We start from the raw sequence: 281,367 nt of genomic DNA on the forward strand, positions 1-281,367 counted from the left end.
AAAAATCTTGTTTAGTTTTATATAATCAAAATTACCCATTTTATCTTCTGTGATCCTCTCTTGCTCATCTGTGATTCTCCCTTGTCTGGTCACGAACTCTTCCTTTATCCATAAATCTGAAAGGTAATTTTTCCCTTGCTCTTCTAATTTGTGAACTTTTGCATCTAGGTCATGTATCCATTTGGAACTCATCTTGGGATGTAGTGTGAGGTGTTGGTCTAAATGTTCTTTATGTCAGAGTGCTATCCAATTTTTCCAGCTGTTTCTGTCATATAGTAACACTGTCTTTTTAAAAAAAATTTTTAAAAAAATTTTAAATTTTTTGGCTAGACAATGGGGTTGTGACTTGCCCAGGGTCACACAGCTAGTAAGTGTCCGAGGCTGGATTTGAATTCAGGTCCTCCTGACTCCAGGGCTGGTGCTCTATCCACTGCGCCACCTAGCTGCCCCAATGCTAAGTCTCTACTCTAAGAGCTGAGGGTCTTTGAGTTTATCAAACACTAGGCTACTAGGTTAACTTATTTTCGAATGGTTCGTACCTATATGCAATCAGTTCCAATGACTGATCTATTTCTCAGCCATTAACAAATTGTTTTGGTGACATTGCATTATAGTATAGGTATAGGCCCCCTTTCTTCCTATTTTTTCCCCAGTTAATTCTCTTGTAATTCTTGACCTTTTGCTCCTCCAGATGAATTTTGTTATTTTTGTCTTCTAGCTCTATAAAATGAGCCTTTGGTAATTTGATTGGTATAGCACTGAATAAGTAAATTAATTTAAGTAGTAGATTAATTTTTATTATTTCGAGCTAAGCCTACCCTCCAATTACTTAGATTTATTTTTATTTCCATCAAGGCTTTGTAGTTGTATTCATAAAGTTCTCGCATGTATCTTGATAAGGAAACTCAAAGTATTTTATGTATTTTCTAGTTACATGAAATTTCATGCTTCCTGCTGTTTAATTGGTATTATGTAGAAATGTTGATGATGTCTGTGGATTTATTTTATATCCTACAAATTTGCTGAAGTATTGTTTCAATTAATTTTGAGCTGATTCTTTAGGGTACTCTAAGTATGTCATTTTAAATATATATATATATATATATATATATATTATCTTCAGAAAGTGATCATTTTGTTTTTTATCTGTTATTCACTCAGTGTCAAAACTAGCATTTCTAGCACTACATCGAATAGAAGTGGTGACAATGGACATCCTTGCTTCACCCCTGATCTTATTGGAAGGGATTCCAGTTTATTTCTATTACACAGAATGCTGGTATTTGGCAGCAAGGTGGGACGGTGAGTGGATGGAAGCCGGGCCTGAAGTCGGGATGACCTGAGTTCAAATGTGACCTCAGGCACTTACTAGCTGTATCACCCTGGGCAAGTCACTTGTTTACCTCAGTTTCCTCAACTGTAAAATGAGGTTAATAATACCTCCCAGGATTGTCACGAGGCTCAAGTGAGATATTTCTAGTGTTCAGCATAGTGCCTGGCACATACTAAATATTATATAAGTGCTAGCTATTATTTTAGCTATATAGTATTTACCATCTTAAGGAAAGGCCTGTTTATTCCTATATAAACATCCTTCTATTTAAAAAAAAAACAGAAATGGATTTTGTATTTGTTAAAAGATTTTGCAGTATTTATTGATATAATTATTTTTGTTCTTGTTAATACAAATGGGGAAATTGAAGCTCAAGGAGAGTTTGCCTTGTGTTAAGATGAGTCAGCCAACACATGGTGAGAGCTGGATTTAAATTCAGGTCTTTGGAGTCCCCATCCAGTTCCCTCTCCATATGCTGCCTCTCCTTGGGTTTTACCCATGAATTCTCTCCTGCGATAGAGCTCATATTAGTCTTTTGTTGCTGCCTGGGAAAGGTGAGAACCAGGCATTTCCCAACTTCATAAGGAGCAATGAATGAAGATTGCATTTCTGCCACTCCCCTGACTCCCCCTTCCCCTTTTTTTTCTTCCCAGAACCACCATTTCTCCACAAGTTGCAAGCACAGCCGCTTTCCTTCCTGGCGTAGAGGAAAAGAGGGCTTGATGTGAATCTGAGGGCGTAGCTGCATTCAATTCCCAGCTGCCTCACTTACTCCTTGAAGGACTGTGGCCAAGTCTCCTCCTCTCTAGGAGCTGTGGTTCATCTCTTTAATGAAAGGGTTGAGCTAGATCAAAGAACATCAGAGCTGGCTGGGCATGGCGGAACAGGCCCCTAATCCATCTGACGGAGGAGGCCGAGGCTGGTACGTTGCCCGAGCTCAGGAACTCCGAGCTGCAGCGGGCTATACTCATTGGGCATCCCCATGAAGGCCAGCACCAACACAGTGAACCCCCAGGATGCCAAAGGAGAGGCAGACTGGCCCAGGGCACAAAGTGTATTCAGACTCCTGTGCCAGATAGTCATGGAATCCGGACTTGGGTGACTAGTGCGCTTTTGGCCTGAGAGGTCAGGGAACTTAGCACCCAGAACACCCTAGTAGAGTTGACGGCCATGCAGCCCTTCCTGGAAGATCTCAGGGCAGCCCACTGCACATCGGACTAGGCTTCTTGGGACTCCTTTCCTTGGATCAAGCCTGCAACTGCTGTGTGGCAAGTTCCTGCCCATTCTGCTTCATCCTGGCCAACGCTGCTCTCCATCCAAGCTTTGCTCCTCCCACAATCCTGGGAGTAAGTGAGGACGGCACTCCTCTCCTACCTTGTCTGCTCGAGGTCCCCTCATGTGGCCTGATCTCAGGGCCCTTTCAACCAAAATGCTGACATGGGTGCCACACACAAATGCGAACCTGGGCAGGCCAGTCCCTTTGTTTGCTTTCTTATCTCTACCTTAAGGACAGCCAAGAGACTAAACTGGGTTGGGAAAGCCTCCAGTTCTCCTTACGGGAAGCTTCCTCAGGCCTGGCTGAGGATCAGGAGTCACTCTGTACAGTGCTTTTCCTTTGGTCTTTTCTGGGCAGAGGTGAGAAGGGCCCCACCCAAGCTCCGGGAATCAGCTCCCTCCTGGGGGTGTGGGGTGTGTGTGTGTGTGTGTGTGTGTGTGTGTGTGTGTGTGTGTGTGTGTGTGTGTTCGTGTTCTTTGGGACAGGGAGGTGTGTGTGTGTGTGTGTGTGTGTGTGTGTGTGTGTGTGTGTTCGTGTTCTTTGGGACAGGGAGGTGGTTCCTTTCATCCAGCCACCACCAGGAAACTCAGATTTTGTATCTGGGAGGGATCACAGGATCCATCATTTCACAGAGAAAATATGGAGACACAAGTGGAAGGAGATGGTCTGAGGTCATACCTGCCTGCCACCTAGTTTTTTCACCCCAGTTCCAGGGGACCTGCCCTCACTTTGGATGGTTGGAGTTCACACCCACGTATCTGTTTGGATTGGGGGGCAAGGGGGAAAGACTGATACAGGTAAGCCTAGTGAGTACAGGGTCTGTGCAGACAAGGGGCAAGAAAGCATTTCCAATTCAGGCCCAACTGAGGAGAAAACTGAAGACCCCTGGCTCACACTGGACAAGGTCTCACTCTGGCCACTACTCCCACTTAAGACACCTCAAATCTGTGCAGCCAGAAATCAATGGTCGACAGCCCCCCTTCCCCCCAATCTTGCCCACAGAATCCCTGAGCTGGAGCATTTGTGAGCGCAGTCCATCATTCCTCCTCTACCCTGCAGGTGACTCAACTCTGGCCCTAAGTCCAGGGTGGGAGGGAGTGTTCTTTGCAGAGGTTAAGGCTCCATATGTCCTCGGGGCTGACTCAGGTCATTCATATGCTTCACCTACTACTATCTCCCTCATATCTCCCACATTTCTTAATACTCCCTCTGAAGCCCCAACACATCTGGCTTCTCCTTCAGGTCAGTCAGTGCTGGGGTCAGGGTCAGCAAGGGGAAGTGGGCTGCAGGGGGAAACACAAGTCCTGTTGCCGTAAACAAGTCAGGAGAGCAGGATTGTCTCAAGCCTTCCCCCTTCCCTAGAGTGTCTCCAGAACCTTCCCCCCACCCCCACCTGCCATAGCCCCACTCCGGGGCTTGAGCGCAGCCTCACCCAGAAAGGAGTCAGCAGGGTAACTCCAAAACTCAGGGCCCTGGGACCAGCAACCAGAGAGGGAGTGGCTCCCCGCCGTAGGACAAGAAACAGGCCGGGAGTCAACGTTCTTTAGCTGCCCCCCTCTCCACAACACAGCCCACCCCTCAGTGGGAGAACCAGCCTGGCTGGCCACTCCACTACTCCCTCTAGTGGGCAGCCTGGGAAACACAAGGGTAGAAGGCAGGGTACCCTGGGCTGCAGAGGAAAGGTTAAATCTCCGCCTCCACCCAAGGGGCCCAGGGATAGAATCTGGAAGGAAGCTTCAGCAAGAGGCAGCGCCAGGAAGTAAAGGGCTTTTATTTAAGAAGCTGGCTGTATGCAAAGGGAGGAGACATTCCGCAGAAGGAGTTACTGGGAGGAGGCCATGATGCTGGAAACACCTAGAAGCAGAAATGGAAAACCAGACTCAGGATCAGGGGGAGGCCACACACAGAGCCCTCCCTGGGCGAGCCCCTTGTTCCAATCTTCCACCCCCCACTCTCCAGTCAGAAAGGTATCTCCTCGAGGGGCAAGACACTGGGACTCCCTCAAAGGACCGAAAGTTAGACTGCCCAGTGATGCCACGCAGGGCCCTCTATTTTTTGATCGCCAGTGACCAAGCCGGGGATGGGAAGGAGAGCCCCCCACCGGAGTCCTCGGTGTTGTCTGCCACGTGTGCCCACCGCCCCTCGGGCCTGGGGCCTCCCCTGCCCAGGGCCCTTCGAGGGGGGGCTCACTCTCAAAGTCGATCTTTTCCACAATGTTCTTGGGTTTAATACTCTCTTCTTGGCTGCAAATGAAGACCTGTCCTGCCTCATTGGAGCTCCAGCCGTATTTGCTCATCCACACTTTCAGTTGGTTGTCTGGAATGGGATAGGAAGGGAGGTCAGAAAGAGACTCAAGGCCACCCCCCACCCCCCAAGCTGGATCAATAGTAGGGACACCCTCCAGGGGGAGGGGTCTTGGAAAAGGGATGGGACAGCTGGGGCTTGGGGATGCCCTCCCCCACACACCCCCCAACGCCTCCCCTCAGGGCCCCACTGAAGCAACCCCAGCTTGGTAATCAATCATGTTTGTCTCCTGTTAAGTCTTCTGTCTCCAGGAAGATTGTATGATCCTTGAGGGCTGGCAGTACACTCTAGGCTGCAATCCTGTCCTATCTGAGGATGAGCTCACGGGGACTCTGCAGTGACACCCATCCCCTGACTCTACTATCAGACCCCCCGCAGAGCTGAGCTTGGCTTTGCTCCTCAGGCCTTAGCAGAATCCTCAGCTGCCACCTCGCCTCCCAAAGCCTCCCTCTTCTGAGCCCTCTTTCAAGGCTAAAAGCCCGGCCAACTCTTCACTTCCCAACAGCAGCACTGCTTGGTTTTGATCCCACCAACAGCACAGCCTCCTGTCCCTCCCTTTAAGCTTCTGGGCTTCCTCTCGTAAGCTGTTTTCCTTCCTTAGACTCTAAGCTCCTTGAGGGCAGGGAACCTCTTTCTTTTTCTTATTTGTATCCCCAGTGCTCAGCACAGTACCTGGCACATAGCAGACATTTAATGTTTATTGTATTGTATCATTCTGACCCCACTCTGCAAGCAGTTAACACATAAAAGGAGGGTATTACAGTTATCTGTGAACTCTGGCACCCTACGAGACCAGGAAGTATGCAGCGTCAGGGAGTGGGTTTCACCTAAGCTCTATTTTTCCTAGTTCCCTACTGTTATTTGTTTAACAACAAATGTTTAATAAATGAATTAACAAACACTAAGTGTTCAAGAAGGACTTGTTGCTGGGGTACTAGGCAGAACATATAGCTGCTCTTGTAGACTATGAACACGCTTCAGAAACATACAGGTCCAGCCAACGCATGGTGCATAAGGACACAAGTCCTGTGTTTTCCTCTCCAAGGCAGGCCTTACCTGACAGATCTCCCAGCATTTCAGCCAGCAGCCAGCGGTCGATATGTTGATATGTGATGCCCACAACGTGGCAGATAACTGTGGGGATCGGAAAGGGGAAGAGGATCAGAGGCAATCTCCCTCCTTAGGAGTTATCTACCTCCTATCCCAATCAGCCCCTCTCTGGGCTTCCTCTCTAGTCAAGACTGCTCACTTCAACTGGAGGGGGAGTGGGGGAGGTTTTCTCACACTTTCGGACGGAGTCTTCAAAGCCTGTGATTCCATTAAGGAGAAGGAGATCCATGTTCTCATCTAGGGCATGCTGTAAAAGAGGCATGAGTCAGACATGCTGCTGAACTAAGCTGGAGAAAATCAGGATATTCAGTTGACTGGGTCCACTACAAATTTATGTCACAGTAATCTCAATTGGGCCCTCACAGCGGCAAGGCAATTCTTTTACATCTCCTTAATGAACTCGCCATAATACTTACCACAGCAGCTCGTCCAAACCTTAAACCTCCCATGGCTCCCCCTTACTCTATCCTCAGTGAGAATCTTGCCTCATATTTCACTGAAAAAACTGAAAGTCATTCATGAAGAGCTCCGCCTTCTCCCATCCTCATCTCCTATCACTTAGATGCCTTCCGCCACTTCCTCCTCCTCCTTTACTCATCTCAACAAGTGGCTCTGCTCCTTGGAAAGGCAAACCCTTTGACATGCATAGGTGATCCTCTTCCATCCTGTCTCCTCTAGCAGACTGCCTCCTTTATCATCCCTACTCTCACTTATATTTAAGCCCTGTCTATGGACTGCTTCCCTGTAGCCTACAAACACATCTGTGTCTCCCCCAACCTCAAAAACCCTCACCTGAGAAGGGAGTTTATACGACAACTGTTGAAAGCAAAAATAAGAGGACCGGACTGATCAGACATGGAGTGCGGATGGGGGGATTGGGTGATGAGAGCTAGCGAGGAGTCCAGGATGATTCCTGGGTTATGAGGCCGAAGCACTGGGAGGAGGGCGATGCCCTTTCCAGTCACAGGGAAGAAGGGCGGGGAGGAAGAAATACGAACACACACATACCCTCTCCTTTCTAGACTCCTTGAGAAGGCTGGCTATAGGCCGGCCCCTCCACTTCCTTTCCTCTCAGTCTCTTAATTCTCCACAATTTGGCTTCTGATTTCATTTGAAACCGCTCTCTCCAAACTCACCCGTGATCTCAAAGGTCATTCGCCTGGATCCCCCTGTGGCTGGTGACATTTTCCACTGCCCCCAGATCTGCTCATCTGCTCTAAGTTTCTGGGCCACGGCTCTTTCCCGGTTCTCTTCCTACCTGCGTGACCGCCCTTTTCCAGCCCCTGGCTGGATGTGCATTCAGGTCACTCCTGATAATCCCACGTGCTATTCTCTTCGATCTCCTGGTGATCTCATCAGCTCCCATGGTTTCAATGACCATGTTTCTCAGGCCTATTTGTCCAGCCCTAACCTCTCTCTTGACCTCCAGTCTCACATCTCCAACTGACTGCTGGACATGGTTAAACTGGATTCCAGTAAACTCGCTATGTCCAAAACAGATTTCCCTCTCTTTCCTCCTTCCCTAATACTGTAGGGGGCACCGCCCTCCTGCGTCCCTCAGACTCACAACCTGGGAGCCGTCTTGGCTCCCTCGCTCTCTCACTGCCTCCCAGCCCCCCTCCCCGCCAAGTCCAATCGGTCCAGACCCGTTATTGTGACCTGGGACGGTTCTGGGGTAACTCTCCTTCTCTCCTCTGACACGTCACCAGCTGGCTCCCGCCTGGATCGTTGTAATGCTCTGCCACTTAGTTTTGCTGCCTCCAGTTTCTCTCCACTCTAACCCATTCTCGGCTCAGCGATCAAAGTGATCTTCCTAACGCCTAGGCCACTCTGCTATTCAATCAACCAGCTCCAGAGGCTCCTAATTGCCTCTAGGCTAAGCCAGAAACTCCTGTGTGGCTTTGAAAAGCCTTCGGGCCAGGCTGTTTCCTGCCTTTGACCTCATCCCCCAGCAGACACTGGGCTCCTTGCTGTTTCACTGGCCACCACAGCTGCTCGTCTCTGGCTCCTGCGCCCAGATCTCTCTCCCTCCTCACCTGGCTTCCATCAGATCGCAGCTCAAGTCCCGCCTGCCTCTGTGGATCCCCGCCTATTTGGCATGTCTGTATTCTGGCTGTATAGGAGTGCTTTCTTGGCACCAGCCCCCCAGCCCCTGGAGGGTTCCGATGGGCACCTGCTTTTTTTTTTTTAAATGTCTAGCCCTTAGCATAGTGCCTGGCACACAATAGGCATTTACTAAGCGTTTGCTGCCTGACTGTCTACTATCCTGCTGTTCCCTTTCTGAGCTGGTCCTCTTTGAGAATGAAGGACAAACTTTCTGAGCCAAGAAGAAAGTGGGCATGCATATGCCAGGCAACAGATACTGCTGAACAGAGAATGTTCCCCTCGGGAGACCATGAACTGAACGGGCCTCAGAGATCACCTCAGCAGGAGACTCCACTTTACAAAAATGAGGTGAGGCCTGGAAAGGGCACTGCTCAAGGTCACCTAGTGTGGCAGATGGAAGAACTGAGGCCAGAAGTCAGACTTCCCAAGCCCTGGGATTAGCTCTGGGAGGGGTTTTTGCCTCATCCTCTGCTCTGCCCAGCCCCAGGCTCTGTCCTCAAACTCGTACACAGCCAGGAAAGACCTCTTCTGCCCACCTATGGGCTGGGACAGCTGCTGACTGTGTGTACTGGGGCCAGAGGGGCAGAGGGGCCTGAACCCAGCTTGGGGCAGGGACAGCTCACCCAGAAAGCTTGGAAATGACAGGTCTCCAGCAAGTCTCCCAAGTACAGGATCTGCCTGATGGGCTGCTCTTCTTGCTGAGATGGGCATGCATTAAGGAAAATGACCTCTCAGGCACTGAGTGGGAAGGACATGAAATACAGACCTGAATGACTTCAGGAACCCCTCTTCTTCCAAAGCAACAACTAGCCTCCAAGGGGGCGGGTCTGGCCATGGGAAAACGGACCAATCACCAGAGACCCCAGAGGAGAACCAATGAGAGCTGAGAACAAGAGACGCAATGACAAACAGAAGAATCCAATTAAGTGGCAAGGGGGCTGAGGGCAGGGGTGGGGCTGGAAGGGCTCGCTCAGTCCAACTTCCTGAGCTGGGAGGACTGGGAGGATACCACCAAAGCCTTCTCCTGACCACGAAGGGCTCCCTGCACCTGCCCCCACGCCCCACCAGGGATGGAAGGATACACGAGCTTGGTCAATCATGCACTTGCACAGGGTAAAGTCCGTGTGGGGGAGGTTGGTGAGGGCCTTCAGCAGAATCTGGGCTGTCACTGTGGTCTGGAAGAAGGCCGGGTTGAACTGGTATCTGAGGAAACAGGGGAGAGGAAGGTGTAAGAGGTCGGTGTCACTGGGGGGCTGACTCCCCTGCCCCCTAAACAATTCTCCTCTGGGCACATGGCCTATCTCTGCAACAAAAGAGAAGCTTCCTGAGGACAGGGTCTGTTAGATCTGCCCCAGCCCTGGCCAGGTTCCTGCCCAGAGACAGCTCCCTGACCCCAAAGAAATCTGTAATGAGCTCAACGTCCTGGCCAGGCATTCAGCTCCATGAGGGCAGGGCTGGGCCTCCCTGCTCCACGCCCAGGGCCCTGCACAAAGCAGGTACTTGCTGGATGCTGAGGGTGCCCCAGTCAGCTGCCATCCCTTACCACTGAATGAGAGAAGGGTGTTAGGGAGAGCCCTGAAGGGCGGTGACTGGGAGGCAAGAAAATGGGGGCATTCTTCAGTGATGGTGATGGTGGGGGGGGGCCGCACCCTCAGCAGAGCCCCCAGCTGCATTAGCTCTGCCACACCCTCAGCAGAATGTAACTCAAAGCTCCTTATGGTTCTAATAATAACAGCTAATTCCACATCCAGTGGGGGTGGGTGAGGGAGCTGAAGCGCCAGTGTTCTTGGTACAGGCAGGGGCTCTGTCCCCTGCTCTCAGCCCCACCTCCACTGCCCCTTGAAACACAGGAGAGAAATGAGCTCACTGCAGGCAGGAACTACTTTCCATTTGGCCTCTGTATCCAGATGCCCTGCACACAGTAGGTGCTTTGCTAAATGTTTGCTGGAGCCTGAAATGACCCTTCTGTATGCAGAGAGCAGAGTGCCCTGGGGACAAATGCAGCAAGACATCACTGGAGGCAGCAGAGGCGAAGGACACGGGGGAAGAGCCATCGATTACAGTGCCAATGCTTTGGGCCTGAAGCTGGGCTCTGCCCCCTCCTCATCTGGGATGCAGGGGGAACCTCCCAGGGCCTCATCTGGGAGAGGGAATAATGGTACAGAACACATCCTTTTATCAAGGACTTCCCCATCCCCGCCCTAGCCCATCCACGGCCTGCTCTGTGAGATCAGCTGAAGTGGAGGCTGGCCTGAAAAAGACAGGGCTGGGGGAGCAGAGACAAGGGAAAACCTGGCATTGCTACAGCCCTTCAAAGTCTATGAAGCATTTTACACACACTCTCTCACTGAAGACTCTCTCACAAAAATTCCTTGCACAGGCTCCTGTGACTTTCTCGTTGGATAGAGGAGACAATGGATGCCAGAACAAGTCCGTGAAAGGCCTTGTCCATGGCCAGATGTGCCCAGCATTGGGGGCAGGATCTGAACCCAGGACCTTCTCTGCTGGGCATCCTGTGTGTGTGGGGGGGATGATCCTGGCCTTGCCAGGTAAGAGGGCAGAGCCAGCAGCAGTGGGGAGACGGTGCAGAGAAGCCAAAGGAAGCTGGCTGTCAGGGAACACTGCAGAGGGAGGGGATTTGCCACTCACAGCTGTCTGGCTGACCCCTTCTTGGCTTTGCTGCAGAAAGGATTCTTGCCAGGGCTGGGACTGGACTAGACAACCCAGGAGACCCCTGGGGCTCTAACAAATCCCATGTGAAAAGCCACATGAACATGTGTGCATATTGTCTCTGTGTCTGCTCAAAGTGCTCGCCCTGTGTCCTTTGGGCATCAGGCCCCTGGTCAGACGTGGCCCCAGCTGGGAGAGGCCCAGCTACAGTGCCCAGCCTGTCCTCCTGGCTACTCACAGCTTAAGCACGGCCAAGTTGGCTTCCAGGTCGTAGGCGTTCTCCTTGGCCTGGGTCTCCACGTAGCGCTCCAGGGTGGCCAGGTTCTCAGGATTGTACCTGGCAGGGGGAAGACACAGCATGGATGAGGACAGGACTTTCTTCCCCTATGAGGACACCTCCCTTCGAGCCAATCCAATGTCAAACACACACTTACCAAATAAAGGGGTTAGACCGGGTGGCTTTCTGCTCTGGATTGGGAGGTCCAAGATGGTACTTGGAGGAAAACCCAATGATGCAGGAAGATGGCATTGGGGGAAGGACACTCTGACCCCAAGGAGGCAGCCTTGACCTCTGGGGCCCCCGAGCCCTACCCCTGGGGGCCATGGGAAATAGCCCACTGTTGTAGGTATGATCAAATTTCATCTCTTTCACTTTCTCTCTCTGTGACCCTGAGTAATGCAATCTCTCTGGACCTCAGTTCCCTCATCTATAAAATGAGAGGGTTAGAGAATAATCATGACAGCTAGCACTTAGAGACCACTGTAAGATTTACCTTACAGTTATGGTTATCTCATTGGGTCCTCACAATAACCCTGGGAGGCTATTATCATCCCCATTTTATAGATAGGAAACTAAGTCAGAGAGAAATAATTTGCCTAGAGTCACACAGGAACTTACGGGACACAACTGAGGCAGGATTCCAACTCAGGCCTTCCTCACTCCAAGTCTGGAGCTCTACATACTGTACCACCCATGGACCTCAGTTACCCAATCTAACTGTCCAACTCCCAAACCATCCTCTGTTACAGTGATATTCCTGAGGCACAGATCTTACAACAATGCCCCTGATCAAACTCTCCAGTAGCTTCCTAAGGCTTCTGGGATAAAATTAAACATACCCTCCCCCTTTAAATTTTTTTTTTTTTGCATTTAAAGCATTTCATCTAGAACATCTCTCTGACCACTCCTTCTGTCTTCTTTGCTTGCTGGATCTTCTTCCGGTTCATGACAATAACCGTGGGCATGTCCTGGGCCTTCCTCTTCCCCCCCTCTACATCTTCACTTGGTGATCTAGCTCATCTGGCTCCCATGGATTCAATCATCTCCGTGTTGATGACTTCAAATATACTTATCCAGCCCTAACTTAGCTCCCCCATGACCTCCTAGCTAGCATTTGGACATCCTGAACTGGACCGGCCCATAGAGATCTTTAAATTAACACGTCTGAAACAGAACTCCTCCCCTTTGCCCTCAAGCTCTCTCCTCTTCTTATTCAGGACATCACCATCTCGCTCTCATTCTCTCCCATCCCCGCAGTGACAGTGGTCATTTCTGCCTGCATAACATCTTGGCTACGCCCTCTTCTCTCCTCTGACCTCATTCCCACCCTCTTCACCTCATGCCTGGACCACTTCAGGAGGCTGCTGGGGCAGGGGACTGCCTGTTACAAGTCTCTCCACATTCCAGTCTATCCTCCAGCTGTCAAACTAATGCTCCTAAACACAAGACCGCCATATTCTTCTCTTCAATAAACTCTAACAATTCCTTACCACTATTGCCAGGAACAAATACAAAACCCCGTTTGGCATTCAAACCCTCTCATAACATGGCCCCCTCCCACCCTTCCGGCCTTCTCCCACCTTAGACCCTTCTCTGTCCTCTTTGATCCAGTGGCCCAGACCTCCTGACCTGTGCCACGAACAAGACCCTCCACCTCTGGGCTGTACCCCGGGGCCTGGAACACCTTCCCTCTGAGGACCCTCCCCCCCATCCTGTCTGTGTGGTTGGTGCCCGAGTCCTTTCCATGTTGTCTCCCCATCAGACTGTGAGCTCCCTGAGGGCAGGGGCTGTCTTCTGCCCTTTGCTGCATCTCTCAGCTCTGGCACATGGTAACATTTAATAAATGCTAGCTGATTGACCAAAATTCTTCATAAACTGGCTCCAAGCCCTCTCTAGGCTTATTTATACGCATCACCCAGCCTCATAAACTCTATGTTCTGGCCACACAGACCCAGCCTGCCACTTCCTGTACAGGGGGCTGTCTTATTCTCCAACGTCCCCCAGGTCTGAGACGCCTTGTCTCCTCACCCCTGGCTTCATTAAAAGCTCGGTTTGGAGACCACTCAGACAGAGGCTTTTCCTGGTCCCTCCGGCAGCTGGTGGTCCCCTCCCCACATCCCACACCCCGTATTCATCGTGTAGGCTATATGGTACAAAATAATGGTCTTTGCCAAGATGCCCCTGTGAGTCCATCTCCCCCATCTTCCCCAGTAGTATCCCCTCCCAATCCCTTCCCCCTCAATCCTTTCAGGACTGGTTCTTTCTCTTCTTTCAAAGAGACCCAGGTCTCCCCCCATCCTTAAAAAACCTCTCTCTATTCTCAACTGTTAGAAAAAGTGATCCACCGCTCTCACTCCTGAACCCTTCACGATTTGGCAGATGAGATCGTAATCGCCGGTCTTTCCTCAGGCCCCCTCTCTCCCGCCCGGGTTTCCCTCTTCTCTCCTCCCATCACCAGCACATCAGCTCAGGCCCCTCTCATTCCCAGCCTAGCTTTCTGCACCAACTTCCTAATTCTCCATCTCTGCCTTCTGACTCCACCACATCCTTCACACAAAAATGAACGCACAGGTATGCGGGGCCCCTCCCCTGCTCAATAAACTCTGCTGGCTCCCTAGGACCCTCAAGGATAAACTCATCAATGAGTGCATGCCCGCTAGGCACCAGCCACTGGCTACGGGGCACAGGGGAAGGCAGGAGATGCTTTCAAGAAGTCCACAGTGCAGTGGGGGAGATAACAGGAAAGCCAGAGTGTGCAAACAAGACACGAACAGAACAAACGAGAATCTTCCAAGGGAAAAGCACCGGCATTGAGGGGGATGGGAAAAGCCTTCACCATTAGGTGGGATTTTAGCTGAGAAGTAAAGGAAGCCAGGAAAGCCAGGAGTTGAGATGAGGAGGAAGGCACCCTGGGCTTGGGGCACAGCCAGAGAAAATGCCTGGAGTCTGGAGGTGGGAATGACTGCTGAGAGAAGGCCAGTGTCACTGGACCCTATAACATGAAGAGAGGAAGAAGGTGCTCAAGGACAAGAAAGGGCCAGCTTATGAAAGGCTCTAAAGGCCAGAGGATTTCATATTTGATGCTGGAGTTTACTGAATGGGGGAGTCAGGTCTGTGCTTTAGGAAGATAGATTTCACAGCTGAGTGGAGGGTGAATTGGAGTGGGGGGACACTGAGTTAGGCAGACCCACCAGCAGGCCACTAGCCTGGTTCAGGTGTGAGAGCCTGCACCCACAGGCTCTACCTTTCTACAAAGGTAGAAAGGAGGGTGGTGGTGGTGAAGAGGGAGTGAGGAGGTGAGGATGACCCCCCCAGTTTTCCTCCAAGAGGGCTCAAGCCACCCCCTAATGAGGCTTTGCCTGACTCCCACCACTGCGGTGCCCTCCCTCTTAATCTACCACTGATTCTGCCTATGTTGACAGGTTGCCTCCTCCCAGACAGAATGGAAGTTCCTGAGTAGGAATAGGGGCCTCCTTTCTTTCTATGTGTATTCCTTGAACCCAGCACAGCATCTTCTTGGGGGGCTGCCTGCCACAAGTCTATCCTACTCCCATCCAGCCTCCCCTCAGATGCTAAAGCACTGGCCTGACCACGCCATCATGCCAAACTCCAGGGGCTCAGACCACCCCCAGGATCAAAGAGAAAATACTGTTTAGCTTTTAATGCCCTCTCTTTCATCTTACACCTTACTCTGGCCTCCTGGTTGTTCCTCTCACCTCTGAACTCTGGGCATTTTTATTAGCTGTCTCCCCCATGCCTAGAAGGCTCTCTCTCCTTCATCTCTGCCTCCAGGCTTCCTTCTGGTCTCAACTAAAATCTCACCTTCTGCCTGAAAGACCTGAGTTCAAATCTTGCCTCAGACACTAGCTGTGTGACCCTGGGCAAGTCACTTAACCTCTTGTCTGCCTCAATTTACTCAACTGTAAAAAACAAGAACAATAATAGTATCTACTTCCTAGATTGCTGGGCCATCTCCAGTCATCCTGATCTCTATCTTGCCGCTGGCTCCAGAGGAGAAAGTGAGGCTGGTAATTTTGCACAGACCTCCTTCATTCAAATCCAATTCACTTGCATGTCACAGTATCAGGGTCCTCTTTGAGAAGAACAAGCAGCAAGCAGCAACGTGAGGGTCACAGGAGATGCTTCTGACCAGTGCCTGGCACACAGCAGGTGCTTCCTCACTGCTTTTCCCCTCCCTCCTCTGCAGGAGGCCTTTCCTGAAAGCCCGCCTGGGTGCCACGGTCATCTCCAGCTCCTCCTGTGTACACAGCTGTTTGCATGCTGTCTCTCTCATCGGAAGGCAGGGAGGCCAGCAGCAGCCTCCCAGTCGGCTCCCAGCCTCCAGGTTCTCCCTGTCCCATCCCTCCTCCACGCAGCTGCCTCCCTGACTTTCCTAGAGCTCAGGTCTGACTGTCACTCCTCTACTCAGTCACCTGAAGAGGCTGCTTTTTGTCTTAGAAGGCATTCGATCCAACCCCTTCCTTTTACACAACAGAGAGCGGGGGTGCTGGGGATTAACAACCCCCCCCATCCTGGCTCTGACTTACCTTTCCAGCTTCTTTATACCATTCCCCTCCTGCACTCCACACTTCTGACCTCGAGCTCCATTTCCTGCCTCCGAGCCTTTGTCCAGGCTGTCCCCCGCCCCTGGGATGCTCTCCCTCGCGCCCACTTCGTAGGATCCCTGGTTTCTTTCGAAGCTCAGCTCCTGAATTCTTCCCCGTACACCCCCATTACTTTGTAATGACTGGCATCTATTTGGCACCTACTGATTTACGCGCGTCGCCTCCCGGGGTAGACCGTGAGCTCCTGGAGAACAGGGGCTGTCTCACTATTTTTTAAGTAAGCGCTTGTGGATGGGCTGCTGTGCGGGGCCTTGAACGCCGCACGCAGCCGTGTTCGCGCGGCCCGGAAATTCCCTCCCCGCCTGTTCTCAGGCCCAGCCCCTGCGGCCCCAGAGCCCTCCGAGTCCTGCCTGCCCGCACCTGTCGATGCCCTTGAGCAGCTTCCCCACGTTGGCGCGCATCTGCTCGAACAGCGCCATGTCCTCCTCCTTTTCACAAGCAGATGCAGACGCCGAGGCCGGGTCCGGAGCCGCAACAGGAACCGGAAGGGGCGGGGAGGACGGAAGTCCTCCTTCCCCGAGAACGCCTTCGGCCGCATGGTCGTCAATCTCTTCCGACGCGGGCGGGGGAGGAGGCGGAGGTAAGGGCGCCGGTGGAGGGGGCTGCTTCCGGGTCGCACGTGGCTTCCTCTTCCGGGACCTCTCCATCTAGCGCGTGCGCACTGGCACCGAGGGAGAGAGGGCGCGCTAGAGAGCACCCACGGTGAGGGAGGTGGGAAAAAAAAGGTCCCTCGGGAGCCAGTGCGCAGGCGTAGCAGGGTCGCTCTCGCCTCTCTCCCCCTCCCCCTAGTGTCGCTCACTCCCCCACCCCCTCCGAGTGGGCGGGACCAAAGCTGCTGCATTGTTGCCCCTCCTCGCCGACTCCGTTACGTGTCCGGAGGCAGCCGCGCCGGAGACCCCAGGAGTGTCCCGGGGCGGGGGGGGGGGGGGAGTCTGGGTGCACGTGGACTTTGTGCACACGTGGGACTTTTACGACTCCGCATCCAGCGCGATCTCTTACCTGTCCCCCTCTTGGTGTCCCCCTCGGACACCTGGCCCCCTCCTCCAAGAAGGCCCCTCCTCCCGTGGACTGTCTCCTAGTGTAGACCATTCTCTCCCCAGGCAGACGGAAGGCGGAGGAAGGGTGGCGGTCAATAAATGAGTGACTCTATTCCCCTCCACCCGGGTCTCTGTGAACGTGCTGAATAAACCCCGGAATAATCAGAACGGGGTGCAAATGCGGCATCTCCCTCCCCCTTCCCCCCACTCTGGTTTCCCTTCCAGGCCCCCGGGGAGCACCTGGTACATAGTAGGTGCCTAATAATCGCTTGATTGATCGTTTCTCCCCCACCACACTCCACGTCTCTCCATCTCTGCCGGGTGACTGGACGAGACACGGGTCAGTGGGTCAATAGCATTTTTAAACACCTACTAAGTACCAGGCCGTGTGCTAAGCGCTGGCGCCTAAACCAAGCCCAGTGGTCAGTGAGCCACCCGGGCTCACTCCCACTCCAGCCCCGCCTGCTAAAACCAGGTGGGAGAAATTGAGCTGGGGGCTCTCCAAGGTCCTCTGCAGACTGGCTGTGCCTCGCCTTCATCTCAGCTCTTCCGCTCGCCAGCCCAGATGCGACTCTCAGTTAAGGCTGGTTCTTTTGACTTGACCAGGGCCTCTGTGTTTTCCTCTCCATCATCTTTGGCCTTTGCTCACCCTTTCTTCCTCCATCCCAACCTATCTTTAGTCGCCCTGTTGGGGATCCATCATGTTCACTGTCCTGCGTGGAGAAAGGGGGGAAGGCCCCCACCAGATCGATAAACCAATAAGTCTTTATTTGCATCTCGTTTACATTACAGTCGGTCTAAAGGCAAAAAGGAACCCCCCTCTTTTTACCCCAGAGTTGCACTGTGGTCCCCTGGGGCTACAAAGTCAGCTTGGGCCTGGCCCTCCCTCGGCTGGAGAGCTAGGCTGGGGGGGGGAAGAGTGAAGAGGGAGGGGCCCCCCTAGTGAGGCCTGGGCAGGAAGCGAGAGTGGGGGCCCTCGCGGCTGGCGGGCAGGGGAGAACATAGCGCCTGCCCTCCTCCCACGGCTGCTGCTGCTGCTGCTGCCGCTGCTGCAAGCTCTGAGTCAAACACCCTGGCTCACAGAGGGCTCCCAGGAGGAGGCAGCCCTCCCCCTCCCGGCGGGCCTCCCCCCACCCTATCCCCAGCATGGACAGCGCAGACCCGGACATCGCCACCAAGGACCCTCGGGACCACTATGAGCTGCTGCAGAGGGTGGGGGGCGGCACCTACGGGGAGGTGTTTAAGGTGAGGGTCCCTTCTCTCTTCTGGGCCCATGCCCTTTGCCCCCTCGCCTCTAGGGCTCTCATATCCCCCTCTCCAAGGCCTCCGTTCCCCTTCCCCGGGGCCACCTCCTCTCCCGAAAGTCCTTCATCCTTTTTTTCCTCCCAGCCTTCATCCCCAGGAACTTTCACCTCCCCTCACCACCCTCCTCCATTCCCCTTATCCACAGTCTCCCCTTTCCCTCCAAAGCCCTTACTTTTTCTCTTCCTTCTAGCCTCCATCCTCAGGAACTTTCATCTCCCCTCCATGGCCTTCATCCCCCTAATAAAGATCTCCACCCCAAGTCCTTCATCTTCTTCCTCTCAGCCTCCATCCCCCATCCTTCTACCCCCCCCCCTTCCCCAGGACCTTCAATCCACCTGTCTGGGAGGATTTGGGGTAGAATTCTGAACTTTACTTCTAATGAGGTGAAGCAACAGGGAGGAGGCTGGGGAAGATGATGGAGGCCTCTGAAATCATCCTTTGGTTGGTGGAGGTGGAGGGAAGGAAGCATCACCCAGAGGCTTCCTCCCAACTTATTATTTATGGACTTATTTTAAAATTACCAATGGCTGCTGGGTGAAAGGAAATTAGATTTACTCTGCTTAGCCCAGGAGGAAAAAAAACTAGGTTTAAAGGTGAAAGTGAGAGAGAGACAGAGACATCATGGTTCAATTTAAGGAAGAGCTACCCTATTAGCGTTCAAAAAAAAATGGAAATGAGCTGTGGGTTGGGGTAGGGAGTTCCCTTTCACTGACTTGTTTCTCTTTCTGAGGCTGGATGGCCAGTGGCTGAGGATGGGGATGGGGGAGTGGGGAGGTTCGAGTTTCCAGAAGGGCTTGGGGTAGATGGTCACTGAGGTCAATTTTCTTCTCCTTCCTTGAACTTCATTCTTTTATTCCAGGACTTTCTCTTGGGTGTCAGGGCTTCTAGGGGAAGTCCGAGTGAGTTACCAGGAAGAGGAGGCATTGGTACACCATTCTGTTCATTTGCTCATTTGTTCCAAGTTTATAATCTCCTGCTTCCCTCTTCTCCCCCATTACCCCCTCCCTTCCCCAGGCTCGAGACAAGGTGACAGGGGAGCTAGCAGCTCTGAAAATAGTGAAGATAGAACCAGGTGAGGTTGAGATTTGACACCCCTCTCAGTCCTTAACCTTGGGATACCTAGTCTCCACACACACACACTGACCCTTTCTTTCCCTTCAGATGATGACCTAACCATCCTCCATCGGGAAATCCTCATTGTGCGGACCTGTCGGCACCCCAACATTGTGGCCTACCATGGCAGCTACCTCTGGTCAGAGCCAACCCGACAGCTTCCTGACCCTCAGACCAATTCTCCAAACCCAATACTAGTTCTTTACCCTCAGATTGGTTTCTCAATTTCTATACCATTTCTCTGGATCCCCAGACAGATCCTCGGGCTCCTGAAAGTGGCCCTGTTGCTCCTGAGATCCACTTTCCTGATTCTCCTCCTCCCCCACCCCAATCAGGCTCCCAACTGGCCTGATGTCCCCTACATCCATTTCCTGGTAGTGTCTCCTAAAGCTGAAGAGACCCAATACTGTGGATGGCCAAGGCATTTCCCTGGATAAGGCCCCGAGACTCTCAGCCGCCTTGAGCCTGCACTTACTCTGGCTGATTCTATTCCTTCCTCCCCCCACCCCACCCCTGCCCTCTTCCCTCTTCCCCCACCCCAGGCTTCAGAAGCTATGGATCTGCATGGAATTCTGTGGCGCGGGCTCACTCCAAGACATATACCACAGTAAGGAGATGGGGGGGTACCCTCCCCAAGTGGAGAAGCAGCCTACCACTGACCTCCCCAGCTTCCTTTAAGTCCTAACTAAAATCCCACCTTCTACAGAAAGCCTTCCCCACCCCTACTCCACTTCATCCCAGGGCTGTTCCAGTGCCATGCATGCCAGATTGTAAGCTCTTTGAGGGCAGGGACTGCCTTTTGCTTCTTTTTGTATCCCCAGTGCTTAATACAACTCCTGACATGTAGCAGGCGATTAATATGTGTTTACTGATTGACTGATTAACTCTACCTGCCCTTTACCCATCCCTTTCTCCTCATTCCTTCCTCCCTTGTCTGAGTAGCAACTCAGTCCCCTGACCCCAGGGGTGGGGGTTGGGGGGTCTGTTGCAGTGACTGGCCCTCTCTCTGAGCTTCAGATTGGCTACATCTGCAGAGAGGTACTCCAGGTGAGGATGTCACTTTCCTGATCCCCTCTCCCCTCTCTCCTCTTCCCTTTCCTTCTCCCCTCCTCTTCCCCCCTCTCCTCTCCCCTTCTCCTCCCCTTCCTCTCTCCCTCACTTGTTTTTATTTTGTATATAGTCTGTTGCATTGGGGGTTGAAGTTCTGCCTCTGGCACTTATTGGCAACCTCTCACTGCTCCAGGAAATTTTAAAAAAATTAAATTTATTTTCAACATTAATTTAAAAAAATTCTGAGTTCCAGATTCTTTCCCTCCATCCAGCCCCTCCCCTCCCCATTGAGAAGGCAAGCAATGTGCTATCAATTATACATGTGAAGTCATGCAAAACCTCTTCCTTATTAGTCCAAGCAAACTTTCTTAAGACTGAGTGTCATAGAAGGTGCCAACCTGCATTGGTAGAGGGAGTTTCCTCTCCAGGGAGGTCCCTACACCAGGTTTGGCCCCTGTCCCTACGGCTATTCCCTACATTTGATGTTTGTATCCTTGGTTCCTAGCTCGTAGTAGAAGCTTAATGAATGCTCCAACTCCACCAAATTGTAGCCTCCTGGTCCCCTGATCCAAGCTCCTTTTCCCTCTAACCCCAAATCTCATAATACCCCTGACCTCAGTAAACCTCCCTTGACTCCCACAAGGAGCTGCAGGGGAGGGATTCCGGGTGACCCCAGCCCTCCTCTCTTTCCTGTTCCCCTTGTTCTCCCCAGGGTCTGGCCTACCTACACAACCAGGGCAAGATTCACAGAGACATCAAGGTGCTTTGGGGGTCAGGGAGGGGGCTTCTGGTGGCGTGTGGGGAGGGAGGAAGAGAGGCTTCCTTGAGTTACTGCTTAGCATAGTGCCTGGCACAAAGCAGGCATTTAGTAAATGTTTATTGCTTGATTGAAGCCTGATTTTTCTCTCTGCCCCAATCCAGGGAGCAAATATTCTCATCAATGACAGCGGAGAAGTTAAGCTTGGTGAGTGGGGCTGGGAGAGGCCAGTGGGGTGCAGTGGGGAAGGATCTGGAGAGGCAGAGGACCCACAGCTACTATGTTATTTCCTTCTCTCCAGCTGACTTTGGCATCGCAGCCCAAATAGGGGCCACCCTGGCTCGACGTCTCTCCTTCATTGGGACGCCTTACTGGTGAGGAACTTGGGGCCAGATCGGCGAAGGGGGATAGTGAGGGCTGATGGTCTCCCCAGGTCTCTTGTGTTCCAGGTGTGTCCCACCTAATTCTGCTTGTCTCTGTCTCTCTGCTTTCTGCCATCTTATCTTTAAAGGGATCCTGTACCTCTGAGTTTTCTCTCTGTCTCAGATGGTTTCTGTGTCCTTGCCCCCCCAGGATGGCCCCTGAAGTGGCCGCTGTGGAGTTCAAAGGAGGGTACACAGAGCTTTGTGATATCTGGTCTGTGGGGATCACAGCGATCGAAATGGCTGAGCTACAGCCCCCAATGTTTGATGTGCACCCTCTGAGGTATGGCCCCTGCCCCTGAGCTACCTCCCAACCCCTGGCTCAGCGCCTAGGAACCCTCCTGTGCTCAGACCTTGAGACACACCCACCCTTGGTCTCAGCCCTTGGGAGCCTTCATGCTCATTCTGGGAGCCTTTATGCTAAGTCTCTCAGAGGCTATGCTTGGCACCTGAGGCCCCCCATCTTCAGCTCCAGGGACCCCATTTGAACTCAGAATACCCTGCTCCCAACCCTCTAGGAACCCCCTCCTTATTCTGACCCCCTGGACTGCCCCCCCTCCCAGTAGCTTTAGGAGAGGAAGTTAAGGAGGAAGGAGATATCCAGTAGTGGGGTCCTGAACCCCCTCTTATACTTTCATCTCTCCTAGAGTGCTTTTCCTCATGACTAAAAGTGGATACCAGCCCCCCAGACTGAAGGAGAAGGGACGATGGTGAGGGGGAGACCCTGGGCCTGGGGAGGGCATTGCTGGTTTGGGGTGGGGAGGGGGAACTTCAAGCTGGAACCTAGGAACCTGGGAACTAGTGTGTTTCTCTGCTCCCTAGAACATCCTTGACAGACATAGCCCCTGTCTTTTGCCCCCTACAGGTCAGCTGCTTTCCATAACTTTATCAAAGTCACCCTCACCAAGAACCCTAAGAAACGGCCCAGTGCTGCCAAGATGCTCAATGTGAGATGTGTGCCCATATGTCCCCACAGCCCACTCTCCTGAATCCCTGCCTCAGAACTAGGCGAAACCAGAAGCAGTGGATAGATATTGTGGGTTGCAATTCAATTTAGTTTAGCATAGCTGAGCATACAAGTTTGTCCCTGCCCACCAGCAGCTGGTGAGATGCAATACATATGGCAGGGCAGGGCTTAGGAGTCAAATGAGGGCTAACTGTCTAGATCTGGCATCCATCTCTTTAAAGGGGATGATTGAACCCATGTGAGAAATGAGACCACTGAGAGGAATAGTATAGGGAGGAGAGAAAAGGACCCCGAACAGAACGGTGGGTGGCATCCTTGCTTTGTGAGTAGGAGGGGCTCATGCTCCAAAAGAGGCAGAACCAAGATAGAACGTCATCACGGCCGTCAAGGGAGGACCTATGAGCGCCCAAATATTGCAGAGGTCAGGAGAAATGAGGATTGAAAAAGGCCACTGGAATAAGCAATGAAGAGGTTGTTGGTGACCAAGGATAAGGCAATACATGGAATTTTGGCTACATAACAGAGTTGTCCAAAGGTGGGATGGGCTCATCATCACTGGAGGTCTTCAAGCTAGGCTGGGTGGCCATCTGTTGGAGATATTGTAGGAAGCATGCCTTTGATGGCCCTCCCAGTGCTAGAATCCTGTAGAAGGAGAGAGATTATAGCAATTATGTATGTTGTTATATTTAGCAGTTATTTATGTACATATTATTATATGAATTGTTCAAGAAGGTGCTTCCAGAATCAGCCAGCATTCAAGGGCATTGTTTGTCAAATTACTAGCCAGCGAAGTCTTGATTTTTACACACTGATACATATTTACTAAGCAGCGAGGGAGACTGTTCAAGGGAGATGATGGCTATATTTAGAGAATCTTCAGGCAAAATTACTTTGGAAGATGGAGACAAGAAATAAAAGAAATCCTAAGTTGCTTGCTTTTTCCCAAGGACCTTCAGAAAATTAGAGTAAAGTGTGGGAAGACTAGAAATGTAGGCAGGAGTAAGGCTACGAGGACTTGATGTGAGCCTGGAATTTGCTGAGTGGGAGAGCAACATAAACTTGTACTTTAGAAAAACTCACCTTGTCACCTGAGTGGAGGAGGTTGGAGTGGGGAGAGAGTTGGGGCAGGGAGATGGGTTAGAAGGCTGTTACAATAGTCCAGATGTGAGGTGGTGGTTGTGTGAACAGAGAGAAGGGAACATATTGGAACGATATGAAGGTGGACATGGCAAGGTTTGGCAAAGGATTAGATATGTGGGGCAAATGAGAATGACGTCACTGATCCCTTTCAGGACCCAAGGAACTCCATAGCCAGAATTCTCCCTAGTGGCCTTTCTAGGGAATCCCTCTGCCTACCTCTTGCCCTCCAGGTCTCCCAATACCCCACCTAGGAACCATGGGCTTCCTCCAGGCTCCCTAACTCCTCCCCCCTCAATTACCCTTCCCTAAGTCCTCTCTGATACCCAGTGAGAGATGACACCCTGACACCCGACCTTTGTGGAGGAAGACTGAGGGATTGTTTCCTCCCCCTTTTCCTTACACAGACATTTACATGCAGAATCCCAGTCTCAGCAGTCTCAATTCCCTTTTCACGTTCCAACATTGACCCTTCTCCTCTATCCCTAGCACCAGCTGGTGTCCCAACCAGGACTGTCTCGGAGCCTGACTCTGGAATTGTTGGAGAAACTGAGAAACCCAGGGAAGACCCCTTTGGGGGGTGAAAGTGAGGAGGAAGAGCCTGAGGTGAGGACACCAGGTGTAGGCAGGGGTGGGTGGGAAGTATCAACTACTCCATTTAGGTAGATGCTACTGTAACACCCACTTCAAATGTTTGCTTCTCCCATAGACACCACAGTATTGCCCTAAGTGAGAATAGAATTAGTTTGGCATTTCAGAAAACCCTGGAAAGATTTACATGAACTGAGGAAATCAAAGTAAGCAGAACCAGGAGAACATTACACAGTAACAAAAATATTATAACGATGATCAACTGTGAAAGTTATTCTCATCAAGAGAATGATCTAAGACATTTCCTAAGAACTTATGATGAAAAATGCTATCCACCTCCAGAGAAAGAACTGATGGACTCTGAATGAAGAATGAAGCATACTTTAAAAAAAAACTTTATATATAAATGTTATCTATATATATATATATATATATGTATCTACATGTGTATATATATACACATACATACATATATGTGTGTGTGTGTATATATCTATATATAAAAACTTCATATATAGAATTAGTTTGGCATTCATCTAACCTCACCCCGCCTAGGAATCCAAAGCTCCAGGCTGCTCCATACTTTTTCTCCCTCCAGTCCAAGCTCTGCTAATGATTTTTTTTTTGGCGGCAATGGGGTTAAGTGACTTGCCCAGGGTCACACAGCTAGTAAGTGTTATGTGTCTGAGGCTGGATTTGAACTCAGGTCCTCCTGAATCCAGGGCCAGTGCTTTATCCACTGTGCCACCTAGCTGCCCCTCTGCTAATCATTTTTCCACATCAGTGGGAATGTTCCCTTCCTATCTCCTTCCTTCCCTAAGGATTTCCATTCCGTCCAACAGTGTCCATTTGGGATTGTCACTCCATGCTTCAGAAAGTCTCTGGGTCCAGGCCAATCTCCAGGGCTCTCTCCCTTCCCCCCCCCCCACTCCTGCTTTTCTGAGCTCCCCCAGCTTTCCATGGTGAGCCTTTCCCTCTGGCCCTGGATTCTTCCCCAATCTGGAGGGTAACTGAATTCTCCAAGATAAAGAAGCCACCCCAGCCTCCTTAGCAGATATCTCCATGTAGTGAGTGGTTGGATGCCCGTTTGTTGGAGAGGCAGATTCAAGAGGGAATCCAGTTGGGCCACTGAGATCTGCAGCTTTGAGATTCTGGGATTACTGAAATTGGAGGTTGGGTAAGGGAGAAAGAAAGGGAAAGGTCAAAGATACCTCAAAGATGAGCCTTGGTGGCTAGGAAGAGGTTAGTGCACTCAGAAGTAGGAAGGAAAGATGTTTGGAGGCCCTGGTCTGTTTGAGGGCTGGGGCAGGGAAGATGATGAATTCAGTTTTGGTTGTATATGAGGTGCCAGTAGAGTGCCCTACAGATAGGTGGAGATGTGGGACTGGAAATAGGAATATTTACGGACTGCTGCTAGGCATATTTGTGTACTTGGGTTCCCCCCATCCCCAGCTCTTTTTGTGGTTGTTGTTTTTAATTTTTTTTCCAATTACATGTAAAAACAATTTTTTATATATGTGCTTTTAAAAAACATTGAGTTCCAAATTCTCTCCCTCCTTCCCTTTCCTTCCCCCCTCATTGAGAAGGCAAGTAATTTAATATAGGTTATAGGTGTGCAGTCATGCAAACATATTTCCATATTAGTCATATTGTAAAAGAAAAGACAGACCAAAAAAAATCCCAAGAAAAATAAAGTTTAAAGAAAAGTACACTTCAATCTGCATTCAGAGTCCATCAGTTCTTTCTCTGGAGGTGGACAGTGCTTTTCATCCTAAGTCCTTTGGAATTATCTTAGCTCATTGTATTAGTGAGAATAGTTAAGCATCATCATTACAATACTGTTGTTACTATGTACAATGTTCTCTTGGTTCTGCTCACTTCGATTTGCATCACTTTGTGCAAATCTTTCTGAGGTTTTCTAAAAGCATCCTGATTATCATTTCTTATAGTACAATAGTATTTCATCACAATCATATATCACAACTTGTTCAGCCATTCCACAATTTATGGGCATCCCCTCAATTTCAAATTCTTTGCCACCACATGAAGAGTTGTTATAAATATTTTTGTGCATATAGGTCCTTTTCCTTTTTTTTTTAAATTTTAATTTCTTTGGGATAAAGACCTATTAGTGGTATTGCTGGGTCAAAGGGTATGCACAGTTTTATAGCTCTTTGGGTTTAGTTCCAAATTGCTGTCCAGAATGGTTGCATCAGTACATTAACACTAACAACAGTGCATTAGTGTTCCAGTCTTCCTACATCCCATTCAACATTTGTCATCTTCCTTTTCTGTCATATTGGCTAATCTGAGTAGTGTAAGGTAGTACCTCAAAGTTGTTTTAATTTGCATTTCTCTAATCAATAGTGATTTAGAGCATTTTTTCATATGACTATAGATAGCTTTTATTTCTTCTGCCTGTTCATATCCTTTGACCATTATCAATTGGAGAATGACCTGTATTCTTATACATTTGACTCAGTTTTCTATATATTTGTGAAATGAGGCCTTTATCAGAAAAGCTTGCTGTAAATCACCCTCACCACCCCACCTCCCCCCGGCAGTTTTCTGCTTTCCTTCTAATCTGGCTTCTTTGGTTTTGTTTGTACAAGACCTTTTTAATTTAATGTAATCAGAATTATCCATTTTATATCCCACAATGCTCTCTATCTCTTGTTTGGTCATAAATTCTTCCCTTATCCATAAATTTGACAGGTAAGCTATTCCATGCTCCTCTAATTTGCTTATGGTATCACCCTTTATGTCCAAGTCACGTAATCCACTTGGCTATCTGCTTCTGTTTAATGGGTGAGTTCATCCCATTCACATTTGAAGTTATGATTAACTATATATTTTCCTTTGTCCTACTTTTGCCCTTCATTTATCCTTCTCTCTCTCTCCTTTCACTCTTTCTCTCCTCAAAAGTGTTTTGCTTCTGACTACTGCCTTCCACAATTTGCCTTCCCTTCTATTAGTCTTACCCCCTTCTTTTACCCCCCCACATCTTAGTTCTCTGTAGGGAAAGATAGATTTCTGTACCCAGCTGAATATTATTTGCTCCTCTTTGAGCCAATTCCAATGAGAGTAAGGTTCAAGGCTTGCTTACTACTCCCCTCTCCTGATCTTCCCCTCCACTGTAAAAGTTCTTTTATGCCTCTTTTACGTGGGAAAATTTACCCCATTGCAACTCTCCCTTCCCCCTTCTTCCAGTGCATCCCTTTTTCTCATCCTTTAACTTTATGTCTTTGGATATCATCCCATCATAGTCAACTTATACCCTTACCCTCCTTTTAAATGCTCTAAGGATGATAAAATTCTTAGGAGTTAAAAGTATCATCTTCCATGTAGGAAATTTAACCTTATTGAATCTCTTATGATTTCTCTTTGCTGTTTAACTTGACTCTTCCATTTGAAAGTCAAATTTTCTACTCAGGTCTGCTCTTTTCATCAGGAATGCTTGAAAGCCCCCTATTTCATTGACTATCTGTTCCCCCTTCCCTGAAGCATTATACTTAGTTTTGCTGGGTAAGTGGTTCTTGGTTGTAATCTTAGCTCCTTTGCCCTCTGGAATATCATATTATAAGTCTTCTGATCCTTTAATGTAGAAGCTGCTAAATCTTATGTCATTCATGACTGTGACTCCACAATATTTGAGTTGTTTCTGGCTGCCTGCAATGTTTTCTCTTTGACCTGGGAGCTCTGGGATTTGGCTATAATATTTCTGGGAGTTTTTATTTTAGGATCTCTTTCAGGAGGTGATTGCTGGATTCTTTCAATTTCTATTTTACCCTCCAGTTTTAGGATATCAGAGTAGTTTTCTTTGATAATTTCTTGAAATATGATGTCTAGGCTTTTATTTTTTTTTTTTATCATGGCTTTAAGATATTCCAATAATTCTTAAATGATTTCTCCTTGATCTATTTTCCAGGTCAGTTTTTTTTCCCAATGAGACATTTCACATTTTCTTCTATTTTTAAAAAATTCTTTTGATTTTGTTTTATTGTTTCTTGATGTCTCATGGAAAAATTAGCTTTCACTTGCCCAATTCTAATTTTTAAGGAATTATTTTCTTCAGTGAGCTTTTGTACCTACTTTTCCATTTGGCCAATTTTGCTTTTTAAGAAGTTCTTCTCTTCAGTGGATTTTTGTGCCTCATTTGCCATTTGGCCTACTCTGTTTTTCAAGGTGTTATTTTCTTCATTATTTTTTGGTGCCTCCTTTATCAAGTTGTTGACCCTTTTTCCCATGATTTTCTTGCATCACTCTCTTTTCCCAATTTTTACTTTACCTCTCTTAGTTGATTTTTAAAATCCTTTTTTGAGCTCTTCCAGGAATTATTTTTGACTGTAAGACCAATTCACATTTTTCTTTGAGGCTTTTGACCATTTTGATATTGTTATCTTCTTTTTTCTTTCTTTAAATTAATTTATTTTGATTTATCAACAATCACTTCCATAAGCTTTTGAGTTTTAAATTTTTCACCCCCTTCCTCCCCCCTCTCTCCCCAGGATGGTGCGCAATCTGATATAGGCTATACGTATACATTCCTATTAAACATTTTCACATTAGTGATGTTGTAAGTAAGAATTAGAACCAATAGGAGAAACCACAAGAAAGAGGAAACAAAATACAACAGAAGGAAAAAAATAGCAAATAGTCTGCTTCAATCTGCATTCAAACTCCATAGTTCTTTCTTTGGATGTGGATAGCATTTTCCATCATGAGGCTTTTGGAGATGTCTCAGATCCTTGTATTGCTGAGGAGGGTTAAGTCTATCAATATTAGTACCTAACTGATTATGTTATTCCCTTCTTGAGCCAAATCTGATGAGAGTAAGGTTCAAACAATGCTCATTTTCCTCCCTTCTTTCCCTCTGCTGCCAGTAAGTTTCTGTACCTTTTCCTGTAATGTAATTTACCCTTGTCTGTCTCCTCCTTTCCTTTTCTCTCAGTACATTTTCTTAGTTAGATCAGATTAATCCACTTACCTGGATCCATTTAACCCACTTGATTATATATATTTTTTTATCATTACATCAAAGTCAGCTTATACCCATCCCCTTTATGTATACCCTTTTAACATGGTGTAATAACAATGCGGTTCTCAAGGGTTACAAGTGTCATCTTCCCTTGTAGGGATGTGAACAGTTTGCCCTTATTAGTAACATGTTGTTTCTTTCTGTCCTGTTTACCTTTTTATGTCTCTCTTAGTCTTGTAGTTGAAGATCAAATTTTCTGTTGAGCTCTGGTCTTTTTATCAGGAAGGTTTGGAAGTTCCCTATTTTGTTGAATATCCATCTCCTCCCCTGAAAGATCATGCTCATTTTCACTGGGTAGTTGATCCTTGGTTGTAATCCAAGCTCCTTTGCCTTATGGAATATCATATTCCACGCCCTATAGTCTTTTAATGTAGAAGCTGCAAGGTCCTATGTAATCCTGACTGTGGTTCCATGATATTTAAATTATTTCTTTCTGGCTGCTTGCAATGTTTTCTCTTTGACCTGTATTTGGGATTTGGCTACTATATTCCTTGGTGTTTTCAATTTGGGATCTCTTTCAGGAGGTGATCAATGGATTCTTTTTATGGCTATTTTACCCTCTAGTTCTAGGACCTCAGGGCAGTTTTCCTTTATGATTTCCTGAAAGATACTGTCCAGCCTCTTTTTTTCATTGTGATTTTCAGGTAGACCAGTAATTTTTAAATTGTCTCTCCTGGATTGATTTTCCAGATCAGTTGTTTTACCAGTGAAAGTATTTTACATTTTCATCTATTTTTTCATTCTTTTGCTTTTGTTTGACCAATTCTTGCTCTCTTATAGAGTCAGCTTCCATTTGCCCAATTCTAATTTTTAACAAATTGTTTTCTTCTATTAGATTTTATACCTCCTTCCTCATTTGGCCAATTGTATTTTTTAGGGACTTGTTTTCTTCAGTGTACTTTTTTCCCAGTTGGCCAACTGTATTTTTTAAGGACTTGTTTTCTACAGTTAATTTTTGTCCTTCCTTTTCCAAGCTATTGATTCTCTCTTGCATACCTCTCATTTCTTTTCCCATTTTTTCTTCTACCTCTTTCATTTGACTTTTATAATCCTTCTTGATCTCTTCTAAGAAGGCTTTTTGGGCTTCAGACCAGTTCATATTCCCTTTTGAGGTTCCAGATGTGGGTTTGTTGACAATGTTGTCCTCTTCACAATTTCTGCCTTGATCTTCACTGTCCCCATAATAAGAATCTATGGTATGTTTCTTTTTTGTTCATGGTGTTTGCTTATTTCCTGGCCCTTAAAAAAACTGAGCTCTCCTGCTGGGGAGCAGAGGGCACTGACCCAAGCTTCTTGTACTGGGAGCCCGGGGTCTGGTCACTGGCTTTGTGTGCTGGGGCCTCCTATGCTGGCAGTTGGAGGCTGTAGGGTTCTGGCGGCTTACCTGGTGCTGGGCTGGAATCAACAACACTGGTGCTCTAGGGACAGGATTGGGTAGTCTGGGCCCTGAAGGTTGCCTGATCACCTGGGCCTTTACTTTCCCTCCTTTAGCTTTCTTCAGCTCCTTTCAGGTGGATGTTTCGCTGCTTCAGGAGAAGGGATGTTTCTCCACCTGGGGCTTTCCCCCTTGGAGTACTTCCCAGAGTTTTGCTGAGACACTGGGAGACTTGACTGCTGTAGAACACCAGCCAGTTTCCACTGGTTCCCCTGCCCTCACTGAGGCGCTTGGGGGGTCCAGGTGTTGGTGCTTGCCTGCTCCACCACCTGGGTTTCAGCATCTCCTGGTAGGCTGAGGTGGGGCTTTCTGCTAGCTTGCAGGGACGCCTCCCATTCTGTACTGCTCCCCTTTCCCCAGGGCAAGAGAGGCCTTTCCCGTTAATCCCTCAAGCTAACTGGGCTACTGGACTGCTGCACCCCATCTTTCTTTTGGTTCAGCGGTTCCAGGGTTTTTCTGGGACAATATTTTCCGGGCTTTCAGAGGTTAGTAAGGGAGGGTAAGAGCGACTTACTTCTTACTCCACTATCTTGGCTCCCTGAAGCAGGAGTCTCTGTTGTCTTCTTCTGATTTTGTGTTTTGATCTTCTCTGTCACCACAGTAACTTTCTATGGTCAGGTACTTTTTTGGCTGTTGTTTACTCATTTTTTCCAGCCCATTTCTTGACTTTTAACTTTATGTTTAAGTTGGGCTCTATTCCTGGAGTGGAAGGGGCACTATCCCAAGCTTCAGGTTTTTCATGCTGCTGTTTACAGAGCTAGTTCTGGGGGGATCTGTAAGTTTTCAATTCTTCTTTCCTTTTGTTTTTATTTCTGTTTTTTTTTAGGCAATTGGGGTTACGTGACTTGCCCAGGGTCACACAGCTAGTAAGTGTCACCACCTAGCTGCCCCCAAGTTTTCAATTCTTCTTGTTTGTTTGTTTTTTGGTGAGGCAGTTGGGGTTAAGTGACTTGCTCAGAGTCACACAGCTAGCGAGTGTTATGTGTCTGAGACCAGATTTAAACTCAGGTCTTTCTGACTCCTGGGCTGGTGCTCTATCCACTGTGCCACCTAGCTGCCCCTAAGTTTTCAGTTCTTCCAAGATGGTTCGAACTAAGGAGAGGGGTGGTCACTGCTTTCCTGGCTTGTGCTCTGGTTGGTGAGTACTCTTTTCCATCCTGGAACTGTGACCAGGGTCCTCACTCATGCTGGTGCTCCTCTGTGCCCTGGGACTGTGCCCTGGAACCACACATGAGTAATACAACAGCGTCTCATTCCCAATGCTAGCAGAGGGTCCCCTGTAGTCTCCTTTTCACCAGTTGGCTGACTCTCTTACTTTCTGTGGACTGAGAGCTTCTAAAGCCACGGCCTTTGATTCAGTTGCCCATAAGGCCTGCTGCTGGCTTGCCAGGGTGTAACCTATGCTGGTGTAGACTGTACTCCACCCTCACTCCAGTGAAACAGACCTTTCCTGCTGACCTTCTAAGTTGTCTTGTGCTGGAAGATTGTTTCACCCTATCATTTTGTGGGTTCTTTTGCACCAGAATTCATTTTGAGGCATTATTTTAACACTGTTTGGAGGGGAACTGGAGAGAGCTCAGGCAAGTCCCTGCCTTTACTCTGCCATCTTAGCTCCACCTCCCCAATAAGCTCTTTGCTAACCAGAGTCAAAAGCTATTCATATTTTTATAACTCACTGTATAATTCCATATTGCTTTCCGAAAAAGTTTGAATTGATTTAGAACTATACTAGTAACACAGCAATACCTCTTTAACTATGTCCCCACCCTTATCAAGTCATATCATCTTTTATGATCTTTGCCAATTGTATGGAGGTCAGGTGGAATCAAAGAATTATTTTAATTTGTACTTCTTTAATTATTAGAGATTGTGAATTTTTTTCCCCACATGATTGTTGATAATTTGTGTTTCTTATTTTGGGAACTTCCTTTTCATATTTTTTGATCACTTATCTGTGGGAGAATGGCATTTTACTCTTATCCAAAATCTAGAAGAAACTGACACATTTATATCAGATTTTTGTCAGAAATGTTTAACAACAATGAAAAAATTTGTCCAAGTATCTCTTTCCTTATTTTGTATTCACTGCTTTTCATTTGGCCAAAGTTTCTTATTTTTATATCATCAGATTCATTTATTTTGTCTTTAATTTTCTCAAAGTCATGGCTGGTTAACTCTCTCCACAGTTGTGACAGATTATCCCCATTTTTCAAGTGGAAAGATTAGAAAAGGTGAGGTGACTTGCCCATGTTCACACAGATAACAAATGTGAAATAGAGCACTTGAACTCAGGTCCAGTGGGGTATAGTGAATACTGCACTGGGGAATCAGGAACAGGGAGTTCACACCTCAGCTTTGCCACTCACTAGCTGTTTTGACCTTGAGCAAGTCCTCTCAGGGATTCAGTTTCCCTTTTTGTAAGAAAGAGTGGGATTAGATAATCTCCAAGTGCCCTTCCAGGTCCAAGCCCAAGCCCTCCCATCTGGCTCTCTCTTTTTATGACCTTACTTTTTCTTTCATGGTGAGAGCATTTGTGTCCTATCTGTCCCCTGTTCCAGATCTTCATCTTCCCCTCCTCTAGCTGTCTTCTTTCCTGGATATATCCATAAAGGACAAACATCCATGAAGGTGAGGATTGCCTGCCTCAGTGGCCCCATGGCCATGACCTCTACCTCTGTGGCCACCCTGGGGCCGCTTGATTGGCTCCTGTCCCCCCAGCTTGTCCTCTTCTCCACAGCACCCTCCTGCTGTTCCTCGGAGGATCCATTCCACTCACAGAGCTGGCTCGTTAGGCATCTCCAGCCTGGACTCTGGTCGTGAGTACAAAGAACCCCTGAAGCCCAGCCTCCCTAACCCAGACCATTTAAACTTTGAGATGCTCAATTTCAGACTCCCAGTAACTCCAGAAACTGGAGTCTAATCCCCTAAATTATTTTTATTTATCCCCCAAATTCTTGTCCCTTCCACCTGAAACCTAGAAACCACAGCTCTGACACCCTTAACTCTGTCCTGCCATAAACTCCATCCCCCAGCCAGAAACCTAAGATCCCAAAAATGGGCAGCCAGAATCCCATGCCCAACCCCATCACCCATTTCATCCCAACTTCCTGATTCATTCCTCACTTCCGCATAACTTCTACCCCTTCACCAGGCCAGCACATGAAGTTCAGACCACTGTGTTCAAAGAAGCTTGGATCTCAAACTGACAATGTGAGGACGCCCCCTCCCACCACTCCAGCTGCTTCCTCCTTCGCTGGCTGCCTTCTCTACTCCTCGACTTCTACCTTTCCCAGAACCCTGTCTTCGATATTTCTTTCCTTTCCTTCTCACCCTTCTCCTGGGAAGATCTCCATCCTCTGTACTCACTAATCTCCCTTTCCCCCAATTAATCCCCCAATAATTATTCAAAAAGCGGCGAAGTTATGTGCCCAGGCAATTATACTAGGTGCTGGGGACACGAAGCTAAAAGGGAAACAGTCGTTGCCTGTCCTCAAAGAGCTTACAGTCTAACAGGGGCAAACCTGTCATTCTTCCTCTCTCAGGCTTCTGGCCAGGCCCCCGACCTTAAGAGCTGGGACAGCAGCCCCAGGAGCACCAGGTGAGGGAAACCCAGCAGTAATGGCAGACTTGGGGGAAGGTAGAAGGAGGAATGGAGGGAGACTTGGAGGATCCAGGAAACATGGAGGGTTGAGGGGAGGTGACAAAAAGACTTGAAGAAATGAAAAGGGACAGAGAAGGGACTGGGGGGATGACAAGACATTGGAGGAGATGGATTGAGAAGACGGAGATAGGGGTAGGATAAGAGAGAGACTGTGAGGGACTGGACAGAAGGCAAAGAGAGGCTGGGACTGAGGAGACACATAGGAACAGAGAAGCAGCTGGAGGGAAGGAGGATTTCTGGGAGATTCAGCTTTTGCTCTTTTCTTTTCAGGGAACAGTCTGATGACTCAGACAACGATTATGATGATGTGGACATGTGAGCCAACCCTGCCCCTGCTAGGCACCCTCCCAGTTATCCCAGTCTCCAGCACCCCCCATCTCTCAGTCCCCAATTCCCTGAGTCCCCAAAGACAAACTGACACTAAATCACTCTCATGCTAAATTCCGATTTCAGCCCAACCCCTGCAGTGGACGTTCCTCCCCCGCTCCCTCCCAAGGTGAGACCATGGGGACACATGGGCGTTGGGATTCTAGGGTCCCCAGGGCTTCGGGGCCAATTTATCAAAGTCCCCTCAGGGACTGGTGATTGGAATGAGAGGATCCTCAAGGGATTGGGACTCAGACTGATGGGGTTTCCTAGTGGATACTGGGATCCTTCCAGGGTTGAGCACTTGACTCAGTTTCCCTCTGGGACACTGAAAAGGAAGAGAATTCTAGGCATGTCTTACTGGTATGCCCTCCTGCCTCTCCTTGCAGTCCAAAATCCGGACCCCATCAGATGAGGGTTCTGGGGATGATGGAAGGCTGAGCCCCGGGGTCTTGGTTCGATGCTCCAGTGGACCTCCTCCCCGTATACTCCGCCCTGGGCCTCCTGTGGCCCCCAGAAGTCCCCACCTCTCTGCTCGATCAGGTAACTGGGGTGAGGTGGGATATTAAATTGAGGGAAGGAGCTTCCTGGCTGGGAACCTGCGTATCTGGTGCTGATGAAACAACGGATGTTGTCCCAGGAGGCAGGAGATCCCTGGGTTTGACCCTCAGCTGGGACACTTGCTAGCCATGTGACCAAGAACAAATCACTTAACCTATCTGAGCCTCATCTTCATCTGTCTTTTCATCTGCAAAATTCAGCTAACAGCTGGATTCCTCCTGTTACTTCTAGAATCAAACGCAGATGCCTTTGTTTGACTTTTAAAGCCCTTTGCCGCCTGGCTTCATCCTGCTTTTCCAGGCACATTATACCTTCATGCTCTTTGTAGACTAACCCAGCTGGCCTATATTGCATCATGGCCTGATTTGTGCCTTAGCATTGTCTCCCCCCTCCCCTTTCCCCAGCACGCTCGTGTACACACACACGCACGCACGCACGCACACACGCACGCACACACGCACTCACACCTCACACCACACACCACACACACACACTTCCTCATTTAGACTCTCCAGTTGCATTTAAAGGTCAGCTCAGGCACCATTTTCTACATGAGGCCTTTCCTTATTCTCTTGCCAAATTATCCTTTATTTTGCTTGTGTGGGAACGCTTCCTTTCCCCCTCCAGGAACTGTTTCTTTTTTTCTCTTCCTATCCCCAGGGTCTGACTCGGAGTATGTGCTTAATAAATGTTTGTTGATTGAGCAAAATGAGATAACATATGTAAAGCACTTTGCTGACCTTTAAAATGCTATTTTAAGTCTTAGCTATTATTACTATTATGAAATAATATATATAAAACTTTTTACAGTTCTGAAAGTGCTATATAAATAAATACCAGGGATGATTATCTTTTCAGACCCCTCCCTCTGGAGTCTATCCCCCTCAGGGTCCAACCAGCCTCCCATTTTGCCCCCCAAGAAAGAGAAAAGGAAAAAGGTGAGGACCCCTGAAACCTATGGCTTGGGGGAGGGGGAGGGAATGTCTGGAATGACCGGGTTTAGGAAATCTGTGTCTTTGATAGCGCCACACATTTAGGAGTAGTGGGAGGAGGGGGTTTCTCTGTTCTTCACCTCCCAGGGTCCTCATGACTGAGTCTGCTCCTTACTGTGTCTAGGACTGTGCCCTCCTGGTGAAAGTATTCAATGGCTGTCCTCTCCACACCAGCAGTACTGCTGCCTGGACACACCCCATGACCAAGGGTGAGGGCACCGTAGGGGGGGGCTGGAAGTGGGCAGAGGGTTTGGCAGTGGGCATGGGAAGAGAATCCTGGATTCTTACGTCAGCATCACAGATGTCAGCACCAGGTAGGGCCCTTAGAGACCTGTTAGTGCAAACATTTTACTTTACAGATGGGAAAAGGGAGGCCTAGAGTGGGAGGAACTTGCTTAAGACCACATAGAGAGAGTGAGGGCCAGAGCTGGGGCAAGGATGCACCTGGTAAGGGTTGGCTGGGGGAGGGTGGGGGAGGGAAGGGTTATTAGAGTTGAGGCCTAGCCATGAAGAGTCCCAAGAATGTGGGCTCAGACAGCCTGTGTCTCCTTTTTTTCTGCTTGATCAGACCAGCACTTGCTCTTGGGGGCTGAGGAGGGGATCTTCATCTTGAACCGAAATGACCAGGAGGCCATGTTGGAGATGGTGAGTGTGGGAGGGTCCTGGTTAGGAGGACAATGGATAGGATAAGGACAAATTAGAGACCCCTCTCCTCTTTCCCTCCCTCTCTCCTCAGCTTTTCCCCAGCCGGACAACCTGGGTTTACTGTATCAACAATGTCCTAATGTCCCTGTCAGGTATGTCGGGGAGGGGGGGACTGCAGGGTAGAGGGAATGTGATGGGGATATTAGTTGAAAAGAGGAGATAGGCAGCAGGCTGGGAGATATGAGAGAGATGGGGGCCTGAGAGAGCCAGAAGGAAGTGGAAGAATGAGGGGAGGGGTCTGATGGAGGAGGCATCCTTCAGGTCGTGATTCTCATCTTCTCTCCCAGGAAAGACCCCCCAGTTGTATTCACATAGCCTCTTGGGACTGCTGGATCGAAAGGAGACAAGAACAGGAGGACCCATTTCCCACATCACTACCCACCGTCTGCTGCCCAGGTCCCAACCTCATCCCAACATCACTCTGAAACCCCCCCTCCTCCCAGAAGACCCTCCCTATTCTCACGCTCCCTCCCCCACTTCCTCAGGAAGAATGTGGTATCCACCAAAATCCAGGACACTCGGGGTTGCCGTGCCTGCTGTGTGGGTGAGTGAACCCTAAAACTTAGGAAGGGTTCTTAGGATGCTAGCAGAGAGAGGATATCTCAGAGTTCCAGTCATCAGTGATGGTGGTAACTCTCAAACCTCAGTGGGTGGGGCTCAGGGACTCAGGCTTGGAATTCCTTGGGCCTTTCACTTGGGCTGGGGTGGAGTGTCTTAGGGATTCCCAGCCATAGGATGGCACAATGTGACTCAGGGTGCCCATTGAGGAAGGGACTGAAGATCGCATTTGCATGAGGTGATCTGGGGGTCTGGTGGGTGTGTTGAGGTATCCCTGGGGGAAGGCTGTCAGAGGAAACTGAGCAGGGAATGGTCGTGGGTAGTAGGAAAAGATGCAGGATGTCTGTATTGGGGTGACTGGGGATCTCTATTAGAGGGCTCCCAGCTGGATGAGGCCTTTCTCGGGTTAGCGGAGGATGTCTCAGGGCCCCAGTGTCACTGGGGGCCCAGGGTCTGCGCATGACCTGGCACCCCACTCTGCAGCGGAGAGCCCCAGTTCCGGGGGCCCATATCTGTGCGCCGCAATGGAGGCTGCCGCGATCCTGCTCCAGTGGTATCCGCCCATGGAGAAGTTCATGCTCATCAGGGTATCTGGGCCCGAGAAGGGGCGGTTCTGAGCCGGGGGTGGGAGCCCTGGGACGTACCCCTACGCCTGCTCCGTGCCCTAGCCCTCGGGCCCCGTGGGTAAAACCAGGGAGCTGTGAGCTCCGCCTACTGCTGCCTAAGCCACGCCCCATCCAAAGTCCGTGCCCCCATTGGCCAGTGAATGGAGGTCTTGTCCCTTCCTCCCCGGGGAGGTTCGGCCTTCGCGGCTTCCTGGTAGTCCCGCTCTGTCTCAGGTGACTGTTGCCATTGGTCGATGGCTGGAAGCCACGCCCCTCTCTCTATCTAACTGCAGCAGGTACCCTTCCCGCTGCCGTCACCGCTGCGAGTGTTTTCGTTGCTGGCGGCGCCTGGGCCCGACCTCCCGGCGGTGTGCGTGGGCGTGAGCCCCGGGCCTGCTGGCTCCGTGAGCTTCCATAACGTCCGACTTGGCCCCCTCTCCAGCTGGTTTGGGACCACGGGAGGCAGTAAGGGGGGGGACTGGAAGATGTAGTCTCCGGGAGGGGGGCGGGACCTCAGAGAAGGGGTGGGGATTGGCGACGGGGGCAGGGCCTCAGAGAAGGGGACAGGATTAAGGAGGGGTGGTGCCTTAGGAAGGGGCGGGGCTTGATTTAGGGGCGGGGCCTCAGAGAAGGAGCTGGGCTGGGGGAAGGTGAGCCTTAGAGAATGGGTGGGGATCGAAGGAAGGGTGGGGGTCTTAAAAAAGAGGTGGGGTTTGAGGGAGGGGCGGAGCCTCAGTGTAGGGGCGGGGCCTGGCTGATGCCTGAGGTCCCTCTTTCATCCCCACTTCCAGTACAGAGTGAAGGCCCGGTGCAGGTGACCCAGCTGGCAGATGACTTGGTTCTGGTGCTGCTAAATGGTTAGTGGGGCCCCCTGGGGATTCCCAGCCCCTCCCTCCTCCTTCCCTACAACCCATTGAGAGAGCAGGGGTGTTTTCCCCCTTTAAACTCCAGACTTCTTTCTTCCCGGACCTAGAGACACCTCTCAAGACCAGTTTCTACTCTCTCCAACCCCTAAGAAACCCAGGGGCCCGAGAACTCCCCAGTACACCCAAGACCTCCCCTAGCCTTCCTGCCTCCTCCTAGCAACATCTGGCTTGCTGCTGACCCCTTGGATAATCTTCTAAAACTTCTCCAGCCCCTTGAGAACTGACCCTTGTATAATCCCCCAGGACATCTCCCCAACTGATCATGCGTTCCCTAGACCACCTTACAACCATCGGGGACCTCCCAACTGTCCTGTAATTGTCCCTGACATTCTCCTTCGGGCTCCTTTCTGTTCCCTGAGCCTTCCAGGACCAACTTCCCGAGAATGCTCAGAACCCCATTCTCATTTCCAAGGCCCCTTATAAGTACCCCCAGTGTCTTCCCCTAAGGACTCCTGTTCTTCCTGACCCCAGCCTCATCATCTTTTTCTTTCTTATCCCTGGAGGGAGCCTGAAGCTGGTGACTAGGGAGGGGACCCCAGTACGGGGGCTGAGGGCCCCAGAGCTCCGCCTCAGTGAGTCAGTGGAGGCTGCAGGTATGTAGGGGTGAGGAGGCTTACGGAGATGAGGCTTGGAGCTTTCTGGGAGTGAGTGCTGCATCGGTGGCTGCTAACCAAAACCCGTTCCCCCTTAACCTTCCAGCCCTGGTTGGCGGCCGGATCCAGGTCTTCTGGAAACATGGTGTGCAGGTGTGGGCTCTGGGCTCTGACCAGGTGAGATTCCAGAGCCCTGGCACTCGCAGCCCCCTTGACCACCTTGCTCAGTTGTCAGTACTCCCACTCATTCCCAGTCCAACATCTTCCTCCCCAGGAAGAGTCACAAGACCTGGTTCTGACTTTGCTCCTCGCGTACTGTGTCCTTTGGCAACTGCCTTCCCCTCTCTAGGTCTCAGTTTCCTCATCTGTGAAATGGGAGGGGGTGTTTGGACCAGAGGATGTCTAAAGGACCTTGTGCAGCATTTGAAATGTGTGTGAGCTGCATTGACCAATTTCCTCCTTATACAGCTTCTGCAGGAGCTAAGAGACCCTTCTCTTACCTTTCGCCTGCTGGGGTCTCCAAGGTGAGAAGGGAGGATGCTGACAGCAGGGAAGTTGTGGGGAGGGCAATCCTGGGAAGATATTCCTAATGTTCAACCTGGATGTATATCCCCAATTTTCCTAGGCCTGTGGTATTGGAGACGCGCCCTGCCAATGACCCCAATGCTCCTAGCAATCTGTACATTCAAGAGTGAAGCTTGGAGCTGGCTGACCCCAAACTGAGAACTTTGTCACACAACTGTCTCCAATAAATGTGATCCTTCACCCTCACTTCTTGTGGTTGCTCATCTACTTGGGAGAATGGAACACAATTACTCCTAGGCTCCCTTCCCCTCCCATCTCTGTGATCACAAGGATATTCTGTCCTTGGGGTCTCGGCGTCTGTATTTTGAATTTCTGAGGTCCCAGTTTTTATAGTCTATGATTCTAAAATCTGTGATTGAAGAATCTCTGAATAACCCCACCGCGCCTCCAATCTCCTGTCCCAGAAAGCTTCCAAATCACACACCCAACTGGAACTGCAGAAGAAACCCTTTATTCCGGAAGGGCCCTTTTTCCCATGGGACACATTGCACTGAGGGGAGCTGCACCCCAGGATAGGGGATCCCCAAGGTGGCATAAGGCACTTGAAGGTGAGGGCAAATGAAGGGGAGCCTGGGTTTCTCAGGCCAGCTGGTCTTCATACTGTTTTCGGAAACAGTCACCAGCTGGGAAGAAATCCCAGCACCGTTCCTGATACATCTTCCAGACGTATGACTCCTGGTGGGAGAACGGATGGGGCAGAAAGCCCAGGCAAGCGAGGGAAGGATGGAGAGTCAATGCTCCCAGTTTGAACATCTTGGAACCCCTTTTCCCCTGAGGCTATCTCATGCACCCCTGTTCCAGCACCCCTCTTCCTATCTAGGCCTCCTCCAGAGCCCCCCAAAGGGTCCCAAGTTTTTAGATGTCCTCCCCATCAGGTATCCCACAAACCCCCTCACCTGTCCTGTGTGCTCTGTCTCATCCTTATTGATCAGATACATCAGGAAGAACCTAACGGGGAAGGACAGACATGTCATGAGGGGGCCAGGCCAAGGGGACCCTGAGCCCCCACCTCCTTCTACCTGTTTTCCTCTCCCCTTGCTATCCCTCCAGGTTCTCCAGTCTTTGGAATTCTCCCTTCCCTGTTTGGCCAGCAGAGGCAGCACTCACATGTAATTGGCCAGGTTGTGCTCCTCCAGCGTGTGGGTCTCAAAACCATGGGGTGTTGTATCAAAGTAGTCACTTCCAATGCCACAGATGAAACATTTGGTCTTGGGGGCAGACAGTGGGGTGGGGGAAGAAGGGGAGCGTCAGAGCTTGAGATCTGGTAAGCCTCCGTATATCCTCATGGAACCCTCCCAAGCCCCTCCCCTGATAACCTCTGTCACCTCCCAATTCTCTAGAGATCCTCTACAAGAACCCGCCTAGACACTCCACAGCCCTTTCTAGACAACCCGTGACTCAGGATCTCAAAGCTCTTCCCATACCCCTGGAGTCCTATAAATTCACACATAGTTACCAAGAACCCCCAAAACCTGTCATGGTCACGCCGGGACCCCTAATTCCTCTCACACACTCCCCAGGACCCTCAAATCTGCCCATATTCCCCTCCTCCCCAGCTGGTTCACAGACCAGTGCTTGTTCCCCCCACGCTGGCTCATTGGGAGAATTGTTCTCTTGGCCCCTCCTCAGATTCCTTCTGGCCCTCATGTTCGAGGACTCGTCGGTCCCCCTTAAGCTGTGAGATCCTTGACCGTATCGTGTGCTGCCCTGTACCATACTCAGATGTGCCCTCTTGATTTGCCCACCCCGCCCCCCAAGGTGACTCCCAAGTCTGGGAAGTCCCAGCAACAAGCATAGGGCCCTGCACACAGTAGGCATGTTGCCTGTTGAATGAATGCACTCGGGATCTCACAAAACGCTCCCCAGACCTCCCAAATTCTCTTCCCAGATACCCCCAGGGCAGTCACCTCCATATCCTCCTTCACTTGTTCTTGCTGGTCTCGGAGCTCCCCAAAAGCATCGATGATCAGACCTGAGGGAGGAGGGGAATACAGGTCACGATCACTCTGTTCTGAGCCTTTCACTTGACCCTGACATCCATCACATCCCCTTTCTGGCTTTGACCATTCCCCTCCTGGGACCTCTTCTCCCCCAGCCTAGAGTCCTGGAGATAAATGCTGGTGGAGAGTGTGTTTGTGAGGCAGTGTGGGAGAGTGACCAGGGCACCGGACGTGAAGACCTGGCCTCAGATTCTGCTTCACATACTAGCACACTTAACCTCTCTGGGCCTCGTTTTCCTTATTTGTCAGATGGCTTCTAGCTCTTTGATCCTCTAACCTCTGAGTGTTCCAGCCCTGACCCCTGACCCTGCATGACAAGGGCCCTCCTCTCTCCCAAGTCTGTGTCCCCCAGCACTCCCGACCTTGGATAATGGCCAGCAGGATGACAATGACAAAGAAGAAAAAGGTGATGTCGAAGACTACCCGGTAGAGCTCGTATTCATCCCCTGCTGGGTCTTCAATCTCATCCCCGATGCCCCCGCCGGCTCGGACACCCACATACATGTGGAACAAGTAACACTGGGGAGGGAGAAGCATGGCACAGCCTGAACCAGCCTGGCACGTGCCTGGGATTCCTGTGCCCGGGGAGGCTGAGGCTGGCACATCCCCTCAGCTCTGGGGTTCTGAGCTGCAGTGGCCTAAACCCATCAGGTGCCCCTGCTAAGTCTAGCACCCACAGAGAGAGCCCCCGGGGAGTGAGATGCCACCAGGCTACCAAGAGAGGGGCAAGCCGGCCCAGACAGGGAGACCAAGGCTCCAAGGAAAAAGAAGTGACTCTGAACCACCCCCTGTGCGCAGGATGCAATGTCTCCCCTAGGCCACCTCACCGTCATCATGTCGTCACATTTCATGTCCGGCTCATCCTCGTCCTCACTTTTGTTGTAGAATTTGCGGAAGAAATTGAAGGCCACGACTGTGTAGAGATAAACCACGACTGCCAGCAGACCCACCGTCATCACCAGCTACGAGAGAGCCCCAGGCACTGGTGAGGGGGCCAGCGCTCACCCCCGCCCCCTCGGCTGAGTCAGGTCCTAGCCTTCCCCAGCTCCCTCCCCTGCTCTCTCCCACACACCTGCTTCCCATTGTGGGTGACAGAGGACAGGATGGTTCGAAGGGTCTTGACCCCCATGGCGATGTCCAGCAGGTGGGCAGCAAAGAAGAAGTTGTTATAGTGGCCGAGGAGGGACATGACCATGTACCAGGTCAAATACAAGAATGACTGGGGGACAGCAACGGAACAGGGGAGGGGGTTCAGAAAAAAGGTTTGAGGAGGCACAAGCCTAAATGCTTTTGGGGTGACAAAGAACACTTTAGGGAGCAGTCGGGCACGCTTTGGGGGTATCAGAGAGGCAGGAGACACTTTGGGCGGCCCCACGGGATAACCCAAGGGTACCAGAGCACGCTCTGAGAGAGCGTCCTCTGGGCTCTCCTTCCCACCTTGGTGGCCCCCACCCTACTCACGTTGTCGGTGAAGATGACGCCGAATTTCCAGATTTGGTATTTGACATCTATGGACATGATCCTAAGGGAAGGATATGGAAGCAGTGAATAGGCTAGAACTTTCAGGAGCTCCCTTGCCCCCTCCACCAGCCCGACTGGCTCGGCCCGGCCCTGTACCAGGTGAGCAGTCCCGAGGGGGGTTCAGGTCGCTTCTCGTTTTGCGCTGTGATCTGCAGGCTGGCCAGATCCATGCCCAGAAGCTCTGCGATTCGCTCCCGGCCAAAGATGTCCCCGTGTTTTTCCAGCACCTAGGGAAGGGAGGGAGGGAAGGGTTGAGGATGTCCCCTGGACACAACGAGCCTCAGGAAAGGACAAATCAGCTACTCTCAGAGACCCCGTGAAGGGTGAGAGAATTGGGGATGAGGTGAGGGTCTCCATTCCCTGTGGCCCTCCTCACCTTCCTTTTCACAAACTTGTCCCAGTAGTTGCTGGGGAAGGATCTGGGGGAAGAAATTATGAGATGTGAGAACAGGGGGGCTCCCAGATCTTTAGCTCCCCAGGCCCTGGAAGTCTTAATTCTCCCCCTGATCCCTCCCTCCATGATCTCTCTGCCTCCCTTTTTGGGGTACCTAATTGCCTGCTATGTTTCTGTCTTTGAGACCCCCCTTTTTGCCCCCCCCACTCTGACTCCCTCTCCATCCTCTGCTGTCCCCCCAGCATCTGCCACAGTGCGCTCTTCCCTATCTCTCCTTTAGCTCTCCACTATCTCCTGTGCTTCCCCCTTGTTTCCCTTGGCCCTCCTAATCCCTCTCTGGGGTCCCTCCACTCCCAGTATCTCTCCCCATAGCTTCCCCTTCTGTCTGGTCCCCCAGTCTCTCTCTAGAGTATCATGCCCCAGCTCCCCCTCCCATTTCAGGTCTTTCAGGGGCTCCCCAGGGGACTTCTAGCACCGTACGGGGTGTTAAGCACCAGGCGATCCCACTGTCCCTTTACGTCGTCATCCTCAGGCTGTTCAGTGATGTAGAGACCATCAAATTCCAGTTTCCGGGCTAGTTCCTTCTCACGTTTAAAGATAACCAGCGGTACCTGGGGGAACCGGGGAGGGGAGACCTCGGAGATCAGGGGTGTATAGAGCCCGGTGGCCAGAAGTTGGGCCCAGACCCTGCCCTCGCAGGTCAGCCCCTGGACCCGGCTCTCCCCCAGACCTACCTTGAGACAGTTGTAGCCGATGATGCAGAGGAAGGCAATGAGGGTGTGCAGGATGCTGAGTCCTCGAAGGGCAGGCTCCATGTACCCCGTACTCTCTTCCAGGAAATAGTAGACCATGTTCTCTTCCTCATCATCTTCCATCTCCTCCCCAGCCCCTGAGCCCATGCCAGACCCCAGGAAGTCTCCAGATCCTGAGCCTGCCAGGCCTTCGAGCCCTGAGCCTTCCAGGTCCTCTTCACCCGGAGGAGAGTCAGATACCTGCAGGGAGGGCATGGGCATGGTCAGGGAAGGGTCTGGGCATCATCAGTAGCTCTAGGGGAACCAAGGACTGGGGGTCTGAGTGCCTAGCCTTCAGTCCCTCATTCCATCCCAAAGGCTCTGGCACCTGGATCAGAGGACCCGAGATAGAGAGCAGAAGAACTCTCTGCAGTTTATCTGGTCCCACCCAGATAAACTGAGGCCTAGGGGGATTAGTTAACTAGCCCAAGGCCATGCAGAGTTGGAGGCAATATTTGAACTCAGGTCCTTGGACACCAGAATCAGGATTCTTAGGCCCCAGGACCATATCCCAAGACCCTTACCCACTTTAAAGACCTTCATATTCAGCCTCCCATCCTTTATCACCCAGCTGAAGAGGGATGGATGCCTGGTTTCCAGGTGCCTTTTGCCCTTCCTATTAGGGTGACAAGGCACCTTGGCCCTCAGCCTGTTTTCTGCAGGGGATAAGGGGACCCACGTATCCAGAAGGCCAATTCCCTCTCTGCTTGATAGACCTGAGGACCCAGTCACTCAGGCTCCCAAGGGACCCAGGAGTCCCCCCAAACCTGCCCCCTGCACCCCTCCACCCACTTGATACCTTGTAGAAGAGCAGGATGAAGTTGATGGCAAAGGCCAGGAAGAGAGCAAGGAATCTCAGGGTATAGAAGTTTCTGGAGAGGTAATTCTGGTAGGGTCGGGGAGAGAGGGAAAGAGGGAGGGTCTGAGCTCCCTGTCCAGCCCAGCAGAGAACTGAGGACTGGGGTGGGGGGGCGTCTGGAGAAGCCCTGGGGAGGGGACTCTGGGGGCCTGGGACTCCTCCCTTCCATTCTGCACGGCCATCCCTCCCACTGTCCAGGCCAGTCCTCACCAGGAACTTGACCCTCTGCACTTCTAGCTCCTCCCAGAAGTCTGGGCCCTCAGATTTGGCCTCCTCCTTGCGAGGTGGAGATGGGGCAGCTGACTTCTTGGGAGCCTCAGGTGCCGGCTCTTGGGCCCCTTCCTTCTCTCCATTCTCAGCACTGGACAGTGGGAGGAGGAAGGGGGGAGGAGAGAGAACATAAGGCAAGATTGTCAGGGTCTCCCGGGTGCAGCCAGTAACCCCCAGGTCAGAGAGCGTTGGCATTACGGGACTGAAAGCAGCTGGAACCTTCAAGATGACTCACTCCAGCCTCCTGCTTCCCTGGATTAGGCCACTCAGGCCCCCAGAGGGACATGCCCAGGGTCACCTGAGTAATCAGAAGTGGGGTCAGGATTCAAACCCAGGCCTTCTGACTCTAAATTCAGTCTTCTTCCCGCTAGGTTACAGAGTGGTCAGAGGTGGGGTGTTGGAGGACAGAGGTCAGGGCTAGCCCATGTCCTAGGTCAGGGGTCAAGCAAGGCCACTCACTCGGCTTTCTCAGGTTCCGGTTCTGGCTCTGGTTCTGGCTCTGGCTCTGCTTCTGCTTCTGCTTCAAGGGCTTGCTCTTCTCCTTCCTCCAGCTAGGGGTGGGCAGAGGAGGGGAGGTATGGGCTCGGGGTGCATACCCCTCTCTGGGTCCTTCCACCCCAGGGCTCTCTCCATGTTTTGTTGTCTGTGAACACCCATCTCTCCCCTCTCTGTCTACACCTGGCTTCCTCAGGACTCCCTCCCAGACCTGCTTTCTTCCTCAGTTTTCCCTCAAGCAGTTACTTGGGCACTCCGTCTCTCTCCTGTCTTCATTCCCTCTTTCTATCCGTCTGTCATTCCTCGTAGGCAGCCCCTGCTGTTTATCTGCGTCTCTCTCCATCCATCTGCTCTGCCCCTAGGCCTCACTATGGATGGCCCCTCTCCTGTTCCTTCAACCCTCCCCTCCTTTTCCTTTCTCCCTGTCTGTATCTCTCTCTTTCTCCTCTCCTCTCCTCTCCTCTCCTCTCCTCTCCTCTCCTCTCCTCTCCTCTCCTCTCCTCTCTCTGTCTGTCTCTCTCTCCTCTACCCCCTCTCTCCCACACATAGACACACCTCCCCACTCACCCCTAGTTTCCTCCGGAAGATTGGAGAACCCTCTGGAGTGGGCGGCTCAACTGGTGTTGTGTCTCCCATGTCACCAAGGCCTCCAGGAACCTCCATGCGGAAGTGGCCTCCATCTGCCCCAGCCCCCTCTGCTCCCGCTGGCCCAGCCTCCCCAGCTCCAGCCTCGGCCTCGGCCTCTCCATCAGCAGGCTCTCCCCCTGCCTCCTCATCCCCCTCCACAGCTCCATCCCCAGTGCCAACAGTTCCCGCGCCAGCTGCCTGTTCCCCATGGACCTCATCTCCCGTGGGGTCTGGCATGCCAGCCAACAGTCCTGTCACTGTCACTTTCTTGGCTCCTTCCACCAGCCCCCCACCAAACAGAGAGCCCCAGAGTAGGCCTAGGGCCCCCCGGGTGGCGCCGATCACTCCCGTGCCCGTCCATGTCACCCCGGCCCAGATGAGTCCAGCCCCGGCACCTGCAGCCTCCCGCAGGGTCAGTCGCCGGAGCCGCCTCACCCTCCGCCGAAGGCTCCGGTAGGTCAGCCGTCGCAGGACCCACGACGCCGCCCCTACCACGTGCCCGGAGATGCCTGTTGGGCCGCCTGAAGAGGCTCCTTCTCCCTCTGGTCCTGCCTCGGTTACGTCTGGCCCAGTCTCTGCCACAGACTCATCCTCATCTTCCTCGGGCTCTCCCTCGGGCTCTGAGATCTGGGCAGCGATCTGCATCTCAAAGATGGTGTCTTCACAGAAGCTCACGAACATCTCCATCTTCTCTGACTCTCCCCCTTCATTCACCACGTCAAAGATGAACTGGCGTTTGGACTCCTTCACCTGCAAGGGGGGAGCCACATGCATGGTGAGAGGTGAGTGGGGGGGGGCGGTGGCCGGGGATAGTGGAGAAGAGGGGACGCTGGGAGGGACGAGGGTGCAGGGGTGTGTGGAAGAGGAGTATAGGGGGCATGGCAGAATGTGTGTGAGGGCGTCTGAGGGGCATTTAGAGGAGAGGTGGTTCAGAGTGTGCTAGGGACATATATAGAGGCTGAGTGTGCAAGGAGAGGAGGCCGAGTATGCAAGGGAAGGAGGCCGAGTGCGCAAGGGGAGGAGGCTGAGTGTGCAAGGGAAGGAGGCCGAGTGCGCAAGGGGAGGAGGCTGAGTGTGCAAGAGGTAGACAAGAATATCTGCGGGAATTTGGAAGATGAGTATGCAAGCCATGTATGAGCATGCTGGGTGTGTGTGTGAATGGGGAGCTTATTATACAAAGAAAGGCAGTGAGTGTGCAAGAAACCAGAGGGCTATTTGGGGGATGCACACCTGAGATCTGGGTGAGAATTCCATGGGGAAGATGGAGTATTCCATTCAACAAGCATTTAACTGAAGCCAACTGTAGTGTGCCAGGCACACTCCTATTGTATGGGGGCAGTAACATATACACAGATCAACCCGGAGACATTTCAGAGAGGGCTGGGGCAACCAGGGAGGGCCTCTCGTAGGAGATGGCTTGAGCTAAAGGGCAGAAGAGGTTCCAAGTGGCAGAGGTGAGGACAGGGCCCCCATCAGGAGTCCTTGCAGAGATGCCTAATGGAATGGATAGTGAGAATGGGGGATGGATAGAGCACACTGGAGGGTGTACTGCCTGAGGAGAATATTTATTGTGGGAGCCAGGCTGGGGAGGTTCCAAGGCCAAACCGAGGAGGCTGTATTAAACCTAGAGACGACAAGAAGCCGATGGAGTTTCTGGAGCTGGGGTGTGATACACTCATACCAAAGCTTTGGGAACATAATATCACTTTGGCAGTGCCAAGGGGATGTGCTGGAGGTGGGAGAGTTTTGAGGCAGGTTACTAGGAGGGCATAGACAGTTAGGGCCAAGGAGCAAAAAGGGCCCGAGCCAGGGAGGAAGGGAAGGGGTCTAAGAGGGCTCTGCGGGGCAAGGCCTTTCTCTGAGAGAGCACTTGAGTGGAGAGAGGTGGCTGGGCAGTGGGAGGGCCCCTAGGGGACACATGGGGGGCAGAGCTTCACCTGGGGCATCTCCCACTGTGCCTTGTTGGTCTCCGAGATTTCAAAATAGATGCGCTCGATTCGCCGGGAGGCACCCATGATCTCGATGCGGCCCAGGTAGGGCCGGAAGTACTCCAGGATGCTCTCGGCCAGCTCCAGGAAGTTCCGCAGTCGAGGATCGTGGGGCACATGCTCCGACAGGTTGGTCAGCAGCACGGCCACATTGAAGCCGATCTCTCGGGCCGGCTCCTGGAAGCGGCTGGCAAACTCCTCCACGTTAATCATTTCATTCTCATCTGCCTCTGAGCAAGACAGTAGAAACTGGATCTCTGGGCCAGTGAACTGCTTCTGGCTGTCCATGGCCTGTGGAGGGAGGGGTCCCCAGGCACGGGTGATTCAGTGGTTCTTCCTTTTCTCCATCTCATCCCCAAGAAGGGACTGTCACAACCTACCTCTGGCTTCCTCACTGACTCTCCCATCCCATCTACCTCACTATTCCTGAGGAAACTCACCCATGCAGAAATCCCCTTCCCTAGTCACTCTGTGAAGTACCCTCCTCCAATTCCAGAGCCTTTTTTAAGGTAAAAAAAACCCCAAAACCCAAAACAAAAAAAAAATTTCCATCACACTTTAAAGATTGCAAAGCACTTGACAAATATTATCTCATTTGACCTCAAAACAGGTGTTCTCATTATTTCCATTTTACAGTTGAGGAAACTGAGGCAGAGGTGAAGTGACAGGATTGCCCAGCTAGTTAGTGCCAGAGGCAGCATTTGAACTTAGGTCTTCCCAGCTCCAGGTCTGGAGTTCTAGCCATTAGACTAGCTAGCTCCTTCTGGCGGCTTTGTGCTGGTCTCTAGCCTGTTCCCCAGTGCCTCAGTGTCCTGCAGGGTCATCCAAACCCTCTCCCTAAGGCTGCTCTCCTAGAGACCCTTCCAGGGATGATTCCCCCTCCCTGAGGCAGTCCCATGCCCCTAGAGGCACCCGTGTCCCTGAAGCCCAGTCCTCAGTGAGGGGCTGCCTCCTCTTCCATCCTCCATACTTGCATCCCACTGCCCCCTAAGATGCCCATTTTTAGAAGCTCCCTTCCCTAGACAGCCTGCATAAAGGGACCCCCTCAGACATCCTCAAGTTTCTGGGCCCCATCTAGGGACGCTCCTTCTGTCTTTGTCCTCCCAGCACCTTCGGGCTACCCCCAGGACCTGCCCCATTCAGTACCTCTCCTTTTCCAGTGGTGCTCCAGAGATTTTGCTTTCCCGAATTCCCGACTCCCTTCCTAGTCCCTGGACTCCCCTATAATACCCCAACTGTCCCCCCAGAACTTGAGCTGTCCAAAAATCTCCTCCTGCAAACTGTTAGCTCAGACATACCTCACCAAGAGCCTCTCTACTGACATTCTGTCCCATCTAAGGATTCCCTTCTCTGTATCTGGCTTCACCTCCCACTCCCTTCAGCTTTTCCACCCATTGTCTTCCTCCCACTTCCACTATCCAGAGCTTTCTTTACTGGGGGGGTGGGTTTGCAGGTAACCTCCTCCCCATTCCAAACTTCCTGTAGGCTCAGTTTCCCCACCAGGAGCCCTCCCACCCAAATTTCTGATCTCCATCCAAGGGGAGCTTCTGTTTTTAGCCTTCTCCTTGGCACCCTATTGTTCCCCAGAATAATCCCTTGATCCATTCAGTCAACCTGGCTTTCCATTGGCTTGTATGCTCAGATAAATGCCCACAAGGTTCCCTAGCCCCATGTTCTTGTCCCCCTTCTGGAGAGGCTTACGTAGGTCATCAGTATCTCACTGTCCATCCCCCGGCATGTCCTCAGGCTCCCGTAGGGATGGGGTTCCCTTCCCCCACTCTATGGAGCCCCCCAGGGCTGCCTTCCTAGGTGCCTGGCCTCCTGCCCAGAATCTCCTGGGCCCCCCGGGAAGGTGGTCATGGGACGATACCTTCTGGAAATCTTTCTTGGAGATTAGCCCACGGGGATCGGTGACATAGTCCTGGAAGGCCTCAGAGCCCACGATGTCCTTCAGTTTCAGGAACATGTCAAAGAATTTGAGGATCATCTCCACATTGGAGGAGGACTCCACCAGCATGTCCACCATCTGCCTGGCGATTGTGCCATTGACCACGTTCCCTGGCGGGGGTGGGGGAGGAGGGACAGGAGCATCAGGGCCAGCTGGGGAAGCACAGTGGCTAGATCTGGGGCTGGAGGGGTTTTACAGAAGGGGAGAATTCACACCTAAAGTGGTTAGGTGATTCAATTAATAAGGTAGTAAGGGAAAAACTGAGCATTCAACCCCAGGACCTCTGATTCCAAATCTAGTCCCTTTTCTATCCATCGCCTACCGCCTGTGAGATCGTGGCAAAAGTCCCCTCTGCCTACCGCTGCCTCTCCATTCTAAAGGGACAAGCAGGGGTCCCCCACATTCTTTAGGGTCCAGCCAGGATAAGAAGGTTTCCTGCTATCCTGGGGATTTTTCCTCAGTTGTATTGGGAGATCTGGGGTGGTTTTGGTGGCAAGGACCATGTGGGGAAGGGGAAGGTTTCTGGGGGTAGTTCTCTTGAATGATATCTTTGGGAAGGGTCTCAGAGAGAGTTTCCAAAGGCAGTCCCAGGGGAGAGTATCCTTAGGGGGTCTCTAGGAGGAGTCTTTGTAGGGGAATCGCCCTGGGAGGATCTGTTGGAGAGTGCCTCTCCACTGAGAGGGATGAGGCTTGGAGCAGGGTTTTGGGAAGGACTCTCAGGGGTCTTTATAGAGGGGAAGGGGGAGTTCTCCAAGGAACCTTGGAGGGTGGTGGATTTCCATGAGCGGACTTCTCTGGGAGGCATCTACACAGGCTAGAACATCAGCTCTTTGAGAACACTTTGAGAACATGGACTAAGGTTTCCATCTTCATAGCTCTAGTGCCTACCAAACGCAGTGTCCAGCATATAGCAACTGCTTAAGAAATGCATATTCAAATCAAGTGAATGAACATTTAGTAAGTGTCTACTATATGCCGGGTACTGTGCTAAGCTGCCTGACTGATTATCATGGGGGGACAGGGGGTTGAAAAGGCTCTTTTGGAGGGATCTCAATGTATGTCTCCGGGGGAGAGTTGGTTTTGACTGGGGTTTGGGAGAAAGACCTCTGTAGGGTGGGTGATTTCCGGGGGGGGGCTCTCTGGTAGGAGCCCTGGGTAGGGTTTTAGACAGGCTCCTTGGGGCTATCTCTGAGTGGGGGTGGCTTCTGGCTCACCTTCCAGCAGCGACAGCAACATAACAACCATGTCCTTCTGCAGATCCAGCAGTTCCTTCAGCAGTTCAATCTGGCTGGAGTCCTAGGGAGAAGCCCCCCCGCCCCACATGGCCAAGCCCGGTCAAGGTTCGTAGCTCCCGTCTTTGCTAAATCAACACTGTGGGTACTGGTCCTCCCCAAACCCCTAACCTGGTCCCCAGATTCCCAATACATGACATAACTCCTCCTGACCTAACCCTCAGAGAGAGAGAGAGAGACAGAGATAGAGAGAGAAAGAGGCAAAGGGCAGGGATATACTTACAGAGACATGGGGAAATAGAGATGGAAATGTAGAAAAGTAGAGAAATGCAGAAAGACCCCAAAACAATGAGAAAGATGGACAGAGTGTGGTAGAAAGGAAGGCCCAGGTTCTGAGGGAGACAGGGACCTATCAAGGGGCTGAGAGATGATGACAGACCTAGAGACCAGTCCTAGGATGAGGCCGACACATGTGGTAGAATAGGAATTCTATATGTGTTTGGGGTGTGTGCTGGAGGGAGGGGCCTTACACGCCTGCCATAGTGCCTTGGAGGGGCCATCACCCACCACAGGTGGGGTAGAGAACTGGAAAAACCCTCCAGCCCCAGCACCTCACCACACCCTCCTCCGCAGGCCAGAGAAAGCGAGAGGTCATCAGACCCCAAGGAGCCCCCAGAAGCAGAGGCAGCCTGGTGAGAATAATAGGGCGAAAGGAAATCGGGACTGGGGTGGGGGACTGTCTGGGCAGGAAACAAGCCAAGTAGAGGGGGTGTGCTGTGGACCCAACACAGAGGGACGTGGGGAGCAGCTGGGCCGGAAATGGACAAATCCAAAAGCAAGTCGTAAAGAGGGGAGAGGTCTGGCCAGATGAGACCAGCTGAGAAGGAATCTGATCAGAGCACGTGTTCAGAGAGGAGGGGATGGGGGCCCAGAGAGGGGTCTGATTGGGACGGATGAGGGGAAGCTCCAGGCCATAGGGAGGAGGGGACCCACTTGATGGGAAGTGGACCAGCTAGGAAGAAGGCCCGTGGGAGCCAATGAGGACCGAGAGTAGGGCCTGCCAGGTGGAAGTGAGACTGATCAGGGAGAGCCCACCTGAGCCAGCTTCATCATCATGTGGGCAAAAACGTGGAGGAATCCGACCACGGCATCCCACAGGCGGCTGTGGGCCAGGCTCTGCTGGTTTCCTGTGCATGGGCCCTGCAGGAGGACACTTGGCTGTCCCCTCCCAGCCCGCATCCCCAACCCCACCCTACTTCAGTCACAAACTGAGGCTCCTAAGACGTAGGCCAGCCCTCATTTGACTGATGAAGAAAGTGAGACCTGGAAGGAGGGAAATGACTAGATCAAGGTCATCTAGGCACTAGATTCAGCCAGGATCCTTTGATTTCAACTCTTTTTGCCACACCCATGGAATTCACCATGATTTTGCTAATATTTCCTAGGTATGTCTATTGTCTAGGCTGGGTCAGGGCTGACGAATGAGACCTTCACTCTGCCACAGGCCTAATGCCTCTGAGCCATTTTCCATTCCTCCCCTTCCTTTCCCCCTCCTTCCCCCAAATCCTGTCAATTCTATGTGGGTGCTCTTGCTGCTACAGGCCCTCGGTATCCCTCTTTGGGAATGCAGCCGCCTCCCTGTCTTATTCCTTAGGTCCTGTCTCTCTTAGACTGGGAACTCCTTTAAGACAGGGATAATAATTTATTTTGTCTTTCAACAAACAAATCTACTTGTATTCCACAAACATTTATGAAGCTGGGCCCTGTGCTGGGGTTATACAGACAGAACAACTAGGTTCCCTGCCCTTAAGGCGACTGAGGCACAGGAGACCTGGCCCTAAGCAGGGCCTTTTGGTAAGGCTCAATGGAGGGATGCTGTCCCACTGTGCAGCAGAGAAAGAATGCTGCTTTCAGAGGAAGCCCGTCTACCTGGGGGAACCCTGCCCCTCTCCCCACCGTTCATCAAATGAGGGGTTTTAATCAGGTGGTTTCTAGGGTCTCTTTTAGCTAGGTGGCACATAGTAGGTGTTGAATACTTATTTCCTTCCTCCCTGCTTAACAAATGCATATTTGATTAGATAAACTCCTATGAAGTGTAGCAGTTGGCAGTCTAGTGGAAAGAACATTTTTATAGAAGTCTGGATTCTGTGCGACTGTAGACAAACCTCGTCTCATCCTGTGCCTCAGTTTCCCCCTCTATAGAATGAGGTGGCTAGATTGAGTGATGCCTATGGTCCCTTTCAGCTCCCAGTCCTAGATTCTCCAGGGCTTCCTGGAGGAGGTAGCTTGCCACTAGAGTCTAGAAGGCCAGGAGGGGCTGAGGGCGGGGTCATGGATAGGAAAGGGGTGAGGCGGGGTACCTGGATGTACTCTGTCAGGCTGTTGAAGACCTGCTTGGCCACAGCCATGGCTTTGGAGAAGTTTCTCTTCCCCTGCTCTTCGATCACATCCTTCCCCGAGTAGTACCAGTAGAAATCACTGATGGACTCCTGAGGACAGCAGCTGGTGAGTGGAGGGAGCCCGGGGCCCTGGCCCTCCAGCTGCCCTCACCCCTAGCCTGGGATGCTCACCTGCAGCCTCAGCAGGTAATCCACGGTACAGATGATGATGTTGATGGTGGTCGTGTTCCCTGTCTGCGTCCGGAGGTAGTTCTGAAAGTCTGAAAGTGACAGGTCATTGCCTCACATTTCTGTTGGCTTTTAAGGTTTTAAAAACACCTCCCCCCAGTCTAGTTCGTCACCACATCTAATGAATCTACTTCCATCTCTCCCCCCAAAGAGGCACCCCCTTAGTTCAGGCCTTCCCCAAATCCTCCTGACTAGGACAATGGCCTCCTAATGAGTCTCCATCCTCCACCCAGCTCTCCACCCACCTTGCTAGGTCTTTCCCAGCTCTTCTGTATGTTCTCTGTATTTACTCAGTCCTGTATGCTGCTGTGCCCCGGAATTGGAGGGCAGGGACTGTTTAGTTCTCGCCTTTCCTAGCACTTAGCACAGTGCCTGGCACATACTAAGCACCTTATGAATGTTAGCTAATAGGAGGAGGAGGCACTCCTTGACTGACCTTTGTAGCCCCTGTGTGCTAGGCACACAGGAGGGGCTTAATTAGTGCTTGTTGAATCAAACTCACCACCATCTTATTCGATTGTCACCACAGGCTTATGAGGTAGGTATTATTGCTCTTATTTAACAGATGGGGAAACTGAGGTTCAGAAATGGGAAGTGACTTGCTGACAGTCACATAACTGGTAAGTCCTGGAGCTGGGGCTCTCAGAACATTGAGAGCTGGAAGGTCCCTCCTTGTGGACAAGAGAAGCCTGAGTCCCAAAGAGTTTGTAAAACAACTTGTCCAGGGTCACACAGGGCCCTGCCAGCTCAGTGACTCCAGCAGGTAGTGGGCCGAGACTTGAATCCAGTTTTTCTGACTCCCAAGCCCAGGGCCTTCTTCCCCTGCACCCACCAGGCAGGACTTTGTGGTCCAGTCCCAGACCTGGAAGGGGCTCCCTCCTCTCCCTCTTCCATCTCTCTCTCTTCCTCTCCTTCCTCCATCTTTCCCTCATCCTTCTCCCTCCTCCGTCACCTCCATTTCCTTCTTGCATCTCTCCCTTCCCTCCTCCATCTCCCTTCTCTCTCTTCTGTCTCTCCCTATTCCGTCTCTCTCTCTCCTTCCTCCCTCTCCCTCCTCCATCTCTCCCTCTCCCTACTCTCCCTCTCCCTCCTCCTCATCCCTTTTCCTTCTTCTCCTCTTTTCTCTCCCCTTGCTCTTCTTCCTCTCACATACGAACCATTGTTATGGCCTTCACACAGCAGCTGGAGAAAGCGGAAGAGATCCTGGGTAAACTCATCATCAGCCATCACTTTTTCTCCTGGGACAGAGAGAGGGGGCCCTGTTGGGTCAGCCTGCTGTGGGGCAAGTTCCCCCAGGGAACAGGCATGCAGAAGGCCCATGCACACAGCACACAGGGTCAGGAGAATGGGCAATGGGGTAGGAACAGAGGAGGGGGCTGACCGCCACTCATGCCTGGGTAGTCCTGCCGTGACTTCTGTGGGACATCACAGAGCTGTGACCTTGAGGAGCCAGTGATGTCAGAGTCTGTGATCTCATAGGGCTGTGACCTCAAGGTCTATGACATCACAGGATAAGTGATTTCAAGGTTGTGACCTCATGTGGCCATAACAACCTCAGGGTTTATGACATCATAAGATGGATGATTTCAAGGGTTGTGACCTCACACAGCCATAACGACCTCAGGGTTTATGACATCATAAGATGGATGATTTCAAGGGTTGTGCCCTCACACAGCCATAACGACCTCAGGGTCCAGGATATCAGGAATGATGATATCAGTACCTGTGATGTCATAGGGCCAAGGTGGTTGGTGGAGGGGACTCAGGAGACTAGTTCTCCAGGGCTTCTGTGAGGTGAGGGTTGGGGGGTGGGGATAGAAGAGTAGCGCTGCGCAGCTGGGATGGGTGTGGGTGAACACGTATGGGGAGGTGGGCCTAGAATGTAGCCAATCAGGTTGAGCGGGGTGGGGGTCAGGTGTCAACCACGGGCTAATCAGAACATAAGTCTGCCAACCACGCAGGCCTCGGGGTGGGCAAGCCAGACTGTGGGTGGAATGCTAAGAGCAGGCGCAAAGGGGTCCACCCAGCCAGATCAGAAAGGACAGGCCAATGGCAGCCAATCCAGTGGGGAGAACTGAGCGTCTGGATTGAAAGGGCACCAATCAGAGAGGGGCCCAGAGCTTGGAGCAGTTGGGGTCTAGGGGAGGGCATCCCTGCCTGTCCTGGGCCAGCCGATCCAGAGACCCTACAGTAAACAAAGACCCCTCAGCCCCCAATCCTGCCCTGGGTCCTGCCTCCTGCCCCATCCCTTCCCAGTCCCCGATGTCTGTCCTCTGGTCCCTGGTCTCTGATCCTGGCCCTGGTCCCGGCCCGGGGTAGGCAGGAGGAGGAAGGAGGGTTAGCAGAGCAGGGTGGCACACGGAACTGTGGGCAGGGGAATTACCGTTCTGGCGATTGATGACTGAGGCAGCCGGACAGGATGGGAGGAGGGAAGAATGGGGAGAGAGGGAAAGGCAGACATGTGGAGAGAAAAGAGACAGAAAGAGACGGACGTGGAGACAGACACGGAGAGACAAGGGGTGACAGGAAAGGAGAGGGGCAGAGTCAAAGGGAAGGGGAGAAATATAGGAAGACACAAAGAGAGACAGTTACAGAGATCGAGACATGAAGACAGAGATACAAACACACAAAGAGAACCGTGAGAATTGAGGGAGAAAGTTGTGCAGGGGGCAGAGGAGAGCAGGAGACGGGAGGTGCGGAACAGAAACAAGGAGAGGAGAGTGGGAGGGGAGAGGCGATGGGGGGACGAGGACAGAGACAGGAACAGAAGGAGAGATTGGTGCGGATGAAGAGGCCGTGAGGGGGTCAGGTCAGGGGTCAGGGAGAGAGGTGAGTACCACACATCACAACACAGCAAAGAGGAGACTTGATTAACTTGGATTAGGGGCATTCATGGGAGTAGGGAAACAGCAACCCGGATGGGGGAAAGGGAGGAGGGAGAGTCCCAGGGTGGGGGAGGGGGGACCCTTGAAGGAGGGGAACAGAGCCTTAGGAGAAGGGGTGCCCAAAGGAATGAGGGCCCATGGGGAGATGAAGCCCTAGGGAAGGGGGCTCCCTGGGATGAGGTGGGGGGCCCTTGTAGTTAGAGGGGCCCAGGATGGGGATAGAGGTTTTAAAGGGAAGGGAGGTTACTTAGGGGAAAGGAAGCTCCAGGATTAGGGGAGGGGAGGATAGGAAGGGGAGTCCCAAGCGAGAGGGGGCCCCAAGGATAGGGATGGGAAGGGGGCTCACCAGTCCCTTCCTCGGTCACCATTCCAAGCCCCTCTGCCTTGTTCTGCCTCTCAAAGGCATTCAGATCAAGAACACTAGTGAGAAGGAGGTAGAGAGAAGGGGATCAGGGCAGGGGGACACATGTGAGGCCCTGGCTTAGTCCCCATGAGCCCCCCTTGCAGATCTGTCTGTCTTTCTCTCCGTGTCTAGCTCTCTCTGTCTCTGTCTCTCTGTCTCTCTCCATCCCTCTGTTAGTCCAGCCCCTCCCACCCTCCACTGCCCACAGGACAGACCTGCATGTCTGCATCAGGGCCTGGATGCTCTGGAAGAAGCCGACCTCCTTCTTGTCCTTCAGATAGTCCAGCATCTTCTGCAGGAGACAGAAAAGCAGGAAGGAGGGCCTCAAGCTGGCAGGCGGGATCTGCCCATCCCAGACCCACAGAGGAGGCACAGAATGAGAAGGCACTACTGAGAGCATCTGGTCCAACCCACCCCCTCTGTGAGATCTCTGATGAGCAGGCATCCAGCCCTCACCTGAGGACCCCCAAGGGCAACCCTCCACGTGCCCATCCCCAGGTTCCCCATACCTGCTGCACCTCCATGTTGCCACCATTGAGGATGGAGATGCCCAGCTTCAGGGTGGATGATACCATGACTCCCGGCTCCCCTACCAGAGGACAGCACCCACTCAGTGGCCAGGCGTGGTCTGCCCTCCACCCATGCCTCTCCATGGGGCAGGCAAGAACAGCGTCCAAGACGCTGGCAGACATAATTCAGAGAGGTGGCAGAATGAATGGGGGTGTGAGGGATTGAATGTATGAGAAAGAAGGGAAGGAAAGAAGCATTTTTTTTCCTTTTGGTTAGGCAGTGGGGTTAAGTGACTTGCCCAGGGTCACACAGCTAGAAAGTGTTATGTGTCTGAGGCCGAATTTGAACTCAGGTCTTCCTGACTCCAGGGCCGGTGCTCTATCCACTGCACCATCTAGCTGCCCTAGAAAGAAGCATTTTAAAAGCACCTAGGGGCAGCTAGGTGGTGCAGTGGATAGAGCACTGGCCCTGAAGTCAGGAGGATCTGAGTTCAAATCCAACCTCAGACCAAACACTTGACACTAGCTGTGTGACCTTGGGCAAGTCACTTAACCCCAATTGTCTAAAAATAAAAAATAAAAAAATAAAAGCACCTACAATGTGCCAGGCACTGTGCTAAACGTTTTATAGATATCATTTCATTTAATTTTCAAAACAATCCTGTGAGGTAAGTACTATTATTATCCCCACTTTACAGTTGTGGAAACTGAAGCAGACAGAGGTTAAATGACTTGCTTAGAATCACACGGCTGCTCAGTGTCTGAGTCTGGATTTGAACTTAGGTCTTCCCGACTCCAGGCCTGGTGTTCTCTCTACTCTCCACTTGTCTTGGGATCTCCAGTGGCTACCAGAGGACCTGGGTGCTTAGAACATGCTTGCTGATTACTTGGTTAATTGATTGATGAGGGCACAGATGAATGTGGGACAGCTCTGGGTGCCAGGCATAGGGTAGTGAGTATGCAGGGGAGATCAGAGTTTGAGGAGGAAGCGTGGCAGGGCAGGGAGCGTGGGCACGGGAGGGCAGGGCTGTTCAGACCTTTGCAGGCACTAATCATCTGTAGCACCATCTCAGCAGCCCCTCGGTTGTGGAGCCTGGACTGCTGGTAGAGGAGTTTCTGCTTTTCCATCTCCTTCTCCTGGAGGGAAAGGGAGGGGAGGATGGATGGAGAGTGTTAGCGTCCTGTCCCCCGAGGAGTCCTCTTCCCTGGACAGTCTTCTCCATCCCTCCTCCTCCATACCTCAAATGAGGCTTCAACCTCTTCCTCAGGAGGTTCTGAATGCTCTTCTCCCTCCTCCAAGTGGCAGCTCTGGATGGGGCAAGAGTCAGTGAGTGAAAGGGGGAAAACTTGGCATCCTCAGGCCCTGGCAAGGGGCAAAGGTCCCCCTTCTCTTCCCAAGGCAACAGCAGAGTGTGACTACAGTAGGAGGGGAGCCCACCTGTGCTAGCCTGGAGGGGAAGAAGGGCCTGATGGATGAGTTGGGGAGGGGTACTTACCTTGGCCATGATATCAGCATATGCCATGTACAAATAGTCCTCATCTAGTTTGCTGGAAAGGGATTGGGGGGGGGACAATTAGTTAGGGTGTCTCCCTAGGGCATAGGGGAAGATGTTTCAAAGGAATGAAGTATCTCCCTAAGGTAATGGAGTAGATCTCCCTAGGCTATTGGGGGGGAATGTCTCCAGGGGATAGGAAAGGTCTTTCCAGTGTATGGGACAAGATATACAAGAGGTATTTGCAGGCAGCGTACCTGGGATGGGTGGGTAGCATGAACACAGAGAAGGAAAAATCTACACAAGAAAATACTAAGTAATTTGGGGGGAGGGGAGTATTAGAAAGTGCCTCATGTAGGGAGCAGGCATTAACATCTGAGTGGAGCCTTAAAGGAAGATAATAGGATTCTAATAGGTGAACATGAAAAGGGAGTACATTCCAGGCATGGGCACAGCCCAAGCAAAGGCCTGGAGATGGGAGGTGGAGTATAGCGTATGGAGAATAGGCAAGTGGGCAACTTTGGAACATAAAATAAAGGGGAACAATGTTCAATAAACCTGGGGAGGGGTTTTGGAAGAGATTAGCTGGAGCATGGGGAGGAGTAAGGGGAAAGGGGAAATTGGTGCTTGGAGTGGTATTTGAGATAGCCTAGGGTATGGGAGAAGAGATGTCCTCACAGTATTAGAGATGTCCCCTGGGGTATGAGGTAAATCTCTTTGAGGAATCTGAGGACTGGCCTTCTCCAGGTATCTCCTGAGGATTTGTGGACTTTCCCTAGGGCTTCCTTTGGTTCTTTCTGGGCCTTGGGAGAGGGACAAGAGGGGATGACTCCTCCTCAGGGCCTCACCTCTTCTCCGTCAGGGCTGTCCGGCTAAAGTGTAATACCAGTTGGTGCAGAGGGTCTGGCTTCTTTTCCTCCTGTTCTTCTTCCTCTTCTTCTTCCTCCCCAGCTTTCTTTAAGGTGAGAGCAGGATGGGGCACATTGGGAAGGGATGCCAAGTGGTCATCCTCACCCCACTGATGTCCTCCCCTCCTATCTTTCTTATCCGCCCCCTCCCTTAGCCCTGCCACAAGGTCTCCCTGCCCACTGGGTGCCTGCTCACAGAGAGGTCATCAATCATGCGGTCCTCAAAGCTGTGCTCCTCTGTCAGGATCCATGCTGCTTTGTAAGACTCCAAGAACATATTGCTTGCACGATGCCTGTGGGACAAGGTGGGAGTGGATGGTTTCCAACAGAAGCTCCCACTTCCTATTTCCAGCCTTTGTCCTTGACACTCTATGTCAATTTCTCTTGCCTCACTCCAGCCATGTTAATTTCTCTTAACTTACTGGAGCCATGTCAATTTCTCTTGACTCCCTCACTTTAGCATGTCAATTTCTCTTGACTCACTTCAGCCATGTTAATTTCTCTTAACTTACTCAAGCCTTGTCAGTTTCTCTTGACTCACTCCCAGCCATGCCAATTTCTCTTGAAATCATTCTAGCCACCTTAATTTTGCTCAGTGCCTGCCTAGTCATCTCTGCTACTTTTCCACCCAACACCATATTTTGATAACCCCTGCTGTATCCCCTGCCTTTGCCTCAGAGTTCTGGCTTTCTTTCCGCCTTCTGAATTACCCTGTCCCTTTATCATTCCCATTTCCTGGCCCTGTCTCCCTGCTCCCCAGAATAGGGAAAGCCCAGATGGACTCTGGTAGGGATTCAAAGTTAAGCTAGGATCTGTTTAGGGTTAGGAAAGAACCCATTCTTGTGTCTGCCCTGCCCCCAAAATCCCAATCCCCCTGCTCTACTTGGGATCCTCCAACTTCCCTTTACTACTCTTCTCCTCCAAGCTTCCTTACCGGGGTAGGTTATGCAGGGGTGTCATGCGGAAACAAGCCACAACTGCACGACGACGCTGTTTTGAAAGGAGCTTGTGCCACACGGCTTTCTTGGACTTGTAGGGATGCTCTGTCTGTGGGAGGAGAAGGTAGGGTTCAGGGAACTAATACCCCCAAACTCACCATCTCTCCCAAATCCATGGGGCAGTGGAAAGAATACTGCACTAAGAATCAGGAGATCTGAGTTCAAACTTGGCTCTTGGGTCTACTACCTAACCTTCTCTAGGCCTCAGTTTCCTCATCTACAGATTGAGGAGGTTGGATCAGATGTTCCTAAGATTCCTTCCGGGTCTCAATCTGTTATCCTATGAAATCCATGAGCTCTAATCCCTTTTAGGTCCTCCTTTATGCAGGCCTGGGCCCTTTGGGACCAAAGTTCTCCCTCCTTTGAGGCCTCAGCCCTTCCCAGGAAAAGGTCTACCCCTTCAGAGCTCCTTCCTACCTGCTCCAGATGGTAAAGCACTGCCGACACTTCCTGTACCCGGCGAACAATATTCTCAGGGGCATCAGCATCCTCAGCCCGACCAGGCAGCCCCCGGTAGAGGGCCATCTGCCAGCGCAGCGATGGAGAACCCTCACTCTGGGAAAAAAGGGGCAGGTATTTTGTGGAGTTTCAAAGAAATGAGTCTTGGCTGTAGTCTGAAATGCTCTCTTCACCCCTCAGCCCACCTCCAGCTCCAGCACTGGGTTAATCGATACCTTTCCCTGAAGGTGAAGGTTATTCTGCAGAAATTCTCGAACTTCTTCATCTGTGTCTTTCTGGGGACAAACATGGTTGGAGGGAGGTGGAGTCAAGTTTAAGGGCTCCTGGCTCCCTGATTCCTCCTATTATTCTCATAGGAACAAGGATCTAGGGGTATATTTAGGAGACTGGGAAGAGTCAGAAAATGGCTTGGGTGGGGTCAGTGAATGGTCCAGGAGTCAGAGTATGTACAGAGGGATCAATGAATGTTCAGAGGGGTCATAGAATAGTCAGAAGAGTGAGAGATGGGCCAGATACTGGACAGAGAGACTAACTAAATGGTCAGATATTGGTCAGAGAGGTCAGTGAATGGCCAGAAGGGTCAAGTATTGTCCAGAAAGATCAGAGAATGGTTGGAGATGAGTGAGAGATGTGTCAGATACTGACCAAATGGGTCAGAGAATGGACATAGAGTGAGAGGCATCAGAGAATAGCCATAGGGGTCAGAGATTGGTCAGATACTGGTCAAAGAGGTCAGTCAATGGTTAGATAGGTCAGTCAATGGCTGGAGGGAGGAGGGAATGGTCAAAGCATCAGAGGCCAGAAATAGGTCAGACATTGGCCAGAGGTGATTAAATGATTAGAGTGGTCACTAAAAGGTAAGTGAATGGTCACAGAGGTGCATGATGGGTGAGATAATGGGACAAGGAATGGATAAGGGGTCAGAAGGGTTAGAGAGAGGTCAGACACTGACTAGAGAGGTCAGTAAATGATCAGAAGGGTCAATGAATTATGAGAAAGTTCAGAGAAGGTGGAGTGGGTACCAGGGCATAACGAGTCTTGGCCAGTGCGATGAGGTCCTGGTCAGTGGGTGCACACATGTTCAGCCCAATAGGCAGCATCTTCTTGAGGGTAGCCACTATCAGAGAGGTGTGGACGGAGTATCGGTCTCCCCGACGTTTCTTCTTTGTTCTCTCCTGATCAGAGCCTCCTGACTGCAGGCCGCACATGTCTCAGAATCCAGAGACTCTTAATCTCCCCCCAAGATTCCTATCTGTGAATCCATCTCCCCGATCCTCCCACACCCTTGGTTCACCTGGGTTCATTGTTCCCCAGAAGGTCACAATTCCCTCACCTCCCAGACCCAAGAAAAATCAAGCTGTCTGGTTGAGGCTTCCCTGACCACAGCCCCCAAGAATGACCCAAGTGCGGAGACATGGAAAAGACAATGGTGACACATACAGAAGACATGCAGACCTAAGGGGGGTATGGAAAGATGGACCAAGGAGATGCAGGGATATGGAGAGAGAGAGACACAGAGGAAGAGAGGGACAGAAAGACAGAGAAACACAGAAGATATAGAGGAAACCAATGCAGGGGAGGGAGACTTCTGGACGTGTTCAAGATCACACATGAAGATACCAGCACTGGCCCAGAGCCTTTTAGACCCCTAGCATTGACCCCCATGCTTGCCCTTCTGTGGGGCAGCATGCACATGCCCCGCTCCCCTCCCCTCCCCAGGCCCCAACAGCCACTCCTCTCCAACCCCAGATGCTAGAGTAGCAAAGAGAATTTTTTTTTACAAAGTAAAAAAAAAGGGTCAAATTGCAAGAAGCTATAGAGATTTGGGGAGAAGGAATAGGGGATAGGGCCATTGGTGGTTGTGGCAGTGACGGTAGTGGAGAAGGTGTGGGGGACAGTGGGGGGGGAAATAGATTGCAAAGTGGGGAACAGGTTCTTGGTGGGGAGAGGCAAAGGAGTCTGGGAGAGGGATATTTGGAGAGAAAGTTGGGACTAGGAGATCAGCAGCTGGAGGACAAAGGGATCGGAGGCCAGGAAGGTGGGGTGGGGTGGGGAGCAGTGTTAGCAGTGTTGGCAGTGGGAGAGTCAGGAGACTGGATGATGAGGAACTAGGAGTTTCAAGCCTGGGGAAGGGTAGGGCTTGGAGATGAAAAGTGCTGGGAACGGGAGAGTCAGGAAAGATTGGAATCTAGGGGACAGGGAGATAATAGAAGCAGAGGGGATTGGGGCTGGGGGATTCAGCCATCCAGCCATGCTTTGAGACCCCTGGGAGGGGGAGTGCTGACCTGTCCATCTCCTGCCTGCTCCATCCGGGCAGAGACAGAGACAGAGATATGGTTACCCCCTGGAATTCCCAATCCATCCCCTGCCCAGGCCCCCTCCTTATAGTCATAGACTAGAGTTGGGAGGGGACAAAACCCCTTTGCTGGGAGCCTGGAGGCCTTCACCCATCAGGGTGAAGTATCCCTTCTCTCCTTTTCCCACTCTACAAAATGAGGTGGGGGAATGGATTCAGTGGTTTTACAAGAGCTCTGATGTTCTACGTCCTAAGGTTCTTCCCAGCTCTGACATCCCTGCTATAAGGTTCTATGTCCTGAGGTCCCTCCCAGCTCTGATATCCCTGCTGCAAGATTCTATGTCCTAAGGTTACTGTAAGATTCTATGTCCTAAGATTCCTCCCTCTGACATCCCTGCTGGTTCTATGTCCTGAGGTCCCTCTCAGCTCTGACATCCCTGATGCAAGGTTCTGTGTCCTAAGGTTCCTCCCAGCTCTGACATCCCTGCTGTAAGGTTCTATGTCCTAAGGTTCCTCCCTCTGACATCCCTGCTGGTTCTATGTCCTGAGGTCCCTCCCAGCTCTGACATCCCTACTGTAAGGTTCTGTGTCCTGAGGTCCCTCCCAGCTCTGACATCCCTGCTATAAGGTTCTATGTCCTGAGGTCCCTCCCAGCTCTGATATCCCTGCTGTAAGGTCCTGTGTCCTAAGCTTCCTCCCAGCTCTGACATCCCTGCTGGTTCTATGTCATGAGGCCCTCCCAGAGCTGACATCCCTGCTGTAAGGTTCTATGTCCTGAGGTTCCTTCCAGCTCTGCCTACATAAAGTCCTTCCCAGCCCTAACTTTCTTTGCTCTGAGTTCTCTCTCATCACCATTCAATATTCCATAACTTTTTAACTCCGGCTCCCTTAGGGGCCCTCTCTTAGATGGCCACCCACACAATCTGACTATGTGGATGGGTCGTCCGTCCACAGAAGTCCTCTTGGTCAGGTGATGAATTCCTCTATCTCCTCCATGCTGCTAATTCCTAGATCTACCTATTCAGCCCTTGCCTCTCTCTTGGACCATATAGTCCTGTATCACCAACTACCTATTTGATGCCTGGAGCTGGATGTCCCAGAGGCATCTCAAACTCACTACGCCCAAAGGTCACCATCCTGCCTCCTCAATCCTCTCCACTTCTGAATTTTCCTGTTACTCTTGAGGCCATCACCATCCTTGAAATCTGGGTGTCATCCTTGGCTCCTCCCTCCCCACCCCATACATCAAATATATCGTCAATCTCGTCATTTCTATCTGTACTCTTAACCCTCTTTCTTCACTAACAGCCACAAGCTTCTTTCAGGTCCTCGTCACCACTGGTCTAGACTGTTGTGAAGGCCTCCTAAGTGATCGCTGCCTCAAGTCTCTCCAAAGTGGTTTACCTAAAGCCTGAGTCTAACCATGTCATGCCCTTCCTCCCTCAAGAAACTCCAGTGGCTCCCTATTGCCTCCAGGAACAAATAGAAAAGCCTTTCCCAACTTGGCTCCTTCGTACCTTCCTCTTCTTCCACTCTATGACCTTGCTACAATGGGCTCCATCTCCCAACTCCATGGCTTTGTACTGGCCATTTACCATGCCTGGAATACTCTCTGTCCTCATTTTTGCCCTTTAGGTTCTATGGCTTTCTTCAAGATGCCACCTTCCTTAATCTAGCCTCCTCTGCTGCTACTGCCTTCCTTGAGTTGACACTGTATATATCTTGTTTATACATAGCTATATGTGTGTGGTTTCCCCTATTTAACCATGAACTCCTTGAGGGCAGGGACCCTGTTTTTGTCGTCCTTAACAGAGTGCGTGGTACATAGTAGGTGCTTAATAAATGTCCGTGGATTGATTTTGTTGGTTCCCAGCACTTAGCACAGAGCCAGGCATATAGTAGGTACTTAATAAATGCCTGACTGGGAAGGGGAGAGGGCTGGAACAAGGGAAGGTCATGGGAAAAAAGCCGAGGAGAGGTGGAAGGACTGGAGGGAGGGTGGTGGAGAGAGGGGAGGCTGGGAAGGGCAGGAAGAGGAGGCCACCAAGCTTCCTCCCATTCCCCTCTTCCTTACCTTGGCCATCTTGCTCTTGCTATCTGCAGTCAGGAAGGACATATTATTGATTTCATTCTGTACCACAAAGTTCTGTTCCTCTCTCTTGAAGTTCTGGGGGTGGGGGAGAAGATGGACAGAGTGATTGAGGGTCTTCAAATCTTAGAATGGCAGAACTAGAAGGAAGCTTAGAACCCTTAACAGAGAGTGTTGGGGTTGGAAAGGTCCTTAGGGGGTCAGCTAACCTTTTCAAGACTTGAGGACTCAAGAAGGGAACAGATTTCATTAAGGTCAGCACAAATAAGTAGCAGAGCGAAGACTTGAACCCAGGACCCCTGACTCTGGGTCCAGGGCCCTCTCCACTCTACCACAGTTGTTCCCCATTTGGAATTTCAGCACAGTGTCGGGGGGGTGGGGGAAGGCTAGGGGACATATGCTTACGTGAGACTTTGACCAGTAGATGAAGATTTCTGCTATCATTCTGAAGAGTTCTTCTGCATCAGGGTTGGGCTCTGTTAGCCAGTGGGCTCTGCAAGAGGGTGGTGAGTCAGAGAATTAGAGGGGCTAGAAGAGGAGAGAGTGGGAGGAAGAAGAGGGAGGGCTGACTCATTTTACAGATAGGGAAATTGAGGCCCAGAGCAATGCCATAATGGTCAGCTGGATACCCTCATTCTAAGACATTAGAGGGGGAGGGGGAAGAGGAAGGTTGGCCTCCTGTTAAGACATTTGGTGTTATCTCCCTCCCATCTTTACAGAGGTGGGAGGGCTATGGGTGTGCAATTCTGTATCCTAGTCAAAAATGGTTTTACTGTTTACTGAAATGTTTTTTTCTCCCTCTCTTAAAATCCTTATTATAAGGGATAGCTGCCTGGGGAGAGGAGTCAGGAAATGAATGGGATATCTTAAAAATAAAAGATATTAACAAAAATAAAATAAAATAAATTAGAAGTCTAGCATCGGCTCCATTATAAGAATGGTTAGAATCATTCAACGGCTCCTTAAGGAGGAATTCTTAGCATTCCATCCATAGGCATTTTCTACACTGACTCATTCTTCAAAACACTTGGCAGGAGCTTTGTCCACCGGGAGGCACCCTCAGGAAGCCAGGAAATGACTTTTCTCAGATAAGGAAGGACATATCCTTCACTCCTTTGAAACAGAACCCAGATGGATCTGGGATGACATCATTGGAGGTACTCCCTCTACTGGTGACTGTATGTCATGACCCATCCATGCCTTGTCTCTTGAGACTCTTGTCTGCATTCTATGCAGGGAAAGTGCCCAATAGGTTGGGTGCCTAGAAGAAGCTCTCCTCTCCCTCTGGGCATCGAATGGGCTTCCCCATCAATAAGCTCTGCTTCTATTCTAACTGTCAATCTCAGGCGTGATATCCTTTACAAAATTTCTCTTGGAATTCTTTGTTGGGAACATGGTGTGACCTACTCATGGCCAACATGTGTCTCTCCAATACCCTTTGGGTGACCTGAAACTTTAATTCTTTGGAATTAATTGTGCCCAGGGTAATTAGAATAGGCAAGTGATTAAAGGCTTTAGAATTTTAGCTGAGGTGGCCTTCTGCCTGGCTAAGAACTGGAAGGCTTTTGATTCTAAAAAAAATGTCCGGCATGAGTTGGGAGGTTATTTTTACTCTTATTACTTTAATGTCCTGGGTTAGATGCCCAGCCACCCAATCCAGCTGCTTGACCTATGACTCAGATCTGTTCACAAACAGGTCCTACTGGCTCAGCGATGTAAGGGGGAGAGGTTTGGTGTTTGGGAAGGGAGGAAGATTAGGAAGAGGCAATGCTAAGTTAAGCAGTGATTAATAACAGTTGGAGTTCAGTCAGGAAGGTACCCAGTGGTACCTACAAGGATTATAGAAGGTTAGGGCTGGAAGGGAGTACCTGGGTACCCTTGATGAATTCTAATCTCCAGGCTCACATGAGCTATATTCCAGGGCACTGAAAAAAATACCAGCTATGATTACTGAACCACTGTCAGGGACGCCAGGAAGGCTGTGGAAAATGGGAGTGATGCCGAAACAATGGAATACAAGAAAGGGAAGGGGGGGGGATGAACGGGAACTTGGCTTGGAGTTCTGGAAAAAACCTGAACTATATTATTAAAAAGGGTAGTGAGCACATAGAAAAAGCAACAATCCAAAGGGCCAGGATGACTTCATTAAGAACAGGTCATACCAGAGGAACCTCCTAAAGCACAGGTCCCACCATGTCACCTCCCCTCCTCCATAATCTCCAGTGGCTCCCTATCACCTCCAGGACCAAACACAAAATGGTCTGCTTGACCTTCAGAGCCCTTCGTAATCTAGCCCCTTGCACCCTTTCCAGCCTTCTCATACCTTACTCCCCACCATGTTCTCTTCAATCCAGTGACCCCAGCCTCCTGGCTGCTCCATCTCTCCATCTCTCTGCTCCACACATTTTCACTGACTGTCCCCTGTGCCTGGAACGCTCCCCCCTCTTCATCCCGTCCTCCTGGCTTCCTTCAAGCTCAAGTCCCATCTTCCCTGTCTCCCTTAATGCTGGTGCCTTCCCTCTGTTGATTATCTCCAATTTTCCTGCACATTGTTGTTTCTCTCGTTAGACTGTGAGCTCCTTGAGGGCAGGGACTGTCTTTTGCCTTTCTTTGTATCCTCATGCTTAGCACAATGCCTGGCACACAGTTGTTGTTCAGTCACGTCCGAATCTTTGTGACTCCGTAGAGGGTTTTCTTGGCAAAAATACTGGAGTGGTCTACCATTTCCTTCTTCGGTGGATTAAAGCAAACACAGTTAAGTAACTTGCCCAGGGACACACAACTAGTGAATGTCTGAGGTGGATCTCAACTCAGATCATCCTGACTTCGGGCGTGGTACTTTGTCCACTAAGCCATCCAGCTGCCTCTTGGAACATAGTAGACACTTAATAAATGTTTATTGACTGTTTACTATTGATAAGCCAGGGAGTGCCCAGAATAAGTGTTCCACCATTCTTCCAGTCCCTTACTCTGCCCTCTCCTTCATCTCCCACATCCCATTAGTGACCGAGCTATACCAATTCTACTTACACAGTATCTCTGACACCTTATCTAGATTACTATAATTGTCTTCTACTTAGATGCCAGTCTATCAGTCAGCACTGATTAAGTGCCTACTGTGTGCCATTCACTGTCCTGGGAGATACAAAGGCAAAAAATGAAACAGTCCCTGTCCCCAAGGGGACAGGTTATGTTCCCAGATGAGTCAGTGTAGGATATATACAATGTAGGTGGGGATGGGGAGGGAGAGGGGCTAATGCCTGGGAGAATCAAGAAAGACTTTCGGAAGAAGCTAGCCCCGGAGCAGAGCCTTGAGGGGAGTCAGAGATTCCAAGGGCCAAAGGTGGCCGATGGAATGTCCTGTATGAGGACAATTTGGATGGAGCATCAGATATGAAGAAAAGTAATTTGTGATCAGCTTAGGACTGCTACCTCTTCACTCCTCTTCCCCCCATTTTTTAGCTTCCTTTCACATGTTGTCTTTCTAGTTGGCACTGGGCCTGGAGTCAGAAAGACCTGAGTTCAAATCTAGCCTCAGACACTGCTTGCGTGACCCTGAGCAAGTCACTTAACCTGCCAGCCTCAGTTTCCTCAACTGTAAAATGGGATAGCAGCACCTCCCCTCAAAGGGTCCTTGTGAGGACCAGATGAGATAATACTTGGCACATAGCGGTTACTATATAAATGCTTATTCTTACCTCCCGTGAGCATTTAAGCTCTTCCAGGGCAGGAACTGTCTTTCTTTTTATTTCTATTTATATCCTCATGCTTAGCACAGTGCCTGGCACGTAGTAAGTGCTTAACAAATGCTATTTGCCTGCCTGCAGTCAACCTTGCAATCCACATGGGAAAAACAAAGTGGATGAAGGAGGCATATTGCCCTGATTGAGATGTTCAGTTATCTGAGAAGCCCAAAGAATCAGTCTATCCGCATGTCTATATCTTATGCAGACACTAAAGAAGGACAGTGAGGACGGCCCAGATGCCCGGCTCACATCTGGGAAAAGCTTTCAATGATCCTGAGCTGTTCCCTGATCCAAGGCCATCTTTTGAACACTGTGATCCTCCCATGGTGCCCCATGACTACAGATCGTGACTACCATGAACTCAGTAGAAAATCTGGGTGGTTCAACAGGCCAAGAAAGATGGACTGTAGATACAAGCAAGCTGTGGTGTGTTATCAGTGATGCCATACACGAGGGATGGTTTCAGAGCTATCATCAAAGGTTTTTCGGTCTGGAAAAGGAGGTGGGCTGGTCACAGGGCAAGAGAGAAAGGCTTTGGTGACCTCGGCGGTTAGATAAGCATGTCATCCATGAAGAAAAACGTTAAACAGCAGAGGACCGAACATCCCTGGGGCCCTTCCCTGCAGACCTGCCCAGGTGGCTTCAAATGGACGGACAGTCTCAGTGAGTCTGAGGGCCTCCCGCCCTGAGCAGACCCTCACCTGAGGATTTGTGGAGGAATGTGGATCACAATCTGAGGATGAGAACAGCAGGCCCACAGATCTTGAGCTGAAAGGTACTTGGTCCAAACCCCCCCATTTTCATAGCTGAATACATAGACCTGAGAAAGGTTAAGCAGCTTGCCCAAAGTCACTGGGATTTAAACTCAGGTTGTCCTGACTCCAAGTCTGGTCTTCTCTTGGGCAAAAAGGAATGGCTACCTGTCTAGTGACTAGAGAAGCCACCGATGGCACAGCCGAGGAAAGAGGGGTGTGTGGGTGGCAGGGCCTGGGAGAGTGGAGCACTGGGGCGTTGGGGCGGGGAAGGGGCTGACCGGTTGTTGTCCACGTAGCGGATGAGCAGGGGGTAGAGCGCGTAGAGGTCCCGGCAGAGCACAGAAAACTCATCCCGCACCATGAGTTCTCCTTCTTCGGCTTCTGCCTTGGCCTCCAGCCGCAGCTGCTCCTCTTCTGCTACCACCTTCCCAGCTCGCTTCCGGAGCCGGCCCACCGTGGGAATGAAATGAGACCGGAGCAGCTCAGGCCGGGCCCGGCTCACAATTGGTTGCGCAAATACTAGGGGGACACAGACAGAGGTACATGGTAGATACAAGAAAGCATCTGCCTGGGGTACCCCTGGCCCTATAGAACCTCCACCTCTATTCTGCAGTCCTTGACCTCCTAGCCCAAGTCATCAGGGATCCCACATACACACAGTCTCCGCCCTCCAAATTCTGGTCCCCAGGGTCTTGGACTCCTTGCCTTTAGGGGAGTGGGATTTCAGAGCCAGAGGGGAATCTCAGAGACCAACTCTTTCTAACTCCCTAATTTTAGAAAGGCTCAGAAGGAGGGAGTGATTTATCCAAAGTCACACAGGCATTTAAGGGTCAGAACCAGGACTTCTGATTCTAAAGCCAGTTGTCTTTTCACTGAGCCTTATTTCTTATCACTAGTCCTTGGAGACCCCTTATACCCCCTTTGCTGGTCTCTGGGGACTTTAGCTCCCAATTCTTACCCTCACATTCCTGTCCCTTTTGTCTCAGCTCTTGGGAAGACTCCAGCCCCCAGATCTCTCAGCCTCAGACTCATTTATAAATGACTATCCCTGGGAACCCTGAGCCCCTACTCTGGCTATTAGAAACCCCTACTCCCCCTTCTGTTAGACTCTGGGAATCCCTACTCCAAAATGGGGCCTCCAGGAACTATGATCCCCTCTCATAGCCACGAGGAAATAGTCTTTGTGGAAGTCCACCTCTGATCCATAGAGGTCCCTTGAACATTCTGTATCTGTGTACATTCATTGTCCCTACTATACTTTCTCACCCCCTCCCCACTCAAACCCATCCCCATGCCCACCTGCCAGGAGCTTCATCCCCACATACTCACCTGCCAGGTGCTTCATCCCCACACACCCGTCCCCCCAGGACTGTGTCCACACACACCCACCTGCCAGGCGCTTCATCCACGAAGCCTCATCAATTCCCAGGTTGTTGACTATGATCCGGAGGATGTTTCCCAGGAGGGAGTTGAGGTGGTCTGAGGTGACATCTGTGCAGGGTGGGGGGCCCCCTGGGGGCTGTGAGGTGGGTACCTCTGGCCCCCGCTCCCACCATCGGGGCAAGTAGTTACAAAGCATTGGCAGCGTGACCTCGATGACATGGGGCATCTCTGTGTAGCGGGCACCCGACTCAGCCAGTCCCCCGATCTCTGCCATCAGCTGCTTCAGGTCCGGGATATCTGGGCACATCTCCTCCACAGAGCTGGGAAGGCCCAGGACTGGTGCAGGGTATGAGACCAACTTAGGGGTCTTCTCTAAACCCTATGATCCCAACCCCATTGGGCCCCAAACTTATTATCACAGAATATTCCAGAATCTCAGGGTTAAAAGGAACCTTGGGATCCTGAAAAGGAATCCTCATTACAACACATATTACCAGGGGTCCTCCAGCCTTAGCGTGAAGACCAACCATGATGGGGGCTCCCTACCCCCCAAAGTAGCCCACTCCACCTTGGGACAGCTCTAATGGTTTGCAATATTTCTTGACCTCTTAGCAATTCAAACCCAGCACCTCTAACTTGTCTCCTCCTTGGCCACCCAGAACAAGTGAAGTCCTTTCTCCACAGGACAACCCTTCAAATATTTGAACATAGCTCTCATGTGCCCCTGAGTCTTCTTCAAGCTAAACACCCTTACTTCCTTCACCCTATCTTTATGGGGCAGGAAGTCAAGACCTATCACCATCCCGGTTGCCTTGCTCTGGTCACTCGCCATCTTATCGATGTCCTTAAACTCAGGACTGAACACAGTATCCTCCTGGTCGGTGCTCTGACCAAGGCAGAGGGCAGTGGGACGGTCAACTCGGGTCCCGAAGGCTCAGTCTCTCTCAACGCAGCCCAAATCTGCATCAGTTTTCCCAGCTTCCACGACGCCCTCTGGGCACATATGGAACTTGCTGCACACCAATATCCCCACAACTTTTTCAGGCATTAAAGAAAAAGACCTGGGGTGGTGTGGGGGGGTGGTCTTAATGGACCACAAGCTCAATCAAATTCCCAGAGTTAAGGGCATCACTAAACTCCGTCAGCTGCCCAGACTGATACTTTCAGAAATCTATTCCTTCACTCTGCTGTCCCTGAAGCTCATCACTGCCCTTATCTCCAGTGCAGCACTCCAGAAGCAGGACTCCTAAACTCACCCCACGACATTCTACCCTGATCCCAGCAAGTCCCAAAGTTAGTAGTGTACCCCCAATTAGGGGACCTTTAAGTCCCCTTATCCCCAGAGCAATCCCCATCCCCAACTTGGGGTTCTCTGAACTGCAGGGCCACCTCCCTCTCACTCAGAGATGATCCCCAAAACTCACTGGCACGTTCCCTGGGAGATTTGGTGGTGTAGACAGAGCAGGCATTGAATTCGTTCAGCTGGGGTTCAAGGAAGGCAACGGGCATGGCAGCTGCCAGACGGGCAAGGCATTCTCCGAGGGCTGGACGCAGCCTGGGGGGCAGGGTGTGGTCAGATTCCCCTCCTCCTTCAGCCCTCTCCACCCGCATGAGGCTCCCCACCATCCAGCTCCTCCTTCAATGAACGCCTTAACTTTCCCCCTCCCCCTCCACGCTGCCCCCTCCCTCCAGTCTGCCCCCCCTCCAATCTGTCCCTCATCCTCCCTTCCCTCCAATCTGCCCCCCTTCCCCTTCCCTTCAATCTGTCCCCCTCCCCTTTCCCTCCAATCTGCCCCCCCAATCTGTCCCTCATGCCCCCTTCCCTCTAATCTGCCCCCCTTCCCCCAATCTGCCCCCTTCCCTTCAATCTGTCCCCCTCTCCCCTCCCCCCAATCTGCCCCCTTCCCTTCAATCTGCCCCCCTCCCCTTTCCCTCCAATATGCCCCCCTTCCAGGTCCTGCCCTTTCTTCAGTGACCCCTCCCAGCCCCTTCATACTTCTCCACGTAGGAATTCTTGGTAGTCCCCAGAGAGTAGATGCTGCAAAGTGTTCGGTAACAGGAGACCTGGACATCGTCCACTGTGTAGGAGGGATGGAGGAAGGCCAAAGGTCAGAGATCACCCTGGCTTCCTCTCCTTCCCATTGAATTCTTTCGGCACAGTCGGACCTCTGAGCTGGAATGGACCCCAGAGACCAAAAGGCAGCGGGGAGCACAGCCCCACAGGCCAGGGCAAAGAGGCAGAGAACCCGGGTTCAAATCCTGCGAGACTGCTCCTTCCTCCGGGCCTCACTGCCCGTCCAAAATGAGGGGGTAGTGGGACACAACAGCAAGAATGCTGCTGGAGCAGGTGGAACTGGGTTCAAAATGCCCCAACGTCCTTCGCCTACTGCGTGTGGGACCTTGGACCAGTCCTTTCTTTTCCCTTGGCCACCGCATTCTCATCTATAAAGTGAGGGCGTCGGCCTACGTGGCCTCATGGGTCCTTCCCATGAAAAATCCTGTGATGTTGTGATTATTGACTCCAAACCTCCCTTATTTTACAAATGGGGAAACTGAGTCCCAGCAAGAGGAAGGGGTAAATCAGACACGAAATCATAGATCATACGACCATAGATTTGGAGTTAGAAGGGACCCATGAGGTCATGGGATCCTAGCTCTGGAGCTGTAAAGGACCATCTCTTACTTTACAAATGAGGTCACTGAGGCCCGTGGGGGTCAAGTACCTTGCCTGGGGTCACCTAGGTAAGGAAGTGGTAGAGTCAGGATTTGAACCCAGGTCTCCCTTCTATTCTCCTTCCTTGAAGTGCTCTCCTCTGATTCCCCTTATGTAGGGCTGTACTACATCCTTTGGGAAGTCTTCCCGACCCACTGGCACCCCCACAGAGCTCCATCAGCTCCTAGCCTGAGCCCTGCACTCAGGCCCTGGGTCTCTCTCTGCTCAGAGGGCCCTCTCCCCCTCAGGACCTAGTTGGGGCTGCCCTTACGGATGACGTCGTCGCCAAACTGGTGCTGGGCGATGTGCTGAAAGAGGGTGGTGAGGACGGGAAGCAGGGCCACGGTGGTGTAGGTGAGGTTTTGGCCAACGCCCTTGACCTGGGTCCGAGCCTGGGATACCTTGCCCAAGCGCAGGTTTTCCACCATCTTTTCGATGTCCTCCGAAGCGCTCTCGAAGAATGATCGGAGACCAGCCTTCACAATCTCAGGGCCTGACTTCATTACGGTCCTGGGGGGACAGGAAAAGGCTCGGGGCGGGGGGGGGGCCATGGAGGAAGACCCAGGGGCCTGAGCACCAGAGCTGGAGGGGACCTTAGAGGCCACTGGGTCGAATACCCTCATTCTACAGATTAGGAAACTGAGGCAGGTGGCGTTTACATGACTTGCCCAGGGTCATACAGTCAATAAGTAAATTAAGATTTGAACTCAGTTTTCCCTGACTCCAAGTCCAGCACCCTAACCATTGTGCCACCTAGTGGTCTCAATCATCTAGTCTAATGGTTCTCAGAGTGTGGTCCCAGACTCTTTCAGGGAGATATTAAGGTCAAAAAATTTCATAATAATAAGACATTATTTGCCTATTAAAATATTTCTCCCTTTGCTGACTATATATCTGTGTGAGGCTGAATTTTCTTCAAATGAGATAATATTTGTAACGTACTTCGCAAACCTTAAAATGTTATATAAATGCTAGCTATTATTATTCATATATTTCAACTAAAGCTACACATAGAAACATATTAGATGCAGAAGCAAATTTGAGAATCCAGCTGTCTTCTATTAAGGGCAAATCTCGTGAAAGAGATCTGCAAAAAGATATGAAACAGTTGCATTCTTCTCACAAAATATTTTGTGTTTTTTATTAAAAAATATGTCATTTATGTTATCATGTAATGGGTTTTTACGGTTATTTAAAAAACATATCCATTTTAATTTCTAATATGATAAATATCAGTGGGTGTAACCCACATAAACAAAAGCTCTTCTGCGGGGGGGGGGACAAATATGTGTACAAGCTACATGACCTCAAGTCTTAGACCTCATAGAGGCCATTCCTGTCCGTGAGCAGTGACAAGGTGACTCCCACTTCTAAGGTGCTGGGATCCTGAGGTCCTCAGGTCCACGGCTTCTGAGGGGCAGCTTGAAACAAACTTATGTGAACTCTGGCCCAGGTCAGTTTCCTGTAGACTTTGGTAATCTCTATAAAGGATTTCATCAGAAACTGGTCACATCAAATTAACCTCATTTCCTTTTCTGACGGGGTCACTAGATGAGTAGATTAGAGGAATGCCCTAAATAGAATCTACCTAGGGTTTTAGCAAAGCATTCAACCAAGTGTCTCCATGTTATTTTTGTGAATGAGATGGAGAGATATGGGCTAGAGGGCAGGTTGGTCAGCCAGATTTGGAACTGGTTGAATGAACATGCTTAAAGAGTCATCACAATGGTGCTACTTGGTGACACTACTTTTTTTTTTGGCTAGACAATGGGGTTAAGTGACTTGCTCAGGGTCACACAGCTAGTGAGTGTCAAGCGTCTGAAGCCGGATTTGAACTCAGGTCCTCCTGACTCCAGGGCCTGTGCTCTGCCCGTTCGCGCCACCTAACTGTTCCACGATGGTGCTACTTGGAAGGAGGTCTCTGGTGGAGTGCTCCAGGGCTCTGTTCAACGTTTCATTCATCTCTTGAATGATGCCATAGAAAGTACGCTGATCAAATTTGCTGATGATATAAAACTGAAAAGGCTAAGTAACGGGTCTTTCAATCTAAAGGGATCGAGGCAGACTAGAAATGATGAGAGGGTCAAAATTACAGCTGGAGGGGACCGTGGAAGCCGTCTGGTCTGCACTCCTAGCCCCTTCTGAAAAATGCGGAATCCGAGGCCTGCGGTAATCAAGTAACTACTGGTTGTTCAGGCATTTTTCAGTCGTGTCTGACTCTCCACGACTCCATTTGGGCTTTTCTTGACAAAGATAATGGCGTGGTTTGCTACTTCCTTCTCCAATTCATTTTACAGGTGAGGAAACTGAGGCAAACAGGGTGAAGTGACTTGCCCAGGGTCATACAGCTAGTAAATGTCTGAGGCCCCATTTGAACTCAGGAAGAGGAGTTTTCCTGACTCCAGGCCCAGCGCTCTGTGCACTATGGCGCCCCCTAGTGGCCCTGGACTCTTTTGCCCTAATTCTTTTGACTGTACCACACCACAATTCTCACGGAAAAACTGCGACTGACTGCCGGCTTAGCAGGAATAAACAGGGGAAAAGAGCCACCAGGAAAGCTAACGTGATCCGAGGCCCCACTGACAGAGGACTCGTGTCTGGAACAGAGGAAGCAGCGGTCCCCCGGTCCTTGGCCTTGGCCAGACCACATCTGGAGGGCGGCACGCAGTCCACTCTGGAGGATGCATTTGAGTAAGGAGATTTACATGCTCTGGAAGGAGTTCAGAGGACGGCGGCCAGGATGTTGGAAGGCATCTCAGCCTTACCATATAAGGACTGGTTGGAGGAATTTGGGATGTTTGGCCTGAAGTGGGAAAGCCTTGGATAGGATATGTGTGTGTGTGTGTGTGTGTGTGTGTGTGTGTGTGTGTGTGTGAACACAGTAACCATCCTGAAGTATTTGAAGTCCTCTAACATACATACAAGAGGCTGAGGTTTGTCCCGCATGGCCCCAGAGCAGATCAGGGAAGCCCTAACGAGTCAGGTTTAGGACTGAAGTTGGGGCAAACTCAGAGCTTCTCCCCACCCGGAGGTCTTCAGCAGAAGCTGGACCACCTCTTTTCTGGGACTTTGTAGAGGGGCTCCCTAGTCAGGCTTGGATCAGACTGCCTCTGAGGTGCCTTCTCGGGATGAGTGATGGATGATGGGTGGAAAGGACCACAGAGGAATGGAGGGTCAGAAGTGGCCAGGCTTGGCAGGACATGGTTCTCTGACAGGGCCTCTGGGGGTCAGGGTGGGGAAGCTTGGGGGGCTTAAGGGGATGGGGTCTCACCTGGCATCCAGTGACCGGGCAAGGATGTGTAGACAGTTAACCACAGCCGGAGCATCAGTCCCTGGAGGGGAGAGGAAACAGGATGGGGCAAAGTAATGGGGAGACCACAGCCTTCTTGCCTAGCCCAACACTGACACCCATATGTGCCTCCCCAGTCCTCCATCCCCAAGTGGAATGTGGGTCCCAGTTGGGGGCAGGGGTGAGAGAATGAGAGAAATTTGGTGGGGGAGCCGGGAGGGAAGGATTATGTGGGGAGCGGAAGCACTGAAGGGAAGAATTCTTACCAAAGAGAGAGACTCGGTGCCGGACCAGAGCGGCGAGTTTACAGAACAGGCTGGAGAGAAGGACAGAGGGAAGTAGGAGACGGAGGAATGGAGGGATATGGGGATGGAGGAAGAGTGGGAGAACGGAGGGAAACAGGGATGGAAGGCCACGGAGGGGGGGACCATTGGAATGGAAGGAGTGGGAGAAGGGGGAGAAGGGGAAACAGAGACAAAGAGCAAAGGAGAAGATAGAAGGGAGGAGAGACAGGAGGAGGAAAGGAGAGAAAGGATAAGGGGAGAGAGGAAAGGGGAATGGGTAAGAAGGGGCATAGGAAGGTAATAAATCACGGGAGTTAGAGAGATACACAGCAGAGAAACGGAAGGAATGAGGGGATAAAAGGACAAGAGGTGGAACGATGACAGGAAGAAGGCACGTAGGGACGGAGAGAGCAGGAGACAAGAGGGTGGAAGGATGGGATTGAAAGTGACAGAAGAAGAGGAGAGGATGGTATTGGGCAAGGGAGATGTGGGGGCCAGGAAGGGGGAAAAGGCAGAGAGGGATAAGAAATGAAGGGACAGAAGGATAAGGGAGGGAAGGACAGAGGGGAGGTGTGGGGTGTGGAGAAAAGAAGGTGAGAAGGCATGATAGGATGAGTTAACGCCTGGCACTCAGGACACAGGCAGGATTGGTCCCTCAAAGGTTGAGGGGTTGGTCCCTTACAGAGCCCCACCACGGCCAGACGGGTCTTGTCGTCCCTTAGGAATCCCCAAAGCCAGAGGGTGGAGAGGAAGTCAGGGCATTCTGGGATGCAGGAGATGGGGTGCAGGGTCATAATTCTTCAGGAGTGTGGGGGTGGCCAGACTTAGGGGGCACCCTAAGGCACGCACCTGGTGATCATCTCCTTTTCCTTGTTAGAGGCATGGCCCCCACTGCCTAGGACCTTGGCCGGTGTGGACAGGAAGTAGAGGCAGTGGTTGTTGAAATACTGGTTGATGAGAGGTAGCAGGATCTGGTGGGGATGGGGGGAGAGACGAGTGACAGGCAGCCGGGATATAACCCCAGGTCTGGCCCCAACTCTCTGTCCCTTTCCTCAGTCCCGGGCCTGGCCCAACCCTGAGCACCTACCTTGGCAAAGAACTTGATCTCTTGCTCATGGGGAGACTTCTCTACCCGTCCGCTGCTCACCACAGCCTCTGTGTGTGTGTGTGGAGAAAGGTAGGAGGTGGGAAAGAAGAGGGTAGTTAGGAACTCTGAGAGGAAATTTCTGGGGAGATCTTTGAGTGGACAGTGCTCTCTGGGATCTGTGGGTGAGGAGACTTCTTAGGGGATAAGTCTGTGTGTGTGTGTGTGTGTGTGTGTGTGTGTGTGTGTGTGTGTGTGTATGTAAGTGTGTATATATGTATGCATATATGCATGTGTGTCTCTGTGTACATGCACACATGTGTGTATATATGCATGTGTGTATGTGCATATATGTATGCATGTGTGTATATATGCATGTGTTGTGTGTGTGTGTGTGTGTAGTGGGGGAGATGCCTCAGCAAAAAGGAACTTGTCAGGTAGGGCTCACCCAGGTGGGCGATGAACTCCTGTGAAATATCCATCCAGCGGAGCAGCTGCTGTAGGAACCCAAAGGCGAATCTCTTTTCAATGGAGGATGTGTCCAGCTCCATGTCCTTCAGCCCCCTGGGAGAGCAGAGCAGAGCAGGGCAGAGGTCAGCGAGGGTCGCCCAGCCTCCCCTCGCCCCGGGCTGGCCCCAAGGCCCCTCCCCCACCCAAGTACCGTGTCACCGCGTAGCCGTTCATCTGTAGGAATTTGAGCAGCTCCTGTGCCTTCTCTCGGTCTCGAGCTTTCTCTTTGGCCGTCAGTGTATCATAGGGGACCAGGAGGGGGTGGGTACCTCCACCTGGGGGGTGATGGTGCTCAGGTGGGAGAGATGGAGCAGAAAGGGCTGGGCCAAGGAATACTAAGGGGGTCTTGAATTTGGGCAGTTCTGAGTGTTGGTGGGGAGGAGGATGCATGAGTATCCCTCCTAGGATCGGGGGTCCCCAGAAGTGGGAGATCTAGGGGTGATCTGGGAGTCCTCAGAGTGAGAACCAACCCAGGGAGTGTGGGGGTCCTCAGAAGTGGGAGATCTGGGGGAGCTCTTATGGTCCTCAGAGTGAGAACCATCCCAGGGAGTGTGGGGGTCCTCAGAAGTGGGAGATCTGGGGGTCCTCAGAGTGAGAACCATCCCAGGGAGTGTGGGGGTCCTCAGAAGTGGGAGATCTGGGGGAGCTCTTGGGGTCCTCAGAATCAGAACCATCCCACGGAGTGTGGGGGTCCTCAGAAGTGGGAGATCTGGGGGAGCTCTTGGGGTCCTCAGAGTGAGAACCATCCCAGGGAGTGTGGGGGTCCCCAGGATGGGGCATTCTCAAAGCTGGAGGACCTGGGCCTCCCCAAGGGGAGGGGGAAGTTGGGGGAAGGGACCCCAGGGTTGGGCCTCACCCTTGGCCTCTAATTCCTGCTTTTTCTTCCTCCCCCACGTGTTGTGGTAATTCTCAGCCAGTTGTTCAGCCATGGCCTGCAGGGAGGCGGCATGGGGAAGCTTCAGTCTCCGAAGCTGCCCAGTCAGGGCTTGGCTTCATAGTCACAGGTCTAGCATCACCTTGTGTCCCCTCCCCCATCTGCTGCCCCCCTCCCCCTCCCCAGGACAAAGCCCTTCTAACAATAAAACTCCTGTTTCCAGACTCAGGCCCCACACCTATTCTTAAGGTCTGGGAATCAAAGGATGGATGTCCCCAGCAGCCCACCAGAGCTGGAGTGGGGTAGCCAGAACTCATGGGTGAGAATGTAGCCAGAGATCACGGGAGTGGAGAGGTACAGCCAGAATTCATTAGGGGAGGGGGTGTAGGCGGAACTGATCAAGGGAGGGGGTGCAGCCAGAGCTCATAGGGGAAGGGGGCTGCAGCTAGAACTCAGATAGGAGCGCTGGGAAGGGACTCAGGGCATCTCACCTGCAGTTCCCGGGACAGGGTGACACAGCTGAGGTCTGGAGGCTGGGGATTATAACCCTCCCTTGGGTCATAGGTGGCCTGGAAATGGGAGAGAGGGGATGCTCAGGGCCAGGGGAAGGGTGAGTCAGCGATGTCCTGGCTCTCAGCCCAGCTCCCTACTTCCCTTACCGGGGCATTCTGGGAGATCTTGCGGGTCTTGGTTTTCTTCTCTCCCTTCTCCTCCTCACCCTCACGGGCTTTCTCCACTGTCCATTCCCAGGCAATCATGGCCTTCAGCGACTCCTTGATAGGCCACCGGTAAATCTCCTTGTCCTGGGGTGGGGCAGGGGTTAAGGAGGAGGAAGACATGTGATCAATAGCCTAGGATAGGGACTACCTTGTGAGGAGAAGGAGATCCATGTGCACAAGACCCCAGGATAAGAAACCAAGGTTGGTTAGGTTTGTCAACTAGAAAGAAGAAATGGGTGAGCACAGGAGCCAACAGAGGAGCTCCCTGAGCATTCCAACAGACCCCTGGGAGAAGGTTTGAGTGTGAGACATCTGGACAATCCGTACCTTAACTGCTATTTGTAAGTCAGCATGGGGTAATGTAAAGAACATTGAATTTGGAGCTGGAGGCCCTGGGTCTGAAGCTTAGCCCCTCTACTATCTATGTGACTCTTGGCAAATAATGTCACTCTCCTAGGCCTTGGTTCTGTTCTCTTCAAAAGGTGGAGGGAGGGGCTGGACTGGGACCTCTAAATTCCCTTCCAACTCTTAATCTATGATCTGATTCCTGCCTCCCCCTCCCAGTCTCTTTCTCACCCTCCCATCTGCATCCTTGTCCTTGGGAATAGTTGAGGGCCCTAGAAACCATAGTCAATCTGAGACATGTTAATCCTGGAAGAGTGGGGGCTTTGGTCAGAGCTGCAGGTGTCTGGAGCTAGAAGGGAGGAAGCTGGTTTCTAGGGGGCCCAGGACAGGAGACGGGGAAGATTTGGGGAGCCAGTCCCAGAAGCCAAGTAGTGCTACATGAGTAAGAGACCATTCCAAGGAGATGCCCCCAAACAGGACTGGGGGTCTGAGTTCATGCTCAGTATTACTGGCCAGGGCTGAGAGTCTGAATAGGGAAGTTGGAATGGCATCGTTGAGAGGTGAGCAGGGGTCAAGGTTGGTGCCTGGGGTCCAAGACTAGGGTACTAGGGCCTAAGTTGGGGGTGGGGAGTTGGGCACCTTTTCTGAGAAGGTCTTGTAGGGCCGAAGCATGTGGTGGGTCTTCAGCTCCTCGTCAATGTTCTCCCCAAATGACCAATTGTTCTGAATCTGCAGGAGAAGAACAAATGTCAGTCTCAGTATCTGTCCACTGGGAGCCCAGGGCCCTGAGGAGGGAGTCTTCTGGAGGGGCAGGTTGTCAGGCTGGACATCCCAGAGGGGATCCTTGATTCTTTCCCTTGTATCGGGGTCCTGGGGAGAAGGAGCCAGGTAGGGAGTGGGAAGGAGTCCTAGCGAAGAGCTAAAGGAGCCCCTGAAAGATTGGCGGGGTCCTGGGGAGAAGGAGCTGGGTAGGGAGTGGGAAAGAGTGCTAGGGAAGAGCTGAAGGAGCCCCTGAAAGTTAGATTGGTGGGGTCCCAGGGAGGGTTTGAGGGGGTGTGGAGGAAGGGTTTGGGGGAGGGTGGAGGAACATCTGGGGACTGGGGGGCTGGAGAAACCTGTTGCCAGCACCTTGTCAAATGCCCACTTCTCATGTGTATATTCTGCAAATTTGTTGATGAAGGAGTCAAGTTTCTCAGGAATGATCACACTGAGGGTGGGAAGGGAATGGTAAGTGGGATGAGGTTTGGAGGAGTTTGGGATGCCCAGAGACATGCCCCCTGCCCCTGCTTTTCTTCCCCCATGCTCCCAGCCCAAGGCCTCCCCTCCTCCTTCCACGTCTGAGATGGCCTCACTTGAGTGTCTCCACGGGCCGGGGGTCAAAATTGCCCTCTGCGTCCACACTGGCCTTTTTCTCGGCCTTGGAGGAGTAGGAGGCATCCACATAGTCTGGGGGCAGGGCCCCTGCAATGGCGCACAGGCACGGCATGGACATGCGGTAGAGTTCTGGGTCATATTTCTGTAGGGGCCCAACAGGTCACTGTGAGGCCAGAGCCCCAGCTCTGCCCAATGCCTGCCTGCTCAAAGCAGGGAGGGGGAAGCCTGAGTCGTAACCCCATCCTCGACATGCCCTCTTCCCTACAGCCAGGACCCTTTAACCCCCAGCTTGCTCAGTGACTCCTACCCCCATCCTACACCCAGGAGCCCAGAACTACATCCTCCCAATACCCTTCTCTTTCCCTAAACCCTCACACTTTGGAACCTAACAGATGCAAACAGCAAGCGTGAGGCAAACACCCAACTCCTTGGGCATGCTGAGCTCTCGGGGCTCAGCAGCTTCAAATTCCTACACCCAATAGCCCGGAAGATAACATTCCCTAAACATTCAAATTTCCAAGACTATCAAATACTCTCTTTTCTGGCTTTTTCCATGAACCCCAGATTCAGAGAGGTCGAACCCTCAAATGCTCCCAACACACATCCCAATTCCTCAAACCTGATGGACACCCTCCCTTCTTCCCTGCACCCCCACAGTTCAAGGGCCCCATCCCCCTTCATGCTCCCAACCTGCTGAACTCTAGGACTCTTGCTGGCTGTCTTTCTGGGTCCGCACTGCTTCTCCCCCACCTTGCTTTCAGAACTCTTGCCTCCCTCTTGATCCCTCCATAACTCAGGGCTGTCATTCCCAGCCCTCGGCCTTCCCCGTTACCACGCCCTCACATCTTGGGGTCCTTGACATTCCGGTGGCTTCCTCCAGGAGCCCCCCCCCACCCCAGCCCATGGCCTCCCCTCTTGGGCCCCCACCTTGTGGGCCAGTGACTCAAAGATGCCCCAGAAAAGCTTGCGAGTCAGATGCAGCTCCTCCTCAGAGGTGACCCCATAGTTGGCCCAGCCTGTGGGGAGGCAGTAGTACTTCCAGCAGCGCTCATAGTGATTGGTCAGGAGCTGGGGAGGAAGGAAGGAAGGAGGGAAGGAAGAGAGGGAGGGAAGGAGGACAGGAGGGAGGGAGGAAAGAAGGAAGGAAATGAGGAAAGGGAGGAAAGAAGAAAGAGAGGGAGGGAGGAAAGAAGGAAGGAAATGAGGGAGGAAGGGAGGAAAGAAGGAAGGAAATGAGGGAGGAAGGGAAGAAGGAAGGAAGGAAAGAAGAAAGAAAGAAAGGAAGGAAATAAGTATTTATAAGGCCTACTATGTGCCAGGCATTGTGCCAAGTGCTTTACCAATATTTCCTCACGTGGTCCTCACAACAACCCTGAGAGCCAGGTGCTGTTATTATCTTCATTTTCAGATAAGGAAACTGAGGCAGACAGAGGTAAGTAAGAGCGTGAGGACAGATTTGAACTTGGGTCTTCCTGACTCTAGGTCTCACGTGTACTGCAGCGTCCCCAGCACATCCTGGGCCAAGGTGAGGGGATGCTTGCCGAGGGGCTGCATCAGAATCTCCCTCTGCTACTCCCTGAGACCCCCAGTCTGTTCTCTCCCTATCCAAATGATTATGGACATGTTTATCTGCACACATGTCTTCTCCTCCAGGAGAAGGTAGCTTCTTGAGGGCAGGAATTGTTTCTTATTTTATCTCAGGGTGCCCAGGGCCTGGCACAGGGTAGTTGCTTAATAAATGTTTGTAGACGGATTTAAGCCTGACAAACAAATACAATTAAGGGGAGTTAGAATTAGCTGAATGGCTGGACCCCCAAATTAGTCATTAATGGAAGGTCATCTCCAGTGGAGGGCCACAGGGATCTGTGTTTGGCCCTGTCCTTTTTTTTGTTTTGTTTTGTTTTTTAATCAGTGACTTAGATAAAAGAATCGATGGCACTCTTCATCAGATTGGCAGATGGCATAATGGATGGAGGGAAAGCTAACACTGGAAGGCAGAGTCAGCATCGACAGACCTTGACAATTTAGAACATGGGGCCGAATCAAATGAGGCAAAAATCACCTTCCCCAGTACAGATGGTCATGAAAATTAGATTTTTTCCCCCCTTTCGGAGGCAATTGGGGTTTAGTGGCTTGCCCAGGGTCAAATTTGAACTCAGTTATTCCTGACTCCAGAGCTGGTGCTCTATTCACTGTACCACCTAGCTGCCCCTGAAAATGAGCATTTTCACTGAGTAAAAGGGAGTAGAGGACAAAGAGCAGGTCATGTCATTTATTGGGTGAAGTTCAGACTTTTTTGCTTGATATTCAAGGCCTGCCACAACATGGCGCCAACCTGACTTTGAATACATCTCATATGACTTCCTTCCATGCATCCTTCCTTCCTTCCCAGGAGCATAGATTTGCAGCTGAAACTCAGCCCCACCTTTATTTTACAGATGAGGACACTGAGGTCCATAGAAGTTACATGACTTGCCCAGGGACATAGAGTATTAGAGGCAGAATTTGAACCCAAATCTTCCTGACTTCAAGTTAAACCCTCTATCCACTACACCACATTTCCCTTTTTCTTTTTTTCTTTATATTTTTCTTTCATTTTTAAAATACATTTTACTTAACCCCAACTGCCTAAACGACTATATATGTAATATATATATGTATATATATATATATACATACATACATACATATATATATACATACATATATATATATACATACATATATATATACATACATATATATATATATATATATATTAGTTTTCAACATTCACTTTGATAAGGCTTTGAGTTTTAAATTATCTCCCCCTCTTTCCCTGCCTCCCTCCCCAAGATGGCATGCAATCTGATATAGGCTCTCACACTTCCCTTCTTGCATTCTAACTCAGACTCCTAAGGCATTGAAAATGCCCCATGATCTGTTCACCTCCATCCATTTGCTTATTGACACCTTTTGCCTGGAGCACCCTCCTTCCCCACATTGAATTTCTCCTTATCCTTTGAAAAGTGATTAGTTTTGCTTGACTGTGTGCATCTCTATTATAAGGGCTCTGTTTTCTTTTTCTTTTTCTTTTTTTTTTCCAATAGGGATGGGGAGGTGAAAGGTGGCAAGAAAAAATATATTTAAGTAAAAAAAATTTTAAAATGAAACAAAAAGTCTCAACTCAAATCCTTCTCCTTTCCCAGCCATTTTCTTTGAGAAGCTGGGTCTTCACTGACCTTTCCCATTAATCTTGCATCATAGCTAACTGGTTGAGTTTAGACTCTGAGGGTAGGGCTAGCATCTTATCCACACTTCATATCTCCCCTAGCACTCAGTACAGAGCTTGGCACCTATAGGTGTGCCATCCATATGTATGGAATTGGAATTTGATGAATGGATATGCTCACTTGAGAATCTGGACTGTGGATAACAGGTGACATGGAGCCAGGGAGATTTGGGTGCAAATCCTATTTCTGACACACTAGCTGAGTACCTCTGGGCAGCTCTCTAAGACAACAGGTTGCAGAGAGGATGCCAATCTCTGCTGGCAGAGGGAATTTCCTCACCTCGGATTTCTCTGGGACCAATGAAATCACAGGTCCACTCTCACCCTACACCAATTTGGAATACATGCTGATTAGAGACCATCTACAGCTTCCCTTTCCCCCATTCCCCAAGCCCAGGCACCTTGAGGGGCATCTTGGCAAACTCGTTGAGGATGGGCACATCAAATACCAGGCGACGCAGAAGATGCTGGAGCATGGATGGACGGATGTACCTGGGGCCAGGGACAAAGGGTTGTTGGTATTAACATGAGTGGTAAAGGTAGGAATGGTTGTCATTGAGGAGAAGCAATGGGTCTAAAGAGAGCTAGCTTTGGAGACAGGAAGACCTAGGTTCAGGTGCCACCTCGAACCCAAACGGGTTGTGTGACTCTGGAGAAGTCATTGCCCCAGGCTCAACTGCACATGCAGAGTCTATATCAAGTTGCTTGCCTTCCCAAGGAGTGGGGAGGGAAAGAAGGGAGGGAAAGAATTTGAAACTCAAAATTTTAAAAAAGAATGTTAAAAATTGTTCTTACATGTAATTAAGAAAATTAAGAAAAAATAAATTTAATGTTAAAAATGTAATATTTCATGAAAAAATAAAGAGCGAGGGGAGGGGTGCTCTGCCTTGGAGAAGGAGCTTCCTCACTGTTCATGCACTATACCAATGAAATGGCTGGTCCAGTTGAAATAGTTATAATAATAATAATAATAATAATAATAATAATAATAATAATAATGATGATGATGATGATGATGATGATGATGATGATGATAATAAAGTAGAAGCTTTCTCACTTGAGCCTTATATTAACCCTGAGAATTAGGAAATATTTCTTCAGGGATGATAATAATAATAGTAATAATAATGATGATGTGGAGGCTCTGTCACTTGAGCCTAATATTAACCCATGAGGTAGGGATTTTTTTTCAGGGATAATAATAATGATAATTATAGTGATAACTAACATTTATATAGTGCTTACCATGTACCAGACATTCTCGCAATTTCATCAGTGTGAGGAACTCCTAATGTGAAACCTCTCTCCACTGACTGGGTCCTATAACTTAGTCTCAGAAGCAGGCATTAAAGGTATTATCAACATTTTCCAGGTGGAGAAACTGAGTCTCAGAGAGGCTAAGTGATTTGCCTAAAGTCACACAGCACAGGGGGCGGGGTTTAAACCCAGGTCTTCCTGGCTCCAACTCGAGCCTTCTCTCTGACCACTCCCCGTCACTGCCCATCTGGCTGGTGCTGCGGTCCCCTCGCCTCCTCTCCATGGGGTCTGGCCCTTCCTCTTCCCCCTCCGCTCCCACCCATATTCACAGCCCTGTCAGCAGAATGCTCGCTCTCCCCTGCACACACCTGCAGAGCGCCATAAGGCAGTCCTCAATGACATCTCGCTGGGCCTTGGTGAGAGAGCGTCCTCGAGACAGGCGGTAGACAGTGTGGAGCATGGAGTCCACCATGATGGCACGGTGCTCTGTGCTCGCAAACAGTGGGGCGCACTTGGTGATGAGAGGAAGCACAGCTGTGCACAGGTAGCGGTTCAAGGCCAGGGCCATCTCCGTGGTGCTGAAAGCCGCCTGGTGAAGGACATTGGAGGGTCACAGATCTACAACTGGGAGAGGTCACCTAGCCCAGCTCCCACATGGTACAGATGAAGAGACTGAGGCCCAGTACTGTGTCAGGTTTGGGATTCAAATGCCGATCCTGTAACCCCATGTCCAACCCTTTTCCCATTGACACTTAAGGGACCGAGCCCAATCAGTCATTGGCCTAGGGTTGTTACTGAATGGGGAGGGGGTAGAGCAGAGTGGATGGCTCTTTGGGGGCTACTATACTTACTATACTATACTATACTATACTATACTATACTATACTATACTATACTGTACTATACTATACTGTACTGTACTATACTGTACTATACAGGCTATTATTAGGGGCTGTTAAGACGGGGAGTTCAAATGGGGATAGTATCAGAGGGTTATACAGGGGAGGGGGTGCTAGATAGAGCATGTGAGTGCTTGAAATACAAAGGGCGGTTAATATAGTGGTGGATCAGAGCATGTGATATGGAAGAGCTGTTAACATTAGGGGCTGAAAAGAAGGTGTGGCATTGTGGTCATACAGGGGTCATACACAGGAGGCTGTTAACATGGGAGACCAAAGAGAAGGTATGGCACGAGGGTCCTATGGGGGTCTTATATGAGGGAGGCCAAGGAGAAGGTGAGATGTGGGGATCATATGAGGATCTTATATGGGGGCTATCAATATAGGGGGTCAAATAGAGCTAAATGGAGCAAGATCTGGGACTGTTATAGGAGTGCTGGTTGGAGAGAGTTAGCCGGGGGTATCGTGGAAATGCTGTGAAGATGAACTGATGCCAAGGAAAGTAAACAGAACCAGGAGAACAATTTATACAATAAGCACAACAATGTGAAATGAAATAACGCAGAAAGACAACAGAACTCTGATCAGCACAGGGGCCAATGGTGACTTCAGAGGACTGACATGGAAACATGGCTTCTACCTCTTGGCAGAGAGGTGGTGGTGTGGAATGAGGTGTGCATGGTCAGGTGTGGTCAATGTAGTGATTAGTTTTGCTTGGGTGTTTATTTGTTAGAAGGGAGGGTTCTTTTCGAAGAAGGGCAAATGACAGTATATGGGGGGGAAGGTGTCAATAAAACAGTTGTTTTAATGTTAAAATTTATCCCCAAAGAAATGAGAGAATGCACCTCCTTCCACTCATTACAAAGGTGTGGGGGACTAGGATGGGGGGTACTACATACACTGTTTGATCTGGTTGATGTATTGCTGAACTGTTTTCTTTTTTAAAAATCTTTATTATAAGGGAGTCTCTCTGGAAGGGGGAGGAAGGAGGGTTCTAGTGAGACATGGAAGTGATATTAAAAATGACAAATATTAAAAAGAAATGCTAGACAGGATGTACTCAGTGGGAAGGCTCTATAGGGCTGTGGTATGGTGGTGGTGTTGTCATGGTAACAGTGTTACATGGGGGATTTAGCAGGAGGATTATGGGGGGCTATTATATAAAGGAATGATATATGTGGGCATTCTAGGGGGGATTTATATTGGGCTCTTATGTGAGGGAGTATTATGGGGTGTTATGGGGGAAGCATTCCCTAAAAGAGTGTTTGGGGGATCTGTGGGAGGGGTGAGGCTGGGGGTGGGGTGGGGAGCAGATCACTCACCGTGTCCAGGGAGGCAGCTGCCCGCATGTCAGGCAGGAAGCCTACGTCCAGTACGTGGAGTAGGAAGTCCTGACTATCGATGCCATAGACGCGGTCCAGGAAGAGGACCATGGGGGCCTTGTGGTCGGGTACAAAGGAGGCTGACATCCGGGGCTGCACCAGGGCCCCATCTGGCAGAGGGCATCCAGGAGGGATATAGTTAGACTCCATCCAATTCAACTGCCCCCAAGTCCCTGATCCCCAGAGGCCCGGCTTCCAATCTTCCCTTTGAAGGAATCCCCACCTCTTCCCCAATCCCTGTACCTTTCCCCAGGGTGGGGATCTGAAGGGGCAGGCTGATAATGCCCACGAGGTCATCCAGGGGCACCAGGGAGCGCAGGATGGCCCGGATCCTTAGAGCTTCTCCCTTGCCAGCCTGGATCAGCTGTGATGGCGAAGGGAACGGAGAAGGGCAGACCTTGACCCTCCCCTCTAGTTCCGTTGCCATGACCTCCGCCCAACTGTCCCCCTTCGCCCTGACACTCACATGAGTCTCGGGAGCACAGCGTCCCAGCAGGTCAATCAGGGCTGAGTAGAATGACATGATGGCATGTCCCAGGTGCACACGGTTTTCTTCGGGGGCCTCCTCACCCCCATGGCTGGGTGAAGAAAGTCAATTAGTCGGTCAACAACCATTGATTAAGAACCTGCTATATCCCAAGCATTGTGCTAAGTGTTTTCCAAACATTAACTTATGAGGTCCTCACAACAACCCTGGGAGGTAGGTGGTGTTAACATCCCATTTTACAGGTGAAGAAACTGAGGCAGACAGAGGTTAGGTGACTTGCCCAAGGTCACACAGCTAGTAAGTTTCTGAGGCTGGATTTGAATTCAGGTTTTCTTACTCCAGGCTTCGAGCTCTATCCACTGCCTTTATAAAGAAAGAAGAATCCCTGCCCTCAAGGAGCTCACAGTCTAATGGGGGAGACAGCATGCAAACAACCAAATCCGTAGAAGACATATACGGTATAAATGGGAGGTAATCTCAAGCAATAGCGGTGGACCAGACAAGGACTCCCAGGGGAGGTAGGAGGACTGATGAGAAAATGAGGCTAAGCTGGGACAGGCACAAGCCAGGAAGTTGCGGAAATGACCTGGAGATCAGAACACCTGAGTTCGAATCCTGTTTCAGATGTTTATTACCTGAGTGTCCCTGGGCAAGTCACTTAATCTCTGTTTGCCTCAGTTTCCCCATCTACAAAATAGGGATAATAATAATACCTTCCTCCTGGCATTGTTATGAAAATAAAATGAGGTAATTTAGGCAAAGCTCTTTACAAGCTTTTAAGTGCTATGCAAATGTTAGCTAGTAAAAGATTAATTGGCCTGTCCAAACACACTTCGGGAGGTAATGAGCCCCTCATGAGTTTGGACCTTTAAGGACTGGACGACTAGACCAGTGATTCTTAACCTGGGAGTCTGTGAACTTTTATTGTGGTTGTTGTTGTTTTTTTTAAATATTTTGATAACTGAACTTCAATAGAATTGGTTTCTTCTATAATTTGGTGTATTTATGAATTTAAAAGCATGATTGTGAGAAGGGACCCAGGCTTCACCAGACTCTTAGGGGAGTCCAGGACACAGAAAAGGTTTAAACCCCCTGAATTGCCAGAACTGGGGTGGGGGGCTGCTTTTAATTCTGGGATTCTGTGGTTACTTACTGGTCCCGCCTCCGGTCCTTCCTGACACCTGGGCCGTCTCGAGCGGGGTCCTCTGAGATCCGGATTGCCTCCTCCATAGCGGCCAGCAGCCCTGAGCCTCCCTCTCCTCTCAGGGCTGGACCAAAGCATTCAGGGCGCCGGATGAGCAGACGCACCACGACGTTGGCATTCTCTTCCACGCTCTCTCCTGTGTGTGTTGGGTAGGCGAGCAGGTAGAGAGTTCAGGCCTCAGAGGCCAGTCAGCTGCCCTCCTTACCTCATGCCCTGACTTCACGGACACAATCCCTTCCCAGCCTTCCTCCCTCCCTCCATGGAGCCTGCCGGGACTCCTGTTCCCTTACATTCCGCATCCTCACCATTAACAAAGACCGCAAATCTGAGGAAGTCAAGATAGCGCTCCCCGCCACCGGGGTTCCAGCCAATATCAGGGTAGCCCTTGGCCAGCAACATTGGGCAGCTCTGAAGGCCACAGCCAGCTAGGTATGAGACTACCTGAAAGGGAAAGGGGAAAGGGATGGGGTCATCCAGGCCACCCCCTGGCCCCCACATGTACACACACACACACACATACACGTCAAGACTCTCATGGGGTCGTTGAATTTAGACCTAGAAGTTCCCATAAGTCCCACCTCCTCCCTGTAAAGGGGCTGCCCTGTGTATAGAACTGTGTGAGGGCAAAGCTGTGTTAGCCAGTGGCCCTCAGAGGACAGAGTCCAATCTCCCCTTTGGCTGGAGGACTGACTTTCCTGAGAGTCATATTATCCCTCAGGCCACGGGGCCAGGGTTGGGGCAGGGGGGCCACTCAGAGGACCTGGTGGGTCCAAGGAATCCCTACCTTTTCCAGGTCCTGTTCCTGAAGGGCCAGGGCCAACTCATTGTTGTCTATGACCGAGGCAGCCGCCACGTCTAGTGGCGTGGAGCCCTGCATGCCTGCACGGGGGACAGAAGGATGATTCAGGAGTGGGGAGGGACACGGAGGGCCTGGGGATGGGGCTGGGCCTCAGGGCAGCAGGGGACTCACCGAGGCCAATTCCGCTGTTCTCCAGCAGATAGCTGAGGTGGTCAAACATGGACCTTTGGTTTTGGCGACTGATGCGACAGAAATAGCAAAGGAACCGACAGCAGCTGGTGACCATTTTGGGGAAGCGGATTTCCTAAAGGGAGGACAGGCAACCTCGGGCTGTGAGCGAAAGCCTTCTCCCTGGCCGGCCAAAGTTCTGAGAGTCTTCTTCCCTCAGCCTGTCTTAAGGGAAGCTTCTCCCCCAAAATCTCAGGCTCTGATTTTTTTCCCCTACCTACGTGTCTCAGGAGCTGAGAGCCTTCATTCCCCTGAAGTCCCAGCCTCTGAATTTTTTCTCTCTCCCTTTTACACTCAGGTTCTGAGAGCCTTCTTTCCCCTGAAGCCCCAACTTCTGAGAATCTTATTTTTCCTATCAAACTCGGCTTTGAAAACCTTTTTCCCTCTGTTGCATCAGGCTTAGATAGACCTCTCTTCCCAATAGTCCCGGTTTTGACTTACCTTGGACTCTCCCCCTCCTAACACATTGACCATAACTTCCATCACTGTTTCATGCATCCCCAACGCCCTCATCAGATTTGGGTGCTGGTAGAAAACCTTGTTGTTCATGGTATTCCTGCACAAGAAAGGAGAGATGGGGTTATTGGAGTCACCGAGTCCCTGGCCCACTGACTGAGGGGGAGAGGAGGAAACAGAAAGCCTCGGCTGCGATTATGGAGAGATGGTTTTCTGGTCGGTCATGGGTGGGCTGGGAAGAGGTGTGGTCGAACTCCTGGAAGAGGTAAATAGGGCCAGGGAAGGTCAGAGAGTCAGTTCCTAAAGATCTCAAAGTCCTGAGGCTGGCCATGAAGAAAGTAGCTGAAGCTAGGGAATAATGGTTAATAACAATAGCCAACATTGATTCATATAGCAATTTCCAAAATACTTTGCAAATATTATCTCGTTTGACCCTCACCATTACCCTATGTGGTAGGTGCTATTATTATCCCCTTTCTGTGGAGAAGGAAGCTGAGTCCCCAAAAAGTTTAGGAAGATCCGTGCTGAGGATCACACAGCTAATAAGTATCCTAACTGGGATTCCAGCTCAGGTCCTCTTGACTCCAAGTCTGGAACTCCTCCTACCATACTACCGAAGGAAATAGGGAGAGAAGTCAGGGACAGAGGAGAAGAAGGAAAGACAGCGGTGATATGGAGGAATGAAATCACACAAACTCATAGAACCTGGAGTCGGAAAGAACCTCAAAGGGCATATAGGTTCAGACGATAATAGATTTAAGGCAAGAAAGGCCTTAGGAGCTCACCTGGGAGAAAGCCTAGTACAGTGGACAGATAACCAGCCTCAGAGTCACACAGACCTGAGTTCAAGTCTCACTTTTGAGATACGCTAACTGTGTGACTCTGGGCCAGTCATATAACATATCAGTGATCTAGGCAACTTTCTGTATGTTGCAGAGTGCAGACAGGGTTATGATGAGGGACAGATGAGATAATATTTATGAAGTGCTAACCTGCATTGCTAGGAAGAATGTCCTTACCTGGGAGTTCCCTAAGCCAAGAATCCCAGGCTCAGCCCATCTCCCTAGCCTCAGGCCATCCATCCCAAGCACAAAGAGGAAAGAGAGAGCAGAGATCAGTAGAAGCAGGTCGGGATGTGGGGGATGGGGGGGAGGGATGGCTATCAGCCCAAGGCAAGGGTGAAGGAGGGGAGGGTTACCCAATGCTCTGTATCATGAGATTCTCTTCCTGTGGTCCCATCTGAACAATGAGCAGGGAGCGGATCTGGCATAGACATTCCAGGAGGCTCATGGTATCCTCCACAGAGGATGGGGATATGGTGTAGGCTCTGGGCAGGGCACGGAGCAGCTCCCCAACGCCGTCATACTGGCGATGGAGGAGGCTGAACATGACTCGGACCAGCTCTGGGTTCTGGATAAAATCCTCTTGGGCCCAGCGCACCATTGTGTGAGAGACCAGCTCCTGCAAGGACTCTGAGGATGAAGAGGAGGCAAGGGTAGGTGGAAATAGGGCAAAGGATCAGACCATCCCCCCTCTACTTCCCTGTATAGGGGCCAAGCTGTGTCAGCAGCGGGACTTGAATCTAGGTCTTCCTGGCTCCAAGGCTGGCTCTCTATCCCCAACCCCAGGCTGCCATATTCTTACCTCCTCCCACCTGCTACTTTATCTCTGCCTTCTGTTTCTGTCTTTCCAGCTCCCTGCCTTCTCTTTGCTATTTCTTCCTTATGTTGCTTCTCCTGTGGCTTTAGGTGTACCATGTTTCCCCACTCGGGCCGGGCACTTCCCCAGGCTAGGTCATGCCTCCCCTCAGGAGGCCGGGTAGGGCATGTCTGGGTTTCTCCTCCTCACCAGGCTTTTTCTCTTCGGGAGCAGGGGTCTCCTCTAGCTCCTCCTCCTTCTTCTTCACCAGCTTCACCTTTTCCAAAAAGCTCATCAGCCGACCTCCCAGTGTGGTCTCTTCTTCCACCTCCTCCTCCTCCCCCTCCAACTGGATGCCTAATAAAGGGAAGGGAGTGTATGAGCTGGCCTGGTCTGGGGGGAAGGAACCTAGGAGGGAGCCAGGCTCTTCCGGGAGATGGGGAGAAGGGGTGGCCTCTGAGAGAGGTCTAGAGAAGGGTGTCCCTCCTCACCACAGTGCAGAAGCAGGTCCTGGTGAAAATCTAACAGCTCCTGCCGAATCTCATCCGGGACTGGACAATCCTCCTCATCTTCCCCCCCTTTGAAATGCAGAAGCATGTTGATCTGGAAGGAAACCAGAGTCTGATGGTCAGAGGACAGAGTGGGGCCAGAGAATAAGGTCTCATGGGTCAGGGCTCTAGAAATGGGGCTTGAAAACCAAGGATGAGAAAGCAGAGAAGGCAGAACGGTCATGGAGGCTCAGTGGTCAGGGACAAGAGATGGAGGACTGGAGTTCATAGTAAGGAGTTGAGGGCAGGTCAGAGGGCAGGGACTGGATGGAAGGTCAAAGGCCACAAGTAGGGGGTCAGAAGTCAGAGAAAGGGAATCTGGAGGATCAGAAGTTAAGAGTGTGTGGGTGGGGGGAGCTAGAATGTCAGAGTAGGGTTTGGAGGGTTGTGAATGGGGGACAAGGGGTCAAGGAGCAGAGGAGGGAAGGTCAGTGGTCAGGGAACAGGGGATGAGGGTCAAGGAGCAGGGGAGAGAGGGTCAGAGATCATGGATCAGGGGAAGGAGAAACAGATTCAAGGAACAGGGGGTGGAAAATTGGGGGTAGGGGTAAGGGAAAGAGAAGGGAAGGGAGTAAGGAGTTATATAATACCTACTATGTGCAAGGCACTGGACTAAGGGTTCAGAGAAGAAGGAGTAAAGGGCCAGGAGCCAGGGGTGGAGGGCCAGGGGTCAGGGGGGTGGGAGGGAAGGGTTAGGGGCCAGAGAAGAGGGGGATGGAGGGTCAGGGGGGTGGGAGGGAAGGGTTAGGGCCAGAGAAGAGGGAGATGGAGGGTCAGGGGTCAGGGGGATGGGAAGGGAGGGTTAGGGGCCAGAGAAGAGGGGGATGGAGGGTCAGGGGGATGGGAAGGAAGGGTTAGGGGCCAGAGAAGAGGGAGATGGAGGGCCAGGAGTCAGGGGGATGGGAAGGGAGGGTTAGGGGCCAGAGGAGAGGGGGATGGAGGGCCAGGGGTCAGGGAGGTGGGAGGGAAGAGTTAGGGGCCAGAGAAGAGGGAGATGGAGGGCCAGGAGTCAGGGGGGTGGGAGGAAAGAGTTAGGGGCCAGAGAAGACGGGGATGGAGAGTCAGGGGTCAGGGGGGTGGGAAGGAAGGGTTAAGGGCCAGCTGGGGCTGGGTCATCAGGCACCTGCTCCTGGGGTGGAGAGCGGAACTCTCGGGTGCGCCGGGCAGTCTCTGCTGCAGACATGGTGAACGCCCTCATGAGCAGGCCATAGCGGATTCGCTGGTTGCCTTGAAGGCGGTTGACATAACGCTCTGAGAAGGCAATGAGAGCCTCCACGCGGTGCTGCAGCTCCTGGTCACAGAAGTACTCCAGCAGGTGACACATCTGGAGGCCGGAGAAAGTATGAGCCCATGGGCAGCCAGACCCCCATCATCTGGCAGTGGCTGACCACGGCACAGGGCTGTGCATCAGGACCACCACTCAACCCACCTGTAACTTGACTGATTCTGGCAACTTCATCTGGAGAAGTCCTTCCTCCACAGCTTCTTCCTCCTCTCCCTTCTCTTCTTCCTCCACCTCTTCCTCCTCCTTCACCTCCTCCTCCTTTTCTTCTTCCTCTTCTTCTTCATCCTCTTCCTTCTCTTCTTCATCCTCCTCTTCTTCCTCTTCTTCCTCTTCCTCCTCCTCTTCTTTGAAAACCTCAGGCTCAATCATCCTCAGAATTTGCTTAACATCTTCATCTCCAAAGATGCCCATCACCTGTGGGACCAATTCCAGACCGTCACTTGGTGTGGACCTTAAGGCTGCCACCATTGGAGGTCGACATCCCTCTCCTTCATCATTCTATACTACTCATGTTCCTCTCCATGTCCCCTCTGCTTCCCCAGGCCTGTCTTCTCCCTGTCCCCCACACAATCCCCCTCTCCCACCCCTTTCCATCTCAGATCCCAGGACTTCTCCCTCACTGAACCTTCCTGGGTCAGTCCCACAAACTCTTCCCATGTGGTCACCCAGCCAGGGTTGGGTGGGTAGGAAGGCTGTATGTGATACAGGATGTTATGAGAAAGAGAAAGGGGGCAATAGGTCAAGAGAGTGAATGGTCAGTGGAAGGGGGTGACTGATGGATGGAGTGAATAATTGATGGATATAGTAAGTGATTTGTAGTCAGAGTTAGAGGCTGTGAAACATGGAGGGAGGCTGATGGATAGAATTAGTGACAGATGGTGGAGGGAGTGAATAACTCGGTGATTACCAGCAGAGTAGACACCAGTTTGAGGACTGGAACAAACTGAAACTCCACAGAGCCACCCACAGGGTCCCGGGCGTGCTGGCCTCCATCTCGCACAGCCTCCCCTAGCATTCTCAATGCCTTATCACGGAGCACCTCCAAAGGTATGGAGGGGCTGAAGCGGGCAGGGGCCTCAGCAGAACCTGCCCCTACCAGGGATGCCACGAAGCAGGGGGGAGAAAAGTGGAGAGGGGGGCGCAGGGAAGTGGAGGTCCCCACACCAGGCAGCCCGTGACGCCGTGGGCTCTCCTCCCCAGGCTCAGTGGGCGGGCTGGGAGGGAAGAGTGTGATGGTGCTGGTCTCTGGTGTCAGCGGCACGATATACTCATTGAGCATGGAGCGTCGGGAGCGGCAGGCACTCTCCAGGTGAATGCTGATGAGCAGGTCATAGTAGCCAGCTCTCAGTGGGCCAGGGAGGTGGGCATCCTCGATGGCATGAAGCAGCTGAGCCTGGTCCACGTGGCTGCAGAGTGCGTGGGCCACTCGGTTGTTCCCCAAGGCACACACAGCCCGGTAGAGGCTCAGTGTGTGGGAGTGGAAACGCTGCAAGGATAGGCGTTCGGATAGCTCCAGGATGTCCATACAGCTGTGGCCAGAAGAGGGGAAGGAGAGAGACAGAGAGGGATGAAGAAAGAGACAGAGACATGGCAGGATTGAGAGAGGGAAGACTGGGAAAGGCAGGTGTGGCAGGAGGGGACAAGAAAGTACAGATAGTGAGAGACAGAGTGGGAGATAAGGAGGGAGGGAGGGAGAGATAGGGACAGATATGGAGAGATGGTGAGGAATAGGAGGGAAGGAGGGAGAGATTTAGGCAGAGGTAGACAGAACGAGTGAGAGATTACAGAGAGACATAAACAGAGACAGAAAGAGAAAGGGAGAGAGACAGAGACAAAGAAAAAGGGGAGAGACAGACAGACAGACAGACAGAGACAGAAGGAAGGAAAGAAGGAGAGGCAAAGACAGAGGGATATGTCATGTACAATAGAGAGAAAATAGCTACAGAGAACCAGACACATAAGCTTGAGGAGGGTGGGGAATCTGAGAGGTTCTAGGTTCCCCAGGGTAGGGGCAGAGGGATTGGAGGGGTCTCCTGAGGCTTGGGCAGGGTGTGGGAGGGTGCTCACCGATTCTCCTCAGGGATGTGCAAGGCCATCATGGTGAGTGGGTCCTCACACTGCACAGCCCAGCCCAATCGGTCACCTGCCCGGTGTGTCTCCACTTGCAGGAAGTGATTAGGCATCCTGCTCCAGGATACGGGCATGAGCATCTGCACCTCCAGGCGTGGGGGGCACTGTGGGGCTGGATTCTTCCGCTCACTCAGGAACATGGCAGCTGACAGAGGCATGATATTCTGATGGAGGAGAGGGAATGGGGCCAGGAGGAAGTTGAGTGATTTGAAGGTCAGGGAGTCCATCTCCTACCTTTCCCAGTTGTTCACACATACCTTCCTTCTGCTTTATATCAGCCAAACTGGACCATGTTGTTTCTTGCTCTCCCCACCTCCCTGCCTTTGCTCACACTTTTTCCTGTATTTATAATGTTCCTGGCTAGTCACCTGATCCTCCCAGGGTCAGTAATGGCCTTCCCCCTCGGTCCTCACAGAGCACTTTGCCCTTTGGACAATTCATGGAATAGTGTATGTTGGTGACACTGCAAGCTTCCAGAAGGCAGGAACCTAATGCTATCTAAACTTTATCTCTCCTCTAATGATTTGGTCAAAGTCAGTGAAAGTTTGTGTAATTGATGAATGAGTGAATAGATCTCTCTCATATTCATCCCACCCATGTATTACTCGTTCCAGCCACTCAACATCCATTGCACACTCATAGTATCTATCCATCCCTCAATGACTCTATCCATCTAACCTTCCTCTTATCCACTGACCATATCATTCATGCTTCCATCACTTATTCATATCATTCATCCCTCATCCTATTCACTGGCCACTCCACCCATGTATCAGTTATTCCATCCATTCATCCATCCTTTGAATTATCTATCTAGCTATCTGTCTGTCTGTCTGTCTATCTATCTATCTATCTATCTATCTATCTATCTACCTACCTACCTATTTTTCATCCCATCCATTTGGCAACTCATTCCATCTATGAATCACTGATCCCACCCAGCCAACATTCACTCACTCCATTGATCCCTCAGTCTATCCATTTGGCTGCTCCATCTATCCATCCATCATTCTTTCCACCCATCCATCGATCCTTCATTTTATCCACTGGCCATCCACACCATTCATGTATCATTTATTCAAGCCATACACCCCTCACTCCATTTATCTATCCATCTAGCCCTCGTCCCATCCATTGGCCACTCACTCCATTCATGGATCACACACCTCAGCCAACCAACACTCATTCCATCCATCCCTCAATCTACCCATTGGCTGCTCAATCCATCTATTTATCACTCCATCAATCCGCCCCTGTCCCATCTCACTTTGGGGCCACTCACTTTGCCCACGTATCATTTACTCCCTGTATCCATCAATCGGTCCATCCTCCCCCCCATTCACTGGCCACTCACTCCAACCACAGATCACTTTCTCCATTCCTTCATTCATCCATTCATCACTCACCTAACTCACCCATCACTCAATTCATCCATCCATCCAAAATTTCATCCATTCTTGCCACTTCTTCCAGGAAGCTCCTGACCACCCCAGACCACTGAGATTTCTCCCACATCTGAGCTTCTCCAACTCCCCTGTGCCTAAACACCACAACGCCTGCCCCATCACCTTCAGCTTTCCCAGTTCAAACTGCATGACATTTTGGTTGGTGGGCAGTACAAAAGCAGCTGGAAACAGCTTCGTGTTTGGCTCCACCTGGTGGAGAAAGTAGGGAGAACATGAGGCGTGGACCACAGTTGGAAGGACAGTAGGGGAGCTCTAATTCAGGGTCTCTATCTGGCAAGGTCCCCCAGGCTAGATGTGACCCAGAAGTTGAGGGTTTGGAAAATTTTGGGAGGGAAGAGGGGGACCGAGGCAGATCTAGTGGGAACCCATGCCTGGGCCCTGGAAGAAGAGGAAGCCAGGGAGGTGGTGGGAGATGTGTGTGTTGGGAAAGGGGAGTGGCCTGGTCAGAGGCCGGAATGAGGATTTTATGGGACGGGGATGGGGAATCATAGGGTTGAGTCTTGTCTCTATAGCCAGCCTGTGGTGGTCTCTGCTCAGCCTCCCCCATAGGACGATGGGAGATAAGAAGTGGGGAAGGCTCAGTGAGAACTTGGAGATGGGTGGACTGATAAGGAAAATCCATTCAGGGCATCTGGCTGAATGGTTAGGGGGAGAGGTGGGAGACTCCTCCGAGTGAGACTGACCTGGAAAAAGGTGTTGCTCTCTTTTCCATTGGCCGTGAAGGTCATGAGGCCAGTGGCCAGGTCCACCAGGCAGCCGATGACCAGGTCTGTGTGGCTGATGCGTCCTTGCTGTCCTGGGCTCACAAAGTCCCCACCCCACACCATGTAGCAGTTACTGCGCTTCAGGCTAACCAGGAGAGAGGAGAGGGAGGAGTCACTGCCCTGAGCTCCAGCCCCAAGAACTCCAAGATTTAGATCGTGACCTTGAACCCAGAGGAGTGAAGACCTAAGAGCAGACCTTTAACCTAGATACCTAGGATCCTGCAGGCCCTGGAACCCAAACCCTAACCCCAGAAATCATTCCAGGGGCAGCTGGGTGGTGCAGTGGATAGAATACTGGCCCTGGAGTCAGGAGGACCTGAGTTCAAATCCAGCCTCAGACACTTACTAGCTGGGTGATGCTGGGCAAGTCACTTAACCCCGATTACCTCAAAAAACACCCCAGAACAAGACCAGAAATCATTCCAGAGATCCTCAGTCACATCTTGACCCCAGAGACATGCCCCCTCCCCTCCAAAAGATCCAGAGTCCTGAGGAGCTGGGAGTCAAAGCCTGAGCCCAGAGACCCAAGATTCCAACACGATTTCTTGAAATACAAAGAATCGAGCTGGAAGGCACCTTTAAGGTCTTCTAGTTCACAGTCTGTCGACCAGCATTTATAAAGTACCTACTGTGTGCTGGGCATTGTGCTAAGCACTGGGGATACAAAGACGGACAAAAGCACAGTCCCTGCCTACAATGAGCTTGCTTTCTATCAGCAAGATAGCGAGCTGGATGGATGAAATGAGTGATGGGTGAGTTAGGTGAGTGATGAATAAATGACTATGTCCACTTAAGATAGTTTCATTGTAAATGCCAATGCCCAGAGTCAGGAGACGCCATGTTGTGTTTGAGGAACAGGAAAAGGCCAGTGTTGGGGACCACAGCATGCATGGAGGGGAGTAAGAACACTAGGAAGGTAAGAAGGGTCCAAGGTGGGAAGGGCTTGGAAAGACAAATAGAGAATTTTCTATTTGATCCTAGAGGCAAGTGGAAGCCCCTGGAATTCACTGAAAAGGGAAGTGACATCATTGGACCTGGGCTTTAGGAAAATCATGTTAGTGGCTGAATGGAGGATGGACTGGATTGTGAGAGCCATGAGCAGCTACTGCAATGGCCCAGGTGTGAGGTGACTAGGGCCTGGACCATGGTTATAGAAGAGTGAGTGAAGACAAAGGCCATGAAGAAATGACAAGATTGGAAATATGGGGGAAGTGGGAACAAGGCGTCAAGGATGCCGTGGCAGGGATGAGCTTGGATGCCTTCACCAGCGAAGTTGGTAAGAGAGCAGGCTGTGGGGGAATAGAGATCATGAGTTCTATCTTGGACATACTGAGTTTGATTTGTCTCTGCAGGCCTGGAGCTCGGGAGAGAGGTGGGGGCTGGAGATAAATCTGGGAATCATCTGCTTAGAGGTGATAATTAAACCCACAGGAGCTGATGAGGTCACCAAGTGAAGGAGTGTGGAAGGAGGAGAGAAGAGGGCCCAGGACAGAGCCCTGGGGATGCTCACAAGCTAGTGGGCATGACGGGTGAAGGTCCGGCAAGAATCGGGTGAACCAACATGCTTGTGGTCACAAAGTCTGGATATGAGTGAGAGAGCTGGGATTTGAACCTAGGGGCTCTGACTATCTTTTTTATGGTAGCGATGTCAGAACTGGGAGAGGATTATCAGAGCTGGGAGGGGCCTTAGAATAGGGGATGTCAGGGCTGGGAGGGCCTTAGAACCGGGGATGTCAGAGAGGGGAGGGGCCTCAGAATAGGGGATGTCAGGGCTGGAAGGACCTTGTGAGTCACCTGGTCTGATCTTTCTAATCTACCTTGTGGTTAACAAGTGTGGCCATTGTCCAATTCGATTCAGCTTTTATTCTCTGCTCCCCACTATGGGCTTTCCATGAAAGCTTTGCTCAGAGAAACTTCCCTGATCCCCTGGGTTGTTAGCGCTCTCATTCCCCTCTCATTTTGCCTTCTAACGCATTGATTTGTGTCCATGTTTCATGCTCCCAGGAGAAAGTAAGCTTCTTGAAGGCACGGAACAGTTGCTTTTTCCTGTCTGTATCCCTAGCACATAGTAGGTGCTTAATAAATTCTGGTTGGTTTGGACTGACGACTCCAGAGAGGGCGTATGAGGGGATTTTCTCTGCCCATAAGGACGGGAGTGTGAGGATGAGACCGTGTAAGAAAAGAACTAAGAACTAGAAACTTCCTACAGTTCTCAGAGGCAGTGAGAAGGCGTGGGCTCAGCTCAGTGCAGGGTAGCTACTCAATAAATGTTCCTGGCTCAACTGACTGGATGCCCTTGAGGTTCTGTGTCTGTATTCCTGGCCCCTAGCGTGATATCTGGCATACGGCAGGCGCTTAATGGGTACCTCTTGCATTGAAATGGAGCGGGAGAGTACCTTAGAGATCATTCAATTCAGTTTCCTCATTGAACAGAGGGGGAAACTGAGGTTCAGTGACAAGACTACTAAGTGCCCTGAGTCCTTTGCACATGGTAGGTGTGTAACCAACATTTGCTGAATTCAGAAGCTGGTAGGTTTAGATCTGGAAAGAACCTGAGAGTACCCTTATTTGTAGAAAAGGCAATGGAGGCCCAGGTAGATGGTGGCAGAGTTGGGGGTTGACCACCATTCCCCTGTGATTCCAGACTCTTCCACTGAACCACACCCCCTCAATCCCTTCATTTTACAGGTGGGGAAACTGAGGCCCACAAATGTTAAATGACTTGCCTAAGGCCATCCAGCAGATCAGTGTAATGATTTGCCTGGTCTCCTCACTCAGAGCTTGTGGCTTCTCCCACTATCTGAGGCTGTTTCTGAGTTGTGTCTGCCCTCCCCTCCCAGTGCCTTGTGGTCCCCACATTCCCAAGCTGCAGAGCATCCAGATCCCTAGGGACCTGACCTGTTGTATACATTGCCTCGCTCATCCCCCATGGTCACCGTCACAGCCCGGACTTTGCTGAGATCGAAATTCATGTCATACTGGTGGTAGTCGGGGGTGACCCAGCCCACCCACACCGAGCTGGGCTCCTGGCCTGCGAACACCCGGACCGAGTAGTAATACTAGGAAAAAGAAGGACAGACGTGGAGTGTGGTGAGTGGCACAAGAACAGAGGGGACCCCTCCAGCCCTCTACCAGTACTGGCAAATGCTAAGTTGGGACAGGCCGTTAGGGAACCAGATTCTGGGTTCTCTATGGAGGTGTGTTAGGACTCTACCCTAGGGCCCCACCTATCACATAATCCTCACCGTGGTGGTGTTGAGGATAATCTCGGGGTCATCCCTATCGTCAGCGGGTACCACATCGTGAGGAAGTCGGGGCAAAGCAGGCGTGGCAGGTGGTTGGGTCATCATGGCTGCCTTCTTGGCCTTGAACAAGAACCTGGAGGTGGGGTGGGAGAGAAGAGACATAAGAGCCCTTCCCTCTGAGCCCACACTTCCTTGTTTCTGTGTTTTGGACATCATGGTTACCTGCTCCCTCCGCACTAAAAAAAGTCCCACCAAGTCATCAACTTGAGGAAAGAAACCCCAGAGCTATCCTATCCACCCCAAATGGAATATTTTAGGATCTTTTGGGGTATGTCGGGGTGCCCAGTGTTGGGGGCTCCTCTGAGTATACCTGGTCCTCTTGACATGCCAGAGTATGACCTCAATTTAGGTCGGATTTAGAGGGGCCTTGGTTACCCCCTACCTCAACCCTCTCATTCTATAGGTGAGGCTCAGAGAAGTTCTCACGGCTAGGAATGAGCAGAGCTGGCTCTTGAACTCACTTCTTCCATATACCTACAGTCGCCTTCCCACCTGATACCACGTTGCCTCATTTTGGGTTGAGATATACTGCCCCAGACTGGGACCCACTGCACTCACCCCCTCTTCTTACTCTTCTCAGTGGCAGCATCCTTCTCATTCTCAGCCCGGGCTGGGGACCCTCCTGCTGCCTCAGCCCCTGTCTGAGAAGGGCCCCCCTCTTTGGTGGGCCCCCCATTCCCATCCTTGTTCCCCTCAGCCTCGCCGGTGCGTCCTGCTGAACGTTGCAGCTGCTCATAGTCGGGGTCAGGCTCTGCCGCCCGGACCTCATCATCCCCGGGCGGCTGGGGACCTGGGGGAGCCAGAGGAGTGGCCCCTGGAGTGCAGCGAAAGTGCTGATAGAACTGGACGGGAAGGCTCAGCCGTAGAAACATCATCTCCACCAGGCTGTTCTGGGAGCCCCACGTGCGATGAGTCAGGCGCAGGCAGGGAGGCGAGTCCACCGTGCCATCCACTCGGGTCACCTGTGGAGGATGGGGCATCAGCCCCCAGAAACCACAGAGCCCCGAGATGCAGGATTACCTTCTGCCTGAAGCCTTTCTCAATAGATCGCCTCAGCTGTGAGTGTTCGTCCTCCCCACCTTCCATTGTACTCATTCGTTCTTTGCTGTATTGATTCACTCTATCTTGATGTTTGTACATGTTCTTGTTGAATCCTTCATTAGAATGTAAGCTCACTGTGAGTGGGGATAGTTTCCTTTTCTGGACTTGTATCTCCAATGCCTAGCACAGTGCTTGACACAGTAGGTGCTTAATAAATGTCCACTGCTTGATAAGTTAGATCTATTTAAGAAAACCAGACTAAATATAGCCAAGTCTTGATTAGTGCAAACAATGAATTATTCCCTTGGAAGCGGTTACATTGTTCAAATTCCCATTGCCTATTTCCATTGGGCTGAAGACAATGACCATATTTTTCTATAATTATAACCCCAAATAATGTGAATTTGAAACATACAACCACTTCAGGGCATTCATTGTTGACACTAATTGGCACATAATTAGCCAAAGATGGAAAACAGTAAAAGTTAGTGAGGAACACACTAAACTGTACCTAGGTGTTCACATTTCTCTAAATCTCATACCATAATTAGAGTGTTTTGGAGCTGGAAGGGAACTTCTAGCATGACTCTCTTATTTCAAAGAGGAAGTAGAAGCCCAGAGATGTTAGACCCCACACCTAGTAAGTGGCAAAGGCAAAAGTGGAGCCCAGGTTCTCCTGACTCCAGCCCAGCTTCCTTCCCTGTACTGCACTCTCACAGCAAGTAATATGAGTCATGTCCCAGGCTCAGATCTCCAACTCCCAGTTAAGTGTACCCCACATTGATGTCACAGAGGATCATCTGAAAGGGGGAAAGGCAGGAGAGGAGGTTGGGCATCTCTGGTCCTCTAAAGGGAAGGGGGAGGTCTCACCTCATAATGGGGATGGTCGGGGGGCATAGGTTCAAACTGCGGCAGACTCTTGCTGAACCAAGTGGTGACAGGTCGCTGCATGTTGATGGCAAAAGGCTCAAAGCCCTCCTGGAGTCCACAGATGGTGAAGTAGCGAAGAGATCCCACATCCTGGCCTAAATTTAGGCGTCCCACCTGGCCCAGACCCAGGCTGCAGACAGGGAGGAATCCTGGGTGGGAGGGAGGGTGAGAGGGGCACAAGAGGAGGGGATGAGGATCACAGAGGTTCAGAAGGCAGATAATAGTAAGTCCCACGTCTCTGAAGCTTTTAAGTTTACAAAACACTTTCTTTACCAGCAACCTCTGTGAACCACAACAGTAATAATAGCCAGCATTTACATAATACTTTAAGCTTTGCTGATCTCTCTTCAAACATTATACCATTTTATAGGATGCCTGGGAAGTAGGTGCTAGTATTACCCCTATTTTACACATGAGGAAACTGAGGCAGACAGAAATTAAGCGACTTGCTCAGTGACTATGTGTCTGAGCTGGGATTCGAACTTATGTCCTCCTGACTCCAAGTTTGGTGCTCCTTCCACTACTGCCTCAAGGGAGACTCGAGAGCTTTGGGGACAAGGGAAGACTGGAAGAGGGGCTAAGATGGGCATCCTTACCATCCCTGATCTCAATCTCCTTGAAGGCTGTCTCTGAGCCCGAGTCGGACATGAGCACTTCTCCATTGAGTGTGAAAAGGATGGTGTTCTCCGAGAGGTCGATCATACACCCAACGACATCTCCCGGCTGCCAGGGTCGCCCAAATGGTTCACTACCCACGTGCCAGCGCTGCCCCTATAGATGTGCAGAATGAGGGATAGCCTTGGATGAGAAAGAGCATCACAGAGGTACTTGGAAACATTGAGAACTGGGGAAAAACACAGATAAAAGGTATCATCTTCCAGGCACGGAAGAGTGAGGAAGATCCTTAGCATTCTCTTCATTCCCCAGCATTACTCCCAAATTCTACCTCTGCTTTGGGACATCCTCTGCCCTTTCCCTTAGAATCAGGGAGGGAGGAGAATGTGCCTGTCTCTGGGTGCCTGTCTATTCTTGTCTTTAGCAAAAATTTGGATGGATTAGTAGATGACTGAATCAATAGATCATACCATAGGGTGAGTCGATTAAAGAGTTTAGTTGAAGGATAGATATATGAAAGAATGAATGAATAAATAAAAATTTGTATGGATGAATGAATCAATAGACACGTGGATGAATAAATGAAAAGAAGGGTGGATGGATAGAGGAATGAATCAATGAAAGAAAATTTGGAAGGCTGGTTAGGTGAATAAGTAGATGAATAAATCAATAGCTGGGTGGGTGGATAGATGGATGAATGAATATTCAAAATTAAATAGAGAGATAGATAAAAATTGCCCTTTGGATTTTTTTGTGATTTGTTTTCTTTTAGGCTCTCCATCAAAGTTCATTTTGAAAGGAAATGTCTATGGTCAGCAATGAGAAGAGAGGGAAGAGGGAGAGAGGAATGTGGCCTATTGGCCCTGATGGTTCATAGGGTCCATCTTGCCTGTCTCAGGGAGGGCTAGGGAATGACGGTGGTCCTATATTCTGGAGGCGGACAGAGAAAAAGAGGGATTTCTCCTTCGGAGAAGTCAGATGCACTGGGGATTCATCTGGGGGGAAGGTGGGTGGATGACAAGCCAAGCACAGAACAGGACTAGAGCAAGCCTGGGGAGAAGATTCTTCTTACAGGAAACGTTATTGGCTAGGGTACAGGTTAAGAGGAAGCTAAGTTTAGGAGAATGGGGTAGGGCCAAGGTGAGCAGGAGGTACTCACTCGGTGGCCATTGAAGACATAAGCCAAGTCATCTGCTCCCAGCTCCACATCTGGCCGCAGCTCTGGACGGGCCCAGCCCACACGCATCTCTCCGGTGGTGACAGCCTCAAATTCAAAATACCAGCGGCCACTCTGAACTGCATAAGTGCGTTCTGCCCGGAAGATGCGCACTCGGTCCCCACTACTGTGCCTCTCCACTTGGCCTGGGGGCAGGGAACACCAAGGAGGGAGATAGGTCAGAAGGGACGGAATGGTCAAGGGAACATAATGGGAATGAGTTAGGTAAAGAAGAAAGAGGTTTCCTAGGATTCTGATGAGGGGGGGCAGTGAAAAGGGTCATCATGAAGAGAGGAGGGGTGACCAATTCTGATGAATAGTCTCACTCTCTCCTAACTTGAGGACAAATGATCAGTGAGGTAGAAAGAGTGACAGAGACAGAGACAGGGAGAGAGGAAGATACTGAGAGAACTGGAAAGAGAGATAGGGGTGGAGGGATGGAGAGCAATAATCACTTGTTGAATTGAACTGAAAAGGAGACATAGAGGAAATAGGAATGAGAAAAACGAGAAGAGGGAAAAATGAGGATAGGAAGAAAGGGAGGGTAGAAGAAAGAAAGACAGTTAAAAAGAGAAAGAGATGAAAGGATAGAAAAGAGGTGGGAAGGGGAAAGGGAGAGAGAAGACACTGAGGGAAAGAGGGATAAAAAGACAGAGAAAAAATTGAATCAGAGACCAAGAGAGAGAGAGAGAGAGAGAGAAAGAGAGAGAGAGAGAGAGAGAGAGAGAGTCAAGCAGATAGGGAGGAGGAAAAAAGAGGGGAGAGAAAGATGGATCCTCTCTGGTTTGGTTAAAAAAAACTGGGGTAAAAAAAACTGGGGTCATTTTCTGGAGTCCTGAATCCTAAAGGTGAATGAGGGGTCAGAGATCAAGGGTCACTCACTGGACTCCTGGTCAGGTGGCTCAATGTTGTAGCCATAACCCAGGAGGGTGCGCACGGCTTGGCAGAGGCTGTCCCGGTTGCTACGCTTGGTGGCCTCATCCAGGAGGCGGTAGGGGACGAGCCGGGGGTTCCTCCGGGCAGGGATGTCTTGGACAGCACTGTAGCTCCAGCCTTGACCTACCCGGTCTCTCGCCCACACATTGTGCCCATTCTCAGCCAGCCGGTCAACAAGCGTCGTCTGTGCTGGTGTTAACCGCACGTGGCTCAGGTCCAACGGAGCTGGCTTGTACCGATTACTCATCATGTACCTGTGAATGCCAAAAAGGACTGACCTCTAACCCTTGATCTTCTGGTCCCCCTTGCCTCTGACCCCTCATAATGACTATAAGGGAGTATGACTCAGACCCGAGCAGTTATCCCCTCCATAACGTTCTGACAAGTGGTCTCAGCTCATTGAACCAACTGCCCCCTCCCATTCGTCTGAGGCTCCTGGTTCTTCCCACTTTGGGGCCAGCGGAACAAGTCCAGCACCTCTTCCAGGAGACAAGCTTTCATGTCACCCACCCCTAATGTCTTCTCTAGGCTAAAGATCCTCAGTTCCTTCAACTGATCCTTACATGCCTTAGGGTCGCTAATTCTCTTGCCATCTTGGTCACCTTCCTCTGAATGTCCTCCAGTTTCTCATTGGCCTTAAAAATGTGCTATCCAGAATAAAAGATCAGCCTCTAGATGTAGCTGGTCTGACAAGGGCCATGTACAGGGTCGCTATCGCCTCCCTTGGCTGTGGCCTCCTTGAATACGATGGCTTAAAGTTATGACAATGTTCTTGGCTGTCAATGATTGCTGACCAGTTGGCTGACAGTATTGCATCACCTGGACTCTGGAGTAGTCATACCCCACCAACCTATCTACACCTGTGCAGTGAAGTTGGGGGACCCAGATGGAAGACTTTATAGTTCTCTTTTATATTTTATCTTTGTAGATTTGATCATTCTTGCCTGCTGAGACATTTGCGGGCCCTTAAGCCTTCCCCCTGTCCCTGTGGTCCCTTGCCTTTGACCTCAAACCTCTCCCATGCTTCACCCCAGGCTGCTCCTAACTCACGTCTTGGGGAGTTTCGTCTTCTTGAGGTTCTCTTCAGCCTTCTCATCAGCCATGCCTACATGGCACCCCAAAGCAAGCAAGGTCCTAGAGAGGAAGCAGAGATCAAGCCCCTAAGCCCATCCTCCCAGATCCACACACTTCTCCTTTGCCCAAGATCTCTCCCAGTATATCCTGAGTTCCCTCTGAACCAGTCTCTGCCTCTGTCTCTATCTCAATCTGTTTTCCTGTCTCCCTACCACTTTCTCTCCCCTCTCCCTTCTCTCTGTACTCTCTTCTTCCACTCTGTCTTTGCGCTATCTTTCCCTCACAGTCTATTTCTTGGTCTTTCCCTAGCCCCCAGATCTCAGTTTTTCTGCCTCTCCTTCTCCCAGTCTGTGCTTTCCTTGATCTTTCTCTCTTTCTTTCAGTCTCCATGTCTTTGTTCCCAACTCTGGGCTCCTTACTTGAGTGTCTCCCCAGACATCTGCAGATTGTAGTTTCTCTCAGGCTCTGGGAGGCTGTGAAAGTCCACCAGGCATGGGTGAAGTCGTTTGTTATCATCCCGCACCTGGTTTGAGAGAGCGGTGTCATTGGGGCAGTCAGAAGTCACTTCCCAGATTCCAGTCAGGGTTGCATCCCAGCCTCCATCCTTCCTTTCCTCCTAGTTCTGATGCTTCCATGTCTGTGGGGACATCCTTCCCACTATGACAGGAAAATCCTCTCTCCTCCCAGGGTCAGTTTAGGCATCTTGGTCCCACTACAGCCAGCCCTTCCTCACCGGGCCATAGGTCCATCCTTGCTCGATGCGAGTCAGAGCCCAGAGCTCATGGATGTTTTCTGCCAATTTCTCTCGGATCCGTTCCAGGTGGGGTGGCAAAACAATCTTTGAGGGAGAAGTGGCCATGTGAAGTCATGAGCTTGTATGACACTTCCTCTACCTCCCCATAGTCTCAGACCCTCTCCCTGGGATTCCTTTTTTCCCTCTCTCCTAGGGCTTAGGGACCAGATCACCTGTTCCCATTCAACTCTAAACACTAGTTATGGACCCCCATCAGCCAAGAACAGAGTCCCCCATCCCCCCAGCTACTCATCTCCTTCTTACCAACTCTAAGATCAATGGGGATTTCTTTTAAGTATTCTATTTCCTCTTCTGCTAATCTGAGAGATTTATATTTTTGCAAATATTCATTCCTTTTGCTTAGATTGTCAGTATTACTGGCATATAATTGAGGAAAATATTTGCTTTAATTATTGCTAATTTAATAATTGCTAATCCTAATAATTGCTTTAATTTCATCTTCATTGGTGGTGCAGTCATGCTTTACATTTTTGATACTGGTAATTTGATAACCAACTTTCTTTTTTTAAAATCAAATTAACCAATAGGGTTTTTTTCCCATAAAACCAGCTCCTAATTTTGCGTATTAGTTCAATGATCTTTTTACTTTCAATTTTATTCATCTCTCCTTTGATTTTTTTCAGGATTTCCATTTTTGGGTTCTGTTTCGGTGTTTGGTTTCCATAACCGGGGATTTTTCTTTTGTTCTTTTTCTAGTTTTTGAGTTGCATGTCCAATTCACTGAACTGCTCTTTCTTTTATTTATGAGGTAAATCTCTTTCATTTAGAGATACAAATTCCCCCTCTCAGTATTTCTTTGTCTGCATCCCACAAATTTTAATATGTTGTCTCATTGTTGTCATTCTCATTAATAAAATTATTGTTTTTTTCCCTATTATTTGTTCTTTGACCCACTCATTCTTTAGGATTAGGTTAGTTAGTTTCCAATTAATTTTTAATCTATTCTTCAACAGCCCTTTATTGAATATAATTTTTATTACATTATGGTCTGAAAAGGGTGCATTTAGTAGTTCTGCTTTTCTGCATTTGGTTATGAGGTTTTTATGCCCCAATACATTGTCAATTTTTGTGAAGGTGCCATATACAGCTGAGAAAAAAGTTACACTCCTTTCTATTTCCATTCAATTTTCTCCAGAGGTCTATCATATCTAACTTCTCTAAGATTCTATCCAGCTCCTTAACTTCTTTCTCATTTATTTTGTGGTTAGATTTATCTAGCTCTGAGAGAGGAAAGTTGAGGTCCCCTGATCAGTGAGGATTTTTAGGGATCTTCGTCTCTAGCAAGGAAAGATCAATGGATAGGATATGAATAAAAGACCATAAAACTTAGACCTGGAATGATCCTTGGACAGCATCTAGTTTGACCGCTTTATTTGATAGAGGAGGGTATTAAGGTCTCAAGAGATCAACCAAAGAGCACAGGTCCTCTTGACTCTAAAGGACCCAACTACAGGATCTTTGGTCCCTAATCTGCGCTGTTTCTACAACTCCCTTCCCTGGCAGGATGAGGAAGGAGATGAATGAGTCCCTAAGAGTCTCCAATTCTTCCTTTCCCTGGATATTGTACTATAGGAACAGAGATTTAGAACAGGGAGGAAACTTGGAGGTCATCCATTCCAATGCCTTCATTTTACACATCAGGAAACTGAGTCCCATGGAGGTGAAGTGATTTGCCCAGGGCCTGGGCAGATTGTGAGGCTGAACATTCATTTGGCACTCACAGCCCACAAGATCCTAACCCTATCCTCTCAAATTTCTTAGGTCTTCATTCATCTCTTTTACCTCATCTACCGGGTGTCCCGCTGCCCCTCCCCCATTCAATTCAATTTAATAAGCACTAATGAAGGCACTGTGCTGGATGCTGGGATACAAAGACAAAAAACTGAAACATCTCTGCCCTCTATACGCTTCTGCTCTACTAAGATATTATTTGGGTGACATTCATGGACTGGCTCCTCTTGCTACTTCCTTCCTCTTAGTGCCCTCTGCCCCACTGCCCCCCAACCTTACTGCCCCTGCAGTTTACCTGGACAGTGTCCACAGGGCAGGGCACAAAGTCAGTGTGAGACAGGCAGCAGGTAGGTCCCAAGAGGTGAGGCCCATGGGCTCCTTCCCGACGGTACTCTTTAATGGGCTCCAGCCGGAGGCGTTCTCGGGGGGAGTAGAGCCTCATGGCACGGGGCATAACCCGGTGGGGGGAGGAATTTGAAATCTCCATGGCGACCACCCAGGAGAAACCTTACCCTAGGTAGGAGGAGAGGGAGAGGGAAGAAGGGGATACAGGGGTCACAGGGTGCCTTGAAAGAAGTGTCTAGGGTGGTATATTTGGGGGGGGGGAGGCAGGAAGGGGATTTAAGGGTGGAGCAAATAGAAAGGGATCCTAGGGGACAACAGTCATAGCTCCCATTTCCCAAGCATGAAGGTTTACCAACCTCAAAGCAACCCTGGGTAGTAGGAATATTATTATATTTTTTTTTTGGCTAGGCAATGGGGTTAAGTGACTTGCCCAGAATCACACAGCTAGTAAGTGTTACGTATCTGAGGCTGGATTTGAACTCAGGTCCGCCTAACTCCAGGGCCGGTGCTCTATCTACTGCACCACCTAGCTGCTCCAGGAATATTCTTTACACCATTTTATAGGAGAGGAAAATAAGGCCCAGAAAAGTGACTTTCCAGTCACACAGCTAATTGATGTCAGAGCTAGAATTCGAACCCAGGTCTAGTGACTCAAAGTCTAGGACTCTGCCCCCTGTACCATGAAGTGATTGATGATAGAATAGAAATGGTGCCCTTAAAATAAAATAAGAGATATGAGGAAGGGCCCCCTCCCTGCTTCTTTGCAGAGGGCGGGGACTATGGTGTGGAACGCTGAACATTGCATCGGGCTTGGCAGATATATTGATTAGTTTTTTTGAATTGCTTTCCCACCTCCCCACCCCATTCTTATTCCTTTTAAGGGAAAGCTCTCTTTTAAGGGAAGTGGAGCAGAGAGTGATACATCAGGAAATATAGCTGATATAAAAGCCAAAGATGCCAACAAAAATGTTTATTTATTTTTTTGCCTTTTTTTTTTTGGGTGAGGCAATCAGGGTTAAGTGACTTGCCCAGGGTCACACAGCTACTAAGTGTCAAGGGTCTGAGGCCAGATTTGAACTCAGGTTCTCCTGACTCCAAGGCTGGAGCTCTATCCACTGCATCACCTTAGCTGCCCCTCAAAATGTTTATTTTTTATTTGTCATTTTTTTGTTTGTTTTTTGGCAAGGCAATTGGGGTTAAGCGACTTGCCCAGGATAAATGTCTATTTTTTAAAGAAATAAACACTCCTGGACTCGGAGCACTACGTCTGATTCTCCATGACCCCATTTAGGGTTTTCTGGGCAGAGATACTGGAATGCTTGTCATTTCCTTCTCCAGCTCATTTTACAGATGAGGAAATTGAGGCAAATAGGGTTAAATGACTTGCCCAGGGTCACACAGCTAGTAAGTGTCTGAGGCCAGATTTGAACTCAGGAAGGTGGGTCTTCCTGACTCCAGGCCTGAGCTCTATGCATTATGGCACCCCCTAGCTGTTCCAGAGTACCAGGACCTGAGTTCAAATCCTTTACCATTTCTTATTTATGTGACTTTACCCCCTTAGGCCCTGGGGACCCACAGACTTGGGAAGTCTTGGGGGGTGGGGCAAAAAGTTTATGGGAAGAGAGGAAGGGGAAGGGGAAGGGGAAAGGGAAATGGACAGTGATGGGAGAGAGGGAGGGGATGGAGCAGGAGCAGGGGGAGGGACCTTCTTACCGAACACCAGCGGAGAAGCTGACCACAGGGAAAAAGAGCCCATCCAGGTTGAAGGCCTCAAAGACCCCTTGCACAGGGCAGCCATTGATTCGGAATGAGATGGATGGGACACTCAGGTCCAGGCAACAGCTAACCACATCTTCTGCAGCCAGGAGGTGCTGGCCCGGGGAGGCCACTGGCCGGGCAACCCGCCCTGCAATTGGGGGTAATAGGGGATCACAGAGGTGGCACAGGCAGTGGGGCCCCCAGGAGATATGGGGGTCAGGGGCTCTAGGCAATAAGGCTTAGAAGTCCCTAGGGATCTGAATTTGGAGAGATCAGATCAGGGAGCTCAGAAGACCTAAGAGTCAGAGACAAAAGATTTTAGGCATAAGATGTCAAAGGCCAGGAGTCCTAGGAGATAAGATTTAGAAGTTGGGGATCCCCTCTAATTAAGGGTCTGTGAATTAGGTTTAGACATCAAAGGCTTGAGTCAGAGGGTCCTTATAAGGTCCTTAGAGACTGGGATCAGAGATCAGCAGTTCTAGGACATTAGGGTTCAGGAAATGGAGTATCCATGATATCAAGCCCCCAGGAAATAGATTGGCAATCCCCAGGGGTCAGTGTACTGGGAGGTCAGAGTGCAGTACCAGACCAGAGGTGCAGTCCATCAAAGCCATAGGAGTAGAGGTCGTCTCCAACGCCATTGCCGCCCCAGCCTTCTCCACCCCCAGGGTAGGGGCTGTATCCTTCAGTGAGGGCCCAGCCCACCCTCAGGTGTGTGGCTTGGGCAGTCAGGAAAGGTTCCACTGAGTCCACCATGACTTCAAAGTACCACTTCCCATACTGGGTGGTCCCCTCGGCCCGGCCCACGAAGATATTGGGGCGTATGCTGGGGAGAGAGGTGTGCAGAATGAGACATAGAGCGAAGGAGAACAACAAAGGCAGGACAGATATAGAGGGAAATGGAGAAAGACAGTGGAGATAGGCGAGATCTAAAGGAAGGGTGACAAAGGAAAGAGAAAGGGAGGCAGTAAGACCTGGGTGAGAGATAGAAGAGGGAGAGATAAAGGGAAGAGTTACATGGCAGGAGAGACTGCATGTGAAGCAAGCTATTGAGGGAAATGAGGGAGGAGCAGAGAGGAGATGCAGATAGGATGGAGGATAGGGGGATCTGAGCAGTGCTGGGGACCCCAGGCTTGAATTTGGGGAACACAGGGATTAGGTTTGATTGGGGTGGTCTCTAAGATCAGGGATTGGACCTCACCCTAGTGACAAATTAGCCCGAGTGCTCTTAGTTAGGGGGTCAGAGTCAGGCTCAGACCTGGTGACATAGTTAATGAGGTTGGTCTGCAGTAGGAGCTCCCGCCCTGGAAGGAGGTTCTCAGTGATGAGGACCTGGTTGGAGCGGACAGCGACGCCATTACACACGCACAGAGAGCATAATACGTCTAGAACCTGGGTGGAGAAGGTCAGGGGTTAGTGGGCAGAATACAGGGTCAAAGGAGAGCAACAGGTTTAGACATCAGAATATGGGAGTGGGTCAGGTCATGGTTTGGGAAGAAGGGTCAGAGGATAGAGGAGAAGAGGTATTGGGGTGAGAGGTCAGGGTCAGAGGCTGGAACGCAGACCTTGTGATTCCGGCCATGCTTGTCCAACAGAGAAATGATGGACTTGATGTGATTCTCCTGAATGATGTTAAGGACTTCTGGACTCTCGATCAGTACACAATAAAGGACCTCCAGGATCCCTGAAGCGATGGCAGGCAGGATACGGGTTCCAGCACTGCCCGCCACTCTCTTTTCCAATCTCCCTCCCTTTGCCTCTGTCTCATTTCAGGACTCCCTCTGTTTCTCCCTTTATTCATGTCCCTTATTCTCCTGCTTGCTAGCAATGGCCTTGGACAGATTATCCATCCCATCTGGACCTATTTCCCCATCTGTAAAATGAAGGGGTTGTACTGGATGGCCTCACGTCCATTCCAGCTCTTAATTCCTTTGTCTCAGTCTCCCTCTATGACTCTGCCTCTTGTTCTGTATCTCTCTGAGTCTCTTCTTTCTGAGTTTCCTTGAGTGTCTGTCTCTGCCTCACTGTGGGTCTCCCACTTGAAGCTGACCCTCCCCCTTGTCCATTTCCCTCGGGGTTCCCATACCAGAAGAAGCCTCCAGCCGATCCAACTTGCTGACGAGCCAGTCGAGGTTGTGGGAGAAGAGGGCGCAATTGGTACGGTTCCCCCGAATCAAAGAGGCTGAGGATGGGGAGAGTCAGAGGCTGGGATGCTCCAAAATCAGAGGCATCTCTGATGTTACATGGGACCAGGGGATCTTGGGTGTCCCAGGCCTTAGAGGACAGGGACTTGGAGTGAGAGTCAGAGACAGAGGAGAGAAACTGAGGGGGCTGAGAAGCAAGGGGCCTAGCACTGTGTGACTTCAGGTGGGGGCTTCTTACCCAAAAGCTCATAGAGTAAGTTCACAATCTCCTTCCAAGACTCAGCTGCCTCCTCTCCTGCAAACTCAGCAAAGTGGGCGGCCGTGGAGTAGACGTTGAGACGGTCGATACAGTTCAGAACCAAGGACAGCATTCCCTGGAAGGGGTAAAGGTAGGAGGCAGGTGGAGGCTAGCAAGAGGGTCTCTAGTCCCCTTTCTTCTGCCTGCTCTCTATTTCCTCCTCTTCTCCTCACTCATTCCCAAGATGAAGAGTTGGAAGGGAGGCCAATCAAGTCCATCCCCATTTTAGAGAAAGGAAAACTGAGGCTCAGAGTAGAAAAGAGCCTTGCTTGAGAGCCCACAGCAAATAGGGGAGAGAAGTAGGATTAGAACTTGGGTCTTCTGACTCCCCATGGCTCTTCTGAGGGGGCTAGACTCTAAGATCCTTTCTATTTCTGTTTCAAACTCAACCTGTCTGAAATAGAACTCATCATCTTTGCCCCAAACACATCCCTCCTCCAAACTTTCCCATTCCTGATGATGCACCACCATTTTCCCATGCTCACAGCTTCGGAGTTGTCCTCATTCTCCCTCACAGGCCATAGCCATCAGCTGCTAATCTTGTTATAGCTACCTCCGTGTTTCTCCCATCTGTTCCCTTCTCTCCCTTCATCCCAGGCCCTCTTCACCTCTAGTTCAGCCTATCATAACAGCCTCTTGACTGTCTGTCTGCCTCAAGTCTCCCGCTGCCCTCCACTCCATCCTCCATCCATCCTCCTTCCTACAGCACGTGTCTGAGCACGCTATCCCCTCCCTCAGACATCTGCAGTGGCTCCCCATTGCTTCTAGGTTACAAAATCCTTAGCCCACACTTAGGTCCCTCTCTTGTCTGGCTCCCACTTATGTTTCCAGACTTAAATCACTCACTCTGCCTTTCATTCCTTCTCTTCTCTCCCTGCCTTTGCTCAGGATGTGCTTCCAAAAACGCCCTCCTCATCTCCACCTCTCCGAGGCTTCATCCGAGGCTCAGTCCAGGTATCAAGTGTGTGTGTGCAGATGAGCTGGTGTATGTGCAGATGAGTGTGTGCACATGCAGACGAGCATGTGTGTGTGTGCAGACAAGCACGTGTGTGTGCAGATGAGTGTATGTGCAAATGAGCATGTGTGTGTGCAAACAAGTGTGTGCAGATGCACATGTACATACAGACAAGTATATGTGTGCAGAAGAGTATGTGTGTGTGTACAGAACAGCCCATGTGTGTGTGCAAACAACCATGTGTGTGCAGATGTGTGTGTAGACAAGTGTATGTAGATGAGCATGTGGGAAGCCCTTCTGATCTTCCTTGTCCTCAACTTCCCTTGTCAGTGATTTCTCCTGCCACAAATTATCTTGTTTCCTCAGATGTGTAAGTGTCACATCCCTCCAGTCAGATGCAATCTTTGAAAGGGCAGAGCCGATTCTGTTTGGGTGCCTGGCATTTCCAGTGCCTACCAAAGGACCTGGCATGTGGTTTTGTTGCTCTTCAGTTGCTTCTGACTTTTTGTGACCCCATTTGGGGTTTTCTTGGCAGAGATACTGGAGTCATTTGCCATTTTCTTCTCCAGTTCATTTTATAGATAAGGAAACTGACGCAAACAAGGTTAAGTGACTTGCCCAGGGTCACAAAACCAGGAAGTGTCTGAGGCCAGATTTGAACTCAGGTCTTCCTTACTGCAAATCCAGTGCTCTATCCATTGTGCCATCTATAGCAAAGGTATTATGATACTACAAATGGTACTAGATAATCTCTTAGGTCCCTTCCAGCTCTAAATCCTAAGGATTTAATTAGACAGCTAGCTGAGCCAGTGGATAGAAAGCCCAGTTTGGAGTCAGGAAGACCTGAGTTTAAATTTGGCCTCAGACACTGACTTGCTATGGGACCCTGGTCAAGTCACTTAACCTCTGCCTGCTTCAATTTCCTCATCTGTAAAATGGGGACAATAATAGGCCCCACTTCTTAGAGATATTGTGAGGATCAAATGAAATGATGTTTGTAAAGTGCTTAGTACAGCGCTGGGCACACAGTAGATGCTATAGAAATGTTAGCTATTATTATTATTGTTATACCAAATGTAACCAATTTGCATGAAACAATTTCCCCTGCTGGTGCAACTCCTCAGACTCAGTCTTTTTCCCTTGTGGTGCGCACACAGAGATACACACACACACACACACACACACACATACACACACACACACACATGCTCATCTACATACACTTGTCTACACACACATCTGCACACACATGGTTGTTTGCACACACACATGGGCTGTTCTGTACACACACACATACTCTTCTGCACACATATACTTGTCTGTATGTACATGTGCATCTGCACACACTTGTTTGCACACACATGCTCATTTGCACATACACTCATCTGCACACACAATACTGATCTGCACACACACACACATGCTCATCTGCATGTGCACACACTCATCTGCACATACACCAGCTCATCTGCATACACACACTTGTTTGTACACACATACTTGTCTGCACACACACTCATCTGCACACACATACATCTGCACACACACACATGCTCACCTGCACATATACACTCATCTGCATGCACACACGCTTGTCTGCACACACACACACGCACACACACACACACACCTCTTCCTGGAAGAGGCTCTGGCGGTTCCGGAGGCTCCGTAGTTTGCTCTGCTTCTCCTCATGTTGCAGCTCCTCTGAGGGGTGCTCGAAGTAGCCAATGAGGTCCTGCAAGCTCAGGATGACCCCTTCGATGGGCAGTGTCACACCTGGTGCCGGGGCCCCCTTGGGCTTCCCACTCAGACTGTCCAGACCCCTGAAGGCATGGGGCAGGGATGAGGGGATGGGGCAAAGTGACTAAGGTCAGGAATTCATAGAGCGGGAATCCAAGAGACCAGAGGTCAAGGGTCATGGTCATGGGGCCAGAGGCATGCTGGGTCAGCACTCTTGGAGTGACAGAGCTGGGTATGTGGCAGGGACATTGACGGGAGGGCTTAACTGGGCCCAAGGTCACAGGTCAGATGTTTCAGGGTGGGTTAAGAGATCGAGGGTCTGAGGTCAAGATCAAGGAGCAAAGAAGAGGGGCTTTGGATTTGAGGTCAGTAGCCAAGAGTGGGAGGTGAGGCAAATCGTGGGATAGAGGCCAGGAGAGTGGGCCCTGCAGCAAGGGGTGTGGAGGCTGGGACCAGGGGGGACTCACTTGATGAACTGGTTGTACAGCCCAGCTGTGCTATAGATCATCCGGGCTGCCTGGGACTCCTCCAGCTGGCACCGGGTGAGGGACAGGGCATCATCCATGTGGCCTTCTTGGTGCAGCATGGCCTGCAAGCAGGAGGGGCGTGAGATCAGAGCCTCTTCACCCACCCTTGGGGGTCTCTCTGGGCCATGACAGTCTGTACTCCCTGTCTCTGCCTCTCTATGGGTCACCCTCCTTGTCTTTCTCCCTTTATATGTGTGTTTCTTGGCTGTCACTATCACAATAATAGCTATTGCCTGTGGGTTACAAAGCACTTTGCCTGCTTTCTCTCTGTCAAAACTTATAGTAGCCCTTTGAGGCAGGTACTATAAGCATGAACCCCATTTCATAGATGAGCAAAGTGAGGTCCATCTCGGTTAAGTGATAAGCACATGGTCACACAGGGAGCAATCCTCAGGGACAGGATTCAAACCCAGGTCTCTCTGACAGCAAGTCCAGGGATCTTCCCACTGTACTCTGCTGCCTTTTTCTTTCTGTGTGTGTGTGTGTGTGTGTGTGTGTGTGTGTGTGTTGGTGTGTGTGTGTGTGTGTGTCTTCTTCCCTTCTTCTTCCTCTCCTTCCTTCTTTCCCTCTGCCTCTCTCTCTTACCTTCTCTGCTGCTGTTCTCTCCATCTCTCCCCCCACATTCTACCCCTCAGTCAGCTCCCACTTCTCTCCCCAGTCTCTCAGGGGCTTTACCTTCCTCTTCATCAGGCCCAGGCGCAAGGCCTTGGGGTCTGGGGCAGCATACGTGAGCCACAGGCCAGAGGCCACGTGTTGGACGAAGCACAGGGATTCCCCATACTTGATCTCAGGGGGGCCCATCCCTTCCACATCTCTCTTTGGGGCTGTGTCCAGTTTCTCCTGTTGTAAGGGATGTGGGGAAAGGGAGAGAGGGGGTCAGGATTTCTCTGAGGGGCAGGTAGGGCATGGGCCTGCTGGGGGATTTGGAGGGGTTTGGCTTGGGGAATCTTAATCCATGATCTTTCAAATCCTAGATCAGAGCTGGGAGGGACCTTTGAGATCACTTCATCTTACCCCTTCATTTTACAGATGGAGAAACTGTGACCTCAGAGGACAAAGGGACTGGCCCAGAATCACCGAGCTAGCAAGCATCTGAGGCAGGATTTGAACCTGGGGCTTCCTGACTTCAGGTCCAGCAAATATTATAGCTGACCAGAAGGCAGAGAATCCCAGGATATCAGAGCTAGCAGGAGCCTTAGAAAGCCTCTAGCCACCCCCCACCCTTATTTCCAGACAAGGAAGCTGAGGCCTGGAGATGACGAGAGCCTTGCTCTGGGTTAGACATTGAGCCAGAGAATTTCCAGGCAGGCTGCTCCCTGAAGGGCTTGGGACCAGAACGTTGTAGCAGGGGTCTTCGTGTGGGTGATTCAGACTCCCAATCATTGGTACCTTGGATATTCGGAAACAGAAAGCAGTTGCCTTGGTGGCCGCCTTTGAGTCATCTACCACGACCAGGCCTTGGTCCTCTGTCAGTGCCAAGTACCTCCCTGTAGTGACATGCCGCACGCGCAGAGGCTGGCCCCAACGTAGGTGGCTCCCGCTCCAGCTGGTGGGGGGGGGGTGACAGGGACGACAGTAATGGCATCAGGTCCAAGGACTCCTCAGACTCCTCTCTCCAGACTTAAATTCCACCCAGGATTCCCTGTCACCTGCACAGTACCCCAAAGCCCATTTCCTTTTGTTCCCTCAGCCCCCTCTACCTTATCCTTAGGGGTTCCAGCCTCCACAGGGAACGGGCGTGGGTGCACACAGCACCCCCTTCATAATGAACCAGTCTAGTGGGAGAGGAAGAAGATCAGAGGGAATCCCAAGGCCTCAAAATCCAGGCCCTCATCCCCTTAGTCCACAGAAACCCCATTTCTGGGCCTCTAAAATCTGGGCCCCAAGACTCCCCAGGCCTGGATTTCCTAACATTCAGATCCCCAGTCCTATCACCTACTAGAAAGCAGTCTTGGCCATACCTGGGCCCTCTAGCATTTGGGCCCACATTCCCCACCCCTTCTGCTGGGGGTCCTAAGTCTACCCACCACCACTAGATTCCTTGGAGTCTGGGCCTCTAACCCTCTCCCACCCTGAATCATATAGATGATTCTAGTCCTGCCTGATACCCATCCCCTAACTGCCCGGGTGTCCAAGCTTCCCACCCCATCATGACCAGACCTGCGCTGGTCATCATTGTCAGCTGAAGAGATGGTCAGACACTCGTCCATGTGGCCATGGAACAGCCGGAGAACGTGGCCACCAGTCACGTACCCTGTGGTGAGGGAATGGGTGACTCTGAACAGGAGGAGCTAAGGGGCAGAGGTCTCAGGTTTGGGCATTTCTGTCTGGTGTGGGGGAATCTCAGGGCTTCCCCTACCTTCTTCACATCTAGAACAGATGGGGTTCATGTTCCAAAGGGTTTGCATGAAAGAGGCGTCAGCCTGGAGCTCCCCACTGGCTGTGGACAGGTGCTGGAAGGAAGGCAGAAGCCAGGGGTCATCAAACTGGGGTCAAAGGTCAGATACCCAATGGTTCAGGAGAGGGTTGACAAGGAAACTGGTGAGATTAAGAGGTTGGAAAACCAGAGGTCGGGAAACCAGGGCAAATTACCAGCCAGCCCCCTAACTTGGGCCAGGGAAGGTAGGAAGAGATGGAATGGGGACAGGTGAGAGAGACCAGAGAGGAGAGAGAGAGAGTGCCAGGAAAGGAATGGACCAGGAAGGGAAAGGCACACATTTCTATTTGGCTTTCCAAGCAACCACAGACAAAGGCATGGGGAAGGACTGGAGACAGCCCCCTGAGGCTCCCGGGTCTCTCACCAGGTATCGCTCGGAGGAGACACTGACAAGGATGAGGTCATCCCCAACCCGGACCTTCTCCCCTTCGGATCGCTGCTTGGAAGCTGGATGCATGGTCCACCAGCAGGCCTCCCCTGGAGGAGAAAGGGAGGAGCCAGATTACACCACTAGAGGTGTCCCCCAGCCCCACCACTCTCCTCCAGTGTCTCCTCCTGGGTCCACCTGCCCTTCTTTGCCCAGTGCTCCCTACTACCAGCCCCATCTGTGCTGCCCAGCCTCTGCCTTTTCTTCAGTGTCCTCCCAGACCCCTTGCTCCTGCCAGGATCTCTCCAGCTCCCCTCCCATACCTGTGGCATCTTCTTGCAGGCCCACATCAAAGGCGAGTTTGTCAGTCATGGAGCGGGATGTTGTGAGGCAGCTTAGATACTGGGGAGGTAGAGCCAGACAGCGGGAGGAAGGAGGGAGATAAAGGGGGCAGTCAGTCTTTTAGGGAGGCTTTCTTTGTCCCTTCCCCTTTCTTCCCTCCTCTTTTCTCCATAATTCCTCACCCCCACCCCTAGTAACTTACCATTTGGCTGTGGGCATGCCGGAGTAAGATGGCGTGGCCATAGAGAAGGGTCCGGTGTCCCCCACCCTGAGATGACTGTGGGATAAATCTCTGTGAGCACACAGGGCTCCTCCACCCACCCCGCTTAGAACTCCCAGTCCTCTTCTCTTTGCCCTCCATACCATCACCCCTTCACCCCAGAGAAGAGGAAGTCACACAGCGAATCTGTGGGGAGAGCTGAGACTCGAGTCCAGGGCTGAGGGATGGAAGTGCTCAGTCCATGTATTGCCTTTCTGCCCATCTGAGTCTCCAATGACACACCGCTGGTGCAACTGGGCTGATAGCCTGTCTCCTGTTGGGAGCCAGGCTTGCATTTCTGTATCCCCTACCCCCCTTTAGGGTAGGGCCCCAGATTTATTGGGGGGGGCAGGACATACACAAACATGTGTACACACACATGTACACACACCCTCTTCCTATGCCCATGGCTCTGATCATGCCTCATTCTCACCGGGCTGAGGAAGAAGGGCAGGCTGGGGGTAATTGACAAGTTATAACGTCATGCCTCATTATAACATCACGGTCAAGTCATGCCTGGCCTTTCCCAGAGGCCACGTGATCGGGTCACACAGACCCCCTCCTTGTCAGCACACAGACAAGATGCCCAGGTCAGTCCCACAGTGTACTAATTGAGTGCTGAAGACTAATGCCACACTAGTCTCACACAGGTCATGTGACTAGGGCAGACCCAGAGCCATAACTAGGAAATGTTGGTACCTGGGACAAGTATTCCCAACCAGAGAGAGGAGGGAAGAAAGTGCAATGCTGGGGATGGGGTGGGGTATAGCCCTTCCCCCAGATGGGAGCTTCCTAGTTTAACGGATTATTCTCATTATTCTGTGTTTTCTTTGCTGATAAAGGCTGCAAATGCTCTCTAAAGTCAAGACCCTCTACATTTGGCACCCTGGGGCAAAGCCTCATCCCTCTGCCCTAGTTGCAGCTCTGGTCATATCCCATATCACATGGATCATGTAATAAGGACTAGGAATATATGATCCCCGTATTATTACACGAGCCATGGGAGTGGTATCCTTATCACCCCCACAGGATGCTCTATGGTTCCTGAACTCCCTGTCCACCCTGCTCCATGCCCCTCCCCCAGGCCCATATTCAGGACTGGGATGGAGGAAGAAAGGACCGTGCAGTGAAGGATGGGAAAATCCCATGGCACTGAAGAAGGCAGAAAGAAGGCTCTGGGAGAATAGGACAGGAGGTGAGATCAGGGAAGAGCAGAAGGGGGTGGAGAGGTTAGGGAGGCCACTGGAGCAAGAAGTGGCCCCCCCTTCCCTCTTACCTCCTTGGCCTCCCAGCCTGAGGGGGAACAATGGGGATTCAAGTCAAGGGAAGCATGCTGTGCTGACCCCATTGAGCCCCTGAGAGTACGGGCCAAAAACTGGGGAATAGGGATTGGGCCGGATGGGTTACACCCATAGGCGGGACATACCCATTTATCCAAATTGAGGGTCTGTAGGGTGGGGTGGGTGGGGGTAGAAAAGAAGCACAGGAAATGGTGAAACCTGGGTAGGAAATGCTAGGACCAGAAATCCCCCTTCCCACCCATCCCTGTACTCCTCTACTTGGAGAAAGCTGGACAAAGGGCAGAGGTGAGAGAGATGTATTGTACCCCCACAATCCTCCCATCACCTCACCTGCCAACCCCATTCACTGACCTTCCTAGGATATCTTGGTCTTCCCTATAATTCCTCCTCTCTCCTGGATCCCCTCCTGACCAGTTACCTCTCCACTCCCATCCTCTTGTCCCACTGTCCCCCAGACACCTTCTGACTCCCCATCTCCCATTATCCCCCTTATTAGTTCCCTGTATGATTTCTGAGGTCCCTTCCTTCTCATCTCTATTTTCTGTGATACCCTGTCTCTCAGTTTCCCCTGTGACTGAGTTTCCTAAGATCACAGAGGCAGGGCTATACCCTGAAGAAAAGATCAAGGGTCCCTAGTGCACCAGAAGCTCACCATGAGTCAATAAAGTACAGTTTTGGGTTGCGTTAAGAAAAGCACAGCATTGTGGGCTAGTGAGCTAAAAGTTCCACTAAACTCTGCCCTAGTCAGGTCACATCTGGGGAGGAGTGGGTGCCAACCCGAGGGCCCCATGTCAGGAAGGACCTTAATGAGCTAAAGAGTGGCCATCGCAGAGCACCCAGGAGGGGGAAAGGACCTGACATCCTGTCACTGGAGGGTCAACTGAAGGAACTAGGGGTGCTTAGCATGGAGAAGAGAAGCCTCAGAGGGAACAGGAGAGCTGTCTTCAAGTATCTGAAGGGGTGCTTTGTGAAGGGCAGATCAAACTTGTTCTGATGGGCCCCAGAGGGCAGAACAGGGAGCCATGGGTGGAAGCTTCAGAGGGCCAATCTAGACTTGGGGTCAGGAGGAACCTCCTAATGAGAAAGGCTGATTCCAAGTGGGATGGAGCTGCCTTGGGAGGTAGTGAGCTCCCATCCTTGAAGGTCTTCAAGCAAAGTGGACCACTGCTTCCCTTGGAAGGGGCTTCTTGGTCCCTTTCACCTCTAAGTCCTCACCCCTTTTCTATCCTATCTCCATCTCACTTGGCTCCCTCTAGGATCTCCTCTCCTATATCTGCCCTCCCAGCTGTCCCTAGTATGCCCTTTCCTGTTTCTGTCTCTTCTCATCTTGATTCTTCCTCGGGCTCCCAGAGGCCTCCATGCTACTGTCCCTTTTTACACAAGGCCTCAGCACCCCCTCCTGGCACTGACCCTGGCCCTGGGCTCACCTCAGTGCCAGCCTCCACAGTATTGGCCAGCATCTCCTGCAGAGCTCGCACAGAGAGAGATTGCTCCAGCACGAAACAGCACACAGCCAAGTCAGGGGGCACATTCTGGGGGGGAACATGGGGGGCAGAGAGGGGAGTGGGAGGGGTTGTTAGGCTGCCCCAGGGCTTGGTCCTAGGAAGCCCCTGAGCCCCATGGTGGGGCCACGGGGAGAGGATATGGCTGAAGAGGGCTCCCTATCCCAACTCCCCCCCCATCCCCTACTGCTGCCCTCCCCACCCATAGCACCCCATAAACCCACTGACCTGGGCATTGCTAGTGGGCTCCAAGAAACAGAGGCGGTTTCCAAAGCCCTCTGCAGCCAGGCAGAGCTTGATCTGTTCCTTAAGGGTGGTAGCGCTGCATTGCAGGACAACCTCATCCTCCTGGGGGGTGGATTGGGAAGGGTGGGAGGGAGGCACAGGCTAAGATTTCCTCCCTCAGGTATTACACACTTCCTTCACCTTGAGACTCCAGATCCTAGCTGTGAAATCCCAAGCATTTCTACCCCAATCAACAATAAACAATCAGCATTTACTAAGTGCCTATTATGTGCCATGTACAGGAGAGGTAAAGACAAAACCCAGAATAGTACCTGGTCCCTGGGGGTTTACTTCCATTTGGCATCTCCCAGTCAGGAATGTCAGACCACCCTATACCTACTGAGAGCCTAAGAACTCCTCTCTGAAAGTCCTAAGCCTCCCACTGAACTCCTAACTTCCCCAGTTTGTATCCCCTCTGAGATGTAAGTTCACAGATTTAGATCTGGAAGAGGGGTTCTTAGAAGTTTTCAAGTTTAACCTCTCTAGGGGCAGCTACGTGGTGCAGTGGATAGAGCACCAGCCCTGGATTCAGGAGAACCTGAGTTCAAATCTGGCCTCAGACACATAACACTTACTAGCTGTGTGACCCTGGGCAAGTCACTTAACCCCATTGCCTAGCCCCCCCTCAAAAAAAAATCCTAAATCAAGTTTAACCTCTCAAGTTACAGATGAGGAAACTGAAGCCCAAAGACAAAAGCCTTAACCACCATCTTATAGCTAGTAAATGACTCAGGTAGTATCTGAACCCAGATCCTCCTAACTCTAAGTTGTACACTCTGTTCTCACCCTGAAACCCTAAGTCTGCATGTCGTTCAGTCATTTCAGTTGTGTCTCACTCTTCATAACCCCGATTGAGGTTCTCTTGGCAGAGATACTGGAGTGGTTTGCCATTTTCTTCTTCAGCTCATTTTACAGATGAGGAAACTGAGGCAAACAGGGTTAAGTGACTTGTCCAGGGTCGCATAGCTAGTGAGTGTCTGAGGCTGGATTTGAATTCAGGTCTATCCTGACTCCAGGCCTCATGTTCTATCTATGCCACCTAGCTCATACTCAGGGTTTCTCAGCCCCAGTTCTGAAACCCCCAGATCTCCCACTCACTGCTGAACCTCCTCTTCTTACCCCTAAGAAATCACAAACTTCCCACTGTAAGATCCCCAGCCTTTCATCCTGGGTAATTTCTCCCTGCCCCATCTTAACACCTCAAATAATTTCATGGAAGTAGCCTCTCTATTTAGGGATCCCAAGTCTCCTATTTAAAGACCCCTCTCTGCTTGCTCAAGCAGAAATTTCTACCCACCATTCTAAGACACCCTCCCCAAACCCCTTACCCTAAACCCCTGGGGAAAGGGAAGATGATGACTAGTCACCAATAATTCCTGCTAGGGAAATTTGCCACATTCTGGCCCTTCTTATCCCTACCACATCCCAGCTTCCTCCCGTCCACCTGGACTCTGGTGTCTCTCTAAGCCATACACTCCTCTCTCCAGCCTAGCTCTGATAACACCCACCTGCCAGGATGGTTTTATCTATGCAACCCATTCCTCCTGTATAAGTGGTTTAGGGACAAAAGCATGGGATGAGCAGTTAGAGGATCTGTGTGGCCTTGGGAAAATCCCTTAACCTCTCTGAGCTTCAATTTTCTCCTTTGTAAAATGAGAGTTCAATTAAGTTGCATTTTAAAAGCTTTTACCTAGCACCTGCTGTGGGCCAGGGACTGTGCTGGGTACTGGGGATACAAATATAGATGTAAAAGGCCCACTGCCCTCAAGAAACTTACATTCTACTGAGGAGACTCAGTAGAAAGAGGACCTAGGTTCAAATCCTACTGTCCACCCTTATTGCCTGTGTGACCTGGGGCACATCTCTGGGCCCTAGCTTCTTCATCTGGAAAGGAGAGAGTTGAAGTTGTGGAATTTGTCTTGCTTGACTACAGATATTCATTACGGGAGTTTTGTTTTCCTTTCTTTTTTTATTTTCCAACGGGAGAGGGCAAGAGGAAGAGAAAATAGATTTTCATGAATTAAAAAAAATTAAATGACATTAAATGAGGAGGTCCTTTCTAGCCCTAAATCTGTTCCTCTGGTCCAAGTCTCTGTTCTTTTAAACACAAAATATTTTAGTGGTGGGGAATGCTTTAACCATGGGGGAGCTTAGGAAAGGCTTCCTGCAGAGCTAAGGATTCTACCAGGTGGAGGTGAGAGAAGACAACAGCAGACAGGTGATAGATGGCATGTTGTGTACAAGCAACACCAGGTAGAATGTTTTGGTTGGAACGTAGAATGCATAAGGAGGAATCATGTGAAATTAGTCTAGTGAGATAGATTAGAGTCACAATGTGGAGGGCTTTAAGCGTCCAAGCAAGAAAAGGAGCCATTGTGACTTCTTGAGCAGGGTCAGACCTGTGCTTTAGAAATAACCATCTGACAGAAAGGGGAGATGGGGAAGCCCGGAGAACAAATAGGAGGCTATCACTTCAGGGCTCTCCAGACTCCAACAGAGACCCTTAGGGCTTGCGCTGAGGGGAGGAACTGACCGGGCCAGAATGGTGGGAACTCCTCCAGGCTCCCCCAGCCAGGACTACCCCCTCTCCCTCTCCCCAGCCCAGAATCCTAAGGGGGTTGGAGCCAGGAGTAGAGCTGTGGCCTGGGTCTGGAGCTGAGCAAAAAGAGAGAAAGAGGGGCACTTAGTGAGGTACTGCAGAATGGAAAGGAAGACTTAGTACAGTAGAACAAGCACTGACTTTGGAATCTGAAAACCTGGGGTTCAAATCCCTCTTCTATCACTTATTATCTACTGTGACCTTGGACAAGTCATTCCACCTAAGCCTCAATGTCCTCCTCTGTAAAAGGAGGGGGTTGGACTAGATGACCACTAAGGTCTCCCTCCAGTTCTAGATTAGATCTAGGACCCAGGCCCCGGAACGCTCCATTCCCATCGTCTTTGGCTGGGGAGGTTCTTCTCAGGTCTCTCAAACCCCTCCCAGATAAACATCCCATAGTCCTCTTAAGGTCCGGTCCCAATTCTGCTTAGCAGGATTTTATGACTGATTGTAAACACACCAATCAGAAGCTTCTGAGTTGGGCTGGCCAGCCAATCCGAGTTCGCCGCTGGAAAGCGGGTATTGTGAAATGTACCAATGGGCTTGGGCTCTGGAGAAGGCCGAGGCTCTGCCGGGGTGGGGGGCGGGGCAGGTATAAACAGCTGTCTCTGTCTCTCACACCACAGCCTTCCACCCTCTCCCTAAACAGCGCCTGACTCCTCTCCTGCCCAGTCCCCCACCCCAGCTGCTCCCCCTTCTAGAAATTGGACCCTTCCTTCTCCAGTCCTCTCCTGCTTAGGGAAGGTTAGGTTTCTGCTGAGAAGGTGCCCCCGTCAGCATTTTCATGAGCCCTGGGGAGAGAGCGGAGATAGGGCTTCCAGCCTGGAGGTATAAAGGGATGTATTGAAGACACACCCTCACCCCCAATAAACTCAAGCCAGCCTCCAGGGAGTGGGAGTAGTGGGGTGGTTTGCAGAAGGCAGGGGTACCTCGACTCTCATCCTCCTTGGAGTGCCCACCCCTCCTCCTCCCTCTCCCCCTGGCTCCCTGCCCCCATCCCCACCAGCAGCCCCCAGCTATTCTGGGCAGCACACCTGTTCCCCCAAATTCCCATCTCCACCCCCGCCCTGGCCTGACCAGGCTCTGTCATGCAGAGATTGAGAGAGACCCAGAGACAACGAGAGACTCAGAGACAGAAGGACGGGTACCAGGAGAGAACTCCGAGACGGAAGGAGATTCAGAAGACAGAGCCTAGACTCATCGTCATGTCAGAGCTGGAAGGGGCCTTCGAGATCATCAGCCCATTCCCGTTATTTGGCAGAGGGAGGAACTGAGGTCCAGAGAGATGGAGATTCAGAGATAGATAGGAGCATTAGAGGCTCAGCGTCAGAGAAACCAAGGAGCACAGATAGAGATAGACTTCAACAGAGACCCTTGGGGTCTGTGCTGAGGGGGAGGGGAACTTGGGAGCAAGGACAATCAGAGCTCCAGGCTCCCCCAGCCAGGACTCCTCTCCACCCCTCACCCCAGGACTCTAAGTGGGTCAGAGCCAGGAGTTGGAGAATGAGGCCGGTGTGGGGGAAGCTAAATTAAGCCGACAGGGAAATTGGCATTAATGCAGAGCTGTGGTCCCAGTCTAAAGCAGCCACCACGTTACCACCTTCCTTCCAGGGCGGAGGGTAGAGTATTCCTTTCCTCGCATAACCACCCCCGCCCCAAATCCAGGAGTGCCAACGGGATTTTCCTCTATATACATCTCACCTCCAAGTCCTGCTCCTAGACAATCAGACAGGGACCCAGACACATTCAGAGACCAAGAGAGACAGAGACAACCATCCAGAGAAAGGCAGAGACAAATGCCAAGATGTGACAGAGACAGAAACTCAGAGACTGAGAGTGAACCTGAGGGATGGGCCAGAGACGCAAGGAAACAGATCCTGAGAAAAACAAGAGGATTTCACGGCCAGAGACCCAAAGGGATCCTTAGAGGCAGAGTATAGAGGAGATCCGAAGAAACTTAGAAACCCAGAGAAACCGCAGAGGCAGAGATACTCACAGTTCGGAGAAACTGGACGTCATCCTCGCCCTCCCCTCCATCCCCCATGATCCCAAGGAGCTGAGGCTAGGACTGGGGCCTGGGAGTCTGGGGGAACTGGGCCCGGGGTGCTGGTGGTGGGAACTGAGGGGCCGGACGCTTGGAGAGGGTGGTTGGGAAGGCGAGGACAGAGATGGCACTGGGAAACGGGCTCTGAAGAGGGGAATGGGGGTGTGTGGCTCCTAGAGTCCGTCCCCTGGTTCCTATTGGTTCTGAGTTTTGGAGGGGCGGAGAGAGTGCATTGGCCCCGCCCCTTTATCCCATAACCCCGCCCCTCCTCTTTCCCCTTCTTGGGCTGGGGCTCTGCAGAGGCTGGGAGCCGAGATGGTTCTAGACAGCTGGGTTCTAGGCAGCTACTCCATTCCCCAACCCCCTCATTTCCCCACATTGAGGTCTCTTGGAGGAAGAAATTCCTTAAGTATCATCTAGTCTCTCTCCTCCCCACCCTTCCCAGTCCTAGTACCCGGTTCCCTAGAGGTACACTTGTGGACTTGCATAAATCTGCCACACACACACACACACACACACACACATTCTCTCTCTCTCTCTCTCTCTCTCTCTCTCTCTCTCTCTCTCTCTCTCTCTTTCTTTCTCTCTCTCATCTGCATATAATTTACATGGCACTGAGCCCTTGCCCCACCCACTGGAGACAGGGCACATGACCTGGGCTGAACCACTGAGCACACAGGTATGTATTCTTATGCAAATATGCTCACTAGGTATTATGGGTAATAGACTGGGGTGGTGGGGAGGTGTAGGAAACCTCAGTACATCACCCTGCCTGACTTCTCTTCCTCCCCTCCCCCATCAGAAGACTCAGGAAACCAGCAGTTTCCTTCCTCACTCAGCACATCTGCACAATTTCTCCAGCTGTGTCATGGGAGAGGAAAGAGGGGAGCCCCAGGGATCTCCAATCACTTACAGTCATTATGTTTTATCATCCATCCCTTTCACTCTTTCCTCTGTGGGGCAAGGAGGGGGCATCTCCAACTTCCCTTGAGGTCCAGGCCCACTTCTGCTCCTCCCCTCCCCTCTAGCCTCGCAGAGAACCAGGTACAGCCTCACAGATCCTCGAGGGGGAGGGCAACAACATCTGCTTTCTCCTTGGGCACAGCTGGATTTACTATAGAGACGGCTGGAAGAACATCTGCAAGAAGCAGGTGGTAAAGTCAATGTCTCAGCCAGAGTGAGAAAGAGTCAGGGGGAAGGGACAGACCATAAGAAGAGAATCTGAGACAGAGATAATTGGGCTTGACAGAGGAAAAAAAGAAGCAAAGATTGTGAGAGAGAAGATAAATATCAAGAGAAACAGAGAGGGACAGAAATACCCAGCAAGACTGAGACGGAGACCCAGGCGGAGCTAGAGGGCCAGTGCAGGAGCCTCAGAGGATCCCCCTCCCCCAGGCTACCCACTGCTGGTCTCTCCCTGTATCTCTTCCTCTCTTTCTGACAGGCAGTGGGGGAAGGGGGTCAGTTCCTCTTTCACTGGAAGGAAAAAAGTCCAGGCTCCAGTAGCTGTGAGGGGGCCCTGAGGGGGAGGGGCCCAGAGCCACCCAACCCAGCCTGGGCTACCTAGGAGCCTAGACCTCCTCCCTCTCCCTCCCCAGGGGGCAACATGAACCGGAAAGAAAGCAAGAGGTGAGGGGATCCCCTGGCCCCTGCCCCTCCTTCCTTACTGACTCCCTTCCTCCTGTTCTCCAGGCCCCTCCCATTCTCTCTATATCTGTCTCTTATTGGGGGTGGGGGGATTATAGGGAGGACGGAGGGGAGAGAGAAGTGATCTATCCAAGGATACGTAGAAAACTAGGTTGCCTAGACGTTTAGGATCTTGCCTCCTTAAGGGAAGGATGAGGAGGAGAGAGGGAGAGGGTTAAATTGGATGCTTAAGGAACCACCCAGTTCTGACATTCTCTCTTCTAAGGCCCCTTCCAGTGCTACGATTCTGTGTTTTAAGGAAATCTTCTAGCTCTGATATTCTCTCCCAGTTCTGACATTCTGTGTTCTAAGGATTTTCCAACTCTACGGTTCTGAGTCCTAAGAGCACTCCCTCTGACATTCTATGCTTTATATTCTAAGAACTGTCGCAGTCTTCCCTGCCCTTAGAGAAGAAGGAGCTCTTCAAGTTATTATTCTAGGGGGAAAGTCAATCCAAAGTGGGGTGGGAGGAAGAGACCAGACACTTGGGTCCCCTCTAGACTCCTCTTCCTCTAGGCTGCGGGCTGAGGTGCAGTATGTGTGGGTTGGTCCACTCTGATCTTGGGCAAAGTGTTCTTCTTTTCTGGGCTTCAGTTTTCTCCTCCATAAAAAGAAAGTGGATGACTGAAATGATCACTAAGGTACCAGCTAATGCCAAAATGATGAATGTCACCCAACCTGTGTATTTTTGTGTCTGTCTGTCCAAACCCAACAATGAAACTGTGTAACTGTGTCCCTATCACTCAGCAACTGTGTTTAACATTGTAACTGTCTCCATGTGTAACTTTATGTCTCTATCTCTGTAATTGTGTATGACATTGTAACTCTACCACTAGTATAACTTTGTATCTATCTGTATAACATTGAAACTGTCTCTGTCTCTGCAACTGTGTATAACATTGTAACGGCTATCTCTGTGTAACTTTCTCTCTCTCTCTCTCTCTCTCTCTCTCTCTCTCTCTCTCTCTCTCTCTTCACTGCCTATTTATTTTTCTATGTATAAACATAGATCTCTGTGTGTTTGTATCTTTCTGCAACATTTGAGGAATTTGTGGGTCCCTCTGTGTACACCTATGGGTAGCACTGTGTCACTCTCAATCTCTTGTAATGCTATTATTTATAACCTCTCTGAGTGTAACATTGTGGCTGTGATTCCACCTGTTTCTGATGCCATATGGCTCTGTGTGTGTGTGTGTGTGTGTGTGTGTGTGTGTGTGTGTGCTCAGCTCACACTGTAGGCTTGTGATGTAATGAAAAGATCCCTAGACTTGGAAAAAAAATAGGAGACCCAGATTCAAGCCTCTTACTTTTCCTTGAGCTCATTATGTCATGTCTTGGGGCCTCAATTTTTTTTATCTGTACAATGAGGAATTGTAGACCTGGAAGGAACCTTAAACATCATTTGGTCCACCCATCTCATTTTTAAGGGTTTTTTTTTGGGGGGGGAGACAATTGGGGTTAAGTGGGTCACACAGCTAGTAAGTGTTATGTGTCTGAGGTCAAATTTGAACTCAGGTCCTCCTGACTCCAGGGCTGGTGTTCTATCCACTGCGCCATCTAGCTGCCCTGCAACAGCCTCATTTTATAGATGAGGAAACTGAGGTCCCAAGACGTTAAGAGGTTAGCTCAGTGTCACACAGGTGGTAGTGAATCTGGGATTCAAACACAGATCCCACTTCACATCTGCAACTCTTTCTGCTCATGCTGATTGGCTCCGCTGTAAAGGTGGGGGCCTAAGGGTGTGCATTACTTCCTCTGTGGCTAGGCATGGTTGTTTTCTGATTTCGTTTGGATGAATTGCTTTTTCTTTCCTCTTTCTTATCTTTGCTCCAGGGGAAGGTTCTGTGGGGGAGGGGAATGAAGGTGATACAGAAACAAAAGGTCTTTCTCTTTCACTTCCCTCTATTTATCTCTCTATCTCTCCATCTGTCTCTCCTTCTCTATCTGCTGCCTTAGAGTTGACCAAGTCTAACCTCATCTCTGTCTCTAAGGAGGAGGTTAGCCTTGGTGAACTCTAAGGCAGCTTCAAGGTCTAAGTCCTTTGATTAAAATCCTCTCTTTCACACCAGCCATGTGAACGTACAGAAGTCATATAACTTCTCTAGACCTCAGTTTCCTTTCCCGTAACATGAGGCTGATATTAGTACTTTGCACCTTCCAGAATTATTGTGGAGGAAGCACTTTATGACCCTGATGTCATTTTAGAAATGAGTTATTATTATCACTCTGTGTCATCCATATCCATCTGTCTATGTTGGTATGTTTGTCTCTTTCTGCCTGCTTCCCTCCCACCCCAACCCCACATCCAAGGATGCCCCCAAAATAGTCTCCTCTACTGGAAAACCACTAGGTCCCAAGGGGTAGGGCAAAAGAGTCTAGCATACTTGGGTTGTAGGGCTCCCCCTGCCACCCAGGGCTGGAAACTCCAGGTTGCTAGGGACCTCAGGGAGTCTCCTGACCCCTAATTTTACCAGGGCTCTACTCTCTTCTGAGGGAGATGGGCCAGGACCAGGGACAGGGAAAGACCTGCCTGGCAGCAGGTAAGAGAAGGACAGCAAAGAAGGAAAGGACTTTAATACTTCTCCTTCTGCTGGAGGAAGTGGGGGAGCCAGGCAGGGGAAGGGGAAGGAGCTGAGGCTCTGGGCCACTCCCAGTTGCCTGCACACCCTAGCACTTGGTGTGTGTGTGGGGGAGGGGTTGCTGTACATTGACTAGAGGCCTCAGAGGCTTTCCCCAATATGGATTCATGTGGAAGAGAAAACTTGTGAATATTTCCTCTTCCTCTGGTTCCATCTTTCCTTCTTTGTTCCAAGAGACCTGGATTTAAGTCCTACCTCAGCACCATTATGACCAAAGACCTCCCCTCTCTGGGTCTCAGTTTCCTCATCTGTAAAATGACAGATTTGGTCTAGACAATTTGTCCCAGCTTTAACATTCTGTGATTGCTCTCCATAACTATCTTTTTTCATCACTTTCCTTGTGTTTCTACCCTGCCTTCTATATCTTTTCTGTCCTTTCTCTAGATCTGCTCTGTCTTTCCTTCTTTGTCCTTTTCTCTCTCCCCCTCTATGCTGGGTCTCATAAGTTCCCCTCATCCCTGGGTCTCCCCCCCCCCATTCCCCAGAAGTCCCTCTGTTCCATGCTGGATGGTTTATTTTTAACCTTTCCTTGAAGCTATCTCAGCCCGAGGGACTCAGTCCAGCTCAGAGAAGCCTGGAGTCAGTGACTGAATACTCCCTCATCCCCATTCCCTAAAGCTGGCAGCCCAGATGCCTGGAATCCTGCTAAACGGGAGACTGGCAAATAAGACATCTAGACCTCCCCAAGTCTCACCATATCTGAGGACTCTATTCACAATAGTTGGGGGGGGGGATCCTGGGTTGTGTGTGTGTGGGTGGAGTGTAATCTTGAGAGTGTGCCTGAAGTAAGTGATGCCTAGAGCAGCATGGATCTGTGAAATGGAGGCAGGGCTTAGGAGACACCCTGAACTGAGCCTGGAGTGATGAAGAGATAAAGGGGTGCTGTAACCCTGGGGTTCTGCCTGCAGGAAGTGTCACTTGGAATGCTTGGGAACTGCACCCAGCTGCGGGAGGGCCCGCCAGGGCCGGAGGCACATGACTTGCCCCAGCCCCCGGGAGATCACCAAGGTCATGGCCTCCATGACACTGGGACCGTTCACCAGAGGCTGCAGCCTGGATGAATTATTGGAGAAATGCATCCATTCCTTTGGTGAGTCCTCAGCACTGCATTTGCAAACACCCCCTCCTCATACCCTTCCTTCCTACACCTGTCCTCTAACCAGGCCACGAGATGGTGCCACAGAGCATTGGCCTGGAGTCAGGAAAACCTTTGTGTAAATATGGCCTCAGACACTTTTGATCCCAGGCAAGTCAATTAACCTTTGTTTGCCTCAATTTCCTCATCTGTAAAGTGGGGATAATAATAGCACCTCCTTCCCAGGATTATTGTCAGGATCAAATGAGATAATAATTGTAAAGTGCTTCACACAGTGCCTGGCACATAGTACACACTATATAAATGTTAGCTATTATTATTATTGTTGTTGTTGTTGTTATTGACCACTGACCCTTGACTGTCGGTTACTAACTACATAACTCCTAGTCCTCTGATCTCTGACCTGCCAGCCTCCAATCCTTGCCCCTCTGACAAAAGTGTGAAACTGTGGGTTGATGGACAGTCCCTTGGAATCAAAGTCAGAAAACCTGGATTCTAGTCCTAACTCCCCATGTGGCTAATGACAAGGGCTGTCCCTCTCTGGCCTTTGTGTCCCCACTTAGACAAGGAATGATGGGACTTGGCAATGATATTTAAGTATGGTGCCCCCCACCCCAACAAGATGCCTTGTGTTCCTTGACTCTCTCCACCCCCATCCCTCTCACCCCTGACACAGACACGGCCGGCGGACTGTGCCGAGGTGACCACATGCTCAACATGGCCTTGACCATGCATAGCTGGGTACTGTCCTCAGCTGACTTTGCCCGGCGCCTGCTCAGCATATATCCTCCAGGGGGGCAGTGGGAGAAGTGTAAAGGGAGGTGAGGGGTGGCCACGACTAAGGTGGGGGGGAGGTGGAAGCTGCCATGGCAAGACCCTTAACAGACCCACGTACCAGGAGGCCAAAGGAGATCGACAAGAGCAGAGACGGCTGCAGATCTGTAACCTAGTCAGGTGAGGACCCCTTCTTTCCCATGCCCTGGGACTCAGGGCAGACTCTGGCCACTGGGGGTATCTCTAAACCCAGAGAACTCCTTCAACATGCCTCAGCACAGAGCCTGCTCCACTAGACTTGGCCCTAACCTTCCTCCAAGAGACAGCCTACAGGACTAACTAGCTGTCAGAGACACCTCCCCCACCCCAAGATTCTCTAGCTTGAAGCCTCTGGCCCTTACTTTCCTCACTGTCAAATCAATGTGAACAGACTAAACGAGCCTTCCAGGAAGCAGGAAATCCTATAAACCTACATTGCCAGCTCCCAGAAATGCCCTCTGCCTCTCTCCCAGAGATCCCCTGGATTTGACCTCCTCCCCTTACTCCCTACCTCAGGTACTGGATGGGCCAATATCCCGAGGCCCTGCACCTGGAACCCCACCTCGATGAAATCATCAGCAGCTTCTGGGAACTGGTGAGGCAGGAGGGCAATGCAGCCCAGAGATGCCTCGGGACCCCCCCTGGGAGGTGAGGGATTTGTCACTGTCCACTCTCTTCTTCTGGTACCCCAGCCTTATCTACAGTGGCTCTTCTACCTCTTTTTTCTGTCATCGCTCCCTTATGTCCCTTCCCTCTGAATCATCTACCCCTTTTGCCTCCTCAGCCTGAGTCCTCCGGAGGGACCCCTCCCCCCACCCAACAGCCCAGGGCTGGGGAAGAAACGCAAGGTATCACTCATCTTTGACCACCTGCAGACAGGGGAGCTGGCAGAACATCTCACGGACCTAGAGTTCAGGGCTTTCCGGGCCATCACGGTGACGTCCTACAGATGGATGAATGTTGGAAGAAGGGAGAGAGGAAGAGAGCGACCTTTGCCCTGCTCACATGGACCTTGAGAAAGTCTATTATAGGGTGGAGACAGAGGGGTCCTGAAGTTAGAATTGGAGGCCTTGGATGGATTGGAGGATCCTGAAACAGAGCTTTGAGGGGGGAAAAGCTAGCTAGTGATTCAGGGCTGCGGACAAGAAACAAAGGCACCCAGTGGTCAGACCTGGGTGGGCTCAGGACTCAGGTTCTAAGTAAGAACTAGGGGCAGAGGCAGAGAGGAGCAAGTTTAACAAAATTCTAGAAGGCAAGAACTAGGTTCCTTTGTATCCAAAGCCTTATGCATTGATTAACAAAGTTGGATGAAGGAATGATCTGGATACTTGAGACCTAAGACTTGGCTGTGGGGGAGGTAGAGACTTGGGGTGGGGGTAGATGATTAGGTTCAGAGCTAGGCCTGGCAGGGGAGAAGATGGGGGAGCTAGGTGCTTTTCCTCCTGCGAGTGAGTTGGTGTGAGAGGATCAGGAATGTGGTCCAGATGTCATAGACAGAGGACTAGATGAAACCTTGGGTCTGAGACCCAGCTGGGAGGAGAGACAGGAAGCTCCAGTGGTCAGGGCTTGGGACCCAAGACAGCTCTGGTGACTTGTACCCTAAGACCTAGCTATGGAGGTCCCTGGCGAGTTTGGACTGGGGAAAGGCCTAGTGGTTCTGATGCTTATGTCCCGAGACAGGGCTATGAAGAGGGGCTACTTTTGAGACTTTGGGGCAGCTCTGTACCTGAGCCAAGGCTCAGGACATTCCTGAGTTTCTCTCCCCTCTCCCTAGCCTCAGGACCTGCGTGGCTATGTCCTCCATGGCTCAGTACGAGGCTGCCCAGCCCTGGAGGGCTCTGTAGGACTCACCAACAGCGTGTCCAGATGGGTACAGGTCATGGTCCTGAGCCGGCCCAGCCCGTCTCAGAGAGGCCAGGTGCTTGATAAGTTCATCCACGTGGCCCAGGTGAGATCTGGGGCCACAGCCACCCTGTCCTCCAAAGCAGCAGCATCCTAGGCTACATCCCAGGCCCCAGCTCCATCTCCTGGAGGCTTTTGGCCAAGAGCCAGGCCTCCTCAGATGCTTTTGACTTCCTGTTGCCCCCAGCTCCTCCTAACTCTATGACAGGCATTCCTAGAATCACAGATTTAAAGCTGGGGGAGGCGGGGGGGATCATCTAGTCCAATCCCCTCATTTTACAAGTGAGGAAACTGAGGCCAAGAGAGAGGAAGCCTGGCCCAAAGTAGCACAAGTGACTGTCCCACTTGGTCACACAAGGGACACAGAAGCAGAGTTCGGCTACTCATTGGGCTGTTCAGTCACATCCATCTCTAAGGACTTGTCTATGGGGTTTTCTTGGCAAAGATGCTGGAGCAGTTTGCCATTTCCTTCTCCAGTGTGTCTCCATTTAACAGACGAGGAAGTGAGGCAAATAGGGGTTAAGTGGCTTGCCCAGGGTCACACAGCTAGTGTTTGAGGTCACATTTGAACCTAGATTCACTTCTTTCCATCATGGGGGCCCAGGCTGGACTCCCACTCCCCCCCACCCGTCTGAATCCCACAAACACCTGCCTGACTCCCCATCATATCTACACATGGACCTGACCCTCCCCCCAGTCAGTGCCCGTTTATGTGACACTTTCACCCCTCTCTTCCTTCCAGAGGCTGCGGCAGCTGCAGAATTTTAACACGCTCATGGCGGTGACTGGTGGCCTATGCCACAGCGCCATCTCCCGGCTCAAGGATTCTCACGCACAGCTCAGCCCTGATAGCACTAAGGTGAGCCAGCCAGGCCTGCCCCCCAGGATAGCCTCTCTGCCCCCCTTCTCTTCCTGAGCACGGAATGCCTGAACTTGTGTGCCCATGGCCTCCCCCATCCGACCCACAAAGAGCCTGGGGGGCGTGTCCCTCTCCATTCTTTTTTATTTCCCAACTGCTCCTAATTCACTGAGCAACCCTGGCCCAGCCCTTTCCCCTCTCCTGGCCTCAGTTTCCCCCTTAGTAAAAGGAGGTGGGTGGTCTCTGAGGGTCCTTCCAGGGTCCTCAGGCCCAAGGGATGGGATTCTTCCAGTTCTGACCTCTCTTCTATCCCTGCCGTGCCATCTTGTCCTGTCCACTTTCCTTCTTTCTCCTTCTTTCTCCTCCAATGCTTCAGATCCTACTGGAGCTGACAGAGCTCCTGAGCTCCCACAACAATTATGCTCTCTATCGCCGGGCCTGGGCTGGCTGCTCAGGCTTCCGCCTGCCCATCCTGGGCGTCCACCTGAAGGACCTCGTCTCACTGCACCAGGCGATGCCCGACCACCTGCCGGATGGGCAGCTTCACATGGCCAAGCTTAATAGCCTCTACCTTAGGCTGCAAGAGCTCAGGGCTCTCCAGACCCAGAGTCCGCCTGGCAGTGCCAGCGAAGACCTGCTGCATCTGCTCACGGTGCAGGAAGACTGGGGTGGCAGGACTGAGGGCCCCTTCCCTTTCCTCACCTCAGTTTCCCTCTTAGTAAAAAGGAGGGAGGGAGGGAGGCTAACTCCCTTAACTTCCATGCAAAATGCTCCTGTCTGAATGGTCAGCACCAGCACAAGAAAACAGTATGTTTAAAAAAAAAAGAGAGGGGCTAATGCTGGAGGTAGAGTGCAGTGGGGAAAACCCCAGGGCCAAGTGGCTAACATCAGCTCTGCCACACCACCTTGGGTGAATCCCTTCCTCTCTAGGGATGTCAGTCACTTCTAACATAGTCTCAAGGAAGCATGAGGCAGGGAGGGGCGGACAGGAAGCAGGGATGGGGGACCTGAGGGGCCAGCTATGGGCAGAAGGGCACAGTCTATGATGCCTTCCCTTCTCTCCTTCAGCTGTCTCTGGATCTCTTCTACACAGAAGATGAGATTTATGAACTCTCCTATGCCCGGGAGCCCCGATGTCCCAAGACTCTGGTGAGAACTGCCCCATACACAGAGACATCCTAAACCTCTGAACTTTAAACCCCCTCTGGCTTTGCCTTCCAGGCTAATGTTTCCCCCCTATGTCCCTCTCTGCAGCCCCCTTCCCCCTTCAAAGCACCACTAGTAGTAGAGTGGGCTCCTGGAGTAGCCCCCAAGCCTGACAGGACCACTCTGAGCCGACATGTGGAACAGCTGGTGGAGGTGAGAGGAAGCCCGTGCGTGTGTCAGGGGGAAGAGGAGGTGGCAAAGGCAATGAGTTCGGGTTGACAGCCTGGGTCCTTTCCTTCCACAGTCTATTTTCAAAAACTATGACCCAGAAGGCCGGGGCACTATCTCTCAAGAAGACTTCGAACGCCTGTCGAGCAGTTTTCCCTTTGCCTGCCACGGCCTCCACCCACCCCCTCGACAGGGGTGAGGCACACACCAGGGTCCCTGGAAGGGGTGGGGGGGACAGCTGCAGTCCTGGATCCTTGGGAGGGGGTAAGGATTGGGGGCCCTGAATATGAGGGACGCTCACTCCATGTGAGGGAGGCTGGACCTTGGGGTCATTGAGGGCTACCAGGACATCTAGGGCCAGGGGAAAGGGGTAGGAGAGCCAGAACCCTGAGTAAGAACCTTGATTCAAACCCTTTTTACCTCGACTTGTCCAGTGACGGTCCCTTCAGCCAGGAGGAGCTGACAGCCTACCTGCTTCGGGCCAGTGCCATCTGTGCCAAGCTGGGCCTGTCATTTCTACACCCTTTCCATGAGGTCACTTTTAAGAAGCCCACATTCTGTGGCAGCTGCAGTGGTTTTGTAAGCACCTCTGCCCCTCCTCCCCCAGGTGCCTCACCCCCTGCCCCACTTCTCTATAAGACTGAAGGTGCCCAGTCCCTTCCACTGGGGACCAAGAGTTCAGCCCCCTAGGCACCCCAGGTATCCTCCTCCCCTCCCTGCCAGTCTTCCCCCCCTGGTTTCCAGCCCTAATTACTAATTTGGTTGACAAGTCCCTCATTCCAAGCCTGTTTCCCCATGTGGAAAATGAGTGGGTTTGATCAGATGCTCTTTAAGGATGCCTCAGACTTGAGGTTCCCTGCCCCAAATCTCCTCTGAGGACCTCAGTGTCCAGGCCCTGAGGATCCATTGTCACTGCCCCTTTAAGAACTGGGCATCTGGCTCATTGCTCTCTGCCTAAAACAGCCAAAAGAAACCTAAAAGCCCATAGCTTCTATCGGCTAAAATTTTTAAATGATGTGCAAGAGGCATAGGAAGGCTAGCCTTGGAGCCTGAAAGATAGGAAATAAAAGCCTGCTTCTGATACGTGCTGGCTGAGTGAACTTGGGCATGTCACTGATCTGTCACTGTTCCAGACAACGCTCTAACAAGACTCTACTAAGATACCCAGCAGGTGTCCACCTGCCTTGGTAGAGGGCATTCCATAGAGAAAGAAATCACAGGGCTGATTCTTATCCCTTAAAAACACATGTAGTTGGGAGCAGGAGGCAGAAAATCCCAAGCCAGATAGTTAAAAAAACAAAACTCAGCCCCCTCTGCAGTCCTTTTCCCCTCACTCCCCACCCCACACTTAATTTTCTTTCTCCTCAGCTATGGGGAGTCACCAAGCAGGGATACCGCTGCCGGGGTGAGTGATCGGGGGATGGAGAGGAAGGGGGACACTTTTGGGGCCCCACCTTCACTGAGCAGTCCTCCTTCCCCCTCCCCCAGACTGTGGGCTCTGCTGTCACCGCCACTGCAAGGACAGAGTGGAGGTCGAGTGCAAGAAGAAGGTGGGAGCTAGCTCTCCTGGGCTCCCTCCTCCGCAGGAAGTCCCCTCGACTGGTGAGGCCCCCTTTGAGGGCTGGTCCACTGAACCCTGGGAAGGGAACCAGGGACTCAAGAGCTGCAGGGTCGGGGGAAATTGCAAGACCCTACTTTCTCCCTTTTCAGGTTCTGAAGAGAGCTCCCCTCACCCATCACCTCCTGGGACCCAAAAGAGAACCCATCTTCGTCATGCCTGGACCCAAACTGAGTCTCCCCTGGATGGGGCTACCTCAGACAAGGCTCCTACCTCTGTGATATAGGAGACATAGCTGGTAAGAAGGCAGAGGAGACAGGGGATGGACAGAAGAGGTCGGGATAGGAGGGTGGAGATCCCACCAATGCCAAAGTCCTTGGGTGGAGTGCCTGTGCTCTCAGGGCCTTCCATGTGCCCACAGGATCACAGACTGCCAGTGTTGGAGAATTCTAATATGGAGCTGGGTGGTGCTGACTCAAAGCTGAAGCCAGTGACTTTGGAGACCCCTACTCCTTAAAGCCCCAGCACCCAAATCCCCAGCTTTGTCCTCCCTCTCCCCCATTCTCCTCCAGTCACAGGCAAAAACATGGGATGCAGATATTGTAAATTAAATCTATTTTTCCAGAGAACTTGGCTTTGGTGGGAATGGGAATTGGGGGGGGAGCTGGATGCAAACCCTGGGGTCCTTCAGCCCCCCCAACAGTGACAGAGGGCTCCAGATGGGTGCCCAATGGATGGCAGTATCCTGTTCACCGTCTCTTCTTCTTTCGTCCCCAGTGCTGGTGCCCAGCCTCTCGACGGCTCTGCCAGGTGGGCATAGGGGCCTCCAGCTCATTGGGCCGGCCCCCTCTGTCAGGAACTGGGCCCATCAGCACCTTGTTGATGGGGCAGCAGGTGGCTAGGCGGGCAGCCCGACCTGAGGCTGGGACCAGTCGAGAGAGGTCAGCCCGGGAAGCTAAGACGTGGGCAAGGGAGATTTCAGATTCGGGGGCCAACCCCTGACGTAGGGGCTTCAAGACGTTTGTCATGGCAGTACCCTGGGTCTGGGGAGAAGACAAAATGGGCTGAGAGAGCAACTCTAGTGGCCCCAAGCTTTGGCAGCAAAGCTCCTTCACTAGCTCAGTATATGCCTCACATTCTGGACCTCAGTTTACCCATATGTAAAATGCAAGGGAAAGAGCCAGATGAGCTCTAGGGTCCCTTCCAGTTCTTCCATTCTAAGAATCCAAGATTCTAAGACTGTTTCAGTCCAAGCTCCAAGTGCTCCTCTCTCTGCCCTCCTCACTACCCACCTGGGCCCGCTCCGTCCAATGGAAGGCAGATGCTGTGAGATCCAGCCTGGTCAGCATGAGGCGACGGCGGTAGCAGTACTGATCTCGTAGGCAGCTGGAGAGGGTACTCAGGGCCTCCTAGGCCAGGGAATTGTACAGTCACCCCTTAGCTTCCCAAACCCCCATGTGCCCAGATCCACTACCTTTTTCCTCCCTGGTCCTAGAAAGGGTAAGGGGGGGATGGATGGGGGACAGGAAATCTCTCATACCCATTGAGTAACATCCAGAGGCTGAGTGAGTAGGGGGTCCAGGTGTCCAGGGGGCAGTGCGGGAAGCAAATCTGAGATCTAGAAGTGGGGGGAAGAAAGGGAGGTTTGTGGGTCGGAAAGGGAAAAACTAGAGAAGAAGGATTCTGCCACGCTCTCTCTTTCACATGACATTTCCCCGGCGACTCCTCTAACGCTGCTGTTGAGGAGACAAGAAAGAAGAAAGCCGGCTGCCAGTTGTAGATTACAGAATTTGGAGTTGGTTAGAGATAGAATCTAGTTTATCCTAGCTCAGTCCTACCCCGGGAAATGAGAACTGGGGGTGGGGGGTGGGCAGAGAGGAAATGATAAAGTGGGTGTGGAATGTACGGATTGGGGTGGGCTGCCTAGAAGAGGGGGTCTGTGAAGAACTGGACAGTAAAGGAGATTGGAGGGGCAGAGAGGGGAGAGAAGAAGGAACATTAGCCACCGAAAGTTCGCCTCAAGTCTGGAAGGTTTCAGAAGGTGCCCAAGAGGCAAGGAAGCCCTTCACCTTTGCATGGACATCTCTCAGCAACTGGCTGGCTGGGGTTCCTGGCTCCGGCTGGGGCATCCCCAGAGCCTGGAGAGTCAGGGCCAGCTCCCCCTGAGCTTTCTCCTGTGCCTCAGCATGTGAGGGGTCAGGTGGGCTGCGGAGACTCAGGAGGCGAGCTGCCTGGAGCTCTGAACAGAGGAAGCCTGAGAAGGGAACAGAGAAAGAATGGCGACAGGTAGGAATGCCAGGGAAGGGGTTGCAGAGGAAAGGGATTAACTCTCTTCCCTCTGGCCCTGCCCCCGAGTTACAGCCCTAATCCCTCAATTCCAACCGGGTGCTCTCAGATCCATATCCCCTTTTGAATTCTTAGCCCACCCGGGCCTCGGCTTCTAAAGTCCCAGCCCCTGCCCCCTCTGCAAATCCCACCCGATGACTCCCTCCCCTCTCAGTCTCTCTGTCACAGGGTTCTGAGCCCTCCCCTCAGCCTCCCAGCCTCGGGACTCTAATCCCTCCCCTCTCAACGTCCCGGTCCCTCCCGGCGCCTGAACCCGCCCCCTCTCCGCGACGGCCCCGCCACTGCGTTTGAAGCCTTCCCCGCCCTCACGCAGCAGGCTCAGGCGACTGCCGGGGGTCCCGAGCCGAGCCGTGGGGTTCCCCGTCGTGAGGGCCCGGTCCGGGCAGTGCAGCTCCCGTAGCAGGCAGCTCAGCTCCAGAAGGAAGCAGTCTTCCGTTTCAGGGCCTGCGGGGGAAGGGGCCGCTGAGTGCTGGGGCCGGGCCCGCCCCGTGCTAGCCATCAGGACACGCTCTTACCACTCCAGGGGCGGCCTCCCCCTCCCGGGCCTGTCCAGCCCGGCTGGCTCCGCTCACCGTCCGCGTCTCCAGCGCTCAGGACCGCCCCTTCCTTCAAGGCCCCCAGCGCTCCGAGCTCGGCAGCCAGACGTGCGCACAGCGTTCGGAAGTGGGCGCACGACACTCCGCGGGCCACTGCCTCGGCTAGCCTGGCGCCTGCCTCCGTCTCCGCCCAGGGCTCCTTTCCCGGGGAGCCTACCTCGGACCTACCCCGAGGAGGAGGCGAAGGTGAGGCGGGGCCGGCTCCGGCACCGTGCCCACCCCGAGCGCGCCGCTGCCCAGCTCTCACCCAAGGGCCCGCACGGCCCGCGCCAACCAGGCCGCCTCCTCCAGGCTCCCCGCCGGCGGCGACTCTTCCGACGCCTCCATCCCCCAGACCGCCGGCCGGTCCAGGGCCCTCCCTCCCGGCGAAGCCACCTTTGAACGGCTGGCCCCGCCCTCAGGCCGGCTGCGGCTGCGGCTTGGGAGCCTCCCAGCTCGGGGGCGGGGCGGGCCTCGCCGGGCCGCGCCTCCTTATTGGCCCGCGAGCCGGCAGGTTCTAGGCCGAGGGGGCGTTCGTTCCCATAGCAGCCGAAACCCAGGGGAGGGAGCGTTCGTGACTGGTGGAAGAGCCCAGCACAGTCGTCGTGACCTCAGCGTGTGTGTGTGCGCGCGCGCATGTGCATGTATGTACTCTTGCCTCCCTCCCGTTAGCCGATTCCCTAGTACTCCAGAGTCCGTTCCCACTCCTACGGATCTGAATAGGCAGAAGTACAGTGGGAAAGAGCGCTGCATTTGGAGTCAGAGGCCCTGGGTTCGAATAATAGCAATAATGACTAGCATTTGCACCGAACTTTAAAAATATTCTTACAAATGATAGCTAGCATTTATATAGCGCTTTAATGCAATATATCTTATCCAACAATCCTGAGGGAGATGCTATTATAATACCCATTTTGCAGATGGGCAAACTTGCCCAAGGTCATATAACTAGTTAGTATCTGAAGCTGGCTGGCGCTGAACTCGGGTCTTCCCGAGTGCAGGCTCAGCACTCTTATTCACTGTGACATATAGCTTGTCTACTCTTATCTCCTACCTGTGTGTCCTTGGGCAGATGCTTTTCCTCTGGTCCTCAGTTTCCCTCTCTGTAAAAGGGGACCTCTGAAGCCTGTTGCAGTTCTAGATCCGTGACCCTGTCTCTCCCAGCCCTGGAATTTCCCTCAAGTGTCCTTTGGCCTCCTTGAGTCAGGGCTGGCTCCCAGTGTGACCCCCCCCCTCCACATTTTAGGCTATTCCTAGGTGTTCCTGAAGCCTGAGGAAGACCTCAGTATCTCTTGGTAGGGCTATCCTACTAAGCATAAAAAAAGCAAAGCCAGGCTGCGAATGAATTGACAACAAACATTATCTTGAATCTCCCTCTGGTTTTCTTCAGTTTCTGGGGGAGGGGGGGAGGCTGAGGTCAGGGAAGAAGATAACCATAACACCCTCCTCTTGCTCCATAGCCTTGTCCCACATAAAAGGTGACAGATCAGAGAAGAGGGGTCCAGGCTTGGCTCCCCCATTCCTGGCGCAGGGAGATAGTAATGGGGAAGGTCTCAGGTCTGGACAGAGGAGAGGATTTTGACCCACTGTCTCGGGGTCCCAAGTCTGCTTAAGCCTGGATGGGGTGGGAGGGACATGGATGACAGGTGGGTTAAGGCGGGGAACTGAGGCCTGGGGAGCTCCAGGGCAAAGAGAGGGTCCCACCTGTCCTCATAAGTAGATCCCAGAGCACCCTACAGCACACACACCCTCTTCTTTCCCCCGCCCCAACCCCCCTTAAAAACGAGGTAGGTGAAGTCTAGAAATTTTCCCCTCTCCACAGCAAGAGGAGAGCTAGGCACAGAGAAGGAGAAAGGTGGTGGGGAGAGATGGGACTCAGGGGTCCCTGTTTCCCGGGCTCTCCCTCCCTCCCCCCTCCCTCCCAATGGCCCCGAAGAGGAGTCAGATCCACAGATACTCTGGGCCAATCAGGGAAGGATAGATCATTAATTTAAAGTATGGGCAAAGGTGCTGGGATGGGGCGGGGCCAAGGTCTGAGCCCAAACTTTGGGAGGGATGGAAGGAGAGAGCGCGGCCAGAGCTTCTCCTCCGGACCCTCTCCACCCAGATGTCTGCAGCAATAAGGCCCGGCCCTGGGACAGAGAGAGCCGTGGCTGTTGGGTTGGGCAGGCCTTCCCAACCCTGACTGAGGCAGTCTCTCTCCCTTTAGTGCCTGGATCTTGGGAGGCTCTGGAACCCGGAAGAGTGGGGAGGAAGAGGGGAGGGAGAGGCTTCAGTCCCAACGTTTCAGCAGACGCCCTTCCTCTCCCTCAGCTGTTTGCGGAGGGGCCACAGTCTGGGGGTCAGAGAGAGTTCTTCAGTTCAGAGGAGTAAGGCCTTGGGGAGAGTCAGAAGGGATGTCCCCAGAGGTGGGGGAAGGAGGCGCTGGGTGGGCAGCAGCAGGCTATCACGGTCCCCATTGTCCACTGAGCTTTCTGGGAGGGAAGACCAGGGTAAGGGGTAGAACAAGATGCCTCTCGGAGGATCGAGGGAGCAAGGGGGGGACGAGCTGCTGAGGGGCGACTGTAAGGGTCAACTATGGTATCCCAGCGGCCAGCCTTGGCTGGAGGCCAGGCGGGATCCGAGCTATGGGTTCCCAGGGCTGGCCTCTGCAGCTTGCACGTCTGCGCTCTGGTGCTCCCCGCTCTGGCTGCCCGGGGCAGGGCTCTAACGGCAGAGCACCGTGGATTGTGGGCCGCCCCATCGCGGCCCGAGACCTCCCTCACCGGGCCGCCTCGTGGTGGCCCCCACAGCCGGGGCAGCCACAGCGTACCGCGGCCCAGTGGCAGGCGTGCAAGGGCGGGTAGCAGCAAAGGCAGGGCACTGCAAGGGAGAGCGCGGCCAGGGCCGCCCAGCGAGCAGCTGGGCGCGGGTGGCCTGGCTCGCAGGCGCAGGGGTCCGAGAAATCGCCTTCGGCGTCTGACAGGCAGTGGTAAAGAAGGCTCTCCGCGCACCAGAGGCAACTGAGGCGGCGCACCAGACGGCCCCCAGGGTCCGGGGCCTCTGGGCAGCGTCGTCCTCGTCCCTCCGAGCCTCGGCGGAACAGGGCCCGGCAGTGCACACAGCGCACCGCGTCTGCAGCTGACGCCTCTTCCGCGAAGCCTGCGGTTACGCGGCAAGATGGTGAGCCCTTGGCCAGGAGCTGGGCCGGAGTCGGAGTTGGGGGCGGCGGGGGTGGGGACGCCTGGGTCCTTGGCACTGTGGGGCTCACGGCCTGGCCAGGGGGCGACATGCTGCCGGCTTTGTCGAAGCGCATCAGGCAGGACACAGCCAGGGGCACAGGGGGCGGGCCAGCTCTCCGATAATCTTCGTAGCCTCGGCCCACCCAGCCTGCCATCGTTCCTGGGGCCTCCAGCCTGACCGGGAAGGGCTGAAGTTGCTGGAGTTGTGGGGGCCTCTGGCAAATGGGATGAAGAAAATAAGGAAAGAAAGTGATTAGAAGAAGAAAAGAAAGAGAATGTATTGTTCCTCCAAGTCTAGCATTTCTTCCCTTGGACACTACTCGGGAAGTCCCCATCTTTCCTCTGAGGCCCAGAGGTGGTACCAAGTGCAGCCACCCCCCTGCACCCCACCCCCCTCCGTGTCCCAGGTGCCCTTCAGGGCAGCCTTCTAGGCCCTGCTTCCCTGGAACTCAGGCTCTGTGTTCACCCCCCCCTTCTTGCCCCCCCCCAGGCAATCCCACCTGTGTGGGGGAAGGCCTGCGTTGGGAGGTCATGGCAGGGCCCAAACCAGACGACTCGCTAGTGACAATAGCTGGATCTGGGGGCCTGGCCTCTTGGCGGATGGAGCTGGAAGAAGACTGGCTGTTCCGGTGTGTCTGGAGAGGTATAAAGTAGGGATCAGGGCAGATGTCTTGGGTGCTGGCCCACCCCAGCATCCCCCTTACTCAAGTCTCTAGATAGTCCTTTTCTGCCACCTCCCTGGGCCTCTGGGTCCCACCCCTTCCAATCCCTTTCCCAAGCTCCAGATTCGCCCGTTCGTACAGCCTAGCTCTGACCATATCCTCCGGAGCTGTGGAATTCAGGCCAGACCCCCATTTTGGTCACATGCCCATTGATTTTTCTGTCCCCAGCATTCAGTTGCCTTTTGTCCTCCAGTGTCCCAGCCTCAGAATGACATGGCCCAGGGGGGTGACTTGCAGACCTGTATGCAGGGTGGTGGTTCTCACACCTCCTGAGAATCAGTCTCTCAGAACCAGACAGGACTTCAGGGACCTTAGAGGCTATGTCTAGTCCAACTGTATTGTTTTACTGAGGAGGAAGCCTAGGCCCAGATTTGTCCATTATCAGAGAGCTACTGAGTGTCAGAGGTAAGATTTGAACCCAGGACTTCTGACTGCAAGTCCACCACCTGAGCCATAATGCTGCCTCTCAACCCCCTCATTTAAAGATGAGATTTTTCACCTGAGGCCCAGAGTGTTACCACTGGCCTCAGGTCACACAAGCAGTAAGCAGAAGGGTGGGCATTGAAGCAAGGGTTTCTGACTCCAAAGCACTCTGATGCCACTTGCATTGCCTCCCTAAATCTTCTTTAAGTCTCTGCTTGGATACCTCCAGTGACAGGGAGCACATTACTACATGGCATCCCCATTCCATGGTTGAGTTGAATGACTCTGTTTTTTAGCTCCCAATATAAGGCTGCAAGTGCTCAATTCTGTAGTCTTGGACTACTAGGACGGAATAGATGTTTTTAGAGCTGGAAATCATAAGAGCTGACATTTCTAGATAACTTTGCACGTATTTATCATTCAATTCTCACGACAGCCCTGGGTGAGGGACTCTTATTATCTCCATTTTACAGATGGGGAAACTGAGGCTGGGGGCATAATGTGACTTGTCCAGGCTCTTACAACTAAGTAGTAGGTATCTGAAGCAGGATTTAAACCCAAATCCTTGGTCTGAGTCCAACCTATTGCCTCTCAAAGAATCTTTTTTTTTTTTGGCTAGGCAGTAGGGTTAAGTGACTTGCCCAGGGTCACACAGCTAGTAAGTGTTATGTGTCTGAGGGCAGATTTGAATTCAGGTCCTCCTGACTCCAAGGCTGGTGCTCTATCCCCTGTGCCACCTAGCTGCCCCCTCTCAAAGAATCTTGAAGACCATTCTTGTCAATCTCCTCTCATTTTATAGCTAAAGAAAGTGAAACCCTGAAAACCCAGAGGGAAAGAGTGAGAGGGTCACATGAATGCCAGGCTGGAGGAGGGCTGGGAGACAGCATGGTACAATAGCTAGGGAACTGTACCTGGGATCAGATACCACCTTGGGCACTTAGTAGCTGAAGGACCTTGAGTAGGTTACTTCACCATCACCCTGCATTGGTTAGGGTCATACCTTATACCAGGTGACTCAGTGCTAAGTGCTGGGGGATAAAAAGAAGGGCCGAACCTCTCTCAACTGTAGTTTCCATCTCTATGAAAGGAGGGTATGAACTCGATGGCCTCCAAAATCCCTTTCTGCTCTAAAACTACAATAATATTAGCCAGCATTTACAAATATCTCATTTGATTCTCACAACAGCTCTGTGAGGTAGATGCTATAATTATCCATATTTTACAACTGAGGAAACTGAGGCAGACACAGAGGAAGTAACTCGCCCAAGGTCACAGTGTCTGAAGACAGATTTGAAATCAGTCTTCCGGACTCCAGGCCCAGCCCTCTACCCACTGCGCCCCCTAGTGGCCGCTGCTCTTATAGCTGTTTGATGGTGGTAAAGCCAAGGCTCAAATGTGTGTCTTGTGACTCCATAATGAATTTTTTTCCTCCACTCTACAATACTTCCCCCACCTCCACCCCTCCTGCCCCACCATTTTTCCTAGTTCTGACCCAACAGAACACTGCCACAATGATGACCTTCTTGGTACACTGAACACTGGGCTGATCTCTCCCCTGATGTCTAAGTCTTTTTTTTCAGACAACATTTTCCCAAGTTACTCACCTTGTGGATGTAGAGGACATCTGGGGGCTCCTGGGAGGTGTTGGAAGAAGAGGAAGAGGGTGAGGAGTGAGAGCCTGGGAGGAGAGAAAAGAGGATGAGACTGGGGTGGGGCACAGGGAGGGTCCTAACCCTTGCCTTCAACCCCATGGTAGGATCATAGCATTTGGAGCTGGAAGGGGGCTGAGACCATTAGGTCCAACTCTTTTGTATAAAGGAGAAAAACTAGAAAAGGGAACTGTCCAGTTCAGAGCTCTCCAAGTGGATCTTAGATTGATGCAAAAACTGCTTCTTCTGGGTGATAAAACAATAAGCAGAGTAGGGAGGAGGGAACAGTCCCAGTTTGTAAATTTTAGTTGGAGAAGGAATCTTCGGGACCAATAGCACACTTGTACAGTTGGGGGGAAAGCACTCCCCCCTAAAAAGGAAAGGACAAATCAGGGATTTGGTTTATATTCAGAAGTAGCCAGGCTAGTACTCAGGTGGCTAGATTCCTGATGTGGGTGTGGGGAGGAGTTTCTTTTACTGGCCCAGGGTCCCTAGTCCCTGGTGCCCCTCCAAGCCCATACATCTGACTCCTTTCTTCCAGAACCCCTCTCTCCTCCCCCCTTCCCCCACATCTACCTTGGACCAGCTCTGATAGGGCAGTCTGCATGCTTCTCTGGAAAGCGTCAGTGTCTGCTGGGCTCTGGAAAGTCAGGCCAAACTTGTGGTCTTCCAGCTGCCAGTGGTGGAAGATGGGGTTCGCTTTGGTGTGCACTTCAGGGTCGTCTGCCATAGGAGGTGGAGGGACAGGTCCCCGGGGGGGAGGAGGAGTGGTCATGGTCCCCCACCACCTTGAGCCTGTGCTCTCCCACACTTAGGCCTTTATTCCTCTGACCAGTCCCCCACCACCATGGAAAAACCTAAGTATACCTCCACCCAGCATTTTGTATTTTGGGGGTCCAAACCTGATTTTATTGGTGTGAGGTGCTCCCAGTGAGAAAACTCCCTCTAGCAATGCAGATCAACACCTGAATTATTCCTTATAGTCTTAGGGAATTTCCAGGGTAAAATGACTTGCCCGGGATCACACAGCCATGACAGGCCAAAGGTGGAATTTGATCTCAGGCCTTCTTGACTGAGACCATCTCTCTACCCATGAGATCATACTGCTTCTAAATATTTTCTCCCCAAATGGGTCATAGGTATTTCAAATACACTCTTATGGACCACCAAAAATCTATTTCAACATCTCTGACACACCCCAATCCAACATTCTAAATCCCTATGTACCCCCCAAAGATATCCCTAAAAAGGCCCACATTACCTTGAATATACTTTGACATAATAAAACACCCCAAACATACCACATCTTCATTCCAACTTCTGGACACACTCAATTCATTGTACCATCCCAGACTCCACAAAACCATTTAGTCACCCACCCTCCATCCCCAGCCCTGTCCCATATGTCTTTGTCAAGGCACCTGCTTGGCCCCCTCTCCCAGGGAATTATGCATACTTTGGTCCCAGAAGCACTCACAACAGATAAGGTGCTGGCTCCGGTGGGCCTGGCATATACCCACCTGGCTCAGACCACCTCCCTCCCACCTCCCACCTCCCAACTGAATGGCAGCCAGCCCCCACTGGAGTCATCTTGGGCCACCACTACTGCGCGAACCAGAACCATGTACCTTTGATGAGGGGGAGAGGGACAGAGGGTTCAGAATGTGCATTTCCCCTATCCTCCCTGCCTGTCCCTGCTGGCTGCTGTCCTGTCTCTCTCCCACCTTTTGTGGCTAAACTCAAGAAGGCTGCCTACAGGATATTTCCTTTCCTCTCATTTACCTCTTAACTCTCTACAGTCTGGCTTCCAAGTTCACCATACAACCCAACTCTGCCCCATTCCCCAAAGTTAGTGATGATCTGTTAAATGCCAAATGACAAGACTCTCTTTTCTCAACCCTTATCCTTCTTAACCTCTGCAATCTTTGACCCCATTCAGCCTCCTCTTCTCAAATGAGATCTCTTCACCCTTCTCTCTCTCTCTCTTGGTTTTCAGGACACTACTCTTTCCTGGTTCTTCCCCTAACCACCTGACCACTTCTCATCCTCCATTGCTGAATCTTCATCCAGGTCAGGCCCACTAACCATCAGTGCCGCCCCTGGGCTCAGTCGTTGGGCTTTCTTCACTTGGTGATCTCATTAGCTCCAATCAATTCAATCACCTCCGTGCTGATCATTCTCAAATCTATTTATCTAGCCTTAACCTTTCTGCTGACTTCCAGGCTTGAACCTCCCAGTGCCTACTGAACATCTCAAACTGGATGTCCTAAAGACCAGGGCTTCTTGAGCTTTTTCTGCATATGATCCCTTCCGTGCTTCTTAAACTCAGCATGTCCAAAACAACTTATAGCCCTCCCCATCTCCTTCTTCCCTATTATTATTATTATTTTTTTGGGTTAGGCAATGGGGTTAAGTGACTTACCCAGGGTCACACAGCTAGTAGGTGATCCCTATTACTTTTGAGAGTGATCAGATTCACAACCTAAAGGTCACCCTTGGTTCTTCCGTGGCTTTTCCTCTATATCCAAGCTGCTAAATACCGTCAATGTTACCATCACAACATCTCTTCTATAGACCTCCTTCTTTCTTCTGATACTACCACCAGCCTGGCACAGGCCCTCATCACTTCATGCCTGAACAAAATCACCTTCTGGTTGATCTCCTTGCCATCATTTTATCTCTTCTCTAACCCCTCCTCTATTAGCTGCTAAAAGAACAGGTCTGACCATGCCACACCCCCTATTTAATAAACTCCGGGAGGTCCCAATCACCTCTGGGATCAAATATAAAATTCTCCATTTGGCTTTTAAATCTCTTTATAACTTGTCCCCCTTTCCAGTCTTCTGACACCATATTCTCCACCAAGTACCCTGTGATCCAGTGATCTCTGTTGTCTTTAAACAAGACACTCCATTTTCACTGACTGAACCCCATGCTTGGAATTCTCTACATCCTGGCTTTCCTGGCTTCCTTCAAGTCCAAGAAAAAAAAAATCCTGCCTTCTACAGGAAGCTTTTCTTTGCATTTCCTGGTCCTCCTACAGTGCTGGACACATAGTAGGCACCTAATGAATATTTAATGACTGGTTGTCCCCTATTCACCTTCCTACTGCCACTGCCATTTTCTCCATTTGCTCCTATCCCCTATTTCATCCTTTAAACCTCATCCTTCCCTACTTGTGGTCCCATCATGTTACACAAATAGCTTCCCAAGGATCAGGGACCCAAAAGACCATCTAGTTTAACCTCTTAATTTTTTATAGATGAGGAAACTAAATCTCCTTGAGAAGCAATGACTCCCTCAGGGTCATACAGCTAGTAACTGTCAAGGCTGGATTTGAACTCAGGGCTTCCTGAATCCACCATATGCAGAACCCTATCCATTCCTGCTAGGCTGTCTCTATAGAGGCTGTATCTTATTTATTTACTGTGTGGTGGAAAGCATGCTGGATTTGGAGTCTGAAGGCTTGGATTTAAGCTTCAGCCATTAGGTTGTGTGACTTCGGGCAAGTCTTTACTTCAGCTTCTCCTTAGGATACTAATGCTTTCCAGGAGACACTAATGCTTGCCAATACCATCCTACAGGGCTTTCCTAGTAGAGAGAAAAGTACTGTGTCAACCATAAAGAGTTAAAATATAAACAAAAGACGCCAATAGCAACTTAAAAATGAATTGTTCTTCCTCTACCCTCTGGGTACTCTCTAAGGACTTGCACCCAGTCAGAGCTAAATTAAAGGTGGTTGAATTATTGTCTTCCTGACCTGATATGTGCCTGGAGGCCTAGAATGTTCTTCCCCCCCCCCACCCAAATGTAAAATTGTTGACTCTATTTATGTCATCCTGCCTCATTTCCTCCCTATATCCACCACTCCTCCCCTTCCCTCATCCTGCTTTTTTTTCATGCTGCCCACAATTCCTAAAGAGACCTCATATATATTGTAGAGAACCCATCCCTCTTCATATGTGGTTGCTGACTGCATCCTTGAATCATTCAGGATACTGATGACTCCAATGATAAATTCACATTCCCTTAACTCTTCATGATGGAGAATTCCCTTGGCCAAAGTCAATAACAAAACTTCTTTGCTTAGGTAAATAACTTAAGGAGTTTCCTGAGATAGGTTCTGGCTGGGTTAGCATTTATATAGTGCATTAAGGTGTGCAAAGCACTTTACAGATATTTCATTTGGCCCTTACAACAGCCCTGTGAGGTAGGTACATTTTACAGATGGGGAAACTGAGACAGATCACGGTTAAATGTCTTGCCTATGGTCACACAGCTAGTAGGTATCTGAGGCCGAATTTGAGCTTAGGTCTTCCTGACTCCAGGTGCATAACACTATCTACTGTACCACTGAGGCCACTGGAGGTCCTTACAACTCCAAGAATGAAAATGAAATTGAAAAATGGCTCCTGTATCTTTACATAACACCATAAGGCTTATGGAGTACCTTGCTTCAGCCACCCTGAGAGGTGGGCTGTGGAAATAGTATTGTCTCCATTTTAAAGCTGAAGAAACGGTGGCTCAGAAAGGGAAAGTGAGCTAAGATCACATAGCTAGTGAGTTTTTGGGGGTCCTAGTCTAGGGCTCTTTCCCCATTGCCTCTTCTACAGTCTATCTTGGGTCCCCTACTTGTTTGAGCATATGTCATATTCCCCAACCCATGTAATCCATTTGAGGGCAGAGACTGCCATTTTACATCTCTATATCCCTCTCAAAGAGCACAGGATATTCCATGTGGACAGCTGTAGAGAAATGTTTGTGTAATCAAATTGGCTCTTTTCTCCCCAGCTGTGTATATTATGGGAGCTCAGAGCTACAATCTGCTCCCTATGTTGTCACCATTTTCATCCTTCTTTGTTCTCCTTACATCAGTTTCCATTTCCCCTCTTTTGTTCATCCCCTTCCTTCTCCTCCATCCCATCTCATGTCCATCACCCTCCTTCCCTTCTCATTATTCTGATGATTTCCAACTTTCTTTCAATCCTTATCCATTCTCCCTCCTCCTTTTAAATACCTCCCAAGTCTCCTAACCTTCTTTATCTTCCTTTCCTGGCCCTGAACCTTCTTTCTCCACCCCTTTCTGCTCTCATTCTCCCAATCCTTACTTCTAGCAAATTTGACCTTAATCCAATCACTTCATCTTCCTTCCCTGTTCCCTTCAACTAGAGAAAGAATTCAGGGGGGTATGGGGCAGCTAGGTGGTGCAGCAGACATAGCACTGGCCCTGGAGTAAGGAGGACCTGAGTTCAAATCCAACCTCAGACCAAACACTTGATACTTACTAGTTTTGTGACCCTGGGCAAGTCACTTAACCCTAATTGCCTTAAAAAAAAGAATTCAGGGGGGCAAAGGAGCCTGGAATGTAACAGGGTGGTGTAACAAGGAAGGGTGGGGAGAAATGGCTAGATTTAGAGTTAGGAAGACCTAGGTTCAAATCTGGCTCTGCTACTTCCTAGCTGTGTGGCCTCTGAGGCAAGTCACTTGACTTCTCTGGCCTTCAACTCCCTAATCAGTGAAATCAGGATAAGAATGCCTAAAATATCTATTTCCCATGGATGTAGCTCACTACAGAAGGCGTTGGAAAGAGGCTGCTAGGAGACACAACAGATAAAACTCTGGATCTAGAGTCAGGAAGATCTGAGTTCAAATTCAGCCCCAGATACTTACCAGCTGGGCAAGTTACTTCACCACTGTCTGTCTCAGTTTCCACATATGTAAAGTGGGGATCATAATAGCACCTGCCTCCCTGGGTTGTTGTGAGGATCAAATGGGATGATATTTGTGAAGCATTTTGTAATCCTTAAAGTGCTACAGAAATAGTGGCTATTATTATTTGTAAATCTTCAGGTGCTTTGGCCTTTTATTTCTTAAAACGTGGATGGTTATCAAATGACTGAAAAAAAATAAAGGCACATATTGTATACCACAGGAAATGCCTCCCTCTGTGCCATGCAAGGCTTTGCTTTGGGGGTGAGGGTGGAGAGAGGCATCCTACCATGAAAGCCCAGAACCTTCTGTAAAAAACAATCCACCTGTCCTAGAATTTGTACACCCACCCAGGCTCAGGGTCCATGCTAGATATGCCTTGTTCTTCCTCTGCCTCCTTTCTCCTCTTTCTACTTCCATAACATCCCCAAGTCCCGCCCCTCCCAACTCCCCTGGATACACAGTCAAATATACACTCAGGACCAAGTGGCATACAAGTGGTGCCCACACACAGGGTAAGATGCAAACAGACACAGAATCACAGTACCACTGATATACAATGTTTAAGGTCATTTTTCATTTGTGCCCAACTCTCCATGACCCCCTTTTGGGGCTTTCTTGGCAGAGATACTGGAGTGGTTTGCCATTTCCTTCTCCATCTCATTTTACAGAAGAGGAAACTGAGGCAAACAGGGTTAAGCAACTAGTCCAGGGTCGCAAAGCTAGTAAGTATCTGAGGCTGGATTTGAACTCAGGTTCTTCTGACTCCAGGCCTGGAGCTTTATTCACTGAGCTACCTAGCTGCCTCTGACATACAATTGCATACACACAATCTTTACATGATGGCTGGCAATATACATACACACACATATATGTACACATGTTAAGGTTTGCAAAGCATTTTGCGTATATTATAATTTCATTCTCACAACCATTTTGGGAGGGAGGTGTTATTATTCTCCCATTTTGCAGGAGTGAAAACTGAGGCTGAAGGAAGTTAAGTGACTTGCCCTGGGTAACATGACTTATAAATGATTGAATGCTGATTTGAGCTCATGTCTTCCTGACTCCAAGCCCAGAGCTCTGTGCCACTTAGCTACTTCATAGCCGCATTCATTACCTATTACTCATCACTGAGATAAATGAGACAATATTTATAAAGTGCTTCCCCAGTACATGGCACATAGTAGGTGTTTAATATTCCTTGCCTCCAGTTACTAGCACTCCCTCCCATCTCAAACAATTTATGTAGTATATCCTTAATCATATACATATTACCCTTCAGTAAATTATCAGTTCCTGGAGGACCAGGATAGTTTCCTTTTATCTCTGTAACTCCAGAGCATAGCACAGTGCCTGGCATAGTAAGCATAGCAAACTCTATATAAATGCCTGCTGGATTTGGACCAAATTGGGACAGCCACATATGTATGTGATAAAAGTGTTAACAAGAATTCTGATAGCAGCTCTGATTCTTCCAGCACTTTTAAGATTTACAGAGCACTTTCTTCACAATGGTCTTGTGAGGCAGCTGCTACAAATACTATTATCCTTATTTTACAGAGGAGAAACTGAGCCACAGGGCCCAGAGAGGTGGGCCATATGCTCTATATCACATAGCTGTTCAATGGCAAAGGTTTAATTCAAAAATGTGTCTGAACTAGGACTCTCTTCACTATCCCATGCACAGGCATAGTAACCCCAGAAGGGTCAGTTGGTTAACAAGCATTTATTCAGAATGTAATATGTGCCAGGTATTGCACTAGAAACACACACACACACACACACACACACACACACACACACACACAATGTTACACATAGACACAGTCCCAGTCCCAGAGACACATATGTGGAATTAATATATAGACACAGTAAAAGAATGCCTGTCACTCTCACACAATGAGCGTGTGTTTGTGGGTGAGGTATTCAATAAGGGATGCAGCTGATTCCTTTGGAGAGAGAGGACTCCATCTCTCATACCTCCTTCTCAGTTTCCAGAAATGAGCCAGACCCAGAGCCCTCTCCCCTTGCCCTTTCTAGATTTTTGAATAAAGCTGAGGAACCCAGTGTGTGCACAAGATGGAATCATAAGCCAAATTATTCTCCCACCCTTAACCTAGAGGCCAAAGGTTTGGAGACACAAGAAAACCCTGGGACAAGGAAAGAGAAGAGACTGAGATAGAGAGATAGGGGGCAGGACCAAGGACAGAGAATGGACAGAGACACAGAAACAGGTGACTGGAATAGAGGAAGAAGGAAAGAGAGGGACAGATGGAGAGATAGACCAAGAAAGGGAAGGACCACATAGAGAGAAAATGTAATGGCACAGAGTGGTGTAGAGGAAAGGGGAGAACAAAGAAACAGACAGGGAGAGATGGAGATGGAAACAGAGATGAATATAGAAATAAAGAGAGGGTGGAAGGCAGCCATGGTCAGAGCAAAGAGACAGAGAGAAAGAAAGGAAAAAAAAAGGCAAGGGAGGAAACAGAGGGAGAACCACAGAGACAAGAGGGACAGAAGTGAGGGCTATAGAAATAGGGAGGACATGAGGGGACAAAGATAAGGGGAGAGGACACAGTGAGATAGGGAGCCCAGTGATCTGGGGGAAACATATGAAGAGATCACATAAAGATGTGGATACAGAGATAGGGGCATATAGATAGGTGAAAGAGATATGGAGAAAGGGACAAAATGGAACACAGAGACAGTGGCAACATACAGGGAGATATAAAGAATTACAAAGACACAGAAACAATGGGGTCACACAAAGAGAGGGGGGGGAAACAAAGTGTCCAAAGAATAAGACATTGGACATGGAAAAAGGCCAAAACTGCCCAGAGGATGATCTGAGAGGACCCAGATGAGGGGAACAGAAAGTCAGGCAGTCATGGTAAGTTTGGGGACATAGAGGGACAGAAGGTCACAAAAGGGATCACAGAGATGGAGGAGAGACAAACAAGAGACCTAGAGAACCAAGAGTCAGTGAAACAAGAGTGATGCAAAGAGATGGGGATGAAGAGAGAAATGGGGGAGCAATGAGAGATAGGGAGACACAGAGAAGGGCATACACAGAGATGGGAACACAAGCCAAGGAATAAGCTATGGGACACAGAGAAAAGAGGGCAAAAGAATGACACAGGAGCACAAAAACAGAAGGGGGACAGAAAGAGGGTGTCACAGATATAGAGGCAGAGTGGTCTAGAGAGATAAGGGAGACAGAGACAAAGAGGGAACAGAGAAGGGTAGGGTCATAGAGATATGGGAGACACAGAGATGGGATGCCCAGGGGAAAGGTGGGCACACACAAAAGGGTCTCAGACAGATGGGGACATGGAGGCAAAGGAGGTAATGGAGAAAGGGAGGGGGGACCCAAAATGAAAACACAAAGAGTTGTTACAGAGAGATGGGACCCCAGAGACACAAGGAAGGGGATAGAGAGAGATGGGAAGCCATGGAGAAAGGGAGGAGAATAAAGAGAGATGGGAAGTCCAGAGCTAGGAGGTCACAGACATAAGGAATACAGAGATGAGGTGGACACAGAGAGATGAGAGGGGAGACATGGGGGTTGCACAGAAACTGGTGGACCAAGAGACAAGAGATGTATGTGGTAGAAAGACAGAGAAACAAAGGAGTCCCAGAGAGACAGAGATACCAAGAGATGAGACAGGGACACACATAGAGATGGGAGATGCAGAGACACATGAGATGTCACTACAGAGTGATACAGTGAGAGGCTGGGAATGCATCAAGATGGAGGGGGATAGATAAATGAGGAGGCACAGATAGATTGGGGTATGCAGAGAGAGGTATCAAAAGTAAAGGGGCCTGAGAGATAAGTAGGGGACACAGATAGGGGAAACATACAAGGAAGGAACACACAGAGGACTAAGAAAATTAAGGGGAGACAGAGAGAGATAGGGCACATAGAGGCAGGAAGAAACAGAAAGGACATTGAGACAGAGGATAATAGATTAGATAGAAGGGACAAAGAGACACAGAGAACAGGGAGATGTGGACACACATCTAGAGAGCCAAGGGGGGAGACCAAGAGATAGGGGATATGGGCCAAAGGACATAGAGGAGAGGATTTTAAAAGGAGTGAGAGATGAGGGGGTATTTCTAAACAAGGGGGACCCAAAGAGAGTTATGGGGATATAAAGATAGACAGGGGAATGACACAGAGAGATGGAGATCACAGAGAGAAAGGGGGGACAGAGAAAAGGGGGAGAGAGGAACCAGAAACATGAGGGGAACAGAGACAGATGAGACAAGGTGACATAAAGATGTGGTATAGATACTGAAGTTACGGATATGTGGGGGGCATAGAGGAAACACAGGAACATAGAGGATCACAGAGAGGAAGACATAAAGAAATAGGGGGCTAGGGAGAGAAATAGGGAGATAGCCAGTAGAGAGATATAAGGGGACACAGAAGGAGACAAGGTGATACAGAAAGATGGTGGACACAGAAAAGAGAAAGGATCCAGAGATATGAAGGGAACACAGAGGGGAGGAGGGGGACACTAAGGAATGAAGGGGACAAAGAAAGACAGGGGGACCCAGAAAAGTGTGTCTGAAGAGATGAAAGGGAGGCATAGAAATATGGGGAGATAGAGAGACAAAGGGGTACAGAAAGAGAAAAGAATGGAGATGGGGGCATGGATAAGAGAATGTAGAGAGTTTTGGGGGACACTGAGAAATGAAGGGGACAGACCAAGAGATGAAGAACACAGAAGCAATATGGCACATGTAGAAAAGGGGGACAGAATGTGATTCAGATGAAGGGAAGAGAGCACAGAGATGCTTGAGGGGGAACAGAAAAGTTATGGACAGAGATGGGGACACAGGGAGATGAGACTGGGGACACAGAGGGACAAGGACACAGTTATGGAGATGGAGGACAGAGAGATAGGGAAGATAGAGAATTGGGGTGCACAGAGAGACAAGGATATATAGAGAAGATTGATTGGGGAGGAGGGTCAACACAGATAAAGGAGTTCCAGAAATAAATGGGAGACAGACAGTGAGAAACAGAAATGAGGGTAGCAGAGACAGAGACCTCAAAAAGAGGCACAGAGAGATGGAGTCCAGACACCACACAAGGAGACGGTTGAATAGAGAGACAGGACAGAGATGTGAGAGGGACATAGAAAGACATGAGGGACAAAGATGGGGGTTACAGAGGAGACAGAAATGAGGTACAGAGAAGCAGGCAAACTCAGAGATGGGGACCAGATTGCAGGGGGACAGATAAAGAAAGAGGCAAGGTAGAGAGGCTGGCGCCTATGTTGGGGCCAGAAGTAGGAGGACAGAGATGAGGCTGAGAGATGGGGAGACAAGGATTGAGGGTGACATAGATAGGGGACATAAATAAGGGGGACAGGGAGATGAGGTGAGAATGGGAAGACAATAGGAGAGATGAGAGGAGACAGACAAGAGTCAGAGATGAGGACACAGAGATGAAGAAGGACACAGGTCTAGACTGGATGATAGAGAAGGGAGGGATACAGATAGAAGGGGGATATAGACAAGAGGGAAGAAGGGAAGTGCATAGAGATAAGGAAAAAATACAGGAAATGGGTGGACCACAGATGAGGGACATAAGACACGGAAAACATAAGGAAAGAGGGTTGGAGAGGACTGAGATGCTGGGGAAGGTGAAGAGAAAAGAAGGAACACAGAGGGGATTGGTGATGAGAAAAGAGAAATACAGCGAGATATAGGAAAATAGAAAATTAAGGGAGATACAGAGATGAGGAGCTATATAGAAATACACAGAAATGCTGGACTTCGCTGGGGAGGTGGGGGTGGAAACGGAAAAAGTATAGAGGGAGGGAGGAAGTGCAGAGATAGGATGAGGAACATAGAGTCAAAATGACAGAGAAAAAGAGAGACAGGGTCTGAGAGATTCAATACTGAGAGGATAGATATCTCCATTCATAAAAAGCCAGAGAGCCCCGTCCCCTCTGGCGCCCCGCGCGCCAGCACACACACACACACACACACACACACACACACACACACACTCACTCACCCACTCACTCACTCGGTCCTCCACGTCCCCCCAGTCTAGGGACTGAGGCCTGGGCGCCCTCCACACATTGAAACACCCTCTCCACGTCCCCTCCACACACAGACACAGACACAGACACAGACCCAGATACAGAGACACACACACACACACACACACACACACACACACACACACACACACACACACACACACACACACACACACACGCCCTTCTTCAAGTCCCCCCAGTCTAGGGACTGAGGCCTCCGCGCCCTCCTCCCACCCGCCACCTCCTTCCAGAACCTCCCCCCTTCTCGCCCTCCTCGGCTTTCCATGCCTTCCGCTTTCCCAGCTCGGGCCCTCCTCAGCTCAGGCCAGGTTCTGAGAACAGCTCTGCAGACTCCAGCAGCAGCCCCGGGCCCCCTTTTCTCAATGGGCCGGGGGAATTTTGTGAATGGGCGGTCACGTGACCGGGCCTCCCTTTGTCCTCCCTCCCCCCTTTCCTCCCCTCTCTTCCCCACCCTTCCCCAGCAACAACGTGTGAACCCTAAGGGTTAGAAGGAGAAACAGGGGCTGGGAGCCAGGGATGCCTGGGTCCGCAGGCTCCAGAGACAGAAATCTTTTTTTTTAAACGAATGAAGCAGCTGTTTCTACACGTCCAAACACCCCCCACCACCCCCAAACCTCTTCCTCTCCCTCTCCCCAAGCATTCCTCCCCCAAACCTCCCTTCCCCCATTCGTTAACTATTTCTCTACCCAGTCTCCCTTCACCAGACATCCCCACATTTCCCCAAACTTCCCCCCTCCCCCAAACCTCTCCCTCAAGTGTCCCTCCCTCTCTCCACCCCCCTTCCACCAATCCCCCTTCCTCAAACATCTCCTCTCCATCAAATTTTCTCTCCACCCGTCCCTTGCCCAGGCCTCCCCAAATATACACATTCTCCTCTCCCCTGATTTCCTCCCTTCCCCAAAGATAAAGCGATGGGTAATCTGTTCCTCATCTGGGCTTCAGGACCTCCGACGGGGATGGGGGTGGGGAAGACCGTAGGAGGGTCTCCATGGCTCCGGTGAGAGGGGTGGGGGCGCTAAACACAGTAAAAGACTCCCCCTTCTCCCTCCCCTCCCCCTCCATCCCTCCTTTTTATTCCCAGTCCCGGAGCCTCCCTATTATGAACCCCCCTCCTCACCCCAATCTGGCATCCTCTTGGAGGAGGAAGATGAAGAAAAGAAAAAAAAGAGGAGGCGCAGTCATATTCCAGCGCCCACAGCCTGGGACCCACCTGACTCCAGGGGAAGGGGCTCCCCTTCCCGGGCCCCCCAAGGCCTCGGCGCCCCCTCCTTCCCCAAGCACCTGCCTCGGTGCTCCCGGCGGGCTCCCAAGTGGCGGCGGCGACTGCCTCTGCCTCCTCCTCTTCCTCCTCCTCCCTCCTTCCCTCCCTCTCTGTGGCGGTGGCGACGGAGCCCGGAATGGGGAGCCGGGCTTGGGGGGGGGAAGGTATGGGGGGGGTTGGGAAATGGATAGATGGAGAGGGGAGGTGATAGAGGAGGGAAGAGAAGGAGAAAAAAAGATGCGTCTGCCAGGTCCTAGCGCCCGCCGCCAATTCCCTGCCTGTGGTCCAGTACGCCTTGAGACACCCTCCCCAAACCCACCCCTGTCCCAAATGAGAAGAACCTTCTCCTGCCCCCCACCACCCCATCCTTTCCACCACTACCTTAACTCTCTGCAGTGGGGGGGGGGAGAGGGGTGGGATTGGGGCAGGGTGGGAGGGAGTGTCAAAGGGGCGGACCCTTGGAATAAGAGCAAATGCCCGGGGTAAGGCTATGCTGGACAGGGTTTGAAAGAGGAGGAGCTATATGGGGGAGGGCTCGAAAGGGCAGGACCCCATGGGAGGTGATGGGGAAGGCTCGAAAGGTGCGGGTCCCAGGAAGGGAAATTTACTCTTGGGGGGGGGACCTGATGGTGCCGGATTCTTAAGGGGCGGGGCCTGGGCGGAGTTGAGGAGTGTGAGCTTTCTCAAGGGGCGGGGCTGTTGGTGGGAGGCTCTAAATGAGACTGGGCTAGGACCTGGAGATTTCTGAAGGGCGGGACAGGAAAGGGGATCTAGAGGGGAAAAGCCCGAGAGAAGCCGACTGAGGGGATGGTTCGGGGCCCGGAGAGAAGGCTGAACCGAGACGTTCCGAAGGGGGAGGGGCCGAAAGGTGTGGGCTGGGGGGGAGATTTTCTAGTCTGGGGGAGGGGCAAAGGGAGGGGCGGGTGGTCTCGGGGTCTTTCCCCCCAACTCCTCTAGTTCTTTTTCAGTTATTTGTCCGCTCTGGCCGTTCCTCTTCCCTCCTCTCCTCGGGGCTTGGTGTGAGCTCACACCTGATCGGGAGCCCAAGTCCCACCCGGGAGCCGGTGAGTGTTTGCGGGAGGGGCGGGACCTGGGTAGAGGGTTACAGGTGGTGAGGAGAACTACAGCTAGGGAAAGAGGTACCCATTTGGGGCGTGGCTTGACTCAAGGGGAGGAGTTGCAGGTTTCAAGACAAGGTCCCGCAGAGGGTGGGCTTGGAGATCCTTAGACTTGAGCGTGGGTGAAAGAAACAAGGGTATCTCTCTGGCGGCTTGACTCGGATTGGGGGGAGGGGTCAATACGGAGGGGGCGGAGTCATAGATCTAGGGGCGGGGCGATGGCTTCTGCTGACCCCAGACTCCTCTGACCTTGGTTTCCCGGGGTTGGTTGTATTGCCTGCAGCCTCCCCCTCCCCCCCGGGCTGGGAATGGGCAACGTGCAGTCTGAGCCACCCGGCTCAGAGCCCGGCAAGGCCCGTGCCTCGCGGATAGAGCCGGCCTCGGACCGCCCTGCCAACGCCAGCCGCCGCGGTCCCCTGGCCGAGGCAGAGTCTTCGCCAGCGCCCCCCAGCCCCAGGGCCCCCTACTCTGCCCTTGGCTCGCGGTCCAGGAGTTTGGTTCCCCGGGGACCCCACCGCACCGGGGTTTTTGGTGCCCCCTGAGGGTGCCGCCGGGGCCCTACCTTCCCCGCCTCAGCCTGCTCCGCTGGCCCTCGCACCGCTCGACCTGCAGCCGCCCGCCGGACCCCCGCCAGAGGAGGCTCCTCCGACGGCGGCGGGAACTGCAGGGCCGCTGCTCCCTACGCCCCCGAAGTGGCGAAAGCCGCCGGGGACACCTATTCCCCGGATCCGGGGCCTGCTAGAGGCGCGCCACCGAGGACAGGGCGACCCACCTGGCCTTCGCCTGCCGCCCCCACCCCCGCCTCCTCCCCTACTCACTCTACGGCCCCCAGCGGACGAGCCAGAGCCTTCCGTGGGTCTAGCCCTGCCGCCCCCGCCCCCGCCCCCATCCCCTCCCCCAGAACCTCAGAAACCGCCTCCCGAACGAGAGGCACCCTCAGGCCGGAGAAGCGCCCCTCCTGGGGGCTCCCCCCGAGGCGGCGCGGGTGAAGGCAGGTCGCGTCAGACTGGCAGCCCTGGGAGGGAGGGTCTAGCGGCTGGAGGCGGTGAAGGAGAACCCCCGCCAGAGGCTGAGCCGGGCCTCAGCCTGCTGTGCAAAGTGACCTTGCAGTCCGGCTCCCTTCTGGCCGCCGGGGCCGCCGCGCCTCCCAAGCCCCCGGCTTGCGGGGGCGGTCTGCTCTTCTCCTCGGGAGCCATCTCTTATGCCGAGGCCCTAAAGCAGGGCTCCCCGGGGCCTGGGTCCCCTAGGGCCCCAGGAGAGATTATGCGGGGTACCTTGGAGACAGAGGGTGGGGAAGGAGACGGAGAGGGGCCAGCTGGGGTCCCCCCGGCTGTGCCCCCCAGCCCCACCTCCTCTGCCAGCACCCCGGGCACCACCCCCACCTTACGCCCCCTTCCCAGGAGCTAAGCCCAAGTTCGATTGGGTAACCCCGCCTGAAGGACCCGATCGCCACTTTCAGTTCAACGGGGCTAGTGGTGGTAGCGGCAGCGGCGGCAGTGGTGTGGGGGGAGCTAGGCGGCGGGGATCCGGGCTGGCTACCCCTCGGGGGGCGCCGCCTCCGCCACCACCACCTCTACCTGCGCCCGGGCCTCGCAGGCCGGGCCCAGCGCTCCTGGCACCCCCAGTCTTCATCTTCCCATCTCCCTCCCCGGTCGACGCGGAGACCCGGACCCCAGCTGTCCAGGTTTCCCCAGAGCCGCAAGAAGCGCCCCAGCTGTCGCCGCCACCGCCACCACCGCCACCGCCACCGCCGCCACCGCCACCGCCGCCTCCGCCTCTGCCACTGCCACCAGCTCCCCCGGCGTCTGTTTTGTCTGAAGCACCTCCCGCCCTGGTACCCGAGCCGACTCCGGCCGTGCAGTCTCCCCAGGCTGCAGGACCTCCTTCGCCGGCCCCTGCCAAGCCTCGGACCAAGAAGAACAAGGGTCCGAGGAACGGGCGGGGCGGCACTGCGCGGGAGGAGGGCGCCAGCGGCGAGGGTCCCCGAGACCGAGCTGCGGCGACGGGCCAGGGCCAGCCCGCTGAGAGTGGCGGCCCCCCTCCAGCTCGCCACTGGCCACCCTTCCAGGTGCTCAGCTCCTGCCCCTGCAAGTGCTACTGTCGCCACCAGCCCAGGCACCGCCGGCTGCCCCGCAACGTCTCAGCCTGGTGAGCAGGTCCTGGGGCCCACGCAAGCTGCCCCACTAGGGGGAGGCGTGGGGGGACCAAGCACCGAAGAGTCCAATGCATGACTCGAACCCAGATTTTTGAGCGTCTTCTGTCAGGCTGCCTCCATGGGTCCTGACTTGGCCCAAATCTTTCTCCCTTGGGGCTTAAAATGAGAAGGCCTGGGCATGGGGTAATGGTGCTAGTTCAGCCCCAGGCCCTAGCTGCCTCCTTCCCTCTTCCCCTAGGCTGAGCACTCCCACCAATCACCTGAGCGAGCCCCCATGGGTGGCCACAGTTAAGCTGGCTGGCTCCTTAGTGGCAGGGTTGGACCACTACGACCTGCAAGCAGCTGAGGCAGACTGATGGGGGAGAAGAGAGGCTACTGGACCATCTCCTGTCCCTCCAATAAAAGACCTAGTCTCCCCCGATGGTGCCTTTTCTCCTCTGTCGCCCAGCTGGTAGGGGGAGGGCCTGTTAGCACCTCCATGGAGAAGGCCCCTGTGCCTCTGAAGTGGCAGGGCTTCCCTTTTCTTTCTCTGGCCCTGGGACTGGCCCACAAGCCGCCTAACTGGGGCAGAAGCCAAGAGAGGTAGCAGGACCTCCCAGCCAGAGGTGAGCTTCCCAAGGCTGGGCTAGGCAGAAACTCAGGGGGGATGTACCAAGGCCTTGACCTGCCCTGGGCCCACCTGTCTTAACTACTCAGTGGAGGCTCTGTGAGTGTGTCTTCCCATACTCCTGGCTCACAGCATCCCCAGAGACTCACAGACACCTGACGGGTGACCTCATATCATTTATTGACCCACCGAACCATACTATTCCCCTTTTAAATAAGTCTCTCAGCCTGCCCTTTCCCCCTCCCCTCCTCAGACAATCATCTCCAGCTGCCTTGCGTACTCAATGACTTGCTTTGCCAGCTCTGTGGAGGGGATGGTTGTATCCTCAGGCTTCTGCTGCTGGGATGTGAAGCTGTAGTAGTTGCTGGGGCCCAGGACCCATCCTCTCTGAAAAGAGAAGGGAATTGGGAGAAAGGGATGAAGGGAAGGAACCCCCAAAGACTCAAGATCTCCCCCTCCCCCCACTGTCTGAGTACCTTCTTGGCATACTCAGTCATCTTCTTGGGGGTGGTGAAGAAAAGGATTCGTGTGGCTTCCGCAAAGAGGATCTTTTCATAGGCCTTCTCAATGCAGCCAGCAATCTCATCCCTGGATAGGAGAAACAGAATGAAGAGGCCAAACCGGCTGGGGAAGGGGGAGATGAAAGGGAAGACTCCCATCCCTTTAGAGCCAGCCCCCACTGGGTGCTGCCTGGAGGTGACCTCTGCCCCAAGCCTCTCTCCCAGTACCAGCTCCTCAGGATCAACGTGTGGCCTCCCGCCTTCCTCATCTGAGTGTCCTACAGACAAGAGGCTCTACCAGCCGTATAAGTCCGCACAGACGGGGAGCTGGAAAGGCTCTTCCAAGTCCCGTACAATGCTGGGTTTGAGGGAGTTGGGAGCCCTGAGCTCAAATTCAGTCTCTGACAGGGAGTAGCCATGAAACGTGCTATGCCGTCTTCCTTCTCTGAGACTCAGTTCTCTCATCTATGAGGTGGGGATACTATTTGTACTCACTGCCCTGTAAGGTTATAGTGGGGACAACAATCTCTAACTGTGAATGAGCAGTATGTGGTCCAGCCTGGGCTTCCCTGCCAAGCGGGCTGGAGATGGTCCTCCTGCCAGCAACTCTGGGACATGGTAAAGAACGGCAAGGCCCATCCACTGGCTGATCTTTTTTTCAGGACAGTGTGAATCATAAATGCTAGGGAAGGGCTGAATGGATGCAATGTCACACTGAAGTTGCCTTTGGTTCTGCCCAATGTTAACATGCAGCCTGAATTCAAATAACACATGAATTCCCACGAATCTGCAAGGCCACGGAAGCTTAGCTGTAGTGTGCAAGAGGGCCCAAGTCTCAATGGATGCCCTTGCTCACCCCCGGAACACGTGGCTCACGGCCAGGTTTGGGTCCAGGAGCTCAGCTTTACAGATTATAGGCTTACATTCTCTACTATCTGGCATTTGCAGCTAATTTTTCACGATGCTTTCTGTGACCTGCCCATAGCACCTTCAAATTTTCCCAAGGGAAGCAAAAATTGTGATTCTGCAAAAGGAGACCGGGTAGACCCGATTCTATCCATGTCCTTGGAAAAAGCCTCCTCCTTTCTCTGCACCTCAGTTAAGATGAGCTAATGTCCAAAGGCTTTTCTGGCACCACTGGTGCCTAGGCCTTGGCCTTCACCAGAAGGTCAATGGGACAAGAATACTGATGTTAACAATCAGAGGAGCTCCAGACCTAGCACATTCCATCTTCTGGTGCTCACCACTGGCCAGGGAGGTGAGTAGTCTATAGGACATCCCATATTTTACACATGAGGAAACAGGCTATGGGTCCCATTTTCCAAGAGAGCTCTTTTCCCCAAGCCCACTGCCCCAGAGACCCAGAAGAAAGCCTCCCCCAAGCACCAGGCCAAGAACACTTGACCCAGAGGATCAAATCCCAGCTCCTAACCACAGGCATAACCTCAAGTCCTCTCTCTGTTCTGGGCCTCGTTAGCTCATTGGAAAAAAAAAGGACAGACACTGAGGAAGGTCTGAAAAATGTGGGGTTTGTGACTACTGGAAACGTGTCAGCCCTGCCAACATGACAAGATTTGGAGAAACTTGGGCAGGTATGTATGTCACTACAGCAAAGTAAGCTAAAGCCTGGTTTACGAGATGACCAGATCACAAAGAAACCGTGAGCCATGCAGGGAGTGAAGTGAGGCTTCCTGCCGCCCCAACTCATTCTGACTACTGAATACAAAGGGAGGCTGTCTGGCATGAGCCGTGGGCAGTGCCCAGCCCCACAGTGGAGAGGATAGAGTTTATGGTTAGAAAATGGCACTCTCCCCGACTCCAGAAGAACCCAGTGTGCCTCCCCTTGGGGCAGCTTCGAGGAGAATGACACCCACCTTATCGTGTCCAGCAAAATGTCAATGAAGAACGTGTAGCTTTCAGCAGGAATATTTCCCTTGGCCAGGAACACCTTATTGTAGCTTCCTTCCATCAGGTACTTTAGGGATGGAAGAAAGTGCGTCAAACAAGACCCCAGAGTTAAGCTCCCCACTCCTACGCCTACTGGGCACACCCTGACAAGACAGACATGGCAAGATGATATCTAATACAAGGGAAGGCGATGTCACCAGGACAGAGACAAAGGAGGGCTAAGGAGATCCGAGGGCCCCTCACACCCCTGGGTCCGTTCCCCCTCGCCCACCCAGGAGTCGTGCTCTAGCCAAGTCCCCTCAACCTGTTCCAAGGACACCGGGTGTTTGATGTAGACGTTACTCTGGATGTCCTTAGCAGGCAGCCGCTCCAGCTCGGTGTGGAACTCGGCCACTCGGTTCTGGGACAGCAGGAAGAGTAGATTGAGGCCCAGAAGCTGGTGCATGTAGGCCGACTCGGGGAGCTGTTCCCTGCAAAGCGGGCCAAGGGCAGCAGTGAGGATGGAACCCTGCCCCAGGTCCCAACCACTCCAAAGTCCCCATCACTTCAAACACAGACCTCCACCATGTCCCTGGACCTTCACAACACTCCCAAGAGGTGAAGCACATATACAGAACCACTGCAGAAAGGTTCGAGACCCCTGAGTTCATGAAGCTCCCCCTTTTATATATAGGGAAAACCAAAGCCCAGAGAAAGGAAGAAACTTGTTCAGGAGTCATAGAGGGTGAAGAACTCTGAAGTCACTGAGGGAGTCCCAGCTAGGGCCAGGGACTCCACGGTCTTGGATTCTGCTCCTGGCCCCATAACTTAAGTGTGGGCAAGCCCCTCCAGATGGTGTCTGATGTTCAGGACCCTCTGTGAGCCTTGAACACACCAGAGTGGTGGATGATATAATCTTCTCCACAATCTCTCAAATCTCTATATGGATACTTTCTACAGAGCAACAAGTGTGGGGGAAAGGGCAGCAAGGTTATGGGTCTGCCCCTGCTGGCTCTCATTTCTTGCCCATGTCTTCTAATGGGCATCTACCCAAAGTTCTGAAAGCCACTCTCTGTTTCCTCCTAAGACCCCGAGGCTTCTAGCAGTGTTAGGAATTCACTGCTCACTGGACAGAGACTGTCCAAGACCTGCGTGACCCCTGGAACCCTTTGCCCTCTTTCCCACCACTACGTAACTGAGGCAGCTGGTGGCAAAGTGGGCAGAAAACTGAGGAATCAGGAAAACTTTAGTTCAAATCCCACTACAGGTACACATTAGCCATGTGGTCCTGGACAAGTCTCTTAACCTATTTGCCTGGTTTTCTCATCTGTAAAATGGGGCGCATAATAGCACCTACTTCCCAGGGTGGCTGAGAAGTTCAAATGAGGGGCAGCTAGTTGGCGCAGTGGATAGAGCACTGGCCCTGGATTCAGGAAGACCTGAGTTCAAATCTGGCCTCAGACACATAACACTTACTACCTGTGTGACCTTGGACAAGTCACTTAACCCCACTGCCTAGCCAAAAAAAAAAAAAGAAAAAAGAAAAACAAAGAACAAAAAAAGAAGCTCAAATGAGATGTTTGCAGCTTAGCACACTGCCAGCACAGAGCAGGTGCCATATCAACGCTATTCCCTTCTTGCAATGGTTAATTTTTTTAAAAAGGTGATACAAAAAGACTGCAAATCATTTTGTCTTTGTTTCATGAGTCTGTTCTGGCCTAGCAGCAAAAAATCTCATCTCCTAAAGGCCAGGCATCTGGGGATAAGCCTCTCAGTACTTAATTAGACTCTAGTCTTAGGACAACAGGGCCTGTTCATACTAAAGCCTTTCCTGCTCAAAAGCACCTACCCCAAATTTTGCTCTATGAGCATCAGCCTTCAGAAACATTAGGTCTTGGGGGGGGAAGGATAGGATTAAGGGAAAGAGAGTTAGTTTTTCACAACAGGCCTACTATGGAAGTGTTTTGCATAACTGCACATGTACAACCTATATTGAGTTGCTTACCTTTTCAATGAGGTGGGTAGGAAGGGAGGAAGGGAGAAAATTTGGAACCCAAAGTTTTAAAAACACATGTTTAAAAAGAATATTTTCACATGCAACTGGGAAATAAGAAATATGGGAAATGGGGTACAGAAGTCTATCCTGCCCTAGAGGAAAATAGAAGGGAAAGGGGATAAGGGGGGGGGATAGGAGAGAGGGCAGACTAGGGGAAGGGGTATTTAGAATGCATGCCATCTTGGGGTGGGGGTAGGGGCGAGACGGGGTGAAAATCTGGAACTCAAAATCTTGTGGAAGTAAATGTTGAAAACTAAAAATAAATTTATATCAAAAATAAGATAAATTAAAAAAGAGAAATGTTAGGTCTTAACTATGCCATTATAAACTATGAGGAAGCCTTTTGTTCAAGGAATTTAAGAGACCTGTGTTCAAATCTTGGCTTTACTGGTGTTTTGCTGTGTAACCTCAGACAAATTCCTTCTACTCTCTGGGCTCCCTATCTGCACAAGGAAATGATTAAGCTTCATGGTCTCGCTGAGGTTCACTTCAGCCAAAATGCCCTGAACTCATGGTGGCATGGAGAGCCCAGTGTATATAAAAAAGCTGGATTCTAATACTTCTTGGTGACTCTAGACACAGTAGAGATCTAGCTAAGGCCCCCAAATCTCTTCCATGTCAAATTTTTCTTTTAGGGGTAGGCCTGTGGTACAAAGGGACAAGGTAGTTATACTACACTGGTACTTTGATCCCTGGTTAATAGTAATGGGTGTCAATAACTATGCATCCTGCAGAGTACTACTGTTTCCCAGCCCTGCCCCACCTCATCCCTTGCATCTCACTTGTAGTCAAAGTAATAGCATTTAAGCTGGGCCATGTATCGCTCAAAGGAGGGTATGTCCTTCCGCAAGATGCTCCATTGGGCACCAATCTCCAAGATGTCACCTGAGGGAGGTGGAATGGAGACAAGAGAAAGGAAGACAGGATGGGTCGACTGTTCAGAACAGAGAACAAAAGATTCCCTCAAACCCCTAGTATCCCTCCCCCATCTGTGTCCTCTCAGTGACCAGAGTTCTGGCTCCCAAAGATCATTCTGACCATCCCCGTCTCCATTAAAACCTACCATTTCTGCCTTCTGCAGCAGATTTTTAGGGGAAAAGTGGGGGCTTTTTGTTTGTTTTTTTTTTCTTCCAAGGGGGAAGAGGGCCTTTGGGAAAGGGGAGTTAGTGGCTCCACTACGATTTGGGGAAGAGGAAAGAGCAGGAAGACTCACGGGCCAGGATGAGCTGCTGCTTGGTCAGCTTTGTACCCGTAGTAGGCAGGAAGTTGAGCTCCAGCAACACCAACTGGCCCGAGGACAAGGGCAGAAGACAGACAGGATGAGCAGGGGCTCGCTGGTCAGAAGGACTCGGAGCGCCGGTGTTTTCCAGGCAGCCGCCACCCCTCTCCACTATCAACCCCCACCCCAGCCCTAGGCTGGGACCACCAAGTACCTCCTACAAATTCCGTAACTGGGGTCCTCTCTGTCCCAGGTTCATACCACCAACCACTGATCTACTCAACCAAGTTTGCTCTAGGAGGGTTCTTAGGCCATAGTCCGGGCTAGGACCCTGAGGGAAGGGAGACACGACTGGCTCCTGACATCTCCCTCCCGCTATGCTCGTGCCCGGTACGATCTGGCCTGACTCTGCTACTCCCCCGTGGGCTACGCTGGGCCGCCCCATCCCGACTCCCCCCGCGCTCGCGCTTGGTACGTCCCACGTCGCCCATCTGCCAGCACGGGCCGAGCAGTCCCCGGTAACCCCCGTCCCGCGCTCGCGCTTGGTACATCCCCCACTCCTCCAGCTCCCGCCGGGTCCTTCCCCTGCGGCGCCCCCCACCCTCATACTCTCATTTGGTATGTTCTCTTCCACCCTCCTCTCCCCCCGCCGCCCTGGGATCCCCCTCGGTCCGTCTCGTTACGTACCCCCCCCCCAACTCCCGCGTCCCTGGCTCCACCCGGCCCGGCACCTTGAGGCGGCCCAGCTCCTCGCCGCACTTGCTCAGATTGGGGCTCTTGCGGTTCCACTCGCCCTTGAGCTGCTCGTACATGCCAGCGGCTGCCTGCAGCACCGCCCCGGAGCCCCCAGCCCCGCTCGACCCGGCGGCCCCATTCGCCGCCGCCGCCGCCGCCGCCATCTTAGCGACCGTGACGCAGCGCGGCGGGGATACGCGGGCGGTGCGCATGCGCCCGGGCGCCCGCTCCGCCCGCGGGACCCCCGGCCTGGCGGAAGGACCGGCTCGGCGGCCTCTCTGTCCCAAACCGAGGCGGGCCCGCGCGAAGTCCCGCCCCCTGGCCAGGCGTTCCCCACGTAGGGCGGCAGGGGGGCGGTGCAGCGAAGACCGCTGAGCGCGACGGGGTGGGGCGGGATGGGCAGTGGGAAAATGGCAGCCCCGAGGCGCGGTAGTGGTAAGTTCGAATCTAACCTCTGCCACTCAAGGACGCTGGACCACATCGCAACATCTGTGGTGCTCAGTTTTATCCCCTGTAAAATGGATAACAGATTAGACCTGTTCGAAGACGTTGTGACCATCATAATAATATAATCCTGTTATCATATTACATATACTAATGTCTAGCATTTATATAAATTTGCAAAGCTAGCTTTACAAATGGTATCTCATTTTTATCTTCACAACAACTCTGGGTTGTTGCTGTCATTATCCCCATTTTACAGGCAAGGAAACAGGCTGATGTGTCCAGAATCACAGAGTGAGTAAGAACCAAAGCAGGATTCAGACTCAGATTATCTCGGCTCCAAGTTCAGCCGTCTGAATCCACTGTGCCCCTAACCTGCCACCCTAGGGTAACTGGTATGAACAGAGGCAGACAGAAGTGAGCAGAACCAGGAGGATATACAATATTCCCAAGGGTTACACCCATGAAACTGGACCTGTGTAATTACGCTAACCAGGCTTGGCCCTTGAGGAGAAATGAGAAAATGCGCCTTCCTGCCTTTCTTTGCAGAGGTAGGGGACTATGGGTGTGGAGCAGCACCTACATGTATCATGGAGACTCAGCTGAGGATAGTGAATCTAATCCATTCCTCTTCGGGCCTGAATGAGACAGGTTATAATAAGAACAGCTAGCATTTATAGAACACATAAAGGTTTACAAAGTGCTTTACTAACTCAATTGTCTTATATTTCTCTGTACATATGTCTTATTCTAGTAATACTGTAAGCTGGAGAGAGAGGGAGGGAGGAAGGGAGAGAGAAAAAGAGAGAGAGAGAGACACTTTCATTTTTCACATTGGTGTCTGAAAAGGGGAAGATTCAAAGTGCTATAAGAAAATTAGATGGGGAAAGGTCACTTTCATTGGGACATCAGAAATGACTTCATGGAGGAGTTGGCCCCCGGACTGGGCTTTGAGGGAAGAGGAACACACCATTAGACAGAAGTGAAGGGAAAGTGTTCTAGACAGTATGGACAGCCTACATGAGGCAGGAGAGAGTGAGATGAAATTGAGGAGTAGCCTGTTGTCCAATATGGCTGTCAAATCATGTGCATGAAGGTGAGGTCGATTGAAATTAGATTCTAGTGCCTTGAATGCCAGCAAAGGACTCTATATTTTATATACAATGAGAAACCATGAAAAGTTGACTTGTGGAGAGACTCAAGTTGAACAGTAACAGCATCTAGCCTTCTAGCCAGAGAATGAGGATTCCCTGGGCTGGGCTATCTTGGAATCTATCCTTCCAGTAAGAAAAGGGAAATGTAAAACCCAAGTTGGAGAGTTTAGGGAGCCAGCCTTCTAACAACATTAAACATTTGTTGAGCTCCTACTATGTGCCAGGCATTGTGTTAAGTACTTATGTCAAAAAAAGGTAATTTCCTGGGTAGTGGCACTTCTAGAAAGAGAAGATAGAACAAGTTTTCTGCCCACCCTCTGCCCCCCACATAACTGAAGTGCCAGGAGGAGTAGTGACAAGTGACCAAAGTCATGATATGGGGGAGTAAGAGACCTAGAGTTTCTACTCTGCTGTTACTGTAGCTGTGAGTTATTCAAATGGAGTGCTTCTAGTAGGGGAAGGGAATAAGCATGTATTCTGTGCCTGCTGTATGCCAGGCACAGTGCTAAGCGCTTTACAAATATTATCTCATTTGATCCTCACAGTAAACCTGTGAGGTGGGTACTATTACCCACTCAATGCAGCCCCTGAAGCTGAGATGCAACAAAGTATGGATTGATTCTCTGCTGGCTTGTGCTAATTTTGGCCTAACAATTAACACCTAGAAAACACAGGTGCTCCATCAGCCAGCACCACACCATCCATATGTGGAACCATTGATTATAGCAAATGGAGAAGTTTTAAATGCTGTGGATAAGTTCTCTTCCTTGGCAGTATATTTTCCAGGGATGTACAGGTTGATAATGAGGTCGCTGCACGCGTAGCTTAGTGTTTGGGAGGCTCTGAAGGAAAGTGTGGGAGGGAAGAAGTATTAGACTGACTACCAAATTGAAGGTCTACAGAGCTATTGTGCTGACCTCATCGTGGTATGCCTGTGAAACCTGGACATTATGCCAGCGCCATACCAGGAAACTGAATCGCTTCCATTCGAATAGGAAGATTCTGAAGATCACCTGGCAGGATAAGATACCAGACGCTGAGGTCCTTTCTTGAACTAAACCGCCAAGCATTCAAACTCTTCTGCACAGAGTGCAACTCTGATAGGCTGGCCCCATTGCTTGAATGCAAAACGTATGCTTGCCAGAAAGACTATCCTAAGGAAAACTTACACAAGTCAAGCGTTCACATGGTGGTCAGAAGAAGCAATACAAGGACACTTTCAAGGTCTCTTTTAACAACTTTGGCATTGACTGTGTGACATGGGAGACACTGCACAGGACCGACCAGCATGGTGTGCCCACATCAGAGAAGGTGCTGTGTTCTATGAGCAAAGCAGAACTGAAGTAGCTCAAAAGAAACACGAGATGCACAAATTCAGAGAATCCACTCCAAATGTTCACATGGACTGTTCGGGTCTGACCTGTGGTAGAACATTGTGAGCTCATATTGGTCTGATCAGCCTCAGTTGGACACTGTAACTTGACTCTAACACAGTGACGTCATTTTGGTCCTCCTTGAGAACAAAGGACAACAGCCAACCATTATTATTTTACACTTGAGGAAACTGAGGCAGCCAGAAGTGAGGGGATTTGCCCTGGGCCACACAGGAAGTGCCTGAGGCTAGGTGCGAACTCCTTCCTTCTGACTCCAGGACCAGTGCTCTGTCCACTTCCCTAATGGGAATGGGAAAAGGAGATGCCTGTGTAGCAGCCCCGAGTGTGTTTCCCTTCCAAGAGAATCAAAGCCCACAGAGTAGCACCGTGAGGATGGATGTCCGTATGGGTCTGTATGGGGTGAAAGAGGGACACACCAGAAAGACAGGCTGTCACCTTTCTAGCAGTCCCATGTACATTTCCTTTCCAGGGGCTTGTGGCAGGTCCAACAAAACTGAGTGTTGTGACACATTCCATAGTGTCTGGTCTCTGTGGTCCTGTACCTCTGTTTATAATGAGAGGAGCCAGCATTCTGGGAAGATGGCAGAATGAGGCAGGAAACTACCTGGTTTTCCCAAATTCCCCTACCAATAATTTAAAATAATGCCTCCAAGTGAGCTTTAGAGTGGCAGGAATAATTAAGAGTTGAGGTAAAGCAGCCTGTCTAGCCTAAGACAACTTGGGAGGACATTAGGAAAGACTTGACCTGCTGGGGTGGTGGTCTGGCCTGATGGGTGCAGATACCTCCAAGCAGTGCCTCCAGTTCAACAAACAACAAGCCCTGAAAGCAGCTGTGTGAGCAGCAGTCTCAGCTTCAGGACCTTTTGCCTCACTGACAGTGTAGGGGTCAGGTGGCTGATTAGGGGAAAAACACAGGGCTCTCCACTCGCTGGCTCACTGTGCTGACCAGAGGAGGTCCCAGACTGTGGCTCTGGAGGAGGATTGAGTACCCACCGGTGAGCACTGTGGCAGAGGGGCAGGGGCCCTGCTGGCTGTGGTCACTCCTAAAAGAGCGGAGTCCCTGGTTTAGTTTGCAGGACAGAGGGAGAGCTAACATTTACAGCCACCAGATGAACTTCAGGGAGTAGGAGTGTTTGAAGTGACAGTGCTGTTGGGGGCACTGGAGAGGAGTACCTGAAGTCACTTATAGATCAAGGCTTGAGATGGAGGATAGGGACCACACCTGGCTTTGGATAGATATTTGTCCATTTATTAATTTATTTTTAGTTTTCAACATTCACTTCCACAAGATTTTGAGTTCCAGATTGTGTCCCCATCTTGTCCCTCCCCCAACCCCAAGACAGTGTGTATTCTGAATACCTTTTACCCTAATCTGCCCTCCCTTCTATCTCCCCCTCTTTCTCTTATCCCCTTCCTTTTCTATTTTCCTGTAGGGCAGGATAAATTTCTGTACCTCATTGCCTGTATATCTTATTTCCCAGTTGTATGTGAAAACAATTTTTAAACACCTCAAATGAATTCTTGGAAGGGCTTAAAAGGGGCTTTAAAAATCAGATGAGAGACGTTGAGGAAAACAGTAAAAAGAGTAATGCATGAAGATCAATAAAACTGTGAAAATGAAGTCAAACAATTGGAAAAAGAGATCCAAAAACTCAAAGAAGAAAATAACTCTTTAAAAATTAGAATTGAGCAAGAAGAAGCTAATGACTTCATAAGACACCAAGAAATAATAAAACAAAATCAGAAGAATGAAAAAGGTAGAATGTGAAATATTTCATTACAAAAAAAAACTGACCTGGAAAATAGATTGAGGAGAGACAATATAGGAATTGTTTGGCTATCCGCATATTATGATAAAAAAAAGAGTCTAGACATTATACTTCAAGAAATTATTAAGGAAAATTGCCCTGAAGTTTTAGAACTAGAGAGTAAAATAGACATTGAAAAAAATCTACTAGTCATCCCTTGAAAGAGATCCCAAGATGAAAACTCACAGGAACATTATAGCTAAGTTTTGAAGCTCCCAGGTCAAGGACAAAATACTACAAGTAACTAGAAAGAAAAAAAAAATAAATATTGTGGAGCTACAGTCAGAATAACACAAAATTCAGTAGCTTCTACATCAAAAGACCAAAGGGGACTGAGCCAAGATGACAGAGTAAGCAGGAAATCACCTTAACTATCCCATATTCATCTCCAAAGAACCATAAAATGGCACTGCAAAATGAAGCCTGAAACAGCAGAGCCAGCAAAAAGATGGGGTGAAACAATCCTCTGGCCCAAGAAACTTGGAAAGACAGCAAGAAAGGTCTGCCTCATTCAGGTAAAAGGGGAGTGCAGTTCAGGTCAGGAAGTGCCCCAGAAAGTCAGCAGCAAGTCTCACCTCAGCAAAGACGTGGGAGGTACTGAACCCCAGTGTGGCAGAGCAGGCAAATGCCAAAGCCAGGACCCCCCCCCTCCCATGTGCCTCAGCATAGTCAGACGCCAGCACTGCGTCCCCGGCTGACCACCAGGAAGCTGCCAGACTCCTACAGTCTCCAGCAGTGCCAGCCACTCCCACCCCACCCCTTCAGCACAGCACTAGACACAGGGTCCCCCGTGGGCCTCAGGGCAACACAGATTTCTACATTCAACTGATTGTGTATATTATTCCCTTTTAAAGCCAATTCTGGTAAGAGTAATGTTTAACTGATGCCCACTGCCCACTGTTTCATCTTCCCTTCCACTGTCATAGGTCTTTTGTGCCTCTTCATGTGAAATAACTTACCTCTTCTTTTTTACCTCTTCCTTCCTTCTGCAACTACTGTACTCCTCTTTCTCATCCCTTAATTTTATGTCATTCCCTCATATTCATCTTTTACCTATACCTATATCGCTATATAACATATCTATATATATATCTATAGGCATATATATATATATATCTATAGGGGTGTGTGTGTGTGTGTGTATTCCTTCTAGCCACACTATTAATGGTACAATTCTTTCCCCCCCCAACTTAATAGTATTTTATTTTTTCCAATTACATGTAAAGATAGTTTTCAAAGTTCACTTTTATAAGATTTTGAGTTCCAAATTTTTTCACCCTCCCCCAAGACAGCAAACAGTCTGATATAGGTTATACATATAATCATATTAGACAAACTTCTACATTAGTCATTTGTGAAAGAAGAATCAGAACAAAAACCATGAGAAAGGGAAAAAAAGTCAAAATAATATGCTTCAAAATGCATTCAGACTCCAGTGTTGTTTCTCTGTATGTGGATAGCATTTTCCATCATGAGTCTTCTGGAATTGTCTTGGATCATTGTGTTGCTGGAAGAGCTAATGCTATCAGAGTGGATCAATGCACAATGTTGCTATTATTATGTACATTGTTCTCCTGGTTCTGCTTACTTCATTCAGCATCAGTTCATGCAAGTCTTTCCAGGTTTTCTTGAAATCCACCTGCTCATCATTTCTTATAGCACAATAGTATTCCATTACATTCATATACCACAACTTGTTCAGTCATTCCCCAATTGATCGGCATCCCCTCAATTTCCAATTCTTTGCCACCACAGAAAGAACTGCTATAAATATTTTTGTACATGTGGGTCCTTTTCCATTTTTCTGTGAATGTGAATGATATGAACTCTCCTATAAGATGGAAGCAGATAGCAGAATGGATCAAAAGCCAGAATCCTACAATGTGTTGTTTACAAGAAGCACACTTGAAGCAGAGAAACATACACATAGAGTAAAGGTAAGGGGCTCAAGCAGAATCTATTATACTTCAGCTAAAGTAAAAAACAAAAAAACAAGTGGTAAGAACCCTGATCTCAGACAAAGCAAAAGCAAAAATAGACCTAATTAAAAGAGATAAGGAAAGAAACTATATTTTGCTAAAAGGTACCATAGACAATGAAGTAATATCAATACTAAACATCAACTGGTATAGCATCCAAGAAATAGACAGCAAAATGATACTAGTAGGGGACCTTAACTGTCCCCTCTCAGAACTTGAGAAGTCCAACCAAAAAATAAACAAGAAAACTAAGGAGGTGAATAGAATATTAGAAAAGTTAGATATGACAGAGTTTTGGAGAAAATTGAATGGGAACAGGAAGGAATGTACCTTTTTCTCAGCAGCACATAAGCACCAATACAAAACTCACCATGTATTAGGGCATAAAAATGTCAAATTCAAATGTAGAAAGGGAGAAATATTAAATGTATATTTTCCAGATAATAATGCAATAAAAATTACGTTCAACAAAGGGCAGTGGAATGATAGATTGAAAATTAATTGGAAACTAAATCTAAATCTAAAGAATAAGTAGGTCAAAGAATGAATCATAGAAACAATCAATAATTTCATTAAGGAGAATGACAATGAGACAACATACCAAAATTCATGGGATGCAGCCAAAGCAGTACTTAGGGGGAACTTTATTTCTCTAAATTTTTATATCAACAAGAAAGAGCAGATCAATTCATTAGGCATGCAACTAAAAAAAAACCCAACTATAAAAAGAACAAATTAAAAGTCTCCAATTGAGCACCAAATTGGAAATCTTGAAAACTAAAGGTGAGATTAATAAAATTGAAAGAAAACTATTGAGCTAATAAATAAAACTAGGAGCTGCTTTCATGAAAAAAAAACCCAATAAAACAGATAAGCCATTGGTTAATATGATTTTTTAAAAAAGAAAGAAAACCAAATATCCAATATCAAAAATGAAAAGGGTAAAATCACCATCAATGAAGAAGGAATTAAAGCAATCATTAGGAAATATTTTGCCCAATTATATGCCAATAAATCTGACAATCTGAGTGAAATTGGTGAATATTTATGAAAACATAAGTTACCAGGGGCATCTAGGTGGTGAAGTGGATAGAGCTCCAGCCTTGGAGTCAGGAGGAACTGAGTTCAAATCTGACCTCAGGCATATTACACTCACTAGCTGTGTGACCTTGGGCAAGTCACTTAACCCCGATTGCCTCACTAAAAAAAGAAAAAAGAAAAAAAAAGAAAATATAAATTACCCAGATTAATAGATGAAATAGAATGCCTAAATAACCCCATCTTAGAAAAAGAAATTGAGCAAGCCATTAATGAACTCCCTAAGAAAAAATCCCCAGGGCCACATGGATTCACAAATGAATTCTAGTACACATTTAAAGAACAACTCCAATATTATGTAAACTATTTAGAAAAATAGGCAAAGGAGTCCTACCAAATTCCTTTTATGACAAAAACATAGTGCTGATACCTGTGGAGGGAATTCTGATTTTTATAATAATCGATATGATATGTGTAATGAATTTACTAATAGATTAGATTTTTCAGAATTGCCTTTTCTAGCTTGTGAGTCAGACTCACAATGGAGCTTGAACTGATCAAACTTTTACAAGGCTTATAATCACTGGCATCCTTCTGCCTTTGTATCTGAAGTGGAGTGAATCAAAGATTGTAGAACCTGTTCTCGTAACAGAACTCTAGTCCTGTGACCCACCAAGTAATGACCCCCAAGGACCTAAGCAATATTGCTCCCACAGAATTCCAGAATTGTACTGTCTTCCAGTTGTGGGTTTGTCCTGGGAAACCACTTAAACCTGGAACCATTGTTTGTAATCCACCTTCCCCCTTCCCTTCCCACTTGTGATTTATGTATATAATTTCTGTCGTCATTTCAACAAGGTGGAATTCTGGTCAGGAGACTTCCTGATTTGCACATCTGTTCCTAATAATGAAACTAATTAATTAAACAGCTACCTGATCAATGACATTTTGTCTCTGGCCTGCTTTTTTGTCATTCTCAGGTTAGAGACTGGCTCAGTAAAATCCTGTTAACATACCTAAACCAGGAAGAGCTAAAACAGAGAAAGAAAATAGTGACCAATTTCCCTAATGAATATTGCTGAAAACTTTTTTTGATAATTAATTAATTTATTTTTAGTTTTCAACATTCACTTTCATAAGATTTTGAGTTTTAAATTTTCTCCCCTTCCACTTCTCCCCCCCCCCCGCTCCACTGGCATACAATCTGACATAGTCTCTACTTATATGTTCATGTTAAGCATATTTTCCCATTAGTCATGATGAAAAAAACAATAAACATGAGAATGAAGCAATAAAAAAAAAAACAAAGGAAAAGGAGAGCGAATAGTATGTTTCCATCTGCATGCAGACTCCATAGTTCATCTTCTGGATGTGGACACCAATTTCTATCATGAGTCTTTTGGAGTTGTCTTAGATTCTTGCATTGCTGTGAAGAGTCAAGTCTATCAAAGTCAGTCATCCCACAATGTGGCTGTTACTGTGTACAATGTTCTTCCTGGTTCTGCTCATTTTACTCAGCATCAGTTCATGTAAGTCTTTCCAGGTTTTTCTAAAGTTGGCTTGCTCATAATTTCGTATAGCACAATAGTATTCCATTACATCCATATGCCACAACTTGTTCAGTCATTCTCTAATTGATGGGCATTCCCTCAATTTCCCATTCTTTGACACCACAAAAAGAGCTGCTATAAATATTTTTGTATATGTGGGTCCTTTTCCCATTTGTACCATTTCTTTGGGATAGAGACCTAGAAGTAGTATTACTGGGTTAAAGGGTATGAACAATTTTATAGTCCTTTGGGCATAGTTCCAAATTGCTCTCCAAAATGGTTAGATCATTTTATAACTCCACCAACAATGCATTAGTGTTCCAATTTTCCCACATCTTTCCCCACATTTATCAATGTCCTGTTTTGCCATGTTAGCCAATATGATAGGTGTGATGTGGTACCTCAGAGTCGTTTTGATTTGCATTTGTCTAATTGATAGTGATTTAAAACATTTTTTCATATGACTGTAGATAGCTTTAGTTTCTTCCTCTGAAAACTACCTGTTCATATCCTTTGATCATTTATCGATTGGGGAATGATTTGTATTCTTATAAATTTGACTCAATTCTCTATATTTTTTAGAAATGAGGCCCTTATCAGAGACACTTGTTGTAAAAATTCTTTCCCAGTTTTCTGCTTCCCTCCTAATCTTGGATGCATTGGCTGTATTTGTGCAAAAAAAATTTTCAATTTAACGTAATCAAAATTATCCATTTTGCCTTTCATAATGCTCTCTATCTCTTGTTTGGTCATAAATTCTTCTCTTTTCTATAGATCTGAAAGGTAAACTGTTCTTTGCTTATAGCATAAGTCTTTATACCTAAATCTTGTACCCATTTTGACTTTATCTTGATATAGGGTGTAAGATGTTGGTCTATGCCCAGTTTCTACCACAGATGCAAAAAATTTAAATAAAATATTAGCAAGGTGACTACAGCAATGTATCACAAGGATAACGCACTATGACCAGATAGGATTTATACCAGGAATGCTGGGTTAGTTCAATATTAGGAAAACTATCAATATTTTTGGCCATATCAATAACAAAACCAAGAGAAATCATATGATTTTCTCTATAGATGCTGAAAAAGCTTTTGACAAAATACAGCACCCACTCCTATTAAAAACACTAGAGAGCATGAGAATAAGGGGAGTGTTCCTTAAAATGAGGAGCAGTATCTAAGACCATCCACAAGCATTATCTATAATGGGGATGAGCTACAAGCCTTCCCAATAAGATAAGGGATGAAGCAAGGCTGCCCATTATCACTGCTATTATTCAATATAGTACTACAGATATTATCTATAACAATAGGAGAAGAAAAAGAAATTGAGGGAATTGGAATAGACAATGAGGAAACAAAGTCATCACTCTTTACAGATGATATGATGGTATACTTAGAGAATCCTAGAGATGCAACTAAAAAACTATTTGAAATAATTAACAACTTTAGCAAAGTTGCAAGATGTAAGATAAATCCAAAGATAAATCATCAGTATTTATTTTATTGTTTTATATCTAAGCATAAGACTATATGTATTTTTTTCCAATTGTATTTCCTCTTTTTAAATTCACTGCAAAGCTATAGCCTGTCAAGGTCTCTTCGGTTCTTGGTTTGTCCATCTAGTGTGTTACCTATCCCACTCAGCTTTTTATCACCTCCATATTTGATGAATCTACCATATACCCCTTTTTTCAAGCACAAGGCCAGACGGAGATCCTTGGGATATTCCACTGGTGACCTCTTGAGCTGATGACATTAAACCATTAATAGCTATTCTTTGATTATGTGCCAGTACTGAATCTATCTAATTTAATTATCATTTAGTCTATATATTTGCATCTTTCTATAAAAACAGTATCATATACTCTTGTCAAAAGCTTTCTTAAAATTCCAGTAAATTGTATCTACAACATTCTCCTTGTCTATTAGTTTAGTATCTGGGGGGAAAAAATGAAGTTAGTCTGGCATGACTTTTTTTTTATCAATTTATTTATTTTTAATTTTCAACATGCACTTCCACAAGATTTTGAGTTCCAAATTTTCTCCCCATCTCCTCCCTGTCTCCACCCCAAGATGGCATGCATTCTGAATACCCCTTCCCCTAATCTGCCCTCCCTTCTATATCTCCCATCCTTCTCTTATCCTCTTCCCCTTCAATTTTCCTGTAGGGCAGGATAGATTTCTATACCCCATTTCCTGTATATCTTATTTCCCCATTGCACGTGAAAACAATTTTTTTTTTAACATTTGTTTTTAAAACTTTGGGTTCCAATTTTTTTTCCCATCCTCCCTCCCCACCCACTCCCATTGAGAAGGTAAACAATTCAATACAGGTTGCACATGTGTAGTCATCAAAACACTTCCATAGTAGTTATGTTGTGAAAAACTAAGTATATTTCCCTTCGTTCTATCCTGTCCCCATTTATTCTATTCTCTCTTTTGACCCTATCCCTCCTTAGAAGTGTTTGCTTCTGATTACCCCATCCCCCAATCTGCCCTCCCCTCTATCATCTCCCTGCTTTATTGTCCCTTTCCCCCCTATTTTCCTGTAGGGTAAGATAGATTTCCATACCCAATTGAGTGTGTATGTTATTCCCTCCTTAAGCCAAATCCGATGAGAATAAGATTCACTCATTCACTCTCACCTTCCCCCATTTCCCCTCCACTGTAAATGCCTTTTCTTGTCTGTTTTATGTGAGATATTTTACCCCATTGTACCTCTCCCTTTCTCCTCCCAGTATAATCCTCTCTCACCCCTTAATTTTATTCTCTATATATCACCCCTTCATTTTTGACTCACCCTGTGCCATCTATCTATCTATCTATCTATCTATCTATCTATCTATCTATCTATCTATCTATCTATCTATCTATGTATCCATCTATCTATCTATCTACATACATATAATTTTTTCCTTCCAACTACCCTAATACTGACAAAGGTCTCATTAGTTACAAATATTATCTTTCCATGGCATGACTTATTTTTGGTGAACTTAGGTGGCTCTTTGCAAGGACCACTTTCCTTTTTAGATCGTTCTTAAGCAGTCCATTCCAAAATTTTCCCAGGGAACACAGCTAAAATCACTGACCAATACTTTTCATTATCTATTCTTTTTCCTTTTCCTGAAAATTGGAACATTTGTTTAATTTGTTTATTTGTTTAATAGGTTTTGTTTAACATGTATGGCACAGTCCAGTAATATTCTGTTACATTCAGGTGCCCCTGTTTGTTTAGCCGTTCCAAGTTGAAGGACAGCTACTTTGTTTTCCCTTCTATGCTGGGACAAAAAGGGCTGCTTTACATATTTTTGTCTTTATGGGACCTTTCTTTTTGTCAGTGACTTCCTTGGGTTATATGCAGAGGTTTGTTGACAAATGTTTAACAACTAGCTCTCAGTTCCCAACACATTTTTAAGTGTAACTTGCAATACTAATATTTTTTGAATCACTTTCTTTTTTTCTTTTGTAATTTTTAAAAAATGTTAAACCAATACAAAAATAAGAAAAGTAAAAAGAAACAAGCTTAAATACTAAAACTTAAAGAGAAAATAAAAAAAGGAAAAAATTGCCATGTGCATAGCAGAATATGAGAAGATTCAAAATATAGAGCAATAAATTTCAATCTCAAGAAGACCTATATTATAAATACTATATGTTGTGTTCAGAGCTGTTCATCTTTTCTTTACTTCTTTATAGGTTTTATTTTGTTCTCTGTTGTGCAGTTTTTACTTTGTTTTTTTTCCCCCCTTCCTTCCCCCTCCCCCCCAAGTGGATACACACACACACAATATGCATTACATATATACATATATATATATACACACAAACACACACACACACACACCCAAACATATATACATATATACCTACACTTAAATATACATACATAGACATCTATAGTCATACACTTACATACATATATACATTCATTTGTATCTATGTATCTACTGTACTATTCTTGTCTGTGCTCTGTTTGTCTGAAGGTGGATAACATCTTCCTTCATAAGTCCAAGTCTTGCCATATTTTTCTAAGTCCACCAACTCACCATCACAGCAATATTCCAACTGTATACTGGTTAGTTATTTTAAATAGTCTAAAATAATGTTGATTAATGTCTGACATATAGTGTAGTTGCCCTATTTTTCTCTTTTGATTAAATCTATTTTAGCTTTAACTTCATCTGAGATCATAATCACTACTCTTGCTTTTTTCCCTAATAAATTCTACTGCTGATCTTTATTTTATGTTTGTTTGTATCTCTTATTTCCTATCCCTCCTGACTCCTCTACTTTACTTCTATCTGCTACCTTGCCCTTCTATTACTTAACCTACCCCACGTCCAACGATCCTTCCTTGTCCTCTTTCCTCCAACCCTTTCCCCTTGCCCTCTTATTTCCATCTGAATTTAGAAGACTTTTATAGCTTTCTAAATATATATGTTGTTCCCTCTTTTTCCCATTTTTAATCTAGATACATTTATATGTCCCCTTATTCCTTCACCCTCTTGTTTCTTTATAGATTTAGAAGATTTTTATTCCTTTCTAAATGTATCTATTATTCTCTCTTTAACCCAGATCTGATGTGAGTAGGGTTCTCTCTAAAAGAGAGAAGAAAGAACACTTCCACTTCCCTATTCCCTTAGTCTTTTATTTCTTTTTGAATTTTGAAGACTTTTATAACCATATATATATATATATCTATATGTATATATAGATATATATATGTATATATATATATGTATATATATATATACACACACACACACACACACATATATATAGTTCCCTCTTTAACCCATTCCCAATAAGAGTAGACTTTCAGAACTACCAGCCCTTCTCCCCCATCTAATTCTTTTGTGTCAGTTCTTCCACTCACACCTCATTTATATAAGATAATTATTCTTTTTGCCTTTTCCTAGATGGTATTGCTTTTTAGAATTACATCATATACTCCAGGCTTTCTTTTGAACTACTCAATTACTAATTACAATCTTAGATGCATAGTTCACATTTCCTCATATAAAAAGTAGATAGTCTGTCCTTATTGGGTTCCTTGTAGTTAGTCTTTGACGTTTACTCTATATTTCTCTTGGATTTTGTATGTGAAATTTTTAGCTGAATTCAGGTCTTTTTGCAATAAAATCCTGGAAGTCTGACAATTCATTGAATATCCATTTTTTTCCTTTCAGGATTATGCTTAACTTTGCTGGATGTGTTTTTGGACATAATTCCAGTTCTTTTGCTCTTCAATATATAGTGTTCCAAAATCTATGGTATTTTGGTGTAGCCACTGCTAGGTCTTGTATGATTCTAATTGCGGCTCTGCCATATTTGAATTGTTTTTTCCTTGTTTCTCATAATAGTTTTTTCTTTGAGCTGGGGGTTTCAGAATTTAGCTATGATTTTTTATGATTTTTCTGGTAACCCCATGGGATACCCTTGCGGAGAGCAGCTGCTGTTCCTACTAGTGACCCAGGATGGGATTATCAAAAGAATGAGGACAGGAGAAAGGGAAACCATTTGGTGATTTGCCTGTTAGAAGGCTTTGCCACAAGATGGGTCACTGGTCCAGTGAGTACCCCTCCTGGGTGCTCACCAGAGGAAGCCCCCATTACCAAAGCCTCTGGGACCATGCCCAAGATGTGACTGGGAGAGACATTGGAGGAGGGATTGTCCCCAAGGTTGGAAGAGTTGTGGAGTCACCTCCCAGTACCCTGTCCTCCAGTCTTCTCAAGACTCAGAATGATGAGAAAGCCTGAGACCGGCCGTGCTCCCACCTTCTCCATCTGTCTGGCTGAGTCCCGGGCAAAGACTGAGGTCAAAGGTAATATTATCTACTTCCTCACTGATACAGGAGCCACATTCTCTGTTTTAACCCACCACTCTGGTCCTACCCACCCCTCCACCTATCAGGTTGTGGGCATCAAAGGGAAACTTAAGGGTTGTCGAGAAACATACCCATCCCCTGCCTTCTGAAGCTCTGTTGTTTGAACACTCCTTCCTTATCCTCTCCTCTTGCTCCACCCCCTTGTTGCGAAGGGACTTGATGGTGAAATTGGGAAGTCAATTTTCTCTAGTAAGGCTCCCATCTCCCTTTTGCCTCTGCTCGCCAGACCTCCCCATGTTCCCCTGGAAGTGTGGGAGACAGATGAACCAGTTGTTTGGGATCAGGGAATTCCTGGGGGAGCTGCCACCCCAGCCATTTTTTGCCTCCGATATCCTAATGTGTTCTCCCATCATCCCCAATATCCAATTAAGCTCAAGGCCTGGAAAGGATTGCAACCATTGACTGAAAAATTCTTTAAGTATAAAATCCTTATCCCTTGCCAGTCCACATGTAACACACCTAATTGAGAATACTAAGTGGTTCAAGATCTCAGGGCTGTTAACAAAACTGTTATTCTGATACACTCAATAGTCCCTAACTCATACACTATACTGACTCAGATCCCTGGGGAGTACCCCATTGTTTTCCACCTTGGATCTCAAAGATGCCTTTTTCTGTATGCCTCTTCATACAGACTCATAATTTATTTTTGCCTTTGAATGGACACCCCCCTGGGAAATCAACTCCATGTCAACTAACATGGACAGTCTTGCCCCAAGGCTTTTGGGATAGCCCCCATTTATTTGGTCAGGTCTTGGGAAAAGATTTCAAGGACCTGGAACTAGCAGATAGTAGCTTAATTCAGATGTAGATGATATTCTTACTTGTAGCCCCACCTGGGAGGCATCTTTGGCTGCTGAAACAGGAGCTCTTAATTTCTTGGGCACTTGAGGCCACAGGGTCTCTTTGAACAAAGTCCAGAAAGCATGCCAGTCCGTAAAGTGTCTAGACCATGAACTAAGACCCACCTCTTGCTCCTTAACCTCCTAGAGGAAAAGGATAATCCTGTTATCCCTGTTCCAGCCACCAAGAAACAGCTTCAAACTTTTCTAGGCATGACTGGATTTTGTAGACTCTGGATCCCTAATTTTGGTCTTATTTCTAAGCCCCTTTATGACTCCGCTCAAGGCTCTGACTCATTCCCTCCAGAGTGGGGCCCCAACCAGGCTAAAGCTTTCGAGACTCTGAAAACTAAATTGACCGTCACACCAGCATGAGCTCTACCCAGAAAAACCTTTCACTCTGTATGTTGATGAAAGGAGAGGACAGGCTTTGGGAGTCCTAAATCAGTCCTGAGGACCTAACCCCAGTCAGTTGCTTATTTCTCAAAATAATTAGATTCTGTGGCTGCTGGATGGCCTTCCTGACTCCGGACAGTGGCTGCAACAGCCATTCTAATCGAGGAAACTTCTAAACTTACACTTGGACAATCTTTGGAAGTCCTGAGCATCCTGGAAGCAAAGAGCCATCAGTGGCTGACTAGTGGCAGGCTCACCAAATATCAAATTTTGCTCTTAGATACCCCTGACCTAATTCTTCAGGTGTGCCACACACTCAACCTGGTAACCCTTCTCCCAGACAGTGCCGCCTCAGATGCTCTGGTTCATGATAGTAAGGAGACCTTGGACTGTGTTTATACCAGTCGATCTGATCTTAAAGATTTTCCTCTCCCTAACCTGGAAGCAGAGTGGTACGTGAATGGATCTAGCTTTATTGAACAAGGGGTTAGGAAAGCTGGGTATGCAGTGCTCAGGCTTTACCAAACCATAGAGGCCAAATCCCTGCCCCATGGGACCTCTGCCCAGAAGGCAGAATTAATAGCCCTCACCAGAGTCCTAGAGCTAGGGGAAAACAAAACATTAAATGCCTTTACCAACTCAGAATATGCTTTCCATGTTCTACATGCCCTTGGAGCAATAAAAAAGAAAGAGGATATCTGACAGCAAAAAACAAAAACAAAAACTCCCCTATCAAACATGTCCAGATTTCACGTCTCCAAGCTGTTCAAAAGCTGTCCAAGACGTCTGTTATATTTTGTAAAGGCCACCAGAAAGGGGAAATGGATCAAGCCATGAGAGGTCGCCTGCAGACACTGCAGCAAAGAATGCTGCCTACCGGTTGACTATACTGGCTCCTTTACTCCCACAGCTCCCTGATTCCTGCACAACCTTCCTATAGCCCCCAAGAGCAGGCCCTTGCTAAAGAAAGGGGATACTCTCTTTCCCCCTCTGGGTGGTTTCAGACACCCTCAGGTCAACTTCTCATCCCAGAGGAGAACCAGTGGAAGCTTCTTTCTGGCTTACACCAGGCCACACACCTGGGGAAGAGCACCTTCTGGTGTCTGATAAAGCCTATTTCTACTGGCAGTAAGCTAGGAGTCTGTCAGGCTTGCCTACCTTGTGTCCAGGTAAATCCTGAAGGGGCGGTCAGACCTCCCCTCTTTTAAAACATCTTCGGAGCAGGGGTACCTACCAAGGTGAAGACTGGAAGATAGACTTCACACATAAGCCCCTGTGCAGGGGCTTTTGGTTTTTGTTGACACCTTTACTAATTTGGTAGAAGCTTCTTCTTGCAGAACTGAAAAGTTTCAGGAGGCATCAGTGTTCCTATTAAAGGAAATCATACCTCGATTTGGCTTGCCTCGCTCCTTGCAGAGTGACAATGGCCCAGCTTTTATTTCACAGATAACTCAGGCTGGGGCAAAGACACTTAAAATCTCTTACCACCTCCACTCGTCCTGGAATCCAAAATCTCCTGGTAAGGTAGAGAAAATGAATCATACCCTCAAGCGGAACCTTACTAAGCTGTGCATGGAAACCTGAGAAGGTTGGATTAAGAATCTCCCAATCCAGTTGCTCAGAGTCTGCATTCCACCTTAGGAAAATATCAAACTTAGCCCCTTTGAATTCCTGTATGGGAGGCTATTCCTAACATCTGACATCCTTGTAGACCCAGAAAGCTGACTCCTCTACCTGGGCCCTTGGTCCCACCCTTTCCTTTCTTCTACAGCAAAATGCTCTCTTAATATCCCTTGTTCCCATCTTCTCTCCCTCCCTTTGACTCTCAGTCTTTCCTTATCTTTGGATTCCTTCCCACTACTTACAAACATGCCCACATCAACTGCCTATTGGATATTTCAAACTGGATAACCCATAGGCACCTTGAACTCAACATGTCCGAAATGGAACTCATTCTATTTCCCCACCCCCAAACCCTTCCCTCTTCCAAACTTTCCAGTTGCTGTAGAGGGTTCCAGGTTCCTCCCAGTCAACTAGGTTTGCAATCTTGGTGTCATCCTTAACATCTCTCTCTGTCTCTCACGCCTCATACCCAATCAGCACTAGACTTGGACTCAAGAGATCTGGGTTCAAATCCTACCTCAGCGCTTATGCCTGACATAAAGTTGGTATTTAATAAGTGTTTGAACCCATCCTTCCCTTTCCATATCCTTACTAGCATTTACCCCTAAAGTCTCAGTCTCCTCATCTGTAAAGTAAAGATAATAATAGTACCTACCTCAGAGGATCATTGGGAGAATAACACACATAAAGTGTTTTGCAAATCTTAAAGCAATACAGAAATGTTAGTTGTTATTGTTGTTGACCTTGACACATTAGTGACAACTCTTTGAGTGCAGCCATCTAATCAGCTCTGAATCAATGTAATCCTGTTTTCCTTTAGTCCACAACTTTCTTTCTTCTCTGCAAGAATAGTCTGAGATACTGTGTCAAAAGCCATGTTAAAACCTAACCTAGGTCAACTCTATCCACAGCATTCCCCTCATCTACCAGTTAGTAACCCTGTCAAAAAAGAAACAACAGTAACCTGGAATGGCCTGTTGGAAAGTCCCGCTGGCCACTGGTCCAGCAGAGGATCAGCTCAACTCAGCAGCAGGGGATAACTTACCCAGAGAGAACCACCTAAGGGGAATTGCATGAGGACTCCACAAAAGGAGAAAAGGATTCCCAGGGTCAGGTGCTGAGAATGACCTACCCCTTTGTAACCTGTGTCCTCTATATGTGTGTTTGACTACCATCATACTTTAGCTTGAGCTCTCTCCTCCAAAGGGCTCTTGTATGTGTAAGGCCAGAGTGTATCCCTAGGATGGGGGAATGTTTTCTACCAACTCTTCTTACCATGCCTTTTCAGTTAAACCTTTTCTCCTAAAATCTAATGGGGTTCAACTAGTTTATTGATCATGGATAGCATACTGGTGGGAGCCTTGTAAGAACCTTGTAAGAAACCATAAGGCTGGGGTGGAGCCAAAGTGGAGGAGTAAAAGCAGTGACTTGTTTGAGCTCTCTCTCAAACCCCTCCAAATACTCTAAACAAATATAAAATGACTCTAAACAAATTCTGGAGCAGCAGAACCCACAAAATGACAGTGTGAAACAGATGTCCAGCCCAGGACAACTTAGAAGGTTAACAGGAAAGGTCTGTTGTACCAGGCTGGGAGAGGAGCACAGTTCAGCCTGGGCCATGTAAATAAAGATGGAGCAGGCCTCAGGGGACTGAATCACAGGTAGTGATGGCGGTTTCCAAACTTCTCAACCCACAAACACCAAAGACAACTTAGAAGGTCAGTGGGAAAGGTCTGTTGAACGTGGGTGAGAGAGGAGTGTGGTCTAGTCCTGGCCCTAGTGCAGCCCCAGGTGGCTACTTCCAGAGCTCTTGGCCCACAGATGGTGGCGAGGTTGAGTGGCCGATCAGAGGGGGATTGCAGGGATCTCTCTGCTGGTGTTGAGGCAGGATTCTCTTGCTTTGCCCATGCTTGGATCTGGGTCACAGTCCTGGGTGGTGGTCCTGGGGTGAGGAGAAGCACTGGTGAGGCAGAGCTTTTGTCATGGTGGAGAGGGAATCTTCATCACAGTTCCAAAGCAGAAAAGAGTGCTTGTGGTCACTCACAGATCAGAGCACAGGCCAGGAAAGGCGTAAACACCTTTGATCACCTTGGAAGAGCTGAAAATTTGTGGGTCCCTAGAAGTATATCTGAAAGCAGCTGCACAAAACCCCTGAAGCTTAGGACAGTACATCCTCTACATTGGAAGCAGAGCTCTACCTTAACAAAGAGTTAAAAAGTCAAGTAATTGGCTGGGAACACGAGTAAACAGAGGAAAAAATCTCAGGCTATAGAATCTTACTTTGGTGACAAAGGAGATTAAAATATACACTCAGGAGAAGACAACAAAATCAAAACTCCTAAATCCAAAGCCTCCAAGAAAAATATGAATTGCTCTCAGACCATGTAAGAGCTCAAAAAAGGATTTTGAAAATCAAGCTAATGATTCTATGAGAAATCATGAAATTTAAAACAAAACCAAAAGAATGAAAAAAATAGAAGACAATGTAAAATATCTCTTTGGAAAATTATTGGATTACCTGAAAATTATGATGAAAAAAGAGCCTAGACATCATCTTTCAAGGAATTATCAAAGAAAACTGACCAGATATTCTAGAACCAGAGGCTAAAATAAAAATTGAAAGACTCCATTGATCAACTCCTAAAAGAGATTCCAAAAAGAAAACTCCTAGGAATATTATAGCCAAATTTCAGAGTTCCCAGGTCAAGGAGAAAATATTGCAAGTAGCCAGAAAGAAGCAATTCAAGTATTGTGGAAATACAATCAGGATAACACAACTTCTACATTAAGGGACAGGAGGGCTTAGAATATGATATTCCAGAGTTCAAAGGAGCTAGGATTAAAAGCAAGAATCACCTACCCAGCAAAAGTGAGCATAATCCTTTAGGGGGGGAAAATGGATATCAAATGAAATAGAGGACTTTCAAGCATTCTTGATGAAAAGACCAGAGCTGAATATAAAATTTGACTTTCAAAAGCAAGACCCAAGAGAAGTATGAAAAGGTAAACAGGAAAGATAAATCATAACAGACTTATTGAAGTTGAACTGTTTGCATTCCTACATAGAAAGAGAATATTTGTAAGTCATGAGACCTTTCTCAGTAATTGGGTAGTTGGAGGGAATATATATATATATGTGTGTGTGTGTGTGTATGTATGCACACACATACATATATAGACAGAGGGCACAGAGTGAGTTGAATATGAAGGGATGACATCTAAAAAAATTGAGGATTGAGAAAGAATTGTGCTGGGAGAAGGAGAAAGGGAGAAGTAGAATTGGGTAAATTATCTCACATAAAAGAGGCAAGAAAAAGCTTTTACAGTGGGAAGGAGAGGGGGGAGATGAGAGGAAATAAGTGAATCTTACTCTCATTGGATTTGGCTTAAGGAGGGAATAACATACACACTCAATTAGGTATGGAAATCTAGCTTACCCTACAGGAAAATAGAGGGAGGGAGGGAATAAAAAAGTAGGTGGTGGAAGGGAGAGCAGATTGGGGGAGGAGGTAATCAGAAGCAAACACGTTTGAGGAGGGACAGGGTCAAAGAAGAGAATGGAATAAATGGGGGTTGGGGTGGGATAGGATGGAGGGAAATATAGTTAATCTTTCACAACATGACTATTATGGAAGTGTTTGGCATGACTGCACATGTATAGCCTATATCGAATTGCTTGCCTTCTCAGTAAGGGTGGGTGAGGAGGGAGGAAGGGAGAGAATTTGGAACTCAAAGTTTTAAAAACAAACGTTAAAAATTGCTTTACATGCAACTGGGAAATAAGATATATAGGCAAAGGGGTATAGAAATCTATCCTGCTCTATAGGAAAATAGAAGGGGAAGGGGTATTTAGAATGCATGCTGTCTAGCAATGGAGGAAGGGGAGAGATGGGGAGAACATTTGGAACTCAAAATCTTGTGGAAGTGAATGTTGAAAACTAATAATAAATAAATTTAAAAAAGAAAAGAAACCATAAGCCTTCAGGTTTATTACTAGGACCCTGAGAGAAAGTAGTCAAAGATATCCCTTAGGGATCCCAATCCTAGTTGTAAATGCAGGGAACAGGGAGTAGAATGTACTTTTTTTGATTCTTTTATTTCAAATATAGCTTTTTAAAAAATCACCCTTTTTCAGTTGTTCTTAGATTCCCTTGCCAGCCTCAGCTTATTCTGAACTTTAGAACTTCTGGCACTTTAAAAAAAATTCTATTTTTAAATAAAAATTTATTTTCCCCCTTTATGCAATGAAAAATTTATCTATCTATGTATTTATCTACATGTACACCCACACACACACATAGACACACAGATGTGTGTGTGTGTGTGTGTGTGTATGTGTGCATAGCCAACCAGAACATGTTCCCACATTGGACACATCCAAAAAATATGTTTTGAATATATACATATATATATATACATATATATATATATACGTATATATATATATATACGTATATATATGTATATATATATATATATACATATATATATATATATATACGTATATATATATATATCCTGAACTATGAGTAGGTAGCATGGGTAGCGTATGGATCATATGGAATCCTGGTTGGCCACTGCATTGATCAAAGTTCTTAAGCCTTTCAAAATTGTCTTTGTAATTTTGTTATTACCATATAAATTGTTCTCCTGGTTCTACTCACTTCATTTTGCATCAGTTCATAACTCTACCTAGGTTTCTCTGAAACTGTCCCCTTCATTATTTCTTGTGACACAATAGTATAGTCATTCCCCAGTTAATGGGGACACTCTTAGTTTCCAGTTCTTTGATACCACAGAAAAGTTTCTACTAATATTTTTATAATTATGGATTGTATTTTACTTTCTTTGGGGTATAGGTCTTTTGGTGGTATTGTTGGATCAAAGAATATGCACAATGCAGATGATTCTGCACTCAATGCATCCTCTGAAGCTGAGATACAACAAAGTATGGATCGACTCTCTGCTGCTTGTGCTAATTTTGGCCTAACAATTAACACTAAGAACACACGGGTGCTCCATTAGCCACCACCACACCATCCATATGTGGAACCCTGGGTTACAGCAAATGGAGAAGTTTTGAATGCTGTGGATAAATTCACTTACCTTGGCAGTGTACTTTCCGGGGATGTACACGTTGATAATGAGGTTGACACATGCATTGTCAGAGCTAGCTCAGTGTTTGGGAGGCTCCAAAGGAAAGTATAGGAGAGAAGAGGTATTAGATTGACTACCAAACTGAAGGTCCACAGAGCCATTGTGCTGACCTCATTGTTGTATGCCTGTGAAACCTGGACAGTATACTCACTCCATTCCAGGAAACTGAATTGCTTCCATTTGAATCATCTTAGGAAGATTCTGAAGATCACCTGGCAGGATAAGATACTAGACACTGAGGTCCTTTCCTGAACTAAACTGCTAAGCATTCAAACTCTGCTTCAGCGAGTGCAACTCTGATGGGTTGGCCACGTTGTTCAAATGCAAAATGTATGCTCACACAGGGCAAGCACTTGCATGGTGGTCAGAAGAAGCAATACAAGGACACTCTCAAGGTCTCTTTTAAGAATTTTGGAATTGATTGTGTGCCATGGGAGACACTGGCACAGGACCTCTCAGAATGGCATGCCCACATCAGAAAAGATGCTGTGCTCTATGAGCAAAGTACAATTGAAATGGCGCAAGAGAAATGCAAGATACAAAAATTTAGAGAGTCTACCCCAAAGGTTCACATGGACTATTTGAGCCTGACCTGTGGTAGAACATTTGGAGCCTGTATTGGTCTGATCAGTTACAGTCGGATGCACTGTACCTTGACTCTAGCCCAGTGATGTCATTTTGGTCCTCTTTAAAAACTAAGGACAAGACCCAACCAGCTATGATTAAGCAAGTGACCTTACAATCTGCAGCTCGCAGCTCTGGGACCTGATATACAGAACTTGTAATCACTACTGCTATGGAATCATATCAAATTGATTAATACTGCTTGGAATAGAGTAGGGTTCCTCAATGAATCAACTTTTTCACTCCATAAAGTAACCTTTGGTAATTTGGTTGACATGACACTGAACAAATAAATTCATTTAGATGGTATTTCTATTTTCATTATGTTGGCTCAACATATCCGTGAGCAATGAATATTTCTGCGATGATTTAGATCCATTGACAGTATTTTTACAGAGCCATTGAACACTCTTACATTTATCCTTGCTACCTGCCGTTGCTTCCAGTACAATTCTTTTTAAAATTTTTTTAAAATTTAAATTTGAATACAAAAAGACAAAAAAAATTTCCACGTACACAGCACAGCAAAAAACAGTATTCGGTAGGAAAATATGAATCCTAATTTCACAGTTTACTTTTTCTGAAAGACTATGTAATCATGCATCATTTGCAAAACTACCCTGCTTTTGTGTGCTCCTTTCTGAGTTTTCTTTTGATCTCTGTCATGTACTTTTTTTTCTCCTTCCCTCCCCACCCCACATTAAAGAAGGCCACCATTAGACACAAATGTTCGATACATGTAAAATCATACTATACTTAATTCAATTTATCAGTTCTTTCTTTGGAGGTAGAAAGCATCTTCTTTTCACAGGTCCTTTACAGTTGGCTTGAGTGTTAATACTCAAAACGATTTAGTCACTCACGATTATTTTTCAAACAATATATCTGTTACTATATCCACTGTTCTCTTGGTTCTACTTATTTCATTCTTCATTATTTCATGCAAATCTCTCCATATTTTTCTAAAATCAACCTGCTCATCATTTCTTATAGCATATATATTCCATCACAACCATATACCACAATTTGTTCAGCCATTCTTCAATTGTTAGGCATTCCTTCAATTTTGAGTTATTTGGTACCATTAATGAGAGCTGCTCTAAATATTTTAGAACATATAACTTCTTTTCCTTTTCCCCTGGTCATCTTGGAAAACAGATCTAATAGTGGTATTACTGGGTCAAAGGGTATATGTAGTTTGTAGTCTTTGGGCATGATTCCAGATTGCTTTTCAAAATGGTTGGATCAGTTCATAGTTCCACCAATAGTGCATTAGTGTCCCAATTTTTCCACACCCCTTCCAACATTTGTCATTTTCCCCTCTTATGATTTTAGCCATTCTGGTAGGTGTGAGATGGTATCTGAAGGTTGTTTTAATTTGCATTTCTTTTTTTGCATGATGCCATATTGTGTTTATTTCTTTATCAAAAATTGCCCATTTATGTCCTTTGGCCATTTATTGAACATTAGAATTCTGAAATTATAATTAAGGTAGTCAGGAAGGCATTAGCTATTTTGCCTTGATAGTTGGAAACCCCTATCACTACTCTTCCTGGCTGGACTGGAGGGGGGGAAGAAAGAGAGAGAGAGAGAGAGAGAGAGAGAGAGAGAGAGAGAGAGAGAGAGAGAGAGAGAGAGAGAGAAGGGGGGAGAGAGAGTAAAGGATGTCTGTACAACAAAGTTGTAGAAGTTGGCTAGAGCCAAGTTATGGCTTAAATGCCAGAGGAAATTGATTTTAAAGGAAAAGAAGGAAATCAGAGTTTAATGAGTAAGGGAGTGACATGATCAGATTTGTGGAAAATCACTTTGGTAACTGTGTAGAAAGCATGGGTGGGATGAAAGACTCCAGGCAGAGTCCAAATAGAAATTTCTTGCAATAGTCCAGGTGAGAGCCTGACCTAGGCTTGTGGCTGGCTGGCTGGAGAGCAGAGGATATATAGGAAAGCTGCTGGGAAGGTAGAAGCAAGATTTCTAGACCGGTTGGATATGTGGGGAGAGAGTGAGGTGTCAAATATGATTTAGAGACAGTGAGCTTGGATGATTAGACAGGTAGTGATACCTTCTACATTAATAAGTAAATGTGGAAGAGGGGAGGGAAGGTTTGGGGGGAAAGATGAATTCTGTTTTGGACAGGTTAACTTTGAGATGCCTATGGGGCACCGACCTCAAAATATCCAAAAGTAATTGCTGATGTGGGACTGGAGCTCAGGAGAGAGACAAGGGCCATGAGGAGAACATATTCCCCAGCTTCTGTAAGTGAACACAACCCTGGAGCTGCCCTGCATTCCCCACACCCTTCCTAGCCAACGGGATCGCAGCATGACATGGCACAAAAGAGTCTTACTCTGTGAGTTCAGTGAGCTGGATTGCAGGCATGCCCATGACTGACTCTGTGACTGTGGGCAGGCCCTTTCCCCCTCTCTCATTTCCCAGTTTGGACAGTCACATTTCTAAAGCCCGGTAAGGTTTACCAAGTGTTTTCCTCTCAAGACTAGTGAGGTAGGTCCTGAATATCATCATCCTCATTGAATAGATGAGGAAACTGAAGTCTGGAGAGGGGAAGGGAAACAGAGTTGGCACTGAAATCCAGGTGCTCTGTCTCCCAGCCTGTGGGTCTTGCCCCTATGTATCCTGCTCTCTGAAGTGATCAAGCCCTCATCCTTCCTCAGCTAGATTCTCAACAGATTGGAATGGCTCATTCTCTTAGGCTTTCACCAAATACAGTCCCTCATCCTCACTGCCAGCATCACTGAGCTAGGATCACTTAATCTTTTCCCCCTCCACGCTTTCTTTCCATCCTTCATGGTCTGGTTCTCATGTTTTAGAGGCTTCTTGTCACTCCCTTCCTCTAGCTCCATCCTTGATCAGTGTGACAGACACCAGAGGGAAGAAGAAGAGAGGAGCAGAAAGTGCCCATCCCCCACAACCCCTCACCAGGTGTTCTTCCAGGTTCTTCTAGAAGACATTGAGCATCAGTTTAGCTGGCATTTCCCAAGCTTAAGCCAGCAATGAAGGAGGTCCTCCCTCCTCCTCTTCTCTCTGGTCCTTGTGCTCTAGTGTCCCTTTCTACCCTCCCCCAAAGGTCTCTGGTCCTGGAAAGAGACGGCCTCTTCTGACTCTCCACGGCCCAGACAGTGCAGAAACTACACCCATTCCCTAGACATGGCTTTTTATTGACTGATCCAGAGGATGAGAGAGGCTGGAAGGGAAAGAGGATGCCAAAAGGGATGGAAAATGACAGGGGAACTTGGGAGGGAAAGGGAGAGGCTAGATGGTCTCAGGAGATGCTGGGTTAGAGAGGAATGGGGCATCTATGGAGGACTGACAGGAGACTGGAAGGGAGGCTGATAGGCCAGAAGGGATGGAAAGGGATGGAAGACGTAGGGATGGAAGGGGAGAGGCCAAGAAAGAGAAGGACAAGCTGGAAGGGATAGGTGGAGGCTATCATAGCCTCAAATTTTTTTCTTAGATCTTGACCGAACAGAAGTCCTCTCTCCTGCACTCAACCTGGAGCTGACCATTGAGGGGACAGAAGTAGCAGATGTTGTGTATGTATAGAAAGATTCTGCAAGAAAAAGATCCAGGCCCAAAGGGTTAGCCTCCTAGTGTACCTCAGAGGGTACTGCTCCTGCCCCTGCCACTGGTTAGCCCACAATCCCTGTCTTTACCCCTGGCTAGCCCTTGCCCTCTTCCCCTGGATAACCCACAATCCCTGTCCTTACCACTGGCTAGCCCTTGCTTGCTGCCCCTGGCTAGCCCACAATCCCTGTCCCCATCCTTTCCTAATGCCTGCTCCCTGCCTCTGGCTAGCCTCTGAACCTTGTCCCCACTTCTAGCTAGGCTCTGCTCCCTACTCGTAGCCAGGCCTAGACCTCCCTTCAGTGCTCTAACCCTAACCCTCACCTTCAGTGATGAGATCAGTGAACTTCATCTTGATGAATATCCAGCAGCTCTTTAAGCGTGGCCAGAGGAAGCAGGAGAAGAGGTAGAAAAAGACAAAGCTCAAGGCAGCAAACAGGGTTACCTGGTGGAGGCAAGAGGGTAAGGAGGAGCCTGAGGACAGTGGGGCAGAGCAGGTAATGAAGGAAAGAAGCCCTGAGAACTACAAAGGAAATTGGGTGAAAGGCTGGGCATAAGGCAGGACTTCTAAAGGCTTGAGGAAAGAGGTGATGATGATGTAGGGGAGGGAAAGTGGAGGAGCTGTGCAAAATGAAGGGAGTGAAGGAATCAGCCATTTAGGGCTGGGGTGGGGGTGGAGAATGGGTGTGGAAAGGCTTGTCCATGGGATCATAGATTAGAGCTGAAAGGAACCTCATAAGACATCTAATTCAATCACTTAATTTTACAGATGTGGAAAATGAGGCCAGGAGAAGTCAGATAAATTGTCAGATAACTAGCAGAGCCAAGAATCAAATTTGGGTCCTCTAACTTGAGGGCCAGAGCTGGTCCCACCACACCAGATTGGGTAACATTGGGAATGGAGTTGTGGTTGGTGGGGGAGGGGTAGGAAAAAGAGAGGCTCACCCACAGGAAGAAGAGGGCCCTTTGAGGGCTGAGTGGGAGGCCATGGACATGGAGGAGGAAGGTGAGCTGATAATCGCAGTAGGAGCTCGTGTCCACATCCCTGGCCAGGACAGAGGGGCAGTGCAGTTTGTTCTTGGGTGGTGCTGGGCCTGAGAGGGAAACTAGAGGCTCTCCTATCTCCCTTCACCTCGCCCCACCTTCATTTTCCCATAGGACCTTACCTGTTGCTCACCATGATTTTGAAAAAGAATTCAGGAGAATAGAAAGAGTGGGGCACGACATCATGGCAAGGAGAGTTCTTCAGGCACAGCCACCTAGGGGGATTGTGGAGCTCTGGGGGACTGGGGAGACCCAAGGCACCCTTCCACCTCCAGTTCTCTATCCTTAAAGGTGGCCAGGAGCAGCCTGCAGATATTGGGGAGGCAGGGAGCTCCATCCCCTCCCTCAAGGGCTGGGAGCAAGCTGAAGATAAAGGGAGGCAGAGAGCTCCTTCCCTTTCCCCGAGAGATGGGAGCAGGCAGCAGATACCGGGCAGAGAAGGGATCTGGGAGCAGGGCCTTGCATACTCAATGCCAGTCTTGTTATGCTGCAGGATGCTAAAGGAATGGTGATCCATCCAGTTGTCCCTGACAGTCCAGATGAGGCTGTCAGTACTAGAGAGAGGAGAAGCCATGTTATACTTCTGGCTGGAGCCTCCTAAGCCAGCCATCTGGTGAACTTAGATCCTCCATGGGATGCTTGTGTGTGCATGCACATGTTTGTACACAGGCGTGCCCGAGGCCATGTCTCAGCTCATAGTAGGCACACTTGCTATTAACAAAAGCTTATTGAGCCCAGCATATGTGGCCTCTGACCTTCAGCTCTAAATCTTAGGCTTTACTTGTGCTTAGCCTGGAGAAGGTAAGACCCAGATGGGCCATGAGGACTGTCTTCAAGTAACTGTAGGGCTATCATGTGGGGAGAAGGGATTAGATGGACTCTGTTTGGCCCCAGAGGCCAAGAATGTTGCCATGAGACAAGGGCTGGATTTAGATAGTCAGAGGACCTGAGTCTGAATCCCAGCTCTGATACATATTAGATACATGAGCTTGGAGAAATTACTTAACCTTCCTAGTCCTCACAGTCCTCTTCTGCAAAAAGAGGGGGTTGGACCTTTAAGGGCCCTTTCAGCTCAGAATCTGTTCTGTGATCTTGTACATGAGGAGAGGTGGCATTGGGTTTTAGCCCAAAGGCAGGAAAACCTCTTAACCAGGAAAGGGGTTCCAGATGGAAGCAGGCTGCTTCTAGAGGTGGTGAGCACTGTCTTTTGGAGGTCTTCAAGCAAAGGTGAGAGGACCACTTATTAAGGAGGTCATAGAGGGGGTTGTTGGCCAGGTCTGTGTTGGCTAAACTGGTCCCTTCAAATCAGAGATCCTGTAATTAGTATCTGGGGACCCCCATGTCAATATATGTAGAGGTGTAAGTTTATCTTACGGCAGCTAGGTGGCACAGTGGCTAAATCACCAGGCCTGGAATCAGGAAGACCTGGGTTCAAATCAGACCTCAGACACTCACTAGTGTGAGACCCATGGCAAGTTACTTAACCCTGTTTACCTCAGTTTCCTCATCTGTAAAGCACACTGGAGAATGAAATGGCAAAGTACTCCATTATCTTTGCCAAGAAAACCCCAAATTGAGTCAGGACGGGTCAGACACTACTGAACCAACTGAACAAAAAAAGTTGATCCATCCATGCATGTGTCTGCCTGTCTGGGCCCACAAGTCTTACAAGTAAAAGGAGTTTAGGGAGAGAGTGGCTGGGGGAGGTTGATATGGACGAGGGACTCATGGAGCCCTATGGGCTTGGGGTCAGTAGTTACTTGTCTTTAGGACTGTTGTAGCGGTAGATGTCAGCCTCTGAGTAATCCACAATATTGTGCTTGGAAGTGCCTCCTCCAATCACCTTCAGGACATAGCTGCACCAGACACACAGGGACTTGGACAACAAGGTTCTAGCCAGGTGGGCCGTTCCCCACCCCCAGTTCTTCCCCACCTTGGAAAAGGGAGGGGTACTGTTGTCCTCACACAGCCCTCACAACACACACACACACACACACATACACACACACACACATACACAGAGTGAGTCAAGAGGCAGATCACCAGGAGGGGAGATCTACAGGAAAGAAAATGGTCTTGGGGGTTTTAAGGAAAGGCTTAGCCTGTCAGCAGTTGCTTGGGCAGGGGTTGTACTTCCCTAGGCTTCCCCAAAAGGCAGTCAGAACAGAGAAGGTAGGAGGCTCACCTGCCATTGAAGCTTCCTGACTCACCAGTCACCATGTCTTGGATCAGGAAGAAGGGAAAGAAAGCTGTGGGACGAAGGGACAAGGCTGAACTGGGGAAGAGGGTGGAGCCTTGGTGGGGCAGAGGGGTGGTACTGGACTGGGGGAAGGTCATGTGCTGGGTAGCTGGGCAGGGGCCCCTCTCTCACAATCACTGAATAAGAAGCAAGGCATTTCATCCTCTTTGTGCACACAGTCAAAGTATCTTTTATTGATCCTCCTGTTCTGCTCAACAGTCATGGTGAAGTCAAAAGCCAACCGCTTGCGAGGGGGACAGCCAATGTAAATTCGAATCATGTGAGTACCCTGTCCAGGGAAGTAGGGGGAGGGAAGAGAGAGAGGAAGAGGGAAGAGTTGAGGGTAAGAGAGAAACACCAAATTCAATCATTGCTCCCAATCCCCTACTGTCCTCTCTTGGCCAAGTCATGAGGAAGCAGGAACATGCCCTGCTCTTTCTCCCAGGGAACCCACAGAGTACCCTCTTGGCTGGGAGCAAACCCTCCTGGCTTGAGCAGAATCTAGCTAGGCTCTGCCTACTAATATGCAGAGCTGAAGGAGAAAGAAGGAAATGGATATGTGCCAGGACCTCTAAGATCCCTTCCTCCTCATTCTCTAGGATCTGAAGTTGAGAGAATGTTTTGTCTGAGGGATAAAAAAAGAACTTGAAACCACCCAAGGAGGAGGACCACTGCATCCTTTTTGCCATTCCCACATGAGAGGTGGGGCTTGGAAGTGGTGGGAGTGGGTCAGTTTTCAGTGAGCAAGAGAATGAACTCTTCACCTTCCCTCATCTAGGGAAGACCAGAGCCCAGCCTGGAGAGTGTCCCCCTCCCTTAAGAGTCTGTGTGGTCTCTCCTTGGTTACCTGCATCAGATGTCCATACCGGGTTCTAACAAAGCACTTCCCAACTGAGCCAACCACCTGTAGAGAGGACTGCTCAGTGCTAGGCAGCCGCCTACCCCCACCCCATTTCTTTTACTGCCATCCCAGGCCCAAGGGGTCTTTTGCTCCTTGTTGTCAACTAGAGACTTCCCTCTGTTAACTCGGTCATTTGTGAGCCACCTTCCCACCCAGAAGACAGAGGGGTGATCCCTTTCCTCTGTTCTTCCCTATCTCCCACCTTGATGTGTAAGGCTGTTTTCCTCAGGTTATGTCCACTGATACTTTGTTTGAAGCATTGGCTTTTGTCCTTGACAGACACCTGGTCAGGTTGAAGGGAAGGTGCTAAGGGCTTGGGGTCCTGGAGAGCTCCTCCCTATCTCCCCCTCAATCCTCTTCGGGAGAGGGAAAGAGAGGAGAGATGGGCTCCAAGGCCCATCATGGCTATGTTACTCAGTCACAATCATTCTGTGAGTGTGATTGTGTGCCTTTGTATGTGTCTTTGGCAACTATCCTCCATAGATTGTAAACTTCATGAGAGAAGAAAAATAAATATGTTGTTGTTTGACTTTGTATCCCAGGTCTAGTACAGCGTCTGGTATATAAAGGCACCTAATCAGTGCTTTTGGTGTTGAATGGTGAGTTGAAGCACTCTGGCTAAAAATCCTTGGGGCCTGGAACTAAGACCTTCCGTGGTCTGGAACCTAGACCATTTCTTTGGTCTTTCTCAATCCCAGTTTCCTCATCTAGTGCCAAGGGTGTTAATTCCTCCTTGGCCAAGAATCCAGGTGAATTGGACTGTAGCTAGAAGACACACACATAAACACAGCAACATACACATGCAAGTGCACATGGCCTGCCCGTCTCACCTGGAAGAGCATGGCATTTCGGTTCACTAAAGCCTGCTCCTTCACTGTTGCTGACACACACATAGGATCAGCCATTATCACAGCCAGACGCAAATGCCTCTTTTGTTTCCCAATGGTGTCTGCAAGAGGGGAAGAGGGAGGCAAGGGTGGGCCAGCAGCTCAGAGACCCTCCTCCCAGCCACCTGCCTGGCTGATCCATCATCTTCCCCCAAACCATTTCCATTCCACCAGCCTTTGGGGTCCCCATTGGCCCATTCGCTTTTACAGGAAATTTTCGGAGAGACAAGGTAAATGGAGAAGCTGTAGGTGGCCCCCTTGTCCAGGTAGATGTATTCAGGCAGGCGATTCTGAGCATTCAATTTATAAAGCTTTTCATAGCCATCCATTTCAATGTGCACGCCATACATACTCTCAAAGTTACTGGCTTTATAGAAAAAGAAATCCTGCCAAGACCAGGGAGGGATTGGTTAGGCTCTGGATACCTCCTGAAGATCCCATCAGCCCCCATAGCTCCAAGCATCCCAGAATCTCAAGAGCTTGAAAGGAACTTACAGACCCAAAGAGGAATCCCCCTCCAAGGTATCTCCTCTCTCTACTGCCCCATCCCAACCTCACCCAGATTTTCTCAGCTCTTCTACTGGAAAGCCCTGATAGTTAGAGAGTTTTCCCTAAATCTGCCTCTCTTCATCTTCCCTACCTCTCCTCCCTTTTCCTCCCAACTATTCCCAGTTTTGCTCTGTAAGGCAAAGCAGAATAAGTTGAATCCCTCTTTTCATACAACAGCCATCTCAACCTGATATCCTGCTGTTCTGTCTCCAGCTAAGTCTTCTCTTGTCTAGGCTAAGTATGGCCAGTTCCTTCAACAGATTCTCCTGCAATATGACCTCCAGTGCCCTCATCATCCATCATGCCCTCCTCTACACTATGGTAGTTTGTCAATGGCCTTATGGAAATGTGGCATCCAGCACCAAACACAACTGTCCAGGTGCAATTTTACCAGTGCCAAGTATAAGAAGACTCCCTATCACCTCCCTACCTCTCTCTTAATGGAGCAAAGATGACATTGGCATTCTTCTCTCTCACATCAAAAGATGAATTCCTATTGAGCTAGCAATCCACTAAGACTCTGAGACATTTTTTCCTGTGTGTAGTCACACCTTCCCCAGCTTGAACTTGGGGTATTGATTTTCTGAACCCAAGTGTTCAGACTTTACATTTATTCTCTCCTGAATTTGATCATATCAGATTCAGCCCTGTGCTCTTGCTGCCCCAGATCCTTTTCGTTCTAGACTCTGTCATCCAGTGTGTAAACTATCTCTCCTTTCTGTCCCCTTCGGATTCAATGAGCATATTTTGCTATGATCCAAATTATTAATACAAATATTAACTAGCACAGAGCCAAGTACAGATCCTTAGGCACTCCCCTAAAGACCTTCTGATGCCACACCAGCATCAAAGCATTAATGACTTTGCTTTTCAGGTCTGTTGTGCAATGAATTAGTTGTCGCTCTGGGCAATGGTGTTACTGCTGCCATGTCCCAGAGTCCCAGGGCCAGTGGTATGCTAGTAGATGGTTTAACAACTGGATCTTCAGTAGTAGTGCTTGCTGATTTCCAAGGTATAAATGCTCATCCTGAAAATTTAACAATCAGCTCTCCTGCAACATACTGCTGGGAACCCTCTGGTCCCAATCCCACAATCCCTGCCCATACATTCCGTAACTCCCCTCCTATGCCCCTGCAGAAGAAAGGCCAGAGTAGGAGAAATGAGGCTGGGGAACTACTCCTGAACATCCCTTTCACCTTATGTTTCTTCTTGTCCTTCCACCAACGCCAGGTGGGGTCATGGACAGGATCAGCATAGGCCTAGAAAGGCAACAGAGAAGGTACAGGCAGGTACCGGGGAAGGAAACTCCTTGAGTTCTCCAATGATCCTCCCCATTACTTTGGACTACCCCTCCTGGATATACCCACACATACCTTATTATACTTGGAGTGCAGCCAGAGCAGGTGGTAGACAAGGCCCTGGTAAATGGCCAAAGAGACTTTGGTGTGGAAGCCAGCGTCAGAGCTCACAAAAGGTGGCAGTGCACGATAGCGCTCCACTCGTGTGTATCTTTGTGGGTTCGGCAGGTCCCTCAGCTGCAACACCTCAAAAGGGCAGGGGTTATTGTAGGAGAGGGTCTCTAGAGGTCTAGGAAGGACAGGGAGGGAAAGAGATTGGATAGGACCCCTATCCCAAGCTCCTTCCATCCACATGTCATCTATCATCCATCCATCTAACTGTTCACCCATTTATCTAACCATTCTCTCCATATATCTGAATGTTAAATGTCTATCCATTTATCTATCCATTTATCTTTCCATCCATCTATTCACCCATCCAGCACCATATTAACCATCTATCCATTAATACCTTCATATATTTATTCAGCAAATACTTGGTAAAATAAAAGTGGTGATATAACACAGACCCTATTCCAAAGAACTTCTAGCATAAGAACAAGGGGGATGAAAGAAACAACTATGAAACAAGATAAGAAGATCATTGTGAAGGAAGGTCTAGGCAAAGCATGAGAATAAATGGGGATGGGAAACAGTACTTTCATATAGTGGAGTCCCAGAAGCCTTTATGGAGAAGATGGCACCTCAGCTATACATTCAAGGGCTCCTCAAGGTGACTTTGCAGGGGAGGGGCCCTCAGGGATTCTGGGCTCTAGCAACCTTTCCTTTATCCCCACCCCACCCCAACCACTCTGTCATTTCTGATGGGCAGTTGGGTTCAGGCTCACTCACAGTTCAGTACTGATCTTATAGGTTGTGAGACTCAGCAGCTGATACACCAAGATTTGACTCACTGGCAGCGGCCTTGTCACCAGCTTCCCTTCCCCTTTCTTATTAATCAGGTAGACTAGCTGTGGAGGAAGGAGTTTAAAAGGAGGAGAGGGAGGGTCATTTCAGCCCTGTGTAGAAGGATTCCTTCTTGGGTGGCTAGGCCAGCTTGGGCGGTCTGCACGTTCTTTAAAGCTCACCTGCTGTGGACCCATGTTGTCATAGAAGATACTGACTGAGGTCTCGTTGGTTGAATATAGGCTTGAGGCCTGCATCTGGGAAAGGGTGAAAAGCATCTGCCAGCCATCTGATGGGTACAGACGATGCACCTTGAAGCTGCCTTCAACAATGAACCAGATCTGGGGGCCAAGAGCCCAGAAAGGACAAGGAGGGAGAAAGTGAGAAGGAACAGGAGCTTGAGGGCCCAGGCTGGGATCAGCTGCGGCGCTGGGAAGGAGGGTGCCCAGGGTGAGGGGAGTAGGAGCATTCAGGGCTATGCAAGGGAAGAGGAGCCCCCAGCGAAGGGCCTTGAGTTTAGGAAGGGGCAGAGAATAGGGAGGCAGAATCCGTGGAGTGGTCAGGCCAACCTCCTGTTCCTCACCTCCTCATTCTCAGTGACGCAGATCACTTCGCCTTTGTAGGAGCTGGCCATGTACTTTACTGAGGACTCCTTGGGGAAATCATCCAGGTAAATGTAATTCTTATTGTCATAGCTGTGGGGGAAGGAGAGTGGAACTCAGGCTTGGTCAAGTATATCTGGGGAGAGGACCCCAAACAGCTCAGCCTCTCTCTACTTGCCCCCATGCAACCCCCTCCCTGCCCTTTATATCTCCAGCTCCCCAGGCTAAAGATTCAAGGAATCCAGGGTCTAATGTCCCTACTGGACAGATGGAGAAATATAGGGCTGGAAACATACAATGAGTCAGAGTGCTTGAACTTGAACTCAGGGCTCCTTTTGCTCTAGCCCACAGTCTCAGGGCACCTGCTGCCAGCATCTAGACTTAGTATTACATTTACAGACACTTAGAGATATCACCTCATTTTATATCCTCACAACCATCCGAGGAGGCAGGTGCTATTGTTCCCATCTTACAGATGAGGAAACTGAGGCTGAGGAACTTGCTGTGGGTTACACAGCTATTGAGTGTTTAAGGCTGGATTGGAACTCAGGTCTTCCTTACTGCAGGCCCACCACTCCATCCACTACCACCATCTCAATGTCTAGTCACTTAGATGACTTAGTCCACTGTGGGTGAAAGGAGGGCCGTAGCCGATTCCCAAAGGGAGCATGAGGGTAGAGGAAGAGGCTTCTGGTCCCCCAAAGCTCAGGTGGTCCCAGGTGTGCACATGGCTACTGGCCTGGATGCCCTTCCCCCACCTAGTTTCCATTTTCACCCTCACCTCTGCAGAATAGCATTGCCCCAAATGTATAGCAGGTTGGAGAAAGGGTTGTAGTGGAGACCCTTGGGGACCAGCAGGGAATCTGTGTACTCCTCCATGCCCAGAAGCATCACAAAACTTGCCTTCTTCCCTGCCCAGGGATCCAGCGTTGCTGTAGTGAATTCCCCCAGGTAACAGCCCCCTCCCCTCACCAGCATCTCAACCCCACCCACTCCCTAGCCCCCAGCACTCCAGCCCGTGACCTTCTAGTCCAAACCGCCTCTCTTTCCCTCCCCAGATTTCCCCAGGTTTCTAGTCTTTTCATCCCCCTCAGTCTTTCAGGTCCCTCCACTTACCCTCGGGGATGAAACGAGGAATTTTATAGAGCAACTGGACTGAGTCATGGTGGTAGTCATTAGAAACCAGTACATACTGCACAATACTGAATGTTGTGTGGCCCTCTTTGCCCAGCTCCATGAGAAGCAGGAAAATGTCCTCGTGTACGTCGTATATCACCCAGTGAAGACTGCACTTTGGGTCTGCAGTGACGTGGCCAAGGTTATCTGCCTGATGCTGTCCACTGGAGGCCATTGACAACTCCCAGGAAAGACCCAGAGCCCCCTTTGTGCACTGACAGCTTCCCAAATAGCCTCTGCCCATTACTCCTCCCCAGGCTGCAAGCATTCCAGAGAGCTCAGGACCTTCCCAGGTGTGATGGCCTTCCCAGACCCCTAAACTCCCTGAGGTTCAGAAATTAGAAAGGACCTTAGAAGTCACTGAGTCCAACATCCTCCTCTTACAGATGAGGGAGCTGAAGCCCGAGGAGGGGGGAAGTGCCTTTCTCAAGGTCACAAAGCTGGTCAGCGGCAGATACAAGACTGACCAAATCCAGTACTCTCTTTCCACTACTCAATGCTGCCTTGCTAGCCCTAGGCTTCAACACCACCCCTGGGCAGGACTCCTCCTCCTCCTCTTCCTCCTCCTCCTCCTCCTCCTCCTCCAACAAACCCATTTGGGGAGATGGGTGGGATGGGTAGCTTCCTGTTCTAGGCTGTCCCAATCAAACACCAAACCTTGGAAAGTAGCACATATGGAGCTCGAGAGAGGCAACTGCTTAAAAGTCACTGTGGCATCTGGAGGAGGAAGAAGGGCATGAGGAGAGGGGTCAGCCCTAGGACTAAAGCAGAGCAGCTTCCCTCTCACTCCCAGGCCTTAAGAGTGGTCCAGGATGAGCAGCCTCTAATCCCAGAGAGAGGGAATCCATAAGCATACCAAACCCAAAATGAGGTTGGGCACAGAGAGCCAGGAGGACTTCTCAGAAGGATGTGACGGCCCTGGTCCCTGATCTCAGACTAGTGTTTTCCGTTTCCTCTTTGGGTGTCACTGCTGAACCCCAGGCCCCCAGCCTTTCACACTTCTCGTACTGAGTCCCCCATTACTGTCCCCATGCAGTGGGATCTAACCCCAGTCCTTTTCAAGGAGTGGATTTAGTGACCAGCATGGCACTGCCCCCAGATCTTAGCACCCAGTTAGGTGGGAGCCAGGGGAAGAAGAAAGCTCATACCCCTGTGTCAGCCATCAGCACCAGAATCAAGACAAGATTATATAATGGCCTAGCATTCTTGGGACAAAAAAATAAGTTAAAAAAATTTGACGCCTCTCTGCTTTGCGTGCCCTGGGCAAGCACCCCAACTATCTTGTCCTTGTTAAAGCTCTGTGCAACATTACCAACAAACTTGGGGACTGAATGAGGAAGCCTCCTTGCTCTACAACCCATTGATAGGATGTAAGATCCTCAAGGACAGGGGCTGTTTTGCTTTGTTTCTTTGTATCCCCAGCACCTATCCACCTATAGCAGTGGTAGGCCCACAGCAGGCACTTAATAGATGCTTGTGGGTCGACTGAGTGAGGCGTCACCTACAATATACTGTCATGGAAGGAAAGCAGCAATCAGTCAGTCAATCTACAAGCACTTACTAAGCACTGAAAATCTGTCAGGCTATATGCTAGGTGCTAGTGATATGAAGACAAAGAATGGAGCAATCCCTGCCCTCAAGGAGCTTATATTCTACTGAGGGAAAAATCACATGCCCACACATGTGTATGTTGTCCAGTCATTTCACTGGTGCGCCTGTCTCTTCCTGGTCCCATTTGGGGTTTTCTTGGCAAAGATACCAGAGTAGTTTGCCATTTGCTTCTCCAACTCATTTTACAGATGAGGAAACTGAGGCAGACAGGGTGAAGTGCCTTGCCCAGGCTCACACAGCTAGGAAGTCTCAGAGGCCAGATTGAAACTCTGGTCTTTGTGACTCCAGGCCCGTCTCTATCCACCTAGCTGTCCCTTTATGATATAAAGGTAACGCACAGAATAAATAGAGCATGATTTCAAACAACTGCAAACACTGATCCACTCTCCAGAAGTTGCCGGATCCCTGGCTGTCAAGGCCTTGTTTGAGCCATGGAATGCTATAACCACCACCTTTTCCCTGCTGCTTCAACTTCTTCTTCCCTAAACAAACTGCCCCTTGTTGTAGGACCCTTGAGGAAAGGAGGAAGACTCAGTCAAAAGCTCTCCTCTGTATCCTATGGCAAGCTACTCCCAACTCCTGCTCTCTTAGCCTTGGGACTCACAATCTCCCTTCACACTTTGCTAACTTTCTTGGGCAGGGAAATTTACTCTTTTCTCCAGCTGTCATCTTTCAAAGTTTAAATCTGAACCCAGCCAGTAGCTGTGAGTCCCTGAGTAAATAATGTCACCATCTTTGCCTCAGTTTCCTCCTCTGTAAAACGAGCTGGAGAAGGAAATGGCAAACTACTCCAGTATCTCTGGCAAGAAGACCCCAAATGGGATCATCAAGAGACTGACACCACAGAAAAAAACAACCCCTATTTCTCCCCATCCACCTCAGCCTTCCCAACACACCACTGAACAATGCTAGTATAAGTTTCACTGCTGTACAAATTGGGTCCTCTACCAACTTCTGCCATTTAATCTAAAGAGGTCTTCAATGCTGCATGGAAATGCTTTCATTCTTCCTTGGTTTGTTCTCTGTCCAACTTCTCACAGCACCTATTTCAAGCCTTCTCTTCTCTCCAAAAGCCCCCTCCAGAACTACCTTTTCCCTTTAAGTCAGAGGTTGTCTTCAGTAAATTTATTTTATTTCATTGTTTGTTTTTTTGGCTAGGCAATGGGGTTAAATGACTTGCCGAGGGTCACACAGCTAGTAAGTGTTATGTGTCTGAGGCCGGATTTGAACTCAGATCCTCCTGACTCCAGGGCTGGTGCTCTATCTACTGCACCACCTAGTTGCCCCATCTTCGGTAAATTTAATAAAGGCAGACTGAGGTACATGACTCTGAGCAAAATCACTTTATTAAAAGTGACACATAGAACTGTTAACCAAACAAGTCAGACTGGTCACCTCAGTAAAGCCAGCAACCCCAGTAAGAAGGCAAGGACCAGCTCTTTATTGACACAAGAAAGAAGGAGTCTCGGTAGCCATGGAATGTTATAATTGGTTGTACCAAGAAAAGTGGGCTGGCATTCAGGTGAGATTCATCATGCCTCTCTCTGACAATTCAGGAATGTTAATTAACTTATGGGACCCATCTGCAACTTGAAATATCTGCTAGGGGATGAAAACAACTGCCTCCTTGGAAAAGATTAAAATGTCCCCTAATTTCACAAAGACAGGCAAGGACAGATGACAAATGTCCTGGAAGTATCCCTGTATCAGAGATATCAACTTTTCTCTTAATTCTACTTTTAACTTACTCAGAGGGAAGCAAATTTCCTGAGCTCAACTCAAGGATATAACAAGGTGGCTTCAGGAAGATGCAGACTCAATTATAAAATACAGCATAAAATTAATTACATTGTAGAATCAATACAGTAGAAACTCAAGGTAATAGTAATTTTGACCTTTTCATGGTTCTGTACATGAGAACTGTGAAATTGTTTTTAAAAAATATTTTTTAACTGTATTTCAATCTACTTGGTTTCCTTTATCATTCTATGTATTTTATTTTATGCATTTAAAAACATGATTCTCCCTTCTCAAAGGGGTCCATGAGCATCACCAGGCTGCCAAAAGGGGGTCCATGACATACAAAAAGGTTAAGATCCCTTGGTCTAATCTCCAGAGGCCTTGGGATGGAAAACGCTGTCCACATCCAAAGAAAAAACTATGGAAGTCAAATTGCTATCACTTATTTTTACCTTCTGTTGAGTTTTATTTCATCTTTCTGATGGTTCCTCCTATTGGTTTTAATTTTTACTTACAACTTCACTATTGTGAAAATATGTTTAATGGGTATGTAAATGTAGAGCCTATATCAAATTGTGCGCCATCTTGGGGAGGGTGGGGGGGAGGAAGGGGGAGAAAAATTTTCAACTCAAAAGCATGTGGAAGTGATTGTTGATAAATCAAAATAAATTAATAAAATTTTTTAAAAAAATTTTTAATTAAAAAAAAAGAACCCTTGGTCTCAGCAGAAGACATTCTTTCTTCTTTAATGAGAATATACAGGACATCTCACTGTGAGTACCCTTCCCTGCCCTTCTCATATTATTCCTCTACCTCCTCCTTTACTCATCTTAGAGGAAGACATGGCCTTACTCTTTACCCACAGCAGTCCCTCTGCTTGTGCTGTTTATCCTGTTTCCTCCAGAAGCCTGTACCACTGAGCATTACCTCTCACATATTCAGTCTCTCTTTACCTATTAACTCCTTCCACGTTGCCTCAAACATGCCAAAAGTCCCTTTCATCCTTAAAAAACCTGCACTAGACTCAGACATCACCTGAAACCATCATCCTTCGTTTCTCTTCCTTTTCACAGCAATCTCTTTAAAAAGCCATCAATGTGCATTGCCTTCATCTCTTTATTTTCCACTGATTTTTCGTTCTCAGCAACCTGCCTTCCTGTTTTGTAGCTCACCTACAGCTGCTCTCTTCAGGGGTACCGCAGTATCTGAAATACTAAATACAAAGGTTTTTCCTCAGTCCTCAGCCTTCCTGACCTCTGTGAAGCCTCTGACATGACTGGCCACCCTCTTCCTGAACACTCTCACTTCTTTCAGTTATTGCGTCACTATTCTCTCTCGGATTTCCTTTAGTTTGTCCACCCTTTCCGTCCACATCACGCCCACTAACTGTGGGTGTACTCAACAGAGCTGTCCAAGGTCCTGTTCTTTTGTCCTTCTATACTATCTCAAACATCTCTGTATCTGCTGAGGTAATCATGTGCTTTTTGTTGCTTCTGTTCTTGATTTCATCAAATTACGCTTATAGTTATTCTAATACCGAACAAGACCTGCATTCCTGGTGTAAGTGCAACCTCATTATAGTGTATGATCTTTGTGATATATTACTTTACTTTCTTTGCTAGTATTTTCTTTAAAATTTTTGCATCAGTATTCATTAGGGAAATTGCTCTATAGTTTTCTTTCTGTTTTTGCTCTCCCTGGTCTAGAGATCAGAACCATATTTGTGACACAGAAGAAATTTGGTAAGACTGTTTGTTGCCTATTTGTTCAAACAGGTTATATAGTATTAGAATTGTTCTTTAAAGTTGGATAGAATCCACTTGTACTTATATCTGGTCTGGGGTTTCTTTTCCCTTAGGGAGCTCATTTATGGCTAGTTCAATAAAGTTATTTCCTTTTCTGTCAATGTGGGCTATATATATATATATATATATGTGTGTGTGTACATATTTGTCCATTTCATTTAGATAATCAGTTTTATTGGCATATAATTGGGCAAAATAGCACCTAATCATTGATTTAATTTCATTTTTATTAGTTGTGCATGTACCCTTTTTTTTTATTCTTGATGCTGGTAATTTGGTATTTTTTCAAAAATCAAATTAATCAGTGGTTTATCTTTTTTTCTCATAAAACTAGCTCCTTGAGGGCAGCTAAGTGGCACAGTGAATACAGTACTGGCCCTGGAGTCAGGAGAACCTGAGTTTCAATCTTGCCTCAGATCAGGCACTTGACAAATACTAGCTGTGTGACCCTCGGCGAGTCACTCAACCCCAATTGCCTTGCCAAAAAAAACCCCCCAAAACCAAAAAACAACACACACACAAAACAAACAAATTAAACAACTAGCTCCTAGTTTTATTTATTAGTTCAGTGGACTGGGTTTTTTTTTTACTTTTAATTTTATTAATCTCTTCTTTGATTTTCAGGCTTACCTTTGTGTTGTTTAATTAGGGATTTTTAATCTGTTTTTCTAGTGCTTTTTTTTTAAAGTTGCAAGCCCAATCCATCAATCTACTCTTTCTCTCTTTTATTAATGTAAGCATTCAGATAAAAAAATTTTCCTAAATATTGCTTTGACTGTATCCTACAAATTTTGCAATGTGGTTTCATTGTTCCCATTATCTTTAATGAATTTATTGTTTCTATGACTTGTTCCTTGACCCACTCATTCTTTCAGGGTAGATTATTTATTTTCAAATCTATTTTTAACCTATGCCTCCAAGGCCCTTTATGGAAGTAATTTTTATTGCATTGCACAGTGGGAGTCTGAACCTTGGAAGGTGATGTAATATAAACTACGGCGAATGAATGTAAATAGGAACTGAAGTTGTGACTACCTCAAGGGAATAAACACTTGCACATACTGCTGGGCCATCCCTTGCTACTTTTGCCTTCTTCATTCTCATACGATGCCTGACGTGGCCTAAGAGTGGTGCAGGGATGTGCTATTCAGTCTTCATGCTGCCAAAGACCAGTGCTGTGAGTAAATTCCACCAATACAATCTAATAAATCTACACATATTTTCCCCATGCTAGCGTAGAGTAACCTTATTTCTCTGGTATATCACTATTCTTTCAGAGGGTCTACCACCCTACATTTGGCATAATCAGAGCAGACTGTTTGTTTGAACAGATCTTGTGTCCATACAATTGACATAGTCAGTAGGACAGTCTGCCCTCATCCCTGCTACAGATCTTGTGTCCTTACATTCCTTATGGTCTCAAAAGGGTGTATTTAATATTTCTGCCTTTCTAAATTTGTTTCTGGGAGTTTTATACCCTAATAAATGGTCAATTTTTGTTAAGGTGCCATGTGCACCTGAAAAAAAAAAGGTATATTCTTTTCTATCCCATTCAATATTTCCCAGAGGTCTGTCATATCTAACTTTTCTAAAATTCTATTCATCATAACTTTAAAAAAAATTTTGTGGTCAGGTTCATCTAGGTCTATGAGAGGTAAATTGGGGTCCCCAACTAGTATCTTTTTGCTGTCTCTTTCCTCCTATAATTGATTTGACTTTTCTTTTAAAAATTTGGATGAAAAGCTATGGCATATATGCCATGCATATGTGTTCAGCATTAATATTAATTCATTGTTACCTATTAACAATGATACCTTTTAGAATGGTGCCTTTGCACAAAAGATAGTTTTCCTGATTATGTCTTTTAGTTAGGTTTTTATGTTTAATTACGTATTTGTGGTTTTGCTTCATCTGAGTTCATGATTGTTACCCCTGCTTTTTTTTTTTTACTTCAGCTGAAGCATAATAGACTCTGTTCCAACTCTCATCTAAACTCTTTGGGTGTCTTTCTGTTTCAAGTGTATCTCTTGTAAACAACATATTGTGAGGTTCTTGACATGTCTCAGCTGGAAGGGACTTCAGAGGTCATGCAGTCCAACCCGTTCATTTTACAAATGAGGAAACTGAGGCCCCAGAGAGAGGCTTGTTCAAGGTCACACAGAAGTGATACATTGAACATTCAAAGCAGGTTAAAACATTAGAAAGACCAGGTACATCAATTGATGCAAAAATTATTTTTTATGTTTTGCTACATTCCCTTCTATCTGTAACAAATGCATTTTAAATACAAATAATTCTAAGTGTATGTTATAATTTTACTCTGAATTGCATTTTTCACCCTACTGTCTTGCTTTGCTTTTTGTCTTATGGATTAAAAAAAAAATCCACTGCACCCATTGAGGCAGCTTGGTCCTTGGAGACACCCTTCAATTCCCATCCTTCTTAATAACTACTTGTTTGAATAAATCACCACCCCACAAGTGTAGAGGCTGGGCATCCCTGTTCAGAGACAGGAAGCTGAGGAAGGCTACCTTTGATGGTCCCAAGGTAGAAGAAGCCCTCCTCATTGCCCCCAGCCAAGGCCAAGATGTGTTCAGAGCCATTGCCGTGTAGTTCCACAGGACAAAGTTTCTTGATACACCGTTTATGCAAGACTTGGATCCAATTTCCTGGTGAGAGGGAGGGCCTTTCTCAGGGCTGGGAGTCTCCCCCCTCCCTCCTTCAAGTCTAGCACCCCCTTATTCTTCCCATGGGAAACTGAGTCCCAGAACTTCTCAGAATCATCTGAGAATGGCTTAGCTTCCTTTCAGGAAGGCTCCATCAGCTCCCCAAGATTACTATTTAACCAACAACCAGCCCCCACACACAGACCTGGTTCTGCTCCTCTCTCATGTTGTATAGGATAGTTTTCTCTGCCTGGGTCATGACCCTGCTATGGGCTCTAAGACAAAGGAAGGAACTTGGCCTTGTGTAAACTGTGGGCAAGGGGGAAGAATTCCCTGATCAGTCTGATGAGCTCCTCTAATAATTGGATGAGCTTACAGGAGGAGAGGCAAGCCTTTGGAGAGAGTGTCTCTCCTCATGGAGAGAGTGAGCAAGCCCACTGGCAATCCCCTGTCTTTTCCGTAAGGTGCCCATAGACATGCCAACTCTCTCCCTGGAAGGACACCTATCAGACTTCCCAAAGGTTTACTCCTGTAAACCAATCAAACTGGTCCTCAAACTCTCTGAATCATTCTTCCCTTCATCACCCCAGCTGGCTCTTCCTCAGCATCTGGTTCAAGGCTCTGCATTCTATGGTCTCTTAGATCATCATTCTCCTTTGTGGGGAAGTCAGACCCCAGAATCAGAGAAGCCAGTCTGACCAGAGTGGGGAGGGGGAGAGGCTAGATATAGGAGGGAGGGCCCAATCCCTACTCTCACAGCTCTTCCCATCCCCAGCTTCTCACTGGTTGCTTTTTGAGGAAAGTGGGAGTAGTTGCCAGTGAAATAGTAGACAAGTTGGTTCTGTCGGATGAAGAGGACACTTTCAGTGGAGATGGTGTCAAAGATGGAGGCCGTGAAGTGCTCCTGAGGGCATTGAAGAGAGCCCAGCCAGCAGCTATCGATGTTCAGCTGAGACAACCAGGGCATGAATGGAGATACATAGGATCGAGGACAGGAAGAAGACTTAGCGGTCATATAAGCCACCACAGCCCCCTCCTTTGTAAAGATACTGAGGTCTCAAAGAGGTCAGAATGAATAGACTTGGCCAAGGGACTTGGCAACTAAGAGGCAAAATGGAGGCTGGAACCCAGCTCCCTCCCCACTTCTCCCCCACAATCCCTACCACACACCATGCCATGATGCCTCATTGGCAGAGGGATGAGGCCACGTGCCCCTTGGCTTAGGTGAGGTCTTGCGACACCCCACTCCTGGGCATCAGTATCTCCTTCCCTCCCTCCCTTCCCAAGTCTAGAGAATGTCCACTCTTGCCCACCCTCCATCCCCACAGTCAGCTGCCACTCAGCCTCCCTCACCTCCACCAGGGAGATTTCCCTGAAGCTGGAGTCAGAGATGAGAATCATCTTCTCCTCTGGAATACCCCCAAGGATGAGCACAGGAGCCTGGTCCACTGTAGCCCAGACAGGCCTAGATGGTGCATTGATGAAGTGCCTGTGGGTCATGGCCATAACCTAAGGGGAGAGGTCCAAGGGACACAATGGGAGAAGAAAGGAAGAGATGCTGGCTTCCCCCATCTTAGCCAGGAGGCTCAGTTAAGAGGATCAGCTTCCCCCTACCCCCTGCCCTTCAGCCTTTCCCCCATCCCCTCCCCTACTTGTTCTCACCTCACTTCCCAGGGTAAAGATCAGTTTGTCCTTGTCTTTTTTCAGAAACCCATTGATATTTATCATGTACCTGCAGAGGGAGGGGGAATAGCCTTCTAGTCTCCTGCCAGACCCAATGGAGACTTCTCACCCCTCACTCTAACTTGATGCCCAAACACTGCACCTCTCAGGCCTCAGGTCCCTGGCCCTGAACAGGAGGCAACCTGGTGCAGTGACAAGAACACTGAGTTTGAAGTCAGAGGACCTGGGCTGAAATCCTGCCTTTGACACCTGGGACCTCTGTGACCTTAGATACTGCCACCTTGGCTCTGCCCCTCTATGGTATCTCAGTTGGTGAGCTCTCATTGGTTGCCATGGGTTCAATCACCATTTCTATGAATATGCCTCCCAGAACTAAGCCCCTCCCCAGGCCTCAGTTTTCTCATCTGTAAAATGAAGGGGTTGGACTCCATGGCCTCTGAGCTTTCCCAAATGAAGTATTCTATAATCTATGATCCTTCTCTTTTAATCCAACTCAGTTCAACAAACATTTATTGCTCACCTACCATGTGCTAAACCCTCAAAGAGCTTATATTTTATTCATCTTGTACTTAGCCTCTGTGGGCCTCAGTTTCTTCATCTCTAAAATGGGGGTGGGGATAGTAGATTGGTCTAGGACCTAGACTCTGGGTAATCTCTTAGGTCATTTTTCGTTAAGAGACTCTGCTTGCTTACCTACTTAGCCTAGCCCTCTGTCTATAAACCAGATCCTGGCTCTGCTGTCAATGAGGTGAGCTGTGCCTTCCGCCATTCCCTGCTCCCCACAAAGATGCCTGGGGCTCTACCCACCTGGCATCACCAATGAGCTCTCCATGGTTGTTGCTGGAGATTTCAACTTCCATCACTACACTGCCATTTTTCATGGGCATCGGAGTGTACCAACTCGGGATACATATGTCCTCTTTACCACAACTCTCTGCTTGGTGGGGAATGAAATGAGGTGGGCACAGGCCTGCAGGCCACCTTCACCCAGCCAGCACTGCCTCACCTCTTCTCCTTTACCAGAACCCTACCAAGGGACTGGGACTTTGACCCAGGGTACCAGACCTCAGGGTGGGCTATGCTTTCTCTCTCTCTCCTAAAAAAGATGGGAGTCCCCAGGGGTCATTAGCTTGGTCTAACAGGCCAGGCTTTCTGAGGGATGGGCCACTCTACCCTACTCAAACACAAGTGTAAAAAGTGGGCAAAGGTGAAAGCCCAAGGTGACCAGCTAGTGTGGGGATTCCAAGGTCTTTGTGACCTGCAGATGAACTCTTGACTAGGCAGCAGGGGCCTCTGGGTGCCCCAGGTGAGTGTCCAGGGCCTCACAAGGCCTGGTACTCAGACCTCCTCCCTATCCCCACCCATTCCCCAGGTGCTGAACTAGCTAAGGAGAGGTCTGCTCCTCATCTTGTCCAACTTCTTGGCAAGAGCCCTCTGGCAGCCTCCTTCTCCAAGACATTGTCCTTCCTAACCCCTGGTGCCCAGCCCTTTATTGGGGAAAGAACCTCACTGTGGGTTTGGAATGGTGCTCCTGACATCTGGATTTCCAGCCTTTCTGACCTCCCCTCCCGGAAATTCACACGGTTTTGGAATTTGACCAGCACGATGGGGATGAGGCCCTTAAGGTGGCCTCCACGGACAAAGGCTTCTGAATTCTGAGTGTAGGCCAAAGAGGGAGTGACACTGACCAGTCTATGAGCATGGCCAGACCCTCCCTTCTCCCCAGTCCCACCCATCAGGTGCTCCCTACCTATCTGGATAAAAGGCTGGGATTCCCTCCCCTTCCCACTCCCCATGCCTTCCTTATCAACAGCAGTCCCTGCACAACCAGCCTCCCTGGAAAGGCCACACAGGAACTGGCCTCTAGGGATAGAGTTTCCCATCTGCCAGGGGAGACAACATTCCCCTTCCTCGGCCTCCAGGGAATCTTCCAAGGTCTCTCCATTTTGGGAGAAGCTGAGGATTTGAATATGGAAATAGGTTGGATTGGGATGGCAGGGTCCAGAAGCTCCTTTGGGAGAGTGGGGGAGTTAGGTAGGAAGAGGAGGGAAGATGCTGGGGGCAGGAAGCCAAGCTCTGATGGGAGGGTCCCCCAAGGATGGTTTGGGTGAGCTAGAGGTCACCCTCCCTGATTCATCCTAAGATGATTCCCCACCCCTCAGGAACCTTCACTGATCCCTCCCTAAATCTGGATTTTCCCCTCCACCTACCCTGTGACTGTATGCCCACCTGGTTCTATTCCTCCCTCCTCGTTCTCCACCCCTCCCTCACCTCTCCAGGGCAGGTGAAGTTAATCTTCAGGAAGTAAGGGAAGCCCCAGTATGTCTGAAGATAAGGGATACATTCAGCTCAGGGTGATCACCCTGACACCTCCCCCCCGAACACACACACACACACACACACACACACACACACACACACACACACACACACACACACACACACACACACACACACACACACACACACACACACACACACACACACACACACACACACAGTCCCCTTTTTCTGTCATTCCCCTCTTCCTCTCCCACCTCCTTTCACAAACCCCACTGGGAAGAGATATAGAGGGCTCTGGGAGGCTAGGAGGTTTCTTAAGTGTCTTGAAGACCTGAAGGGGCAGGAACTAATGAAAGGACAGGGTGAGCAACAGATGGGAAGACAGAGAGATAGATGGGAGGGAGGAGGGATGAAAAGGCAGAATAGAAGAAGAGATGGAAGAACAGAGATGAGATTGAGAGTTGGAAGCGACTTAAAGGCCGTCTTATTCAACCTCCTTGCTTCACAAGTGAACAGGCCAAGAGAGGTAAAAGGGACTTGTTCGCCCAAGAAAAGACCAGGGTGGACAGACAGGAGCCAAGTGCAACGGATGGAAGCCTGGAGGGTCAGAGGACAATTGGAAAGATGGCAAGCCAGAGAGGGATGGGTGGGCGGCTAGGAGGATGCTGTGGAAGGGACAGACAGCATAGGTGGGGGAAAGGCCAGAGGGACAGCTGGGCCAGGCATCTACCTCTTTTTGGTCGATCGGTGAATCCTCCAGTTTGTTGAAGAATGCGTCTATAGCGGAAACTGGTTCTTGGTCGAAAAACCTTTCGCTGCCCTCTCCCAAGGCCTCGTACTTGTTGAGCACCACTCGCCATTGGCAGAGGTCCTCCAGCTGTGGCTGCGCCGGCAGCGGCAGGAGCAGCAGGAGCAGTAGGGACACCATTATGGTGGAGAGTCCAGAGCTGGGGAGCCCAGGTAGGGAGTCGTGGCCGGAATCCTGGGCAGCGGAGGGGCACCCGCTCCTTCCCCTAGCTCTCTCCTCTTCCATGCACCCGAAAGAGCGATTCTCCCAAAATGGAGGCCTTAATGACCATGAAGTCATTAACTCCCTCTTTTCACCGATTGGGGAAACTGAGCCAGTGACAAGGACATATTTGCTCTAGGCCACTGGAGGAGGGTGAGGGAGGGGTTCTCTGGACGCTAAGAGTCACCCCGCCTAGCTCTCCCTAAACCCCGCCCCTCCCTCCAGGTCTATTCTCTCCCCATCTCGACCCCACCCCTGCTTCTACCTTCATCTTCCCCGCCCACCTCCACGCCCACTCCTAAACTGGCTATTACTTCCTCTCATCCATTCCTCCTCCCCTCAATCCCCAGCCAGGACAGGGAGACCGGACACACCCACAAGGATCTTTCCCTTCTTCTAGAGCCGGTCTGCTTGGCAGTTTCCGACAGCCAAAGGGTTAAGTGGCTAACGGCTGGTTACTGATACCCTACAGCACGTGCCCCCGGGACCTTGTGTGATCCTCCTCACTGTTATCTCTAAGAAAAGTTCGAGACCTTCAGAGGAAGGCGGTCCCATAAGCCTCTCTGTCTCAGCCAGTTAACTTTTTGTTTTTTGATGATCACATTCAACTTCTTCATATTTCATACATGGTTATAACTAGAATACATTTTTGCCTCACCAGCATCAATTTTTAATGACGTTTTCTTTCTGTCTTCTTGAACGGGGAGAGTAAAATGCAGCAATTATCTCGTACAACCTGAGAGAGCTGTTAATGGTGGATAGTGAGAGGAGGTAGAAGGGTGGTGGTGTTAGAACATTATTCTCATCAGAACTGGGTTAAAGAGGAAGTAACATACATCTAGAAGGCTAAAAATCTTCTTTTAAAAATATATTTTATTTTTTTCCCAATTACACGTTAAAACCATTTTTTTTAACATTTAGAGTAAAGGTCTTCTTAACTTACAGGGAAATAGGAAGGTGAGGAGACAGGAAGGAACTCTTAGAAGGATGTGCAGGTTAATAAACAGGGGTGCAAAGGGAGGGTTTCTTAGAAGGGTGGGTAGATTAATAAGTAGGAAAAGGGGAGAGACTCAGGGAGTGACTTTTAGAAGGGTTGTGGATCAGGGAGGCAGTGATCAGAAGTAAATTAGACATCTGAGAAGGGATAGGGCAAAGAGTGGAAGAAAAGGGTAAACAATGAGGAAAAATAGGAAGGGGAGAAATACAATAGTCATTATAACTTTGAATGTGAATGGGATGAACTCTCTCATAAAATGGAAACAGATAGCAGAATGGATCAAGAACCAGAATCCAACAACATGTTGTTTACAAGAAACACATTTAAAAATGAGAGACACACATAGAGTAAAACTAAATGGCTTATTCTGAAGAACACTTTGGAGCTACACACAAAGGGCAGTCAAACTGTGCATATTGTTTGATTTAGCAATACCATTACTAGGTCAGTATCCCAAAAAGGTCAAGCAAAAGGGAAAAGACCCACATGTACAAAATTATTTATAGAAGCTCTTTTTGTAGTGGCAAAGAATTGGAAATTGAGGGGATACCCATCCATTGGGGCATGGCTGAACAATGGAATGGAATGGAGTACTATTGTGCTATAAGAAATGATGAGCAGGAGGATTTCGGAAAAACCTGGAAAGACTCAGATGAACTTCGCTGAGTCAAATGAGTAGAACCAGGAGAATGTTGTACACAGTAACAGCAACATTGTACAAACAGCAAACATTGATAGACCTAGCTCTTCTCAGCAATACAATGATCTGAGACAATTCCAAAAGACTCATAATGGAGTATGCTATCCATATCCAGAGAAAGAACTATGGAGTCTGAATGCTGATCAAAGCATACTATTTTCACTTTTTTGTGTTTTTTTTCTTTCCCGTGGTTTTTCCATTTTGTTCTCATTCTTCTTTCACAGCATGACTAATGTGGAAATATGTTTAACATGATTGTACATGTACAAGCTATAGCAGATTGCTTGCTGACTTAGGAAAGGGGGAATGGGGGGAGAAAGAAAAATTTGGAACTCAAAATTTTGTAAAAATAAATGTTGAAAACTATCTTTACACAAAAACTATCTTTGCCATTAAGTGGAGGAAAAACCCTGAATACTGTAAAAATATAATGACAAAATTTTGTCTAAAGAGGAGATGTAAGATGGCAGCCCTCATCTTCCTTGCAGAGGGAGGCTATGGGTGTGGAACATTGTATATAATGTTAGATTTTTTCTGATATATTAATTAGTCCTTCTGAACTTTTTTCACTGCTTTTTTATTCTTTATTGTAAAAGCTGGATGTTTCAGGGATGGGATAGATGGGTACACAGAATCTAGTTTATATTGTGAGAGTCAGGTAAAGGTTAAATTTCTACAGAGAAAGAGAATAATGCAGAGATTTAAAGAACAAAGGTCCCAGGAAGTGGTACACTGTAGGTGGGCTGGGCTTGACCAATAGGAAGTAAGTGGATTGTTCCAAGAAGACCCCAAAATCAAGATAAGGGTCAAGCCAGCTCAGACCAGTTGGGGTCAACCTGAGGACACCTGAAAAGTGCTAGTGTGCCTGCTTAATGAGCTTCATTACTCTTATCTGACACACCCCGCATAAAATTGGAGCCTCATTAACGAGTCATGGGATGTATGACCAGGGGAGGGGGAACATACTTGAGCATATCAAGGGGAAACATGTAAGGAAAGGTGTAACTTGGGAAGGGATGGACCAATCCTGGGAGGTTTCACGCCAAATTCAACTGCATAAAAACACACTTGCCCTTACACTCAGGGCCCACCCCCTCCTGAAGAGGGGTGGAGCCCGCTTCTGGCCAGAAACATCTAAATCCTCTGGACTTTCTTTATAATAAATTTTCTTGATACTAATTTTTTGGTGTCAAGTCTATTTCTAACAATTTGGCGCCCAACGTGGGGCTCGATCTGGATTTCGGAGGGGATAAGGTAAGACATCCCGGGAAGAGCGCTCCCGCTGTATTTCAGCGGTCTCGGTGAATTGAGCCTTTCCCAACCGAACTCCTGATCTAGGATCACGTGGAAGAAGTCCAGGGGATTGGGGAAGCCGCCGGCAGACCACAAGAGCCAATATATTGGGCAAAGGTAAGAAACAATCTTTGCTGGTCTCAAACTCCCAAGGTCCGGGGATCTGATCGGTTAGCCATGAGCTAGGAACAGATTCGGAGATGGGAGATGCAAATTCTAAGGTACCTGGAAGAGGGGGAGAATACCCAGGGACGACATTCCTTCTGATAGCCCTCTGGGAAAGATGTTAGAAAGTTGGGAGGACGCTCCCAGGACTAGAGGGAAGAAAATGATTAAATATTGTTGCCAGGAGTGAACTAAGGAACCTGTCCTGGCACCATCAGTGTTTGGGCCTAAATTTTGATCAGATGAGGATTGGATTTGTCAACTGCTAAATTTGTACGTAAATGATAAGAGAGAGGCCTCTCAAGAAGAAAAAGGTTATGCTGGTTGCTGTGGCCCAGGGGCTATAACCCCAACAGCGACAGGTATATTCTTAAGTCAAGTAAGAGGAAAAGAAAAGAAGCAAAAAAAAAAAGAGAGAGAGAGAAAAACCTCAGAACCTATTCAAAGGGGACCCTAGGACAAAATGATTTTGTTTTGACCGGTCAAGGTTAGAAGTAGGATTGTGCGCACCCTGTCTGTCTGTCTGTCTATGTATGTTTTGTGTCTACCAGAAAAATTTTGGGGTAACTTTTGAGGTCTGAGATTGGAAAAGGAACTGTGGGAAAGACCTCCTGCCTCAGGCTTTCTGGGGGAGATTGAGATTAGAATAAAAAAGGAGAGAATCTCTCAGAAGTTAGTGGAAGGCCAGCAAGCGGCCTTTAACTGATAAGGAGCTTGCAGCCCAAGATGGTTAGGGCCAAGAGAAGAAAAAAGGCCCAGGATTAGAATTCAGGTTTCCTGGGATCCCAAGGCTAAGAGTTTGAATGGCTGTCTTTATCCCTCCCGCCAATGTGTCTGGCATAGGGGCAATGTGCTTAACATTACAAAAATAAGGGTTTTTAACATTATAAAAGCTATTTGGGGAAAGGCTGGGAGAGTGCTTTTCTCTGGGTTTGCAATTCTTATGTCCCTTCTGAGTCCAAAGCTGCCCCAGCCTTGATGAGTGGGTATTTGTTTTGAGGTAAGCCACCCTTGGATATTGATTCTGGCTGCCTTCAAGGTGTTTTAAAAATGTGAGGAAGTTTGACTCTGCTTTGGGTAGAATTGAAGTGAAATTTTGCAGATCATTGTGATTGGAGATTGTTACATAAACTGGGCTGTTCAATTACTTATTGGAACTCTAGAAGCTTTCTGCCTAAGGGGAGAAAATTGATTAGGCCTAGTTAACATTGAAGTAGGAAAGAAAAAAGGAAGATAATTGTTTAAAGCAGGAATTATTTACACGTGTCTCTTTAAGGGAATATACAAACATGTGGAGAATATTTCCTTTTAAAGGGCCAAGAGTATTGGATTTAAAACAAAAATGTTTTTACATGTTTATCATATATAGCCATTATAAATTAGGATCTGATTGGATTTAAGTTTACTGTTCTATGAAGGAAAAACAGTGGTTATTATGGAAAAGAAAATGAATGATGATTGTAGAGTGCTTAATACAATGGCATATGTTGGAAGTGGCACTATTTATTATTTATGTAATTGTTAAAAGTACTAAGAGTAATAAGAGTGATAATTTTATATGTGATAATCTAGAAATTCAATTGATGTTATCTGAAGTTTATTGTTTAGGTTATTACTGTATTTCTAAAATGTATTTCTAAAACTCTTAGACTGTAAAATTTGAGGGACCACTGTGAGGTAGAAATGGTGTTAAAGTAACTCTTGGCCTAGAATGGGTCTTCAGTGATAAAGAGTGGAGATGTCTCTTTATCTTTAGTGATGAAATTGAGATAGTTTGAAACTGTTAAATACCTAGTGAGGTATATTGGGTTTTAAGACTATGATAGTAGATTTTCATTTAAAATCTTGACTATTATAAAAATATATGGTGGTTTAAAGTTATAGTCTCAACATATCAATGATGAGATGAATGATTTTCTGTACAAAGTGACTTAGAAGAACATCCATCTAAACTGATAATGGGTCGTTTCAAAGTTTATTACAATTGTGGAAATAATTTTATAATGTATGCCCTGTGGTACAAACATATTTTATTGTGGAAAAGCTTATTGATATGTATTTGGAATTAATGAGGTATTCTCTCATATCAGGGCCTGAATTAGAAATTAGAAAAATAGGAAAATATATATGTACATATATGTTTTTCAAACCAGTCCTTTAGGATAATTATTGGGTTTGTTGGGGGATGGGCCATTGAAGTTGAATCTGGTTGTGGCCCGAGGCTATCAGACCCCATAGATAATAAAGAAAAGCCAGTCTAGTGGGATGGGAGTGGCCCCAGGAGACTGTTGAACCTCGTGAAGGGGTTCAGAAAGAAAGAAAAGTTTTTATTTTTAATAATAATTGGGTGTGGTCCCAGTTTTTAATATACTGCTTACATATTTCTGAATTTTCTTATGTGATGTAATCTGGTAAGCAATTGTATTAGTTATGTTGTTGGAAGAGCAATTCATTTTATAACTTAGAATGTTAAATTAAGAATTGTGCCTTCAGAGAAAAGGAAAAAAAAAAGGAATGGGTAAAGGCTGTTGGGGTATTCTATATGACCCTGTTCTGTAACATTTCCTTTTTAAGTACTATAATTTGAGAAATGAGAACTTAAAAGTTTTCTCTGTTTAAAGGAAAGTTTTAGCTGGGATTATTTGGCTCTCACTTATGAAGTTTAAAATTGTTAACTAAGCTATTTGGAGTTACTGTTTAAGTGAATTACTGGTAGAAGTATTTTTGTGTGTGTGTAAAGAAACTATGTAATTATGCAAAGAAAGATTTTGTAAAATCTCATAATTCTTATCAATCCTGTGCAGGAGTTTTGTGAGGTGGAACTCTTACTGATTAAGTGGCCCATTGCAGACACCTCTGGACTAAAGAAATTAGGTAACTAGGAATTTTATGGTGATAATATTTAAGATCAATTGAGCCCCAATAAGGGCCAAAAAACCTGAACTGATCTTTTCTTCCTGAGTGAGCTAAGAATGCTGATCAAGAGCATTCTTATGTTTATGACCACTGAGGCGCCTTTAACCCAGACACTACCTTGATGGTGGTAAAGGAGACCCAGATGTCCTGGATCTGACATTTGCCTATCTTATTTAAATTTCCTTTCTCATGCTTAGGTTAAACATTTGGAGACCATGAAACTGAGTAACCCAGACATCCTGAGTCTGGGTGGAATATCACTTATCACTAGCTTGTGGTCTCTTTAACCAATGTTCAGGTTGACAATGGTAATTAGGAAATTGTAAGCTGTTTTTAAGAAAAGGAGATACTTTTATGAAGAAGATGTTTTGATGAAGTCTTTGATATTCTTTTAGAGGGCCCACTAAATTTCTATTTGCAAGCTAATTTGTTGCAGTAATAATTTATTGTTGATGAAAATTATGTTCAAATCTCTTATGAACTTAAGAGTTTCATTTCTGGGTTTGTTGTGTCCTTGGATTGGACTTAACTGGGTGCTTTTAGAGAAACAGTCTCAACGGGAGCAGTGTCAGAGATCTAAGGCTAGTGATTAATACTAAAGCATATAAGCTGTAAGTAGGAAAGATCTTACTGTTTTGATCTGAATTCATTCCATGGCCTAGAAAGAGCTAAAATTACTATTTAAACTTATATGTATAAGATTCGAGTCCTGAAAGTGTCTCATTCTTTCAGATTAAGGATGGTTAGGGATAGATAAGCTTGAGAAACAGAAAGGCAAATCTATTTGGAGTAGCAACTTATGATCTTAATGGAAATTTGATTTTACTTAGGATGTTATTAGGAACCACAACATGTGTAGGAAGTTACGCAAGCTACTCACTTTGGAGATGTTCCCTAATTAATGTGACACTATAGTCACACCTGAAACTCTGATGAGGGGAATTTGCTATCTAAGACCTTGGAATCTGTTAATGAAATATTATTTTGAGTCTAAATCCAGGTATGGTTAACAACAAACTGATTGAGCTACTGACCCATGACGTCAGCAACCTGCAAAGAGGTTTGTGAGCTGCACCTATGAGCTGCAAGAAGGTGTTCTCATGGGAAGTCGGGAGAACGACTTTTCTGCATGGCTGAGGTAGGATTCTCCTGACTCAATTTCCCCACTGACACCTGGCAAACTTTAAACCTGGCTCAATGCAGTTGGTCATTATATAACTTCTGCCTGGAGTTGACATGGATCTAGGGAAGCACTGTTTCCTTACTTTAGTTATGTTCTTTCATGGCAAATTCCTATATTCATAAGTTTGCAAGCATAAATATTGAATCTATTAAGCAATAGATTGATGCGGGAGCATCTGAGGTTATTATATAGTAAGATGAAAAAGATTGAGTTATTTGGCCTAGAATTTCAGAATTAAGTATATTCCTGTATAAGTCAGGATCCTTTAATTTCTCATAATGTTTATGATAAGGTCTGGAGGTTTGGGGGTGCTGGGACTCTAAGGTCACAGCACAACGGTCCCTTCTGAAGAAGTTCAGTCCAGGTCTTTCAGCCAGGGGGGAAGTTTGTTGGAGGTAAACCATATGGGCCAGGTGATCCCCATAAGGAGGAGCAGGCATGAGAAAGTCTGCATTTTATATAGGGGTCAGGGTGGATCTTACATTCACTAGAGTAACTTTGAGTTACCAGAGGAAGGGCTGGGAAAGGGGTCTAGGAGAGAATTCTGATTGGAATGTCTGAGAGATTGAGTGGACAATGGGAACGGATAATGAAGGGAACTGGAGGGAGGAGGTTTGAAAGGCATCCGAATAAGATCAAAAAGTGGGGCCAGGGCTTTCAAAGGAAGATGGGGAGCTGGGGCCCTTAGACAAAGGAGAGCCACATTCTTTCTGGGACAAGGGGCAGGGGTCGACTTGGACCCTTACCCCATCATTAGGGGATAATTAGGCCAGGAGATTGTGGAACAAGGATATTATTCTGTTACTTAGTTTGTCACAATTAATGTTGAAGGAGGAATAGCTTATGGCTTATCTTGTAAATGCCTTGAAAGAAGAATCTACTTTAATTAAGGATTATTTATTTGTACATGACTAGAAGTTGGGATTGTTTATTTATTTGATATGTACTGGTTTTAAATTAACTACTATGATTAATTCCTTAGTGGAATCTCATCCTCCTGATGAGGAATATGAATAGGAATGAATAATGAACTAATGCAAGGTATAAAACTAGAAGTAATGCAGAATGTAAGGCTAGGTTCTAATTTTTTTAAATGTGAATGTCTTGGAACATGACAACTGGACAAAGTTCCAATTTTGATCTTGTAATGGTGAAGACATAGTGTTGAGTTAATTTTCATTATTTGCCCTGGTTATTGGCAAGGTAATTTAAAATTGTGTTGAGATCAATCTTGTAGGAGAGTGGATACAAGAAGAAGGATCTCTGCAGGAGGAGAGTCTGCTGGACACTGTTTGAACAGCACTTAGACAAGAAGACTTCACCAGGTGTCGAGTGTCAGACAGCAGTATGAGAAGATACTTCTGAAGCTTTAAATGGACAATTTATCATTACTTTTGGGTCTCTGTATCTGTAATAAGGGGACTGCCCCCTTTTTAATTTGTCAATGCATCAGTCAACTCTTTCCTTCCTTCTCTCATATTGTTTTAAGTCCCCAAAATCCCTTGATGAAATGTTGCCCAGCAGCACAGTCCCAGGTAGAACCATCACTAAGGCATTGCAAGGTTTAACCACTTTAGCTGAGGAGTTGGCAGAGAATTCTGGGATAGATAACTGATTAAAGTGATGGTTAGAATCCTGGTCTGGCATCCATCATCACCTCTCTAACCGTAGCTGTGGGAGTTTTAACTGCAGTAAGGTGTTGCATCAACCCTTGTATCAGAGGACTAGTGCAAAAATTAATAGAAACAGCACTAACTGAAAGTATCCCAATAGGACCAGCTATGAGAATTCAGGTAACAGGATCAGGTGGAGGTAGGATGATGATTGAGAGAGTTAATGATCATTCCTCCTCCTCTGATGAAGAATGCGAACTAATGCTAGAATGCTATGAGGAAAGACAACAGGAACAAAAAGTGTGGAAACATAATTCTTATTGAGAAGAAGAGGAGGGAATTGTGAGAGTCAGGTAAAGGTTAAATTTCTACAGAGAAAGAGAATAATGCAGAGATTTAAAGAACAAAGGTCCCAGGAAGTGGTATACTGTAGGTGGGCTGGGCTTGACCAATAGGAAGTAAGTGGATTGTTCCAAGAAGACCCCAAAATCAAGATAAGGGTCAAGCCAGCTCAGACCAGTTGGGGTCAACCTGAGGACACCTGAAAAGTGCTAGTGCGCCTGCTTAATGAGCTTCATTACTATTATCTGGCACACCCCGCACAAAATTGGAGCCTCATTAACGAGTCATGGGATGTATGACCAGGGGAGGGGGAACATACTTGAGCATATCAAGGGGAAACATGTAAGGAAAGGTGTAACTTGGGAAGGGATGGACCAATCCCAGCCTGGGAGGTTTTGCACCAAATTCAACTGCATAAAAGCACACTTTCCCTTGCACTCAGGGCCCACCCCTCCTGAAGAGGGGTAGAGCCTGCTTCTGGCCAGAAGGGTCTAAATCCTCTGGACTTTCTTCATAATAAATTTTCTTGATACTAAATTTTTGGTGTCAAGTCTATTTCTAACAGGTATGCAATTGAAAAAAACTAGAAAAAGAACAAATTAAAAATCCCCAGTTAAACACCAAATTGGAAATCATAAAAATTAAAGTGAGATTAATAAAATTGGATGTAAGAAAACCATTGGATTAATAAATAAAATTAGGAGTTGGTTTTCTAAAAAAAAAAAACAACCAAAAAATAGATAAACCATCAGTTAATGCTTTTTTTTTAAAAAAGAGACAAAACCAAATCACTAGCAGCCGAAATGGAAATGGTGACTATACCACTAACAAAGATGAAATCAAAGCAATGATTAGGAGTTATTTTGCCCAATTATATGCCAATAAAACTGCCAATCTAAGTGAAATAGATGAATACTTATGAAAACCTGAACTGACTAGATTAGCAGAAGAGGAAATAGAATATCTAAATAAACTATTTTAGAAAAAGAAAGTGAACAGGCCATAGATGAGCTTCATTCCTAAGGAAAAAAAAAACATTTAGGACCAGATGGATTCACAAGTGAATTCTTTTTTTTTTTTAATTTTAATTTTTTGCTTTCAGGCAATTGGGGTTAAGTGACTTGCCCAGGGTCACACAGCTAGTAAGTGTCAAGTGTTTGGTCTGAGGCTGGATTTGAACTCAGGTCCTCCTGACTTCAGGGCTGCTGCTCTATCCACTGCACCACCTAGCTGCCCCCACAAGTGAATTCTACCAAACATCTAAGGATCAACCAATTCCAATACTGAATTAATTATTTTGCATAATTGGCAAAGGAGGAGTCTCATCAAACTGCTTTTATGAAACAAGTACGATGCTGACACCTAAACCGGGAAGAACAAAACCGAAGAATATTATAGACCAACTTTCCTAATGAATATTGATGAAAAAAAAAGCCTAAATACAATATTAGCTGGGAGACTGCAACTATATATCACAAAGGTTATACGTTGTGACCAAGTGGGATTTATACCAGGAATGCAGGGATGGTTTAATATAAGGAAATCTATTAACATAATTGATTATATCGATAACAAAAGTAACGAAAAGCATATAATTTTATCAATAGATGCAGAAATGGCTTTTGACAAAATATTAAAACAATTCTTTTTTTTTTTGGCTAGGCAGTTGGGGTTAAGTGACTTGCCCAGGGTCACACAGCTAGAATGTGTTGTGTATTGTGTGTCTGAGACAGGATTTGAACTCAGGTCCTCTTGACTTCAAAGCCAGAGCCCTATCCACTGCACCACCTAGCTGCCCCAATCATTCTTTTTTTTTTTAAATTGAAAGCATGGATTTTTCCTTAAAATGATAAAAAAAAGCATTTACCTAAAACCATCAGTAAATATTATATATAATGGGCATAACCTAGAAGCCTTCCTAATAAGATCAGGAGTGAAACAAGGATGCTCATTACCATCAATATTACTCAATACTCTACTAGAAATATTATCTATAGCAATATGAGAAGAAAAAGAAATTGAAAGAATCAGAATGGTTACTGAGGTAATAAAGCTATCTTTTTGCAGATGATAGAATGATATACTTGGGAAATCGTCAAGATTCAACTAACAAGCTAGTTGAAACAATAATTTTAGCAATGTAGCAGGATATAAAATAAACCCACATAAATCATCAGCATATCTATATATCACTAACAAAACCCTGCAAGAAGAGATAGTAAGTGATATTCCATTTAAAATACCCACAGATAGCATAAAATACCTGGGAATATACCTGCCATGACAAACCCAAGAACTACTTGAACATAATTGTAAAACACTTTTTATACAAATAAAGTCAGATTTAAATAATTGGAGAATTATTAATTTTTCATGGGTGTGCAGAGCCAGTATAATAAAAATGACAATTCTATATAAATTAATCTACTTATTCAATGCCAACCCAATTAAATGACCAAAAAAGCATTTTATTGAGCTAGAAAAGAAAAATAATGACAAAATTCATTTGGAAGAGCAAAAGGTCAAGAACATCAAAAGAATTAATGGAAAAAAAAAATGTAAAGGAAGGAGTTCTAGCAGTTCCAGATCTTAAATTGTATTATAAAGTGGTAATTATCAAAAACCATCTGGTACTGGCTAAGAAATAGAAAGGTGGATCAGTGGAAGAGAGTAGACACATAATACACAATAGTAAATGAGTATTTGACCTTGTGTTGGACAAATGTAAAGATTTAAGCTTTGGGGATAAGATTTCATTATTTGGTAAAAAATTGTTGGGAAAACTGGAAAGCAGTCTGGCAAAAACTAGATATAGGCCAATATGTTATGCCATTTCCCAAGATAAGGTCAAAATGGATACATGACCCAGATATAAAGGGAGATAAGGAACATGGAACGTATTACCTATGAGATATAAGGATTGGAGAAGAATTTATGAATAAATAAAAGATAGAAAGCATTGTAAGATGTAAAATGGATAATTTTAATTATATTAAATTTAAAAGCGTTTGTACAAATAAAACCAACATGTCCAAGATTAGAAAGAAAGCAGAAAATTGGCAGGAGGTGGTGGTGGAATTTATAGTTTCTCAGATAAAGTTCTCGTATCCCAAATATATAGAGAACTTTGTCAGATTTATAAGAATATGAGTCATTCCCCAATTGATAAATGGTCATAGCATATGAACAGGAAGCTTTTGGATGAAGAACTTGCGGCAGTTAAAAAGGTTTAAGAGACATAATTTCTGGGAAATTTAATCATTTTATTAATAATGCCAGCATTTTAGTAAGAGAATGGTCATTTGGCCACTTCTCTCTTAGACCAAAGACAATGTTGGCATTGAGCTCATGGACTTATATGCCCATTGGAAGAGGATTGTTCCCCAAAATGGCAATCAACTGTGATTGGTTAACAAATATTACAATGAGGGACTCAACCTATTCAAATGAAATTTGATTATGTCATTTACTTCTAAGTTACTCCCTGCCTTGGGCAATCTATTCAAAAAATGTATCCCCACCCAAACCTGAGTAGAGCACAATGGCTTCCCTTCCAGAGTGGAGTCTAAACAAGAAAGTTAGCCCAATCTTATCAGTAATATCCTTCAGGAGACTGAACTTTTGAAATCAAGACTTCAGAAAAAGGGGGAACTCTGGATCTCCCCAAATCATTAGTTATTAATAATTATTTCTCTCAAAATCAAAGCTATATACAGTCATATGAAAAAATGTTCTAAATCATTATTGATTAGAGAAATGCAAATTCAAACAACATTCAGATATCATCTCACACCAAATTAGCTAAAATCATAAAAGGGGAAAATGACAAATGTTGGAAGGAATGTGGAAATTGGGACACTAATACACTGTTGGCGGAACTGTGAACTGATCCAACCATTTTGGAAAGCAATCTGGAATCATGCCCAAAGATTTATAAAACTTTGTATACCTTTTGACCTAGCAATATCACTACTAGGTCTGTCTCCCAAGGTTATCAGGGGGAAAGGAAAAGAACCTCTATGTACTAAAATATTTATAACAACTCTCTCTGTGGTGGCAAAGAACTGGAAATTGAGGTGATGCCCATCAATTGGGGAATGACTAAACGAAGTTGTGTTATATGATTGTGATGGAATATTACTACACTGTAAGAAATGAGCTAATTAATATTAGAAAAACATGGAAAGACTTGCATGAAATAATGAAGAGTGAAAGGAGCTGAATGTTGGATATTTTAACAGGAGTATTCAAAGAATAACTATGAATGACTAAATTATTCTGAATATTATAAATATTCATATCAACTACAAAGGACCTATGAAAGAAGATGCTATCCATCTCCAGAGAAAGAATTAATAAATAGAAGTATGCATAATATGGTTTTACATATACATACATATATACATCTAGATGCATACATGTGGAAGAGTGTCAAATGGTGGCCTTCTGTAGTGAGGGGTGAGGAGTAAGGGAGGGAGGGAGATAGCTTGAAATTTAAAATGTAACCAATTTGGAATAAGGAGACAATTTCTCAACTGCTGAAAGGAGAGTGGGAAAACGGTGAGATGTTTATACCTACTAAGTAGGGGTTACACAATAAATTGAGAACTCTGCTGGTCAAGACTGGTTTTAGCAGTTGCAGGCATCTCTGAGCTCAGCTAAAGTTTACTTCACAAACGATCACTGATATGTCAAGCAGCCCTGGGTACCAGAAGTCCTACTCATTGGCTAGTTGTTGGGTTACTCTATAGCCTGGTTCCTCTGTGAAAAAGGGAAGCTCTGGCCTTTTTAAATGGAAAGTACAGGCAGGACAGAGTTCATGTTTACATTCCCTCCTTTTGGTCAAAGGATCCCTGCTGAAGACCAACAAGAGTTTTCTCTATTTTGGGGGGACTTAATAGTGGTTGGTATCTTAAAGAGCAGAGGGACACAATGAAAAGTCCAGTGGCTCTAATGTGACAGGACTCAAAAGTCAGTGAGGTATCTGAGGACAACAGGGTCAAAGAGGAGGAGGAGCAGGAGGAAGAGGAGGAAATGAAGAAGAAGAAGAAGAAGAAGAAGAAAGGGAGAGATACACATATAATATCATGAAACAAAAGACCAGAGTAATACAGTAATGATCATAACTGCCAAAACAAAACCAGCAACAACATGAACACAATTACAAAACACTTTTCACACAAATAAAGTCAGATCTAAATAATTGGAAAAATATCAGTTGCTCATGGGTAGGCTGAGGTAATATAATAAAAATGGCAATTCTACCTAAATTAATTTATTTATTCAGCTCTATACCAATCAAACTACCAAAAATTATTTCCTAGAGTTAGAAAAACAATAACAAAATTCATCTAGAAGAACAAAAGTGCCAGAATATCAAGGAAACTAATGAAAAGAAATGCAAGGGAAGGTGGCCTAGCTGTACCAGATCTTAAACTGTATTATAAAGCAGTAGTCATCAAAACTACTTGGTACTGGCTAAGATATAGAGTGGTGGATCAGTAGAATGGGTTAGGTATGCAAGACACAGCAATCAATGACTAATCTACTATTTGATAAATCCAAAGATTCCAGCTTCTGGGATAAGAAATCACTATTTAACAAAAACTGCTGGGAAAACTGGAAAAATGTAAGGCAGAAATTGGGCATAGACCGACATCTTAACACCCTATACCAAGATAAAGTCAAAATGGGTACAGGATTTAGATGTAAAGGCTGATACTATCAGCAAACTAGGAGAGCAAGGAATAGTTTACTTTTCAGATCTATGGAGAAGGGAAGAATTCATGACCAAACAAGAGATAGAAAACACTATGAAATGCAAAATGGATAATTTTGATTATATCGAATTGAAAAGTTTTTGCACAAACAAAGCCAATACATCCAAGACTAGGAGGGAAGCAGAAAGCTGGGAAACAATTTTTACAGCCAGTGTCTCTGATGAAGGCCTCATTTCTAAAATACATAGAGAACTCAGTCAAATTTATAAGAATATAAGTCATTCCCCAATTGATAAATGGTCAAAGGATATGAACAGGCAGTTTTCAGAGGAAGAAATTAAAGCTATCTATAGTCATAAGAAAAAAAAAGTTTTAAATCACTATTGATTAGAGAAATGCAAATCAAAACTACTCTGAGGTACCACATCACACCTATCAGATTGGCTAACATGACAAAAAAGGACAATGATAAATGTTGGACAAGATGTGGGAAAATTGGAACACTAATGCATTGTTGGTGGAGTTGTGAACTGATCCAACCATTCTGAAGAGCAATTTTGCTATAAAACTGTGCATACTCTTTGATCCAGCAATAGCACTTCTAGGTCTATATCCCAAAGAGATTATAAAAATAGGAAAAGGACCCACATGTACAAAAATATTTACAGCAGCTCTTTGTGCTGTGGCAAAGAATTGGAAATCGAGGGGATGCCCATCAATTGGGGAATGGCTGAACAAGTTGTAGTATATGAATGTAACGGAATACTATTGTGCTATAAGAAATGATGAGCAAGCAGACTTCAGAAAAACCTGGAAAGATTTATATGATCTGATGCTGTGAAATGAGGAGAACCAGGAGAACATTATGTACAGTAACAGCCTCATTATGGGATGACTGACTTTGACAGACCTGGCTCTTCTCAGTAATGCAAGGATCTAAGACAGCTCCAAAAGACTCACGATGGAAAATTCTATCCACATCCAGAGAAAGAACTATGGAGTCTGAATGCAGATGGAAGCACATTATTTCTCATTTTCCTTTGTTGTTTTGTTTTATTGCTTCATTCTCACTGTTCCTCCCATTAGTTCTTTACATCATGACTAATGGGAAAAAATGCTTAATATGAATGTATAAGTAGAGCCTATATCAGATTGGATGCTGTCTTGGGGGGGGGGGAAGAAGGTTAGAAAATTTAGAACTCGAAATCTTATGGAAGTGAATGTTGAAAGCTAAAAACAAATAAATTGATTATTTAAAATTTTAAAAATACAGTGATGGTCAAATAACAATGTAACTCAGTATCCCACTGCCAATGTTCAATTAATGAGCATATTTTATCTGGAGTCCCAGGTGTCCCATGCAGTTGCCTAGTCCCTGGAAACATCTTTTCTTGGGGCAATCTGGAAAATATCCTGTCCTCAGGGTCACCATTGCAGTAGATTTACTTCTCTGATTCCAAGTAACTTGTAGAGATTCCTTGGACGTCCCTGCTAAAAGCTTTTATGAAATAGATTTTGATACAAGATTTCCATACTAGTCACAAAGCTTACTTTTTCAGTTCATGTTGTGAAACCCACCTCAAATCTTACAGTTCTGATCTTATCAATAGTAGAGCTATAAGGGAGACGTGAAATTAAGAGCCCATAGTTCACCTCAAATTTCAGGAAATTCAGCTGATAAATACCCCCATGCTGTTATACATTTTTATCTAAATTCTACGCCTGAAATGAACATAGTTAACAACAAGGTAAAGGGTTACTGTTACATTGATATATGTAAGACATTCAAATACAAACTAAATATTTTAAAATACCACAGAAGGCAGAAGTCTTAAACCCTTCCAAATTACAAATGTATTCATTTGAACTTGTTCTCTCAAAATTTTTACTCAGTTGTTTGCTTTACAATTTTTATTTTAACTGTTAATTATTTTAGAACTCCGAATTTAAATACCACTTAATTTAAATTAATTCCAGTTCAATTCAGTAATTCAATGCCTTCCACATGAGGAACAGAGACAGATAAGGATATAATCCTCACATAAAAACATAGGTTACAGAACACTTTTTTATAAGATGACCTATAATACACAAATGAAATTACATAAAAGTTACCAAGTTAACTTCAATTGTAGCAAAGGACTTAGGATGACACTTGAGTAACCAATTTCAAAACAGTGTATATCAAACAAGTTGTTTATAATAAAATAAGTTTGTACCACAAGGTGTACTCTACAAACAGGTGTTATTTCCACATTAAATAATAAACTCTGTGAGAAATGATTATTTCTCTCTGGTATTAGTAACTAATTATTGTATTAGGACCAAGGGTTTTCTCCTTTTCTACTTCCTCATCCAGAAATCAACCAGTGTTACAAATCTCTCTCAGAGTTGTATTCAACCCAAGATCTAATCAGAGAGTAAAAGAAATTCTGAGTTTGGGCTAATAGGTGCATTTAATGCATTGCATTTGCTCAGACAGGTCTGGGGAAGTGTTGATTCTCTACTTTGTCAGACAGGTGATACGGAAATTGATAAGTCTCTTTGATCAAGACCCAAGTCATACTATTCTGTCTGTTTTAAGTATTTGAGCTGCAGCTTTCTAACTTTCACTTTTGGGGTGGAGGCATTAAGTCGAGTAGATGTGTCTACTTAAAAGAGATCCTCTGAAGTAAGCTGTATGGGAATAAGAGGGGAAAACTTGTGTTAACTGTCAACCTTTAGAGAGTTCATTCTAAGAAAGACAAACAAAAGTAGGCTACTTGTGCATGTTTATTTCTCTCAAAGCTGGTGATGTGTCTGTGTCCATTCACGGGAGTCATTCAAAAATGAGCTCAAAGGAAGGCCAGTTGAAGGAGACTTTATATCTTTAGAGCAACCCACTCCCCTCTCCCTCCCCCAGACTCAGGACACCAGTATCCTTTGTTAGCCCAAATTGTAGTTCCATAAAACAAATAGTGTGGCCCCAGGATCGCTGGGTTTCTGTCAACGGTAAACATAGGATGTCGTAAAACAATAGAGGTCCATAAACAGTAAGGTGAGGGAGGATCCAGTGGGCCAGATCCTTGGCAGAAGAATGTTCTCAGTCAGCAAAATTCAGCAGGAGAGCTTGAGTTTACTTAGAGAGCAAAGCAAAGCATGTCTGTTATGTCAGAGCACACAAAGCATTATGGTAGGTTAAGCTCAGAGTGGACTAAAAATGTCTTTCTCCTGATTGGCCAGTCCAGGTTTTAGGCCTTTCTCAAGTCATGGGGGTGGGGGCGGGGTTCAAGCTGGTTTGGGAAGGGGCAAGCTAATTTACAACAATAAAGGGCCACCTATAAAATTTGGAATATTGTGGACTTCAGTTTATGAAATCCAATTGCTTACTGGCAGTATATTCCAAAATTTTTTTTTGCAGGAATAGGGTTTCCAAAAAGGGAAATCTGGGTCATTACCCTGTGTGAGAATCTCTAAAGTTATAATCCTTGTTTTCAAGTTTTTGAGGTTACATATAAATTAAGCTGTGTCAATACAATGATATAAGACAATTGCAAAAGACCCATGGTGGAAAATGCTGTGGACAGCCACAGAAAGACCTATTGTTGAGATGACAGGCATGCATTGTGGTATCATCTTGAAAGAATCAGACTCAGAGGCATTTTTCTGAGATGATGCTCCCAATGGACCCTATTCCTTAAGGGAGATAAGCAGACTGCTGAAATAAAGCATGGGGTTTATACAGAGCAGAAAGTACTAACAAGCATCCTAAATCTGGTCCAAACCATGATCACCTGGTTGCAGAAACATACACAAAGGCAAAATAGAGCTGTGCATGCAGCTACTCATAATGCATACAGAAAAGTCCGGGGAGGGGGGTATTAATTTATGGTAAAGACATTATAATACACCCAGGTTCACGTTAAGGTGAGCCAAAATAGACGGTGCACTGGTGCTATTCTAGGTAATGTCCTTTCTGTGATTTAGTGGCCAACATCCTGTCTAGGTAATGCATTCATTGTTTAAAACATATTTACCTTGGACAATCAAGTGGTTCCTTCAGCAACTGTTGCTGACACAGTTGTTGCTAACATACACAATTATTGGGGCAGCTAGGTGGCACAGTGGATAGAGCACTGGGCCTGAAGTCAGGAGAACCTGAGTTCAAATCTGGCCTCAGACCAAACACTTGACACTAGCTAGCTATGTGACCCTAGGCAAGTCACTTGACCCCAATTGCTTAAAAAAAAAAAGAGCACACACAATTATTGCTAACATTCTTATCCCCATCACTATGGAGTCTGAATGCAGGTCGAAGCTCATTATTTTCTCTTTTTTGCTTGTTTGCTTTTTCTTTCTTGTGAGTTTTCCCTTTTGTGCTGATTCTTATGACTAATGTGGAAATAGTTTAATATGATAGTACGTGTATAGCCTATATCAGATTTCTTGTGATCTTGGGGGAGGGGGGAAGAAGAAAGAAATTTGGAACTCAAAATCTTATAAAAGTGAATGTTGAAAATTACCTTTTCACATAATTGGAAAAAATAAAATAATATTAAGTGGAAAAAAATAAATAAATAAAAATTTTAAATTTTGATTAAATTGAGTGTGTGTGTGTGTGTGTGTGTGTGTGTGTGTGTGTGTGTGTGAAAGGAACTCCTTAAGTAGAGGAAGGAATTAGGCACTTTTATTTTGAGAAGGTGGGGATTGGATGTGGTTAAGACTGACCAAGAGGGCTTTGAAAGAAGTCTCTTCTTAAGCAGAGAGGTGTCAAAAAGATTCTTGCTGTCAGGTAAAGTAAATAAATTAAATGAGATATTGAGGCAAGCAAAGAAAGTAGCTTTTATTTCAACTTTGATTTCTGGTCACTTAGACTATGTGTTTGTGCACGTGTGTGTGTGTGTGTGTGTGTGTGTGTGTGTGTGTTTATGTCTGTCTGTCTGTCTGTCTTTCTGATATTTTGTAAGATAATGGCCTGCATTTGCTAGGAGGGGAAATGAAAAAACTGGGTGATACTTCTCCAGGCTATCTGTGTAAAAATAGGTAATCTTCATTTTAAAGAGTTCTTTCTCATCATCCAAAGTAAAATTAAATAGTCACAAAAGGGATTTTTTTTCTGTTCAAAAAGAAAGGAAAACAAAAGGAAAAGCCAACATCAGTTTCGGACAGGTGAGTAATGGCCTTGATATTTTGGCCAGATAGGAGATAGTAGCTTGGATATTTTAGTCAGATGAGCATGTTAAACTTGATTTGTAGATCTAAAGCCCGTGTTGGTGAGAAGACTTTCAAATATATATTGCCCCTATTGTTTAAGGGAAAAGATCCTTTCCCTTCACAACCCTGGATTATGATTAGGTGGTGGTGGGGGGTTGCATTAACATTCTTTAAAATTAATTTTAAGGAAGTTTTTTAAAGAACAAGCTACTTCAGTGGAGGAGAGGAGGGACTGCCTACTCCAGCCCCACCGTGGCCTGAGCCCAGACTGGTCATAGATAGTGAGGATAGCTATTCACCATGAGGGAGGAGGGAAGGCCACTAGGAATTTTAGGAATCCTGGAGTCGAGCTTACAATGCTTTTAAAAATTAAAAAAAAAGGGGGCAACTAGGTGGCATAGTGGATAGAGTACTGGCCCTGACATCAGGAGGACCTGAGTTCAAATCCAACCTCAGACCAAACACTTGACACTTACTAGCTGTGTGACCCTGGGCAAGTCACTTAACCCCAGCTGCCTAAAAAAAAAAGATTTAGAGGGGTAGCTAGGTGGTGCAGTGGATAGAGCACTGGCCCTAAAGTGAGGAGGACATGAATTCAAATCCGGCCTCAGACCAAACACTTGACACTTACTAGCTGTGTGACCCTGGGCAAGTCACTTAATCCCAATGGCCTAAAAATAAAAAAATAAATAAATTTTTTAAAAATTAAAAAAAGTATAGTGTCCTCTTCCTTTCTGACTCTGGCTAAAGTTGGAGAGGCAGACAAGAGGAAGACAGATGAGAGAAATATTAGAAAAAGTGGAAAAAGGTATAGGATGTGATTGATAAGGGAAGTGTGATAATTGGGGTAGATTATAATATCTTATATACTACCAATTTTTAAATCTTTTGCACAGATTGGCTGGAAACAGTCACTCCATAATATGAAATGCTTTGAATAAATAGCCCTTGTGTAACATATAACACTAAATCACTGAAATTATAATGTTAACTGTTTTTATTATTTCTTCAATTAGATTTAACTTCTTCACCCTTGATAGCATTATATGGGGTTTTAGATGTGATCAGTATATACTGCCAATGGTGTTGAGATGAATGATTTTTTGTATGAGGTAATTTGGAAATGCATTCAACTGCATTGAGGCCACCTCAGGTTTGGCAATGGGTTTTGTTTCAAGTTTTAAATGCCTGATATTGTTTATGTATTGTTATAGTTCTACATTTTCTTACATTGTGTAATTTAGTAAACAATTGTATCAGATGCTGTTAGAAAAGCAACTTCTCTTATAATCTCAATGTAGTTAGATTAAGAATTGTACTAATTCAATTGGATATGTGTGTGTGTTTAACTTAGAAAAACTGAATCTCCACTCCATTTTTGACTAGATGAGGGTGATACTTAGGAATTTGAGATGACTAGGAATTTATTTTGTTTTCATTATACTTTGGGGGTTTAGTTATGACACTTAAAGATAGTTTATACCAACTTAATTTTGACAAATTCCAATTTTAAAGATTTATTTTTGCTTTAAGGTAGAATAAGAGAGCTATCTGTCAATTTAGAAGTGTCCAACCAATTTACTTCATGAAAGTTTAGTGATTATCTGTTTAATATCAGGATAAATTTTAAGCTATTTTTAAGAAAGAGAAATACTTTTAGGAAGGAATGTTTAAGTAAAAAAAACTCTTTTGCATATATGTTTAAGTAAAGATCTGTTGTATGATTTTTAGAAGGCCTGATAATGTGTAGAAATGCATGCAAACTACTTAAGAGTCACCTTAAAGATGTTCCCATTGTTTAAAGGGGTTTGAGAGCAGTAGTTTATGTTTATGTCCATTTGAGCATGGTTAATAGCTAAACATGTTTTACTATAGACAATGTTTCATTTAAGTTGTTCTCTGTATACAATTTGGGATTATTATATTTACACATCCTATTCCAAGTCTTTTATTGTTTGCTATTAAGCATCTTAAAGCAAAATCATTTGTGTAATGTTGAAGTTAGGAGTGAAAAAGCATCTACTTGCCATAAGTACTAGTTATATCAAGGTAAGTTGTGATTTTCCTGTGATGAATCTCTTACTGTTAATGTGAGATTATAGTCAATACTTGTTATCTGGAATATGTGATCCTTGAGAGTTGAATCCACTTGAAGCTCTGATTATTGAAAGTTGCAATTTAAGACCTTATAGGACTATAACTGATGTTGTTCTGAGTCTGACTCCAGGTATAATCATCTAGGAATGATGTTAAACCAATGAATCGATGATGCCAGTAACCCTATGGGGTTTACATCTATGAAATACAGGTGGAGTTCTCATGGGAAAGGCTGAGAGAGAGAGAGAGAGAGAGAGAGAGAGAGAGAGAGAGAGAGAGAGAGAAAACAACTCTTGGCATGATCTGAGATAAGAGTTTCCTAACTTGATTTCCCCAATATACACTTCCTCTTGAATGGAAAATATCCCACCTGGAATATTAGGCCTGCCTCAGTGCAATTGGCTATCTATATAACTTTTACCTGGAGTTGACGTGTCCCTCTTCTTTTTATAGCAAATTTATATAATCATGTCATGTGATCAATCAATATTAGATCTTTATGTCTTGGGTTAATGCTGAACTGCATCTGAGTTACTATAGTGAGATGCAGGCACGAGATTTGAGCTATTTGGCCTAGAATTTTAGACCTTTCTATATTTTGAACAACTAAGTGAATAAGTATCTAACCTTGTCATCTGCTGTTACTAGTTACATATAGCTCTGTAAGTTAAGGTCTTTTAATTTCTCTTAATAGTATGGGGATAATTAGGTAATGATGAAAACATTTGTGAATCCAGGATATAATTATGTTGTATAGTGAGGTTAATATCATAACTATCTCAGATCTGTGTTAATGAAAGGAATGTCAGTACAATTAGTTATCTTAGAAGAAGAACGTCTTGTGGTCTATCTTGTAAATGACAAAGAGAGATCCACTTTTACTAGGGTGTTATTCATTGGAACATGGCTAGAAGTTGAAAATGTTTCATTATAAATAACTTACTTGATATGCACTGTCTTGAAATTGATTATTCAATGCATTTATATATCCCATCCTAGAACCTTTTGTTACAGCTGAGGTTAACCTGGCAACTTTTAAATGAATTCATTTTTGCATAGAGTCCATCTTCTTATAGAATGTGTTCTGTTATTAATTTCTTAGGGAAATATTATCCTCCTATGAGGGAAAGAGCAATGCCAAGCATAAAAACTGGGTTCTAATTTTCTGTTTGTATTTGAGTTTCTTAGATATATGAACATGATAACTGGCTAACCTAAAAATGTAAATTCCCTGGTCTAAAAGCTTCTAAATTTGATTTTCTAATAGCGAAGACACAAGGGTTGAGCTAACTTTCATTATTTGACTTGGGTACTGGCAAGAGGAAATTTGAAATTGTGTTAAGGCCAGTTTTGCAGGAGAATTTTAAAAGAGAAAGAGGATCTTTATAAGTGGCCCAAGTCTAAGAAGGCAGCCTGCTGGAAACTGCTCTGAGACCACACCCAGATCAGAGAGCTGCATCAGATGGGTGTCCCAAGAAGCAGACAGTTGCATGAGATGAGATTTCTGAGCTTTAAATAGACAATTTAATTTTTTTACTGTTTACTTTTTCCCTTTGCATCTTTTATTTTTAAGGCATGTTGCATAATATATGGCCTGCAGCCCATTTGTGGCCTACCAAAGGATTTCAGGCAACCTGCAAAAAAATGCAGAGGATATAAAAGAAAGTGAAGATGCGATGAGCGCTTTGCTCATGCCTGGCTTAACCTGCCTTCCACTAGTCACTATTGCGCCCATCATGTTGCCACGGTGCACTCTCTCTGGTTTGTCACATGACCTATGGCAACCAATCATCATTGGTCTATTTCTAGTCTGAGAGGAGCAGAGTCCTGTCTCTTTGCTGTGTTTTTGGTTGTTACTGGCCTTGAACTTGAAGTGAGTGCAGCCACATGCCGATGCAGCTGACACTCACTCTGCAATGAGTGGCAATAATGAAAGGGCTTCTTTCTGGCACTCCCTCCGAGATCAGACACTCATTTCAATATTTCTTTGTGTGTGAGCAGTTGCTGTGCAGAGTTTTTGTTTCTAACGTTAAAGTTTTTGGGGTGAATTTGTAAAATGGGTGAATAAAAAGAAATGGAAGATCAAATCAGAGAATAGAGTGTGTAATCTGGAGTGGATAAATAGATACTTGTTTACTCACATGAGAGACAAACTATTGTGCCTTGTTTGCCGAGAACTAATAGCCGTTCTGAAAGAATACAATCTTCTACGCCATTTCAAATAAAAACATCCTGACTTAGGCAAATTGGACACCAATGAAAAATTAAAGCATCCAAATTGTTGAAAAATCTCAGTGGGGAAAAATGGTTTTTCTAGAAAGTAAACACAGAAAATGGGCCAGCTACTAAGGTTAGTTTTCAGATTTCTAAAAAATCAGTTTCAAGCATGATTCCAGAGTATGATAAATTGATTGCTGACCAGGAGTGTAATGTGTCCCATTAACTAAATGTAAGCAGTAAGAGAACCTGAAGAAATGTATTAGAACTTGTACCACTTAGCAAAGTAATTTTTTGAAAACATTAATGTGATTTCTTTATTTTTATTTTTTTTCATTAATGTGATTTCATGATAAAAATATTAAGTAATAAGTGTAATTAATTGATATTGCAATTTCCCTTTTTAAATGCGGTTTATTTACAAAATAGTTTAAACATTCCTTATACCTTTATTTGGAAAGTGAGCCACTAAAAATCTATCTGTGCCCTGAAGAAGTTTAGCCTATTTTAATTTTGGCTTCTACCTAGTGCCAAGTTGTGCAGGTCTGCTGTAAGGTCTATTCACTAAAGGGGACAGCATCCTTTGGTTTTGTCAATGTGTCAATTAATTTCTCTCCCTTTTCCCCTTACATTGTTACCCACCATAAATCCCGTAGTTAAGAATCCTTGATGAATTGTTTGTAATGTCATTTAGTGATTCATTGTGTAGACTTCATCTCTCAATAGAATCAAATGGGGGAAGGTGAAAAAATGATTATTTCTGTTAATAAAGAATTACTGTAGTAGGACCAAAATTTGTCTTCTTTTCTGCTTCCTCACCCAGAAATCAAGCAGTGTGGGAAATCTCCCTCAAAGCTGTTCTCAGCCCAAGATTTAATCAGAGAGTTAAAGACATTCTAAGTTTGGGCTAATGGGTGCATTCCTGCTTATTGTGTTTACTCCCCTTTGTCAGACATGTGATATGGAAATTGAGGTCTCTTTTACCAAAATTTGGGTGATCCAAGTCACATACTCCAAGACCCTCGTTGTAATATGGCCCACCTTCTCATTGTAATATAGTCTACCTTCTCAATTTCCCATTAATTGTTAACCAATCAGACTTGATTGCCACCCTCAGGAACACTTGCTCTTCCAAGGGCATATGAACTGTGAGCCCATTGCCATTAGGAGTCGTTGGTCCAAGAGACATGGCCAAATGACCATCCTTTTATTAATAAACATGCTGGCCTTATTAATAGAGTTATTAAATTACCCAGAAACTATGTCTCTCAAGCCTTTTAAAATGGCACAACTAACATAACATTGACTTTTCCATTCACGTAACACAAAATATCCAATAAGTTACTATCCTCTAAGAAAACTGATTGCATTAAAATGATTTTCTTCAAAACACAGCCGGAGATATTTCTGATTTAGTTTTAATAATAAATAGAGTAACAGCTTGGTCCCATAAACTGTTTCATGAATACTCAATTATTCTTACATCATTTTAAAACACTATATATATATATATATATATATATATATATATATATATATATATATATATACATACATACATATATATATATACATACATATAAAATAGGCAGATGACTAGGCTAAATACTCATTTACGTAGTTGTTTAGGATATAGAGAAGACTATAATTCTAGGCCAACATGCTTAGATTTTACACACGTGTCTTATATCATAGGAGCTCAGATGTGTTCTTCCCTTAGTCTATGGGTCAATGATTTAACATTGTGTTTGTAACTTTATTTCACAAGCTTCTTTTACCATTGTCTAATTATTCCCATATCATTCAGAAAGAATGAGCTATTCTAGGAAATTAATTTTACATATGACTGTAAACATTAGAAGGTAGATGACAAGCCTGAGTACTAGTTTATGTAGTTGTTTTCTGATGTGGAATGGCTACATGTTTAGACTAAAAACAGCAACATCTTACATACTTCCACTGTGCTTGTATCTTCTGGGGACCACTTGCTCTGGTTATAGCCTCTGCTAAAAAAGGAAAACGTAGGGATATGATTATGACAGCATCAAAAGTGGTCCTTGATGACTCAACACATATATGTCAATCCTTTTCTAGCTGTGTAGTTAATTTAAACTCAATCTCCTGTCACATATATGTCAATCTGTCATTTTATCTTTATTTTAAGTTATTTTTGCATATTTTGATCTGACATTTCTTTTATTACTCATATCCTAAATAATCTTTGCTTCACTCAGTTTTCCTCCTCTGCCTCTCTCCTGTCCCCCTGACCCATGCAATTAGGAAGGGAGGGGGGAAGAGACAGAGAGGGAGAGACAGAGACAGAGAGACACAGAAAGAGAGAGAGAGAGACAGACAGACACACACACAGAGAATATTTCTCTTTTCTTTATTCTGTGATACAGAGGGCAAACTGCCATTTCAAGGCTTCTTAGCAGTGCTAAAAATTCTCATCTTTACCTAGGCTATAAATCAACAAATTATACTTAAAATGTGCAACTGACTAAAATTTCTTGCCAGCATTATAAATATACTTCTTAAGAATATTTATTTAATAAGTTCCTCAGGTTGGCCAACAATAATGGGGATCACCTTTGGTTACTTTCTGCCAATTACACAAATATCTGCAGATTTCAGGGCCATAAAAGAATAACATGTAGCCCATGGCCATTCCCTTACGGAGAATGTTGTCTTTAGACATCTGATTGCCCTAAGACCAGGACTTCCAGGTACCTGCTTGTCAGAATCTGGAAGGGCTCTGAGTGGCTCAAATCTGAGGCTGCCTTGATTAGATTACAGAGTACCTTACCTGAGAGCTCTCCCAAACCAGGGTCCTTCCCCCTCTTAGCCATGACTAAAATAAAAGAACACTAAACCAGACTCTCAAGAGAGAGACTAAACCAGAGTCTTAAGAAAGAGATTAAGGGGGGCAGCTAGGTGGCATAGTGGATCGAGCACTGGCCCCGGAGTCAGGAGGACCTGAGTTCAAATCCAGCCTCAGACACATGATACTTACTAGCTGTGTGACTGGACAATTCACTTAACTCCAACTGCCTCACAAACGAAAATGACTCTAAATAAATTCTAGAGCAGCAGAACCCACAAAAAGACAGAGTGAAGCAAATTTCCAGACTTAGACAATTTGGAAGGTTGGCAGGAAAAGGCTGCACCAGGGCAGACCTGGCCCCAGCAAACATGGAACAGGCCTTGGGACTACTGAATCACTGGCAGCAGTGGGGATTTCCAGAAGGGGGGACGCTCATCACTGTTCCAGGGCAGAAAAGAGCACTTGTGATCACTAACAGACCAGAGCACAGGACAAGAGAGGAGTGAACACCTCTCCTTTGATCATACCACCTTGGAAGAACTGAAAATTTACAGGTCCCTAGAAGTATCTGTGAAAACACCTGCATAAAACCCCTGAAGCTTGGGACAGTGTGCCCTCCATGCTAGAAGCAGAGCGCTACTTTAACAAAGACTTAAAAGTCAATTAATAGGCTGGGAAGATGAGCAAAATATGGGGGGAAAAAACTGACTATAGAAAGTTACTATGGTGACAAGGAAAATCAAAACACACACTCAGAAGAAGACAACAAAGTGAAAGCTCCTACATCCAAAGCCAATAAGAAAAATATGAATTGACCTCAGGCTATGGAAGAGCTCAAAAAGGATTTTGAAAATCAAGTAAGAAAGGTAGAGGAAAAATTGGGAAGAGAAATGAGAGTGATGCAAGAAAATTTAAAAAAACAATGAGTCAACAGTTTGGTAAAGGAGACAGAAAAAATAATGCAGAAAATAACACCTTAAAAACAGACTAGGCCAAATGGTAAAAGAGGTCCAAAAAGCCAATGGGGAGAAGAATGCTTTAAAATGCAGAATTGGGCAAATGAAAAAGGAGGTGTAAAGTCTCACTGAGGAAAATAATTCTTTAAAGATTAGAATGGAGCAAATAGAAGCTAATGACTTTATGAGAAACCAAGAAGCAATAAGACAAAACCAAAAGAATGAAAAAAAAATTGGAAGACAATGTGAAATATCTTGTTGGAAAAACAACTAATATTGAAAATGGATCCAGAAGAGATCATTTAAAAATTATTGGACTACCTGAAAGTCATGATTAAAAAAAAAAGAGCTTAGACATTATCTTTCAAGAAGTTATCAAGGAAAACTGCCCTGATATTCTAGAACCAGAGCCTAAAATAGAAATTGAAAGAATCAACCTCCTGAAAAAGATCCCAAAATGAACACTGCTAGGAATATTATAGCCAAATTTCAGAGCTCCCAGGTCAAGGAGAAAATATTGCAAGCAGCCAGAAAGAAACAATTCAAGTCTCATGGAGCCACAGTCAGGATAACTCAGGATTTAGCAGCTTCAACCTTACAGAATCAGAGGGCTTGTAATATGATACTCCCAAGGGCAAAAGAGCTAGGATTACAACCAAGAATCACCTATCCAGAAAAATTGGGTATAATTCTTTAGGGGAAAACATGGGCATTCAATGAAATAGAGGACTTTCAAGCATTCTTGATGAAAAGACCAGAGCTGGTTGGAAAATTTGACTTTCAGGTACAAGACTCAAGAGAAGCATAAAAAGGTAAACAGGGAAGAGAAATCGTAAGGGACTTGATAAGGTTAAACTGCCTAATAAGGTTAAACTGGGAAGATGATATTTGCAACTCAAAAGACATTTCTCATTATTAGAGTAGTTAGAAGAAGTATATATAGACAGAGGGCACAGATGTGAGTTCAATATGAAGGGGTGATATTTAAAAAAATAAAATTAAGGGGTGAGAGAGAGGAATGTATTTGGAAAAAGAGAAAGGGAAAGGCAGAATGGGATAAATTGTCTCACATAAAAGAGATAAGAAGAAGCTTTTACAGTAGAGGGAAAGAAGGGGGAGGTGAGAGGGAGCACAGGACTTGCCTCATTAGAATTGGCTCATAGAGGAAATAACATACATACTCAGTTGGGTATAGGGATCTATCTTACCATATAGGAAAGTAGGAGGGGAAGGGGATAAGAGAAAAGGGGGAGTGACAGAAGGGAGAGCAGATTGATGGAATGGGTAGTCAGAAACAAAACACTTTTGAGGAGGGCTAGGGTGAGATAAGAGAGAGAATAGAATAAAGAGATGGGGGCAGGGGGAGGATATAGGATGGAGGGAAATACAATTAGTAATAGTAACTGTGAAAAAAATATTTTGAATCAAGTTTCTCTGGTAAAGGCCTCATTTCTCAAACTTGTAGAGAACTGATTTAAATTTATAAAATTGAGAGTCATTCCCCAATTGATAAATGATCAAAAGATATGATCAGTTTTCAGATGAAGTAAGCAAAGATACCTATAGCCATATGAAAAAATACTCTAATTCACTTTTGATAGGAAAAATGCAAATTAAAACAATTCCAAGGTACTATGTCATACCTATTAGATTGGCTAATAAGACAGAAAAAGTAAATGACAAATATTGGAGAGGATGTGGGAAAAATGAGACATTAATGCATTGTTGGTGGAGTTGTGAAGGGATTCAACCATTCTGTAGAGAAATTTGGAACTATGCTCAAAGGGCTATAAAACCATGTGTACCCTTTGACCTAGCAATACCACTACTAGGTCTGCATCCCAAAAGAGACATAAAACAAAAAAGAAAGGGACCTATATGTACAAAAATATTTATAGTAGCTCTTTTCTGGGGACAAAGAATTAGAAACTGAGGGGATGCCCATCAGTTGAGGAATGGCTGAACAAGTTGTAGTGTGTGATTATGATGGAATGCTATGGTACTATAAGAAATGATGAGCGGTACGCTCTCAGAAAAACCTGGAAAGACTTGCATGGAATAATACAAAGCAAAATATACTGTGTACAGAGTAACAGCAATATTGTAAGATGATCAGCTGTAAGCGACTTAGCTATTTTCAGCAGTGTAATGATCCAAGACAACTCTGAAGGACTTATGATGAAAAAATACTATCCATCCCTAGAGAAAGAACTCATGGTGTCTGAATACAGATTGAAGCATATTTTTTTCTAACTTTATTTTTCTTGATGGTTTTTTTTTGTCTATGTTTTCTTTCACAACATGACTACTATGGAAATGTTTTGCATAACTACATATGTATAACCTACATCAAATTACTTGCCTTCTCAATGAGGAGGGGTGAGGAGGGAGGAGAGGAGAGAATTTAGAACTCAAAGTTGTAAAAACAAATGTTAAAAATTATTTTTACATGTAACTGGGGAAAAATAAAATACTAAATAAGAAGAATCGGCTCAGTGTTACCTTCTGCAGGAGGCCCTTCACAACTCCCTCAATGACTAACCTCTTGCTGTCTATAGTTCTCTTCTATTTACTTCATATTTGTCTTGTATCTTTTTTTTTTTTGGCTAGGCAATGGGGTTAAGTGACTTGCCCACGGTCACACAGCTAGTAAGTGTTATGTGTCTGAGGTCAAATTTGAACTCAGGTCCTCCTGAATCCAGAGCCGGTGCTCTATCCACTGTGTTACCTAGCTGCCCCTAAATATCACCCTCTTTCTTTCTTGTCTTTTTTTTGACTAGGCAATTGGGGTTAAGTGACTTGCCTAGGGTCACACAGCTAGTAAGTGTCAAGTGTTTGGTCTGAGGCCAGATTTGAACTCAGGTCCTCCTGACTTCAGGGCTGGTGCCGTATCCACTGTGCCACCTAGCTGTCCCTTATCTTGTATCTTGTATCTACATGTTGTCTCCCCAACCTCCAAATTCCTTAGAATGGAAGTTCCTTGAGGGCAGGAATTGTTTGATTTTTATCTTTGCATGTCCAGCACTTAGCTCAGTGTGTGCTTAATACATGTTTATTGATGGACTGGTTGGTTACAAACTTTCAGAGTGGTACCAAAAGGTTAAGCATCTGAAAATAGGTCCCTGGACTGATAGAGTGTTTACTATCTAGAAGTCTTAAGTTTATTTTCCTTCTGAGAGGAGTCCAAAACACAAAGAGGGACAACAAATCTGGAGAAATGGACATTTCCTTATGGAAAGAGGTACTCACCAGAACCCTAACCCATCAGATAAAGTCAGATGAGGGCAAAGTCAAGAGATCCTTGCTGCCTTTATCATGGAAACTATGTTTCTCTGACCAAAACCCCAAATCCCATCAGCTTTTTTGACTGTCACATTACACTATTGATTCCTAGGGAGCTTGTTGTCCACTTAAACCCTCAGATCTTTTTCAGATAAATTGATATCTATCCCTGCTTCTTCCATCTTGTGTTTTAGAAGTTGATTTCTTGAACCCAAATCTAAGACTTGACATTTATCCCTACTGAATTTCATCTTATTAGGTTAAGTTGAATTTCGTAGCCTGTCAAGATCTTTGCTGCATCCTGACTGTCTTCCAGTGTATTAACAACCCCTCCTAGCTTTGTGGTATCAGCACATTTGCTGGCCACATCATCTGTGACCATCCAAGTCACAGATCATAACAGTAAACAGCATAGAACCAAGCACAGACCCCTAAGGTACTCCACGAAACCCTCCTACCTTGCCATGTAGTTCAGTAGATGGAGCCCTAGGCTTGGAGTCAGGAGATCTGAGTTCAAATTCTGCCTCAGTGCTTATGCCTAACACATTAATAAACGCTTGAAGCCTTCTCTCTTTTTCCATACACTTACTAGCTGTGTGACCGTGAGCAAGTCACTTAGCCCCTCAAAGTCTCAGTTTCCTCATCTATAAAGTAAAGATAATAATAGTACCTACCTCAGAGGATCATTGGGAGAATAATACACATAAAGTGTTTTGCAAATCTTAAAGCAATAGAGAAATGTTAGTTGTTATTGTTGTTGACCTTGACACATTAGTGACAACTCTTTGAGTGCAGCCATCTAATCAGCTCTGAATCAATGTAATCCTGTTTTCCTTTAGTCCACAACTTTCTTTCTTCTCTGCAAGAATAGTCTGAGATACTGTGTCAAAAGCCATGTTAAAACCTAACCGAGGTCAACTCTATCCACAGCATCCCCCTCATCTACCAGTTAGTAACCCTGTCAAAAAAGAAACAACAGTAACCTGGAATGGCCTGTTGGAAAGTCCCGCTGGCCACTGGTCCAGCAGAGGATCAGCTCAACTCAGCAGCAGGGGATAACTTACCCAGAGAGAACCACCTAAGGGGAATTGCATGAGGACTCCACAAAAGGAGAAAAGGATTCCCAGGGTCAGGTGCTGAGAATGACCTACCCCTTTGTAACCTGTGTCCTCTATATGTGTGTTTGACTACCATCATACTTTAGCTTGAGCTCTCTCCTCCAAAGGGCTCTTGTGTGTGTAAGGCCAGAGTGGGGGAATGTTTTCTTCCAACTGTTCTTACCATGCCTTCTCAGTAAAACTTTTTTTTCTGAGGCAGCTAGGTGGTACAGTGGATAGAACACTGGCCCTGCAGTCAGGAGGACCTGAGTTCAAAGCTGGTCTCAGACCAGAGACTTGACACTTACTAGCTGTGTGACCCTGGGCAAGTTGCTTAACCCCAATTGCCTTGCCAAAAAAAAACAAAAAAAAACCCCTTTTTCTAAAATCTAATGGACTTCAACTAGTTTATTGATCATGGATAGCATGCTGGTGGGATTCAGGTACAACATTTTAAGAAATCATAAGCCTTCAGGGTTATCCCTAGAACCCTGAGGGAGAGTAGTCAAAGATACCCCTTAGGGATCTCAATCCTAGTTTGGGAATGCAGAGAACAGGCAATAGGATATATTTTCTTTGATTCTTTTATTTCTAATATAGTTTAAAAAAACACTCTTCTTTAGCTGTACTTAGTTTCCCTTGCCAGCTTCAGCTTATTCTGAACTTTAGAACTTTTGATGCTTTTTTAAAAATTCTATTTTTAAATAAAAATTTGTTTTCCCTCTTTATGCAATGAAAACTCTGTCTACACACACATGCACATAGACACACAAATGTCTCTGTGCATGTGTGTGTATATAGCCAAAGAAAACAAGTTCCCACATTGGACACAACCAAAAATATATGTTTCATTCTGAACCATGAGTCTACCCCTCTCCCCCCACAAGGAGGTAGGTAGCATGAGTAGCTTATGGATCATGTGGAATCCTGGTTGGTCAGTGATCATAGTTCTTAAGCCTCTCAAAGTTGTCTTTACAATTTTGTTATTACTATATAAATTGTTCTCCTGGTTCTTCTCACTTCATCCTGCATCAGTTCATAACTCTACCTAGGTTTCTCTGAAACTCTTTCATCATTTCTTGCGACATAATGTAGTCATTCACCAGTTGATGAATCCTTAGTATCCAGTTCTTCGATACTTCAAAAAAGTTTCTATTAACATTTTTATAATTATGGATTATTTTTTCCCATTCTTCAGGGTATAGGTCTTCTGGTGGTATAGCTAGATCAAGGGGTATGCACAATTTAGTAACTTTTGGGACATCATTCTAAATTGTTTTCCAGAATGACTGGACCAATTAAGACAGTTCCACCAAAAGAGCATCAATATGCTTGTTTTCATACAGCCCCTCCAGCTTTTGCCATTTTCCTTGTTAATCTGATGGGTTTGAAAACTGTCTACAGCCTTTGCCCACTTATTAATTGGGGAATGGCTTTTATTCTTATAAATTTGAATTAGTTCCTTACATATATTGGGAATGAGACCTTTATCAGAGAAACTTCCTGGAAAGATTTAACCCTTCTACCTCCTTCTGCAATTAACTATTTATCTGCTCATTTTAGCCACATTGCTTTTGTGCCAAAACTTAAAAATTTAGGTAATCAAAGTTGTCCATGTTATTTCCTGTCATTTTCTCTATTCCTGATTTGGTCATTAATTGTTCCTCATCCACAGACCCAAAATGTATTTTCCACCTTTCTTCAATCTATCATTCAAATAATAAACATTTATCCAGCAGCTACCATCTGCCAGGCACTGCTAAGTGCTGGAATACAAAAAGAGGAAAAAAAAAACCAGTCCATGCCCTTAGGAAATTCACAGTCCAGTGAGGGAGACAAGAGGGAAACAAATATGTATAAACTACCTCTATATAGGATAAATAGGAAATTAACAGACAGAAGGTATCCTGTAGAAGGTAGGATTTTATTTGGGACTTAAAAATGCCCAGAACATGCAAAAATGGGCAGGATAGAAGACAAAAATGGTAGGGATTTAATAGAAGCAGAAGAGATTAAGAAGAGGTTGCAAGAATATATGAAAGAACTATGCAAGAAAAATCTTTACATCACCAAAAACCATGATGGTGTGGCTACTGATCTATAGTCAGACATTCTGGAGAGTGAAGTCAAGTGAGCCTTCTGAACCACTGCTAACAATAAAGGTAGTGGATAGAATTCCACCTGAGCTATTCAAAATCCTAAAAGATGATGCTGTTAGAGTGCTGCATTCAATATGCCAGCAAATTTGGAAAACACGACCAGTTTGTAAAAGACCAGTTTACATCCCAATCCTAAAGAAAGGCAATGCCAGGGAATGTTCAAATTACCAAACGATTGTGCTCATTTCGAACACCAGTAAAATTATGCTTAAGATTCTGCAAACTAGGCTTCAGCAATACGTGAACTGAGAATTACCAGAAGAGCAGGCTGGTTTTCAAAGAGGCAGAGGAACTAGAGACCAAATTGCCAACATTTACTGGATTACAGAGAATGCAGGGGAGTTCCAGAAAAACATCTACTTCTGCTTCACTGACTACACTAAAGCCATTTTGTGTGGATCAGAACAAAATGCGACAAGTCCTCAAAGAGATGAGTACCAGATCATCTTACTTGTCTCCTGAGGAACCTATATTCAGGACAAAAAGCAACAATTATAATCAAATACAGAACAACTAAATTGCTTTAAGACTGGAAAAGGAGCATAACAAGGCTACGTATTGTTACCTTATTTAACTTATATACAGAGTACATCATGGGAAATACCTGGCTGGATGAATCAAAAGCTGGAATCAAGTTGCCAGAAAAAATCTCAACCATATAAGATATGCAGAAGATACCACTTTGATGGGAGTAAGCGAAGAATTAAGAAGCCTCTTGATGTGGGTGAAAGAGTGTAAAAGCTGGCCTGAAGCTTAACATCAAAAAAACTACAATCTTGGCAACTGGTTCCATCACTTCCTGGCAAATAGAAGGGCAAGAAATGGAAACAGTGACAGATTTTATATTCTTGGGTTCAAAGATCACTGCGGATGGCGACCCCTGCTCTTTCTCCCAGGGAACCCACAGAGTACCCTCTTGGCTGGGAGCAAACCCTCCTGGCTTGAGCAGAATCTAGCTAGGCTCTGCCTACTAATATGCAGAGCTGAAGGAGAAAGAGGGAAATGGATATGTGCCAGGACCTCTAAGATCCCTTCCTCCTCATTCTCTAGGATCTGAAGTCGAGAGAATGTTTTGTCTGAGGGATAAAAAAAGAACTTGAAACCACCCAAGGAGGAGGACCACTGCATCCTTTTTGCCATTCCCACATGAGAGGTGGAGCTTGGAAGTGGTGGGAGTGGGTCAGTTTTCAGTGAGCAGGAGAATGAACTCTCCACCTTCCCTCATCTTGGGAAGACCAGAGCCCAGCCTGGAGAGTGTCCCCCTCCCTTAAGAGTCTGTGTGGTCTCTCCTTGGTTACCTGCATCAGATGTCCATACCGGGTTCTAACAAAGCACTTCCCAACTGAGCCAACCACCTGTAGAGAGGACTGCTCAGTGCTGGGCAGCCGCCTACCCCCACCCCATTTCTTTTACTGCCATCCCAGACCCAAGGGGTCTTTTGCTCCTTGTTGTCAACTAGAGACTTCCCTCTGTTAACTCGGTCATTTGTGAGCCACCTTCCCACCCAGAAGACAGAGGGGTGATCCCTTTCCTCTGTTCCTCCCTGTCTCCCACCTTGATGAGTAAGGCTGTTTTCATGAGGTTATATCCACTGATGCTTTGATCAGAACATCTGAGTTTGTCCTTGACAGACACCTGGTCAGTTTGAGGGAAAGGTGCTAAGGGCCTGGAATTCTGGAGAGCTCCTCCATATCACCCCCTCAGTCCTCTCCTGGAAGAGGGGAAGGGAGGAGAGATCTAACTCTCTCCAGGGGTCCCAAGACCCATCTTGCCCAGATAACTCAATCACTACCTTTCTCTGAGTGTGATTGCGTGCCTGTATATGTGTCTTGTGCACATATCCCCTTATAGATTGTAAACTCCTTGAGAGAACAAAAACAATGTTTTCTTGTTTGACTTTGTATACTAGGTCTAGTACAGCGTCTGGTATATAAAGGCACCTAATCAGTGCTTTTGGTGTTGAATGGTGAGTTGAAGCACTCTGGCTAAAGATCCTTGGGGCCTGGAACTGAGACCTTCCCTGGTCTGGAACCTAGACCATTTCTTTGGTCTTTCTCAATCCCAGTTTCCTCATCTGGTGCCAAGGATGCTAATTCCTCCTTGGCCAAGAATACAGGTGGATTGGACTGTAGCTAGAAGACACACACATAAACACAGCAACATACACATGCAAGTGCACATGGCCTGCCCGTCTCACCTGGAAGAGCATGGCGTTTTGGTTCCCTAAAGCCTGCTCCTTCACTGTTGCTGACACACACATGGGATCAGCCATTATCACAGCCAGACGCAAATGCCTCTTGTAGCCCATGAAAGTGTCTGCAAGAGGGGAGGAAGGAGACAAGGATGGGCCAGCCGCTCAGAGACCCTCCTCCCAGCCACCTGCCAGGCTACCCACCATCTTCCCCCCAACCCAATTCCATTCCACTAGCCCTTGGGGTCCCCATTGGCCCATTCGCTTTTACAGGAAATTTTCGGAGAGACAAGGTAAATGGAGAAGCTGTAGGTGGCCCCCTTGTCCAGGTAGATGTATTCAGGCAGGTGATTCTGAGCATTCAATTTATAAAGCTTTTCATAGCCATCCATTTCAATGTGCACGCCATACATACTCTCAAAGTTACTGGCTTTATAGAAAAAGAAATCCTGCCAAGACCAGGGAGGGATTGGTCGGGCTCTGGAAACCTCCTGAAGATCCCATCAGCCCCCATAGCTCCAAGCATCCCAGAATCTCAAAAGCTGGAAAGGAACTTACAGGCCCAAAGAGGAATCCCCCTCCAAGGTATCTCCTCTCTCTACCGCCCCACCCCAACCTCACCCAGCTTTTCTCAGCTCTTCTACTGGAAAGCCCTGATAGTTAGAGAGTTTTCCCTAAATCTGCCTCTCTTCATCTTCCCTACCTCTCCTCCCTTTTCCTCCCAACTATTCCCAGTTTTGCTCTGTGAGGCAAAGCAGAATAACTTGAATCCCTCTTTCATACAACAGCCCTCTCAACATGAAATCCTGCTCTTCTGTCTCCAGCTAAGTCTTTTCTTGTCCAGGCTAAGCATGGCCGGTTCCTTCAACAGATTCTCCCACAGCATAACCTCCAGTGCCCTCATCTTCCTTCACGCCCTCCTCTAGACTATGGAAGTTTGTCAATGGCCTTGCAGAAATGTAGCATCCAGCACCAAACGTAACTGTCCAGGTGTAGTCTGACTGGTGCAGAGTACAAGTGGACTTCCTATCACCTCCCTGCTTTCTCTCTTAATGGAGTAAAGATGGCATTAGCATTCTTGCTGTCCCATCAAAAGGTAAATTCATACTGAGCTAGCAATCCACTAAGATCTAAGATCTTTTTTTCCTATGTGTAGCCACACCTTCCCCAGTTTATCCTTGGAACACCGACTTTCTGAACCCAAGTATTCAGACTTTACATTTATACTCTTTTGAATCGAATCATATTAGATTCAGTGCTGTGCTCTGAATGTTTTTAGTTCTGGAGGTTCCCAAAGTCGGCAATACTGCCGCAACGGGCCCTGCAATGATGAAGTTGGATGTAGTAGCATTGGGTGCAATTGGGAGGCATTGAATAAAAATAAGGGAGCGGTGGAAGCATAAGGAAAGAAGAAAAGAAAAGAAAATTTTGAAAAACCATTTGTACATGTTTCATCTGTTGTATAACAGAGTTAAAGTCATAGTGATTACATTATTTTCTAAATAAACACACAAAACGCAAGTTATAACCAATCAGTGGTCAAATTCACCAACAGGTCTTAATAAGCAAGCGCTGGGGGGCTGAGCATGTCTGGCATTGTTAGGAAATCCAGCATGTTATCAGCAGGAATATGTGCATGTAATGACGTGTTTATAATACAATACTATATGGTTATATGACAAGATATTGCACCAGCAAAATTTCAATGCAGAAAAAAACTCCACAGATTTACAATAAAATATTAAATTTAAGATGTGTCATTTATATTTATATATATATATATACATATATATATATATATTTTTTTTTAATTACACAAATTTTTTTTAAAAACTTTGGAGGGTTAAAGAAAGCAGATTTCCAAGGGGGCAATGAGTGATTTTTTTTTAAAGGAGGTAGTAAGCCAAATAAGTTTAGGAACCTCTGATTGTGTCATCCAGTGTGTAAGCTATCTTTTCTGTCACTTTCAGATTTAATTAGCATATTATGCCATGATCCAAGTGATTGATACAAATATTAACTAGCACAGAGCCCAGCACAGATCCTTAAAGACCTTCTGATGCCACACCAGCATCAAAGCATAAATGACTATATGTTTCAGGTCTTTCATGCAATGAGTTAGTTGTTCCTCTGGACTATGGTGTTACTGCTCTCAGGTCCCAGAGCCCCAGGGCCAGTGGCATGCTGGTAGATGGTTTAACAACTGGATCTCCAGTTGTAGTGTTTGCTGATTTCCAAGGTATAAATGCTCACCCTGAAAATTTAACAACCAGTTGTCCTGCAGCACACTGCTGAGAAACCTCTGGCCCCAATCCCACAATCCCTGCCCACACACTCCCATGACTTCCCTCCCACCTCCCTGCAGAAGAATGACCAGAGTGAGGAAAACAAAGCTGGGAGACTACTCCTGGCCATCCGTTTCACCTGATGTTGCTTCTTATCCTTCCACCAACGCCAGGTGGGGTCATGGACAGGATCCGCATAGGGCTAGAAAGGCAAGAGAGAAGGTACAGGCGGGTGCTGGGGAAGGAAACTCCTGGAGTTCTCCAACCACCCTCTCGCCTGCTTTGGACATTCCCTCCTGGATTCACCCATACATACCTTATCATATTTGGCATGCAGTGAGAGCAGGTGGTAGACAAGGCCCTGGTAGATGGCCAAAGAGACTTCAGTGTGGAAGCCAGACTCAAGAGTTCACAAAGGGTGGCTGTACGTGATACCGCTCCATTCGTGTGTATTGTTGTGGGTTGGGCAGGTCCCTCAGCTGCATCAGCTCAAAAGGGCAGGGGTTATTGTAGGACAGGGTCGCTGGGTACCTAGGAAGGACAGGGAGGGAAAGAGATTGGATTGGACTCCTGCCCTAGCCTGAGCAAAGCCCCCAGTTCCTTCCATCCACGTGCCATTTATCATCCATCCATCTAACTGTTCATCTATTTATCTAACCATTCTACCCATATATCTGAATGTTAATTGTCTATCCATTAATTTACCTATCCATTTACCTTTCTGCCCATTTATTCATCCATCCATATGCATATCACCCACCCATTAATTCATTCATATATCCACTCATGCATCCATTCACCCATCTATATATCTTTCCATCCATCTATCCATCCATCCATTCATCCATTAGTCCATATTTATTTATTCAGCAACCACTTGGTAAAATAAAAATGGTGATATAACATAGACTCTATTGCCAAACAGTTTACAGCAAAAGAATGGGATGAAAGGTCAAATGAAAAAACAGTTATGAAACAAGGTAAGGAGATCATTGTGAAGGAAGGTCTAGGCAAAGCATGAGAATAAATGGGGATGGGAAACAGTACTTTCATATAGTGGAGTCCCAGAAGCCTTTATGGAGAAGATGGCGCCTCAGCTATACATTCAAGGGCTCCTCAAGGTGACTTTGCAGGGGAGGGGCCCTCAGGGATTCTGGGCTCTAGCAACCTTTCCTTTATCCCCACCCCACCCCAACCACTCTATCATTTCTGATGGGCAGTTGGGTTCAGGCTCACTCACAGTTCAGTACTGATCTTATAGGTTGTGAGACTCAGCAGCTGATACACCAAGATTTGACTTACTGGCAGCAGCCTTGTCACCAGCTTCCCTTCCCCTTTCTTATTAATCAGGTAGACTAGCTGTGGAGGAAGGAGTTTAAAAGGAGGAGAGAGAGGGTCATTTCAGCCCTGTGTAGAAGGATTCCTTCTTGGGTGGCTAGGCCAGCTTGGGCGGTCTGCACGTTCTTTAAAGCTCACCTGCTGTGGACCCATGTTGTCATAGAAGATACTGACTGAGGTCTCGTTGGTTGAATATAGGCTTGAGGTCTGCATCTGGGAAAGGGTGAAAAGCATCTGCCAGCCATCTGATGGGTACAGACGATGCACCTTGAAGCTGCCTTCAACAATGAACCAGATCTGGGGGCCAAGAGCCCAGAAAGGACAAGGAGGGAGAAAGTGAGAAGGAACAGGAGCTTGAGGGCCCAGGCTGGGATCAGCTGCGGTGCTGGGAAGGAGGGTGCCCAGGGTGAGGGGAGTAGGAGCATTCAGGGCTATGCAAGGGAAGAGGAGCCCCCAGCGAAGGGCCTTGAGTTTAGGAAGGGGCAGAGAATAGGGAGGCAGAATCCATGGAGTGGTCAGGCCAACCTCCTGTTCCTCACCTCCTCGTTCTCAGTGACACAGATCACTTCGCCTTTGTAGGAGCTGGCCATGTACTTTATTGAGGACTCCTTGGGGAAATCATCCAGGTAAATGTAATTCTTATTGTCATAGCTGTGGGGGAAGGAGAGTGGAACTCAGGCTTGGTCAAGTATATCTGGGGAGAGGACCCCAAACAGCTCAGCCTCTCTCTACTTGCCCCCATGCAACCCCCTCCCTGCCCTTTATATCTCCAGCTCCCCAGGCTAAAGATTCAAGGAATCCAGGGTCTAATGTCCCTACTGGACAGATGGAGAAATATAGGGCTGGAATCATACAATGAGTCAGAGTGCTTGAACTTGAACTCAGGGCTCCTTTTGCTCTAGCCCACAGTCTCAGGGCACCTGCTGCCAGCATCTAGACTTAGTATTACATTTACAGACACTTAGAGATATCACTTCATTTTATATCCTCACAACCATCCGAGGAGGCAGGTGCTATTGTTCCCATCTTACAGATGAGGAAACTGAGGCTGAGGAACTTGCTGTGGGTTACACAGCTATTAAGTGTTTAAGGCTGGATTGGAACTCAGGTGTTCCTTACTGCAGGCCCACCATTCCATCCACTACCACCATCTCAATGTCTAGTCACTTAGATGACTTAGTCCACTGTGGGTGAAAGGAGGGCCGTAGCCGATTCCCAAAGGGAGCATGAGGGTAGAGGAAGAGGCTTCTGGTCCCCCAAAGCTCAGGTGGTCCCAGGTGTGCACATGGCTACTGGCCTGGATGCCCTTCCCCCACCTTCCCCTTTGCCCTCACTTCTGCAGAACAGCATTGCCCCAAATCAACAGCAGATGGGTGAAAGGGTTGTAGAAGAGACCCTTGGGCACCAGGGGATAGTGTACTCCTCCATGCCCAGCAGCGTCACAAAATCCATGTCATTAGCTGTCCAGGGATCCAGCATTGCTGTAGTGAATTCCCCCAGGTAACAGCCCCCTCCCCTCACCAGCATCTCAACCCCACTCACTCCCTAGACCCCAGCACTCCAGCCCGTGATCTTCCAGCCCAAACCACCTCTCTTTCCCTCCCCAGATTTCCCCAGGTATCTAGCCTTTTCATCCCCCTCAGTCTTTCAGGTCCCTCCACCTACCCAAGGGGATGAAAGGGGAAATTTGAAAGAGCAAGTTGACCGAATCCAAAAGGGAGCCTCTACGAACTGGTGAGTACTGTAAAATCTGGAAATGTGTCTTTTTGCCTTGAGGAAACTCCATGAGAAGCAAGAAAGTATTTTTCTCCATCTCATACACCACCCAGTGGAGCCAACACCCTGGGGCTGCAGGGAGGTAGCCAGGGCTGCTGGCCTGATGCTGTCCACTGGAGGCTGTTGGCACATCCAGGGAAAGACCCAGAGCCCCTTTGTGCACTGACAGCTTCCCAAATAGCCTCTGCCCATTACTCCTCCCCAAGCTGCAAGCATTCCAGAGAGCTCAGGACCTTCCCAGGTATGATGGCCTTCCCAGACCCCTAAACTCCCTGAGGTTCAGAAACTGGAAAGGACCTTAGAAGTCACTGAGTCCAACATCATCTTTTTACAGATGAGGGAGCTGAAGCCCGAGGATGGGGGAAGTGCCTTTCTCAAGGTCACAAAGCTGGTCAGTGGCAGATAGAGGACTGACCAAATCTAGCACTCTCTTTCCACTGTTCCTCCTTAGTCCTAGGCCCCAACACCACCCCTGAAGGGCTCCAGCACCACCTTATATCCATACCTTTCTGGATAGCACACATCGATCTCATTTTAGGCATCCTTTTAAAAGCCACTTTGCCATCTGGGGAAGGAGGGAGAAGTGGGGCATGAGGAGAGGAGTCAGCCCTAGGGTTAAGGCAGAGCAGCTTCCCTCTCACTCCCAGGCCTTAAGAGTGGTCCAGGATGAGCAGCCTCTAATCCCAGAGAGAGGGAATCCATAAGCATACCAAACCCAAAATGAGGTTGGGCATAGAGAGCCAGGAGGACTTCTCAGAAGGATGTGACGGCCCTGGTCCCTGATCTCAGACTAGTGTTTTCCGTTTCCTCTTTGGGTGTCACTGCTGAACCCCAGGCCCCCAGCCTTTCACACTTCTCGTACTGAGTCCCCCATTACTGTCCCCATGCAGTGGGATCTAACCCCAGTCCTTTTCAAGGAGTGGATTTAGTGACCAGCATGGCACTGCCCCCAGATCTTAGCACCCAGTTAGGTGGCAGCCAGGGGAAGAAGAAAGCTCATACCCCTGTGTCAGCCATCAGCACCAGAATCAAGACAAGATTATATAATGGCCTAGCATTCTTGGGACAAAAAAATAAGTTAAAAAAATTTGACACCTCTCTGCTTTGCGTGCCCTGGGCAAGCACCCCAACTATCTTGTCCTTGTTAAAGCTCTGTGCAACATTACTAACAAACTTGGGGACTGAATGAGGAAGCCTCCTTGCTCTACAACCCATTGATAGGATGTAAGATCCTCAAGGACAGGGGCTGTTTTGCTTTGTTTCTTTGTATCCCCAGCACCTATCCACCTATAGCAGTGGTAGGCCCACAGCAGGCACTTAATAGATGCTTGTGGGTCGATTGAGTGAGGCGTCACCTACAATATCCTGTCATGGAAGGAAAGCAGCAATCAGTCAGTCAATCTACAAGCACTTACTAAGCACTGAAAATCTGTCAGGCTATGTGCTAGGTGCTAGTGATATGAACACAAAGAATGGAGCAATCCCTGCCCTCAAGGAGCTTATATTCTACTGAGGGAAAAATCACATGCCCACACATGTGTATGTTGTCCAGTCATTTCACTGGTGCGCCTGTCTCTTCCTGGTCCCATTTGGGGTTTTCTTGGCAAAGATACCAGAGTAGTTTGCCATTTGCTTCTCCAGTTCAGTTTACAGATGAGGAAACTGAGGCAGACAGGGTGAAGTGCCTTGCCCAGGCTCACACAGCTAGGAAGTCTTAGAGGAGAGACTTCGATATTCATTAGGGAAATTGCTCTATAGTTTTCTTTCTCTGTTTTTGCTCTCCCTGGTTTGGAGATCAGAACCATATTTGTGACACAGAAGGAATTAGGTAGGGTTCTTTGTTGTCAATTTGTTCAAACAGGTTATATAATATTAGAATTGTTGTTTAAAGTTGGGTACTTATATCTGGTCTTTTTCCTCAGGGAGCTCATTTATGGCTAGTTCAATTTCTTTTTTTTGGGGGGGGTGAGGCAATTGGGATTAAGTGACTTGCCCAAGGTCACACAGCTAGTAAGTGTCAAGTGTTTGGTCTGAGTGCAGATTTGAACTCAGGTCCTCCTGACTTCAGGGCTGGTGCTCTATCCTCTGCACCACCTACCTGCCCCCTGAATTCTTTTTTTTCCAATATAAGGTTATTTAAACATTCTGTTTCCTGTTAATGTGGACAATTTATATTTTCATAAATATTTGTCCATTTCATTTAGATAATCAGTTTTATTGGGATATGACTGGGCAAAATAGCATCTAATCATTGCTTTAATTTCATTTTCATTGGTTACGTATTTGCCACGTTTTTCATTCTTGATACTGGTAATTTGGTATTTTTTAAAAAGCAAATTAAATATTGGTTCATCTATATTTTTCTCATAAAACTAGCTCCTAATTTTATTAGTTCTTTTTTTACTTTTAATTTTATTAATCTCTTCTTTGATTTTCAGGATTACATTTTTGCTGTTTAATTAGGAATTTTTAAATTGTTTTTCTACTTTTGCTTTTTTTTTTTAGGTTCAAGCACAATCCATTGATCTACTCTTTCTCTCTTTTATTAATGTAAGTATTCAGACATAAAATTCTCCTAAATCCTGCTTCAGCTGCAACCTACAAATTTTGCTATGTCATCTCCTTACTGTCATCATCTTGAATGAAATTATTCTATGATTTGTTCTTTGACTCACCCATTCTTTAATATTAGATTATTTACTTTCCAATTTGTTTTAATCTATACCTCCAAGGTCCTTTATGGAAAGTAATTTTTATTGCATTGTATAGTGGGAGCCAGGGCCTGGGAACAAGACCTTGAGTCTCACAGTTAATTAAACTACCTTGAATGAATATAAACAGGAAAAGACGCTCTAACTAGCTCATAGGAACAAACACTTTCTCACATGATGCTGGGCCATCCCTTGCCCTATGCCATCTTTGTTCTGTTTCTATATAATAACTGACCTAGCCTAAGGGTAATGCAAGGATCCACTGTGCAGTCTTCATGCTGCCAAGGACTAGTCCTGTGAATAAATCCCACCAATTAACCAATTAACCCTAATAAACCTACATCTATATTCCCTATGCTGGCATAGGGATGACCTTTCTCTGGTAACTCTGGTAATCTCTCAAAGGGTCTACTACCCTACATTAGGCATAATCAGGGCAACCGTTTCTTTGAATACATCTTGTGTCCTGACAGTTGACACAGTCAGTAGGATAGCATGTCCATACCCCCTGCTACAAATCTTGCGTTATGTGCATTATGATTCAAAAAGCGTGTATTCAATATTTCTGCCTTTCTGAATTTGTTTCTGGATTTATGCCCTAATACATTGTCAATTTTTGTGAAGGTGTCATGTACACACACAAATGGTATACTCGTCTATCCCTATTCAATATTCTCCATATCTTTTCTAAAATGCTATTCATCTTAACTTCTCTTTTATTTTATGGTTAGATTTATCTAGGTCTGTGAGAAGTAAATAGAGGTCCCCCACTATTATAGTTTTACTGTCTATTTCCTCTTATAATTCATTTGACTTTTAAGAATTTGGATAAAAAGGGGCAGCTAGGTGACACAGTGGGTAGAGCTCCAGCCCTGGAATCAGGAGGACCCGAGTTCAAATCTGGTCTCAGACACTTGACACTTACTAGCTGTGTGACCCTGGGCAAGTGACTTAACCCTGATCCCCTCACCAAAAAACAAAACCAAAAAATTTGGATAAAAAAATAACAGGGATGCCATGCCATATGTGCCATGCATATATTTTCAGTATCAATATTAATTCATTGTTACCTTCAGCAATGATATCTTTTAGCAAAATGTAGTTTCCCTGACTAAAGATCTATTTATATTTTTACCTTATCTCAGTTCAAGATTGCTACCCCTTCCTTTTTTTTTAACTTCTGCTGAAGCATAAGATTCTGCTGCATTCCCTTATTTTAACTCTTTGTGTGTCTTTCTGTTTCAAGTGTGTCTCTTTTAAACAACATATTGTTAGGTTCTTGTTTTAATGCATTGTGATATCCTCTTACATTTTATGGGTGAGTTCATCCTATTCACATTCACAATTATGCTTCCTAAATGCGTATTTTCCCCCAACCTATTCTCTTCTATTTATTCTTCTAATTTTTTTTTACTCTGTTCCCTTCTAAACCACTACCTACCTCAAACTACTTTCCCTCTTATCATAACTACCCCTTTTTCTCATAGTCCCTTCCCCTCCTACTTCTCTGTTGGGTAAGATGAATTTCTATACCCAATTGTTTGTGGGACACACACACACAGACACACACACACACACACACACACACACACACACACATATATACATACATATATACATATATGTGTATATTTGCATATATATAATACATATACGGATATACACACATATATATTTATTTGTGTGTGTGTGTGTATTCTTCCCTCTTTAAACCAGTTCAGATAAGAATTAGGTTAAAGCATTGACAGGCTACTCTAGCCGCCTATTTTCCCCTTCATTGTAAAAACTCTACCTTGAGCACCTCTTTTATGTCAGATAATTTTCCTTCTCACGGTGCATCCCTCTTTCTCACTCTTCCATTTTTTTTTGAGATCATCCCAACAAAACAGACTCACACCCATGCCCTCTGTCTAAGTAGATTATTTCTAACTGCTGTAATGATTACCAAGTTTTTAGGGGTTGCTTACATGTATCAGCTTCCCATTTGGGAATATAAACAGTTTAATTTTATTAAGTTCCCCTATGGTGCCTCACTCATGTTACCTTTTTATGCATATCTTGAGTCTTATGTTTGAATATTGTATTTCCTATTCAGCTCAAGTCTTTTTATTAGGAATGTTTGGAAGTTTTTTACTGCATTAAAATTCTTTTTTTCCCTTGTAAGATTATGCTTAGTTATTCTGGGTAGGTTATTCTTGGGTATTGTAATCCTAGCTTCTTACCTTCTGGAATACCACATGCCCAGCCCTCCACTTCTTTATCATGGTAGTTGCTAAATCTCATGCGATCCTAACTGTGCTTCTATGATATTTGAAATGTTTCTTTCTGGCTGCTTTTAGTATTTTCTTCTTGACCTGAGAACTCTGGCATTGGACTATAAGATTCCTGAGAGTTTACACGTTGAGACCACTTTTGAGAGGTGAGCAATGGATCCTTTCAATTTCTATTTTGCCCTCTGGTTCTATGATATCTTATGTCTTAGCTCTTTTTTTTTTTTAAATCACAGTTTTTGGGTAATGCAATAATTTTTAAATGATCTCATCTTCGGTATTTTACAGGACAATTATTTTTCCTGCGAGCTATTCCACATTTTCCTCTATTTTGTGTGTGTGTGTGTGTGTGTGTGAGGCAATCAGGGTTAAGTGACTTGCCCAGGATCACACAGCTAGTAAGTGTCAAGGGTCTGAGGCTGGATTTGAACTCCAGTTCTCTTGACTCCAAGGCCTGTGCCACCTAACTGTCCCAATTTTTTCAATCTTTTAATTTTTTTTTGCTCTTTTTAGATGTCACATGGAGACATTAGCATCCAGTTGACCAATTCTAATTTTTAAGGCTTTTTTCCTTCATTGTGGTTTTATAGCTGCTTTTTTTTTTAATCATTTGACCAATTCTGAATTTTAAAGAGTTATTTTTTTCAGCATTTTTAGGGCTTCTTTTACCAAGTTGTTCTCTTTTCATAATTTTCTAGCACCGCTCTCATTGCTTTTCCGTTTTTTCCTCTGTCAAATGATTTTTAAAACCTTTAAAAAATATATTATTTCTAGGAATTATTAGGACTGTGCCCACTCTACATTTTTCTTGGAGGCTTTGCTTACAGATATGTTGAAGCCATGGTCTTTTGTGTTTTTGTCTTTAGCTTTCCTGTCACCACAGATTTTTATAATCAAGGTTTTTTTAATTGTTTGCTCATTTTCTAGCCTATTTCTTGACTTTCGACTTTTAGAGTTGGGCTCTGCTCCCCTCTGGGATGGGTGTCTGTGTGAGAGGGTGACTGGACTGAGCTTCAGGCTTTTATGTCATGCTGCTTTCATGGCTAGATCTGGAGGGGTGGGGCTATAAATTTTGGGTGCTTCCAAGGGTATTGTGATCTAGCGTGAGCTCTGGTCATGACCCTCCTCCTGGTTTGTGCTCTGGTTGCTTCCTAGGTAGGACCCCCAGCTTCTTTACAACTGTAAGGACTCCTATCTACCCTGGAACTACAACTTGGAACTGTGTAATGGGCAATGGAGTTGCCAAATGGTTCTTGGTTCTAAACCCACTGCTAGTATAGAGGTCCCATGCACATTTTTTCCTGACCAGCTATTCAGTACCCTTATTGTCTTCTGGGTGCTAAGTATTCCCAGTACCTGTTGCTGTTGCTGGTGCTGCTGCTGTGTTTACAGGACCCACAGTTGGTGTTGCTTCCATCATGATGTACCCCCAGCCAGCCCCCACCCCAGGAGTCTGCAGACTTCTCTCTAGCTTCCTAAGTCACCTGGGGCTGGAAAAATGACTCACTGTGACTTTTTGTTGGTTATTCCACTTAAAATTTAATTTGATGCATTTTTGAAAATCGTTTAGTGGAGGGACAGCTAGGTGGCACAGTGGATGGAGCACCGGCCTTCTATAGAGTCAGGAGGACCTGAGTTCAAATCTGGCCTCAGAAACTTGACACTTACTAGCTGTGTGACCCTGGGCAAGTCACTTAACCCTGACTGACTCACTAAAAAACAAAACAAAACAAAACACAAAAGAAAGAAAAGAAAAAAAAAGAAAATTGTTCAATGGGGAATATTGGGAGTGCTCAGGAATAAAAGCTCACTTTACTCTTCCATCCCTGCTCTGCCTCTCTACACTATCTTATTCGGTGATCTCTCATTACGTGCTACAGGTACAATCATCATTCCTGTGAAGATGACTCCCAAATTGGTATACTGTATCAAGCCCTAGCCTCTCTCCAAAACACCAGGCCCACATCACCAACTACTTTGCTAGACATCTCTATCTTGATGCCCAATGCACATCTTAATGCACCCCAAATTCAAAATGAAACTTGTTCTTTTTCCCCAGAAACCCACCCTCCCCTAAATTTCCTTGTTTCTGTTATGGATACCATCATCCTTCCAGTCCCCTTGACTCACAAATCTGAAATTATCCTTGTTTCTTCTCTCTTCCTTCTCTCTTCTATCCAAGCAGTCACCAAGTCTTATCTCCATGTCTCTCAAATCCATCCCCTTCTCTTTACCTCCTTGTTCCATATACCGTGGTGTTCAGGCTCTCACCACCTTTGCCTAGACTATTGTAACAGGCTCTTGACTGGTCTCTCTGCTTCTGGGATCTCCCCTCTCCAATTCATCCCCCACACAGCTGCCACATTAATATTCTTAAAGCACAGGTCCCACCAGGTCATACTCCTACTCAAAAATCACAGAATTTTCATCCCCATTGCCTCCAGAATAAAATACACACTCCTCAATCGGGCATTTAAAGACCTTTGAAGTTTTCTCCAAACTAACTCTCCAGGCTTATTTCTAATTACTCCTTTTCCATCAATTAACCATCCCAGGTCAAAATTAGAAGTACCAATATTCCATCTACCAACTCTGTGTCTTGCAAAGAATGTCCCACACTGAGGTGCCACCTCCTGTACCCTCTCATTAAGGCTCTCTCCCCTCAATTTATTTTACATTTGCATATATATGTAATGTATCCCCAAATTGAATGCAGGAGCCAATTTTCATTTTCTCATGGGCATTTCAAACTCAAAATGAAACTTAGGACAGATCTCAGCTGAAATGGACTTCATAGGCCATCTAGTGCAACCCCTTCATTTATAGATGAGGAAAGTGAGACCCAGGCAGAGAGACTTGTTCAAGGTCACGCAGGCAATAAATGACAGAAGTGATACATTGTACGTTCGAAGCAGGTTAAAACATTAGAAGGACATCAATTGATGCAAAAATTATTTTTTATGTTTTGCTATAGTTCTTATCTGTGCAAATGCATTTTAAATACTAATATTTTTAAGCAGATATTATGATTTCACTTTGAATTAAATTTTTCATCCTACTGCCTTGATTTGCTTTGCCCTTATGGATTAAAAAAATGCACTGTTACCATCGAGGCAGCTTGGTCTTTGGAGGTACTCCAAAGTTCCCATCCTTAGTAAACATGTATTCGAATAGAGGTAAAAGAAGTGTAAGGCTCCAGAAAAGGAGGACCTGACAGAACCTTGGGTCACACATCACCACCCCACAGTTTTAGGAGCTGGGAGTCCCTTTTCAGAGAAAGGAAGCTGAAGGAGGCTACCTGTGATGACCCCAAAGTAGAAGCCCTCCTGATCACCTCCAGCCAAGGCCAGGATGTACTCAGGCCATGGTTGTGGAATTCCACAGGACAAAGTTTCTTGATACGGTGACTATGCAAGACTTGGACCCAATTGCCTGGGGAGAGGTAAGGCATTTCTCAGGGCTGGTATTCTCCACCCTCCACTCCTCCAAAACTTGCATCCCCTCATTCTTCCAGTGGGAAGCTAAATCACAGAAACTCCTCAGAACCATCTGAGAATGGCTTAGCTTTCCTCAGGAAGCCTCTATAACCTCCCCAAGATTGCTGTTGAAAAAGCAACCTGCCTCCCTCCCACATACACACCCCTAGTTGTGCCCCTCTCTCGGGCTCTCAGATATTATAGATTCTCTGCTTAAGTCATGACCCTGTATGGGCTCTAAGACAAAGGAAGGAACTTGGCCTTGTGTAAATTCTGGGCAGTCTGATGAGCTCCCCTAATAATTAGATAAGCCATCAGGGAGAGAGGCAAGCCCTTGGGGTTCCTCCTCACGGAGAGAGTGGGCATGCCCAGTAGCCATCCCCTGTCTTCTTCATAAGGTGCCCATAGACATGCCCGCTCTCTCCCTGGAAGGACACCCATCAGACTTCCCAAAGGTTCACTCCTGTAAACCAATCAAACTGGTCCTCAAACTCTCTGAATCATTCTTCCCTTCATCACCCCAGCTGGCTCTTCCTCAGCATCTGGTTCAAGGCTCTGCATTCTATGGTCTCTTAGATCATCATTCTCCTTTGTGGGGAAGTCAGACCCCAGAATCAGAGAAGCCAGTCTGACCAGAGTGGGGAGGGGGAGAGGCTGGATCTAGGAGGGAGGGCCCAATCCCTACTCTCACAGTTCTTCCCATCCCCAGCTTCTCACTGGTTGCTTTTTGAGGAAAGTGGGAGTAGTTGCCGGTGAAATAGTAGACAAGTTGGTTCTGTCGGATGAAGAGGACACTTTCAGTGGAGATGGTGTCAAAGATGGAGGCCGTGAAGTGCTCCTGAGGGCATTGAAGAGAGCCCAGCCAGCAGCTATCGATATTCAGCTGAGACAACCAGGGCACGAATGGAGATTCACAGGATCGAGGACAGGAAGAAGACTTAGAGGTCATGTAGGCCACCACAGCCCCCTCCTTTATAAAGATACTGAAGTCTCAAAGGAGTAACAATGAAGAGACTTGACCAAGGGACTTGGCAACTAAGAGGCAAAATGGAGGCTGGAACCCAGCTCCCTCCCCATTTCTCCCCCACAATCCCTACCGCACACCATGCCATGGTGCCTCGTTGGCAGAGGGATGAGGCCACGTGCCCCTTGGCTTAGGTGAGGTCTTGCGACACCCCACTCCTGGGCATCAGTATCTCCTTCCCTCCCTCCCTTCCCAAGTCTAGAGAATGTCCACTCTTGCCCACTCTCCATCCCCACAGTCAGCTGCCACTCAGCCTCCCTCACCTCCACCAGGGAGATTTCCCTGAAGCTGGAGTCAGAGATGAGAATCATCTTCTCCTCTGGAATACCCCCAAGGATGAGCACAGGAGCCTGGTCCACTGTAGCCCAGACAGGCCTAGATGGTGCATTGATGAAGTGCCTGTGGGTCATGGCCATGACCTAAGGGGAGAGGTCCAAGGGACACAATGGGAGAAGAAAGGAAGAGATGCTGGCTTCCCCCATCTTAGCCAGGAGGCTCAGTTAAGAGAATCAGCTTCCCCCCACACCATGCCTCTCAGCCTTTCTCCCATCCCCTTTCCCTACTTGTTCTCACCTTATTTCCCAGGGTAAAGATCAGTTTGTCCTTGTCTTTTTTTAGAAACCCATTGATATTTATCATGTACCTGCAGAAGGAGGGGGAATAGCCTTCTAGTCTCCTGCCAGACCCAATGGAGACTTCTCACCCCTCACCCTAACTTGATGCCCAAACACTGCCCCTCTCAGGCCTCAGGTCCCTGGCCCTGAACAGGAGGCAACCTGGTGTAATAAGAACACTGAATTTGAATTCAGAGGACCTGGGTTGAAATCCTGCCTTTGACACCTAGGACTTCTGTGACCTTAGATACTGCCACCTTGGCTCTGCCCCTCTATGGTATCTCAGTTGGTGATCTCTCATTGGTTGCCATGGGCTCAATCATCATTTCTGTGAAGATGCCTTGCAGAGCTAAGCCCCTCCCAGGGCCTCAGTTTTCTCATCTGTAAAATGAAGGGTTTGGACTCCATGGCCTCTGAGCTTTCCCAGGTGAAGTATTCTATAATCTGTGATCCTTTTTATTTTTCTTTTTAGTGAGGCAATCAGGGTTAAGCGACTTGCCCAGGGTCACACTGCTAGTAAGTTTCAAGTGTATAAGGGATCCTTCTCTTTTAATCCAACTCAATTCAACAAACATTTATTGGTCACCCGCCATGTACTAAGCCCTCAAAGAGCTTATATTCTACTCATCTTTACTTAGCCTGCCTGGGCCTCAGTTTTCTCATCTGTAAAATGGGGCTGGGAGTAGTCGATTGGTCTAGGTAAGCTCTTGGGTCAATTTTGGTTTTGAGATTCTGCTTACTTGGTCTAGCCCTCTGTCTACAAACCAGATCCTGGCTCTGCTGTCAGCGAGTTCAACTGTGCCTTCCGCCATCCCCCATTGCCCACAAAGATGCCCGGGACTCCACTCACCTGGTGTTACCAATGAGTTCCCCCACTTGGTTGCTGGAGATTTTGACTTCCATCACTACAGTACCATTCTTCATGGGCATCGGGGTATACCAATTCATGACACAGGCTTCCTCAGCCAAGCAGGACACTGGTAAGTATGGGATGAAATGAGGAGGGCACAGGGCTGGAGGCTACCCTTACCCAGACAGCACTGCCTCACCTTCCCTCCTTACTAGAACCCTACTGAGGGACTGGGGCCCTGGTGCAGGGTGCCAGACCTCAGGGTGGGCTATGCCTTCTTCCCCTCTCCCATAGATGGGGGTCCTTAGGGATCATTAGCATGGTCTAACAGGCCAGGTTTCTGAGGGATGGGCCACTGTACCCTACTCAAACACAACTGAACCCAAGTGTGAAAAGTGGGCAAAAGGGGAAAGCCCAAGGTGGCCAGCTAGTGTGGGGATTCTAAGGTCTTTGTGACCTGCAGGTGAACTCTTGACTAGGCAGCAGGGGCCTCCGGGTGCCCCAGGTGAGTGTCCAGGGATTTGGACCTCACAAGGCCTGATACTCAGACTTCCTCCCTATGCCCATCCATTCCCCAGGTGCTGAACTAGCTAAGGAGAGGTCTACTCCTCATCTTGTCCAACTTCTTGGCAAGAACCCTCTGGCAGCCTCCTTCTCCAAGACATTGTCCTTCCTAACCCCTGGTGCCCAGCCCATTGTTGGGGAGGACCCTCACCAAGACTTCTGAATGGTGCCCCCTTCATCTCGATTTGCAATCTCTCTGCTTTCCATCTCCGGAAATTCACGGGGGCATAGAAGGTGACCAGCACAATGGGGATGAGGCCCTTAAGGTGGCCTCCACGGACAAAGGCTTCTGAATTCTGAGTGTAGGCCAAAGACGGAGTGGCACTGACCAGTCTATGAGCATGGCCAGACCACCCCCCCATCCCACCCACTGTGTGCCTAGGCCTGGGCCTTGACGTTAGGGAAAGGCCTCTGACCCTCCCTATCTGAATGAACGGGGTAGGGAGCTGGGGCAGAGAACAGAACTCTGCCAGGCAAGAATCCAGGGCATTAATCCTGGCTTCATTCCTGGAAGCTGGAGAGAAACTAAAGATAAGAAAGTACCCTGTGGGAATAAAGGCACCAGCACCATCTTGAAGGCTAGGTGAGCCCTCCAGGAGCCAAGTTCCCTACTGGGATCCCCGGGGACCCGTGTCTTCCTTATCAACAGGAGTCCTCCTACACAACCAACCTCCCTGGAAAGGCCACACAGGAACTGACCTCTAGGGATAGAGTTTCCCATCTGCCAGGGGAGACAACATTCCCCTCCCTCGGCCTCCAGGGAATCTTCCAAGGTCTCTCCATTTTGGGAGTAGCTGAGGATTTGAATATGGAAATAGGTTGGATTGGGGAAGCAGGGATGGCAGGGTCCAGAAGCTCCTTTGGGAGGGTGGGGGAGCTGGGTAGGAAGAGGAGGGAAGATGCTGGGGAGCAGGAAGCCAAGCTCTGATGGGAAGGTCCCCCAAGGATGGTTTGGGTGAGCTAGAGGCCACCCTCCCTGATTCATCCTAAGATGATTCCCCACCCCTCAGGAACCTTCACTGATCCCTCCCTAAATCTGGAC

General features: G+C 47.9%; 10 protein-coding genes and 2 long non-coding RNA genes across 17 annotated transcripts in view; 4 read left to right on the forward strand and 8 right to left on the reverse strand.

The window, feature by feature from the left end:
- Positions 1-4,362: 4,362 nt before the first annotated feature.
- EIF3K (eukaryotic translation initiation factor 3 subunit K) lies at positions 4,363-16,366 on the reverse strand. Its single transcript, XM_020978545.2, has 8 exons — positions 16,065-16,366; positions 11,038-11,136; positions 9,212-9,332; positions 8,753-8,827; positions 6,198-6,270; positions 5,970-6,047; positions 4,800-4,925; positions 4,363-4,463 (listed from the first exon to the last, which is right to left on the reverse strand). The coding sequence occupies exons 1-8, from the start codon at positions 16,349-16,351 to the stop codon at positions 4,432-4,434; spliced, it is 891 nt and encodes a 296-aa protein (XP_020834204.2). The 5' UTR covers positions 16,352-16,366; the 3' UTR covers positions 4,363-4,431.
- A 1,388-nt stretch (positions 16,367-17,754) lies between these two features.
- Positions 17,755-40,294, forward strand: MAP4K1 (mitogen-activated protein kinase kinase kinase kinase 1). 2 transcript variants are annotated; one of them, XM_020978527.2, is made up of 31 exons: positions 17,758-17,986; positions 19,061-19,118; positions 19,208-19,298; positions 19,702-19,766; positions 20,151-20,206; positions 20,922-20,969; positions 21,131-21,173; positions 21,268-21,340; positions 21,540-21,671; positions 22,036-22,098; positions 22,254-22,335; positions 23,982-24,098; positions 33,294-33,372; positions 33,708-33,766; positions 34,099-34,154; positions 34,488-34,532; positions 34,671-34,713; positions 34,973-35,126; positions 36,003-36,082; positions 36,261-36,345; positions 36,705-36,781; positions 36,873-36,933; positions 37,129-37,237; positions 37,327-37,385; positions 37,883-37,986; positions 38,298-38,469; positions 38,796-38,861; positions 39,434-39,523; positions 39,630-39,700; positions 39,992-40,047; positions 40,149-40,294. In XM_020978527.2, the coding sequence occupies exons 1-31, from the start codon at positions 17,888-17,890 to the stop codon at positions 40,216-40,218; spliced, it is 2,463 nt and encodes an 820-aa protein (XP_020834186.1). In that variant the 5' UTR covers positions 17,758-17,887; the 3' UTR covers positions 40,219-40,294. The 2 variants fall into 2 exon arrangements, with proteins under 2 accessions (XP_020834191.1, XP_020834186.1); XM_020978532.2 differs by lacking the exons at positions 39,992-40,047; positions 40,149-40,294 and adding an exon at positions 39,873-39,979 and having other exon boundaries at positions 17,755-17,986.
- On the reverse strand, positions 22,813-35,027 carry LOC144454246 (uncharacterized). The gene is made up of 2 exons (XR_013482579.1): positions 34,945-35,027; positions 22,813-22,997 (listed from the first exon to the last, which is right to left on the reverse strand). It is a non-coding gene; the product is annotated as an uncharacterized LOC144454246 (long non-coding RNA).
- Positions 40,295-40,537: 243 nt separating the features above from the next.
- Positions 40,538-132,543, reverse strand: RYR1 (ryanodine receptor 1). The gene is given in 106 exon segments (XM_020978561.2): positions 40,538-40,783; positions 41,005-41,056; positions 41,216-41,316; positions 42,016-42,080; positions 42,471-42,627; positions 42,936-43,070; positions 43,181-43,327; positions 43,570-43,630; positions 43,726-43,856; positions 44,006-44,048; positions 44,504-44,634; positions 44,758-45,015; positions 45,614-45,700; positions 45,884-46,034; positions 46,403-46,494; positions 47,006-47,815; positions 49,003-49,344; positions 50,924-51,111; positions 52,216-52,297; positions 53,329-53,433; positions 54,594-54,722; positions 54,804-54,892; positions 56,018-56,098; positions 57,244-57,261; positions 58,092-58,165; positions 58,364-58,440; positions 58,658-58,737; positions 59,695-59,794; positions 59,897-59,965; positions 60,154-60,205; positions 60,999-61,105; positions 61,255-61,351; positions 61,993-62,105; positions 62,474-62,611; positions 62,731-62,790; positions 63,538-63,708; positions 66,886-66,978; positions 67,306-67,393; positions 71,680-71,920; positions 72,791-73,120; positions 74,209-74,339; positions 74,781-74,862; positions 75,769-76,007; positions 78,769-78,829; positions 79,053-79,102; positions 79,920-80,041; positions 80,158-80,225; positions 80,603-80,718; positions 80,816-80,939; positions 81,521-81,596; positions 82,030-82,107; positions 82,198-82,341; positions 83,242-83,331; positions 83,731-83,809; positions 83,955-84,118; positions 84,904-85,044; positions 87,649-87,739; positions 88,873-89,093; positions 90,726-90,895; positions 91,029-91,149; positions 91,252-91,363; positions 92,426-92,612; positions 92,782-92,917; positions 93,261-93,355; positions 93,447-93,579; positions 93,945-94,059; positions 95,158-95,431; positions 95,808-95,954; positions 96,089-96,200; positions 97,269-97,469; positions 97,575-97,844; positions 98,338-98,959; positions 99,498-99,724; positions 101,129-101,215; positions 101,710-101,875; positions 104,689-104,849; positions 105,036-105,168; positions 105,654-106,057; positions 107,007-107,215; positions 107,663-107,837; positions 108,841-109,043; positions 109,780-110,087; positions 110,884-110,967; positions 111,327-111,430; positions 111,641-111,745; positions 113,748-113,879; positions 113,881-113,965; positions 115,511-115,703; positions 116,140-116,381; positions 116,814-116,947; positions 117,121-117,239; positions 117,642-117,737; positions 117,938-118,073; positions 120,583-120,775; positions 121,160-121,281; positions 121,895-122,059; positions 122,609-122,765; positions 122,920-122,994; positions 123,380-123,473; positions 123,579-123,672; positions 124,021-124,133; positions 124,347-124,425; positions 124,568-124,642; positions 127,353-127,457; positions 127,656-127,775; positions 132,308-132,543. Coding segments are annotated over 106 exon segments (15,156 nt in total). The 5' UTR covers positions 132,356-132,543; the 3' UTR covers positions 40,538-40,687.
- Positions 132,544-133,435: 892 nt separating this feature from the next.
- RASGRP4 (RAS guanyl releasing protein 4) lies at positions 133,436-144,911 on the forward strand. Of its 3 annotated transcripts, none has more exons than XM_020978574.2 (17): positions 133,436-133,984; positions 137,589-137,770; positions 138,453-138,558; positions 138,668-138,730; positions 139,106-139,237; positions 139,374-139,524; positions 140,364-140,537; positions 141,234-141,350; positions 141,727-142,002; positions 142,419-142,499; positions 142,605-142,709; positions 142,801-142,919; positions 143,159-143,303; positions 144,093-144,129; positions 144,213-144,326; positions 144,435-144,580; positions 144,704-144,911. In XM_020978574.2, exons 1-16 carry the CDS (start codon positions 133,962-133,964, stop codon positions 144,566-144,568), a joined length of 1,959 nt encoding a protein of 652 aa, XP_020834233.1. In that variant the 5' UTR covers positions 133,436-133,961; the 3' UTR covers positions 144,569-144,580; positions 144,704-144,911. The 3 variants fall into 3 exon arrangements, with proteins under 3 accessions (XP_020834233.1, XP_020834242.1, XP_078001928.1); XM_078145802.1 differs by lacking the exon at positions 133,436-133,984 and adding an exon at positions 134,662-134,682; XM_020978583.2 differs by lacking the exon at positions 141,727-142,002.
- On the reverse strand, positions 144,881-147,633 carry FAM98C (family with sequence similarity 98 member C). The gene is made up of 7 exons (XM_020978596.2): positions 147,472-147,633; positions 147,201-147,388; positions 146,938-147,072; positions 146,352-146,536; positions 145,823-145,900; positions 145,575-145,691; positions 144,881-145,325 (listed from the first exon to the last, which is right to left on the reverse strand). Exons 1-7 carry the CDS (start codon positions 147,549-147,551, stop codon positions 145,032-145,034), a joined length of 1,077 nt encoding a protein of 358 aa, XP_020834255.1. The 5' UTR covers positions 147,552-147,633; the 3' UTR covers positions 144,881-145,031.
- Positions 147,634-149,175: 1,542 nt separating this feature from the next.
- SPRED3 (sprouty related EVH1 domain containing 3) lies at positions 149,176-154,262 on the reverse strand. The gene is made up of 4 exons (XM_020978608.2): positions 153,795-154,262; positions 153,174-153,247; positions 150,925-151,059; positions 149,176-150,639 (listed from the first exon to the last, which is right to left on the reverse strand). The coding sequence occupies exons 1-4, from the start codon at positions 153,991-153,993 to the stop codon at positions 149,965-149,967; spliced, it is 1,083 nt and encodes a 360-aa protein (XP_020834267.2). The 5' UTR covers positions 153,994-154,262; the 3' UTR covers positions 149,176-149,964.
- Positions 154,263-167,006: 12,744 nt separating this feature from the next.
- On the forward strand, positions 167,007-169,966 carry GGN (gametogenetin). Its single transcript, XM_020978621.2, is given in 6 exon segments — positions 167,007-167,142; positions 167,243-167,338; positions 167,676-167,850; positions 167,852-168,712; positions 168,714-169,540; positions 169,786-169,966. Coding segments are annotated over 4 exon segments (1,956 nt in total). The 5' UTR covers positions 167,007-167,142; positions 167,243-167,338; positions 167,676-167,700; the 3' UTR covers positions 169,904-169,966.
- A 351-nt stretch (positions 169,967-170,317) lies between these two features.
- On the reverse strand, positions 170,318-176,778 carry PSMD8 (proteasome 26S subunit, non-ATPase 8). Its single transcript, XM_020978633.2, has 7 exons — positions 176,548-176,778; positions 175,811-175,883; positions 175,380-175,482; positions 172,867-173,032; positions 172,529-172,629; positions 170,631-170,742; positions 170,318-170,541 (listed from the first exon to the last, which is right to left on the reverse strand). Exons 1-7 carry the CDS (start codon positions 176,761-176,763, stop codon positions 170,404-170,406), a joined length of 909 nt encoding a protein of 302 aa, XP_020834292.1. The 5' UTR covers positions 176,764-176,778; the 3' UTR covers positions 170,318-170,403.
- A 26,837-nt stretch (positions 176,779-203,615) lies between these two features.
- Positions 203,616-226,977, reverse strand: CATSPERG (catsper channel auxiliary subunit gamma). Of its 3 annotated transcripts, XM_078145804.1 has the most exons (29): positions 226,847-226,977; positions 226,194-226,410; positions 225,452-225,505; positions 224,691-224,835; positions 223,988-224,114; positions 223,160-223,229; positions 222,851-223,006; positions 222,281-222,446; positions 221,363-221,500; positions 214,333-214,392; positions 213,616-213,798; positions 213,281-213,410; positions 212,481-212,592; positions 212,080-212,238; positions 211,844-211,962; positions 211,028-211,241; positions 210,851-210,913; positions 209,314-209,491; positions 209,049-209,167; positions 208,421-208,501; positions 208,165-208,221; positions 207,450-207,606; positions 207,264-207,327; positions 206,839-206,934; positions 205,546-205,632; positions 205,201-205,293; positions 204,980-205,079; positions 204,359-204,479; positions 203,616-204,020 (listed from the first exon to the last, which is right to left on the reverse strand). In XM_078145804.1, the coding sequence occupies exons 2-29, from the start codon at positions 226,389-226,391 to the stop codon at positions 203,908-203,910; spliced, it is 3,360 nt and encodes a 1,119-aa protein (XP_078001930.1). In that variant the 5' UTR covers positions 226,392-226,410; positions 226,847-226,977; the 3' UTR covers positions 203,616-203,907. The 3 variants fall into 3 exon arrangements, with proteins under 3 accessions (XP_078001930.1, XP_020834313.1, XP_078001929.1); XM_020978654.2 differs by having other exon boundaries at positions 226,194-226,977; XM_078145803.1 differs by lacking the exon at positions 225,452-225,505 and having other exon boundaries at positions 226,194-226,977.
- A 5,558-nt stretch (positions 226,978-232,535) lies between these two features.
- LOC144454247 (uncharacterized) lies at positions 232,536-236,218 on the forward strand. Its single transcript, XR_013482580.1, has 2 exons — positions 232,536-233,681; positions 234,951-236,218. It is a non-coding gene; the product is annotated as an uncharacterized LOC144454247 (long non-coding RNA).
- A 24,026-nt stretch (positions 236,219-260,244) lies between these two features.
- LOC110198266 (cation channel sperm-associated auxiliary subunit gamma-like) overlaps positions 260,245-281,367 on the reverse strand; it is a 22,325-nt gene continuing 1,202 nt past the window's right edge. Inside the window, 23 exon segments of the mRNA XM_020972462.2 lie at positions 260,245-260,289; positions 262,525-262,581; positions 262,781-262,861; positions 263,424-263,542; positions 263,683-263,866; positions 265,842-265,904; positions 266,019-266,105; positions 266,107-266,225; positions 266,871-266,875; positions 266,943-267,061; positions 267,179-267,337; positions 267,580-267,691; positions 268,375-268,456; positions 268,459-268,500; positions 268,706-268,888; positions 269,322-269,381; positions 277,096-277,158; positions 277,161-277,229; positions 277,991-278,156; positions 278,561-278,716; positions 278,871-278,940; positions 279,762-279,888; positions 280,477-280,621. Of these exon segments, the coding sequence (XP_020828121.1) occupies positions 260,245-260,289; positions 262,525-262,581; positions 262,781-262,861; positions 263,424-263,542; positions 263,683-263,866; positions 265,842-265,904; positions 266,019-266,105; positions 266,107-266,225; positions 266,871-266,875; positions 266,943-267,061; positions 267,179-267,337; positions 267,580-267,691; positions 268,375-268,456; positions 268,459-268,500; positions 268,706-268,888; positions 269,322-269,381; positions 277,096-277,158; positions 277,161-277,229; positions 277,991-278,156; positions 278,561-278,716; positions 278,871-278,940; positions 279,762-279,888; positions 280,477-280,621 (2,313 nt within the window).

Source organism: Phascolarctos cinereus, unplaced genomic scaffold, assembly GCF_003287225.1.
Source record: "Phascolarctos cinereus isolate Bilbo 61053 unplaced genomic scaffold, phaCin_HiC Scaffold_726;HRSCAF=1367, whole genome shotgun sequence".
In the NCBI taxonomy this organism is placed as follows: Eukaryota; Metazoa; Chordata; class Mammalia; order Diprotodontia; family Phascolarctidae; genus Phascolarctos; species Phascolarctos cinereus.

Bases quoted from the DNA above. Each gene is read 5' to 3' on its own strand.
- RASGRP4 (XM_020978574.2), top strand. From the start codon at position 133,962: ATGAACCGGAAAGAAAGCAAGAG. The intron at 140,538-141,233 runs GTGAGATCTGGG...TCTTCCTTCCAG, and splicing joins AGTTCATCCACGTGGCCCAG to AGGCTGCGGCAGCTGCAGAA. The intron at 142,500-142,604 runs GTGAGAACTGCC...CCCTCTCTGCAG, and splicing joins CCCGATGTCCCAAGACTCTG to CCCCCTTCCCCCTTCAAAGC.
- PSMD8 (XM_020978633.2), bottom strand. From the start codon at position 176,763: ATGCGCACCGCCCGCGTATCCCCGCCGCGCTGCGTCACGGTCGCTAAG. The intron at 173,033-175,379 runs GTGAGATGCAAG...CCCGCTTTGCAG, and splicing joins TGCTATTACTTTGACTACAA to GGAACAGCTCCCCGAGTCGG. The intron at 170,743-172,528 runs GTGGGTGTCATT...TCTCCTATCCAG, and splicing joins ATTTTGCTGGACACGATAAG to GGATGAGATTGCTGGCTGCA.
- CATSPERG (XM_020978654.2), bottom strand. From the start codon at position 226,550: ATGACTTCATGGTCATTAAGGCCTCCATTTTGGGAGAATCGCTCTTTC. The intron at 225,506-226,193 runs GTAGATGCCTGG...CCTTATCTTCAG, and splicing joins CACCGATCGACCAAAAAGAG to ACATACTGGGGCTTCCCTTA. The intron at 213,799-214,332 runs GTTTGGTGTTTG...ACGTCACTGCAG, and splicing joins CATATGTGCTACTTTCCAAG to ACCCAAAGTGCAGTCTTCAC.
- SPRED3 (XM_020978608.2), bottom strand. From the start codon at position 153,993: ATGACCACTCCTCCTCCCCCCCGGGGACCTGTCCCTCCACCTCCTATG. The intron at 153,248-153,794 runs GTAGATGTGGGG...CTCTCCTCCCAG, and splicing joins CCTATCAGAGCTGGTCCAAG to GCTCTCACTCCTCACCCTCT. The intron at 151,060-153,173 runs GTGAGTAACTTG...ATACCTCTCCAG, and splicing joins ATGTCCTCTACATCCACAAG to ACACACCGGAACAGCCAGTC.
- EIF3K (XM_020978545.2), bottom strand. From the start codon at position 16,351: ATGGAGAGGTCCCGGAAGAGGAAGCCACGTGCGACCCGGAAGCAGCCC. The intron at 9,333-11,037 runs GTGAGTAGCCAG...CTGTTTCCTCAG, and splicing joins AACTTGGCCGTGCTTAAGCT to ATACCAGTTCAACCCGGCCT. The intron at 6,271-8,752 runs GTGAGCTGTCCC...CCTCTTTTACAG, and splicing joins GTCATTTCCAAGCTTTCTGG to CATGCCCTAGATGAGAACAT.
- MAP4K1 (XM_020978527.2), top strand. From the start codon at position 17,888: ATGGACAGCGCAGACCCGGACATCGCCACCAAGGACCCTCGGGACCAC. The intron at 21,341-21,539 runs GTGAGGAACTTG...TTGCCCCCCCAG, and splicing joins TTCATTGGGACGCCTTACTG to GATGGCCCCTGAAGTGGCCG. The intron at 21,672-22,035 runs GTATGGCCCCTG...CATCTCTCCTAG, and splicing joins TTTGATGTGCACCCTCTGAG to AGTGCTTTTCCTCATGACTA.
- FAM98C (XM_020978596.2), bottom strand. From the start codon at position 147,551: ATGGAGGCGTCGGAAGAGTCGCCGCCGGCGGGGAGCCTGGAGGAGGCG. The intron at 147,389-147,471 runs GTGAGAGCTGGG...TCCTCGGGGTAG, and splicing joins CGGGCCGTGCGGGCCCTTGG to GTCCGAGGTAGGCTCCCCGG. The intron at 145,326-145,574 runs GTGGGTAGTGAG...TCTTCTCCCCAG, and splicing joins ATTGGACGGAGCGGGCCCAG to ACCCAGGGTACTGCCATGAC.